General features: G+C 37.1%; 2 protein-coding genes and 2 pseudogenes across 8 annotated transcripts; 3 read left to right on the plus strand and 1 right to left on the minus strand.

Annotated features, from left to right (window-relative positions):
* Nucleotides 1–13,486: 13,486 nt before the first annotated feature.
* On the plus strand, nucleotides 13,487–14,761 carry LOC135361462 (52 kDa repressor of the inhibitor of the protein kinase-like; annotated as a pseudogene).
* Nucleotides 14,762–25,910: 11,149 nt separating this feature from the next.
* Nucleotides 25,911–154,366, plus strand: PLSCR4 (phospholipid scramblase 4). Of its 3 annotated transcripts, none has more exons than XM_064586692.1 (10): nucleotides 25,911–26,041; nucleotides 69,364–69,447; nucleotides 127,630–127,657; nucleotides 128,945–129,055; nucleotides 143,400–143,635; nucleotides 146,276–146,318; nucleotides 147,226–147,452; nucleotides 149,677–149,838; nucleotides 151,193–151,351; nucleotides 152,215–154,366. In XM_064586692.1, the coding sequence occupies exons 3-10, from the start codon at nucleotides 127,651–127,653 to the stop codon at nucleotides 152,260–152,262; spliced, it is 993 nt and encodes a 330-aa protein (XP_064442762.1). In that variant the 5' UTR covers nucleotides 25,911–26,041; nucleotides 69,364–69,447; nucleotides 127,630–127,650; the 3' UTR covers nucleotides 152,263–154,366. The 3 variants fall into 3 exon arrangements, with proteins under 3 accessions (XP_064442762.1, XP_064442754.1, XP_064442760.1); XM_064586684.1 differs by lacking the exons at nucleotides 25,911–26,041; nucleotides 69,364–69,447 and adding exons at nucleotides 107,608–108,026; nucleotides 108,501–108,549; XM_064586690.1 differs by lacking the exons at nucleotides 25,911–26,041; nucleotides 69,364–69,447 and adding an exon at nucleotides 107,608–108,026.
* Nucleotides 154,367–187,391: 33,025 nt separating this feature from the next.
* Nucleotides 187,392–288,061, plus strand: PLOD2 (procollagen-lysine,2-oxoglutarate 5-dioxygenase 2). 5 transcript variants are annotated; one of them, XM_064586699.1, is made up of 21 exons: nucleotides 187,392–187,720; nucleotides 231,560–231,651; nucleotides 235,044–235,180; nucleotides 245,653–245,816; nucleotides 249,087–249,199; nucleotides 251,406–251,469; nucleotides 252,696–252,793; nucleotides 258,150–258,200; nucleotides 259,680–259,781; nucleotides 262,909–263,034; nucleotides 264,665–264,786; nucleotides 267,891–267,995; nucleotides 272,013–272,138; nucleotides 274,373–274,514; nucleotides 275,670–275,732; nucleotides 276,724–276,837; nucleotides 279,634–279,699; nucleotides 281,631–281,735; nucleotides 282,859–283,005; nucleotides 283,115–283,240; nucleotides 283,428–288,061. In XM_064586699.1, exons 1-21 carry the CDS (start codon nucleotides 187,612–187,614, stop codon nucleotides 283,581–283,583), a joined length of 2,328 nt encoding a protein of 775 aa, XP_064442769.1. In that variant the 5' UTR covers nucleotides 187,392–187,611; the 3' UTR covers nucleotides 283,584–288,061. The 5 variants fall into 5 exon arrangements, with proteins under 5 accessions (XP_064442769.1, XP_064442788.1, XP_064442784.1 ...); XM_064586718.1 differs by lacking the exon at nucleotides 281,631–281,735; XM_064586714.1 differs by lacking the exon at nucleotides 275,670–275,732.
* On the minus strand, nucleotides 271,307–271,386 carry LOC123834928 (U4 spliceosomal RNA; annotated as a pseudogene).
* Nucleotides 288,062–288,358: the final 297 nt, after the last annotated feature.

A 288,358-nucleotide genomic window follows, 5' to 3' on the forward strand; every position in this document is an offset into this window, starting at 1 on the left:
AATATTTCTCCTAGAGACTACTCACAAGAACTTTGAGGTCAGATTAGGCATCAGATTGCTGCTAGAGAAATACTATATAAAAAGTCTCCCAGCCCAGTGCTACCTCCTAGCCACATTCAGTAACCCATCTAAACTATACAACAATCTTATGAAAAACCATAGCACCATTCTTAGATGCAAAGAATTGAGATTCAGAAATATTATATAGCTTTCCCAATGTTGCACAGTGATAGAGTTGAAATCTGAACCTGGAACCATCTAAACACAAAGTCTAAGTTATCAAACTTCACAATACTGCATCCTTACACAAGCAGCATTGACATCACTCTGGATTTCATAGGGACAGACATTGTTTACTACTCTCATGTTATTTTCTTAATTTTAATTTTAGTAGAGGAAGACTATGGGAAAAATGTGTACCTTATATTTAAATGCTTCAAATCCAGTTAATGTTTCTTAAATAAAGGGATGTCTGCATGTCAATGGGCTCCTAGTGGGGGTGGTAATTCTCTCAATTTAACATTTGCCCCAAATTATGATAATTAGACCTATTAGTCAAGATGCGTCAGATTCCCAAAAGGTTTCAGTGCATTGAAGTTGTCTACAAAGGGCTGCAATTCTAACCAGCATGGACTGTTTATCACAGCAAAAATCTAGTGGTTTTGAGAAGTATGGACATTGTAGGGAGTGCTAATCTCCTGTGATATGATAACTTTTACTATGAATTGGTACAGACCAAACTGAAGTCAAAATGAGCTCTTTTCCAATGTTTTTTTGAAGAGACACTGACAAAACCCTCCTCTTCTTTGACAAAGCCCCATTATCTGAGTGATAAATGCAGAGATAATGGGAGATAAAACACACTTAGTAGCAAACAAACAAACAACACAGAGCCCTTGCCAGGACATTATATTTGTTTGTTTTTTCCTGACTGGACAAGTTGTAGCTTCAGAAGCTTTGAAAAGCTAAACATGAATATATTTTTGATGTTGGGGAAAAAGTCATAAAGAACTAGTTTCAAGAACAGAAGGAAGCAGGTGATGACACTTTATGTCTGAGAAGCATCAACAACATCAAAGGCGATGAAATTCTTGCTTAATTATCAGTAAGTCTATTTTTAGAGAAGCTCTGTCACTTTTGTGGTTCTCTACCAGGTAGTCAGAAAAGAAAATCATTGGGGCGCCTGGGTGGCTCAGTCGTTAAGCATCTGCCTTCGGCTCAGGTCATGATCCCAGTGTCCTGGGATAGAGCCCCACATCAGGCTCCCTGCTCCACAGGAGGCTTGCTTCTCCCTCTCCCACCCCCCTGCTTGTGTTCCCTCTCTCTCTGTCAAATAAATAAATAAAATCTTAAAAAAAGAAAAGAAAATCATTGTTCCATCACATACACCTAACACTCCCACTCCTTCTCTTCCCTATCCTTCCTTCCACCTCTCCCAGCCCCTTCCATCAGATAAACTAAGGTTCAAGAACATGATGGATGCCACCAAAGGGCAGATGCATACATCTGCACAAAAGAAGAAAAAAGTTTTCATGGAAACTAACAAACACAGAATCAAGCCAGTTTAAAGGAAAAATAATTTCATTATTAAAGTGAAAACATTCAATCAAAAATATTACTAAAAAAATGTAGTTAGATAAGTTTTTGTTGAAATGTCCTATTTCATGTGTCAGCATGGAAAAGAGAGGTAAAAGCCCTAGGTAATCCGTCTATAACTGGATGCTCGAATATTATCTGCCCCAGGCCCCTTTTTCTAGAAACTGCATATCTACTCATGGACATGGACTACATTTCATCTTGAGGTTACTACAGAGAGAACCAGGCTTTTACAAGATGACCACCCCCTCACTCCACAGTCAGTTGGTTCAGGGACCATTTTCTGCCTTGTGAACTGAGACAGAAAAAGCCAGCCTGTAATTAGAAAACAAGCACCATACAGAGAGGCAGGAAAGAGATGGAGAGGGGAGATATCCTGATTCCATCAAAACACTATAGGTAGAAGCAGTACTTAATTTCTGGGCCCTACACCAGAATAATTAAATCAGAGTCTCTCTGGGTGGAGCCAAGATTTTTCTTAAGATTTTATTTATTTATCTGACAGAGAGAGACACAGTGAGAGAGGGAACACAAGCAGGCGGAGTGGGGGAGGGAGAAGCAGGCTTCCCGCCGAGCAGGGAGCCCGATGTGGGACTCCATCCCAGGATCCTGGGATCATGACCTCAGCTGAAGGCAGACGCTTAACGACTGAGCCACCCAGGCGCCCGGAGCCAAGATTTTTTAAAAACCCCATCAGACTAAAGGTAAGGGGTAGGTAGATTTGAAAATCATGATTCTAGATAGATGTTGAAGCTCAAATGCATTTCCATGTGGAGCTTGGAAGATACCCCAGTATCCATCCAATAAATTACTCTTAACTAATGTAGTTTCTATGCCAAAATTTTAGAATACATCATGAGTACTGTAGAGAGAGATAGCAAAGCAAACAGCAAACATATACCACTTTAAAGCAATGTTACATTTTAATAAGTTAGTTCAGAAAGAAATTTGTCATATACCTACACTGTGATTCTTTTAACCAGAAGTTTTAAAAAATAAGGGAAAAGACCTTGTAGTCCTATATGAATATACAAAATACATATAACTGAATTTGTGTAGTAGGAGTCTAAGTTTCAGGCCCAAGGGAATGCTAAACTTCATTTTTATAAACAAAACAAAACAAAACCTTGCTTACAGAACATAAGTTAATGGCAGAGTCCTAACAAAAACCCTTTTATCATACTGGGCTGTTGTAAAAAGTAAGTAGTTGGAGAAAGTGTCACATTATTTTTCACTTACATTTTTATCTGCATTTTTATTCACTATCCAAGTTATCTTAGAGATAATGTTAAATGAGGAGAGAAAGAACCAACAGGGGAATAAAAGAGAAATTAACATTTTCTTTGGTCCTTATTAGCGCAACAGAGAATTCAGCTTCAGATTATACTATGAGGAGTCCAACTTTGTCTTGGCTTAGTATATTTCCAGAATACATTCACATATACTCTTTCATCTGATCTAATGCTTTAATAACAAAATGTTTGTTTACCTCTTCATTTAAATATATTTGCAATATATGGGATCCTAAATATTTTTTCCTTTTATCCCCCACCTTTCACATCATCCTTGTCTAGCTGCAGTTTCAAATATTTTCTTTCTCATTCCTGCTGCCAAGGAACTTCAACATAGATAACAGAATTTGAGAGTCTTCCCTCCAACAATTTATTTCTTCTTTCACCCTGAGTATAAAACAATGCAACATTTCCCAGGCTTCTTTCTCTAGAAACCAATGCCAACAGTTGCTTTCTAAGTGTGATTAGCTTTCCCAGATGTTGATGAAACTCATGTTTTCATCAAATCCACTTACCCTATATATGGAACCAGGCACTCTCACAGGGTTCACTTTATGGGAAAATGAACATTAGAAATTTATTTTTAAATGTACTTTTTTTTTCTGAAAATAATTATCTTCCAAGTGTTGATTTTGTTAGATTTACTTGAAAATTTCTTCTGGCTTCATTTTTCCCTTTCAAGCCTTAGGCCAAATTTTTATCTTTTTCATTCTTTGACAAGCTTCTTATATTTCTTCTGGCATTTGCTATAGCTTTTTGATACACGAGAGGATTTAACCAGTTTTTTTTTTTAAGATTTTTATTTATTTATTTATTTATTTGACAGAGAGAGAGAGCACAAGCAGGCGGAGTAGCAGGGAGAGGGAGAAGCAGGCTCCCCGCTGAGCAAGGAGCCCTATGTGGGGCTCGATACCAGGACTCTAGGCTCATGACCTGAGCCGAAGGCAGTTGCCCAACCAACTGAGCCACCCAGGCGCCCCAGGATTTAACCAGTTTTGACACAATTTCTTTTTACCTTATTTTTATAAACTCCTTCTATTTAACTTGTTCCAGAATTCTCTATATCCAAAGTAGGAAGGCACAGCATTGCATCACTCAGCTTTGTTATATATCGCTTTTCTTTTTTCCCTGCTGAGGAAGAATTACAGTTATACGTGCAAAGGGCATCTTCACATCGTCCAGATTGTGTCTATGTCCACCAATTTGATTGGTCAGGAAGATAATCATACTTGTTATAGTCAGCCAAACAATCTTTAATACAAACAATAAAGAATATCACTATGCCTCCATTCTTCAATGAGTTTGCTAATTTTTCTCATATTAACAGAGAAACCAGTTACTTTCTCCTTCAAGGTCCTCTCTGTGTATCTGTTCATCTGCATAACTTAACAACTTTCACTACAGACATGTTGTACCTTGAAATCAGAATCATCACTCAGTAGTTCTTTCCTGAAATATGGTTGTTATACATTTTGTTTAGTTGGTTGTTGTTATTTTTTTATAGTACATTTCAATTCTCTTGAATCTGCCATGAAGAACAGCAAAGGAAATTTTTTCTCTCAGTTCTCAAGGCTGTTTAGAACTCTATATTGGGCTCATGCACCACTTAATTTCTTGTGAAAAATTCTTTAGCATAGACCACCTAAGGTTTTTGGTTCTCCTATTACTTTGTTTCATTGTCTCATTCTAATGGTTTATACTCCAAAATAAATACTTTCTTCTGTCCTGTTTTTCAAGAGTTAAAATTTCTCTTTTGATGAAATTTTAATGAGTCAGTAGCTTTATGGGTTTCTGCAAACCTTTATTTGTTTATTTTTCAAGACCTAGAGAAGTAAAAATTGACAGGGAATTCTTTCATCTTCTTATAGACAGATTCACTCTTTTCAAACAGCCTGGAACTTGTCCAAAATTTGTAGACAAGGAAGATTTTAATGTACTCTTATACTGGAGGAAAAGTATTGTGTTAATTTGCAGAAATTGTTGATTCTATTAGCTTAGAAATGATAACCAGATAATCTAAACAGAACACAGAAGTAATCAAACTAAGCAAGCTAGAAAAATCCAAAAGAAAAGTGTTCTTTCCAATATTACTTTAAAAAACCTTTATTCAAATAACTATTCAATTGTGAAATATTCATCAAGTGCTTATTAATCACCTACTGTGCCAGAACTGTACAATTCCCTAGACACCGATTGGAGGAAGCTGTCCTCATGGGGCTTGTAGCCCTTTCTCTTTTAATCTTCACAAAGATTCTTTGAAACATGAAATTTGGCATTATTATGCCAATAATACATAAGAATAAAGATTCAATGTCTTGCCCATGGCCAAACTGGAGCTCAAACCTCCATATTCCTTTTGGGGACTTTTTCATATATAAAAATGCAATTTTATTGTCATTTTTGAAAAGACATGCTATCAAGATATTAAGAATAAACCAAGAAATGGATTGGAAGAACAAATATTGTTTAAATGTTTATGCTACCTAGAGCAATTGATACATTTAATGCAATCCCTATCAAAATACCATCCACTTTTTTCACCGAGCTAGAACAAATAATCCTAAAATTTGTATGGAACAAGAAAAGACCCCAAATAGCCAAAGGAATGTTGAAAAACAAAACCAAAGCTGGTGGCATCACAATCCCGGACTTCAAGCTCTTTACAAAGCTGTAATCATCAAGACAGTATGGTACTGGCAGAAAAACAGACACATAGATCAATGGAACAGAATAGATAACACAGAAATGGACCTCAACTCTATGGTCAACTCATCTTTGACAAAGAAGGAAAGAAGATCCAATGGAAAAAAGACAGTCTCTTCAACAAATGTTGTTGGGAAAATTGAACAGCCACATGCAGAAAAATGAAACTGGACCATTTCCTTACACCATACACAAAAATAGACTCAAAATGGATGAAAGGCTTAACTGTGAGACAGGAATCCAGCAAAATCCTTGAGGAGAACACAGGCAGCAACCTCTTCAACCTCAGCTGCAGCAACTTTTTGCTAGACAGGTCTCCAAAGGCAAGGGAAACAAAGGCAAAAATGAACTATTGGGACTTCATCAAGATAAAAAGGTTTTGCACAGCAAAGGAAACAGTCAACAAAACCAAAAGACAACTGACAGAATAGGAAAAGATATTTGCAAATGTCTTGTCAGATAAAGGGCTCGTATCCAAGATCTATAAAGAACTTATCAAACTCAACACCCAAAAAAGCAAATAATCCAGTCAAGAAATGGGCAAGAGAGATGAACAGACATTTCTGCAAAGAAGACATCCAAATGGCCAACAGACACATAAAAAAATGCTCAACATGACTTGTCATCAGGGAAATACAAATCAAAACCACAATGAGATACCATGTCACACCAGTCAGAATGGCTAAAATTAACAAGACAGGAAATGACAGATGTTGGAGAGGTTGTGGAGAAAGGGGAACCCTCTAACACTGTTGGTGGGAATGCAAGCTGGAACAGCTACTCTGGAAAACAGTATGGAGGTTCCTCAAAAGGTTGAAAATAGAGCTACCCTATGACCCAGCAATTGCACTACTAAGCATTTACCCCAAAGATACAGATGTGGTGAAACGAAGGGGCACCTGCACCCCAATGTTCATAGCAACAACATCCACAATAGCCAAATTATGGAAAGAACCTGAATGTCTATCGATAGACAAATGGATAAAGAAGAGGTGGCATATATATATATGCACACACACACACAATGGAATACTACTTAGCTATCAAAGAAAAAGAAATCTTGCCATTTGCACCCACGTGGATGGAACTAGAGGGTATAACTGAACTAAGTCAATCAGAGAAAGACAATTATCATATGATCTCACTCATATGTAGAATTTAAGAAACAAAACAGAGGATCATAGGGGAAGAGAGGAAAAAATAAAACAAGATGAAATCAGAGAGGGAGACAAACCATAAGAGACTCTTAATCAGGAAACAGAATGAGGGTTGCTGGAGGGGAAGTGGGGTGGAGGCATGGGGTAACTGGGTGATGAACATTAAGGAGGGCATGTGATGTAATGAACACTGTGTATTATATAAGACTGATGAATCACTGACCTCTACCTCTGAAACTGATAATACATTATATGTTAATTAATTGAATTTAAATTGAAAAAAGGAAAAAAAATAAGAGACAAAAAAAGAGACCCCCTCAAAAAAGTAAACCAAGAAAGAAAATAAAAGAAACAGAATCATTTGTTTTTGTTTTTGTTTTTCCTTTCACTTGGATAATTTATACTATGAATTAATGAAACTCAATTGCTTATTTTGCAGCAATCTCTTCTGCAAGCAAAAAATCCATTGTTTCCTACTTGGATTCATCCCTTCATTCTTCAAATAATTTAGTGCCAGATGTGTATCATATACTAGGCTTGGCTTCACTCCAACTTCTTTCAGGATAATGAAAGAACCAGGACAGACTTTCTGGAACCCAGTTGTATATTCTTTCCATTAAATCCTTTCCATTTGCATCTTGGTGCATCTGACAGTTACACTTCATCCTAACAAAGCTGCATGTCATTATCTCTATTGGGTTTGCCTTTTCTGAAGCTGTAGTGTTCCTGGTTCTGTGGCATTATCAACCTACTTCTTATGCATTAGGTGATATCTTCATTCTTTGGTCCAATATAAATATATTATCTCCCTTGCACTGTAAAATTTTTATCTATCCACTCCAAAGCCTCTTTCACATAATGTAATTAATATGTCAAAATATCTATTTCAGGCTAATTTTCATGAAACTGAGTTCCATATTTACATTTTTATGAACAGCATTAGTTTTTACCTTCCAAGACATTTTATAATTCATAAAGAAAGGATTAGATTTCCTCATTAGAATGCTTTAAAGGACTTACTACATTGCTGTGGGTCCTATAGACACATAACAGCTCTATATTGCCAGATGAACTTTGATATTTTCAGGCTACCCTGTCTTACATTGCCTCTTCATTCCCTGACCTTCTCCCTTTCTTCTCTACCCTCAACATCTGGCAAGACTGAGGAGTGGCTGAAAAATGGAAGGTAACAAAAACCATAATTCTTTTATTTTTCCTTTCACATGTCAAGGACTTCTTTTTAACTTTCTGTTTCTAGACATGGTGGATTCATCCTGCAGCTCAGTATGTGGGAGGCAAAGTAATAATGTGGAAGAGATGTGAAACTGGGAACTGATGGTGAGAGTAAAAGCACCCAGAATATCAAGATGGCAGTGGTGACAAACTCTCTTTGACCAAACCCTAGCCAGGCTCTTCTAAGTCCTCTTCTTGACTAAGCTACAACCTTGGCCTACAAAGACCTGAACAAAATGCTAATATAATTTCTAACAGCTCAAGACCATATCCCTAGGATGCCCCTAACCCCTCCCCCCCTTAAAGTACCTGAGAAAACTCAAGGCTGCCAAAATAATTAACTGTTTATTCTAGCCAAGCTCTGAAGATAAGGTCTTCCAGTTTCTATGGGATAGTAGGAGCCTAACTTCAACAGGCACAGGTTACCAAACCCAAAGGGGTTTCACTGGACCAATCCCCCCCTCCCATTTTTTGTAATTTTTACTTCCCTGACTCAGTGAGGCCCCACTCATTCCCTGCCTTGTCCCTCCTACTCCCTTCAAATCACCCAGTCACCTCTATACAAATTAAAATTGAGTTAAAGTCATGCTGAACTCTTTCCCTGTTATAATAGTAAATTACCAATAAAAATCTGATCTTACAATTCAAAATTATTGTTTTAAAGATTTATTTATTTATTTGAGAGAGAGTGTGGATGCAAGTGTGCACTGCACACAGGGTGGAAGAGCAGAGGGGGAGGAAGAGGGAGAATCTTAAGCAAACTCCCCATTGAGCACAGAGCCTGACAGGGGGCTCAATCCCATGGCCCTGAGATCATGACCTGAGCTGAAATCAAGAGTTGGTTACTTCACCGACTGAGCCACCCAGGTGCCCCTGATCTTACCATTTAAAGTAGTGTCCAATTTCCTTTATCTTTAAAAGTGGGAGCAGGTGGTGGCTATCAGGGAGGTGGCCAGCAATTATAGCTTATAGAATGTATATCACTCGTACCCAGCCCAGAGCCTCCATAACTCAGATCTTCACACATGTTAAGTCAGAGACCACAGTCTACTGAGTCAGTTTTTGTTACTCTTTTTTTTTACAGATTCAAAAAAAAAAAAAGGTTTATAAGCTTGTGCTTTCAAAAGGAGACACTATTCACTATTCATCCTCATTGTGATGTCCAAGAAACCTAAATATTTGGTTCATAGCAGACACTTAAAAATGGTAAATGAAATTATATCAGAATAGGTATTTGATACACTTCAATTTCCTTATTCCATTAGAGCTCTAAATGCTGAATTTATTAACTTTTCAAATTCTAAGATCTAGCTAATACTCTTAGCTGTATAAATTCAGCTTTGAACTTGTTTTCTAGTTCTAGATACTTCCTCTACAGATTCTTTCCTCTGTTTTCTAGTTCTAAATTCTTCATCTAGTTCTAGATTCTTTCTCTTTGTAGGAAGATTCTTCCTGTTCCTACATACTCAGTTGAAACAATTGTTATCTTGTCCCCTACTACAGAGTAATATGTTTATATTATATACAGTATAATATTTCAGAACATACATAAGTGAAATATAAAAGGTACATGAAATAAAGGATTCCAGGCTCAATTTAAAATCTAAATATAAAGACCATATTTAGAAAAGCAATGCAGAACAGATTGTAGGAATCACTTTAAGAATATCTAAACCCACACTTTATTCTGAGAGTAAACAAAGGATTAGGAGAGCACTAGCCAGGAAGTTGCTGGGGAAAAGACTATAAATGGAATGTATTTGTCAAGTGAAGGATAAAGTAATAAAAATGTAACCCATAATTATTGTGAAATATTGCATTTGCTTTTGCTGCCTTACGACCAATAACCTTCTATTATTTCACATAGTTAAGGTCTAGCTAAAACACCAAACCAATTAAGACCTGCTGCACACTTCAAAGGGAATAAGTGATCATGACAAAGTTGACCCTTGAACAATTCAAGGGTTAGGATCACCAACTTTCCACAAAGCTGAAAATCCACATATAATTTTGACTCCCTCAGAATGTAACTACTAATAGCCTACTCTTGACCAAAAGTCTTCCCAAACACTCGATTAACACATATTTTATATATGTATTATATATTGTATTCTTATAATAAAGTAAGCTAGAGAAAAGAAAATGTTAAGCAAATCATAAGGAAAATACATTTATAGTGTCGTACTGTGAAAAATACATTTATAAGTGGACTTGCACAGTTCAAACCCATCTTGTTTTAAGGTCAACTATATTATTCAAGTTGTAAGGCCTCTAATATGATTCCTAAGAAATCTTCTGGTTCAAGAAATTGAGAAAGAAAATGGAAGGGAGAATAAAAATTATGGGAAAATGAAAAAAAATGTTTCTACAATTTTTTTTCACACAAGACTTCGTTTTGACCAACTGTTCACAAAGTAAGTTAGAAGTGATTTAAAATCAGTTACTACCCAAGTCCATTAAAAAGTGCTGGAAATATTTGAAGCACATACTTCATAGAAAGGTCACATTTTTAGCCTGCTCAGGGTAACTTATTGGGTTGCCTTCATTTCTGCCCCTTGAGGAACCAGATAATGACAAAACTATCATAAGCTAATAAAGATAAATGTTGAAGTTCACCTCTGATATATGTAGTTGCCATTATGTGGAAATATGAATGAATGAAAGATGAATTAAATTATAAATCAATATAACTGCATTTTGTTCAACTATCAGAAACTTATCCTATACATATTAGTCAGGGTTCTTGAGAGAAACACAACCAATAACATGTATTAAAGATAGGTACAGAGACAGAAAGAGATAGAGAGAAAGGAAGAGAGTAAGGGAGAGAGAGATTTATTCTGAGTTACATGATTATGGAGGCTGAGAAGTCCTATAATCTGCTACCTGCAACCTGGAGGCCCAGGAAAGCTGGTGATGTAATTCCATCTGAATAGAAAGGCCTGAGAATGAGGGAAGCTGACTGTATAAATCCTAGTCTGAGGGCAGAAAAAAATAAGATGAGATGTTCCAGCTCAAGTAATGAGGCAGGAAAAAAAAAGGACAGATTCCTCTTTCCTTTGTCTTTTGTTCTATTCAAGCCCTCAATGGATTGGATGATGCCCACCCACAATGAGGAGGACAATTTACTAAGTCCACCAAGTTAACTGCTAGTCTCATCTGGAAACACTCTCACAGACACACTCAGAAATGTTTAATCTGGGCACCAGGGCTAGTTAAGTTGACACGTAAAATTAACCATCACACTTACATTCACACATCTGATGAAAGATACCTCTTTTTTTTTTTTTAAGATTTTATTTATTTGAGACAGAGAGAATGAGAGAGAGAGCACAGGAGAGGGGGAGGGTCAGAGGGAGAAGCAGGCTCCCTGCCGAGCAGGGAGCCCGATGCGGGACTCGATCCCGGGACTCCAGGATCATGACCTGAGCCGAAAGCAGTCGCTTAACCAACTGAGCCACCCAGGCACCCTGAAAGATACCTCTTAAATAACAGGAAATTATGATCTGTCATCAAGAAAAAAAAAGGACCCATAGAAATAGACTCAAGATGACTTAGATATGGAATAAGCAGATAAGGATTGTAAAAGTTTTCTTAAGTATTGTCAAGAACTCAAAGAAAAAGATGGTCATACTAAACAAAATGGGGAATCTCAGCAGAGACATGGAAGATACAATAAGGAACCAGATTAAGAGGTTCAAGATGGCAGCATAGGAAGATCCCGAACTCACTTTTTCCCATGGACAAAACCAATCTACAGCTACATATGGAACAATTTCCTCTGAAAAGAACTGAGAATAAGGTGAACAGCCCCTCCACAAAAAAAGATAAAAGGGCCATATCAAAACAGATTGGAGAGGTACACATGAAATCTCCTCAAAACCCACATTAGTCATGGTGAGCCACAAGCAGGAGGGATCTTACAAACACAGAACTTCTCCCTGAGGAGTGAGGGATTTGTGCTCCACATCAGGCACCCAAACCCTTGGGACCTGCACTAGAGGGATGAGCCTCCAAAATATCTGGTTTTGAAAATTAACAGGCTTGTATCCAATAGAACCAGAGTTGTATGGAATAGAGAGTCTGCTCTTAAAGGGCTCATATGCAGAATCACTCATCCTGGGATCCAGTGCAAAAGCAATAGTTTGACAAGTCTAGACCACATGTGAAGGAAATTCATTTGTTAATCTTAAAAGTATCTACCAGAGGGCAAAAGCCTATAGAGACTCTCCCCAGGGACAAAAATGATGGTGGGCATCTTTTTACATTTTCCCACCACCTTTTTAGCACCAAGGCTTGTGGGCACCATTTTTGCACTCTAGCTAGTGCTGCCCCCTGCACTGCTGCCAGGGTGGCAAGCAAGAACCCACCCCACCAAGCAGCTTTCTTGGCTCAATCATAACCCCCACACCACTACTGCTCTCATGTCAGAGGTGATGGGCAAGTGCCCTGCCTCCATGTGCAACAGCTGCAGCCCCACCAGAAGTGGTAGGTGAGTGCCCCATCCACCCACACCACTGCCATGGTCCCACCAGAAATAGCAGGTAAACACCCTGCCCCTTACACCTCCCTGCCAAGCCAGAGGATACATGCAGCCCACACAGGGGATACCCCCTGAGCCCTGAGTGCCACACTTTGGTGGAGGGAAGGAATGCATTTCTGGAGCTCAGGGGTCTAAAACAATCAGAGAGACAATCTGAGAGGTAACCAAGAACTAAGGCATGGTTAAACAGTAGGGTTCACCTTCCACATGAGGCCACCCCTTTAAAACTGGAAGAGATAGCTGTTTTGCTTAACACATAGAAACAAATGTAGAGGGACAAGCAAAATGAGGAAACAGAGAAATATATCTCAAATGAAAGAACAAGATAAAACCCTGGGGTGGTGGGGGGGGACAAAATGAAATGGAGATAAGTAATTTACCTGAAAAGAGTTAAATGTAATGGTCATAAGGATGCTCACCAAACTCAGGAAAAGACAGTATGAACACAGCAAGAACTTCAATAAAGAGAACAAAAACATAAGAAAGTACCAAACAGAAATAACAGAGCTGAAGAATTTAATAACTAAACTGAAAAATACACTAAAGGGGTCCAACAGCAGACTAGTTGAAGCAGAAGAACAAGTCAGTGATCTGGAAGACAGGCCAGTAGAACTTACCCAAACAAAGCAGCAAAAGGAAAAAAGAATTTCTAAAAATATTATGAATGAATATTAAGGGACTTAGGGGAAGACAAACAGAATAACATTTGCATCATAGGAGTTCCAGAAAAAGAAGAAAGGGGCAGAAAACATATTTAAAAAAATAATGGCTAAAAATTTCCTAAACCTGGGGAAAGAAATGGACATAAAAATCCAGGAATCCCAGAAAATTCCAAACAATGAACCCAAAGAGACCCACACCAAGGCACATAACTAAAATGTCAAAAGTTAGTTTAATGGGCCAGGGGGCTGCCCTGAGGAGGTGGCGAGGGGAGGGCTGGGCCAGCCAGAGGGTGGGCGACTATGCCCAACTTCTGCGCTGCTTCCAACTGCATGGAGAAGAGCACGCAGTGGGACCTGGCCTTCTTTAGGTTCCTGCCGGATCTGGCCAGATGCCAGAAGTGGGTGGAGAATTGTAGGAGAGAGGACTTAGAAGATTAAACACCTGATCAACTAAATAAACATTATTGATTATGTGCCAAACACTTTGAGACCTCTATGATTTGTAGAACTATACATTTTGCTGAGGCATCCGAAAATGAAAGAATAATTGGGTTATTTTATTTCTCAAATTAATTGAAGCAGATACTTGTGAAGTGATTGGGAGAGTCCTTATAGTACAGTTCTTCAAGATAATGCAATACCAACAATATTTTATCTTACCAGTCACTTGAACAATCCACACAGTGGACACAGAAAACGAATAAAAGAATTGAGTGAAGATGAAATCAGGACACTGAAACAGAAAAAAAAAAAAAATTGATGAAACTTCTGAACAGGAGCCAAAACATAAAGAAATAAACAACAGCAAAGCTCAGAACCCCAGTGCAGAGGAAGGGGGTGAAGAACAGGATGAGGACATTTTACCTTTAACCCTTGAAGAGAATGAAAACAAAGAATACTTAAAATCTTTATTTGAAATTTTGATTCTTACGGGAAAACAAAACATACCTCTGGATGGGCATGAAACTGATGAAATCCCAGAGGGTCTCTTTACTCCTGGTGACTTTCAAGCACTACTGGAGTGCCAGATAAATTCTGGCAAAGAGGTTCTGAGAAAGCGCTTTGAGATAACAGTGGTTAACACATTGTTCTGCTCGAAAACACAGCAGAAACAGATACTAGACATCTGTGAGAGATGCACTGGGGAGGAAACCCTCAGGGAAGTGAGAGACTCTCACTTCTTTTCCATCACCACTGATGACGTAGCGGACATAGCAGGGGAAGAACACTTGCCTGTGTTGGTGAGGTTTATTGATGAATCTCATAACCTGAGAGAAGAATTTGTGGGCTTCTTGCCTTATGAAGCTGATGCAGAAATTTGGGCTGTGAAATTGCACACTACGATAACTCAGAAGTGGGGGTTAAACATGGGGTATTGTCATGCCAGCCTTACACTGTGTCCAGTGGGTTTTCTTCCAAAATGTTGCTTCTAGTCTTTTAGAGAAATATCCCCAAGCTGTCTACACACTTTGCTCTTCCTGTGCCTTAAATATGTGGTTGGCAAAATCAGTGCCTGTTGTGGGAGTATCTGTTGCATTAGGAACAATTGAGGAATTTTGTTCTTTTTCCCATTGATCTCCACAACTGCTTTTGGAGCTTGACAATGTAATTTCTGTCCTCTTTCAGAACAATGAGGGAAAGGGTAAAGAGCTGAAGGAAATCTGCCATTCTCAGTGGACAGGCAGAAATGATGTTTTGAAATGTTAGTGGACCCCATACAAGCACTTGTTTTGTTTAGATGGTATAAATAGTGATACAAATATTAGATGGAATAACTATAGCTGGTAGAGCTTTTGTACTCTGTAGTGCAGTAACAGATTTTGATTTCATTGTTACCATTGCTGTTCTTAAAAATGTTCTATCTTTTACAAGAGGCTTTGGGAAAAATCTCTAAGGGCAAACCTCAGATGTCTTCTTTCCAGCCAGTAGCTTGATGACAGTGCTGCATTCACTAAATGAAGTGATAGAAAATATTGAAGTGTCTCATGAATTTTGGTTCAAAGAAGCCACAAATTAGGCAACTAAACTTGATATTCAGATGAAACTCCCTGGGAAATTCTGCAGAGCCCAGCAAGGTAACCTGGAATCTCAGCTCACCTCTGAGAGTTACTATAAAGAAACTCTAAGTGTTCCAACAGTGAGACACATTATTCAGGAACTGAAAGATATATTCTCAGAACAGCACCTCAAAGCTATTAAATGCTTATCTCTTGTATCCTCTGTCATGGGACAGCTCAAATTTAACACACCGGAGGAGCACCATGCTGACATGTAGTGACTTGCCCAATCCTGACACACTCTCAGCTGAGTTGCATTGCTGAAGAATCAAGTGGAAACATAGAGGGAAAGATTTAGAGCTTCCATCCATCATTTATTAAGCCCTGCATCTACCAGACATCAAGTTTTTCCCTAATGTTTATGCATTGCTAAAAGTTCTATGTATTCTTCCTGTGGTGAAGGTTGAGAATGAACGCTATGAAAATGGGCGAAAGTGTCTGAAAGCATACCTGAGGAACACTTTGACAGACCAAAGGTCAAGTAACTTGGCTTTGCTTAACAAATTTTGATATAAAACATGATCTGGATTTAATGGTGGGCACATATATCAATTTCTATACAACTAAGTCAGAGCTTCCTACAGATAATTCAGAAACCATTGAAAGTACCTAAGAGACTTTTAAAGTAGGCTTTCTCTTATGTTTGATATTTGAAAAAATCTGTAAGAAATTTGAAAACACCTTACAGAAAAGATGTCAGGTGTACGTAGCCCACTTAATCACTGAATATCTTGACCTATCAACCTCTCATTGAGTACATTAGCCATTGATAACCTGCCTATTTAAATGGCCCCTGTTTAAATTATCATGCTTTGGAGACATACCTGCTCTTCCAGAAGATAGCATCGAAAGTGCCGCATTACAATTCTATGAGATCTTCGCTAATGGCACTTGGGAATTGTTTTAATTAAGTCATTTTAGACATAACATTTATTATCACTAGATCCAACTGTCGGGTATTGAGTTATCAGTTCTTAAAAGGTATAGATTTTGAAGAGGTGTGGGAGGAAGGAATACATTTCATAAAATGTTGCAATGAATCTCAGGAGTGACCTTTGAATAGTAGTAGTGTTAGTATGTTAAAAATCTGTAATGGACAGTTAAGGGAGTTACCAGAGAGAGAGAGAGAGAAACATGTAAGCTTGCCCAGCAAGGATTGCAGTGTAGATTTAGTCTTCATCAAATGAACTTAAAAGAACAAGTTACACTTAAAGTTTGAATGGGAGAGCCTGCCATTGTTCCACATTGGGTTGTTGCTGTTTACATTCCTTTGTTGAGCCTACATCTTCATAAGCTCTTTAGCAAGTATACGTTGAACACCTACATCTTCGTAAGCTTTTTAGCAGGTGTATGTTGAACACCTCTGTTCATGGTCAAGACAGGATCAGAGGCCATGGATACTGACAACTGATTTGTCTGCTTTCATCTTTTTCCATGACTATATCTACTGCCTCATCTTATTTATAAACAAAACCTAGAAAAACCTACAAAAATAAGTGTTTTGTGGTTTATCTAGGAATAATACAGAAAATATTGCTGTTATTTCGGGTGAAGAAAATCAATTTTGTACAGTTTATTTCAACCTAAATAATATGTGAATTTTGTTAAAAAAAAGTTAAAGATAAAAAGAGAATCTTAAAAACAACAACAACAAAAACTTGTTACATATAAGGGAACCCCCATAAGACCATCAGCAGATTTCTTAGCAGAAACTTTGCAGGCTAGAAGAAAGTGGCACGATATTCAAAATACTAAAAGAAAAAAAACCTTCCCAACAAGAATACTTTGCCTAGCAAGATTATCATTACAGAGCTGGAAAAAAAAAAAAAAAACTTTTTCAGGCAAATACAAACTAAAAGAGTTCACCATCAAAAAACCAGCCCTACAAAAAAATGTTGAAGTGATTGCTTTAAGTTGAAAAGACAGGGTAGTAATTAGCAACAAGAAAATATATGTAAGCAAAAAACTCCCTGGTAAAGGTAAGTATATAATAAAGGAGGTGAATTAATCATTTTTAAAGCTAGTATGAAGGTCAAAAAGACAAAAGTAGTAAAAACAACTATACCTACAATAATTTGTATATAAAACAAACATCTATAAAAAAAAACAAAAAGGACAGTGAGAAAAAGAACCTAAGCATAATACTACAGAGTTATCGAGCCATAAGGGAAAAAAAGGAGAGAAGAATAAAGGAAAAGAGAGAAAGTACAAAACAGCAAGAAAACAACAAAATGTCAATAAGTACATACCTATAAATAATTAAGTGTGAATAGACAAAATTTTACAATCAAAATATACAGAGTGGCTAAATGGATAAAAAAACAAGACCCATCTATATGTTGCTTACAAAAGAGTCACTTCAGATGGAAAGACACACACTGACTGAAAGAGAAGGAAAGGAAAACGACAATTCATACAAATGGAAATGAAAAGAAAGCTGGGGAAGAGAAATTTAGAAAAAAAAAAAAGACCTTAAAACAAAGACTGTAATAAAAGACAAAGATGGGTACTATAGAATCATACAGGAGTCAATCCAATAAGAAGACATAACATTTGTAAATATTTAAGTACCCAACATAGAAGGACCTAAATATAAAAGTGAATACTAACAGAAATAAAAGAAATAGACAGCAATACAATAATATTAGGGGACTTCAATACAACATTTACTTCAATGGATAAATCATCTACAGAGAAAATCAATTAAGAGTTATTTGCCTTAAATGACACATTAGACTGGATAGACATAATAGATGTATACAAAATATTTCATCTAAAAGTAGCAAAATGCATATTCTTCTCAAGAACATGTGGAACATTCTTTAGGATAGATCATATGTTAGGTCACAAAACAAGTCTTAGTAAGCCTAAGAAGACTGAAATCAATCAAGAATCATGTTCGATCACAATGGTATAAATTTACAAATCAATTACAAAAAGAAAACGAAAAGTCACAAATATATGGAGATAAAACAACATGCTACTGCAAACCAAGGGATCAAAAAAGAAACCAAAAAATACTTGAGACAAAGGGAACATAGCAAAATGTATGGGGTGCAGCAAATCTGTACGAAGAGTGAAGTTTATAGCAATAAAGTCCTCTCCAGAAACAAGAAAAATCTCAAACATAAATTTATACCTAAAGGAACTAGAAAAAGAATTAAGAAAAACAAAGCCCAAAGTTAGTAGAAGGAAATAATAAATATTAGAACAGAAATAAATGAAATACATTAAAAAGACAATAGAGAAGATCAATTAAACTAAGAATGTTTATTTGAAAAGATAGACAAAATTGGTAAACCTTTAGCCAGACTGATCAAGAAAAAAAGGGAAAGGGCCTAAGTAAATAAAATCAAAATGAAAACTGAGAAGTTAGAATCAATGCCATAGAAATACAAAGAATCATAAAAGACAGCTATGAATCATTATAAGCCAACAAATTATACAACCTGGAAAAAATGGTTAAATTTCTCAAAACTTCCAACCTACTAACACTGAATCATGAAGAAATAGAAAATCTAAACAAATGAATAAAGATAAAGAGATTGACTTAGTAATCAAACCCTTCCAACACAGAAAAGCCCAGAACCAAATAGATTCACTGGTAAGTTCTACCAAACATTTAAGAATTAATGCCAATCTTTTTTAACTCTTCCAAAAAACTGAAGGTAAGGGAACACTCCCAAACTCATTTTCTGAGGTCCACATTAACTTGATACCAAAACCAGTCAAAGACAACACATACACACACACACACACACACATTACAGACCAGTACCCCTGATGAACATAGATGCAAAAATCTTTTACAAAATACTAGCAAACCAAATTCAACAATACATTTAAAGGATTATACACCATGATCAAGTGGGATTTATTCCAGGGATGCCTGGATGGTTCAACATCTGCATATCAATTAATGTGATATGCCACATTAGCAAAATGAAGAATAAAATCATATGATCATCTCAATAGATGCACAAATTTAATGAAGTCTGACATTCATTTATGATAAAAATTCTCAAAAAAGTGGGTATAGATGGAACGTACCCCAACATAATAAAGGCTATATAGGACAAGCCGACAGCTAACATCATACTCAATGACAAAAACCTAAAAGCTTTTCCCTTACAATCAGGAACAAGACAAAGATGTCCACTCTTGTCACTTTTATTAAAAGAGTAGTGGAATCCTTGCCAGAGCAATTAAACAGGAAAAGAAATACATGTCATCCATATTGGAAGGAAGAAGCAAACTATCACTATTTGTGGATGACATGATTATATATAGAGAGAACACTAAAAACTCCACCAAATAAAACCTGGTAGAGCTACAAAAAAAAAAAAAAAAAAAGCAAATTTAGAAAAGTTACAGCGTACAAAATCAATATACAGCTATCTATTGCATTTTTATAGACTAACAGCAAACTATCAGAAAGAGAAATTAAGGAAACAATCCCAATTATAGTTGCATCAAAAGGAATAGAATAACGAGTTATAAATTTAACCAAGAATGTCAAAGGCCTATACTCTGAAAACTATAAGACATTGATGAAAGAAATTGAAGACTCAAATAAATGAAAATGTACGCTGTGCTCATAGATTGGAAGAATTAATATCATTAAAATGTCCATACCACCCTAAGTAATATACAGATTCAATGCAATCCCTATCAAAATTCCAGTGGCATTTTTCACAGAAATAGAACAAACATCCTAAAATGTGTTTGGAACCAAAAAAAATCCCAAATAACCAAAACAATCTTGAGATAGAAGAATAAAGCTGGAAGCATTACATTCCCTGATTTAAACTACACTACAAAGCTATAGTATTCAAAACAGTGTGGTATTGGCATAAAAACAGACACATGGATCAATAAAACAGAATAGAAAGTCCAGAAATCAACCCAAGCATATATGGTCAATTAATTTATGACAAAGAGGCAAGAATATACTATGGGGAAGAGATAGTTTCTTCAATAAATGGTGTAGGGAAAACTTGACATCTACATGCAAAAGAATGAAACTAGATTACTATCTGACACCATACACAAAAATTAACTCAGAATGTATTAAAGGATATAAAACCAGAAACCATAAAACTTCTGGAAGAAAACAGCTCTTAACACCTCCGTGGTGGTGGTGGTGGTGGTGGTGGTGGTGGTGGTGGTGGTGGTGGTGTGTGTGAGTGAGTGTCGGATCTGACATCAAAGGCAATGTCAACAAAAGCAAAACAAATAAATGGGACTACATCAAACTAAAAAGCTTCACACAGCAAAGGAAACCATCGACAGATTAAAGAAGCAACTTACTGAATGGGAGAAGATATTTATAAATTATATAACTGTTAAGGGGTTAATACCCAAAATATATAAAGAACTTATACAACTCAATAACAACAACAACTCCAATTACAAAATGAACAGAGGATCTAAACTGACATTTTCCCACTGAAGAATACAGATGGCCAACAGGTACATGGAAAGATGCTCATCACTAATCATCACAGAAATGCAAATCAACACCACACTGTGATATCACCTCACACCTGTCAGAATGGCCATCATCAAAAAACAAAAAAATAACAAGTGTTGGCAAGGATGTGCAGAAAAGGGAACTTTGTGCACTGTTGGTGGGAATGTAAATTGGTACAAGCACAATGAAAAACAGTAAGGAGTTTCCTCAAAAAATTAAAAATAGAACTACCATATGATCCAGCAATTCCACGTTTGGGCATATATCTGAAGAAAAACAAAACACTACTTTGAAAAGACATATGCAGGAGCACCTGGGTGGCTCAGTTGGTTAAGTGACTGTCTTCAGTTCAGGTCATGATCTCAGGGTCCTGGGATTGAGCCCCACATCGGGCTCTCTACTCAGCAGGGAGTCTGCTTCTCCCTCTCCCTTTGCTCATGCTTGCTCTCTCACACTTGCTCACTCTTTCTCTCAAATAAATAAAATCTTTAAAAAAAAAAAAGAAGAAGAAAAGACATATGCACCCCATGTTCATTGCAGCATTACTTACAATAGGCAAGATATGGAAACAACCTAAGTGTCCATTGATCGATGAATGGATAAAGAAGATGTAGTATATATACACAATGGAATATTATTCAGCCATATAAAAAATGAATTCTTGCCATTTGTGACAACATGGATAGAACTTGTGGGTATTATGCTAAGTGAAATAAGTCAGAGAAAGACAAATACCATATGATTTCACTTATATGTGGAATCTAGAAGAAGAAAACAAATGAACAACAAAATGAAGAAAAACATAGATACAGAAAAGATTGGTGTTTGCCAGAGATGAGGGGTTGGAAGGTGGGCCCAATGGGTGAAAGGGATCAAGAGGTACAAACTTCTAGTTATAAAATAAATAAGTCCTGCATATGTAATGTAAAGCATGGTAACTATAGTCAATCATATTGTATTACAAATTTGGGAGGTGGGGGGGAGGATCAAATGGAAATATTAGAACTGAAAATGTAACACCTAAAATGGAAAAAAATCACTGGACAGGCTAAATAGCAGATTGATTTAAAGGTCAATAACTTGAAGACAGAGCCATAGAAATTATCCAATTTTAAGAAAAGAGTAAAAGAATGAAAACACAAGCAAAACTCAGCGATCTGTTGGGCAATATGTAGAGTTCCAGCATATATTCAGTTGGATTCCTAATTATAAGGGGGGGAAATGGATAAGAGAAGAAATTTAAAAGAAAAATTGCTAAACTATAACCAAATTTGGGGGGAAATGTGAACTGACATATCCATGAAACTCAGAGAATCCAAGCTAGAAAAATACAAAGAAAACTAAATAGTATAGACTAACTGCAGAAAACCAAATATAAAAAGATATCTTAAAAGCAATGATAGCTTACTGCCATCAGACAAAAATGGAGATAAAAGTTATGTCTTTAATGTGTTAGGAATGACATTTAAAAATGAAGGCAAAATAAATATATTTTCAGAGTAATAGAAGCTGAAAGAATTTATTGCCAGCAGATTTGCACTTTAAGATATGCAAAACGAAACTCTTCACCCTGGATGGGAGGTGACACTATATAAAACTCAAATGTCCAAGAAAGAATGAAGTCATGTGGAATTGTGCACATATGGGTAAATATAAAAGTTATTTTTCACCTTGTCTTAATATCTATAAAAGACAACTAACTCTGTAAGGCCAAATTTTATTTTATTTTATTTTAATTCAATTACCCAACAAATAATACATCATTAGTTCCAGATGTAGTGTTCAGCAATTCATTAGTTGCCAATAACACCCAGTGCTCATCACATCACGTGCCCTCCTTAATGCCCATCACCCAGTTACTCCTTCAGCAACCCTGTTTGTTTCTCATAGTTAAGAGTATCTCATGGTTTCTTTCCCTCTCTGATTTCTTCACATTCAGTTTTCCCTCCCTTCCCTTATGCTCATCTGCAGTTTCTTATATTCCACATGAGTGAAACCATATGACAATTGTCTTTCTCCAATTGACGTATTTCACTTAACATAATACCCTCCAGTTCTATCCACATCAATGTAAATGGTAAGTATTCATCCTTTCTGATGGCTGAGTAATATTCCGTTGTATATATATACCACATCTTCTTTATCCATTCATCTGTTGATGGACATCTAGGCTCCTTCCACAGTTTGGCTATTGTGGAAATTGCTGCTATGAACATTGGGGGGCAGGTGCCCCTTCATTTCATCACATCTGTATCTTTGGGGTAAATACGTAGTATTGCAATTGCTGGGTTGTAGTGTAGCTCTATTTTCAACTTTTTGAGAAACTTTCATACTGTTTTCAAGACTGGCTATTCCAGCTTGTATTCCCACCAACAGTGTAAGAGGGTTCTCCTTTCTCCAAATCCTTACCTACATTTGTTGTTTCCTGTCTTGTTAATTTTAGCCATTCTGACTGGTGTGACATGGTATCTCATTGTGGTTTTGATTTGTATTTCCCTGATGACAAGTCATGTTGAGCATTTTCCACATGTCTGTTGGCCATTTGGATGTCTTCTTTGCAGAAATGTCTGTTCATGTCTTCTGCCCATTTATTGACTGGATTATTTGTTTTTTGGGTGTTGAGTTTGATAAGTTCTTTATAGATCATAGATACTAACCCTTTATCTGATAAGATATTTGTAAATATCTTCTCCCATTCTGTCAATTATCTTTGGTTTTGTTGACTGTTTCCTTTGCCATGCAGAAGCTTTTTATCTTGATGAAATCCCAATAGTTAACTCTCCCTTTGTTTCCCTTACCTTTGGAGACATGTCTAGCAAGGAGTTGCTGTGGCTGAGGTTGAAGAGGTTGCTGCCTATGTTCCCCTCTAGGATTGTGATGGATTCCTGTCTCACATTGAGGTCTTTCATCCATTTTGAGTTTATCTTTGTGTGTGGTATAAGAGAATGGTCCAATTTCATTCTACTGCATGTGGCTGTCCAATTTTCCCAGTACCACTTATTGAAGAGACTGTTCTTTTTCCATTGGATATTCTTTCCTGCTTTGTCAAAGATTAGTTGAACATAAAGTTGAGGGTCCATTTCTGGGTTCTCTATTCTGTTCCATTGACCTATATGTCTGTTTTGTGCCAGCATCATGCTGTCTTGATGATCACAGTTTTGTAATATAGCTTGAAGTCAGGCATTGCGATGCCCCCAGCTTTGGTTTTGTTTTTCAACATTCCATTGGCTATTTGGGATCTTTTCTGGTTCCATACAAATTTTAGGATTATTCGTTCCAGCTCTGAGAAAAAGTCTATGGTATTTTAATAGGGACTGCATTGAATATGTAGATTGCTCTGAGTAGCATAGACATTTTAAGAATATTTATTCTTCAATCCATGAGCATGGAATTTTTTTCCATCTCTTCGTGTCTTCCTCAATTTCTTTCATAAGTGTTCTGTAGTTTTCAGAGTTCAGCTCTTTTACCGCTTTGGTTAGGTTTATTCCTAGGTATTGTAAGGTTTTTGGTGCAATTATAAATAGAATCAATTCCTTAATTTCTCTTCCTTCAGTCGCATTGTTAATGTACAGAAATGCAACTGATTTCTGTGCATTGATTTTGTAACCTGCCCCATTGCTGAATTGCTGTATGAGTTCTAGCAATTTTGGGGTGGAGTCTTTTGGGTTTTCCCCATAAAGTATAATGTCATCTGCGAAGATTGAAAGTTTGACTTCTTCTTTGCCAATTTGAATGTCTTTTATTTCTTTTTGTTGTCTGATTACTGTGGCTAGGACTTCTAGTACTATGTTGAACAACAGTGTTGAGAATGGGCAACCCTGTCATGTTCCTGACCTTAGGGGAAAAGCAATCAGTTTTTCCCCATTGAGAATGATATTCACTGTGGGCTTTTCATAGAGGGCTTTTATGATATTGAGGTTTGTTCCCTCTTTCCCTACACTGTGGAGTTTTAATCAAAAAAGGATGCTGTATTCTGTCAAATGTGTAAGCCAAAATTTTAACAATGTATATGGAGTTTGTATCTCATGAACTTGTGAATGGTGACACAAAGGATTGAGGAACTGAAGTGTACCGTTGGGAATTTCTTAATTTTGTACTAAATGATATAATATTAACTTCAAGTGGATTGTGGCAACATAAAAGCAATCAGTGCAGTTGTTATCACCTAACTTATTCAAGTTGGAACACCACTGCATCATGTCTTTAAGATTTGAGTTTGGATTACCACAGCTTGGTGGCTCTTTCTTAGTTTTACAGTTTAACACGTTATTTCTACAGTTGAGAAATGTCCTGTGTTAATGATATATACAGTAGGATTTTTAAAATTTATTGTCACATACATACAAATGGCATACAAAGAAAAATGGAAAATTCCAGAACTCCACTCCCATATGCCCTCCCCCATCCAAACTTCTCCCATAGTGGAGCACTGCCAAGTACTCTTCAGAGCTTAATCTAATTTATTTCTGCCCAATTCCGATTTTTTTTTTTTTTTTCGTATAACATCAGGGACCTTTTTAGACTCCACCAGCTCTGGTCAGTGAACTGTGCTTCTCCCCATGGACCACCCCAGTGCTGAATGCCAGGAGTCTGAAAAAAAAGATCTGTGCTCAACAATGGTTATTAACAAACGGCATTTTTTTCCCCCAGTGTTCGAAAACACAGGCTCCCCTCCCCCGCTCTCAAGTCCCCACCTTGCTGCCTCCAAACCCCAATCCTGTGAGGAAAAAAACCCAGAATGCCTGGGCCTGCGCCTGAGTGTTTCCAGCTAGCATTGCAATGCCAAGGCCAATTCTCCAGGCCAGGGTCTGGGGGGTGGGGGGAGCAGATGCAAATTAACCGGGCTCTTGCGAAAGTGGTTTCTTTTCCTTTCCTTTCCACGCACAGTCATCTCTGTCAGCAGAACTCCCCACAGGCTGTGGAACCTGCCTCCTTGGTGCGAGGCCCCCGTCGACAGGCCCTCACCTTTCCCTTCACCTCGCACTAGCGCTGCGACAACTTTTCTCTCCGTGTCCCCCTCCGCCTCCTCGCTCGTTCGGACGCCCGCGCCTCCCGGGACAACCGGCCCGCGGCGGCCCAGCGCCCAGCGCGGGGGGCGGGGTCCGAGGCCCACGCGGCCGCTCGCCCTGGGGGAGGGTCCGGGCGAGTCGGGGCCACGCCCCCGAGCCCCGCACCGCCCCCCCCCCCTCCGGGCTCTAGTTTGTCTTTAATTTGAAAAGTCCTCCTCTTCCTTCTCTGCTTCCCGCCCCTACTCCTTACTCCGCTCCGCGGGGAAACTTCGACCCCGGGCTTGGCGTCGCGGGCGCGCGGACAGCGGGCCGGGCGGTGAGTGGGGCCGGGCGGCGGGCGAGGAGCGGGGCCCCGGAGGAGGGGCGCGGAGCTGGGTGGTGAGGGGAGGCCGGGAGCTGGCGGGCGCGGGGACGCGCGGCGTCCTGGGCCGGCAGCGGCCCGCCCGCTGTGCCGCGCGCTGCATCCTCGGGTGGTGCCGGAGTTTCGGGGCTCCCGGCGCGCGTTCGCCGGGAGACTCAGTAGGACCGGTAGCGAGGTGTGTGCTCTGGGAGGACTGGTTGTGTTTCCCGGCCCTCCCTGCCCCGCTTTCTAGCGCCTCCTGCGGGAGGAAGGCGCGTTGCTCGGGCTGCTCTGGCCCACCTCTGCGTCTCTGTTCCGCCGGAGGATTTCTACCTGGCCAGGCTCGTCTTGCGTGTCGTAATGAACATTTAACTTTATAGTTCTTATTCTTCAGGATTAAGGAGAGATGATAAAACCAAAAGTAGCTAAAATTTGACTACACAAAATAAAATATTGCCTGGCGAATTCCAATAAGTAAGGACCAATGACACATTTCAAAAATATTTCAACATTTAATAAAGTTCTACTAACCTTCATAAAAAGAACTCAAATTGAACAGAAGAAAAGCTAATAGATAAAAATGGACAAATGGCAGTTTGTGAAAAAGGACATACAAATGACTTTCAAACAAAAAATTACTCAACCTCATCAACGAAAAATAAAACTACAAGTTTTCTTTGACTGAGATTTAATAGTGACAAAATTTTGATAAAAACTCTGTTGGGAAGTGTATACATTATTGCCAGGATTGCAAACTGATTTTTCTTTTTTGTTATATAATTCGACTATAGCTATCCAAATAAGCAGCATGAGACTTTGATCCCGCTGTTCTGCTTCCAGGAGTATATCCCACAGAAATAAATACACATATATTTATTTGCACATTTTTTGAAATAGCGGAAATTTTTAAAGAATTTAAATTTCCATTAACTGGCCAGTTAAAGAAAATATGTTGCAGTCATTAAAAAGAACAAGGTATATCAATTGAAATATAATCAATAAGAAGACTTTAGTAGGTTTAAAAACAGATACACAAGCTCATATGGAATACTGTCATTTGTATTATAAGATGCTATAGATAATGTTTGTGTCCCTTCAGAATTGGTATGTTGAGTCCTAATGCCCAATGTGATAGTGTTGGATGGTGGGACCTTTGGGAGGTGCTGAGTTCATGAGGATGGTACCCTCATGAATGGGATTAGTGCCCTTATGGAAGAGGCCAGAGAAAGATCCCTTGCCCCTTCCACTATGTGAGGTTACGATAAGTCTGCATCTGGGGAGAGGGCCCTCACCACATCAGGCTGGCATCTTGATCTTGGACTTCCAGCCTCCAGAACTGTGAAAAATAAATGTTTGTTGTTTATAAGGTATTTTTGTTATAGCAGCACAGATGGACTAAGACACAAGATGTACATATTAGATTGGTTCTTAGAATGTCTCCTGGAAGACAAAAAATCAGGTATCAGTGGTACCTTTAGAGATCAAAAATGGGGTTTGGGGCAGAAGGAATCCTTACTTTTCATGACATGAGTACTCCATGACTGCTTGAATTGTTATTGTGTTTGCAGATAATACCAATTCAAAGGAAGTCTATCTTAGTAAATGTAAGATTTCTTGTCAAAGTGATTTAATCATAGGCCACATGATCTCCTTCTTTATTATAATTTTCAATACCAGAAGACTAGACAGATAATAATACAACAAGACATTATCTGTTAATAGTCCAGATACAATTTACATGGTAATATTTCCTTAAATGTATTCTATAAACCTCACGAGAATATTGTTCTTCCAATATTTTTATACTCCAAAATGACAAAAACAATTTTCCTGAAAGCTAAAATTGAGAGAGACCTGATAGTCTCTTTAAACCACTTAACCTAATTTAATGTATTTAATAAAATTTATCTATGGACTGTAGATATCAGCTTGCTTCCATTCAGTCTCATGTTTTTATTTTAAAATAAAGCCAGAAGCCGACCTTTACAATCCCTAACATTTGTTGAAAAGAAGAAAATATTCCTTCATATACCCTTTGTTTGGAAGGTCATAGCATGAATAAAATAAGAAATATATTCATGTAGATTACAAAAAGGATAATATAAAATCAATTAGATTTTGCCAAAATATCATTTGTTCATAGTGAAAAGCCTTCACTTCTCAATTTTTTGTATGATTGATTCCATGTTAATTCATAATTAAACGAATACATTATAGGGTACTTGGGTGGCTCAGTCGGTTAAGCGTCTGCCTTCGGCTCAGGTCATGATCCCAGGGTCCCGGGATGGAGCCCCATGTCGGGCTCCCTGCTCAGTGGGGAGTCTGCTTCTCCCTCTCCCTCTGCCTCCTCCCCACTGCTCATGCTCTGTCTCTGTCTCTCTCTCTCTCTCAAATAAATAAAATCTTTTAAAAAATGTGTACATTACATGTACAGTTCTAATAATAAAAGACACTGTGAAGCTATAGATATCTGTATACGTTATCCCATTGTAATAGATCTTTATTTATCTTATTAGTGGAAAACTAGTATAGTGACTTTTAGGATAGTTTTTCTAATCCCAGCACATGTGACAGCAAACTATAAAGGTGCCAAGGTGCTGAATAGGAATGACTGAGTCTTTCATAGTCATTGGATTTGAGTTCATATTGTGCCCACACAACTAACCAGATCCTAAGTAACCAAGAAACTCATGAAACTAGTCAACACAGTACTACCACAAGAGCCAGTAATTAAAGCCTATTAAGAGAGTTGAACTTGGAAGAGTGTGCATAAACTATCTGTCTGATGAACTCAGAAGGTCTTTTTACTTACAGATTCACTACAAGAGGGTACTATCAGTTCTGAGGTTTTTTCCCATAGATTTAATTTTTATTCAATTTTTCAAGGTCATCATAACAAGCACACATTATGTTTTTAATTTAGTGGTATTGGGAGTTTTAAATGTAAATAGGGGAGTTTGTTGCTACTATAGATGCCTTCAAATTACAGTGATTCTTGGCTTCTTTTTTTCTTCTCTTTGTTATAAAATACAACATAAAATTTACCATTTTAACCATTTTTAAGTGTATGGTGCAGTGGCACTTCTATTTTTATTATTTTTTTCAACTTATTCAGGTTATTAAAATCTATTATACATTTATTATAGAAAAGTTGAAGAGGAAATATTGCTTACATTTTAGTATTTCCTCTAGGTTTTTCAGACTTTTTAAAAACAAAATTATCCAGGGGCGCCTGGGTGGCTCAGTCAGTTAAGTGTCTGCCTTCAACTCAGGTCATGATCCCAGGGTCCTGGGATCGAGCCCCACATCGGGCTCCCTCCTCAGCAGGAAGCCTGCTTCTCCCTCTCCCACCCGCCCTGCTTGTGTTCCTGCTCTTGCTATCTCTCTCTCTGTCAAATATATAAATAAAATATTAAAAAATAAAAAAATTATCCACATTATAATTATTCATATTATATTATAAACATTTTATGATTTTTCCAAAAGTATTTGTAACCATATCCCTTAAAGGTGGCAATAAGATTGTGTCAGAATGTTTCATTATAATGTATTTACTGAACCATTATGAAATATTTGCATTATTTTTCTTGTTTCAACATGATGAAAACTACACAGAAATTCAACTATAACTATTTAAAAATATATTTAGCTAATTTCTTTTTCTGAAACATTTTGGATAAATACTTGAGGAGGTAGGGAAATGACTAAACACTTTGGAGATATTTTCATTAAATTGATAAAAAGTTTGGGAGAAAGCTGTTCATTTGTAGGAACACTGTATATCCTACTAATCATCCATTTTAAAAATATCTACTATTTCGGGTACCCCAGAATAGTATTCTAACTGAAGTTTAAAAAATAACTAATGTTATATTTTAAGAATATATATTTACTTAAAAAAATCTTCAACTTGATCTATCAATATAAAAATCAAAACAAAATTCCCCTTTTAAATTTTACTGTAGAAGGCTTTAATTTGTATTTCAATTTTATTCTCAATTATTTTTGTATTATTTTAATGTCAAAGGTCTATATATTCGTAAATTCTTCAAAAAGTGCCCAAGAGAAAATAAATAATCTGTAAACTTGATCATGTCTTAGGTTCTTGGGATCATTTCCCTAGGTCATAATTACTAATCTAAATGCAGAGAAATCCCCATTCCCCGCCACCATGTGAGGATGCAGTGAAAAGAGTTGTCTGTGAACCAGGAAGTGGGGCCTTACCAGACACAAAATTTGCTGGTGCCTTGATCTTGTACTTCCCAGCCTCCAGAATTTTGAGAAATAAATTTCTGTTGTTTATAAGCTACCCAGTCTATGATATTTTGTTAGAGCAGCCCAAGTGGACTAAGATAGGTGCTTCCACCAAAATGTAATCATTTTTAAGACTTGCCATTTCAAAATGTTTACTCTTGGGAATTTAAACTTACTTTTGCCTCTGCTAATTCTCTCCCTGTTCTCTCACAAAGTTCCAACATCAGTACCACTTCCCAGCCAGAAGGGGGCAGATGTGTTTTCTTTTTGGTCCACCAGGTCTGTTGGACCATAGGAGGATGGCAGAGATCTCAACACTTCCTTTCATAAACATGGATCTTTCCTTGGTTCAGTTTTCCAGGAAGGAAGGTTGGGGAAGCCTATGAAAAGCATCTTCTTCATGAGCTGTGTTTATGTCACAAGAATTCTTGCCGCAGAATTTTTTGTGAATTATTTACCTACCTCATTATGTTTACTAAATATGTAAATTGACTCAAGTTTAAAATTAGAGTTAACATTTTTAATATTCATGCTGTCACACATGAATTAGTTGTTTATAATTCACAAAACTTGCTGAGCAAAAATAAATGAAATAAACCAAACACCAGTGTGAGATGGTGGTATTAGAAGATCCTGAGCTCACTTCTCACAGACGCAACAAATCTACAACTATATATGGAATAATTCCGTCTGCAAGGGACCTAAAAACTGGATGAACAGAGCCTCTACAACAAAGGATAGCACTGAGATGGGTAGAAGAAGCAGGGATATGTTCTTGATGAGGAGAAAAACCACAACCCAAATGTGGCCTTTTATGGTCAGAAGGGATCACAAAGGTATTTCTTTCTGAAGAGCAAGAGATTCAAGCTTCATATCAGGATCCGAACCGTTAGATTCTACACAGGAAAGATGAGCCCCCAAAACACCTGGCTTTGAAAACCAACAGGGAATACATCCATCAAAACTACAGAACTATAGGAAAAGATAAATCTTCTCTTAAAGACTCAGGCACAGGCTCACTTAATTTGGTAACCAGCACAAAAAGACCAGATCAAAAAGCACACAGTAAAGGAGCCCACTTGCTAGTCTTGGACCACCTGCCAGAGAGGCAAGAGGCATCTGGGCCTCTCCCCAGAGACTGAGACATTGATAGCAGCCATTTCTGCCATCTCGTTCAGTGGCTGATCCTGGTGCTTGTGGGCACCATTTTGGAATGCTCCTTCTAGACTGCCAATGCCAGGATGCATTCCCCACTAAGAGCCCTATACAGTCCTGCTGGGCCTCATAGCCATCATGATGATAACCCCACCTACCAATGAGCTGACAGCTATCATGGTCAGGCCTTGCAGCCTGCTGGGCTGGAAACAGCCCCATACAGCAACATGCTAGCAGTAGTCACAGCCCTGCCAGTAGGAGGGAGCATGCAGCCCACATAGGGGATATCTCAGCACCTGGCTCTGGTTGCCAGAGGGAATTGTGCTTCTGGGTACCGTGGGACATCTCCTACATAAGGCCACTCCTTTATGACTGGAAGACATAACTAAGATGTAACTAATACATATAAAGAAACACAGAGAGCTAGGCAAAATGAAGAGATAGAGAAATATGTTCTTAACAAAAGAATAAGACAAAACGCTCAGAAATAGAGCTAAATGAAAGGGAGATAAGCAGTCTACCCAGTAAAGTGTTCAAAGTAATGGTCATAAATATGCTTACCAAACTCAGGAGAAGAATATATGAACACACTGAGAAGTTCAATAAAGAGATAGAAAATATAAGAAAGTACCAATCAGAACTGAAGCATATAATAACAAGTAAAAAATACATGAGAGAGAATAAACAGAATAGAGGATACAGAACATATCTGAAAGACACAATAGTGGAAATCACCCACATTGAACAGGAAAAAAAAAATTAAGAAAATGAGGATAGGGGGCGCCTGGGTGGCTCAGTTGGTTAAGCGTCTGCCTTCAGCTCAGGTCATGATCCCAGGGTCCCGGGATTGAGCTCCATGTCAGGCTCCCTGCTCAGTGGGGAGTCTGCTTCTCCCTCTCCCTCTGCCCGTCCCCCCTCTGCTCATGCTCACACTCTCGCTCTCTCTCAAATAAATAAAGTCTTTAAAAAAAAAGAAAAGAAAATGAGGATAGTTGGTTACTAAATCTCTAAATATTCTAGTGGCAAATGAAAGTGTGAATCTGATTGATCATATTTCTATAGGTAAAAAACTCCAGATTTCAGATATTTATTCTTTATCTCAGTGTGCTTGCATGAGTATTATATGTTGGAACTTCAAGAAATAGAAGTTGGAACTTAAAGTGACTATACATACTCGTCTCCACACAAAAATGCTTACATTGAAATTTGTTTTCATCATGCTTATTCATATATCTTTCAGCATGGAATGAAATAATTATAAATGTAAAAGAAAAATTAGCTAGTTTAAAAGACCTCTGGGACCCTATAATAGATATACAAAAAATAGAAAGGAATCCAAACATAATACTAAAGAACATCCTCAAATTGCAAGGGAAGAGAGCAAGAAAAGAACAGAGAAGACTACAAAAGCAACCAGGAAAAAAAAAATGAACAAAATGGCAATAATAACATACCTATCAGCAATTACTTTAAATGTAAATGGACTAAATGCTCCAATCAAAAGATACAGGGTGGCTGAATGGATAAAATAGCAAGACCCATCTATATGCTGTCTAAAAGGGACTCATTTCACCTCTAAAAGCACACACAGACTGAAAGTGAAGGGATAGAAAAAGATATTCCATGTAAATGGAAATGAAAAGAAAGCTGGGATAGCAATATATCAGACAAAATAAAACTTTAAAACAAAGGCTGTAAAGAGACAAAGAAGGGCATTACATAATGATAAGGGAATCAATCCAACAAGAACATGTAACACTTATAAATATTTATGCACACAACATAGAGGCACCTAAATATGTAAAGCAAATATTAACAGACACAAGGGGCGGGGGAGAATTCACAGTAAAACAATAATAGTAGGGGACTTTAACACGCCATTATCCATATCAATGGATATATCAGCCAGAAAAGTAATAAGGAAACATTGGCCTTAAATGGCACATTGGACCAGATGGATTTAACCAGATATATACAGAACATTCCAACTAAAAAAAAGCAGAATACACTTTCTTCTCAAGGGCACATGGATCATTTTCCAGGATAGATCATGTTAGGCCACTAACAGGATAAGACAATCTAAATAAACTTAAGAAGACTGAAATTATATTCAGCATTTTTCCCAACCATGATGGTACAAAATTAGAAATAAGTTCCAAGAAGAAAACTGGAAAAAACACAGATGGGGAGGCTAAACAATGTGCTGCTCAACAACCACTGGGTCATTGAAAAAAAATCAAAAAGGAAATGAAAAACCTACTGAGACAAATGAAAATGAAAACGAAAACACAATGCTCCAAAATTTATGGAATGCAGCAAAAGCAGCTCTAAGAGGGAAGTTTGTTGCAATATAGACCTACACAAGAAACTGGAAAAAGTTCAAATAAGCAATCTAAATCTATACCTAATGGAACTAGAAAAAGAAGAACAAACAAAGCCCAGTTAGTAGAAGGAAGAAAATAGTGAGATCAGAAAGGATGTAAATGAAATTGTTACACAATACATACGTACACACAAAGAAAGAAAAGATCAGTGAAACTAAGAGCTGGTTCTCTGCAAAGATAAAGTTGGTAAACCTTTTAGCCAGACTCATCAAGAAAAAAGAGTAGGCCCAAATAAATAAAATCAGAAATGAAAAAGAATTTACAACTGACACTAGAAAAATACAGGGATCATAAGAGACCACTGTGAACAATTGATGCCAACAAATTAGACAACTTAGAAGAGATGGATGAACTCCTAAAAACATAAAATTCTTCCAAGACTGTACTAGGAAGAAACAAAGTCTGAACAGACCAGTTATTAGTAATGAAATTTGATCAGAAATCCAAAAAACTTCCAATAAACGAGAGTTCAGGACTAGATGGCTTCACAGGTAAATTCTACCAAACATTTAAAGAAGAGTCAATACTTATCCTTCTCAGCTATTACAAAAAAAAGGAAGGACATTTCCAAACTCATTTCACGAGGCCAGCATGACCCTAATAATAAAAACCAGACAAAATAGGAAGGAAGGAGAGAGAGAGAGAAAGAAAAAGAAAGAAAGAAAGAAAGAAGAAAGAAAAAAAGAAAAAAAGAAAAAGAAAGAAAGAAAGAAAGAAAAGAAAAGAAAGAGGAAGAAAGGAAGGAAGGAAGGAAGGAGGGAGAGAGGGAGGGAGGGAGGAAGGAAGGAAGGAAGGAAGGAAGGAAGGAAGGAAGGAAGGAAGGAAGGAAGGAAGGAAACATTAAAACATTATAGGCCAGTATCTCTGATGAACATAGGTGCAAACATTCTTAATAAAATGTTAGCAAACCCAATTCAAAATACATTAAAAGGATCATACACTATTATCAAGCAGTATTTATTCCAAGGATGCAAGGATGGTTGCAAATCAGTGTGATACAACACATTAACAAGATGAAGGATGAAAATCATATGATTGTCTCAATAGATGGAGAAAAAACATTTGACAAAATAGAGAAAAAATATCCATTTATGATAAAAACTCTCAACAAAGTGGGTAGAGGGAATGGACCACTTTCTTATAACACATAAAAATAAACTTAAAATTGATTAAATATTTAAATTTAAGACCTGAAGTCATACAAGTCCTAGAAGAAAACAAAAGTAGTAAACTTTTTGACATCAGTCTCAGTGATACTTTTGCATCTGTCTCAGCAGACAAGGACAACAAAAGCTAAAATAAGCAGATGGGACTAAATCAAACTGAAAAGCTTTTGCACAGTTGAGGAAAACATCAACAAAATGAAAAGACAGCCGACTGACTGGTAGAAGATATTTGCAATGGTACAGCCAAAACATATAAAGACCTCCTGTAACTCAATATGAAAAAAAAAAACAAAAAATCTGACTAAAAATGGGCAGAGGATATGAAGAGATTTTTCTAGAGAAGACATACAGACAGCCAACTGGCCCATGAAAAGATATATGGCCTCACTAACCACCTGGAAAATGCAAATCAAAACCACAATGAGATATTCACACCTGTCAGAATGGCTGTTATTGAAAAGATCAGAAATAACAAGTGTTGACAAGGATGTGAAGAAAAGGGAAGCTTTGTGCATTGTTGGGAATAGAAATTGTTTCAGTCACTATTAAAACAGTATAGAGACTTCTCAAAAAATTAAAAAATAGAACTACCATATGATCCAGCAATCCCACTTCAGGGTAGGGGAATGGAAAAAATAGGTGAAGAGGATTAAGAAGTATAGTATTCCAGTTACAAAATAAAAAAAATACACGAGACCATAATGTACAGCATGTCCATTGACAGATGAATGGATAAAGAAGATGTGGTATATATATACAATGGAATATTATGCAGCCATCAAAAGGAATGAGATCTTGCCATTTTCAATGACGTGGATGGAACTGGAGGGTATTATGCTGAGCGAAATAAGTCAAACAGAGAAAGACATGTATCATATGACCTCACTGATATGAGGAATTCTTAATCTCAGGAAACAAACTGAGGGTTGCTGGAGTGGGGGGTGGGGTGGGAGGGATGGGGTGACTGGGTGATAGACACTGGGGAGGGTATGTGGTCTGGTGAGCGCTGTGAATTGTGCAAGACTGTTGAATCTCAGATCTGTACCTCTGAAACAAATAATGCAATATATGTTAAGGAAAAAAAAGAAGAAGAAGATAGCAGGAGGGGAAGAATGAAGTGGGGGAAATTGGAGGGGTAGATGAACTATGAGAGATGATGGACTCTGTAAAACAAACTGAGGGTTCTAGAGGGGAGGGGGGTGGGAGGATGGGTTAGCCTGGTGATGGGTATTGAGGAGGGCACGTACTGCATGGAGCACTGGGTGTTATGCATAAACAATGAATCATGGAACACTACATCTAAAACTAATGATGTAATGTATGGGGATTAACATAACAATAAAAAAACATAAAAAAAATAATCAGTTCTTGGATATCTCAGGCATCTTAGCCTTCTCCATACACTGAAGTAAACTTAAGAAATGTTCCAAAAAGAAGGTAAACTAAAGAAGGCATAATAGGCTTAGTGAATTCACCACAAGAATCCAGTTATGCCATCAATGTATAAATTTGGGAAGGAGCAGAATCCGTATTTCTGGATATCCCTATCAAATCTGATTTAAATCTTTTCTTATTAACAATTTCACTGTGCCTATACCGGAGAATGTGTTTTACTGATTTATTCTCTTACAGGATGCTAGTAACTCAACTACATTAATGTTCAATACAGAATCCATGAGCAAGCTAAATGGAAATACATTGCATTTGCTATTTTAAACTTCCACTTGGGGAGACTGCTTGCCTAGGGACCTATTACATTTCTTTTTGTCTTTATCTTGCCTCATTTGAAGAAATTAATAAAAAGTTATATAGTTTTTTTAAACTAGCAATAGATGGTTTAAAGTGTCTCTTACAAAATGAAGATCGATCTTTTTGAATTGAGGTTAAAGTTACATACAGTACCGAATACCTGCTATTCTATAATATTTCTGCATTTTGATTTTTAAAAATTTATTAAGCCAGTATAAAGTAAATATTCTGTTTTAAGCAGTGCATAACTAGTATTTTCAGTATTAGAAGGGAATTATTTTATTTAATGGTATTATAAAACAATAGCCATAGTTTTCATGTAATAAATTGGGAGTGAATAAAGGAAAATAATATTTAGTGCCAAGATGGTCATTCATATGTGATTTGGGCTTAAACAGAAGGACCCTTATTAGAAAGAAAATGTCTAGGCAAAATGTTCCCAAATTGTGAAAACTTCCACTTGTAGACCCAAAATCTTAACATAAATTATTTTGTACTAAGGCAATAGACAATAACCATATATACATACAGACACTTATGTAAAAGTAAATTTTATAGTATTAATCATAATGCCAAAAAATTAAAGCAATAATAATGAAATAGTTTGAATAAGTTAAGGCACAGCCAATAATAGATTGCTTTGTAGTCACTAAATTGTGGTTTAAAAAATATTTGTTCTATCCAAAATGTGTTCATTAATATATGACTATAATATAATGAGATCCTAATTTGGTTGTAATATATATTATAACTTACTCCTCACGCATACACACAGAAATTCACATACACACAAATGGATCATACAACATTTTAAGGGTGGCTACTTTGGGAAAGTAGGAACAAGGATGTAGTTCATTTCTGTTTTATGACTTTTTGCATTTCTTGATTTTCTCTAAATAGCATATTACTTTGATAATAAAAAACAATGTGTTATTGTGCGTGCATGTTATTATAATCTTCTAAAATTTTTGGCATGCTCATGTTGGAGGAGGTCATCGAGAGCCTGTGGCCACCAATTGACCTTTGAGCTGGACCCCAGCAATTGCAGCTCCTCATTCCCTCCCTGTCCTTGGAATGTGTACTCTACTTGCCTGTATAAACTTTAAGATTCTGGTGGTGGGTGTGGAGATCTACTCACAGTCTGCAGCTGCCCAAGACAAACCTTATATGTAAGTCCTCTTGTTAATTAAACTTGCCACCTACCAACCGAGAGTGGTCTGCCTCTTTGTTGGTTTCCTCTGTCATCTCTGTAGGGAGGCTGGTTTCAGATTCCACTGGGGAAGCTACCAAGGTTGTGAACTAACATCTAATTCACCTGTAACAACTTAAGTGGGATAGCCATTTATGAATATAGAAAAAATAACATATTAGCCTTTTACTGCAAAGACTAATAAATGATTCATTTTTAAGCACAGCATATTTACTTAGGATTATTAGCACATTAATTTGTATGAACCCAGCCTATATCCCTGTTGTGAAATATAAGGTTTATGAAATTTGAACACTTCAAAAGTAATGTTCCTATTTACTAAGAGCTTTATCAAGGCTGTCACATAAACATAACTGTATAAATATTCTCTTTTTATACCATAAAGCACTATAGTAACAGAGTAAAAATATTCAGTTTTTCATATAGCAGGGTTGCAAAAAAAAAGACCTCGATATTTATATGTTAAGGATTTAATGGATATTATATTTTCCTAATTTTCAGATGTTTTTAACACTGTTTGCATTACCTGCTCTAAGTCAATTGCTAAATAAATCTGTTCATCTGAATGATACGACATGATGAGACTATACCGAGCTAAAAGCAAAATCTGCAGACACTTAAGCTGTATTCTATCTCATTTGTCTTTTATTTAGCTAGAAATAAAGATCCACTCAGCAATGTCTCCATTTTTAGTCCATTCCAGTGTTAGGCATAGTATAGGCAATGCTCATGAAATGTTACCTGCAAGAATCATCACCAGTAGAGGAAGAAGTTAGTGATGTCAGCTGGAAGCACAGCATAAAATCGTAGGCATGGGTGCTCAGTAATACATGTTAAATGGCTGAAAGGCTAACAGCTTTTTTAATACTATACTTGAATATAGACATTTATTCTTGGTCTCTTCATTAGTTTATATATTTTATCTTTTGAAATAATAGTAACAATGAAAATTTATTGAGGGCTTGCTCTGTACCAGGCACCGTTTTAAATGCTTTCCAAATGGGATAGTTTTAATCTTCACAGGAGTAGTTCTGTGAGGTGGATCCAACCAAGATCACACTCATGTTATACAGGATAACCCAAGAACAGTGAGGGTGCCTGACTCAACCCCCATTAAGGACATCTCTGGAATTTGAACCCATACTTTGGACCACTGTCCACACTGTCTCAAATGGGCCAGCAGCTGCTGTTTACCAGCCACAACTCTTCTGTCCTCCTCCACATAGCCCATATAATCGTCTAACAATTTCAAGTTAAACCCATACAGGAGATGAGGGATTTTATTGTTATTTTTATTTTTTTAAGATTTTATTTATGTATTTGTCAGAGAGAGAGAGAAAGCACAAGCAGGGGAAGTGGCAGGCAGAGGGAGAAGCAGGCTCCCCACTGACCAAGGAGCCCGATGTGGAACTCGATCCCAGGACCCCGGGATCATGACCTGAGCTGAAGGCAGATGCTTAACCGACTGAGCCACCCAGGCATCCCGAGATGAGGGATTTTAATAGCTGCAAAAGATTTGCAGAAATGATTTCTCCTGCCCCTGGTAAGTAAAAATCAGAAGGAATTGCCCAGACAGTGACCCCCTGCTTTCTTTACTCTCCTCTCATAGTTGAAAGACCTGGAGACAGGTAGGACTCAGGGTTTTAGATTGCATGTGCACGTTTCCAAGAATCATGCCTCGAGAATTGCAAGGTTCCACGTGTCCAGTGGCTTCTCCACCTAGAGGATAGGACACCGTCTAGTACATACACAGCTGCAAAGGGCTGACCATTCTCAGTTTTGTGATTGAAGTTTCAAATATCCATGGTGTGGCTCTAGAGCTTGTGGTTTCATTGAACTTTGCCTGCATGTTACTGTTTAGAAAGGTGGAATTGAAGAGCAAGATAGAGCGCAGCTGCAACGTCGGATGCAGTGAGGGTTGTCCCATGTAAATGCTCTCTTGCTGTGGAATGTAATTTACGCTATCAGGGCTGCCTCACAAAAGAGACTGAATTTGGGCTTTATGTGAGTTGGAATTCAGATTATAAAAGTAAACTAAGGGGCGCCTGGGTGGCTCAGTCGTTAAGCATCTGCCTTCGGCTCAGGTCATGATCCCAGGGTCCTGGGATCGAGCCCCGCATCGGGCTCCCTGTTCAGCAGGAAGCCTGCTTCTCCCTCTCCCACTCCCCCTGCTTGTGTTCCCTCTCTCGCTGTCTCTCTCTCTCTGTCAAAAAATAAATAAAAATCTTTATTAAAAAAAAAAAAAGTAAACTAAGCTCTATTTCATAACATGTTAGCTTTATATGGTCCCCAGAGCTCTTCATTGCAGAGGTCTTTTGCATTTTTAGGGCTTAAGCTGCATACAGGGAATCTAAACCAACTGGAACCTTTCTTTTCAACCTATGGCACTTTTTATTATTATTATTATTTTAATTTTTTTGTAGTTTTTCTTTAAACTCCAGTTGGTTAGCATGTAGTGTAACATTAGTTACAGTAACATTAGTTTCAGGAGTAGAATTTAGTGATTCATAACTTACATAGAACCCCAGTGCTCATCACAACAAGTGCCCTCCTTAATACCCATCACCCATTTAGCCTATCCCCCTGCCCACCTCTCTTCATGCAACCCTCAGTTTGTTCTCTATCATTGAGTCTGTTTTATGGTTTGCCTCTCTCTTTTCCCCCCTATGTTTATCTGTTTTAGTTCTTATATTCCACATGAGTGAAATCATATATTTGTCTTTCTCTGACTTATTTCACTTAGCATAATACACTCTAGGTCTATCCATGTCATTGCAAATGGCAAGATTTCATTCATTTTTATGGCTGAGTAATACTCCACTACATACACACTGCATTTTCTTTATCCATTCATCAGTCAGTGGATATTTGGGCTCTTTCCATAATTTGGCTATTGTTGGTAATGCTGCTATAACCCTCAGGGTGCACGTATCCCTTCGAATCAGTATTTTTGTATCCTTTGGGTAAATACTTAGTAGTGCAATTGCTGGGTCATATGGTAGCTCTATTTTCAACTTTTTGAGGAACCTCCATACTGTTTTCAAGAGTGGCTGCACCACATTGCATTCCCACCAACAGCATAAGAGGGTTCACCTTTCTCTGTACCCTCACCAACATCTTTTGTTTCCTGTGTTAATTTTAGCCATTCTTACAAGTGTGAGATGATATCTCATTGTAGTTTTGATTTGTATTTCCCTAATAAGTAGTGATGCTGAGCATCTTTTCATGTGTCTGTTAGCCATCTGGATGTCTTTTGGGGAAAATGTCTATTCATGTTTTCTGCCCATTTCTTAACTGGATTATTTGTTTTTTAGGTGTTGAGTTTGGTAAGTTCTTTATAAATTTTGGTTACTAAGATATGTCATTTGCAAATGTCTTCTCCCATTCCAAAGGTTGCCTTTTAGTTTTGTTGATTGCTTCCTTTGCCGTGCAGAAGCTTTTTATCTTGATGAAGTCCCAATAGTTTATTTTTGCTTTTATTTCCCTTGCTTCAGGAGACGTATCTAGTAGGAAGTTGGTACAGCCGATGTCAAAGAGGTTACTGCCTGTGTTCTCCTCTAGGATTTTGATGTTTTCCTGTCTCACGTTTAGGTCTTTCATCCATTTTGAATTTATTTTTGTGCATGGTATAAAGAAGTGAGCCAGTTTCATTCTTCTGCATATGGCTGTCCAGTTTTCCCATCACCATTTTTTGAAGAGGCATTCTTTTTCCCATTGGATATTCTTTTCTGCTTTGTTGAAGATTAGTTGACCATATAGTTGTGGGTTCATTTCTGGGTTCTCTATTCTGTTCCATTGATCTATGTGTCTGTTTTTGTGCTGGTACCATACTATCTTGATCACTATAGCTTTGTAATATAATCTGAAATCTGGAATTGTGATGCCTCCAGCTTTGCTTTTCTTTTTCAAGACTGCTTTGGCTATTCAGGGTCTTTTCTAGTTCCAAACAAATTTGTTCTAGCTCTGTGAAAATACTGTTGGTATTTTGATAGGGATTACATTAAATGTGTAGATTATTTTGGGTAGTATAGACATTTTAACAATATTTCTTCTTCCAATCCATGAGCATGGGATGTTTTTCCATTTCTTTGTGTCCTCTTCAATTGCTTTCATAAGTGTTCTATATTCAGAGTACAGCCCTTTTACCTCTTTGGTTAGGTTTATTCCTAGCTATCTTATGGTTTTTGGTGCAATTGTAAATGGGATTGATTCCTTGATATTTCTTTCTACTGTTTCATTATTGTTGTATAGAAATGCAACAGATTTCTGTACATTGATTTTTGTATCCTGTGACTTTACTGATTTTGTATGTTCTAGCAATTTTTTGGTCGAGTCTTTTGGGTTTTTTACACAGAATATCATGTCATCTGTGAAGAGTGGAAGTTTAACTTCTTTCTTGCTGATATGGATGCCTTTTATTTCTTTTTGTTGTCTGATTGTGGAGGCTAGGACTTCCAGTACTATGTTAAGTAACAGTTGTGAGTGTGGGCATCCCTGTCTTGTTCCTGAAGGTAGAGGACAAGCTCTCAGTTTTTCCCCATTAAGGATGATATTAGCTATGGTCTTTTGTATATGGCCTTTATGATGTTGAGGTATGTTCCCTCTATCCCTACTTTGTTGAGGGTTTTTAATCACAAATGGATGCTGTACTTTGTCAAATGCTTTTTCTGCATCTATTGAGAGAATCATATGGTTCTTATCCTTTCTTTTATTAATGTGGTGTATCATGTTGATTGATTTATGAATATTGAACCACCCTTGCAACCCAGGAATAAATCCTACTTGATTATGGTGAATGATTCTTTTAATGTACTGTTGGATTTGATTTGCTAGTATTTTGTTGAGAATTTTTGCCTCCATGTTCATCAGGGATATTGGTCTGTAATTCTCTTTTTTAGGGGGGTTTTTGTCTGGTTTTGGAATCAAGGTAATGCTGACCTCAAAGAATGAATTTGGAAGTTCTCCTTCCATTTCTATTTTTTGGGACAGTTTCAGAAGAATAGGTATTAACTCTTCTTTAAATGTTTGGTAGAATTCCCCTGAGAAGCCATCTGGCCCTGGACTTTTATTTATTGGGACAGTTTTGATTACTGATTCAATTTCTTTGCTGGTTATTGGTCTGCTCAAGTTTTCTATTTCTTCCTGTTTCAGTTTTGGTAGTTTTAAATGTTTCTAGGACTTTATCTATTTCTTCCAGATTGCCTAGATCATTGTGACACAATCTTCCAGATTGTTAGCATATAGTTTTTCATAATATTCTCTTATAATTGTATTTGGAGCATTTAGTCCATTTACATTCAGAATAAATATTGATAGATAGGAATTTAGTGCCATTTTATTACTTGTTTTGTCATTGTTTCTAGAGATTTTCTCTGTTCCTTGCTAGTCTTTGTTGCTTTTGGTCTTTCTGTCCCACTTAAAGAGTCCCCTTTAATATTTCTTGCAGGACTGATTTAATAGTCACACACTTCTTTAGTTTTTATTTGTCTTAGAAACTGTATCTCTCCTTCTATTCTGAGTGACAACCTTGCTGAATAGAGTATTCTTGGCTGCATATTTTTCCCATTTAGCACATTGCTACTCTTCTCTGGCCTGCCAAGTTTCTGTGGAAAGATCTGCTGCTAACCCTATTTGTCTTCCCTTGTAAGTTAGGGACTTCTTTTCTCTTTCTGCTTTTAGGATTTTTTTTCCTTATAGTTCACAAATTTAACTCTGGTAGGTCTTGGTGTTGGACAGCTTTTGTTGATTTTGATGGGAATTCTCTGTGCCTCCGGGATTTGGATGTCTGTTTCCTTTCCCAGGTTATGGAAGTTTTCAGCTATAATTTCCTCAAATAAACCTTCTGCCCCCTTTTCCACTCTTCTTCTTCTGGAACTCCTATGATATGAATGTTACTACACTTTATGGAGTCACTGAGTCATTCGTGATCCAATATTTTTATTTCCCTCTTCTTTTCAGCTTCATTTTTTTTCCATAATTTTTTCTCCTTTATCACTTATTTGTTCCTCTGATTCTTCCATCCTTGTGATCATTATATTTAGTCGGTTTCAAATTTCAGTTATTGAATTTTTCATGTTGGCCTGACTAGTTTTTAGGTTTTTTATCTCTGCAGTAAGGGTCATCCTGGCGTCTTCTATTTTTTCCTTAAGCCCAGCTAGTATCCTTATGATTGTTACTTTACATTCTGAATCAGGCATGTTATATCTGTTTTGGTTAGATTCCTGGCTGTGACCTTTTCTTGTTCTTGCTTTTGAGATGGATTCCGCCATCTTGGCAATTTGCCTAGGTTTCCGTGTTCTTCTGTGTGTTAGGAAAGCATGTTATGTTTCCTGCTCCTCAGAGTAATGGCTTTATGAAGAAGAGGTCATATAGTTTCCAGGGCCTGATGCTTCAGGAAGTATCTCTGGTGTATGCTGTGTGCACTCTGCTGTTGTGTTTTGGCTACTCTTTCCCTGAGGTCAGTCCTCTGCAGTTTCTCCTTGCCTGCAGTGAGGAGTGTTTGGACCTTGGCTAACTGTGCTAAGTTTTAACTAGGTGTGCTCTGGTCTGCTTATTAAAAGAGAACTGATGCTCTTCGCACTAGAGCTGAAGCTTTGCAGCACTCTGTGCTCAGTAGACATGGTACCTGCGGGGTGTTGTGCTGGTCTTCTGGGGAAGGGGCCCACTGCTCTGGTTCTCAGGCACACTTGCCCGAGGAAAGCAGCACCAGCAGAGCTCAGGGGGTTGGGGGTTGGTGTAAGCGGTTTAGGCCACCACTGCTGGCACTGTGCTGCTTACTGAAGTTAGTTTATGCTAAGGCATGGGGGAGGAAAATGGTGTCAGCCAGCTCCCTAGTCCCTGGAGAGGAGAGTTCATACCTGCTGCTGTCTGGGAAGCCCTTCCAGAAGAGTGAACAATCTCCCTTCTTGTGTCCAGGAGACCCTCAGATCGCTACCTTCACCCTGTCAGTGTCTGGGCTGTGTGCCCACCCAGCAGCATAGTGCACCAGTGTTCTATCCCAGGCAGGCTGGCTGAGTTTTAAAACTCCAAACTTTGGGGACCTGTGCTGGTTCTCTAGGAGAGGGTCTCGCCACGTTGGGACTGAATGCAAGTTGTCCCAGAAGGGCAGTTGCACCAAAGCGCAGGGGCATGGAATTTGGAGTAAAGCATAACAAAGAGCCAGTGTCCACATTAGCCGCCCTCGGCAAGGTTCTCTGTGCCTATGCTGAGGGGTGGGAGAGGGAAATGGTGCCCACTGGCTCTTTTGTCCCAGGAGAGGCAATACCACCTCTCCCAGATGTGCTTCAAGAAGGGGGACCATCCTGTCTCTCCCAGTGCATCCCCAGGGATCCTTAGATCATGTCCTCTGCCTCTGGGCTATCTGCCCTCCTTCTCGACAGGAGCACTGCAGTGCCCTCAGGGATCCATTCCAGCAGACCTCTAATACTCCAGTCTTTGAGCCCTGCTCTTGTAAATACTCATGAAAGTCAGCCCTTCTCATTTTCCCAGTCACTGGTTTTAAGGAAGTGTTTTCCCCTGTGCACTCCTCTTTCTGTCTCTGTCTCTGTCTCTCTCTCTCTGTGATCAGGGCTCCTTCCCCTCCACTGCACCCACCATCTGTTTTTCCCCCATACCTTCCGCAGTGTAGCCTCTTCTCTCCTTCTAGTTGTGCAGTTTGTTCTGTGAGTCCTTAGATTGATTTCTTGGGTATTCAGAATGATCTGATATTTATCTAGCTGTGCTTGAGGGATGAGGCAAGCCTAAGGTCCTCCTGCTGCTCCACCATCATAGCTCCTCCACCTCTTTTCAACCTATGGCACTTTTTGCTCTTGCTGAATGATTGGGAAATCTGAAAACAATCTACTGAATGTTAAGGAACTATTATGTTAACAATATTCATGCTTACATCAACTGGAAAATATTCTGCCTTATATAACGTGCTAACTGAACAGAGACATGTTGTTATAATTAGAGATAATATGCAAACTCCTAGATTATAAAAGAAAGAAATATTGTAAAGAAAGAATTGAAGATGCTAGGTGGTGGGGAAAAAAATAGCATCTCAGAGGAGAGGGAAGGCAAACAAACCATGAGCATTTGCAGCATATGAGGCGGTGGGCAGGTATATTTTACTTTGTTTAAATTCATTGATACTAACTGCTTTTTAAAACATCTTTAGAGATTGATTTTTCACTTGAATCGGATTTAAATTCTAATTTCTGACTGATATAATTGAGAACTATTAATTTATGAGAACTAATTTTCTTTATCAGTCGCAAGCATGCCTGATTATAAGAATCACATGAGTCTCTTGTTAAAAACACAGATTTCTGGGCTTGTCCCCAGAGATACTACCTAAGGGTTAGAGTCCAGAATTCTGCATTTTTTCTTAATCTTTATTTTGAGAAAATTTCAAATATGTATTTTTATCTAGATTCACCAGTCATTAAAATAATGGCAAATTACTGGGTATATGGATGGATGGATAGATAGAAATATGCCCTAATAATCTGTTCTAATAAATTTCATATGAGTCCCTAGCAGTTTGAAATTCCCAGACTTAATCTAGAAAGTAACAACAAACTTTTAGTTAAAAAAACATTACTCTCAACATGTAACTGTCAAATAGTCTTGTTCAATGTGAAGTAATATCATACATCTGAAAATGTGTTTAAACATACACCTGTCATTTAAAGACTGAAAGCCCATCTTCCCTGTCCTTAACCATTAGAACATTAGCAGGAAATTAGAGTCCCTTTTTCCTCATCACTCCACAGGTAACCATTGACTAGATATTGTGTTATTAGTTCCCTAGCTTTTCTTTAGAGCTTTACTTTCATGTATATATCTGAAAAAAATTATTTAGTTTTTCTGCCTTTGAACATAAAATAAAATCATATAATTTTCTTCAGTGACTTTTTAAAAATTTATTTATTTATTTGAGAGAGAGAGAGAGAGCCCGTGCACACATGAGTGGGGAAGGGGCAGAGGGAGAGAATCTTCAAGCAGACTTACTGCTGAGTGAGGAGCTCAACACAGGGCTTGACCTCACAACCCATAAGATCATGACCTGAGCTGAAACCAAGAGTCGGATGCTCAACCCACAGAGCCACCCAGGCACCCCCAGTGACTTACTTTTTTCCTCAATATTGTATTTTTGAGATTCATCTATGATAATGGATGTGGTTCTGATTTGTTTCCACTGCAGTGTGCTGTTATATGATTATACCACAATTTATTTAGCCTACCACTGATGGATAATAAAAATGTTTTTGATTTCTCTTCATATGAAAGTGATGTCAAGAACATTCTTATGGGGGCACCTGGGTGGCTCAGTCAGTTGAGCATCTGTCTTCGGCTCAGGTCATGATCCTGGGGTCCTGAGATCGAGCCCCACATCAGGCCCCCTGCTCAATGGGGAGTCTGCTTCTCCCTCTGCCCCTCCCCCCTGCTCATGCTCTCTCTCACTCTCTCACTCACACACACACACACTCTCTCTCTCAAATAAAGAAATATCTTTTTTTTTTTAAAGATTTTATTTATTTGACAGAGACAGAGACAGCCAGAGCAGGAACATAAGCAGGGGGAGTGGGAGAGGGAAAAGCAGGCTTCCTGCTGAGCCAGGAGCCCGATGTGGGACTCGATCCCAGGACCCTGGGATCATGACCTGAGCCGAAGGCAGTCGCTTAACCAACTGAGCCACCCAGGCGCCCCTAAAGAAATATCTTTTAAAAAAAGAATATTCTTATGTATGTCCTCTGTGTACATGTACAAGAGTTGCTCAAAAGTACGTACCTATGGATGTCCAGGATTGAAGGTTCTAAAAAGGTATCATTGATTTTCTAAATACCAAGGATTCTTATCATTGGAGGGTAGGACCAATTTCCTGAACTCCTTTGGCTGGCCAGCAATTGCACATACTAGTTTTTTGGTGGGCTTCAGAATATTTTATACCTCTTGAAACATTGTACTAGTAACTCAGGCTTAAAGGACAGAGTGGAGATGGTCCAAGCCTAGTTGGTCTCTTTGCCTCATACTTAGTAGACAAACATTTGGGCTGGGAATCTGTATACTGGCTTATCTCATGACAACATTTTTGGGTCAACTCAGTATTCATAATGATCACTCACATGCTCTTCTAATGCTTCCCTCACCTAACTCTACAAGAGTGACTTTCCACTGCACTTGAATGATACAAATGACCTCACTCTAGATTCTGATCAACAGGAAGCCATAGTGGAAAGAACATGGGCTTTGGATTTAGAAGTAATTGACTTTCATGAGCTTGATCATTTCATAAGCATATAGTTAAGTTACTTTATTTCTCAAAGCCTGTTTTCTCATCTATAAAATTGGGATAATAGTTTGTATCTTAGAGACATGCTATTTTAATTAACAGTAATATGCAAATTGCTTGCCCTTTACCTGACCCTTGATGTGCATTCACTAAAGTATAGTCATGGTTGATACTGTTCTCCTTATTATTTGTCATCACCCTCAGAAATCTGGAAATACTATAATTCCTTTTTTTTTTATGATAACCTCATTTTTTTCTGCCTAATTGTATAAATTAAATCATACCCCTCCTTAAAAATTTCATCTCAACTTCTCGTTTCCTACCCTGAGTTATTCTTATAATGTTCACATATAAATATGTTTCATGCTTTGGTCTTAATTTTTTTTTTTTTTTGAAGAACAGGATCATATATAGACATACTTCATTTTATTGTGCTTTGCAGATACTGCTTTTTTTTTTTTAAACAAATTGAAGGTTTGTGGCAACCCTGTGTTGAGCAAGTCTATTTGTGCCATTTTCCCAGTAGTATTTGCTCACTTTATATCTCTGTGCCACATTTTGTTAATTCACATAATATTTAAACTTTATTATTATTTGAATTGCTGCAATCTCATGATAAAATTTTACAGATAAGGAGTTGCTTCTTATGGATGAGCAAAGAAAGTGGTTCCTTAAGATGGAATCTACTCCTGGTAAAGATGCTGTGAAAACTGCTGAAATGACAAAGGGTTTCAAATATCACATAGGGGTACCTGGCTGGCTCAGTCAGTAGAGATGCAACTCTTGATCTCGGGGGGCATGAGTTGGAGTGCCACACTGGGTGTAGAGATTACTAAAAAAAATAAATGAACTTTAAAAAAAATAAAATATAACTTAGTTGGTAAAGCAGTGGCAGGATTTGAGAGGATTGACTCTAATTTTGAAAGAAATTCTGCTGTGGATAAAAGGCTACCAAACAGCATAGGTATAGAGAAATCATTCATGAAAGGAAGAGTCAATCGATGGGTCAGACTTCATTATCTTAAGTAATTGCCACAGCCACCCCAGCCTTCAGCAACGGCCACCCTAATCAGTCAGCAACCATCAACAGCAAGATGGGACCCTCCACCAGCAAAAAGTTTATATTGGTCTTAATTTATAAAGATGATTGACAACATAGAGAGGTTTATGCCTTTGAAAGAAAAGCAACGGTACAGTTCCCCTAGAAATGAGAGGCATGGCACACAACACAGGGCCACAGGAGAAACACCACATCTTGATTAGGAAGAAGCAGAAGCTAGAAGAGCCCTTAGATCATGGCCTTTATTGGGTTTAAGGGGGCCATGGTGGAGGGGTGAAGGCAAGGCAGAGCAGGCAAGCCACTGAGGATTGGCTGCTTTGGGTAACTGTGGCATGCTCTAAGTCATAGGAATAGCTCCTAGTTACCTGGTACCTGGCCCTGGGAAGAATATTATCTCCTGGGGTGTATAGGCCAGACAAAAGAAGAGGTAGATGCTCTGGAGCAGTTAGTTTGCATATCAAAGGCATGCTCCTGTCAGAGCCCTTTGCTATTTCTTTTTTTTTTTTTTTAAAGATTTTATTTATTTATTTGAGAGAGAGAGAGAGAATGAGAGACAGAGAGCACGAGAGGGAAGAGGGTCAGAGGGAGAAGCAGACCCCCTGCAGAGCAGGGAGCCCGTCCCGGGACTCCAGGATCATGACCTGAGCCAAAGGCAGTCGCTTAACCAACTGAGCCACCCAGGTGCCCTGCCCTTTGCTGTTTCTAAGAGTTGGTTAGCCCTGAGAGGGGTAGTCTTTCCCCAGCCAGAAAAGTTTATTTTTTTTTAAGATGTAAAGACATCGTTCATAATAGAAAATAAACAAATAGACACACAAACAATACATTTTCTTTTAATTATTTATCTTCTTTTGGTCTCTTCTTTAAACAAAACATGCCTATTTGGAGCTTTTGATTCCTACCCTCCCCAGTCTGCACCACTTCCCCACCAGCTTCCTCTGCCGTTCAGTTAATGGCACTGTCATCAGCTCTGATACCCTGGCCTGAAAACTGACGCTCATCCTTCACTCCTCTCTTCCTTAGTCCATCAGCAGCTCCTGTAGGTTCTGCTCCTGACCACACGTCACCCTCTCCAGGGTGACCTCCCCAGTCTAAGCCAGCATCGGTCCCACCCGGATTATGGCTGCCATCCCATCCTCACTGCTTCCACTCGTGCCCCCTCAAGAGAAAGTATAAATCAGCTCTCATCACTCCACTGATTACAGTCCTCCAAAGACTGCCCAGCGGCAATTATAGCAAATCCTAAACATTTTGCCTCGCTTTTCAGGTATGATCAGACTTGGTTCCATCTCTTCACTCTGTTCTCTTCAGTCCTTGTGTCCCAGTAACACCTGACCTCTTCCTCACCCTTGAGTACTCCAAGCTCAGTGCCATCTCAGGGCCTTTGCACGTATTGCCTGTTTTCCTAGAACTCCCTACATTTGTAGTGTCATGCCTCCTTTCCTGGTTCAAACAGCTCAAAGGTTACCCCCTGAGAGAGGCTTTCCCTGAACCTCCTGGGACCCCATCCATGTTTTTCCTAAACTTTTTCCTTTGTTTTCTTTATAAGTGTACTATCTAGATTTAATCTTAAATATTTGTTAATGTGTTTTTAATCTTACACCACTAAAATATAATCTCCAGCATGATGGTCACCTGTTTTTCTGGTTTGTTACTATATTTTCAACATCTATGTTAGTGCTTGATACATAATAAGTGCTTAGTATTTGTCGAATTAATAAAAATATGAATAAAATGTAACTGGAGACAAAAAAAATCATAAAACCTGTTACATGTATGACTAATAATATATATAACATATAAATATGTATAAATATATTAGAGCATTAAAACATTTTATATTTTAGTATTCATTAGAATTCTTCAAAAATGTCAGCGGTCTTTTATGAACGAATTTTATTATGCTTCATTTTAACGCATTATATGACTGTTTTCCTTAATAATAGTTTATTTCATTTGGAAATTGTTTTTATTGTTATTTAACATTTGGATAATATAAATATATCTATTCATTTATAGACATGAACATTCCTACTTTCCTGTATTTGACATAGAAAGGACTAAGGAGACTTATATATTGGTTGCATCTAAAGAAAGATACTTAAAATACATGAGAAAAATAAAGAAAAGTAAGGGTAGGAAAACAACTCTAACAAAAGAGGTGATAGCAATGAAAAGCTTTCCTTGATAGAGGAGGTCTGAAAAGCAGGCCCTGAGTTTCCCAGCAACTGATACAAGGAGAGAAATACCACATTTATGGGACTTGGGTTTTCTATGTGGTAAAAGTAAACCAGTTCTTTCAGGAACACTGAACTGTTCCTCATACTGAGGTCAGGAAAAATGTCTCCAATCTCAGTGAAAGGGCAGGGTATAACCTGAAACATGACTTCGACACCTTCCATTCGGTAATTATAGTGACCTCAGTTGTTTTAGGAAGAATAGGTCAAAATAGGAGTCACTGGGTAAGTGTACTAAATCACCTCTAAGTGAGTTATGTGTGGCACACTGCTTTTTAAACCATTAAGTATTTATGTTGTTTTTGTTTTGAATTTACTTTGACATAGCCACTTTTCAAAAAGTGTGTGGGGGAAAAAAATCAGATTCACTCCACATATGCCAGTTTCTCCATATTACATCATGGGACAAAGAATTTCTGCTATCTTGTGAGGAATTTATCTATGTAAATAATAGTACCAGGTCGGCTGAACCACCAGCCTGAGAGCTCATTGCTTTAGTCACAGGCACAGTATAATTACTCAGTTTAGTTTTTTACTCTATGTTCAGCCTAACAATTTATCATATGCATGAATTAATGCCTAACATATCATATGCATGTATTATGTGTGTTATAAGAAATACAGCAGTGTATTTCACAATGATTACATACACTGATATTGCAGCAATCTAATAAGGAAAAAATTAATATCTTCAGTAATAAATCATTCCATTTCTCAATTGTGCACCTCCATTTCCTCCAAGGCTCATCCCCAGAAATGCTGATCAACCTATGGATGAAATTGAAAATAAAACAAAGTCCTTGGATCCAATACCTGATGCTCCTCCTGACTGCACTGCCATTTAAGTGCACCAGTCCAAAACCTGATGACCCTCCAGAGTATAATTCCCATTTTATACCTGATAAGTTAAATCTTCAGAAAGAATCTTTCCACCCCTGCAGAAAATGACACTAAGAGTTAAGTTGCTTGTTTAACTAACTAATGACTTTATTATTTCAATAAATAAATATTGAGCACCTACTGGATGCCAGGTAGTTTACTGGATGTCAAAGTAGAACATTCCTGCCCTCAAAGAATTTACAGTTTCCTGGAGTAGGAAGTTATATGGAAATATGAAAAGAACGTTGTAGGGACACAGAAGGCGAAGTAACTGACTGTGGGATTAAAGGGAGGGTCTAACTGAGGGATTCAAGTTTTATTGGCACGATAAGGAGTTTCTCAATCAAAAAATGGGTGGGGAAGGGAGAATGTCTGGGAGAAAGAAAACATGTCAAAAAACAGGAGGTGATGAAGATCTGGTGGTCTGATTGGGCCTTGATGAAGGCCTGCTTGGGTCAAAAGGCAGAAGTGCACAGCAATGGAGATAACAACGGGTCTTGTGCTGATGAAGGAGTTTGCATCTTATCCTGGAGCCTGTGCGAGCCTACAGATGCTTTTTGACAGGACATCAACACTTCAAAGCAGATACTTGAGTTTGTCTTTCATCACTTTCTTCCCAGCTTCTGGCACAGGGTCTGGTACAAAAAAAGGTGCTCAGTAAATGTACAGTGAGTAACTGATTGGATGTCTAATAAGATAGCTCTTGGTGGGAGAAGGGGTGGCACCCGGGTGGCTGAGTCAGTTAAGCATCTGCCTTCTGCTCAGGTGGTGATCTCAGCGTCCTGGGATCCAGCCCCATGTCAGGCTCTGTGCTCAGTGGGGAGCCTGCTTCTCCCTCTCCCTCTGGCCCTCCCCCTGCTCATGCTCTCCCTCTCTCTCAAATAAATAAATAAAATCTTAAAAAAAAAAAAAGATAGCTTTTGGGGCCAGTGTGAAAGAATCACTGGAACAGAGGGAAAGCTAGTTAAGAAGTTACTGCAGTAGTCCCATCTGGATGATGCTTAGTAACAATGAGTATAAATAAAGAAGAGGCAAAAGCTCACAGTTTGGAAAACATCATCTATGAGGTGATTCCAGAGATGTTATTTCATTCTAGAAATAAGACCCATGGAGCTCAGGTATCCTCTGCCCCTGCAGTGTTTTCTGAAAACAGCAGAGCTTCCTTTTCCTTTTTCCTCTATGTATATGTTGTGTGGATATGATCCAGGATAACCTCTCAGTACAGGCTCTTGACACTCCTGTATTATGGTCAAGTTCTATCTGGCCATTTCTCAGTATTTTATTTCATTCAGTGTCTTATTTCTGTGTCTTTCAGGTGATTTATCTTTCTTTTTTTTTAATGGAAGTATAACTCACATACATAAAATTGACCATTTGAAAGTGTATAATTCAGTGGTTTTTAGTATATCCACAGGGTTGTATAGCCATCACTACTATTTTTTTTCCCCTAGGACCACTTTATTTTTTCAATTAAAAAAATTATAATGCAGATATTTCAAAATTCAAATGGTACAAAAGGACCTTGGAAATTCTCCAGTCCTTGTGAGCAATGTTACTAGATCATAATCTTGCGTATCCTTTGGGGCCACTTTAAACTTAATTCCTGATCTGAGATTCTTCAGAAAATCCTAATTTAAAGTTTGGCTGCAAACCCATGCCCTCACTACTATTTAATCCAGACCATTTTTACCACCTCCCAGATCCATATCCATTAGCAATCACTCCACATGTTCTTCCTCTAGCCCCTGGCAACCACTAATCTATTTATATCTGTATAGTTTTGCCTATTCTGGATATTTCATATAAGTGGAATCATAACACATATAACCTTTGGGGTCTGGCTTTTTTCACTCAGCATATTGTCAAGGTTTATCTATGTTGTACATTGTGTTTATAATTATTCCTTTTTATGGGTGAATCATATTTTATTGTATAAACACCTTGTTTATGCATTTTTCACTTCATGGACATTTGAATTCTTTCCACTTTTTGACCATTATGAACAATGCTGCTACATAAATTGACTTTTGATGGCAGATTATATTTTAAGTTTCAGAAAAAATTCTAACATATTGTTTCTTCGAGTGTAGCTTAATATACTAGGTCTGTCAAAATAATGTGGATTTCTTTTGCTAGTATAAAAATGCAGATCCTGGCCACCTATTGAATCAGAATCTCCAAGATGGATCTTAAAAAAGAAAAACATCCTATCTTGTTGTTCTTATCAACAGCTAAGTTTGAGAAACACTTTTAATACTGTATTTTCCAAACTGCAGATCCATCAGTAGGTGCTGAAATTAATTCAGTAATTCACAGTCAATAAGTTCTTGGAGCAAAAAATGATAAGAATATTCAAAATAAGAAAACACAAATATGATCAAAGCTTCAGCCAGTTTTACAGGTCAGGTCTCAGTTGGACTCTTCTGCTAACTTAGAGTTGGTTTTATTTAATTTTAGCTAAAATAGATCCGTAATGAAATCTGAAAAATAAATTATTGGCCTTATTTATTTAGTTTTCAACTGCAGTACATTTTTAAAAACATCTCTTTTTCCTGGGATCAGGAGGAGAGGATCTTTTTTGCTCTAGGCTTAGCTTTTCTTTACATTTGGTTCTGGCCTTTCCTAGAAGTTCAGAGAAAGGCAACTGGGGTTCTCCCTCTCACATGATTTCAGTTAAGGCTTTCCAATGCTAGGAATAACTTAAGAGTTTATCAGGTACCCCCTTGTAGTCAACCAGAGTGCTGTTACTTATGTAAATAAAACAATCATTTTAAATCCAAGAAAGTAAAACAAAACACACCAAATTTGGGATAAAAGTGTTCAGATTTTACTTTTTTAACACTATAGCTACATCTCAGCCGTATGGACAGTCTCATATCTAAATGCTGTTAATTCTCCACATTTTTAGCAATCCATGTGAAACGCTTGTGAGATCCCTGCTTCTCCAGTAGATGGCAAGGACCAGTCTTCCTTGCACAGCAAAGAGGGTGAAGTGCCCCTTGTTACTGCTGGGCAGGAGTTTAGGCTCCTTCCCAGGACTGCACTGATCCATCCTGGCTGATGCTGAGGGTGCTTCTTTTGAGAGACATTTGATAAAAGAAGCAAAATCTAAAGTCATACATTAGTGGTACCCTCATACTAATTCATGGTTTTTAGAGCTTCTTTTCTTAAATATTGTGATTCTTTAAAGAAATCTGGTTTCCTTGACTGTGATCTTACTTACATTGACCAACTTGAAATTAAACTGACCCGTGGTTGGAGGAGAGCAGTGTGAGAACCAGATGATGAGGATATGAAGAAGTGATTGGACTAGCAACAATATAGCAGTCTTCAAGTCATCATTTTGAAGGTAAAATGTGATTTCAAATCCCAGTGTTACCAGTTGCTATTTATGTAAACTTAACAATAGCATAAAGAATATAAAAATAGAAATTTGCATAGTGCTAAATTTATTGTAGGCCCTGTGCTAGCCCTGCAGCAGGTGGACATATGAGGTGGGCATAGAGAGGCTATCAAATTACTTCATCTCTTCAACCTTAGTTTTTGCACTTGTGAAGTGAGCATAACTATTTCAGAAAGTTTAAGAGGATTAAATGAGTTAATCTGGAAGACCCTCTAACTACACTTTTGGTACATGGTATGCCCTTCCCTCAGAAAATGAAACCTCTTACTATTTTCAAGAAGCTGTCATGTGGCCCATGTAATTTCCATGTAAAAAATCATGCTAAGTTTCAATATATTGTAGCTTCAGTCATGTGTAATTTTTTCATTTGATTATGAACACAAGAGTCCCCAGGACCTACTGTCCCTCCACTTGCATACCACCCAGGAAGCTTGCTTACAGGATACTACAGTCTACGTCAGCTTAGTACCTTCCCCTCGTACCAGCCAACTGGTGGCACTCATCCTATACAGTACTTGCCTGGCAGATGTCCAGTGTTAAATCAGTCTGCTCCAACAGCATGGGTGCCAGAGCCAATTCCTGTGCCAAACTGCCCTTCTGGTCTGGAATACCTATTAGCTCAGGTATTCCACACAAATCCAAAATATTTTCTTAGGAAATATAACCTTGGGAACCCAACAAAAAGAGACACAGGCTGGATACAGTGGATAAAGATGGTGGGTCAGTGATGACAGAGGTCCAGTTTGTGAGACTATAGGAGCAGTGAAACTGATGTCAGATATGTGAGGGGGGAGCAAAAGTATAACAATATTTTCAGTAGGAAGAGTATGGCTTTCATAAAGGATTCAGACTGAGTTGTAAGATATTCAAGATGTCCTCTTGAAGGAAATTAGAAAAATAGTATCCCTATTTTATAGGGATTTATTTTTTTATAGATAAAATCTATCATAGATGCCAATTGGGGTGTCATTTACTTGGAAGTAAGAGTAAACATCAAGAAAGACAACATGGGGTGCGTAGGTGGCTCAGTCGGTTAGGTTCAGGTCATGATCTCAGGGTCATGAGATGAAGCCCTGCGTGGGGCTCTGTGCTCAGTGTGGAGTCTGCTTGCCCCTCTTCTTCTGCTCCTCGCCCTGCTCTCTCACTCCTTCATAAATAAATAAAATTGTTAAAAAAAAAAAAAAAAGACATCATGAAGGAACAAAACACTTAGTGAAAAACTCATCAGGTGCCTTGGCCCCTTGCTTTCCCTCACCACCCATAATTTCATCAGCTACTCCAGCTCTTATAAAAACCTATTACCTTCTTGCTATCTTCTTCTTTTTTTTTTAACATATAATGTATTATTTGTTTCAGAGGTATAGGTCCGTGTATAAACAATTTTATATCCACTTTCTAACCAATATTGGTTTAGTAAATGTTAGTATGTATACAGAATTTTGTCCAAGAGATGCTTTCATTATACCCAGTAGGGAGATTGTGAGGCAGTAGCTAACCTTCTCCCACCTCAAACTTTTCAGAGATTACTGCTGTCTACCAAACAATAACAGTTATGCAGGGCCAAGTTTATTTAGGTTAGTTTGTAATTGACCAAGTTGGGTTTATTCTCAAGAAAGTTAACTTAAATTCTATTAATGTGATTCATCTTATTAATAGATAAAAGGAGGAAATCTTACAATCATGTTAGAAGATACATCATAGTTCTGATATATAATTTCAAACAAATTCATAATTTTTTAAAAATTTAGCAAAGAAAAAAATGGAAGAGACCTTCTTCAACTTGACAAGTGTTATACCCAAATCTAACATTAAATAAACCTATGGAATAAAATGAAAAAAAAAAAAAAACAAACCTATTACCAAGTAAACATAAAGTGCCTACCAAGCACACATAGCTTCAAGCCAAGTCCATGAGGCCACCTCCCACAAAGTGGTGGTCCCCTAAATCCCTTCTGTATAAAAATTATGAAGCTACTCTGAAACCCAGGTTATAAAATTGAGGGATAAGCAGATTTGGTTGTAAACTCAAATGGTGTAAACTCAAAAAATTTATCTAGTGAAACTGAGATATAGCTAGTATTAGAAATTCTTCTGTAATCCTGGCCCCTTTTGTCTTGGAAACAGGAGGTATTTAAGTTCATTATAAGCAAGGGACTCTAATTCAATACTTCACTCCCCACATAATCAATAAAGTATTCCTTGAAGTTGACAAGTTCCTCTTTGCATTTCAATATATTATTAATCTTGTGCATTGAAAACTATTGATACACTGCTGTGGAAATGATATGCGAAATGCAGTACAATTGGATGAAGAAATTAGAATTTGTAGGAGCCAAAAATTTTACTAAACTGTCCCTTTGTAAAGTAACTATAAAATACAAATGAAGTCATTAAAGTGCTAGAGTAAACCCCTTCATTATTTTAGAAGTTTATAGAATGCTTATAGTAAATAAATTTTAGGAAATCTTTTTTATACTTGCACAATAAAAATAATTTGTCCTTGCAAGGCTGGGGTCTCCTAGACCATTTCCCCATCTTTTAAAAATTATACAGCTTTAAAATTGTTTATTAAAGTTAAAAAAAATTGCTCTACTTCTTCCATTATCCTGACAGAAGTTAAATGATAAATATGATGGATTCACTTTTCCCTTTCCAAAATGGATGAATTAAGAAACAAAACCAGAAACAAATAAAAAATAAAACCGGGTTTAGAGTTAGACAATATAGTTTTTAATTCTGTCTTTATTCCATACTAGTTCTATAACCTTGAACACATTTCTTAACTCTTCGATGTTTCAGTTTCTTCACAAAATAGTACTAACTATCCCTACGCTACTGGACAGTTCTGAGAATCGTCAATGTCTGATACAATTCCTGGCATGAAGGAACCACTGCCTGGATGAGATACTGTAATGATGCTGTTTAGTTGAGATGCCTGCTTGGGTGTGAGTGGAAGGCACATACCCGGTCACTTTCCTCCATCTTCTCTAGACTTTTGAGATCTCATGTGAAGGGTATGAGGACCCCTCAGAGGAATTTCTGTCCAACACAGCAGGATTACATGGTTTCTTTGAGTTTGCCAGCAACTCCCCCAGCTCCTCAAAAAACTGCGCCATAATAGCCCCTGTGTCTTATTAGGTAAACTCCCATGTTAAAGGGCTTCATTTCTTTGGGCCTATTTTGCCTAGCAGTGGACATCTTATGAAATAGTGAATTCTTTATCTTTTAGTCCTAGAGTTTAAAATCCTGGAATTTTGGGGCGCCTGGGTGGCTCAGTCGTTAAGCGTCTGCCTTCAGCTCAGGTCATGATCCCGGAGTCCTGGGATCGAGTCCCGCATCGGGCTCCCTGCTTGGCAGGGAGTCTGCTTCTCCCTCTCCCACTCCCCCTGCTTGTGTTCCTACTCTCGCTATCTCTCTGTCAAATAAATAAATAAAATCTTTAAAAATAAAATAAATAAATAAATAATAAAAATAAAATCCTGGAATTTTTTTTAAAGATTTTATTTATTTATTTGAGAGAGAGAGAATGAGAGAGAGAGAGCACATGAGAGGGGGGAGGCTCAGAGGGAGAAGCAGACTCCCTGCTGAGCAGGGAGCCTGATGCGGGACTCGATCCAGGGACTCCAGGATCATGACCTGAGCCGAAGGCAGTCGCCTAACCAACTGAGCCACCCAGGCGCCCCAAAATCCTGGAATTTTTTAAATAGGACTGTAAACCATTTTGGTGGCCACTTTTGAAAAATTGTAAGAGATGTATAGATCCCCTCACCCGGCTGTGTTTTCATACAAGAAAAAATATCTTGAATTAAGCATGGACTGTGTTCTCCACCCTCTTAAAATTAAGCACACGATTAAACACTCATGCCCAGTTAAGTCACTTTCAGTTTTATTCATTTCAAAATCTGTTCATTAACTTATTCAACAAATATTTAAGGAAATGTGACTTTTCAATGTTCCATGCTCAGAATTTAGGAATGACAGAAAATTGTGTAAGATTGGATCAGTCTGTCCTGAAGGAGGTTTTTTTTTTTTTCCACTAGAAGGATTCAGGCATCTTGGGAATAATCCCAAAGTAAAACTAAGATAAAAAGTCTACCTAATGATATGCCCAATTTCCCTTTTCAAGGGATCATATCCCAGAATATTTCTTGTCCTTTGCCCTAATCCTATTTGTAAGCTTCCTGCCCTCTTGGACCCTCCCCTTATTAAAAGTGAACACCTAGGAAAGAGCTTGGTGTTTAATAACCCGAGTGAATGGAATCAGTATGTTAATCTGTCAGAGGTACCTGTGAAATAATATAAAATTGGATGCTTCTGTGTGAGGTTCACCCTGGCTGATTCCTTCTCCCTAAGCCACTGAAAAGATTGCCTTCTCTGTGGCTGGCCCATGTTAAACCATCCTGAACTTTCTGAGTACCTCCAGTCTGTTTTGGTCAATGAGATCAGTGAGTAGAGACTGAGTTAGAAACAATCTATGTCAACACAGCTTCTTCTAGATGCTGTTACTGTAGTAGGAAGATGATTTTCTGATATTTTATCAAAAACATTATTAAATTTTTTAGTCTTCTACAGTATAACTGGAGGAAAGTGTTTTTCCTACCTAGACAGTTCTCCTTATATCTGATCAGGTGCAGATAGGTTAATTTCACTTGATAAAATATATTTGTAATCAATTAATTCACATTAAAGATATTTAAAAATCAGTTGATACATGGTAATAATTTCTGTCAATTTCTTTTCTAATGTTAACTTGTTTTAATTCTGTTATTTCTATCTTCCCTAATTACTTCTTTCTATCCCAGTAATTGGACAACATACACATTCTTCAGCATTTTGAACCTCTGGAAAATATGTGTACTTCAGTGATGATCAGCAATATTTGAAACAACATTATTCAATATCCAGTTCCTTATTCATACTGATCATTTTTTAGTGGTTCAAAGAGAAAAGACTGTCCTAGAAACTTAAAAAGGGAATTTTTTGTATAATTTTATTTATTTATTCTTAAATCATATAATATTGGATCTTAGACTGAAAAAGATCTTATATATTATCTGGTCAACCCCATTACACTTATTCCCTCTTTCCACCCCATCATTCACGTTTTATAGATGAGGGGTAAAAAAAGAGCAGGGAAAATAAAGGAATTAGTGAGGGACCAACAGAATCTAGATTTGCGGGAAGCAGGAAGAAATGAGCACAGTAAACATGAAGCTTGTCCTCTGTTCATAGGAAATTGTTCCTGACCCTTAAAGCAACAAATTTACACATTCCTTTGGCTGTATGTAAGGCCTCCAGCTCTTCTTGGTTCCTTTTTCTGTTTGCAGTTTGCAATGACCTTGGTCATCTTACCATGTTTCATGAGTTGATTCATTTGTGATGCAATGTGTAATTTCATTAAAATATTTTTAAAACTAAAGTTTTCTGAATACAGGTATTATATAAGACATGATCATCTTATGAAAGATGTTTTCAATCTTTCCTATTATGTGACTAAACATTTTAAAGTCATCTTGCTCTGAGCTTAAAATAAATGTTTTAAATCCTAAAGAATTTAAATGCTTACAAGGATTATAAAATATTTCGATGTTCCAAGCAATTGCACATGCGTCAATGAAATTTTGAAAAAGCTGTTTTTCTTTACACACTAAGAAATGCTATACAAATACGCAAGGCCCATTTTAACTGCTTCTAATTTAAAGAGTCTTTCTCAAATTGAAGAAGACACAAAAAGATGGAAAAAACATTCCATGCTCATGGATCAGAAGAATAAACATTGTTAAAATGTCTATGCTGCCCAGAGCAATCTATACCTTCAATGCCATCCCGATCAAAATTCCAATGACATTTTTCAAAGTGCTGGAACAAACAATCCTAAAATTTGTATGGAATCAGAAAAGACCCCGAATTGCCAAGGAGATGTTGAAAAAGAAAAACAAAGCTGGGGGCATCAACGTTGCCCGATTTCAAACTATATTACAAAGCAGTGATCACCAAGACAGCATGGTACTGGCACAAAAACAGACATATAGACCAATGGAACAGAATAGAGAGCCCAGATATTGACCCTCAACTCTGTGGTCAAATAATCTTTGACAAAGCAGGAAAAAATATGTAATGGAAAAAAGTCTCTTCAGTAAATGGTGCTGGGAAAATTGGACAGCTATATACAGAAGAATGAAACTGGACCATTCTCTAACCCCATACACAAAGATAAATTCAAATTGGGTGAAAGACCTCAATGTGAGACAGGAATCCGTCAAAATCCTAGAGGAGAACATAGGCAGTAAACTCTTTGACATTGGCCACAGCAACTTCTTTCAAGATTCACCTCCAAAGGCTAGTGAAACAAAAGCAAAAATGAACTTTTGGGACTTCATCAAGATAAAAAGCTTCTGCACGGCAAAGGAAACAGTCGACAAAACAAAGAGGCAACCCACAGAATGGGAGAAGATATTTGCAACTGACACTACAGATAAAGGGCTGGTATCCAAGATCTATAAAGAACTTCTCAAACTCAACACCCAAAAAAACAAATAAGTCAAAAAATGGGCAGAAGACATGAACAGACACTTCTCCAAAGAAGACATACAAATGGCTAACAGACACATGAAAAAATGTTCATCATCATTAGCCATCAGGGAAATTCAAATCAAAGCCACATTGAGATATGACCTTACACCAGTTAGAATGGCAAAAATTGACAAGGCAACAAACAACAAATGTTGGAGAGGTTGTGGAGAAAGGGGAACCCTCTTACACTGTTGGTGGGAATGCAAGTGGGTACAGCCACTTTGGAAAACAGTGTGGAGGTGCCTCAAAAAATTAAAAATAGAGCTACCCTATGACCCAGCAATTGCACTACTGGGTATTTACCCCAAAGACATAGATGTAGTGAAAAAAGGGCCATATGCACCCCAGTGTTCATAGCAGCAATGTCCATAATAGCCAAACTGTGGAAAGAGCCAAGATGCCCTTCAACAGATGAATGGATAAAGAAGATGTGGTCCATATATACAATGGAATATTACTCAGCCATCAGAAAGGATGAATACCCAACTTTTACATCAACATGGATGGGAATGGAGGAGATTATGCTAAGAGAAATAAGTCAAGCAGAGAAAGTCAATTATCATATGGTTTCACTTATTTGTGGAACATAAGGAATAGTGTGGAGAACATTAGGAGAAGGAAGGGAAAAATGAATGGGGGGAAATCGGAGGGACAGATGAGCCATGAGAGACTATGGACTCTGAGAAACAAACTGAGGGTTTTAGAGGGGAGGGAGGTGGGGGGATGGGTTAGCCTGGTGATGGGTATTAAGGAGGGCACATACTGCGTGGAGCACTGAATGTTATACGAAAACAATGAATCATGGATCACTACATCAAAAACTAATGATGTATGGGGACTAACATAACATAATAAAATAAAATTAAAAAAATAAAGTGTCTTTCTCATTTTATTTTATAGTGAGGACATCTTTTGAAACTAATAATAGATATGATATTAAAAACAACCTGGACCAAATGGTTTACATCGTAACTGAAGACACAGATGACTTTACCAGAAATGCTTATTGGACACTAAGGCCCTTCGTCCTCCGGGTCACCGACTGTATGGGCCGAGAAATCATGACAATGCAGAGACCTTTCAGATGCACCTGCTGTTGCCTCTGTTGTCCCTCCACCAGGCAAGAGGTCAGAGAATGCAGGTCTTATCCCTGGTTTCTTCCTGATCTAAGTCTTCACAGCACAGTTGTGCTCCTTCCAGAATGATACAGGAGGGGTTTTCAGAGAGTGGGGAGGAAGGAGGCCACATCATCTCACCCAAGGAAAATCACAGAGGGCTTTTCCTTGTGGGTTCTTTCTTGTCTTCTGGTGCTAGTTGGGGGGTCAGGCACAAATTAGGGTTATTTATTCGGTGACCACAATTCTATCAGTTGTGTCTACTGAGTTGGAAATGTATCTGTGACCTAGAACAGAAGTCACACACATTTGTCTAAATGTACCTACGTATCCGCAGATAAGATGTCGCTAGACATCATCGAATGCTTTTAGAATTGGAAGAGACCTTGGATGACTTTGCACTCCCCATCGCAGTCCACACCTGGCCACAGATAAAGAAGGGGTGGCTCAGAAAGATGAAGTGCCTGATGAGGGTGTTACAGTCCCCCGAGTGCCAGACCTAGAGAGCAGGTGTTCTGAGTTACAGTTGGCTTCCTCTTCTACAACCCGTGCAGCTCTAGGAAGGTTGTTTGCTGCAGGGAAAAGAAGCAGCTTTAGCGAGAGGTCCACCAGAATTTTGAATTCCAGATATGTCACCTACTTAAACTGTGCAATTTACCTAACTTCTTTGGAGCTCAGTGCTCTTGTACATAAAATATGCACAACAATACCCCATGGGATTCCTGGGATATTTAAAAGACATGGTAAGTGCCAGCACTTACTAAATGTTAATTTATTTACAACCTTCTCTGTGTTTTGATTTCCTGTAAGATGGAAGTAATAATAGCACCTATCACACAGGATTGCTTTGAGGATTAAATAGTAAATAAATGCTAACTGTTCATTACAGTACCGGACAGATAGTACAGTGCTCAGAGGATGTTGTTCTCAGGTATCTTACGCCTCTCTCATTACTATTTTTGTAATAATAGCCTGATATTTGAGATGAATCTTCACCTTTAATCCTTAGTCCTTTTGGATTCATATTCATGAGTTGGGTTTTCTTCTCAAATCCTATAAATACAGCCTTCCAAGATTAAAGTAAGCCATGATGTAGTAAAACTAATCAAAATTACAAATGTACTCAGTTTATGGAACATTTATCTCATGATAGATTTTTTCTCATTTCTCCAATTTTACTTGTATTCCTGTGTGTGTGTGTATTCAGTTTCATGAGGTTTGATCACCTGTGTCGATTCCTGTGTCCACCACACAATGCAGGTAACTGACAATTCCATCACCACAAAAATCCCCTTTATAATCACACCCACCATAGACTTAGAGAAGGAACTGGCTGTTTCATAGCAAGTGACAAGCAAGCCTCCCCTGTGTCCTGAAGGAAAATATGACTTCATCCCTCAAGGATGCTCCCTCCAATGACAACCCTGAGAAATGGCCAAGGGAAAGAGCAGTCAGGGCCTTGCATTCTTGGCCCACACAGCGAGTAGTTTAGAAGTGTGAGAGGCCCGTGGAGGCTCTCCCTCTCAACAATTTCCTTAGTCCCTAAAGGATTTCAGAGCACATCTAGGTAGTCTGTACGGGTATACATCTATGCGTAGCTTCCTCCCCTTGATCACTTCATTTGCAGCTGGAGGTGCAGTATCCTCCTGGTGTCAGCACTGGCTTTGTTGCAGAACACTGGAACCTGCTCAGGGCCGTTAATAGCATCCAGCATGAGAAGAAAGAAAATGTGATAGGAGTTCCTGGGCCGTGTTCAACCTATGGCTGTGGTTCAGATTCTGTTTCTGAGGTAACCTGATGGTAAAATAATGTTCCTAAGAGTTTTTTCTACATGGACTGACTGTTTCAGTGCACTTTTCCACGTAAGTGAAATGAAGTTTACAATATGACTTATAAAATAAATAGAGCAGTATGATGAAATATTTGTAAGATACTGAGCTAGGTATTTAAGGAAACTCAAAGAGGTACAGAATAGTACTCTATCCCTCAGCAAGTGTAAAACAAGTCAATATATAATTATATATGTATGAAGCTCAACAACAATTATTGATATAAAATAAATGCAGTTCATCAGTTTGCACATATGTATCACATGGTTCTCACTACCTCATCATGAGTGAGGTGTTAATTAATCTTATTTTTCAGAGACAAATCTGAAATTCATCAGGAGTTAACAGTAAGGAGACAGGGTGTTGAGGAACTTCTTCCCTCTGATGTAATTATAATGAAGGAAGTTGGAAAGAGAGGGAGAGACATGAGAGCTCCTGGAAGACGGGAAGCAGAACAGGTGGAATTAGCCACACAAACGCTTGTAGAGCTGATGAGTCTCAAAGGCCCAGCAGAAGCCTGGTGTCCTGACCCTGTTCTCCCAGGTTCCAAAGGAGGGGGGTGGTCAGTGTCCACTTGTGTGTGTGGCCGTGGTAGGGGAAGGTGCTGGGGCTAGGATGACCACGATGCATCCATTCTTTTTTTTTTTTTTAAGATTTTATTTATTTATTTGAGAGAGAGAGCATGAGCAAGGGGAGCTGCAGAGGGAGAGGGAGAAGTAGACTCCCTGCTCAGCAGGGAGCCCGATGCAGGGCTTGATCCCAGGACCCCCGCACCCTGACCTGAGCCAAAAGCAGATGCTTAACTGACTGAGCCACCCAGGCACCCCTGGTACATCTACTCTTGATGTAAAAGCTGTCTTCAATTTGCTCAATCATGTGTGTGTCTTAGAGTTTTCCATGTAAAATTTTCTGGATTCTGAGGAACCAAAATATGTGTACATTAACATAACATAACATAACATAACATAACATAACATAACATAATAAAATATGTGTACATTACCATAACATTTATAAGGCAAATGATTTACACCAGAAATCTACATAGAAGTATAGCTTTAAACAGAAACCAAAAATAAATAGCAAGGTCTTGTTTAGTTAGTTCTGTAATTAGGTAGCATAATGGTTGCCCCAGTTAATTTTCTTGCAGTTCTTAGTTCTTTTGCTTCTCAACCAAGAAGCTAGTCATGTGAAATCATAATTTTGTTATGTATAGTTGCTAGGTTTACCTCAAGATTTAATTCTAGGCCAGAAGGATAGGCATCTGGGTACATTTGGAGAAGAATCAGCCTAACCATGGACTAGCTGGGATAATGTAATCAGTGACCCACAACTGCAGTGACACTGTTGATGATAAGAGCAGCTGTCCTTTTCAGTGCTCCCTATTTTCTAGGCATGGTTCTGGTCCTACTTTCCACATATTAACCTATTTAATTCTTATAAACAACCTGTAAGATAGATGCGATGATAATTCCCCTTTCAGAGATGAGAAAATTGAGGTTAGAGATCTTGTGCAGTTACTCACAAAGCCATTACTTGAAAGTAGCTCCAGAGGCTATGCCCTAAACCACTATGCCCTGTCCCTCTTTCATCTGTGTGATATTTCGTTTCTTTATGTGTGAACACAGGAGAACAGAAATAGAGTAAAATGTTGGCGGGTTACTTCATGTGCTCTCAAGTTTAGGATCATCGCTGAGAAGCCCACGAGGCTCTGAGGACATCTTGTCTGCGGGTGTGCTCTCCTGAGAGGCTTGCTTTTGCTTCTGCTGGTGTCCCAGTGACATAACATACAGAAGACCATTTTTTATGTTATTCTGTCAGTTTGGTGTTTCCCAAGTCATGTGTATATTTTAAATATTGAGTACCAATCTTGACTATGAATTCTCAGTGGACAAGATTTTCCCTACCTCTACTATAGGCTAAAACAGTCAAGCTTTCTTTTATTTATTTATTTTTTTGAGTCTATATGATTTTATTTTATTTATTTTTTTATTATTATGTTCAGTTAGCCAACATATAGTACACCATTAGTTTTTGATGTAGGGTTCAACGATTCATTAGTTGTGTGTAACGCCCAGTGTTCAAGCTTTCTTTTAGTCCTTGTTGTCTAGTCTACCCTCATACTGGGTTGACTCCCTTTGAGAGTTCCCACCTTATTGGGGATCTATAACATAGTACACTCATTGCTCAGGCCCAAGGCCCCACCACTGCCTTGCCGTTACTGGGGAAATCAAATCCTCTTGCTAAGGAAGATTGGCACCCCTCATAAGCCAAAGAAAGTGTCAGCCGCTGTGTAACACTCAGGATTTTCAGATTTTTCCCTTTTGCCCCACAGATTTCTCTTTCTTAAGAGCTTGGCTTTGCATGCAAATAGGTTTTACTTTCTACTTTAGTCAGCACTTTTAGGTTTTCACATTATCTACTTTGCAACATTGCCAAAAATGGAAGTGACAAAATTCTTAGAATGGTGCACAGATTTTAGGGTCAAGAACATAAGAGAGAATGTTCAAACATCAATATAACAAAATAATCTTATTTGATTTATTAGTGGTTGGCAATAACTAAAAAGATACTCCTTTGTTTTCTATTTAAGATGACATATATGATGTTTTTGCCATACAAAACTTATATGGAATTCCAGATCCTCTGAAAATGTTTGTTTTATTAGGTAAAACATCATTCAATTAATATTATAGCAACTGTTTTACAATCCAAGGGACAGGAAAATTTATCTTGTGAAAAATGCTGAAACTATGTTTTTCATGAAAGTTTCAAGAGCATGTTTGGTCAGTTGTCCTAGGTAAGAGTATTTGAATGCTATTTGTTCTCTTTTGTTAAAAATAAAACAAATTTAGAAGATAAACAATTTTAGAAACTCTTGTTTATGCAAGGATAGGGAGATATGAGGGATGCTGTCAAGATTAATTAAAATGACAAAATACTTATCTGGTTTTGTAAATTTATTGCTGCTAGCTGCCTTTTGCCCTCCTCACCATAAAACTGAGTAAAACAAGCCTTAAAAGGGGGGGGCAGTACTAGCTTATAGCTTTCTTTATTAAAATATACTTATTTCGTAGCCAGATTTATGTCATCACTAATCAACACATTTTAATGAATAGAACCAAAGGATTTTAGAGTTAGAAGGAACACGAAGGATTCACTGCTCTATATTCTAATGTAAGATGAGAAAACTGTAAAGCCCTAATTCATGTATTCTAAGTTATACTAGAAATCCAGAACTATAATTACAACCCCCCCTTTTTTGTCCGATATTCTTGCAACCACACCTCAAATTTAAGAGATTTAAAACATTCAATGTACTATCTTTCCTAACAATGACATTTGAATGGAAAAAAATTGTAAACCCTGTTTCAAATTTTGCTAATATTCTAAATTATTTTTAGGCATGTGCTAACAGAGTTCATCTCAACAATCCAGACTGATATTACCGCAATCTTCTAACCATAAAGGAAGAACTAAATTATCGTGTTACAAAAACAATGAAAATGTCAAAATCGGGGATGACACTGAGGTTAATTTATTTCAAACATCGATACACTTAGAGTGTTCTTTTCATAGCTGTCATTCACATCTAAGTTTAAGTTCTCTTATTGTATCTGTTTTTAGATTTCTTTTTTTTGTAAAATGTATTCAGCGTTTGATAGATTCACTTGCCTTGAGGAAATTTAATTGCTGATAGCACAAGGAATGTCAAATGAGCGGAGACAGAACCCAATCATTACCTTGATTTAGGGAAAGGCAATATGTCCAATGGGCAGTTGGATACAGTTCTTCCCAGATGCAGTCCGGCCTGACTATTGTCCTGGCGGAAGACATGCCTAAAGATGGAATATTTTATTCAGGGGTCTGGCAGATTCACAGACAACTATGACAATTCTTCCGGGTACTGCTCCTTAATTTCCTCTTTCCTTGAGTTTTTTTTTTTTTTCCACCAATTATAACATTTTCACTTTTCTCTCCTTTTTCTGTATATTTCTTTCTGTTCTGTAGGTGGTCATATATTTCTATCTACATGTAATTTGTGCTACTTGTGTGAGATACGGCCGTGGGTCCTGCCTGGACAGGGAAATCAAGGTGAGACTGTGCTGTTTTCTTCACTGATAGCTTTATAACTTTCTAAGAAAAAAAATGTGCTCATATTTTTGGCATTTTGAGAGACACTTTATAATATTGCTGTTCTTCGGCGGTGAATGAAATCACTTGAGAGATAGATACAGGAGTGAGAAACACATCATTTTTGTACTGACAGAGCTATTTAGAGGACATGGCTACACTCTCTGGCAACCATAGCTTTGCAAAAAAGGTACCGATTGAGAGTTACTTTCCCTATCTCCGGCAGAGGCAAACAACCCTAGTCCTTTCTTGTGGAGGCCTGACACTGCAAACTATTCTGTGGAGGGGCTAGGAATGTGTGCTCTCTGCAGAGAGGCTGCCTCTCTGAATAGAGTCAAAGATAAAGAGGGCTGAACTACTCAGACAGTTTCTTCTTTCAAACTCACCAGGCCAGTAATTCATCCCTGCTGTCTGAGGCAAGCAAATAAGGGGACAGAAAAAGGTCAAGTGTGTTTTCTAAAGCCAATGTCCCTACCTTGACGTTTCAGGAGTGGAAAGGAATTGTGGTAGAAGTGAGCTAGTCCCTTAAGTCTCTCCTCCTCTTCTTCCATAATATTATAACCTGTGTTTTCATTGATTGCACATGAAACCTGGAATAAAGAGAATATTTCCTACCCTCCTATGCAGCTAGGTGTGGTCATGTAGCAGTCTGACCTATTAGAAGTGAATTGCAGGAACTACTTAAAAGATAAGTGGTATGCACTATTTGCCTCTCCTTAATCTCTCCTCATTCCAAGTGGATAGAATGTAAAGGGAGCACCTCTCCTGGGATATAAGCTGATTTGGGGAATGAAAACTATGAACAGTAGAGCAAAAGGTAGAAAAAGTCTGAGTATATAGTGTCCCCGAGCTTCTCGTTTTGTCAAATTGTGGAAAAAAATCTTCTAGAATTCTGCCCAGTGATGAGGTAGATATAGTGTTCCGGGTCGGGGGACACCAAACTGTTGATACCATGTGAGACCACAGGGTCTTCGGCTTAAAGGAACATATATCTGTGAAACCAATTTATCTAAAGGGTGGCTCCATTTTTGTTTCTGTCTTGGTTTCTAGTGCCGTCTTACGTACAGCTCACAAACTGCCACACGCGCAGTGTGGAACTTACGTAGCTGTTTCAATAAGTGCCAAGTTTACGTTCATGCCCCTGAGCTTTATGGGAGTCAGTGTTTCGAGAATTATTAGCAAAACCTCTCTTCTAGTAGTGGTTTGATTTAATCTATTCTTTGAGAGTTAGGAATAAGTGTAAATAATTAAATTCAATCATATTATTAGATGTAAGAAATGTGTAAAATGATACCATTTTTGCTTCAGAAACCCAAATATGACCTGGGTTTGATGGCCTGGCTCTGTCCTTCTCATACAAAACCTTAATGAAACCTCCTTAAGCACTGGTAAGTAATTGTAAGGGAATTGTAAAGGAATCACTACCCCTCTCTCTTTAGGGTTTTGTTATGATTAAAGAAGTATGTTTCACTATTATTGTTGTTATTTATATTATTAATGCATCCCTGTTCTCAACTCTACTTAGATAGATGACACTACACTATAAACATTGTTTATAGCTTTCAGATGATGCATAACTGCTCTAAGTGGGAAATAAATGTCTTAGAAAAATAATGAGAAAGTAAAGTTTTATTACTTCTGGGTATTAGATATATCTAATCTAGCATTTTCCACACTGAGCAAATACATGCTCTCCTATACTACTGGTGTATATATGTGACATATTTCTAGTTGTTGATATTTGATTCAAATAATAACTATAATTCTTTATGTGTGCACTTATGTAAACAAGCCACGTATTCTCCAGTTTTGCTTCCCAACATTATTTTCCCCAATATTAGTTTTCTTGAAAACTTGTTCTAAGTTGAAAATCCGTAACTCAGTTAAGTTCTACATCTCAAAATATGTGACAAACTTGCTTCAGAGTACATTAAGAATATTTGAAAGCATTTACACAATCAGAATTTTATAATTAGAACATTTTAGTTATTTTATAGATAAAATATTGTTTTACAAATAGTATTATTTTATATTATTTATTTTATTCATAAGAAAACTGAGGTTCCAAGTATTAGTTAATTAATGTTCATTGACATCATGGACAGGTATGACATTCTCTTTTTATACCCACAGTCTTTCACGGATGCCCTGGTCTTTCCCTCTGCTCAAGGGGACTTAAAACACTCAGGAATGTTGCATTATTCATAGGTTCGTGCATGAAGTTGGCAGAGGGGCTTATGCACGAGGGTAGCTCATCCATGGAATCCCTACCACTTTTGTATTCATGGTTTATCTATCTCTCTTCTATTTTCATATCACTTTCACTCCTGTTTTGAATTGCTATGGTCTTCCTTTTCTTTTACCCAAAGCCTGGCACAAAAGAGGATGTTCTGATTCACATTCCAGGTAATCTGTCTCTCTCTCTCATATATGTGCTTGAGGCCGATATTTCTCAATAACTTGCCCTCACACAAAGTGCAAAAAAATGAACCAGTACAACAGATAAGAGCATGCAATGCTCTTAAACCATTTTATGGGCCATAATGTGATTCTTTATTGTCTCATATATAATCTTATTGTTAACCTAGGTAATTATATAATTTTACAGAATAATTTCTAGCACACTGAAATTACATGAGTTAATGAGAACACTTTTCACAGCTTGAGGATTGGCAGAAACAATGACTTGCTTCTAAAACAATAGGGTATGAAATTGAGATAGGGTGTTTCTCCCTTAGTTAAGTCACATTATATAATAAAGGTTATGGGATGTCACTTTTATCTTAGCTAACCAGAGAAAGATTTTTTCTCTATTGCTGACTTGATGAAGTAAGCTGCCATACTGTAAGTGAACCTAGGAAGAGGTCCAGGTGGCAATGGACGACAGATAGCCTTCAGCTGACAGCAAGAAGTAAGACAGACACTTAAATGATACAGCAGCAAGAAAGTAAATTATGCCAACAAGCTGATAAAGCTTGGAAATAGATACTTCCACAGTCAAGCCTCCAGAGGATAATGCAGCCTGACTAACAACACCTTAACTACAGCCTTGTAGGAAACTGAGCAGAGGACCCAGCTAAGCTGTGTCCAGACTCCTGACTCAAAAAAATTATGAGATAACTGTATGTTGTTTTAAGCCACTAAATTTGTGATAATTACATAGTAACAGAAAAGTAATAAAATCAGAAAGTCAAATTGTGATCATTTGAGCTTGCTTTACCATTTTCTTAGAAAAATAATGAGAAAGTAAAGTTTTATTTATTTATTTATTTATTTATTTATTTATTTATTTATTTGTTTGTTTGTTTATTTGACGGAGAGAGAGAGAAGCAGCAGAGGGAGAGGGAGAAGCAGACTCCCCGCTGAGCAAGAAGCCTGATGCGGGGCTCGATCTCAGGACCCTGGGATCATGACCTGAGCCAAAGGCAGCCGCTTGACTGACTGAGCCACCCAGGCACCCCCTACGTTGCTCTTTCATAAACAGTTGCAATTTGATTTGTTAATTTTTTAATTAAAAATATTTTATTTCTCTGGATTTGAGGATTTCGCATTTGTCAGGTTTTTTTTTAATTTGCAATTTGTAAAGTTTGGGATTTCTTTTATAAATCTAAAGCAATACTCACTTTCATACCTAATTTTATACTATGTTTCTTAAAGAGGGCTTGCAAAATTGTATCTGCTTTGGCCCTTCAAAATTTAGATTCACTCCAGGCACTAATCTCACTGTCTGGTCCTTGGACAATTTTCTTGAAATGGATGGAAAAATAGAAAATCTCAGCACAGAAATAGAAGGACCCAAATGGAAATTATAGAGCTGAATAGAGTAACAGAAATTTAAAAACAAACAAAAAAACATACTACATGGGTTCAGTAGTAGAGTGGAGATGACAGAAGATAAAATTAGTGAACTTGTGGGGTGCCTCAGTCAGGTGGGCAGCCAGCTCTTGATTTCAGCTCAGGTCATGGTCTCAGGGTCCTGGGATCAAGTCCCCTGTCGGGCTCCATGCTCAGCAGAGAGTCTGCTTGGGATTCTCTCTCTCTCCCTCTCCCTCTGCCCCTCTCCCCACTCACATGCTCTCTCTCTAAAATAAATAAATGAATCCTAAAAAAAAGGGGGGGGAATCAGTGAACTTGATGTAATTGACCTAATCCCAACAACAAAAAGAAAATAGACTGATGGAAAGAAAATGAACAGAGTCTCATGGACCCATGGGACAGTAACAAAGAACCTAAAGTTTGTGTCATCAGAGAGGAGAAAGAGAGGGAGGTTGAAAGAGTATTAAAAAATAATCATAATGGCTAAAATATACAAAAGATACAAATCCATAGTTTCAAGAAGCTGGCATGTATGTCCGCCTGAAAAATCCCAATAAATCTACATACCAAATAAACAAAACTCTTAGGATTAATGAATGAGTTCAGCGAGGTCACATGACATAGATCAAGCTATAAAAATCAATAGTATTTCTATATATTAACAATGAACATGTAGAAAACAAAATTAGAAATACAATATCATTTACAATTGCCCCAGAGAAAATAAGACTTAGGTAATCTTTACCAGGCTTTGATTTTAGGTAGAATGATTATACAGTTTTTATTCATGAATCTAGTAAACATGTACAGGATCAATATGCTGAAAGTTACAAAATTCTAATGAAAGAAATCAAAGATATAAATAAATGAAAAGATATCCTATTTATTGTACTGGAAGAGTAAAGGCAATTCTCCCCAAATTGATGGGTAGTTCTAATATAATGTCTATCGAGATTCAAAAAGAAAAAAGCTTTTTTGTAGACAGGCTTATTCTAAAATTTGTATATAAAGACACAAGCCCTAGAAAAGATAAGACACTTATGAAAAAGAACAAAGAGGGGGCACCTGGGTGGCTCAGTTGGTTAAGCGACTGCCTTCGGCTCAGGTCATGATCCTGGAGTCCCGGGATCGAGTCCCGCATCGGGCTCCCTGCTCAGTGGGGAGTCTGCTTCTCCCTCTGACCTTCCCCCCTCTCATGTGCTCTCTCTCTCTCACTCTCTCAAATAAATGAATAAATAAAATCTTAAAAAAAGAAAAAGAAAAAGAAAAAGAACAAAGAGGTAGAAATCCCTCTACCCAATATTAAGGCCTAATACACTGCTACAATAATGAGGACTGTGTGGTATTGGTGGAGGTATAGTCACATAGATCAATGGAACAGAATACAAAGTCCAAAAATAGATCCACCCAAGTTTGTTCAAACGTGCAAAAAAAAAAAAAAAAATCAATTGAGGAAGGATAGCTTTTCAACAAGTGGTACTGGAGCAATTGGACATACACAGGTAAAAATATAAATCTCAACCCAAACCTCATACATTACACAAAAATACCTCAAAATGTATCAGATATTTTAAGTGTAAAATGTAGAACTATAAAATTTTTAGGAAAACAGGGAGAAAATTTTTAGGATCTAGGACTAGGCAAAGAGTTCTTAGACTCGACAATAATATCACAATCCATAACAGAAAAAAATGATAAATTGGACCTCATCAAGATTGAAAACTATTGGTCTGCAAAAGATGATATGAAAAGAGTAAAAAGACAAGCTACAGTTTGGGAGGAAAATTTGTTAATTGTATATCCTAAAATGGCCAAATATTTAGAATATATAAAGAACTCTCAAAACTCAGCAGTGGAAGATAAACTGTTGACCTAGAATTCTATGTCAAATGAAAATACGCTTCAAAAATAAAAGTGGCATTAAGATATTTTAAGATAAAGTAGAATTTGTCACCACCACACCTGGACTACAAGAAATGCTGAGGAAGGTTTTTCAAGCTAAAGGGAAATTACACCAGCTGAAAGAAAACTTGTGTACTCATGAGGAATGAAGTTCATGGAATTGGCAAATGGAAAGACTTTTTCTCTTAATTCCTTTAGATATTTATGAATGATCAAACCAAAACTTATAGCCCCAAAGGAGTTTATAACATATAAAAAATGTACTACATGTGACGACTGTAGCAATAAGCATGCGAGTAGAGTAAATGGACCCATATGTTTTCAGTGTTTCTACATTAATATGAAGTGGTATATTAGGTCTCCTATGCTGTAAAAAGTTAAGAATATGTACTATAATCAGGGGGAAAAAAAACACTAAAAGTTATGTAAGTGATTATAACTAAACGTCCAATAGATTTATTAAAAGCCAGAAATGTTCACTATGGATAAAAAAGCAAGACCTGATTATATACTACATACAGGTATTACACTTTAAAGATACAAGGTGGTGCCTGGATGGCACAGTTAAGCATCCAGCTCTTGGTTTCAGCTCAGGTTGTGATCTCAGGACCAGGAGATCAAGCCCCATGTCAGGCTCCATGCTGGGCTTGGAGTCTGCTTAAGATTCTCTCTCCCTCTCCGTCAGCCACCCCCCACGTAATAAATCTTTAAAAAAAATAAATTAATTAAATAAATAAAGGTACAGAAACCACAAAAGACCCCAAACAGCCAAAGCAACCCTGAAAAAGAAAAGCAAAGCTGGAAGCATCACAATTCCAGTCTTCAAGTTATATTGCAAAGCTGTAGTGATCAAAATAATATGGTACTGGCACAAAAATAGACACATAGATCAGTGGAACAGAATAGAAAACCCAGAAGTGAACCCACAACTATATGGTCCATTAATCTTCAACAAAGCAGGAAAGAATATCCAATGGGAAAAAGAATGTCTCTTCAACAAATGCTGTTGGGAAAACTGGACAGCAACATGCAGAAGAATGGAACTGGACCACTTTCTTAAACCATACACAAAAATAAATTCAAAATGGATAAAAGACCTAAATGTGAGACCTGAAACCATAAAAATTCTAGAGGGGAACACAAGCAGTTACTTCTTTGACATCCGCTACAGCAGCTTATTTCTAGATAGGTCTCCTGAGGCAAGGGAAACAAAAGCAAAAAAAAAAACAAAAACAAAAACTATTGGGAAGACATCAAAATAAAAAGCTTCACATAACAAAATGAACAATCAACAAAACTAAAAGGCAACCTACAGAATGGGAGATGATATTTGCAAATGATATATCTGATAATGGTTTAGTATCCAAAATATATAAAGAACTTATAAAACTCAACACCCAAAAGAATGAATAATCCAATTAAAAATTGGGCAGAAAACATGAACAGACATTTCACCAAAGAAGACATACAGATGGCCAACAGACACAGGAAAAGATGCTAAACATTACTCATCGTCAGGGAAATGCAAATCAAAATCTCAATGATATATCACCTCACACCCTGGCAGAATGGCTAAAACTAACACAAGAAACAACAGGTGCTGGCAAGGATGTGAAGAAAGGAGAACCCTATCACACTGTTGGTGGAAATACAAACTGGTGCAGCCACTCTGGAAAGCAGTACGGAAGTTCCTCAAAAAGTTAAAAATAGAACTACCCTATAATCCAGCAATAGCGCTATTAGGTGTTTATCCAAAGAATACAGAAATACTAATTCAAAAGGATACGTGCATGCCAGGGTTTATAGCAGTGTTATCTACAATAGCCAAATTAGGGAAACAGTCCAAGTGTCCATTGACTGATGAATGTATAAAGAAGATTGGTATATATACATACACAATGGAATATTACTCAGCCATAAAAAGGAATGAAATCTTGCCATTTGCAATGACATGGATGGAGCTAGAGAATATTATGCTAAGCAAAATAAGTCAGTCAGAGAAAAAAAAAATATATGATTTCACTCGTATGTGGAATTTAAGAAACAAAACAAATGAGCAAAGGGGTAAAAAAGAAAGAGGGAGGCAAATCAAGAAACATACTCTTAACTACAGAAAGCATGCTGATGGTTACCAGAAGGGAAGTTAGTGAGGGGATGGGTTAAATAGGTGATGAGTATTAAGGAATGCACTTGTGATGAGCACTAGGTGATGTATAGAAATGTTGAATCACTATAGTGTACATCTGAAACTAGTATTACACTCTATGTTATATAAGTATAATTTAAAAAAAACTTAAAGATACAGAAAGACTGAAATTAATGGATGGAAATATATACCAAGAAAACAGTAAGCATAAGAAGGCTGGAGAGGTAATATCAATACCACATAAAGCTGTTTTCAAGAAAAAGATATTATCAAAGATAAGTAACGACATGTCATATAAAATATTTCACTTGATCTTGAATAAAGAAATAAATATAGAAAGGTATAGCAATCTTCAATATACCTAAAAACAGAGTTTCACATTCAAGAAAAAACTTGAATTAAAAGAAGAAATTGACAATTCCACAGTCACAATTGAAGATTAAAGAAATTTCTCAGCAATTGATAGAACAATGAGAACAATAAATAGGTAGATGATAGACAGACAGATAGCCAAGATCTGAACACCACTATTAACTAACTTAACCTAATTGATATTTATAGAACATTATACCCAAGAACTACAGGATACATGCTCTTTTCAGTTACAAATGATACATTCACTAAGATATACCATATGCTGGGCAATAAAACAAGTCAATAAATTTAAAAGAATTAAAATCATACAGAGTATACCCTCTAACCACTGTTGGATTAAATTATAAATTAGTAATAAAATCTCTTTACACTGGCAATATTTGAAAATTTAAACAACACATTTCTAAATAATCTATGGATAAAAGAAGAAATCAAAAGGGAAATTACAATGAATGATAACAATACAACATATGAAAATTTGCACAGTGCACCTAAAGTAGTACTTTCAGGAAAATTTGTATTTTAAACTCTTTATACTAGAAACATTTCTTTAGAGGGAATCATTTAAATCCCATCTAAGGAAGTAAAAACTCGAAGTATACATAAGAAAGAAAATAAATATATCAGAATTCAATGAAATATAAACAATGGAAACCATCAACAAAATTAATAAACCTACCTAGACTTACCATAAAGAAAACAAAAAAATAAATAAATTATGACAATCAGGAATTGAACAAACAAGATAAAATAGATAAATGTCTTGAAAATACAACTATATTTGAATGTCTTGAGAATACAACTTACCAAAACTAATGCAAGATATAATGGAAAATGTATATGGTACTGTATCCAGCACAGGAATTGAATTTCTTTTTTTTTTTTAAGATTTTATTTATTTGACAGAGAGAGACACAGCGAGAGAGGGAACACAAGCAGGGGGAGTGGGAGAGGGAGAAACAAGCTTCCCGCTGAGCAGGGAGCCCGATGTGGGGCTCGATCTAAGGACCGTGGGATCATGACCTGAGCCGAAGGTAAACGCTTAACAACTGAGCCACCCAGGCGCCACAGGAATTGAATTTCTTATTGAAATCCTTCCACAAGGAAATCTGCAGGTCAAGATGGTTCCCTGATTAATTCTAGCAAACATTTAAGAAAGAAATAACACCAATATTATTGAGAAAATACAGAAGAAAGAAACACTTTATAATTGGATTTATAAAGCCAATATAATTTTTATATTGAAACCTGACAAAAATATTACCAAAACCACTCTTAACCAATATTTCTCTTAAACAAGGTCAAAAGATTTTTAATGAGATATTAACAGATCAATTCCAGTGATGTAGAGAGAAGAATACATCTTGATCAAGGGAGTTCATCCTAAGAACATAAGGCTGGTTTGACATTCATAAGTCAACCAATGTAATACACCATATTAACAATAAAAGACAAAGTCAGTATGATCATTTCAACACATTACAAAAAAGCATTTGACAAAATTCAACATTTATTCATGACTGCTCTCAGCAAACTAGAGATAATAAATCTTTCTCAACCTGACAAATGGTATCGAAGAAGCTATCTAATGCTTAAATATTTAATACTTCTCCACTATGGTCTGAAAAAAGCCAGAATACTGACTTCCACCATTTCTATTGAACCTACGAGATGTCCTAACTGATTGCTGTAAGGCAATAAAATATTTAAGAAGCCTAAAATTCAAAAATAAGTAAACATGTCTCTATCGGAATATGACATAATTTTTAACATAGAAAAAAACTAAGGAAACTACAATTAAGTTACCAAAAATAATAAATGAGCTAGCAAGGTCACAGGATACAATTAAAAGTCAGTTGCATTTATATACACTAATAGCCAAAAAAAAAAAAGGGGGGGGGAAATGAAATTACAGAAATAATTCTATTTAGAATAGGATCAAAAAACAAAATATATGGATATAAATTTATCAAAAGATGCAAAAGACATTCACACTGAAAACTATAATACACTGATGGAAGTTAATAAAAAAAAAAAAACCTAAATAACTGGAGTCCATTTAATGAAGTTCATTGATTTTGAAGACCTAAAACCATTAAGATATCAGTTCACTCCAAATTGGTCTATAGTTTCAGTTCAAGTCCGACACAATCCCAGCAGGTGTTTTGGTAGAAATTGATTCTAATGTTTATATGGAAGCACAAATGACCTAGAATATTTAAAGCAATCTTTAAAAAGAACAAATTTGGAGGCCTTACATTTGCTAACCTCAAGATTTACTGTAGAGCTATAATAACCAAGATGATGTGGAACTAGCATAGGATTAATAAACAGATCAGTCCAATAGAATGGAGAGTCCAGAAATAGAATCATATATTGGTGGTAAATTAAGTTTTGACAAAGGTGCCAAAGGAATCCAAAGGGGATAGGAAAATCTTTTCAACAAATGGTCTGGAACAACTAGATATCTGTATGGGAATAATTAACTTCAAAGACTATCTAATACTATACACAAAAATTAAGGTATATCATAAACTAAAATCTATTAGCTAAATCTAGAAAGCTTAAAACATAAACATAGTATAGTATCTTTGTAATTCAGGGCTAAGCAAGGATTTTGTAGACAGAAATAAGAAGGCAATAACCATAAAAGTAAAAGATGATAAATTAGACCTCATGAAAAGTAAAAACTTCTGTCATCGAAAGACATTTTTAAAAATGAATAGGTGACTCAAAGAGAGAAATATTTACAAACATGTATCTGACAGAAGACTGCTATCCACAATATATTTAACAACCTCTTAAAAATTAAAAGACAAAAAGATCAATTAAAGTGAGCAAAATATTTCAATAGACATTTGGCAAAGGAAGAGATACAAGTGGCCAATAAGCACATAAAAAATGTTCAATATTGCTTGTGACAAGAAAATGGCTATTACAATCATGAAAAGATACCCACACATATCATCAGAATGGTTAAAACAAAAAAAGAATGAGTTAACTAATGACCTAACTGTTGGAGAGAATGTGGAGTAGTTGTAACTCTCAGACATTATTGATGGGAATGTAATGTGGTACAACCTCATTGGAAAAAACTCTGGCAATTTTTTATGAAACTAAGCATATGTTTATTTTTTGACACAGTAATTCAATTCCTAAGTATTTATCTAAGAGAAATGAAAACATATGTCCACAAGAACACTTGACAAAAAAAGTTTATAGAGCTTTATTCATAATAGCAAAAGCCTGCAAATAGCTTGGGGTTCCATGAGAGGACAATGGATCAAGAAATTATATTATATTCATACAATGGAACACTTCATATTAATAAAAAGAATGAACTATTGGTACATACAATGGCATGGATTAATCTCAAAAATACCCTGCTAAATGAAAAAAGCTCCATACCTAGAGTACATACTGTATTGTTTCCATTTATAGAATTAATAAGGAGACAACAGTTTTCTATGGTAAGAAAAAAAATCAGAACAGTTGTGGTGCCTATAAAGGGTGGGGTTGGAATTGGAAGGAGCATGAGGAAGCTTTCAGCGCTGAGGCTAATGCTCAGTATCTTGATAATGGTCTAGGTTATGCAAGTGAATATATTTGTAAGAACTCATCACATGATACACTTAAAACTTATACATTTTACTGTATGGGAATTTTACTGTTAACCTACAAAATGTTCCTTCTGGAAGATCATTGGTGAGGTCCTGGTCTACGGAAGCCCCCAGAGTTAATCTTCGCTCAAATTCTTAAAGGGAATTTTACCTTTTAAGAAAAAAAAGGAACCCAATACAAATAGCAGATCATAGTTAATCACAGGCATGATGAAGTATCTAGTGGAAGTGTACTGGTATTTTCAACTTACTACGAAATGCATAAAAAAATTAAGAAGCTTTGATTGATGGGTAGAGGAATAGATGGATGGGTATATGATGAAGCAACTATAGTAAAATGTTCATTGCAAAATGTAAATAATGGATGTATGGGTGTTTGCTGTAACATATTTCAACTTTTCTGTATATTTGAAAATTTTTATAATTAAATATTGGGAAAAGCCAATGCATATCTCTTATTAGTTATTATTTGCAAAATTCATTTCACTGATCAAGTTGAACACAATCTTCAAGATAAATTTAATCAGAGAGAAAATGCATATGAGATTTTATTTTTCTTATGATTTCCAAATTTTTAATGTTTCACTGATAGATATACATCGAACATTTGTTGACATGATTATTTATTTACTTTTATTTATTATACAGTGGTGATTATTATATGTAATTATATGTAATATAATTATTATATATATTAGATTCAGTGATAATATGTGCTAATGCTGCTGAATAGTATTGGTTGATGAATTTAATGGTGTCAGTACTCCCACTAAAGCAGATTTTAAGTCACTGAATGCAGAGTTGGGAAGAGATGCTCGCAGTTGGTTCCTGTGAGCCTGCGCAAGCTGGCTCCAACATACCTCTGTTATGACCTCATCAAACAATTTAGAAATTGTTATGGACCAAATTATGCCCCTGCAAAATTCATATGTTGAAGTCCTACCTCCCACCCCCATCCCTGTGTAACTGTGCGTGGAGATAGGGCCTTCAGAAGGATAATTAGGGTTAATGGAGGTCATAGGGTGGGGCCCTGCTCCAATAGGACTAGGGTGTCCTTATAAAAAGAAAGAGATACATGAGAGATCTTTCTCTCTATATATGTGCACAGAAGAAAGCCCAGGTGAGGATACAGGGAGAAGGCAGCCATATGTAATCCAGGAAGAAAGTTCTCACCAGAAACCAACCCTGAAGACATCAAGAACTAGCCTTCAGAACTGTAAGAAAATAAGTTTCTGTTGTTTAAACCATCCCGTCTGTAGTATTTTGTTATAGCAGACCTAACAGAGTAATATAGGAATCATGCTTTATTCCCTGATAAAATGCTGTAAGATTGTATTACTATTTCCTCTTAAATTTTTTAAGTATTCACAGGATTTTGACTGATGAGTTTGGACCCTGATCCTATCACTTTTGAAAATTACATATTCTCATCTAGAAAAATCTTCCTCTTCTACAAGGAAGGTGGCCTCAATCACGTTATCTTTAAAGAGACACTCTTATTTAATATGTGAGTGCCATATTCCAACTGTAGTTGGAACATATCTGTATCTATAGTTGGCTAGATAATTAGCAGTACTTTTTGTCAAATGCTGTTGAAGAAGAATTTATGCTAATAGTGACTGACTTTGTCTTATGCTAAGACATTAATTTAATCAGTGGCTCATTTTTCTTTTAGCTGAAACATTAGCTAAATCATGTTGAGAAAATAAAACCCAGAAGCAGAAACTAATTAGAAACATTGCTTTAGGTAATGAAGCACTTACACATCCATTTGGGGGATTCATTAAGTCTTACTTGGGGTTGAGGAAAGTTTTCACATAACTCACCTGAAAAACAAGTAATTGGGATTGAAATATGTAATTGCCAAAGTCATGGAATATGGCGGGGGAGGGGACTTTGGCAATTCATTTCATTTCACCAAACACTTCGTCAAAATGTTTTTAAATAATGGAGCTCCAAAGATTGAAAAAAAAATAAAAAACAAGGTAATATTCTACTACTTAAAGTAGTCTAGTAGAGGAGAAAGACATTTACACGTCTTCCAGGTGATAAGGGCAATTGAAAGGAATCTATTCAAACCCCCAGTCCAACCAAGCTTATAGACAAAACTCACAGGTGTCAGCACTTGGCCCTCATGCTTTGTTTTCCTAGGTCATGGGGCCCTACATTCTTAGTAAATAGACCCCAATTACAAAACATATTCTTCTCTAGCCTGACCACAACCCACATCCCAGACAGAGCCCCTCAATAAAACTGCCACTTCCTGCTCTACCTGGCCAAGAGTTGACCCCCACCTCACACCCCATACCCCCTCACATGCTCGCAGCTTCAACCCTCTCACATCCTTCAAAACCCCTTAAAAGGCCCAGCCTAACAGAAAACTCAGGGCGACATTTCTCTAGAATGTCTGGCCCCTCTCCTTCCTTGGAGAGTGAATAAACTCTGTCCTGCTGGTTGCTCCACTCTGGGCAATTCTTTGTCTCTGGCGTCACAGGCCACTCTAACAGCATTTAATAAGATTTATATCCGGTGCTGTAGGAACACAATGAGAGATCAATACACTCTTTCTAGGTAGAAGACAGTCCAGAAACAGTGTTGTAGTTTCTCTCTCTCCTTTTGTCTCAGCTCTTGTATTTTGAAGGTAACTGTTGAGAAGGGTCAAATGATCCCTTCAGGAAACTAGAGGAAGTTACATTTTCCCAAGTCCAGTAGTTTCCTCGAGGCCCAAAGAAGGCCATTCTAGGTAACTATAGAAAGAACCAGTGACGTACCTTCCTTTGGAGAGCTCCAGAAGCATCACTGTGGGTGGAGAGCAATTCAGCAATAAGTGGGCGCCCTCAGGGTCAATGAGTACCATTTTCTGAAAAAAGAAAACTGATGTCTGAGAGGTGAAGCTGTTTTACCAAAATGAAAAGAAATGAATCAGTCCCAAAGATGTCCAGGAACAATTCTGCTAGTTGATAAATCTGGATTTTATGACACTCATTATAAACATGAAGACTCTTTAAAGAGCTATCCAGACTTTTCCAGAAGCAGGACCACCTACATAATTCTGGGCCCAGGGCAAACCAGAAGTGCTAGATCCCTAGTTTAAAAAGTATTAAGAATTTCAGGGAGAAAACAGCAGACTTTAAACCACATGTGGTGTCCTGTGCATTTATACTTATTCTGGGGCTCTGGAAGCCAGTCCAGGCCAGAGAGCAGTATCACTTTAAATACTGAAGCAAGCTAAATATTCCCCAATTCTGTCTGGTAAAGGAAATCACAGATTGTAATAAATGCAGATCTGAGTCCTGGCTCCACTGCTTCTCAGCTTTTGGATTTGGGGCAAGTTATTTTCAGTTTCCTCATTGAAATGTAGCCATGCAAATTAAACTTCCGTTGCAAGGTCCAGCATCACATGAATTACACGTGGAAATTTTATTCTGGTGAATTTACAGTTATTTAACTGCATGCATTATTAAATAAGAATTATGAAAATTAGTGATTTTTAAATCTTGCTCTTAGTTTTAGAACAAGAATTATACTAATTGAAACAATTATTTGCTTTTCTTTATTTTTTCACCCTCCTTGGCCATCAGTTTCGTTCCTCATCCCAGTTGTGAGTTGCCACAAGTGAAACAAACCATAAAGATCATTTTAAGATCAGAAATATTTATTATTTAAACAAAAGTTACATATTTAGAATTAAAGAACAAAATATCATGGACATTATATATTCCACATATCGTATTCTTCATAGTAATCTTTCACCATTACTTTTTGGTATTCGTAGATAGATTAATGTACATAGTGCTTAGCAATTCTAAACATTCATTTGCTTACCTTTTATCTATCACTCCTGTATAGAAAGCTGGTCCTGGTTCCTGCCTGTGGACCTCTCTCTCTCTGGGTAGCATGGCAACTTCTTTCGCTGTCTCCAGGTACTAGAAAGCTGGACTTTCTGGTACATCATTAAAAAACTGGCTCCGAGGCTCAAAGTATTTATTTCCTGAGCAAGATCACTGTTATGTTTTCTCCGTTAAATAGAGAGAGAAGCAGAGGGCAGAGTACCTCTGCCAGTACCCAGCCCCACTGTCCAAGTCTGCCTCTCTAGAAAATTGCAAAAATGGATGACTTGTGCTCCTGCTGACACTCTGTGAATTCCCACATGCATTATGTGATACTTGCTGCTATCTTTACAAAATAACCCTTAAGTCATTGTTGGATAACAGGGGCATGAATTATTCACCTAATTTTACCAATGAGAAACACAAAGCACTGTTTCTATCAAGGTGACAATTACGAACGCTCCCTAAACTCCCCCTCCCATTTCCAGTATGAACACTGAGATGTGGTTCATTCTGTATGTATCTAGGCAAAGCCTTGAAGGATAATCTAGAATTAGGACCTATAGGCAATTCATCTGTGCCTCACTTGGGTGTACCTCATATCTTTATGTGCCTGGTTTTGAAGCAATGCCCAGCTTCCAAAGTCATGCACTAGATTTCTCCTAAACAAGATCTCTATTTTTTTTTCCCTTACCTCTTGATTCACAAGCCATATATGAGAGATCCTGAGCTCATTCATGTTGCTATAGCTTCATCAAGAGCTGAATTCCAAAAAAACAAAACTTGGAAGTAAAATGCTGATTCAATGACCCTCTAATGGGAAACAGTTAACTGTCTGTAGTGGTTGGGGTGGGTTGTATGCATGGATAGATTTTTAAGGAAGAGCTAAGACAGGAGAATTCCCAGGAGTAACTGGTGAGAGAGAGCTGGTAAGCAATTCTAAGTCAAAGTCCTTAATGACTGTCAGAAATCAGAGACAAAATACAAATGCCAAGTCTCCAGGGCAGAAGCAAGTGTTAAATGAGAAAACAGATCAAAGGTCAGGAAACAGATGCAGATGGAATTTAAGAGTTAGCAAGCCAGGAACATAAGAATAGGGATGGTCAGAGATGACAGCCAGAACGTTGTGTGTCTGGGGCTTATTATTACCTCTTGGTGGTGATGGTTGCACAACTCTCTGAATATACCGAAAACCACTAAACAGGACACTTTGGAAGGGTGACTTTTATGGTATGTAAAATCTACCTAAATAAGTCTGTTTTTTAAGAAGTATATGTTGGGATACATTAAAAAAATCAAGGAGAAAGAATGTGGCAGGAACCTGTGTACCTAGTAATAGTAAGATCCTTAGATGTTAACACAAAATTTTTGTGGATATAGAGAACTGAAAGTGAAATTGCATCTCCCAGCCATGGCTTCCAGCATAGTCACAAATCATGATATTATTAAGACATTGTAGATCTAAGAGAGCAGCGGAGGGATTACATTAGTTTTCTCGATCTGAAAAGCATGACGTTAGCATCCGCTGGTAGGAGAAATGAGGAGTTTATTTTCTAGTCTGAGGTATTCAGAGTTACCGGGAATATCATAGGCATATTCCCCAAAATCACATTTTTCTGAATTTAATGAAAGAATTCACATAAAATATTTCTTTAAATCATTATCTAAAATGTTTTTTTCTACAGTTATTTTTAAAGACATATGAGATGTAGTTGACAATAGGTTCCCATTTGTTTTTTCCTTACCACTATGAAGCTCAGTCATGACTCAATTTACTCAAGCCAATCATTTAAGCAAATTATGTAAGACTTGGCTCAGGTCTAGCAGAGCACAGATAAATATTAAAGTGTAAAATAAACATGTAATGGATATTATTAGACCATGTCCAGCTCATAGCTAATTTTGTGGTAGATTGTATCGTAGTTGTATGTTCAAGAACATTCTAAGTTTGTTGAAAACCTCTGCAAGGTAAAGGAACAGGAATGTGTAAACACGGTTAAATAAAACAATGGTTTTAACCTCTTCTTTGGATTTGTACCAAAATAATGGAGGAAAATATGACCACACCAACTGACATGCAAACATTTAACTTAACAAATGTGTATACAGTGTATTGTTAATTAGTTTTCAGTGTATCGTTAATCTGTTTTCAAAACATTTTCAAATGTTCTTGGATCTTAATATAATTGAAAAGAGGTGAAAATCAGAAAAATGGAACAGTATGTCGTTGGCCACAATACCTATGCTACTTTCCATTTAGTTAGCACTCACTAAGTGACTATTCAAGAAATCTAGTAAAAGATACCATGCATTTGTCCATTCAAGATATGTATTGCATCCAACCATGTGCCAGCCACTGTGCTGAGAACTAGGATTATACAGGTGCCAAATTGGACACAGTCTGCCCGTGAGCCCACAAACCTAATTGTACATACCATGTGAGGATGATGATAAGGAGAGGCATTGGAGAATCCATAAAAGTATTTAACCCAATGCAATGAAGGAAGAATAGCAAAGAGAAGAGTTAGAAAGGCTTTGGGAATAAGGCCTGAGCCAAGTCTTATATAAGAGTTGCCCAGGTAAAGGAAAGAAATAGAAGATGGATGAGCAGAAGAAGATCCAGAACAAGGAGATGGTATGAAAGGAGGAAGAGGAATTACAAATAGTATAGTATATGAGGAGCTTGCTTGTAATTGCGTTCTGATAAACATAGCAGTGGGAAGTGATGGGAGAGGAGATGACAGAGAGGTAGCCATGTGTACATTCTAAGAGGAGGTTGGGCATTATTCTGCATGTGTCAGTGAGGCACTGAAGGGTTTAAATAGGGAACTAATGTGGTTTGAAATGTATTTTGGTTACATCATTAAGACTATGAACAGAATGGAGACAGTTTGAATGTCTTTGTGGTATTAAAGAAGAAAAAGAGAAAAATCATTTGAGAGGCAAGATCTACACACATAGAGCCATTGATTTGAAGTAAGTTAGTGGGGGTGCCCGGGTGGCTCAGTCGGTTGAGCGTCCAACTCTTAACTTGGACTCAGGTCATGATCTCAGGGTCATGGGATTGAGCCCCACATCAGGCTCTGCACTCATCATGGAGTCTGCTTGAGATTCTCTCTCTCCCTCTGCCCCTCTCCCCACTTGCTCTAAATAAATAAATAAAATCTAAAAAAAAAAGTGAGTTCATGGAAGATAAAGAAGTTTCAAGGAAAACTGATTTCTAGCTAAGTGCATTATAGTACCATCAGTCAAAACAGGAAACGTAAAAAAAAAAAAAAAATGCCTGGGGTTATATCAATTTTATTTTGAATCTGTTGAATTTGGTATACCATTGTCAGGCCCAGATGGAAGTATCCAGTAAGCAACTGGATATGTGTGAATCTATAGGTGAGGACAGAACTCTCTGTGGGATCAAGAGGTTTGAGAATTTCAATACATGCGTAGTCATTGAAAACAATTAAAAAGATGAGATTATCTAATAAGGATTTTTCCAGTAATGTATCCTAGGGAACATGGACATTTAGGGGTTATGTGGGAAAAAAAGGTTGTGAAAGAGCTAAAGAAATGCAAAAGTATGAGAACCAGGAGGGTGTGATGTCAGGGAGCAGAGAGCCGTGAAGGGTCAGTAAATAAAGACTTAATTGTTCCCATTGAATTTGGAAATAGAGGTCATTGGTGAACTGTGCCAGAATCATTTCCATGGAGAATTAAGAAAGTAAGCCAGATTGCAAGCAGATGAGAAATAAATGGAAAATAAGATAGAAAGGCTTTTCAGTTGAGGAGAGGAGAGAAAAATCTCCATGGTGTATAGGGAGAAATGGAAACAAGAGATGACTTTTTTTGGATCGGGAGATAAGCCTAAATTTTGGCTAAGCAGAAGAAAGAAAAAATGAAGAATTTAAAGATACCAGGGGTGGTCATTTCAAAGGGGTAGATGTGGACAGAAGAGAAGGGAGATAAGAGGAAGATAGATGGTGTCTGGTGCATGTTCTCAATCCAAAAAGGAAATATCTATAGGCCTAGGGTCCAGAGGTTGACACAGTATATTCGCACAGGTTGGTTAATTGAGATGGAGTCAACCAGACCAGGCTGCCACATCTGAACCTCACATATTTCCAACCTGGACTTGTTTGTTTTATATGTAGTAAATACATCCTTGAAATTAGGAATGACTTTAATTTCTCTTCTGTCCTGCATTTGTGTGTATTTAAGTGTGTGTTTTCATGTGACAGACCAGCTCCCTCTCTTCTGTGTTGTTTCAATCTTTATAGTATGTATGGAACATTTTCACAATCAGAAAAATATTGAAAATATTTCCATTATTAACCTAATGAACAAGAATCAATGGACTGGAGAAGTTGAAGTTGAAGAAAAACATCTGACTAAATTCAATGGGTTGGGAATGGACAGTTTCTCTCTTGTAATATTAACTTGGAAGGCATTAAATCCACAGATAACATACACTTAAACAGGAAAAATATATACAAACATCGAAAGCAAACAAATTCGGGGTGCCTGGGTGGCTCAGTTGGTTAAGCGACTGCCTTCGGCTCAGGTCATGATCCCAGGGGTCGGGCTCCCTGCGCAGTGGGGAGCCTGCTTCTCCCTCTCCCTCTGCCACTCCTCCTGCCTGTGCTCTCTCTCTCTGTCAAATAAATAAATAAAATCTTCAAAAAAAAAAAAAAGAAAGCAAATAAATTTTACATATTCACTGGAAGTAACCAGACATTTTTTTTAAATGCTCTATTATTTTGCATTATTTATTTTTAGAGGCTATAAACAAACCCATTTTTGGTAATCTTATGTCCCCCCAAATTTAAAACTCATCACAGTATAATTATGATAGGAAGAAATATATTATGAGGACTGAACAAGAGCAGAGTAGAAAATAGATTAACGGGCGCCTGGGTGGCTCAGTCGTTAAGCGTCTGCCTTCGGCTCAGGTCATGATCCCAGGATCCTGGGATCGAGTGCCACATTGGGCTCCCTGCTCGGCGGGAAGCCTGCTTCTCCCTCCCCCACTCCCCCTGCTTATGTTCCCTGTCTCGCTGTGTCTCTCTCTGTCAAATAAATAAATAAAATCTTTAAAAAAAAAAAAAAGAAAATAGATTAACAAAATTTTAACAGTTGTCATATATTTATGAGTACATATAATTGAGTTGCACAAAGAAATTTGATTTTGAAAGCTAAGAGACATGGTTTACAAAATATTTTTTTTTAATCATGTAAAAAATATTCAATAGCTCTATTACTATAAACTATTAAATTATATTTCCAACATTTTCCCCGGATATTCTTGGGCATTTAGTTTTTTCCTCATATAATTGAAGATCATTTTAGCCATTTTTTTTAAATTTAGGAGTCTTTTGTATTAAATCAATATATGAAATTTGAATGTATTGATTTTTAAAATCTTGAGTCCTCCCGTTCAAAAGCATTGCTTACTCATTTCCTATATTTTACTACAATCACTGAAATTACAACTTCAGTGCCAAATCACTGAAGAAGATTCAATCTTCTTCTTTATGAAGGCTCTACCCATTTCTTATTAACTTTATTCTTAAATTCCAAAGTTGTCTCTATTGTGCACAGAATTTCTTTCTTTTTTTTTTTTTTTTTACTCTTTCCTTTTCTAGGACTGATAAAGAAAATATGGCTTGGGAGAGGCAGAAAATAAATTTATAAATGTGTCCATAAATATAATAATTTAAAATAAGTATATTGCCTAGTATTTGAGAAAGACAGAGGGTGTAATAGCAAAGATCCTGGGGTGGGAGTGTGACTCTGACATTTAAGGGTCAGAAAGTGTAACTGGAGTGAAAGCAAGCGCGTGAGAGAGGAATGGGAGATGAGACCAGGGTTGCTGGATCATATGAGTCATGTGAGGTCTATGGCTTCTACTCTGAAAAGACTGCTAGAATAAAAGCAAGCAAATCAACCTCTCTTTATTGAAGTACCTCAAGAAAACCTCTCCACCCATTCTCTTCCTATTCTCCTCCACACGAAGAGGAGGGATCTGTGCATGATTCAGTTTCTTCTTGGCTTTACTACATGAACTCTGGCTTCAGGGACTCACCTAGTGCAAGAGTTCATGATTGTGCATGAGCTGTCCACACCATGGCCACCGTGGAACACAATGACTCACTGGCACACAGACTCCATGTAGACATTAGCATCCATTTGACTCAGGAGGAATAGACACAGAGGGTTTGGTGGTAGAGGGAAGAGAGCTCTTTTCCAGTCATCACCTTCCCAGAATCTCCTGCTTCAGAAACCAAAACTATATTTATCTTGGTCCAATTCCACAGTGTCTCTTCATTCTCACCTTCCCATATTTCAAAGAAAATAATAAAATAAAAAGTCTTAAGTTAACATGAAGTTATATCTATATCCCGATACATACATTTATTATAAGTATTTGATTTTTTACAATGACTTCTGTATAACAGATAATATTGTTGAACAAACCATACTTTATTTTAAACAACAGACAGAAAGTCTTAGCTGTACAACAGAGCTGTAGTTGGGACTCTTCACAGAACTATCTATGACGGTGGAATCATTCTTGCTTGAAACAATGAGTATGAATATAATTAAAACAACTAATATCTTTTCAGCACTTATTATTTGTTATAGATTATGCTAAATCCTTTATGCATATGATTACCTCAATCCTCCAAACAAGTCAGTGTGGGAAGCATTACTGCTATTTCCCTATTACAAGGAAGGACACATATAGGGGCACACACATGTCAAGTGGCAGGACTGATTGTCTGACTCCAAATCCAGGGGACCTAACATCTACTCACTGTTTACAAAGCCACTCAAACTTAAAGGACACAGAGCATTTGCACAGACGTAAAGTTGTATTACAAAATCCTCAGTTCCAGTTAACCTGTTGAGACAGCGAAGCAGAGCAGTTCAAGACTTGTTTCGGTGAGCATCACACAGCTGTCAACAGAGAGCCGTGTGCAGGAACAGATGTCTGCTCTAATCTCTGCCAGGATACTGCAGGCCAAGAATTACATTTTTAGCTCAAGGGCATTCTCTTTCTCGGAGATATAGTTCTAAATTGAGGGCGTTAACTGAGCCTCTGCCTTTCAGTCTGTCTCCTGAGCTTCAAGGGGTATTACTTTGGAAAAAAAAAAAAAAGAAAGAAAGAAAAAGAGTGATAAAGAGCAAGAGAGTAAATGGGCTGTACTCAGCTTCTCAAATGTGAAAAAACATGATTGGCATAATATACTATCATCATTATCAGCAGCATTATTATAATCGTAAGTATTTGTAGACAAACTCTTTCCATGGTCAAAGTGCCGGGTATGATCTCTTGCACTAAAAAGTGAACCTCCCTTGTCTTTCCTTCTCAAGTTAAACTCCTTGGGGCTGGGTAGGAGCCAGGAAGTCTGGAGTCTTCTGTACAATGTACTGGCCAGGTTCCCTTTGTAAACTGTTCATGAAGTGGTCTTTTATTATTTTTTTTTTTTTTTTTTTTTAAGATTTTACTTATTTATTTGAGAGAGAGAGAGAATGAGAGACAGAGAGCATGAGAGGGAGGAGGGTCAGAGGGAGAAGCAGACTCCCTGCCAAGCAGGGAGCCCGATGCGGGACTCGATCCCGGGACTCCAGGATCATGACCCGAGCCGAAGGCAGTTGCTTAACCAACTGAGCCACCCAGGCGCCCCTGAAGTGGTCTTTTAAAACATTCTGGAGAGCTGTAATGACTAGAAAGTGATACATTAAATGAACATCGTTTGTCCCCCTCTGAAAATTCTATTGTGTTTAGCTCTAATACATTGAGACACAAAGTTACTTCTACATAGTTCAAATACTTCAAAACAACCAGCCCACGCTTCCTTCTTTCTAAATATTTTTCTGGACTGAATATTTCCAGTTTTAGCTGTTTTTCAAATGAAGCTATATCCAGGTGCGCTCTTACTCTACTGACTCTTTAAGACACTTTCAGTTCTGCAACTCTATTTGAGATGAGTCCCCAGGAACTAAATGATATTTCAGGCACATTCTTCACATTGCAGAGGATAGTAAAACTGTCTTAGCCTTCCTTGTGTGGACACTGGGCATCTGCTAGTGTAGATTATATCCGCATCCACCCACTTGAGATGACTGAATCATACTGAGCATAGAGTCTACTGAATCATTTAGATTTTTGTTTATTTTGCATGAATGTTGGTGGCTTACTAATTGAGGTTTTGTTTGTTTTTATTTTTTATTTTTTATTGTTATGTTAATCCCCATACATTATATCATTAGTTTTAGATATAGTGTTCCATGATTCATTGTTTGTGCATAACACCCAGTGCTCCATGCAGAACATGCCCTCCTCAATACCCATCACCAGGCTAACCCATCCTCCCACCCCCCTCCCCTCTAGAACCCTCAGTTTGTTTCTCAGAGTCCATCGTCTCCCATGGTTCGTCTACCCCTCCGATTTCCCCCCCTTCATTGGATGTCACATGATACAGTAAAAAGGGCACTGGACTTGAAGTCAGAGTATTTGGATTGAATCCCTGCAACAACATTCGTGAGCTTGTTCAATGACATACAGCAAACTCATAAATTTACTTTTTTACCTCTCCATTTGTTTCCTCATATTTAAATTGAGCTTGATAAAGATTGAAGATAAAGTATACAAAAGGAGTTTGTAAAGACCTGTGTGGGGGCACCTAGGTGGCTCAGTTGGTTAAGCATCTGCCTCCGGCTCAGGTTATGATCCTGGAGTCCTAGGATCAAGTCCTGTGAGGAGGTCGAGGTCAGGCTCCCTGATCAGCAGGGAGCCTGCTTCTCTCTCTCCCTTTGCCACTCCCACTGCTTATGCTCTCTCTCTCTCTCAAATAAATAAAATCTTTAAAAAAAAAAAAAAAGACCTGTGTGATCATTGTTTTTTTTAAAACTTAAAATGAGAGCCTTTTCATTCATTCCTTTTAATTCCTTTATGTGATTTTTGCCCAACTGTTTCATTGCTAAAAGACTTGACAAGAGAAAGGGTTAGCGATTATATTAAAGATATATAAAACAAAATAGTTGGACTATATGAGAAGTAACTGGTGTTTTGCTCATAAAGAAGTAAAACTGCTTTTTTGCAAACTGTAATCATTTATTTCAACCTCAGTTGGGGGAGAGAACAATTATCCTGATTTGGGGGTAAGATGAGTGGCTGACTTTTTAAACAAAAATGCTTCAAAGTCAGTTAATGCTTCTTAAGCAGAGATGGGGAGAAGGAAAAAAGGGTGATGCTCTTAGTTTGTTACAGTTGCTTCAAACTATGATAATTAGACTTCCTTAAGGTCTCAGCGCACTGCAGTTGTCTTCAAAGAGCTGCAGTTCTTCTTACCAGTGCTTTTTGTTTATCATAGCAAAACCAAGTTGTTTGGAGAACAACTCCCAGGTAGGGACTTGTTGGGGGTGCTAATCGCCTATGACACGATGGCTAGTACTATGGCTTGGCAGAGGCCAAAATGAAGCCAAGATGAGTGCTTTTCTAATGTTCATGGAAGGCTATGATTGTGTCAAGGACACTGCTGAACCACCCCCCCGCCCCCCGCTTTGCCATAGCCCATCAGCAGAGTAATGAATGCAGATGTGTAGGCTAAAGTGCCCATGCTAGTAAATGTTTTTTTCTAACTGGACAAGTTGTAGTTTCAGGAGCTTTGAAAAGCCAAACTTGAATGCTCTTCTGATGATGGATTATAAAGTAAGGAAGGACTAGTTTCAAGAACATAATGTGGGAGGGGATTATATTGTAATCTGAGAGGTATCAATGATAACAAAGATGACAATACTCTTGCTTAAAGATTAGCAGATCTAGGGACGCCTGCATGGCTCAGTCGGTTAAGCGTCTGCCTTCGGCTCAGGTCATAATCCCAGGGTCCTGGGATAGAGTCTCGCATCGAGCTCCCTGCTCCGCGGGGAGCCTGCTTCTCCCTCTGCCTCTGTCTCTCTCTCTCTCTCTGTCTCTCATGAATAAATAAATTAAAAAAATCTTAAAAAAAAAAAAAAAAGATGAGCAGATCTACTCTTAGACCTTAGTAAAGCTTTGGGTTTATTTCTACTAGGTAGTCGAAAAAGAAAAATCATGTCCCTTCATCATCACCTAACATTTTCACATTCCTTATTCCCCATTTCTCCACACTCTCACAACTCCCTCGGTAAGGCTAACAAGAAAACTGAAATCCAGGAACGGGATTGCTGCCACTGAGCGTAGTTTGTGTCTGTACAGCAGAAGAAACAAGTCTATTCATGAAGACTAATAAAGAGAATTTCACTGGGGCACCTGAGTGGCTCAGTCAGTGAAGCCTCTGGCTTCGGCTCAAGTCATGATCTCGGGGATCCTGGGATTGAACCCAGGTCTGGGGCTCCATGCTCAGTAGGGAGTCTGCTTCTCCCTCTCCGTCTGCCCTTCCCCCTGCTCATGTGCAAACGTGCTCTCTCTCAAATAAATAAATCAATCTTAAAAAAAAAGAATTTGATTTAAAGGAAACAATTATTTTATTAGTAAAAATTCAGTTTATGTATGAATTTAGAAATACTTTTTTTCAAAAATATTATAAGAAAATTTAGGTACAGAAGTTTTGTTGGAATGTCCTATTTCACACGTCAACATAGGAAGGAGAGTTAGAGATCCAAGATAATTTCTCTATAACTGGACAGTATTATATTACCTGCTTCGGCTTTTTTTAATAAAGCTGGTCACCTACCATACTCTGCATCTTTATACTTACTGGAAAAGCACCCATACTTTCATAAGATGACACCCTTTCTATCACAGATGATTGATTCAGGGACTGTTTTCTGTCCTGTAAACTCAGAGGCAGAGAAAGCCAGCACTTAATATAAAAAAACAAAATGAACAACAATAAAAAATGTAACATAGAGAGGCAAGAGATGGAGAGAGAGTTTACTTGTTTCCCCCAAAATATTACAGCTAGAACTTGTTCTTAGTTTCTGTGCTCCACACCCTAAAAATTCAGTTAAAATCTTTATGGGTAGAGAGCCCAAACACTGATATTTTTACAGATCTTGCCAGGTTAGTCTATGGGGCAGCCAGCTTTGAGAACCATGGTTCTAGACAGTTTGGCTGAGACCAAAATGCATCTACAGTGTGGGGCTTGAAAGATACCCCAGTATCTGTTCAATAAATAATTCTTAGTTAATATACTTTGCCAGAATTTTAAAATACATCACAGGTGTCATATTTATTAAAATATATTCTAATGCTATGTTACATTTTAATCAGTTGGCTCCAAGAGAAATTATAGCACATTTCTGAACTGTCATTCCTTTGACCAGAGGTTTTTTTTTTTTAAAAAAAAAAGTAAAGACCTACAGTTTCAGTGTTAAAAACAAAATATATGTAATTGTTTTGGTTTAGTAGGAGTCTCACCTTCATGCTTTTCAATACCAAGCATAAGAAACTGCAGTATTTCCTAGATTCCTTCGTGCAGAGATAAATGCCCACAGTTACTTCCTAAGTGTTAACAGCTTTTGCAGATGTTCATGAAAATGATATTTCCACCATCTCTACCTGCCATTTAGGTAGGAAACATGTAAGTTTTTCTGTAGAAAAGTGGACCAGAAATTAATGATATTTTTATCTTTTTTATATGAAAAGTAAAATCTTCAAAGTGTTGATTTTGTCAGATTTTCTTAAAAACTTCTTTTGGTCCCTTATTTTCCCCCTTTCAAACCTTGGGCCAAATTTTTATTGCTTTTCTCATTCTTCGATGAGCTTTTCACATATTTCTTCTGGTATCTGCTCTAGATTCTTGATAGGCACTTCATGCACTGGAAGATTCAATCTGATTTGGACATAATTTCTTTTTAATTTAATTTCTATAAACCCCTTCTCTTAACTTGGTACCTAATTCTCTATATCCAAATTAAGAAGGAGCAGTGTTTGCAAGTACCTTAAATACCTGTATTCCTTTTTTTGTCTTTTTTTTTTCCAAACTATAATAATGTAATTTTGTTGTAATTTTAAAAAGTCTATTATCAAGACAGTAAATGAAATTTAAAGCAGGAAAGAAACATTTTTAACTGATACAATTCAGATTCTGTTCTTTTTAGCTTGAATAATTTACAGTTTGAGTTAATATAACTTGGTTGCTTATTTCATAAACTCTTCCCCAGACAAGAAACTCAGACATTTTAGCTATGGGTGATCTCCTTACTTCCTTACTTGGATTCATTCCTTTGCTCTGCAAATAATTTAGTGCTAGTTATATGTCAGGCACTACACTTGGCTTTGCTCAAACTTCTTCCAAATTATTGAAAGAATCAGCACAGACTTTCTGCAGCCCAATTGCATATTCTTTCCACTAAAACTTCTGCACTTGTTTTCATCTTCTGGTACATCTGGACAGGTACACTCTGTACGAATTAAACTGAAAGTCACGAGCTCTGTTGGATCTACTTTTAGGAAGCTACAGTGTTCCTCCTTCTGTGGTGGTGTTCAACCTACTTCTCATGCATTAGGAAATCTTAGTTCTTTGGCCTAATATGCATGTATTATCTCCCCTCTACTGTAAAATTATAGACTACTCCTTCCATAGTCTTTATTATACAATCCAATGAGCACATCAATGTACTAACTTAAAGAGATTTGCTTTCTTCAAATTATATTGTAGATTTTTATTTTTATTGAAACATAGGCCGTGTAGCCACTTTACGACTATATGCTGCTGGACAAACATTGTTTCTCAGTTTCCTGTCCTTTGTCTGCCCTTCTCTACCAGAAAGTGTAGTAAAATTGAGGTTATTGTTGAAAAATGAAAGATAACAGTAATCTCAATTCTTTTATTTTTTTCTTTTATAGGTCAAGGATTTTTTTTTTTCTTTTTATTTGTAGATATGGTATATTTACCTAATCCCTGAAACTTGGTAGAGAGGTGAAGTATGAATATGGAAGAGATATTACTCACAGCTAGGAGCTGATAATGAGAATGAATAGCATCCCACAGTACAGAGGTGTAGTGGGAGCAAGTAGTGGCTAGTTGAGAAGCAGGCAATAATGATTGCATTATTAGGGTCACAAGGCAACTATCACCTGTACTCAACCCAGAGTCTCTTTTGCCCATGCCTTACTAGATGTAAGACAGAGATCACATGTTTCTGAATCAGTTTTGTTATTCCTGTTTTTTTTATACATTCAAAAAAATGTTTCTTTTTTTTTTTTTTTAATTTAAATTTGGTACTTTCAAATGGAAGCATTTTTCCACTATTTGTCCCTTACCTTGATTCCCAAGGAACCCATACCCATGGCTCAGGAGAGATACTTTTAAAATATCTCTTGAATGAAATGATAACATAATAACAATTTGATGTGTGCTTCTTTTGTTTCATTAGAGCTCTAAAGGCTGAATTTATTAGATTTCCAAATGAGGTACAAATATGGGCTTATATTCTTCACTGTATAAATTCAACTTCAAATCTTCTGCAACTTTTTTAGTTTTCTGATTCTAGATTCTTCCTTCTTGCAAAACACCCTGCAGACTCAGTTGAAATTATGGCCTATTTTATAATTGTATCATGTGCATTGCAATGTGTAATAATGATAAGATTTCAGGATACATCTGGTTGAAATATATATCAAATTTAAAACATCACATATTCACACCTATAGACCATAACTACAAAAGAAATCTGCAGGATATAATACCATTGTGAGAATTTCAATGCTGATAATTTGTTCTATGTTAAGTAGGAATCACAGACCTAAATATAAATGGCAAATACCATAAAACTCCTAGAATAAAACATAGGAAGAAACCTAGATGACCATGGGTATGGTGATGTCTTTTTAGATACAAGATCAAAACATGATCCATGAAGAAATCATTGATAAGCCAAGCTTCATTAAATTAAAAACTTCTGCTCTGTGAAAGACATTGTCAAGAGAATGAGAAGACAAGCCATAGATGAAGAGAAAACACTTGAAAAAGACAAATATACAGAGAACTCTTAAAACTCAACAATAAAAAAAAAAAAATTTAAAAAATGGGCCAAAGACCTTAACAGACACCTCACCAAAAAAAAGACAGATGGCAAATAGCACATGAAAAGATGTTCCACATCACATGCCATCAGAGAAATGCAAATTAAAGCAATAAGATACCACTACACACTAGAATGGCCAAAACCCAGGACACAAACAACAAATGCTTGGCAAAGATGTAGAGAAATAGAAACTGTCCTACATTGCTGATGGGAATGGAAGATAGTACAGACACTTTGGAAGACGGTTTGTTGGTTTCTTACAAAACTAAACATAGTCTTAGGACCCAGCAAGTGGGCTCCTTGGTACTGACACAAGTGAGTTGAAAAATTATGTCCTTACAACAACCTGCACCTGGATGTTTATAGCAGCTTTATTCATAATTGCCAAAACTTGGAAGCAACCCAGATGTCCTTCCATAGGTAAACAGAAAAACTGTGATACATCCAGACAATGAAATTATTCAGTGATAAGAAGAAATGGGTTGTCAAGCCATAAAAAGACATGGAGGAATCCTAAATGCCTATTAGTAAGTGAAAGAAGCCAATCTGAAAAAGCTACATACTGCATGATTTTAGCTCTGTAACATTCTGGAAAAGGCAAAACCATGGGGACAGTAAAAATATGAGTAGTTGCCTGGGACAGGGTGGGGGGCAAAGGGATATATGAATAAGCAGAGTACAGAGGATTTTTAGAGCAGTAAAAATATTCTATATGATAATGATGTACATATGTCAATATACATTTGTCCAAACTCAAGAGAATGTACAAGAGTGACCCTAAAGTAAACCATGGATTTGGGTTATTATAATGTGTCAATGTAGGTTCATTCTTGGGAAAAAATGTACCATTCTGGTGAGTGATGTTGACAGTGGGAGGCCTATGCATGCATGGGCTCACAGGAAATATGGGACATCTCTGTACTTCTCTCTCAATTTTGTTACAAACCTAAAAACTGCTCTTTAAAAAAAAAAAAGGCTTGGGGTGCCTGGGTGGCTCAGTCGTTAAGCGTCTGCCTTCAGCTCAGGTCATGATCTATGGGTCCGGGGATCGAGTCCCGCATCGGGCTCCCTGCTCTGCAGGAAGCCTGCTTCTCCCTCTCCCACTCCCCCAGCTTGTGTTCCCTCTCTGGCTGTGTGTCTCTCTCTGTCAAATAAATAAATAAAATCTTTAAAAAATAAAAAAAGTCTTATTTTTCAAAAAAGGTATGCAGCTTACCCTAAGAATTCACATTTCTGAACATATTTATAAAATGTCAGTAGCTCTGATTCAGCCAAAAAACTTTGAATCAGTAAATAATCACTTTGCATACAAATACAATACAAAAAGATGCTGTGTTAATAAGTTAATGAATTGTCTATCTACATTTAAGGACAATGGCCAATTCTTAGGTGTTTAGTCACAACATAAACACTCATTTCATTGAGTCTAAAACCTTGATGTCATAATGTGCAGATTGTGGCATTTGGGACTGCCATGTGTAAAAATTGAATTTGAAATACCCTTCTCATCCACATATAGTTAAATATTTATCTGATTTCAAGAAATATATCCTTTTCTCCTTTTTGCTTTTGGGAGTGCTGGCCTCTAAAATTTCCTACTTCCTTACATTTTTGTTCAAGTGCCTTGGGCATTTTGGGATTTTGCAAACATGCATAAATATATGATGATCACATGGCCCAGTTGATAGTGTCTAAGAAATATATTTCATTAAAAAATACTTTTATACATTTCATGACACACGTATACATAAGAATCAGTCTGAAGTAGACCTAACATTTAAAAAAAACTGTTAGATAAAAAAGTAAGTTTTAAATATACCTATGTGAATGGACAGAAAAGTTATTTAATATGTTCTATGAAAGGAAAAATAAGAAAATGTAATATAATTAGATTTCAAAACTGCATACACCTTTTTAAAAAAGATTATTCCAATGTCCCTTTCTACATCAATGTAAATATCATAACATTTAGAACAAAGTTCATGACAACATTCCGAAGATTCAAGATAGATTTTGGTTCAGATCTCAATCCCATTACCTACTGGGCCAGTTACTTTATCGTCTCTAAGCCACAGTTTTCTCATTCCTTCCATCTTTCCACCCCTGCCACATCCCAGATAGCCCATATTTATAACAGTGTGTTGTTCTTCTATTTTTTTCTCCATGCTCATAAATCATATATGAGCATATCTAGTGTATGCATATATCTATGCATGGTGTGTATATCCATATATATGCAGTATACAAGACATCTTTTCAGTAAAGAGTCACCCCATGTTTTTTAGTATAATTTTACTTCAGAAAGATACATTCTCTTTTTCTTCTTGATCCATCATATCTATTCGTGCCTCCTTGAGATGGTATTGAAATCATTTTGATTAGGGTTCTATGTGTTCCCCAAACACTCAGACACTCTTTTCCATTCTTTATTGCTATATTCTTGGAGATACAACTCACTTTCCACTTCATGTATCAGAGGCAATTTGATCCAGATGGTATAAATGAGTTTAAGCTTTCAAAATCATATAAACTACATCCGTGGGCACAAAATAACATGAAAATGTATCTTTGAAACCACTGTCAATGATATTTTCAACATCACAGAATATATGAAGACTCAGAAAACTAGTGAATGGCAAACTCTTCCAGTTCTGGAAATCCAATTTTCCAGAGAAAAAAGGCAATATTGACTTGTAGATACACACACGCGCGCGCGCGCACGCATATTCTAATTTTCTACGGTTGTTTTAACAAATAACCACAAACTAGATCACGTTAAATAACAGAATTCTCTTCTGTCACAGTTCTGGCGGCTAGAAATCTGAAGAAAGGGTGTTATCAAGGTTGATTTGTTCTTGCGAACTCAGGAAGAATCACTTCAATGCCCCTCTATCCTAGCTTCGGGTGGTTGCTAGTAATCCTTGGTGCTCCTTGGCTTTATACATACATCACTCCAATCTCTGCCTGCATTGTCATATGGTACTTCCCTTTGTCTGCCTCTGTGTTCCAATATCTCTCTTCTTATAAGACACTAGTCATTGGATTAGGACCACCCCAATTTAATATGGTTTCATCTTAATTTAATTACATCTGTAAAGGCCCTATGTCCAAATAAGACCAATCAAATGCACCAGTACCAAGGGTAAGGGTACTAACTGATCTTTTAGGGCATGCAATTCAACCCACAATATACTGCAATGTAAATTTCAGGCAAATATATAGTACTTTTTTTTTTTAAGATTTATTTATTTATTTGAGAGAGCGAGAATGAGAGAGAGAGAGAGTACATGAGAGGGGGGAGGGTTAGAGGGAGAAGCAGGCTCCTCGCGGAGCAGGGAGCCTGATGCGGGACTCGATCCAGGGACTCCAGGATCATGACCTGAGCCGAAGGCAGTCGCTTAACCAACTGAGCCACCCAGGCGCCCAGTACTTTTTTTAAATAATAGTATGCAAGCACTTAGCAAAAGGGGTGGTGAATAACATTAACAATTTTGTGTTCTTAAATATCAAAACTCATAAAATGGACACATTTCCCTTTCCTGCTTGTTACTATAAAAGATCATGAGCACACCCTGATGAACATTGTTTTAACATACATGTAGCGGAAATTTTCATTTTAAGTGCTTTGAGCAAGAGAAAAAGTGATTACATAACAGGATAATCTAAGTGGATTTTTAGCTGATTGAACAATTATAGAATTCAGTAATCAATACTGAATTTCTGTCATCCTGAGATTAGCTTCTAGTAATGACTTACCAGATTCTTTATTTATCCCAGGATTTGTATCAATGACATGAATGTAGACATAAAAAGAGCAGACATAAAAAAGTAAAATTTTAATGACAAAATCTAAGAAAAAAGCTAACATGATAGGTTAACAGAATACAAATTCAAATTTACCTTAATAGGCTACAACTAATTTTAGTCGTAAGGCTGAGGAGCTAAACGGGCTTAATGAAGAAGATGAAATTATATAGGCAAAATATGAGTTTCTGTTTCTAAAATAAAAAGTCAGTTGCCTATATAGACACTGTATCTATAGCTTTAAAGAGCTGGTTTGATGATATTACCTATAAATGGTTAACCAGATTGTGTTCTTAAATTGCCATTAAATGAGTTTCTGGGTGATGGGGCACCTGGTGGCTCTGTCAGTGAAGCGTCTGCCTTCGGCTCAGGTCATGATCTCCAGGTCCTGGGATGAAGCCCCATGGAGGGGCTCTCTGCTCTCTCTGCTTCTCCCTCTGCCCCTCCGCCTCTCCCCCCCACTCCCCCACCCCCTTGCTTCTGTGCTTGCTCTCTCTGTCTCTCAAGTAAATAAATAAAATCTTTTTTTAAAAAAAATGAGTTTCTGGGTGAGACTTCCCTAAATTAGCCCTAAGTGAGCAGGTAAGATTCCAAAGATAGCAAAAAACTTCCATTACATGTGGTCTGGAGAGAAACAATTTCAGTACAAGGATTTCTGCTTTTACTGACTTTTCCTGGTTAATATGCCAGAGAAGTTGATTTGAAACACAACATTTATGTCGTCAGTTCATAAGGAGAAACATGACAATGAGAAACTTTACCCTGAAGCATATTGTTGCTGGCATCCTGTTCATATCTAAGGCTGCACACAAGTAGAAATATTTCCCATTGTTCAAATACTCTCCTTACACTGATTAGTTGGAAGGAAAGTTTGTTTTCTGGGTCAATGTTATAATATATGAAGACTGTGGGAGCCATGGAATACTTTGACTCCAAAAATTCTGACAGCAGCAAGGATTATATTGAAAACTGGGCAATTCACCTTATACTGTTTGCTGACAAAACCATTAAGCCATTACTCTAGTTGCGGGGAAGAGCCTCTCTTCTACGCTCATCTCTCTCCACCCCCAACTTCAGCCTACTCTCTCCACCCCCAACTTCAGCCTACTATCATTTCTTGTTATCTCTTTGCTCTTTTGTTAAAATTCTTTGGGTTCCATTTCCCTAATCCCTTATATACAGACCTTACTAGTCTAAAGAACTGAGGTCATCTACCAAATACTAATAAATAAAAGGTCATCTACCAAATACTAGTAAGTAAAATTTCTCTAGTATACAATGAAAAGACATAAACTTAATCACCACAAATATACTAGAAATGGTTAATATGCTGATAAAGCTAATGTAAATGGGCTTCATTAATAGAGCCCTATTGATATTTCATTGTTTTACATAAGTATCAGACCAACTATTAGAAAACAATTAATAACTCTAAGGAAAGTAATCTCAATCTAAGGAATCTGCAATCATGACAAATAGAAATAGCAAAAAAAAGGTGTTCAATCTTACAAAGAAAATATTTTAGGAAAAGTGGATAGCAACTTATAAAAACTTAAAAAGCTACTGAATTAAAGTTAGAAATATATTCTCTTTTGGAACAAACAATAGAATCAAGAAAAAAAGAATGTTTTCTGGATATAGATTTTGTTTAATTAAAACGGCTTTCTAACAGTTTGGTTTATCTAGCAATGAACTGCTTAAAAATGTTATGAGTTTGTGAGAGTTAAAGTTTCAATAATGATAAGTTAGCTTGTACTGGGATAACTCTCCCATCGATAAGAATAATAAACCTGAAAAAAAAAAAACCAAACCCACAAATATTTGAAGACATTGGAGAGCTGTCAAAACCTGACCAGAACTATAGGAGATTTGACCAGTAAAAGAAGGGAATTATAATAACTGAGTGAGATGCATGTTAATACAGCCTTTTCCCTGGGGACATTCCCCAGTCCTCAGGTGCAGGGCAGCTAGAACTCAAGTAGATCCCTTTAGTTTTATTGACTTGTGATGTCAGTGAAGAGATTTCAGGCAGCACACTGAGGGTAATATCAGAGAGTAGGTGACAAAGAGGTAAGAACTTTAATACCTGCCTATAAAAAGCCCTAAAATCCTTGGCTGACCATTGAACTATATATGTGCTGGAGATCCTCCAGTGATGCCTGCAGAGAGTAGCAGCTGAAAGGACTGGACAGAGATTTCAGTTGCTGTACAATGCAAGGAAATAGAATTGGAATATGAGGACTGCCAAAGATAGAGGGGCTTGGTAAAACCTTCAGGCATTTGACAGACTAGTCTTAACAAAGTATGAATCAAAGGCTCCAGAAGTTAAAGATGATTTGCCTTCAATTACATGTCAGGGAATAATTGATCCTTTTCAGAGGAAGAAGACAGAAATCAGAAACTCTACAATATATTATCCTTATCATCCTATACACAATGAAAAATTAATATATATTAATATATATCCTAAGAAACAGAAAATTGTGGGTGTCTGTGCTCTGCCAAAAAAAAAAAAAAAAGCAACCTATAGAAATAGATCCCAAGGTGAATCACCTAGTGGCATAGGGGAGTAAACCAGTATTATAAATACGTTTAATAATTTAAAGAAAATGATGGTCAAAATGAATGAACAGGTGTGCAATCTCAGCAGGTACACAGGAACTGTGAAAAAGAACCAAACAGAAATACTAGAACTGAAAGTGTAATATTGGTAAAGGGCTTAACAGCAGATTGAAATAAGGCCGGTATATTATGAAGAGCAATCCATAGAAATTATTCAACTTAAAGAGAAAAAAATTAGAAAAAAGTAAACAAAGTCTTGGTGACCTATGAGGCAATATTAACTAGTCTAACAAACATTTAATTGGATTCACAGAAGGAAAGGAAAGAGCAAGAATGGGCTAAGGAAGTAATTTAAAAATAATGGTTGAAAGTTTACCATGATCAACCCTACATATCTATGACACTAAGAGGACTCTAAGTAGGATAATTACAAAGAAAACCACATATCATAAACTAACTGCAGAAAACCAAAGCTAAAAAATTTCATCTCAAAACCAATAATATGAATCCCATCAGATAAAAATGGAAGTTAAAACTGCAGGGAAGGAAAAAAATCTGTTTGCCCAAAATTCTATATCCAGTGAAGATACCATTAAAATGCACATAAAATAAAAATATTTTAGATTTAAAAAGTTGAGAGAATTTCTCTGTAGCTGTTCTGAACTACAAGAAATACTAAAGGAAATTCTCCAGCCTGAAGTGAGGTAAGTCTCTATCTACAAGAAAAAAATGAAGAACAAAAATTATGTATACGTTGGGTAAATATAAAAGTTATCTTTTTTTCTTCTCTTGATATCTGTAAAAGACAACTAACTGCTTTATCAAAACAACATTTTACTATGTGGTTTATAATTTGTGTGCATTTAAAGCATGAGAGCAATGGCACATAGTACTGAGGAACCAAAAAGTCCTGTCGCAAATTTTTAAATTTTATATGAAGTACAGTATTAACTCTAAGCAGATTGCGGTAATGTAAGAACACCCAGTAAAAAGAAAATACAAAGAGATGTAGCTAAGAAGCAGAGCAACTAAATAGGATTAGTACAAAAAAAAAAAAAATAATAATAATGAATTTGTCATCCCTTGAAGTATTCAAGTAGAAATGTCATCACATCAGGAATCTCAGAAAGATATGGGTTTGAATCATTTTTATTCTCCTCAAAACTTCTGATTTGGGCATAAGACACACTTTCATTAATTTCTTTTCCCGTCCCCCTCAAAGCAGTATGTTTCACAAAACATGTTTTGCTTTTGAACTTTTTGCCATCTTTCATGTGGTATTGTGGATGTTTGCATTCATAAGCTCAATTTCTTGATCACTCTCATGAATTCAGAACAAAGCTAATAAATAGTATTATATTTTGCTGCAGTTTTTGCCAAGTTTATGCTTTCCATATAACTTTCTTTCTGTATTTATGTAATGTCTTGCACAATTATTACTGAGAAATACAATATGAATTTTTTAAATCTATTCTCACTTGCATACTAACAAGTACCATACATACAAAGAAAAAATGGAAAATTCCAGAACTCCACTCCCATATGCCCTCCCCCATCCAAACTTCTCCCATAGTGGAGCACTGCCAAGTACTTTCAGAGCTTAATCTAATTTACTTCTGCCCAGCTCTGATTTTTTTTTACAACGTCAGGGACCTTTTTAGACTCCCCCAGCTCCAGTCAGTGGATTGTGCTTCTCCCCCATGGGCCACCCCAAAGATGAACCCCAGGAGTCTGAAAAAAAGCATTTGTGCTCAACAATTAGAATTAACAAATGGCAGTTTTCCCCCAGGGTCAAAAAACTAGGCAACCCTGCTCCCCTTCCCTTTTTCCTGGACTCCCTCCCTCTAACATCAAATTGGCCTCCTCCAATCCTGTGGAAAAGAAAACAGAATGCCTGGGCCTGCGCCTGAGTGTTTCCAGCTAGCATTGCAATGCCAAGGCCAATTCTCCAGGCCAGGGTCTGGGGGGTGGGGGGAGCAGATGCAAATTAACCGGGCTCTTGCGAAAGTGGTTTCTTTTCCTTTCCTTTCCACGCACAGTCATCTCTGTCAGCAGAACTCCCCACAGGCTGTGGAACCTGCCTCCTTGGTGCGAGGCCCCCGTCGACAGGCCCTCACCTTTCCCTTCACCTCGCACTAGCGCTGCGACAACTTTTCTCTCCGTGTCCCCCTCCGCCTCCTCGCTCGTTCGGACGCCCGCGCCTCCCGGGACAACCGGCCCGCGGCGGCCCAGCGCCCAGCGCGGGGGGCGGGGTCCGAGGCCCGCGCGGCCGCTCGCCCTGGGGGAGGGTCCGGGCGAGTCGGGGCCACGCCCCCGAGCCCCGCACCGCCCCCCCCCTCCGGGCTCTAGTTTGTCTTTAATTTGAAAAGTCCTCCTCTTCCTTCTCTGCTTCCCGCCCCTACTCCTTACTCCGCTCCGCGGGGAAACTTCGACCCCGGGCTTGGCGTCGCGGGCGCGCGGACAGCGGGCCGGGCGGTGAGTGGGGCCGGGCGGCGGGCGAGGAGCGGGGCCCCGGAGGAGGGGCGCGGAGCTGGGTGGTGAGGGGAGGCCGGGAGCTGGCGGGCGCGGGGACGCGCGGCGTCCTGGGCCGGCAGCGGCCCGCCCGCTGTGCCGCGCGCTGCATCCTCGGGTGGTGCCGGAGTTTCGGGGCTCCCGGCGCGCGTCTGTCGGGAGACGCGGCGGGACAGGCGGAGCCTCTTGCCAGCCCCGGGTTGGGGGTCGGGGCCCCCTGGACCTTAACGTGAGCTGCAGCGGCCCCGGAATGAAAGCTTTCTGTTGCAAAGACCGTTCTGCAGGAGCAAAAGTGCGCTCTGGGAGAGTTGGCTGCGCTTCCCGGCCCTCCGCGTCTCCTTCCTAGCGTCTCCTGCGGGAGGAAGGCGCGTTGCTGGGGCCCGCTCTGTCTCGCAGGCCGGGTCCCGCCTGATTGGGCTTCTCGTGCGTCTCTCGCAGGCATTGCCTCGGCGCTGCACTCAGGTGCTCCCACCAGGCTGATTCGCAGGTAAAACGGTTTGTGGTAACTTCGCAGATTGGGCGGGCGGATGGGCGGGGGTTCCTGGAGAGAACTCTTCTCTCATTTTGAAAATGCGGACAAACTGGGGTGATGTCATTTATTTTGGAGTGTACTTGAGATGTTTCTATTAAATAAAACGTTTATGTTTCAAGACTTAGCTTTTTCTTTCATTTATTTTCTGGTATTTTTATCTTCTCTTAGGATCTACAGTTCAGTTGATAAATTTTTAGTTCTATATTGCGTATTTAAAATGTAGCTACCAAAACGAGTACAGATGAAGCTTATTAGGCATTAAGATTGATTTCCCACCATATAAAAAAAAGATTGATTTTCCCACCTACTTAAGAATATGGATTTAATATTTTACTCAATTGTCTTGGTTAATTTTGAAATACTAGCGTCATTTCCATTAGATTTGGGAAAGCCAAGAATGCTCCTCATGACATTCTGTGACATTGTTGTGAATTGTATAGACCAGTGATATCAGGCAAGGGAACACATTAACATTCTGATTAGGAAAAAAAGAAACGAAATTATCTCTTTTTACACATAATGTGATTGTGTATCTTGGATGTCTATAGGAAGCAACTGAAAATATCCTGGGAAAAGAACTTAATGAAGTGTCCAATTGTATCTAACCATAATTAATAGATATCAATAGATGTTACATAAACAAAAAATACAATTGAACAAAATAAACCGTTCAGTTTAGCCTGAAATAACACGAAATTGAAAACTTATTTAAAAAAGGTAAAACTACAGACTTGAAAATACAATGAATGTATAAGTAAGTGCATTAAGATACGTTTTTCTAAAGATATAATTTCTTTAAGAGAATATATAAATTAAATAGATTCCTAACTGAATTTTTTTGTTTCTAAGTCAACTGTTTAGCCCTTGTGGAAAAACAGTAGATATACTTACTACATAATAAAAGCTGTTATCAAGCTATAGTGATTAAAAGACAGTGGAATAGGGCGCCTGGGTGGCTCAGTTGGTTAAGCGACTGCCTTCGGCTCAGGTCATGGTCCAGGGGTCCCGGGATCGAGTCCCGCATCGGGCTCCCTGCTCGGCAGGGAGCCTGCTTCTGCCTCTGACCCTCCCCCCTCTCATGTGCTCTCTCTCTCATTCTCTCTGTCTCAAATAAATAAATAAAATCTTAAAAAAAAAAAAAAAAAAAGACAGTGGAATAGGGAATAGACCAGACAAGTCAATGAAACTGAAGAGACAGATTTAAGAATAAAAGGAATGCTGCCATTTTTTAAACATACATTTTAAATCAGGTGGTGGGGAAGAAATGACATGTAATTGATCATGCTTAAATAATCAGGTGTTTATTTGGGAAAACTAATAATAAAACTGGAACTTTCTTACTCTTAGCACACAAATGTGATCTAGATGACTTATTAATTTTAATATAAAGGTATGAAACCTGAAAGTAAAAGAGGAAAACCTGAATGAATATTTGTGAACATGGCATGTGGGTAAAGTGTTTTTGAGGTTGATAGAAAAACCTATAGCCTCTTTAGGGACATGGTTCTTACTAACAATTCACATTCAGAAAACAAACATATAGGGGAATTGTTAACGGAAAAGGAGCTAGTTATAGTAGTATGCCTAGAACTCTCATTAAGGCTTTTAAAATCAACAATTAATTTGAGGACATAGTTCAAAGCAAGAGACATGCAAATGGAAAGCAGTATACTCAGCCAGGCTAATTATCAGAAAAGTACAATTAAAATAAGAGTTTTTGTGTGTTTTACTGATTTTGAAAGTCTGATAATATTCAGTATTGTTGATAATGAGTTGAGAGAAATACAGTCTAACAAACTCTTAGTGGAAATGTATTGATAAAGCTTTTTTATGGTGGTAGCTATTAAACTTTTCAAATATTCAGTTATTGGAGTTTATCATGCTCTTTTTTTTTTTTTTAAGATTTTATTTATTTGCGAGAGAGAGAATGAGAGACAAAGAGCACGAGAGGGAGGAGGGTCAGAGGGAGAAGCAGACTCCCCGCTGAGCAGGGAGCCCGATGTGGGACTCGATCCCGGGGCCTCCAGGATCATGACCTGAGCCGAAGGCAGTCGCTTAACCGACTGAGCCACCCAGGCGCCCAGAGTTTATCATGCTCTTAAGCATGCAAATAAAAATCTGTGTCAAAGATGGTCACAGTAGTATTGTTTTTTTTTTTGTTTTTTTGGTTTTTTTAAAGATTTTATTTATTTGAGAGAGAGAGTGAGAGAGAGAAAGAGCACAAGAGGGGGGAGCGGGAGAGGGAGAAGCAGACTCCCTGCTGAGCAGGTAGCCCGATGTGGGACTCGATCCCGGGACTCCAGGATCATGACCTGAGCCGAAGGCAGTCGCTTAACCAACTGAGCCACCCAGGCGCCCCACAGTAGTATTGTTTTTAATACAGAAAACTTGGAAATAATTTCATAACCATTGATTGGGATTTGGTTACATAATTTATGGTACATCCAAAGGTGAGATAATGTATAGTTTAAAACATTTGATAGCTCTAAATGTTCTAAAGTGGAAATATGTCCAAAGTATATTATAAGTTGGAACACAAAAAACAAGTTGAAACAGTATATATATAAATAGAATATATATACAGTAACAGCATTTTTGTAAATAATGTAGAACTAGACTGAATTATGTGTATTCATGTTCTCTTAGTTCTATAATGTATGTATGTCTAAGGAAAAAGTGGTGTTACTATAATAGGAAAAATAATAAATAATAAAGATTCTGGAAGTGTATTTAGTAATTTATATAGAATAATTCCTTTCTGGATATATTAGTTGTCATTCAATGTAGAAAAAATATATTTTTTTTCACAAAGCTTTCCATGTTGTTCTCTTCATTTACTTTATTTTTGAATGTCCTTTTTCAGTTTCTTCCTTGAAAATCCCTTCCTTTATCTCCTTCCTTAATATTGAGTGCTATGATGTTTCTTAGAGGCATATAACTGAAAACTTTTGCCTGAGGGATTTCACAGCCTGTTAACTTTCTTACAAACAAAAAATGCAGGAATGTTTATGTTCTTTATGTTTCTCAGCAGCATTGTATTAAAATTAAAATTAACCTTTACAGTATTTCAGGATGAGAGAGAGATGCTTAAAAAGAAAAATAAAATTGAACTACAAAAAGTAGAAAAGAACGTATAGCAAAAATGAAGAAAAAATAAAGGACAGATTTTGGGGAAAAATTCTTAAAGTTCTAATACTATTCATATTAATAAAGAAAATCTAAAAAAAAGACAAATGGAAAAATGGACAAATGACAAACAGTTCATGAGAAAATGGAGTTGCAAATTACTTTTAAATGTAATTAAAAACTCAACTTCCTCATAAGATATGGAAAATATAGTGGTTTTACTTTTCGGATTGGCAATGACAAAAATGTTGATAACACATCATTTAGGACTGTAACACATTTTTGTCTCATGTGAATTGATTCACATCCTTTGGAATACAGTTTGAGAGTATATATCAAAATAAAAATGCACAAAACTTTGATCCAGCAGTTCTGCTTCCAGGAATTTAATACACAGGTACACAAAGAAGTATATGTAAGTCTATTTTAGCATGCTTTTAATTGCAGGTATTTGGAAACTATTTAAATTTTCATCATTGATAGGCCAATTAAAACTGATGATTACCAGACTGGAGCTGGGCAAGGGGATGGGTTAAATATGTGATGGGGATTAAGGAGTGCGCTTGTGATGAGCACAGGGCCATGTATGGGAGTATTGAATAACTATATTGTACACCTGAAACTAATATAACACTATGTTAACTAACTGGAATTTAAATAAAAACTTAAAAAAAATAGGCCAATTAAATAAACTGGTATGGCCATTAAAAAGAATAAGGTTATATGAATTGTAGTCAACATCAAGACATTTTTAACATACGAAGAAACAAAATACAGAAAGGTATGTAGAGGACTGTCATTTGTATTAAAAGACATACTAGTTTGTGTATACTTAGAAAATCTCATGGAAGACAAAAAGTCCATCTGTGGTTGCCTTTTGAAATGAGAAACGGGGATCTAGGTAGGAGGGATTTTTACTTTTCGTGGTATAAATATATGTACTCCTTGACTAGATTAATTCCAGTGTTTGTTTGCAGATAATACCTATTTTAAATATGTTCTTTTAAATGTAAGGTTTCTTATCAAAATGATTTAATTGTAGGTCATATGCCATCCTGTTTTGTTACAGTTTTTAATACTAGAAGACTAGCCAGAAAATGACGCAATAAGGCATTTTCTGGTAATCTTCCAGGTATCATAACTGACATGGTAATGTTTCCTTAAATGTGTTGTATAAATATTATGATATTACTACTCTTCTGATATCTTTGTACTCCAGGTAACAAAGACATTTCCCCCTTAAAAGCTAAAATGGAGAAGCCTAATATTTTCACACAATTGAAACCAATTTAATGTCTAATAAAAGCTATTTATGAACTGTGGCTATCACTTTGCTTCCATTTAAATATTTATTTATTTATTTAATGATTTATTAATTTTGGCTTTGTTTTAAAATAAAAGAATGAGATTAGGAGGCGCCTGGGTGGCTCAGTCAGTTAAGTGTCTGACTCTTGGTTTAGGCTCCAGTTATGATCTCCAGTCATGTGGGCACATGCATAGGAGTGCTGCAGGAAGGGGCTCATGTGGGCACATGCATAGGAGTGCTGCAGGAAGGGGCAGAGGCAGAGGGAGAGAGAGGATCTCAAGCATACTTCCTGCTGAGTACAGATCCCTGTGTGGGGCTCAGTCTCAGGACCCTGAGATCATGACCTGAGCCCAAATCAAGAGTGGGACACTCAATCCACTGAGCCACCCAGGTGTCCTACTTTGCTTCCATTTAATCTCATTCTTTTACTTATTTTTTAAAGATTTATTTATTTATTTGAGAGTGAGAAAGTGTGCACACGAGTCGGGGAAGGTGCAGAGGGAGAGGGAGAGAAGCAGACTCCCCACTGAGCATGCAGAGCCTGCCCTAGGGCTTGAACTCAGAGACCTGAGATCATAACCGGAGCCTAAACCAAGAGTCAGACACTTAACTGACTGAGCCACCCAGGCGCCTCCTAATCTCATTCTTTTATTTTAAAACAAAGCCAAATAACCAACCTCCAAGATTCTTCTCTGCTAAAAAGAAGGAAATATTCCACCACAAACCTTTTGTTTAGAAGAAATCATGGTGTGACCGAAACAAGAAATATGTTTATATAGGTTATGAAAACATAACAGTAAAAATTGATTAGATTTTACCAACATTTTTATTTGTTCCTAGTGAAAACCACAGTTTCTTTGAAGTTTTTTGTAGGTCTGATTTCATGCAAAGATATAATTAAATATATGTTCTACAAATAATCAGTGAAAGATTCTGTGCATCTTCGGGACATTTCTACTGCATATTTTATCCTAAAGTAACAGACCTAGGTTTATCTTGTTAGTGCAAGCCTCTGTAATAGCTTTTTGAGTAGGATAGTTTCTTAATTCTAGCTACGTAACAGCAACCTATTAAGTTGCCAAGGTGTGGAACAGAAAGTGACTGAATTCTTCACAGTCATTGGACTTTAATCCATTCATATTGAGCCCATTCAACTATCCAGTTCCCTAGTAACCAAGAAACCCATAAAACTAATCAACACAATTATACATACTTACAGGAGCCAAGATTTTGGCTTAAAGTCTACAAAGAGAATTGTACTTGGAACTGTGTGTAAAACATTTCAACTTTGGTGAGCTTGAGATCTGAATAGTTATACAAGAATGAGAATGAATCACTTAAAAATTTTACAGCATAGTTTGGATTTCTTTTGAACTTCAGAAGAGATTTACTTGGGTTTACCAATGAGGTTTGAGGAAAAATTTAGGTAGGTATTACATTAGTAAATTGAAGTTTTAATTGAGTTTATTAAGATATAATTCCTTTTGAAGATGAATTTTTACTTGGGAAAGAGATCTGTAGTTATAGATGGTTGGGTGTGTGGTGAAGGGTATATCAGAATCACTTGGGAAATGGTTTCAAGCCTCATACACTTAGAGAAAGAAGTCCCTAGATTTGCGGTTCTTAGAGTGTGATCCTAAATCAGCAATGTCAGCGTCACCTGGTCAGATATGCTATGTGGCGTATTTGGAATAGTTCCAGATTTCTTTTATAAATCCGCTCCTTCCTCCTTTTTTCTCCTTTTTAAGATTTTATTTATTTGAGAGAGAGAAAGGGAGAGTACAGAGGGAGAAGCAGACTCCCCACTGAGCAGAGAGCCCAATGCAGAGAGCCCATCGATCTCATGACCCTGAGATCATGACCTGAGCCGAAGGTAGATGCTTAACCCACTGAGCCACCCAGGAGCCCCCTGCTCCTTCCACCTTGAGAATTACTGTGCTTGATTGCTGAGGTACAGATTTTTGTGTGGGAAGGAACTTTGGAAATCAATTTGTTCAAACTTTCTTTCATGCTTGTATACCTAGCACATTTTATTTGTATGTGTTCTATGTGACTAAAGTTCTCTTTACGAAATATTTGCAGTTTTTTCAGTTTCAATGTGATGAAAATTTTGTAATATTTACAAGAACAAACTGGGCCATATTATTTAATAACATATTTAGCAAATTTGACCTTCTTAAATATTTCTAACAGTATTGGGTTAAGAAGGCAGAGAAATGTCTACATTTATTTTGGAAATGTTAACATCAAATGGTGACTTAATATTTGGAAAATTTTTGTAGGGAAGTTGCATATCCTATTAATAAATCTTTTAAAAATTTCTACTATGTCAAGTAACTTTGAATAGCATTTTAGCAAAAGTTAAAAATCTTTAATGTCATAATCTAAGAATATTTACTTTAAAAATATCCTTAGCAACTCTATCCAGCTAAAAAATCTACACAAAACACTATCATATTCAGCTGTAGAAAGTGTTAATTTTTATTTCAATTTTATTTTCTCAATTGTTTTTGTATTGTTTTAATGTTGGAAGTTTATATGCTCATAAAAGTTTTGAAAAGTTTTCCCAGTAGAAAAGAAATAAAAGATCTGCAAATTTGATTATGTCCCAGATTTTTTGAATCATTTTTTTTTAAGATTTTATTTACTTATTCATGAGAGAAAGACAGAAGAGGCAGAGGGAGAAGCAGGCTCCCAGTGGAGCAGGGAGCCTTCTGCGGGACTCGATCCCAGGACCCCAGGATCATGACCTGAGCCAAAGGCAGACTAATCAACTGAGCCACTCAGGCGCACGGAATCATTCTCTTAGTTGTTTGTCATATGTGCATATGCATTACATGTTTCTATATTTGAATAATTAAATATTCCCAGTAGAAATGTATTTCATCCCTTTACTTAAGTTTTCTTTCTTTCTAATGGCAGTGTTAGGCCTTTATCCAAGGAAGGATACTTTGATCTCTATTTATCTCAGTCATTTCTGCTCAGTTTTGTATGCTGTGCTTACCAAAAGTGTAGCTACCATCTGTCACTGAACACTGCTATTACAGTTATCATTGACTATATATTCCTATGCTGTGCCTTTTATTCCTGTGACCTATGCATTCCATAACTGGAAGCCTGTATCTCCCACACTGCCACACCCATTTATGCCCATCCCCCACCCCCTTCTCTCTGGCAGCCATCAGTTCTCTGTATTTATAGGTCTGATTTTGCTTTTTGTTTGTTTTGTTTTTTAGATTCCACATATGAGTGAAATCATATGGTATTTGTTTTTCTGAGTCTGACTTATTTCCCTTAGCATCATACCTTCTAGATCCATTCATGTTGTCACAAATGGCAAGATCTCATCCTTTTTTTTTTTTAATTTTTTTTTCTTTTTCTTTTAAGATTTTATTTATTTATTTGAGAGAGAGAATGAGATAGAGCATGAGAGTGGGGAGGGTCAGAGGGAGAAGCAGACTCCCTGCCGAGCAGGGAGCCCGATGCGGGACTCGATCCCGGGACTCCAGGATCATGACCTGAGCCGAAGGCAGTCGCTTAACCAACTGAGCCACCCAGGCGCCCCAAGATCTCATCCTTTTTTATGGCTGCATAATATTCCAGTACACACACACGTGTGTGTGTGTGTATGCATCACATCTTCTCTATCCATTCATCTCTTGATGGACACTCAGCTGCTACTTGTTTTCAATTTGTCATAACATTCCATCTTTCTTCTACATGTTTGCTCTGTATATCTTTTCTATCTTTTTCCTTTCAGTCTACTTTATCATTACATTTGAATGAGTTTGTTTTAGAGAGCATGTAATTGGATCATTAAAAAAAATATCCATTTATCTATTTTGATAATGTATGTTTCTTCATTGATATGTTTAGTACATTACATTTAATGTAACTGTTGATATATTTAAATTTATACCTGCTTGTTTTCTTTTTCATTCTTCTGTGTCTCATTTCCTGTCTTTTTTTTTTTTTTAACATTATTTGAATCTTTTTGTAGTATTTAATCTGTTACTGTGTTCTGGATTATATCTTTGAGTAGTGTTTTTAGTGGTGGCTCTCAACCCACATGAGTTGAGACTTTTCTGGTTTTTTTGTACATGTGTACTGTATCCTGGATATTGTATTTTGAATATTATGTTAAAAGATTCAGAGTCTTATTTAGATGCTATGCAGGAAATTGATTTTCTTATTGTTTTGGCAGGCGGTTGACCCATTTGGGTTCAGGCCATAGGTTCTACCAGCCTTCTGTGTATTGTGATTTGAGTATCAACTTTCATTTTCAAAGCCTTGGTCATGCTATTTAGATCTGTTTTACAATCCAGTGGTCAGTCTGAGACCTGGGCTGTGTTCTCCCTTCAGTTCTCAAAGTTTTTGTTAGGATCAGATCCATGTATGCATCACTCAGGGATGAACCCAGAAGTTCATAAATAACTTTACTGGGATACTTTCTGAAGCTTCTCCTTCTCTACAGTCTCCTTACCAGTTTTCTGGACCTCTCCTTTTTAGTTCTTGAGCCAGAAAAAAAAAATGAAGTTTTTTTTTTACCTTTTTCTGCTGTGTACTTCCCACAAATTAATTTGTATACAAGGCCAAGTTATAGGAGGGCAGAGAAAAAAGAAACCAAGGGAAGAGTTTCACCCCATCCTCTTGGGGCCCCAGCTCCTTGTATCCAGAGGAAGATTTCCTAGGCACCTGTGAGTCTCCTTGGATGCACTCACTCCTTTCTGCACAGTGGGCTCGCCAGGATCTGGGACATGAGAAACTGGAGAAAAATAAAAAATATCGGGAAAACTCTCTCTTTCTGAGCTTTAGGAACGCCCCTTCTCCTTGCTCAAGCCAGAACCAGAGAGCTTCTTTGGGAGCTCTCTCTGCACCTGCTGCTTACTACCGTGTTTCAGACTGCCTTAAAATATATCAGGCAGGGATACCAGGGAAAGATTAGGAACCTGATTCTGGTTTATGGTACTTCCAATTCTGGCCGCCTTCTCCAATCCTTTTACATGGGATTTCCAGAGTCCTCAAATAGCTGCCTAATCCTTCAAGTCTGGGTTAATTCATTGCATTCAGTGGGAGAGACAGGGTGATACAGGTTTACTAGATCTTACCCAGAACTGGAACAGGTGACCTATTATGAATTTTTTTCCTCTGGGTTCAGAATTTCTTTCTAAATTATACATATATTCCAAAAACCTTACAAAATGGAAGGTGAAAGGGGCTCAGTAGAAGGGCCTATCTTCATATTATAGAGTATAGTAGTAGGAGAGTTGGATAATTTGAAAGCAACGTGAAGGTGGTGGGATAGGAGAGAGAGTGCAGCAAGGATACAGAAGGCAATTTTCAGTGGGGTTTAGAAAAGTAATCTGGTCTCTGATAAGGTTGTTTTAAACCGTAGTTTCCCCAAATCATGAAACTGACTTTGAATGGGTTATTTAAACCATGAGCTTCTCTTCCCTTACCTGTGTAATGCAAGTCCATAATATCCACGTCACTGAAAATATGCAAAGTTCCTGGCACCTCCTAGGTAGGTAGTAAATGATATCCAAAAATGAAACACAGTGAAACTGAGTGTTTTAAATATATTATATTGGTTTATTTGGGGTCTTAATTAATCAGCAGGTAACCCCACAGCTCTCTCTAGCTAACTGCTTCTTTAAACAATACTTTAAATTTTCTCTAAAAAGTATTAAAATTTTTTAATTAAAAAGAACCATGTTTTCTGTTTGGCCTCATTCCAGTTAGTTTTACATTGGAATGTAATGATGGTTTATTTGTTTGAGAATTTGGAAACATGACTGGTTTGCTTATTCTTTCTAGCCCTGTGGTTTAGTATTATGGTATATTTAAGTCTATAACATATAAATATTATATAAATTTACATAAATGTACAATATATATAAAATATAGGTAAGCAGTATGTTGTGTATAAAATAATATAACATTTTCAGTTTCTACATAGCAGGGTTGTAGAAGTAGTATTTCATCAAGAGAATTACATTTTGTAATTTATGAACAACATAATACAGACTAGTGCAAAAGTGACAAAAATGTGCAAATTAAGGGAACTATCTCTGTGTGACTCAACTAACATTCAAAAAGCCCTTACCAAAAAAAAAAAAATTAATTTAATTCTAAATTTATTTAGAATACACAACTTCCTTTTTTTTTTTTTTTTTAAATCCAGAGAAACTGATGCCTATAAAGTGCATAAATCCTGTGGTCTGTCATGATCCAGAATATGTAGGGAATTATATAAGTAAAAATCTCTTCCTTTAGGAAACTTGCTTTCTAGTTAGGGCTTCCACCAAAATTTAATCCTCTTTAAAGCCTTTACCTTTCCAAAGCTGTTTATGCTTGTAACTGCTGCTAATATTCTGTCTCCCTGCTCTCTCTAAGGTTCCTTATCAGGAGGCTCACACTCCACAGCCCTACCTGCTCTTCTCCACTCTCTCCACCACATGGCACCACCTCCAACACAGAAAAGTGTTTTCTTTTTGGTCCAGCCAGTCTGTTGGGCCAGAGTAGAATAGCTGAGACCCCAGTACTTCCTTTTATAAACATGATCTCCCCTTGGGCCAGTTTCCCAGGGAGCATTTTCTTCCTGAGCTCTGTTTATGTTATGAGAAATCTTACTGCAGAATTTTTTTGTGAAACGAGTTCTTCACATATCTCATCATGTTCAGTAAAGTAAGTAAACTGACTCAGTTTAACATTTATAGCTAACATTATCCTCGGTAATAGCACATATGAATTCGTATATTTATAATCCACAACACTCTTGGTGAGCCAAAGTAGATGGATTAATATAAATATATCACAGTTACTGTAAGAACATTTCAAGGACCAGGCCCACCCATTTATGAAATGAATTTTATATTCAAAAAGAAGCATATTTGGACGAGTTGTTTCTGCCTTTTTTTTTTTTTAGATTTTATTTATTTGCGAGAGAGAGAATGAGAGACAGAGAGCATGAGAGGGAGGAGGGTCAGAGGGAAAAGCAGACTCCCCGCTGAGCGGGGAGCCCAATGTGAGACTCGATCCCGGGACTCCAGGATCATGACCTGAGCTGAAGGCAATCGCTTAACCGACTGAGCCACCCAGGTGTCCCTGTTTCTGCCTTTTAATTCTACTGCCTATCACCAGAAACAAGGAAAAGTAGCTCATTAGATTGTATTTATTTTTCTACTCCACCCTACCTCAAAGGTAAATATTGAAGGGTTCTGGTGTGGCTGCAGTTATGGGTAAGAGGAAGGCACAGGTGGTAGCAGCCACATGCTGTAGACTGGGGGGAACCAGCTTCCTGGCCAGATGCTGGCAGTACTTCTTAATGGCTGTGCAACCTTGAGGAAAAGCCTTTCAATAACTTCTCTGTGCCTCACTTTCCACCTCTGTTATAGTACCTCTTTTATAAAGCTTTTTATGATTCTTGGGCATCGCAGCCTTTTTCATCCATTAATGGAAGATTAAAAAATGTAAAAAAAAAAAAAAAGGCAAAAGAACACATAGTATAAGTCTAGTGAATTTACTTCAAAAAAAAAAAAAACCTAATTAAAACTCTAAACGTATAAGATTTAGGGAGACTTAGAGGCCATATTTTTGGATATTCCAGTCAAATCTGATTTGAACTAGTTTGTTCTTTAGCAGTGATTTCAGAGAGGCTACCCCTGAACATGTGTGTTAATTTGGATTTTCTTTCGGAAACGTAGAGCTGTTTTAATATTCAATCCAGAATCCATGGGCAAGCTAAATAGAAACACAATGCACCTGTTTCTTTTAAACCTCCAAATTTGGGGGCTCTTTCTCTAGGCATCCATTGAATTCCCATATGTCTTTGTCTTGCTTCAGTCAAAGAAGTGAATAAAAGTTTTGTATGTTTAATTAGCAAGAGGTATTTAAAGAGTCGCTTAAGAAGGAAGAATCAACAATCCTTTTGAATGTGTAAATAAAAGTTCCTTCTATACAGTGCTGAGTACCTGCTGTTCAGTAATATTTTCACGAGTGATTCTTTAAAATCTATAAACCACCACATCAGTTAAAATTTCTCTTTCAGGAAACACATTATTTTTAATACTTATTGAATTAAGAATTGTGTTTAATGGCATAGTAATACAAAAGAAATTTTTCATTTAGCGAATTGGCAAAGTTTAAAGGGAGGTAATATTTATTAACACTGAAATGGTCACTCACATGATTTGAGTTTAAACTGAAAGAGCCTTTCTAGAAAAAAAGAAAAAAATTGGCAAAATATTCCCTAAGTTGTAAAAACATTCACCTATAGAACACCAAATCCTTCTTAAACTAGTTATAAGAAGTTTGTACCAATATTTATGTAAATGGGAATTTTATAGCATTAATCATAATACTAGAAAGGTGTGAACAATAAAAATGGAATAGTTTAAATAAGTGAAGGCAGTCATTGGTACTTTACATTTAAACACATATATTTGTTAGTTTACAGTATTTCAAATAATATTTATTATAAATTCCCCCCCATGCATACACACAGAAACAAAGTCATACACATATACACACATGCGGGACATTGACCAACATTTTAAGAATAGTTATTTTTGGAAGTTGGTTTAAGAGTTATGTTCATTTCTTTATACTTACTGATGTTTTACAAATGATGATGTTTTACTGTTGTGATCAGAAATATATATAGAAACAAACTGAGGGTTCGTGGTGGGGGGATAGGTTAGCCTGGTGATGGGTATTAAAGAGGGCACGTACTGAATGGAGCACTGGACGTTATACGCAAACAATGAATCATGGAACACTACATCAGAAAATATATATATATATATATATATATATGTACTTCTATTTGTAATAGTTTAGCAACTTTTTCAAAAATCTAAACAGTTTAGTTCTGACACTCACCAGCCAGAGTTAGCACAGACTCCACAAGTTTAAAGGTACAAGTCTCCAATAAGACTGCCACCACTAAAGATACCAGCCCTAAGTTCAGGGAACCCCAGGTCACCCACACTTCTGAGCAACTGGCTACAAATTTGGGGGTTCTCATCACCCTCTCAGGTTTGATCATTCACTAGAATGACTCACAGAATTCTAAGTGCTACATTTACAATGCAGGTTTTATTATGAAGGGTAAAAATCAGGACCAGCCAAAGGAAGAGACACCTTGGGTAAGATCTGGTTTCAGATTTGAAATTTTCATGCCTCTTTCCTGTGGAGTCAGAATGCGTCCCCTCCCAACATACTGATGTGTTCGCCACCTAGAAGCTCACTCAAGCTTCAATGGCCAGAGTTTTTATTGGGATTTCATTATGTAGGCATGGTTACTTGAATTATTAGCCAAGTGGTTGAACTAAATCTCCAGCCTCTCTCATCTCCCCAGAGGTCAAGAGATAAGTAAAATATAACATAGCTCAAAATACCACCCTCTTAATTCATATGGTGATCTTTTGGCATGATCAGCCCCCATCCTGTGACATCTCCTTAGCATAAATTGAGGTGTGATCCAAAGGCCCACCATGTTTAATAGAGACACTCCCATCACTTGGGAAATTCCAAGGATTCAGAAGTTTCTCCCCAGAGCCTGGGACAAAGGCCGGACAAAATCTTTCATATGCAACACTAAGTTACATGTAACAACTGAAATTGAGTAGTCATCACTTCCTATGGAAATGGAAGAAAATGATTAATACATGAGAGATTAATCAAAGTCTAATAAATATTTCTTTTTTAAGCAGGGCCTGTGTACATTCCTAGGACTATTAGCACATTAACTTCTATTTACTCAGCATGGAGTCTTGTGAAATAAAAGGTTTATAAAGTGAATGCTCAAAAAATACCAACGTTTACATTTATTAAGAGTTTCATCAAGCCTTTCAAATAAATCAAATATAATACTACACATATTATCTCATTGGAATATATGCCATGAAGTACTACACTAATATAGACCCTACACTAATATAATTAAAAAATAACCTCAATGTTTATATCTTGGAGATGTAATGAATATTGTAATTTTTAGACAATGTCTTTAATGTAACCATAATTGTCTGCAATTTTTAAAGTCCATTACTGGATAAATCCATTCATGTGAATAATATAATTAATGTCACTATCCTACTAAAATCTAAAGCAAATCCTGTACACATGTAAGATGTGCTCTAACTCATTTGTCTTTCATTTAGCTACAAATAGGAAAAAGCCCTCCAGCAATGCCTCCATTTTCTTTCTCCTAGTTCTTTCCAGTTTCCAAACTCATTACCAACAGCGCTTGTAAAATCATGTTTGCTAGAACCATAGTCACTGCAGAATCAGTGATGGGGAGTTATTGATGTCAGCTTGAAACCCAGGATAAAGTCTTCACCAGGGATTCTTAGTTATGTCTGTTAATGGCTGAATGGCAAGCAGCTCTTTTATGCTACACTTGAAGACGGACACTTATTCTTGGTTTCTTCACCAGCTGGTTTATTTTATCTAGTGAAATTATGCGTGCTTGTTGAGGATTTGCTGTGTGCCAGGCACTGTTTTAAAAGTGCTATCTGAGGGGGCGCCTGGGTGGCTCAGTCGTTAAGCGTCTACCTTCGGCTCAGGTCATGATCTATGGGTCCGGGGATCCAGCCCTGCATCGGGCTCCCTGCTCAGCAGGAAGCCTGCTCCTGCTTCTCCCTCTCCCTCTGCCCCTCCCCCTGCTTGTGCTCTCTCTCTCTCTCTCTCTCTCTCTGTCAAATAAATAAATAAAATCTTCAAAAAAATAAAATAAAAATTTTAATAAATAAAGTGCTCTCTGAGTGTACCATGTCAGTCTTCACAACAGTTCTGTGAGGTGGATGCAGCTGTCATACTGCCCATGACACAACAACCCAACAGCAGAATAGTCACTCAAAGTCATATAGCCATTAGGGATACCTGGGATCTGCGTATCTGAGCCAATGTGCTGGCATACATCACTTACCAGCCACCAAATCTACCTTCCTCCAAGTATCCTACCTTTTGTACAAAGGATATCCTCTCCCAGCAGTTATATGTTAAACCCAGATGGTCAGTTGTGGTAGATGGACTAGGACTTTGCAGGAACTAGCTGTTTTTCCTGCCCTTGGTAAGAAGCAGAGGAATTGTACAGACAGTGACCCCCTGGTTTCTTTTCTCTCCTCTCACTGTTGAAGGCACTGGAAACTGTCAGAGCCTAAGGTTTCAGTTTGCATATGCAGATCTCCAAGACTTCTGCCTAGAGAATTGCAAGATTGTCACATGTCCAAAGGCTCCCTTGCCAAGAGGCCAGGACACATTCCAGTAAATACTCAACTGCAAAAAGTTTCCATCACGGTTTCTTCATTGTTTACACTTCCAGGAATAATGTAGAAAGGAACAACAGATATTTAGTTAGAAAGTTATATGCAACATATAACTGTCAAATAGTTCTTTTGTATTGTGAAATCATATGTCAGACACATAAATCTGCATATTTAAACATATATGTACCTTTTAAAGACTAGTAAGAACCCATCACCCCTGTTCTCACCACCCTGTAAACTAAAGCATTAGGAGAAGCTTCAAACCCCTGTGGGCCACAATGACACTTGCCCCACATTCTCCTGAATTTTGTGTTATTCCCTAACTTTTCTTTAAAGTATGTATTCCCCCATGTATATATCCGGAAAATAATGTTCTGTTTCATTTTCCTACATTTGAACATTAAATGATATCGTATATGTGTTCTCCAATGACTTCCTTTTATTTTTTTGTTTAGTGTCGTTATTTTGAGATTCATCTCTCTTGATGATATGGCTATAGTTTGTTTTCACTACAGTATACTCTTGCATCATAGGAATGTACCAGAATTTATTTGTTAAGGGGTGCCTGGATGGCTCAGTGGGTTAAGCGTCTGCCTTCAGCTCAGGTCATGATCCCAGGGTCCTGGGATCGAGCCCCACATCGGGCTCCTTGCTTAGCAGGGAGCCTGCTTCTCCCTCCCCCTCTGCTGCTCCCCTTGCTTGTGCGCTCTGTCAAATAAATAAAATCTTAAAAAAAAGAAAAGAATTTATTTGTTCAGTGTACCATTGATGGACATTTGGAGTGTTTTTTTAAATTTTATTTTATTATGTTATGTTAGTCACCATACATTACATCAGTAGTTTTTGATGTAGTGTTCCATGATTCATTGTTTGCGTATAACACCCAGTGCTCCATTCAGTACGTCCCCTCTTTAATACCCATCACCAGGCTAACCCATCCCCCCACCCCACTCCCCTCTAGAACCCTCAGTTTGTTTCTCAGAGTCCATAGTCTCTCATGGTTTTTTTTAATATGAACAGTGTGTCGACATTTTTGTATGTATCTTCTGTATACATGTACAAGAGTCACTTGAAGGTATATTCCTAAGAGTGTCCAGGATTTAAGGTTCTAGAAACACTCATTTTCTAAACACCAGAGATTACCATCTTTGAAGGAATAGGATCAATTTCATGTACTTTGATTGGCCTGTAGTTTGTTCTGACTTTTTGATGTGCCCTAGAATACTTTTCTTTTTTTTAAGATTTTATTCGTTTAAGAGAGAGACAGAGAGCACAAGCAGGGGGAGGGGCAGAGGGAGAGGGAGAAGCAGACTCCCCACTGAGCTGGGAGCCTGATGTGGGACTCGATCCCAGGACCTGGAGATCATGACCTGAACCGAAGGCAGAGGCTTAACCATATGAGCCACACAGGTGGCTCCCCCCACTCCTCCCCCCCACCACAGAGTACTTTTTTAACCTTTAAGACACATAGGACTTTGTACAACTAGTTCTAGTTCCAGAAGTGAGTAGAAATGGTGCAAGACTGGTGGGATTCCAATCCATGCTTGGCAAGACAGTTATTTGAGCTGGAAATCTACATACTGGTTTATGTCATGGTGGTGGTCATTGAGTCAACTCAGTATCCATATTGACTACTGTCTTATATGGTAATCTAAAGTTTCTTTGACCTACCTCATCTATATTGGTGACTTTCTACTCAGCTGGAACTACACAAATGATCCCATTTTGTAATCTGATAAACAGAATGACACATTGGAAAGAAAATCCAAAAGAAACTTTGAATTTAGAAGTACTTGATTTTAGGGGTGCCTGGGTGGCTCAGTCGGTTAGGCATCTGCCTTCAGTTCAGGTCGTGATCTCAGGGTCCTGGGATTGAGTCCCACATCGGGCTCCTTGCTTGGCACAGAGCCTGCTTCTCCCTCTCCCTCTGCTGCTCCCCCTGCTTGTGCTCTCTCTCTCTGTGTCAAATAAATAAATACAATCTTAAAAAAAATAGACTTGATTTTAGTAGGGTTGGCTATTTATGAGAGAGATAATATAATTAAAGATATGGAAAGTACTCAACCCTTTGCCTGACATTAGATAAGCATTCATAAATTATAGCCTTTGTTGATGTTGTTCATTGTTAATATCCAGAACTTAGAAATCCTAAAATTCCTTTCTATGATAATAACTTTTTTTTTCAGTCTTGAATGAATTCATGAAATCTCTCCCCCACCCCTTGTTTCAAATCTCATCTCAACCTCTGATTTACTTCTCTCGAGTTATACTCATAACGTTTACATATACATACTGTTTATTTAAATAAAATAAACTTCTGGCCTCTTCTTAAACAAAACATGCCTATTTGGAGCTTTTGACTCTTACCCTCCCCAGTCTGCACCACTTCCCCACCAGCTTCCTCTGCCGTTCAGTTAATGGCACTGTCATCAGCTCTGGTACCCTGGCTTGAAAACTGACGCTCATCCTTCACTCCTCTCTTCCTTAGTCCATCAGCAGCTCCTATAGGTTCTGCTCCTGACCACACTTCACCCTCTCCAGGGTGACCTCCCCAGTCTAAGCCATCATCGGTCCCACCCGGATTATGGCTGCCATCCCATCCTCACTGCTTCCACTCGTGCCCCCTCAAGAGAAAGTATAAATCAGCTCTCATCACTCCACTGATTACAGTCCTCCAAAGACTGCCCAGCGGCAATTATAGCAAATCCTAAACATTTTGCCTCGCTTTTCAGGTATGATCAGACTTGTTTCCATCTCTTCACTCTGTTCTCTTCAGTCCTTGTGTCCCAGTAACACCTGACCTCTTCCTCACCCTTGAGTACTCCAAGCTCAGTGCCATCTCAGGGCCTTTGCACTTATTGCCTGTTTTCCTAGAACTCCCTACATTGTAATGTCATGCCTCCTTTCCTGGTTCAAACAGCTCAAAGGTTACCCCCTGAGAGAGGCTTTCCCTGAACCTCCTGGGACCCCATCCATGTTTTTCCTAAACTTTTTCCTTTGTTTTCTTTATGTATCTGTACTATCCAGATATAATCTTAAATATTTGTTAATGTGTTTTTAATCTCATGCCACTACAAATCTCCAGCATGAGGTCACCTGTTTTTCTGGTTTTTACTATATTTTCGACATCTATGTTAGTACCTGATACATAATAAGTGCTCAGTAAATATTTGTTGAATTAATAAAAATATGAATGAAATGTAACTGGCGACAAAAAAATCATAAAACCTGTTACATGTATCACTAAGTAATAATAGTAACTATATATATCTATCTTAAGATATTAAAGGTATTAAAAGTATTAAGGTATTAAAATGTTTTATTTTTCAGGACTAAGTGGAATTCTTCAAAATGTCAGGTAACATTTTATGAATAAATTTTAATATGCTCTATTTTCAAATGTGAATTTTGTGATATTTTCCTTAAAAATTGGAGTTTATTTCCTTTTGAAATTATTTTTTATTGTTGTTTAGCATTTGGAGAAAACATATGTGTTCATTTATATATATGAACATTTCTATCTTTGACAGAAAAGGATTAAAAGGGATTTATATTGGCACATATGTACTGAAAGATCTCTAAAGTATGTGGGGAGAATTAAGTAAAGGAAAAAGTAAGAAAGTAAGTCTGCAAAGAGGGGCAGTACTAATAATATTAGAAGCCTGTGGTGACAGCCTGCTCACATAGAGAAGGGCTCAGAAGCAGGTCCTGCATTTTCAAACAGTGCAGAAGACGATGGAAGGAGAGAAACATCACATTTATGGGATTTGTGTTTTTCAGAGATAAAAATCAGTCAGTTAAGAGAATCAGAATTTTTCCTTGTAGTGAGTACAGGGAGACACGTCTCTGATCACAACAAGGGGATGAGGTAGCATCATGGAAAGTGAGTTCAGGCCCTCCTTTGCAACAATTATAGTAACCGAGATCAGTTTCACTGGAGAGGTAGTTTAAACTGCCTCTGACTGAGTTGTGTGTGGAACCACTGCATTTTAAGCCATTACGTATTTATTGTGTGATGTTTTGAAATCATTTAAACACAGTCATTTTCCAAAAAGGATTAAGGACAAAATAAGATTCACTCTACATATGACTGTGTTCTCCATATTATATAGTGGGGAAAAGAATTTTTGCTAATGAGCCAGCAGTTTATGTAGGTAGGAATCAGCATGAAGTCAGCTGAACCACTAGCATGAAAATGTGTTGCTTTGATCATAGCACAATATAAATAATTGCTTTGTTTTAAATCTATATTCAGCCTGAAAATTCATCAATATATATTAATAGGTTAATACCTAATATACATAATGAATTATGTGTCTTTTAAAAATATGAGTGTATTTCATATTATTTACATTCATTGATAAGAAAAAATGAATTTGGGGCGCCTGGGTGGCTCAGTCATTAAGCGTCTGCCTTCGGCTCAGGTCATGATCCTGGGATCCTAGGATTGAGCCCCACATCAGGCTCCCTGCTCAGCAGGAGGCCTGCTTCTCCCTCTCCCACTCCCCCTGCTTGTGTTCCTGCTCTCGCTGTGTCTTTCTCTGTCAAATAAATAAATAAAATCTTTAAAAAAAAAATGAATTTATTCTCTTATCACATTATCACTTCCATTGTAAATCATGTCCCTTCTACCTCTCCTCCCAAGGTGTGGTCCCCACAGCCCCTGAGCAACCTACAGATGAAACGGAGAATCAAATAAAGTCTCCTGATCCAAGGCCTGATGCTCCTCCTGACTACAATTCCCATTTTGTACCAGGTGGGTTAAATAATCAGAAAGATTATTTCACCTCTGCAGAAAACCATACTAATAGTTAAGATTGCTTTTAAAAGTAAGTAATTGAATGATTCAGTAAATAAGTATTGAATGCCTCCAGGATGCCAAGTAGTTTACTAGATGTCCATTAGAATATATTTGTAGGCTACTGAGGAAGGAAGTTGTACAAACACTAAAGGCATGCTCTTTGCTCTGTTATGAAAATGTGAAGAGAATGTTGAAGGACCTGGATGACAGTAACTGACTCTACCAGGGATTTGAGGGAAGATATAACTGAGGAAGTCAGATTTTTCTGGCTTGATGAGGAGTTTCTCACTCAACGGAAAGGAGGAAGGGACTTCTTTCTAGCAGAAGGAAATGTAGGTACAAAAGCACAAGGTCGTGTGGGGGGATGGGGTAAACTTGTGATGGACATTGAGGAGGGCACGTGATGTAATGAGCAGTGGATATTATATAAGACTGATGAATCACTGACCTCTACCTCTGAAACTGGTAATACATTATATGTTGATTAATTGAATCTAAATTTAAAAAAGAAGCCCAAGGTCATGAAAGTCTGTTAGGAGACATGCATGGGACAAATGCAAGAGCAATGGAGGTGAATGGCCTTGAGTGCTCATTAAGGAGTTATACAAATATTTTTATAAGTCTGAATGCACTACTGGTGGTGACTTAGTGAAATGGATACTCATAATGCTAGTGGAAATTTGAGTTATTATAGTCTTTTTATAAAGTAATTAGGCAATGTGTAAAATTTTTAAAATTAGAAATATGCTTACTTTCGAAGTAAGGAAGGAAATAATCGGGGTTGTATGCAAATACATTTCAATGACCTAGAAAATGATAGATAAGGTGTAGCAACATTTCTCTAAATATATAGTTAAATGTATATTTAGAGGTGGGAACCATTTGAGTTAGTCTGTGAAAGAGGAGAAGAAGCCCCAGTACCCAAAGGATAATGGTAAAAATGTTGTTTTGGCTCTAGACAAAAGATCCGTGGAGCTCAGTTAACCTCTGCCCTTGCGTGTTTTCTGAAAACAGCAGGGCTTCCTTTTCCCCTTTCCCTCATATATGTGCATATCTGGTCCAATATAACCCCTCATTACTGGCTCAACTCCTGCTAAATCCAAGGTCTTGACAGTCCTAAATTATAATCATGCCATATCTGACCATTTCTCTAAATTTACTTCAGAACATGATCTACATAATCTATCTTATGTTAATGGATCACTATATATCCAATAACCTAGGTTCCACTAGAACAGAGGCTCTACCAGTTCTAAGTAACATTGGCTATAAGTCATGTTCTGTTCATCTGGGAAAGTGTTCCTCTCATATCAAAAAATTAGCAAGAGCATAGGATATATCATTCAAATCAAATGACTAGATAAGTTGGAAAACATTATGATGCAGAGCACAGAACTGCATTTTCAGTTATGAAATACAGTAACAAAAATTCACTGTGATCGCCACCTAATGGCTGAACTATATACTTATTTATGATGATTGTTGCAAATTATGGCCCTGTAATTCACATAAAGGAACTTGGAATACTATGAAGTATTTGGCTTTAATTAATTTCTTTAAAATCAATTACTTAATTTCTATTAGCATTATAGTACTGGACATGCAATCCCACTGAAAATAATTTTGTCCCAAATATGTTTGAAAGAATAGCTAATAAAGACACTTTTGTTATATGTAGTCTATTTAAAGAAAAGAAATTGACATAATTTTGTGAAATAAAAAAGGATGGTAGTATTCAAAATAACTGAGAAGATGCAAATCCCACAAAGAGGTATTTTTCACGTTGGTATCGGTAGGACAAAGCTCTATAACAGAGTTCTTTTTTTAAATAAATCTGGGATATTATAGTTACACAAAATTAACCGTTTTGCTTTGTTTTGGTTTCCTACAGAACCAATCAGAATCCTTAATGGTAATTTCAAAGCTCAAAGGGGAATATAATATGCTGTTTACCACACATAATTTGATCATGTTTGTTCCTTCAGTTCTCTTAACATCTATGAATAATACATATAACAAAAATCATTTGATTACATAAACATGTATATAATTTTTCTAGAAATATAATCTGTACTGAATAGCCCCATAATCTAAATTATAATTTTCTAATTTATTGATCCTCAAATTTTATTACATGAGGTACTTTTATGTTAAAATCACATGGCTAAAGATGGCGGAGGAGTAGGGGACCCTATTCCAACCGGTCCCCTGAATGGATCTGGATATCTACCAGACCACTCTGAACACCCACAAAATCAGTCTGAGATGTAAGAAGATATATCTGGATCTCTACAAACAGAATATCACAGGCAGTTGGTTTCGAGGTATGAAGCGGGGAGCCGCGATTCCCTGGGCAGATTTTGGAAAATAAACGGAAGGGAGGGAGCCAAGCTGCCAGGATCCTACACCACCGGTGAGCGATAGACTCCTGTGCTAGGGACAGGGCACAGGCTCACAGACCGGTAGTGGCAGGGAAAGGACTTTAGGGTAGCCCCCTGGACTGAAATCTGGAGTGGCAGTGCCGTGCATGCGAACTGGGGGCGGCTGGCGGTTTTAGAAACACAAAGGGTAGAGACGCGCCTGGACCTGGCAGCTGAGGGGTGCACAACCCAGGACGCTGCAGTTTATAGCAGCACAGACAGAAACAGAGATAGTGTGGCCTGGAGAGCTCATTGAAGAACAGACTGCGATCTCTCTGCTCTGAGGCAGAGGGTTGGAAACGGTCTCTTCTGCTCTGACTCTTGGAAGAGATGCAGAAAGCCACCAGGGAAAGCTGCCAGAGAACAAAAGCCCCCAAAAAACGGTTTTCACTGAGCCCATCCGCCCCACACAGAGGGCAGGGCAACTCCACCCAAACGGGATTGCCTGAGTAACAGCGCAGCAGGCCCCTCCCCCAGAAGACAGGCTGGGAGAACAAGAGGCCGACAACCCTAAGGTCCCTATAAAACAGGTGCATCTTGCTTGGGTTGTGGTCAATAATTTGGATTCTGTATATTCCCTCAACCACCCCTCAACAGAATGACTAGGAGGAGGAACCCCCCGAATAGGAAAGACTCAGAGACTGTAACTTCTGCCACAGATTTACAAATGGATACAGATTAACCAAAATGTCAGAAATGGACTTCAGGGTAGCGTTTATGAAGACAATAGCTAGAATGGAGAAATCGATTAATGGCAACGTAGAGTCTCTACTGGCAGAAATGAAAGCTGAATTGGCAGAACTTAAAAATGCTATCAGTGAGATCCAATCTAATCTAGATAATCTAACAGCTAGGGTAAGCAAGGCAGAAAAACGAATTAGTGATCTAGAAGACCAACTGATAGAAAAGAAGGAAAAGAGGAGGCCAGGGAGAAGCAACTCACAATCCATGAAAACAGAATTGGAGAAATAAGTGACACCATGAAACGTTCCAGTGTCAGAATTATTGGGATCCCTCAGGGGGTGGAGAGAGAGAGGACTAGAAGATATATTTGAGCAAACTGTAGCTGAGAACTTCCCTAATCTGGGGAATGAAACAAACACTCGTGTCTTAGAGGCAGAGAGGACCCCTCCCAAGATCAAGGAAAACAGACCAACGCCCTGGCATGTAATAGTAAAACTCGCAAATCTTAGAACCAAGGAGACCATCTTAAGGGCAGTTAGGGGGAAGAGATTCCTTATGTACAGAGGGAGAAACATCAGAATAACGTCAAACCTGTCCACAGAGACCTGGCAAGCCAGAAAGGCCTGGCAAGACATATTCAGGGTACTAAATGAGAAGAACATGCAGCCAAGAGTACTTTATCCAGCAAGGCTGTTATTTAGAATGGATGGAGAGATTCAGAGCTTCCAAGACCAGCAGAAACTGAAAGAATATGTGACCACTAAGCCGCCCTGCAAGAAATGTTAAGGGGGGTTCTATAAAAGGAGAAAGACCCCAAGAGTGATATAGAACAGAAATTTACAGAGACAATGTTTGGACTTCACAGGCAACATGATGACAATAAATTCATATCTTTCAATAATCACTCTCAATGTGAACAGCCTAAATGCTCCCATAAAACAGCACAGGGTTGCAGATTGGATAAAAAGACAGGACCCATCCATATGCTGTCTACAAGAGACTCATTTTGAACCTAAAGATACATCCAGACTGAAAGTGAAGGGATGGAGATCCATCTTTCATGCCAATGGACCTCAAAAGAAAGCTGGGGTAGCAATTCTTACATCAGACAAATTAGATTTTAAACTAAAGACTGTAGTTAGAGACACAGAAGGACACTATATCATTCTTGAAAGGTCTATCCAACAAGAAGATCTAACAATTGTAAATATCCACACCCCCAGCATGGGAGCAGCCATCTACATAAGCCAACTGTTAACCAAAATAAAGAGTCATATTGATAACAATACATTAATTGTAGGAGACCTCAATATTCCACTCTCAGCAATGGACAGATCATCTAAGCAGAAAATCCACAAAGAAACAAGAGCTTTGAATGACACACTGCACCACATGAATCTCACAGATATATACAGAACATTCCACTTTAAAACAACAGAATACTCATTCTTCTCAAGTGCACACGGAACTTCCTCCAGAATAGACCACATACTGAGTCACAAATCAGGTCTCAACTGATACCAAAAGATTAAGATTATTCCCTGCATCTCCTCAGACCATAATGCTTTAAAACTAGAACTCAATCACAAGAAAAAATTTGGAAGAAATTCAAACACTTGGAAGCTAAAGACCACTCTGCTCGAGAATGTTTGGGTCAACCAGGAAATCAAAGAAGAACTTAAACAATTCATGGAAACCAATGAGAATGAAAACACATCAGTCCAAAACCTATGGGATACTGCAAAGGCAGTCCTAAGGGGGAAATACATAGCCATGCAAGCCTCACTCAAAAAAAGAGAAAAATCCCGAATTCACCAACTAACTTTACACTTTAAAGAACTGGAGAAAAGGCAACAAATGATGCCTAAGCCATGCATTAGAAGAGAAATAATTAAGATTAGAGCAGAGATCAATGAATTAGAAACCAGAAACACAGTAGATCAGATCAACAAAACTAGAAGCTGGGTCTTTGAAAGAATTAATAAGATCAATAAACCTCTGGCCAGCCTTATCCAAAAGAAAAGAGAAAGGACCCAAATTAATAAAATTATGAATGAAAGGACTAACACCAAGGAAATAGAAAAAATTATTAGAAATCGCTATCAACAACTATATGCCAATAAATTAGGCAACCTGGAAGAAATGGATGCCTTCTTAGAAACCTATAAACTGCCAAGACTGAAACAGGAAGAAATTGACAACCTGAATAGACCAATAAGTAGTAATGAGATTGAAGCAGTGATCAAAAACCTCCCAAAGAACAAGAGTCCAGGGCCTGATGGATTCCCTGGGGAATTCTACCAAACATTCAAAGAAGAAATAATACCTGAAGCTGTTTCAAAAAATAGAAGCAGAAGGAAAGCTTCCAGACTCATTCTGTGAGGCCAGCATTACCTTAATCCCCAAACCAGGCAAAGACCCTGTCAAAAAGGAGAATTTTAGACCGATATCCCCAAAATTCTCAATAAAATCCTAGCTAATAGGACCTAACAATACATTGAAAGGATCATCCACCACGACCAAGTGGGATTTATCCCCAGGATGCAAGGGTGGTTCAACATTCGCAAATCAATCAATGTGATAGAACACATTAATAAGAGGAGGGAGAAGAACCATATGGTCCTCTCAATTGATGCAGAAAAAGCATTTGACAAAATACAGCATCCTTTCCTGATTAAAACTCTTCAGAGTATAGGGATAGAGGGCACATTCCTCAAGTTCATAAAATCCACCTGTGAAAAACCCACAGCAAATATCATCCTCAATGGGGAAAAGCTGAGAGCCTTTCCCTTAAGATCAGGAACACGTCAAGGATGCCCACTCTTGCCACTGTGTTCAACATAGTACTAGAAGTCCTAGCAACAGCAATCAGACAACAAAAAGAAATAAAGTGTATTCAAATTGGCAAAGAAGAAGTCAAACTTTCTCTCTTTGCAGATGACGTGATACTTTATGTGGAAAATCCAAAAGACTCCACCCCCAAATTACTAGAACTCATACAGCAATTCAGTAATGTGGCAGGATACAAAATCAATGCAAAGAAATCAATTGCTTTCTTATATACTAACAATGCAACTGTAGAAAGAGAAAATAGAGAAACGATTCAATTTACAATAGCACCAAAAACCATAAGATACCTCGAATAAACCTAACCAAAGAGGTAAAGGATCTATACTCTAGGAACTACAGAACACTCATGAAAGAAATTGAAGAAGACACAAAAAGATGTAAAAACGGTCCATGCTCATGGATCAGAAGAATAAACATTGTTAAAATGTCTATGCTGCCCAGAGCAATCTATACCTTCAATGCCATCCCAGTCAAAATTCCAATGACATTTTTCAAAGTGCTGGAACAAACAATCCTAAAATTTGTATGGAATCAGAAAAGACCCTGAATCGCCAAGGAGATGTTGAAAAACAAAGCTGGGGGCATCACGTTGCCCGATTTCAAGCTATATTACAAAGCAGTGATCACCAAGACAGCATGGTACTGGCACAAAAACAGACATATAGACCAATGGAACAGAATAAAGAGCCCAGATATGCACCCTCAACTCTATGGTCCATAATCTTCGACAAAGCAGGAAAAATATGCAATGGAAAAAAGACAGTCTCTTCAGTAAATGGTGCTGAGAAAATTGGACAGCTATATACAGAAGAATGAAACTGGACCATTCTCTAACACCATACCCAAAGATAAACTCAAAATGGATGAAAGACCTCAATGTGAGACAGGAATCCATCAAAATCCTAGAGGAGAACATAGGCAGTAACCTCTTCGACATCGGCCACAGCAACTTCTTTCAAGATACATCTCCAAAGGCAAGTGAAACAAAAGCAAAAATGAACTTTTGGAACTTCATCAAGATAAAAAGCTTCTGCATAGCAAAGGAAACAGTCAACAAAACAAAGAGGCAACCCACAGAATGAGAGAAGATATTTGCAAATGACACTACAGACAAAGGGCTGATTTCCAGGATCTATAAAGAACTTTTCAAACTCAACACCCAAAAAACAAGTCAAAAAATGGGCAGAAGACATGAACAGACACTTCTCCAAAGAAGACATACAAATGGCTAACAGATACATGAAAAAATGTTTATCATCATTAGCCATCAGGGGAATTCAAATCAAAACCACACTGAGATATCACCTCACACCAGTTAGAATGGCAAAAATTGACAAGGCAACAAACAACAAATGTTGGAGAGGTTGTGGAGAAAGGGGAACCCTCTCACACTGTTGGAGGGAATGCAAGTGGGTACAGCCACTTTGGAAAACAGTGTGGAGGTGCCTCAAAAAATTAAAAATAAGGCTACCCTATGACCCAACAATTGCACTACTGGGTATTTACCCCAAAGACACAGATGTAGTGAAAAGAAGGGCCAAATTCACCCCAGTGTTCATAGCAGCAATGTCCGCAGTAGCCAACCTGTGGGAAGAGCCGAGATGCCCTTCAACAGATGAATGGATAAAGAAGATGTGGTCCATATATACAATGGAATATTACTCAGCCATCAGAAAGGGTGAATACCCAACTTTTACATCAACATGGATGGGACTGGAGGAGATTATGCTAAGTGAAATAAGTCAAGCAGAGAAAGTCAATTATCATATGGTTTCACTTATTTGTGGAACATAAGGAATAGCATGGAGGACATTAGGAGAAGGAAGGGAAAAATGAAGGGGGGGGAATCGGAGGGGGAGACGAACCATGAGAGACTATGGACTCCCAAGAAACAAACTGAGGGTTTTAGAGGGGAGGGGCGTGGGTGGATGTTAGCCCGGTGATGGGTATTAAGGAGGGCACGTACTGCATGGAGCACTGGGTGTTACACGAAAACAATGAATCATGGAACACTACATCAGAAACTAGTGTTGTATTGTATGGTGACTAACATAACATAATAAAATTAAATTAAATTAAAAAAATAAAATAAAATCCCATGACTAATATAAGAGTTAAGCAACTCACTGAGTTGATAAAACAATATTCTTAAGATTATTTATATGACTTTTAGTTGCACTGTTTTTAATAGTTCAAAAAAAGGGGGTAGGGATATCTGATTTCCAGTCTAATTTGGGTACTCTTAAACACAGTTCTTACAGGAACTGAAGTATATTCTTCATGACAAACTGAAACATGTAATTTCTTCCATTTGTTCTAAAGACACTAGGTTTTTTGTTTTTGTTTTTTCTCGTGTAGCTCTAATTTGACGTTTTTTTCTAGTTACTATTATTTTTCCCTTAGTCTGTCCTGACTGTCAGTGTCTATCAAGATCTATATGTCCTCTGTCCTTAAGAACTGGTATTCCCCAGGGTTGGGCCACTCCCCTGCCCTGCCTTGTCTCCTTCTTTCAACTATTCATTCACCCAACTTTTTACACACTCTCCTGAGTGATCTTGGTAATTTGCCTTTAACCACTTAAGAATCCCTTAGCACCCGCCTATATCAATCTCCTGTGCTCTGCACTTGCATTTCCCCGGAAATGACCCTGGATCTCAAACTCAGTGGTCTGTAATTCAACTTCGGCATGTTGCTCCAGAACACATACCCTCTATTCTTTCCCTCCTCTGGAGGTTGCAGGGACCCACCACAGAACTTGAGAATCTTTCCTCATATCCAGTCTGTTACTGAGACAGGACTGTCTCTTCAATGTTGCTTATTACTCCTCCACTTACTACTCCTTACATTACAAATTAACTTGCCTTCCATCTGCACTCCTGGAAGCACCTCCTGCCTAATTGAACCTCATTCATAAGGTTTCTGAGTGTAAGTCCAATTACTTCACTTTCTGTTTTATTGGCATACAGTTTACTCTTTGCAACAGAGGAGTATAGGTCTTTCATAATCTTCAGTCCTTCCCCACCTTCCTTTCTAGCCTCTCTGCCTAATCTCCATACACAGCCTTGGCCCCACTGCAATACTGAGTCTCCCTGTGCAATTGTTCATTTTGCACCTACTCTCCCTGTAAAACCTCTGTCCATTGTGGAGGTGCTGGCTGGGTCTAACATGTCAGCACTAACATCATAAGGTACCTCCTCTGCCTGGGTTGAGCACCGTTCCTCTCTAATCTCTTCACACACTATGAATCTACCTCTGATCCCACGAGTTACTTGCTTCATGATAACCATTCACTTTTTAAAAAAAAAAAATCTGTGTATTTTCTGTAGAACTGAATGTCCTCAAAGACATGTCTTTCTACATCTTTCTGTCTCTAGCAGTAAGCACAGCAGCTGGTCCTTGAAATGGCATTGTGGAGTGTTTCCCAAATAAAGAAATGTTTGATTTATTTCATGGCCTTGTTCTCAGACAGTATTAGAAGAAATAGTTCCACAATTCATGATGCTCCTGAGTGGGATTTTGATGAGTAACCAAAATGTCCCAGACTTCATGAGCGTCAAAAGCCACTCTTCCCTTTAATGCCCAAATCACTGGAATCTGACCCTCTGTCCAATTTGCCTTACAGGAAGGGCTGTCTGTCTTTATTTCTCATCCCACACAACTTCTGGAAGTCTTGGGGAATCGCCCTTCCTGGTGGTGGCTGGTTTCCTCGGCATTGGCTGACCCCAGACCACTGCTTTGCCTCTATGCTGGTGACCGCTTACTCTTTCTGAAGCCAGCTTTTTGCCTGCTACACTGTTTTTTCTGTACTGTGACATCCCCTAGGAGGGGTGCATGCGTGTGTGTGTGTGTGTGTGTGTGTGTGTGTGCGCGCGCGCGCATGCGCGTGCCTAAAAAAACAGCGGCCAGCTAGAGTCGCTCTTCTACTCTGTAGTTTCAAGGCTATGTAGGGAGTCCTATTTTGGATGTTCCTCGCCTCTCTGATCTAAAGGGAGTATTAGCATAATTTAATTAAGGGTGCCTCTGCAGTCAGAATGCTTGAGTTTTAATTCTGACTCTGTCACATATTGACATTATTGATTCTTGAGCAAGTTACTTATCCTCCTATGTCTCAGTTTTTTCCTCTGTAAATTAAGGATAATAAAAGTAGTCTCTACCACATACGGTTGATGCCTAGATTACAGGATTTAATCCATGTAAAGTAGTCACAACAATGCCTGGAATATAATAAAAGCTCAGCAAGTATTACCTATTACTACTTATATATATAAGTAGTAATATTTATATATATATATATATATATAAACATAGCTTCCTCTAACAGGAGTTCCTTCCTGGTGTGCATGGTGTCCAGGATCCAGTTCTTTGGGTTCTCTGAGAGAGAGCATAGTCTCCACCTTACCCGACTCTCTCAGGTCTTTTTCATTCTGTAGGAGGGACCTTTTCAAAGAACAGCCACCAATGGACTGTTCACATTTTTCAGGAAATATCAGTCCCTGCCCTACACAGCTGTGTGGCAGTGCTTTTTGATTACAAAAAGATACCAGATTTCCCAGTCTGGAGCCGCAGGCCCAGAGCCTGGGTTATTTTGGGAAATATGGCTACAGCTATCCCAGGCTTGTTCCCTTTAGCACACGTACTTAGGAGGTAAATCTCGGCTTCTGACACCCCTTGCTGTCTTCTGGACCAATATCCCAGTATAAGAAAACGCGGATACATGCACATCCACACATTATAAACAGTGCTTTTATAAACAAATAGCAATTTTCAGAAAGAAACTCAGTTTAACCTATATTTAGGTAAGATTTGTTTTTTCCTTCAAGGAGAAGATCCACAAAACTATTTGCAACCATGTGATTATGCATCACAGTTTTGTGACATTGTCTCCATCTTTTCCATTTTACAATAGGATCTTTTCTTTTACATTGGTTAAACAAAAGGGTCTTTAAATCACTGGCTTTCAAACATTCTTTTTTTTTTTCTTTCTTTTATTTAAAGTAATCTCTACACCCAATGTAGGGCTCAAACTCACAACCCCAAGATCAAGATTCACATGCTCTACCAGGCGCCCCCTTAAACATTCTTAATGACAGTCTACTATGACCCACAGTAAATAATATATATATGTATATATTTATATATTAACAATATTTATATGTATTATATATATGCTATATATAACATTTCATCAAGCAATAATACAGTGAGTATATAGCATATGGACAATACAGTTTGATTTTTTTCTATTTTATTTTATTCTAGTGTAGTAAATTTTATTGTAAAAATTTTTAATTGTTAATCATTAAATTGATTTCACAGCCCACTAATGTATGTATGTATTATAAAACACTATATTAGCACAATGTTTCTCAAACTTCGTTGTTGATAAGAATTAGTGAAATAGCTATACTTATATCAGACAAAATATACCTTAAGGCAAAAGTTGTTATTAGAGATAAAGAACATTTTACAATAAAAAAGTGTCAATCCATCAGGAAGACATAACAATTATATATATATATACATCTAAAAACAGAGCTCCAAAATATATGAAGCAAAAAAGACCGAATTCAAAGGTAAAATAGACAATTCAGTAAATAAGAGTTGGAGACTGCAATACCCCACTTATAGTAATGGATAGAACAACTAAGCAGAAGGTCAAAGGGAAATAGAGGCCATAAGCAATATTATACACCAAACTAAACATAGACACGTATAGATTACTCTACCCAACAACAGCAGAATATACATTCTTCTCAAGTGCATATAGGACATTTTCCAAAATAGATGACTGATTGAGCCAAAAAACAAGTCATAAATTTAAAACGACTAAAATCATACATGTTTCACAATGGAAGAAAATTAGTAATCAATAAAAATAGAAGGAAAGTTGGGAAATTCGAGGAAATTAACACACCATTAAATAACCAAAAAGGCAAAAAGAAATCACAGGAGAAATTGGAAAATACTTTTGAGGTAAATAAAATCTCAATATACCAAAGCTTATGGGATACAGCTAAAACAGAGCATAAAGAGGGGAGCCTGGGTGACTCAGTTGGTTTTGAGATTGAGCTCCACATCGGGCTCTGTGCTCAGCAGGGAGTCTGCTTAAGATTCTCTCTCTCTCTCCCTCTGCCTCTCCTCTCTCTCTCAAATAAATAAACCTTAAAAAAAAATCAGAGAGAAATTTATAGCTATCAACACCTACATTAAAAAAGAAGAAAGACTTCAAATCAGTAACCCAACTTTTCACCTTAGAAAGAAGCCAAACCCTAAGCAAGTAGGAGGAAATAACAGAATTTAAAGTAGAAGTAAATGAAATAGAGAAAAGCAATAGGCCAAACTGACAAAACCAAAAGTTGGATCTTTTAAAATATCAACAAAATTGAGAAATCTTAAGCTAGACTGACCAAGAAAAAAAATAGACTCAAAATATTAAAATCAAGAATGAAAATGGAGACATTACTAACAAGCTTAAAAAAATTAAAATGTATTACAAGAGAATACTATGAACAGTTGTATACCAACAAACTGGAAAACCTAGATGAAATAGACAAATTCCTAGAAAAACACAATTTTAACTGACTCCAAGAAGAAATAGAAAACCTAAAGAGAGCTATACAGCAAGTAAAAAGATTGAATTAGTTATTTAAAAATTTCTGACAAAGAAAAGCCCAGGTCTGGATGGCTTCATTAGTGAATTCTACCATGTGCTCAATGAGGATTTTAATACCAGCCCTTTACAAGAAATGTAAGAATAGTGGACACTAACTTCCCAACCCATTCTGTGAGGCCAGTGTTACCCTATTAGCAAAATTAGACAAAGACATCACAAGAAATGAAAACTGTAGAGCAATATTCCTTATAAATACAGATGCAAAAGTGCTCGACAAGATACTAGCAATGTAGTAACCAAATCCAGCAAGTTAAAATAGGGATTATATACCATGGCCAAGTACACTTTGTCCCAAGTACGAGAGATTGGTTTATCATACCAAAATTAGTCAGTGTATGTACCATATGAATGGAATATAGTAGAAAAATCATATCATATCAATAGATAGAGAAAAAGTATTTGACAAAGTGAAACATCCTGTATGATTAAAAACACTTAACAAATTAGGAATAGGAGGGAACTTCCTCAACCTAATAAAAGGCATCTATGAAAAACATCATGCTGAATAGCAAAAGCCAAAAGCATTCCCCCTAAAGTCAAGAACAGGACAGGATATCTCTTCCTGCCACTTCTATTCAACATTGTACTAGCGGTTTTCGCCAGGGCAATTTGGCAAGGAAAGGTAATGAAAGTCATCCAGTTTGGAAAGGAAGAAGCAAAACTATCTCTATTTGCAGATGACATTATCTTGTATGTAGAAAATCCTAAGGAATACACACACACATGCACACACAACTAGCAGTAATAAAGGAGTTCAGCAGTAGGAGTGAAGTCCTTTGGGAAACAGTGAGCCACTTTGGGAAACAGTTTGGCATTCCCTCAAAACATTAAGGCTAATTCCACTCCTAGGTATGTACTCAAGAACTGAAAACTTGTACACTAATTTCACAGCAGTGTTATTATAAATAATTGCCAAAAGGTAGAAACAACCCAAATGCCCATCAACTGATTAATGAATACATAAAATGTGATATGTCCATGCAATGGACTATTACTCAGCCATAAAAAGGAATTGAATACTAGTACATGCTACAAGATGGAAGAACCTTGAAAATATTACGCTAAATCAAAGAAACTAGACAGAAAGGCTACATGGTAACATGAATTCATTTATATGAAATGTCCAGGTTATGCAAATCGGTAGTGACAGTGGTTTCCAGGGGCTGGGGCAAAAGATAGGAAATGACAACTAATGGGTATGGGCTTGCTTTCTGGGGTGATAAAACTGTTCTGAATTACTTAGCCATCATTAAAAAACACCCCTTTGAAGTTACTATCTTTGTGACCTTAAACAATAACAATAAACATCATAACATAAATGTACAGTGCTAATTATGTGCTGTCTTGTGCTAATCCCACTACAACCTACTGAAGTAGGGATATTATTATCTCCAAGGGGGAAACCTATTACAGAGAAGCCAACAGGTTACTTGATGTTTCAAACCTTATTTCTACACCTCTGTGTGGAATAATTATCTTCTAAGGTTTAAGAGGATTAAATGAGTTACCGTGTAAAGCCCCTTACTTAGTACATTGTTGGTGCATGGTACACATTCAGAAAATGGATCATGTTTTAGTCTGAAGTGGATATTGTGTGGCACATACATTTTTCATGTAAAAGTGTGTTATGGTGTTAATAGTGTATAACATTTTCCTTTGTTTTTGGACACAGGACCCCCTGGACCAGTTGTCCCTGCACCTGCAGGCTACCCAGGAGGCTTGCCTGTGGGATACTACAGCCCACAGCATCCCTGTGCCTTCCCCTCATATCAGCTACCTGGTGGTATTCATCCTATCCAGTACCAGCCTGGCAAATATCATATGCCAAATCAGCCTGTTCCAATAACATGGATGCCAGGGCCTGTTCTTATGCCAAACTGTCCTCCTGGTCTGGAATACTTAACCCAGGTACTCCACACAAATCCAAATAATTTTCTGATGAAGTGTGACTGGGGATCTGACAAAAAGAGATCTGAAGCTGGATAGAGTGGATGCAGGTGGTGGGTCAGTGATGACAGTGGTCCTGTTTGTGAGACCGTAGGAATGGTAGTACTGATTTCAGAAATGTGAAGGGAAAATGAGTGCAGGGATGTATTTGGTGGAATCAGTACAGCTTTCTAAAGGATGTATGCTGAATTTTAAGATATGCAAGGTGTCCTGTGGAAGGCAGTTTAAGAAACAGGGAAAACTATCAAAGATGCTGATTGAGGTGTTATTTGCATAGAAGTAAAGAGTTAACACCAAGAACAACAACATGAAGAACACCAGACCAAGAGTGAGTCACTGAGTGTCTCCTCCCATCCCTTTTTCTCATTGCCCACAATTTTCATTAGCCACTCCTGCCACCCTCCAAACATAAAATGTCAATAAAAAGAGGAGACTTACCAAGGGTTCTCTTCAGGCCAAATTCAGAGATCCCCTTCCCACAACACAGTGAATTCTTATTTCCCATCTATATAGATGTTCGGAAGCTACCAGGATATCCTGATCAGAAACTGGGGCAGTATGTCTAATCCATGTACCAAATGGTATCGCTTAAAACCACATGTCAGAGACTCAAAAAAATTGCTTAATGAAAATAAGATGAAGCTGGTACTGGAGTCCTTTAGAACCTATTGAATCATGTTTGGTTTTAGAAAAAGATGTTGAAATACATTATAAGCAAGGGACTTGCCAGTTTTCTTAGTTTGCCAAGTTTTTTCATTTCTTCTATTACTCTGACAGGAGTTAAATGAATATATTTTATGAATTCTGTTTTCTCTTTCAGGGATGTTTTGAATTAAAAAAAATAAGTGAGAAAAGAAACAAAACAAACAGGTGTGGAGCCAGACAAACCCGGTTTTAAATTCTACTCATACTCCCTCTTCATTGCAACCTTCAGTAACTTTCATGACCTGTTGGTGCTTGAATTTCCTTATCAATAAAATAGTACTAGCAATACAGACCTTATTGGGTTGTTAGGAGAATTTTTCAGGAGCTAAGGTTTATAGTGCGCCTACTATTTTGGGCACACAAGGCCATCCAGTGGGTGGCAGCTTGTGGATATTATTAGTTAAAATACCTCATATGCAAACAGAAGACAGAACCAGTCATTTGCTTTATCATTTTCCTTATCCTACCTAGCCTTTTTGCAATCTCCGATATAGATTCCATGAATCATTATCAGACTGTCAAGATTCTGGAGCATTCAAAGTAGCAGGATTATATTATTTCTAGAGTATTGGCTTGGCCAGTGACCCTACCAGTTTGTTAGAGAACTGATCTATAGCAGCCATAGAGTCTCATTGGACAAACTTCTTTTACATTAACAGGCATTATTTCTTTAGAATGTTTTGCTCAGCAGCGGATGCTTTTATCAGCAATGAATATTTTTACTTTGAGTTCTAGATTTTAACATTCTGGATTTTTAAAGGAACTGTGGACCTCCTTAGTGACCACTTTCGGCATTTTATAAGACAGATTTAGACCTCCTTACCTGATTGTGTTTTCGTATAAGAAAAAGGTTTTCATGAAGGAAGGATTATATCTTCCCTATACCCTCTTGTAATCAATTACACCACAAAATATTTATGTCTAGTTATTTTTGACTTTCTTTATTACCACATTCATGTACTTTTTTATTAGCTAAAGTATTCAATGACTATGGTGAAATAGGACATTTCAGGCAATATTCTGGGCTCAAGGATTAGGAATGATCTATATCATCTAAAATTATATAGATATAATTACTCTGTCCTCAAAGAAGTTTCTTCTTTTCTGCTGTAATATTGTCCAGTAATATCAGGTGCTGAGCCCATCAAACTGTCTTTAGAGTGGTTCCTAAGTGAAGTGAAGGCAGAAGTTTATCTAGTGATGTTCCCAACACCCTTTTCAAGAGATCCCATCCCAGAATGTTTCCTCCCCTTTGTCCTAATCCTAATCACATGCTTCCAGCCTTGTGGACCCTCATTAAAGTATGCACCTAGGGAAGCCCCTGGCATTAGGACCTCAAATGAATGGAAATCAGTGTGTTAACATCTTCCAGAGGTACCTGTGAAAATAATGTAAAACGATACTACTGTGTGAGGCCCCTGGCTGATTTGCTCTCTGTAAACCACTGAGAAAGTAGCTTCCTCTATGGCTGGTCCATGTTAAACCGTCCCAAACTTCCTGAGCACCTCCAGGCTGTGAGTTCAGTGAGTGACAGACATGTCAATGAGATCAGTGAGTAGGGGCCGAGCTAGAAACAATCTGTGTCAACACAGCTTCTTCTAGATGCTGTTACTGTAGTAGGAAGATTATTTTCTGATGCACCAGGCAACTGTTTATCTTTTTTTTTTTTTTGCACCTGTTTATCTTTTACAATAGAACTGAAGAAAAGTGGTATTCCTATCTGGACAGCTCTGCTAATTTCACTTGATAATTTTTTTATTTCGTTCAATTTCAAAAAGATATTTTGGTGCCAATTAATACATTTTTATACCTGTCTCATCAGCTTCTTTTCTAGCGCTGATTTGATTTAATTCTGTTATTTCTATTTTTCCTAATTGCTTTGTTCTATCCCAACAGTTGGACAACATACACGTCCTTCAGCATTTTGAGCCTCTGGAAAGTATGTATAATTTTGTAGTGTTCAGCAGTATTTGAATCAGGTGGAAATTTGCATTACCCAATGATCATTTCTTAATGAGTCAAAGAGAAAGGACTATCTTCTTCTACCCTTTTTTCAAGAAAGTAATAAAGGGAATTGTTTTGTATAATTGTATCTATTTATGTACCATACCTAAGTTCTTAGACTTGAAAAAGACTTACATATTATCTGGTCAACTCCCCCTTCCCACCCTATTCTGCATATTCATCTTCCATGGAAGAGGAAGAGAAGGAACCAAGAGACTAAATGAGTTAGCCAGGGGCACCATAGTCAGCTGGTAGAGCTGGAAATAGAATCTAAATCTGCTAAGTTCTAGTCCAGTGCCCTTGCTTTAGAAGTAAAAAGAAATCACAGTAAGCATGCTGTTTGATCTCAGTTCATCCTCACTGGATTACTGACCTTCTCTTTACCACCAGATCTGCATATTCATTTGACCACTACGCAGAGCCTGAGTCTTCTTGGTTCGTTTTCCTATTTGCAATTAGGAATGACCCCTAACCATCTCAGTATCTTTCTTGAGCTGACTACTTTATGGTAAAACGTGTACTTTTATTTAAATGGTTTCTTTATTAAAGTTTTCTAAATTCGGGTACTCCAGGAATATAGTTTTAGTCTTTGCATTTATGTGGAAAAGTTTTAAAAATCATTTTTACTGACCTCCTTAAAAGAAATGTTTTAAATGTTCAAAATTACCAAATATTTATTGGGCATCTGAATTATTTCGGTGTCCTAATCAATGGTAATATTTCACTTTAAATTTTTAAAAAGCTGTTTTGCTTTAAGCCCCTAAGAAATACTACAAAAGGACTTCTCAGGGCCCATTTTAACTGCTTTTAATTTAAAGTGTCTTTCTCATTTTCTTTTATAGTGATGACATCTTTTGAAACTAATAATAGATATGATATTAAAAACAACCTGGACCAAATGGTTTACATCGTAACTGAAGACACAGACGACTTTACCAGAAATGCTTATCGGACACTAAGGCCCTTCGTCCTCCGGGTCACCGACTGTATGGGCCGAGAAATCATGACAATGCAGAGACCTTTCAGATGCACCTGCTGTTGCCTCTGTTGTCCCTCCACCAGGCAAGAGGTCAGAGAATGCAGGTCTTATCCCTGGTTTCTTCCTGATCCAAGTCTTCACAGCACAGTTGTGCTCCTTCCAGAATGACACAGGAGGGGTTTTCAGAGAGTGAGGAGGAAGGAGGCCACATCATCTCACCCAAGGAAAATCACAGAGGGCTTTTTCTTGTGGGTTCTTTTTTGTCTTCTGGTGCTAGTTGGGGGGTCAGGCACAAATTAGGGTTATTTATTCGGTGACCACAATTCTATCAGTTGTGTCTACTGAGTTGGAAATGTATCTATGACCTACAACAGAAGTTACACACATTTGTCTAAATGTACCTACGTATCCGCAGATAAGATGTCGCTAGACATCATCGAATGCTTTTAGAATTGGAAGAGACCTTAGATGACTTTGCACTCCCCATCGCAGTCCACACCTGGCCACAGATAAAGAAGGGGTGGCTCAGAAAGATGAAGTGCCTGATGAGGGTGTTACAGTCCCCCGAGTGCCAGACCTAGAGAGCAGGTGTTCTGAGTTACAGTTGGCTTCCTCTTCTACAACCCGTGCAGCTCTAGGAAGGTTGTTTGCTGCAGGGAAAAGAAGCAGCTTTAGCGAGAGGTCCACCAGAATTTTGAATTCCAGATATGTCACCTACTTAAACTGTGCAATTTACTTAACTTCTTTGGGGCTCAGTGCTCTTGTACATAAAATATGCACAACAATACCCCATGGGATTCCTGGGATATTTAAAAGACATGGTAAGTGCCAGCACTTACTAAATGTTAATTTATTTACAACCTTCTCTGTGTTTTGATTTCCTATAAGATGGAAGTAATAATAGCACCTATCACACAGGATTGCTTTGAGGATCAAATAGTAAATAAATGTTAACTGTTCATTACAGTACCGGACAGATAGTACAGTGCTCAGAGGATGTTGTTCCCAGGTATCATACGCCTCTCTCGTTACTATTTTTGTAATAATAGCCTGATATTTGAGATGAATCTTCACCTTTACTCCTTAGTCCTTTTCGATATACTAGGAATTCTTCATATTCATGAGTTGGGTTTTCTTCTCAAATGAATTTTTTTTTAAGTAATTTACTTGTATACAGTTTTTATTTATTTTTTTAGCTCTTAGGACTAAACTTGTGTAAGATCTTAATCCTAGGCAGCTTTCAAATTTATATGCTTATGTATATGTGTGAATGTATATATATGAACAATAACATCTTTTTTTTTAATAATATCTTGATTTGACAGTTCATGAAGCTATGTAGTACTGCCCCATGATGAGACGTAGTAGACTCAAAACTCTTAGAAAAGTGTATATGACGCCAGAAAAGCTACCAGTAGAACTTTAACTCTGGCCTCTTACTAAGTAATTTAATTTTGTGACTCTTGTTATTATTAAATATGAAAATCTTAGTTCTTCACAAAGAAATATTGTAAAGATGCTTAGCTAAAACAGGGCAGTGGACAGTTTTGAAACTTTTTAATATGGCTTTACATATCTGTTCACACATTCTGTTGTTTTCACAATACTCAGTTTTCAGGGCGCCTGGGTGGCTCAGTCATTAAGCGGCTGCCTTTGGCTCAGGTCGTGATCCCGGGGTCCTGGGATCGAGTCCCGCATCGGGCTCCCCCTGCTCTTCGGGGAGTCTGCTTCTCCCTCTGCCTGCCACTCCCCCTGCTTGTACGCTTGCACTCTCTCTCTCTGTCAAATAAATAAATAAAATCTTTTAAAAAAATATTCAGTTTTCAGAATGCCTCTTTTTCTATTTTCTCTTATAATTGTCAAGTCTGAGATTCGAATCTAAGAAGTTCCCTTGCTACTTTGTCATGAATTGTGCCAGAAGACATGAGACACCTAGAGCAGAGACAAAGAACTTCACTACAGCACAGTAAACAGCATGAGTGTCATGTAGTTGGTGTAGGTCCCCGTGCCCCCAAGTTCTATAGGGTTGGCTCAGAGGAGCCCACGCAGATGCTGCATACAGCTGAGCAATTCTGAGCTTGGAGAACTGTCCATTTTTGCAACAAGCAGCCACTTTGTTCCAAAGGGAAATGTCACCTCAGCTCTCAAGGCTGTTCCGACCTACAACCCTAAGAAAGAGCCTGGGTTAAAAAGGAAGGTTCTCTACCAGTAACAATTCTTCTAGTCCTGGAAAGACTTAAGAGCACATCTGGGTGGTGTGTACGCCTACAGGTATATATGTAGCATCCTTCCCTCTGTCACTGCTTCTTTGCAGCTGGAGGTGCAGTGTCCTCCCGGTGTCCCCATTGGCTTTGTTGCGGAACACTGGAACCTGTGCAGGGCCGTTTACAGCCTCCAGAACGAGAAGAAAGAAAATGTGATGAGAGTGCGCGGGCCTTGTTCAACCTACGGCTGTGGTTCAGATTCGGTTTTCGAGGTAAACAAATATAAAAATGACACTTTTACTATTTTTTCTACATGTACTAACAGACCTTAAAATCATTTGGCTTTAGACTGTTCTTTAATGTGAATGAATAAAGTAGAATGAGGAAAGAGTTATTGGTGACATCAAATCATTTTCAAATTATTGTTAGTGGATTACTTACTATTTTCCAAAGTATGAGCTACTTTTTTTTTTATTTCAGTGTTTGATAAAGATAAGAAGTAACCATTTAAAACACTAAACCCGAAAGTAAATAGCATGACTGAGTCCATTTATTTATTCTTGGTCGTATTTAATTCACCATTTTTACCACAGATTTGCAGGATTGCAGGTCCTGATTAACAAAAATACCTGACATATCACAGAACATATGGGGCACCCTGAGATTGTGTACATTATTTGCATGGTAGAAGTTGTCTGTGTCCTTAAGAGATAGGATAACACTGATAACATGGATAAAACTCATAATAGGTTATAACATTTTCTCAGGAAATCTCTTGTTTTGCCTCTATCTCAGTATCTACAAAATGAGTGCTTATTATCCTACGAATCTGACAAAGGAGATTCCTAGAAATGTTTCCTGAGCTTCTTAGAGAAACCTTGAATGCCTTGTAATTCAGGAAGGCTCATTATCTAAAGTTGCTCATTCAGATATTTTCTATGATACCCAATAAACTTTTTTTTTAGTTCTTCAAGCATTGCTTATTTATTAAAAGACCATTGTAGTGAAATAAAAAATGTGGATAAGCCAAATTTTAGGAGCAGGTGTATAGAATCATTCTGATCACCAGAAGTTAGTATTTGGGTATTTTCCCTCTGGCAAGTGCCAGAATCCCCCTTTTACAAGCTAAAGCCCCTCAGGATTCTGACATACTTTAGGAAGTCAGGGTGGATTTGGCCCACAAAAACTTGAGTGATTATTTGAAGTTTGTGAAGTACGTAGAACTATGCTTCCTTACTTTTGCTCGTGTGTTTCCCTAGACTGTAGAGACTCCCTTCCAATCCCCAATTCCTACCCTTCACTATATGAAAAAGAATTTTGGAATCAACTCAAATCGTACCTCCCTAATAACTCATTTGAGGATGAAGAAAGAGCACCAGCCCGAGAACTGTCCGCTATACCCCAGCTCAGCTATTCACCAGTTGCAAGGCACTTTATCCTTCTTGGCCATAATTCCCTGTTACTTTACAGTAATTTATTACTTTATAGTAATAACTACCTTATTACTATATTAATTTCCTGTCCTGTATTTATGCTGTCATAGTGTAAACTGCTTCTAAGTAGAAGAATGAAGTATGTATTATAATATTTTTCAATCCTCATAAAGTCATATTCTTATCTTTCTAGGTCAAATCCCTTGATGGCGTGTCCAACATTGGCAGTATTATTAGGAAGTGGAACGGTCTGTTATCAGCAATGGGCGATGCTGACCACTTTGAAATTCACTTCCCGTTAGACCTGGATGTGAAGATGAAAGCCATGATTTTTGGAGCTTGCTTCCTCATTGTAAGTCTTTTGCTTTTGAGTTGTCTTGAGAGAATCACTCTTTATTATGAGATGCAGTGTAGTGTAATAGAAAGGCAGTAACCTTTGAAACTAGGACAGTGTCTGTCTCTACCACTTACTAGTTACGTGTTTTGGAAAGTGGTTAGCACTTCCAGGCCTCATTCGCCTTACCTATAAAATGGAGATAAAAATACTTATATTTTTCAGGGCACTGAACATTAGCTATCATGTGAGTAGAGGGGCCAGAAGAGTACTTGGAGAATATGGGGCATCCAGTGGGTATACTTGTCCTCATTGCCTATTGTTTGTTTTTCCCATTACTTAAAGATGCCTATCCTATGACTTCATAATGAAATAAATAACTCTAAATATGATGTCCTTTCCCTCCACCCCACTGCCTCTCTGTCAGTGGACCCCTTGGTGTTGTATCTTCCTTAGATTTATTAGGTACAGCTCCCTTGCTGTATTACTGACTGATCAGTGGAAATAAAATGGATATATTTACCTTAAAAATGTAGCTAACATATTGCAGTTGGTATATTTAACATATTTAATATTGATTGTTAAGCTTTTCTTCCTTTTAACAACGAAAATTTAGCTAGTCAGTACCCCCAAATGGAAATGTTATTGGCTACCAACAGTTCCAAGTCTGTAATTGCTGGTCTTCATGTTAGATCCTCTTCATAAAGGTTTTATTAGATTTTTTTATCCTTAACTAGAATGAGGATCATCTGATAAATTATAAAGGATAGTACTTTATGCATTGCATCTAATTATGTATGTATCTATACATGTACAGTTATCTTTCTCTCTCTCTATAGTATGTATTATATATGTATGTTTAATTCTTTTTCTAATTTCAGGACTTCATGTATTTTGAAAGATCTCCATCACAACATTCATCAAGATAGATGGACACAGCAAATCAGCAATTATGGCTAGTAAAAAAATTTAGAAAAGTTGGATCAGGCTTACAATCCCCTCAATTATTTGCAAATATATGTATCTGCTTTTGCAGATTATTTTCACTGGTTATTAGCTCTAACAGGCTAACAGTGTAAGGGCAAGAATACAATCTAAATATGTTTCAATTGATTATCAGTTCATTTGTCCTCTTGGTAGACTAGGAGTTCACCTTGAAAAAGCTATGACTCATTAACCAAGTTACAATACTGCCATTAACCACATTACAATGAGCTTCAAAATGCTTTACCATGACATAAGGGAAAATGAATCCGAGAGCTCTCACATTAATAGGTCATGAAATGGTGAGCTTTTTAGAGCAATCTTTGAGATAGAGTAATATAGCTATTATCCCTAACCCTGTCCTACCTCTCCTACCTCTTGTCCTGTTACTGAAGACAAATTTGATTCCAGGTGAAAAGAATGATACTCTTGATATTCAAAAACAAGAAGGAAGGCAGACGGAAATTCTATGTGTTTATTGTACAAGGAAAAATTTACTTGTGCATATGTATCAAAACCTTGTTTTGCAAGTTTCTAAGTTTCCATGAAAATTTTGATTTTATTTCCAAATCAAACATGGTTTATTTTTTTTTTTTTTATCATAGGGTTTATATTTTTCATGCATACTCCCTCATTCACTAGCATGGTCAGTCAGGACTTGCTTGTATATGGAGTCAGGGTCAGACTATCAGGAAGAGGTGACAAGGACCACAGCCAGTCTAGCTCTCTGAGCAACTTAGAGACATCAGCGCCCTTATAAGGAGCTTGCATTTAATCCATTTCATCTCTCTTGGTCACAGATGCCTTATATAAAAAATATGTTTGGTCAAATCTCTAAGAATGCCTTTTGAACCTTTGTATATCATTTGATGTGACACAGAGAAGATAATTGTTTGTTTTTTTTTTTTCACTTTTCAAGAAGATCCCTGATAATCACCCTATTTATCTAATACCAGGAGTTAGAGTTTTGTTTCTGAATTTTGAAATATGACATTCTGTGTAGCACTTTGTAAAAGCAAAACCTACAAATCTTGACATTGTCTAATATTTCTTAGCTGCTTTTTATTTAGATGATAGATAAATCTGTATCTATGCAAAGAAAATAATAAAACCCAGCAAACATGCTACTTCTCTGCGAACTATAACTTACCAGTAAAATTATGTAGGATCACCATAGAGTACAAACGTACTTATTTTTATTGGCTAGTTAAAAGCATAGTGTATTACTGAATAGACTCTGATGAATCAACCTGCCTCTTCTGCACTCTACCTTCCTATCTGGACATGGACTGTGTTCCTTCAACACAGCCAGTATATTGAATGAAATGTATTCTCCTTGCTAAGTAAAACAAGCCTGAGTGTTCTCAGATGGGATTATTCAGAAATGAGGGCCTTTGCCCACACTTCCTCTTGAAGTCAAAGAAAGGTGCTTCATTTTTAAATTATATTTATCTTTTCATGGTAAAGTTGTTTTACTCAGTTTCTGGTAATTTTTATTTTTAGGTGCTACTACTAGCTTTAAAAAAAAATATAAAACTGCTGCTTTCTAGAAAAAAATAATTACCTTATATTTGAAAATATAATTGCAGTCTTAGATATACATATTATTTCTTATAATAATGTTTGACATTTTATATATGAAATCAGACAAATAGTATTGAGAAAGTTTATCTCTATAAACCTCCTTTTTATTTGCCTATACCCCTACATCCCAAGACCTGCTGCATAATACTAAAAAATATATATTATTTTTAACATATGACATTTTAAATTTGTTTAAAGTTTTTATGGTATTAAGTTGTCTCTTACAGTTATAATTCCACTTTCTTTAAAAGTAATACTGTATGTCTTGCGGCACCTGGGTGGCTCAGTCAGTTAAGCGTCTGCCTTCGGCTCAGGTCGTGATCCCAGGGTCCTGGGATCGAGTCCCGCATCGGGCTCCCTGCTCAGTGGGGATCCTGCTTCTCCCTCTCCCACTCCCCTGCTTGTGTTCCCTCTCTCGCTGTGTCTCTCTCTGTCAAATAAATAAATAAAATCTTAAAAAAGTAATACTATGGTCTTATATTTTTATACTATGGTTCATATTATAATTTCTATATTTCCTAATGGTATTTCATTGTGTAAAATTTATCAGATACACTAAAAACAAAAGCTACTCTGAAATCTGCATGTTTTCATGCTTCATCATATTGTTTTGGGCTTTTAAATAAATATAATATGGTTTATAGTAAAATACTGTCTTACTTTTTGACTTGTAATTGAGTCTTTGCTATAGACTGAATGCTTGTATCCCTCCCCCCACCCCAAACTTATGAATTACCCCAATGTGATGATGTTTGGGTGGTGTTAGGTCATGCTGGTGGGGCCCTCCCTCATGAACAGGATTAGTGTCATTATAATCTGCCAGCACCTTGATCTTGGATTTCCCAGCTTCCAAAACTGTGAGAGTTAAATATTTGTTGTTTAATCCACCTAGTCCACAGTATTTCTGTGTAGTTGTCCAAACGGATTCAGACAGAAACTGGTACTGGAGAATTGAGGGTGCTGCTGTAACAAATACCTAAAAATGTGGAAGCAGCATTGGAACTGGGTAATGGGTAGAAGCAGTAAGCATTTTGAGTTGCATTCTAGAAAAAGCATAGATATTTTAACAGAACTTTAAAGATGATTCTGGTGAGAGTTCAGAAAGAAAAGAGCTGTAGAGACAGCCTTGGTGTTCTTAGAGAATAGCTAAGTAATCCTGACAGGATGTTGGTGGAAACATGAGTGCTAAAGGCCATTCTGATGAGGCCTCAGATGAAATTGAGGAACATGGTATTGGAAATTTGAGGAGAAGCCCTCTTTATTATAAAGTGACAAAGAACTTGGCTGAATTATGTTCTTGTTCTCATGTTTTGTGGAACATAGAACTTGCAAGGGTGAAACTAGATGTTTAGCTGAAGTGAGTTCTAAGCAGAGTGTTGAAGGTGCAGTTAGGCTTCCTCTGATTGTTACAGTAAAATGCAAGCAGTGAGAAATGACTTAAAGACAGAATTGTTAAGCAAAAGGAAGCAGAACATAAAGACTTGGAAAATTTTCAGCCTATCCATATAGCAAAAAAACGAGAACACTGAGGGTGTGGCCAAGGTACTGATAAGGAGATCAGTATGAGTGAGCCTTCTTAACAGAAGCCAGGAAACTATTCTCCAGGACAATGGAAGAAGACCCTGAAGGCAAGTCAGTGGTCAACAGAGCCACTTCTCCCATTATAGGCCTGTATTGCAAGGGCTTAGGGGGCTGAGTGGTTCAAAGGAAGGGCCTTCAATACCTGTGGGGCCTTTCTGCATGCTACCTGGCCCTACCTCACATGGGGGGCTCTGCTCTCTACACTCTCTTGCCATGCTCCTCTGCCGCCCCAGCTGTGGCTCTGGTAGGCCCTGGTATGGCATAGGGCTCCAGTGGCCACCTGTCCAGAGGGTGCAGTCCATGTGGCCTATCTCTATTGATGCTCATAGTGCATAGGTCAAGGGGGCATGGCTGCCTTCACCTAGATCTCAAAGGACAGGGCCATCTGGGAGAGCTTCGGGTTTTGAACGCCAGTCCTGGAGACCCACAGGGCCCAGGCAGAGAGTCTCTGCAGGGAAGGCCATTCTGCTGAGCCCTGTGGGTAACATGGCCATCCCAATGGGCCCAAAAGACAGAGCACTGAGTCAAAGATTATTCTTGAGCCTTAAGATTTAATGTTGTTTGTGCTGCTTGGTCTTGGGCTTACCTGAGACCTGTCACTCCTTTCTTCTTTCCTATTTCTCTCTTTGGGAATGGGAATGTCTGTCCTGTGCCTGTCCCACCATTGTATCTTGGAAACATAATTTGTTTGGTTCTGCAGGTTCATAGATAGAGAGGACTTTGCCTCAGGATGACTCAGACCTTGAGTCTTACCCGTATCTGATGTAGATGCAACTTTGGACTTTCAGACTTTTGATGCTGGAACAAGTTAAGACTTTTTGGCTGTTAGCATGAAACGAATGAATTTTGTCCTGAATAGGGGTGGAATGCCATCAACTGAATGTCTGTGTCCCCCAAAATTAATATGTTGAAATCTAATCCCCTAATGTGATGTATTTGGAGGTCAGACATTGGGGATGATCAGAAGATGAGGGTGGAGCCCTTATGAATGGATTAGTACCTTTTATAAAAGAGAAGGCAAGGAGTTCCCTTCCACTTCCCACCAAGTGAGGACACACTGAGAAGGCATCCATCCATGAGCCAGGAAGTGGGCTTTTGCCAGACACAGTCTCTGTTGGGGCCTTGATCTTGCTTGGACTTGTAGAACTGTAAGAAATAAATTTGTTGGCTTATAAGCCATCCAGTCTATAGTATTTTTGTTATAGCAGCCAAAATGGACCAAGACAGTTTTTTTATTTTTAACACTTTTCTTCAAAGGGATTTTTGAAGGAATTTCCTATTAATTATCAATCAGGTTCCTTCAGGCTCCTTTTTTCTTATATAAGTTTAATTCCAATAAAGTCATTTTTGTAGTGTTTTATAGTAGTGACTGGCTTTCTGATATAACCAAGTTATTAAATGCTTATTTCTAATTCACTTAAGGCCCATTTAAATTTTAAGTATGATTTCGAGAGCAGTATATCATGCAGGAAAGCTGCCAGAACTTATAACTGTCAGTGAAGGATGCATTTTAAAACAATTTTAATGACCAGATTTCCCCAAAATTATACAAAAACCTGGTTAACAGACTAATTTTCTAGTTGAATTTTTCAGCCAACTGGATGTTAAATTAAGTTCAAGTTTAGAATGAGCAATGATTCCAGGAGATGGTATCCTGCTCTGCTGGGATAGCTGGCTACTTTTTAGTACCTGCTGCCCCCCACCGCAGTGTTTAAGGTTTAATTTAACTTATATTGAAAGATGCAAACTTGGAAAATCCATAGATATGGATTTAATAAACTAATAACAAATTCAACTTTTTGGCTAGTGAAACTAACATTGAAAATGGATCTTTCCCAAATTTGGTTGACCTTCACAGAAGCTGTTCCCCATTTATTTGCCTCTAGACATCTTTAATTGTAAATCCCAGAAAAGAGAAAAACAGAATGATACATTCCAAGTGTAAAGTGAGATAGCTTAGTATTATACATGATAACACTTAGCATGCTTAATAATAGCACCTGGTAGGCATTCACTCAGTATCTGCCTGATGAATAGCAATGCAATCAGTGGCTGTATTTCTGAAATATTTATTATAGTAACCAGTAAAAAGTTTTACCATTTAAAAAATATACCCCTCTCTCCACTATTTCATTCTATTAATAATTGAGCATCTACTAAATTCAGGCATTGAACTAGTTCTGAAGGCAGAGGGAAATGCAAAGGTAAAAAATACAGTTATTACCCCTCAGGGGTTCACAGGCTAATGAATGCGACAGACTTTTAAACAAAATGCACATCTTTGAGGACCACATGGACATGTGTTCAATGGGATGTTGGCACACTCAGTAGAGACCATGTCACTCGCACCTTCTCAGGTGCTATATAATATATTTCTGTCCTGTTTAATCAGATAGTTTAGGCTGGCTGGTTGTGTCATTTGCCCAGGTACACTTCCTGGCACTGCTGGAGGTTAATAAGATGCATTTTACAGTCTTGTCTGCAAGCTGAATGCATGGTAAATACAATTGAAAAGGTCAATTTAGCAAATTTTCATCAAGCAAAGCAGGGATTGATTGTTTATCACAGTTAAACACAGAGCCCGAGAGAGTGGTACATCTGAGATCCTCAACAAATATTTGTTGAATGTGTGAAAATAGTTCTAATATGTGTATGACTCTGTGCTAGGTGTTAAAGGACACAGAAATGAAAAGGTAGTCCTCTATCCCTCAGCAAGGATAAAGCAAGAAAGTATGCAATTACAGCACAAACTTAAAGAATTATTGCATAAAATAAAAATTATTTTGTTTGAAAATATATATTGAAAATATATATTTTTCAGAGGAAGAAACAAACTTCATCAAGAGGTAATAGAAAAAGGTGGGGTGCTAAGGAGTTTTCCCCTCCCTGTTGTAATTGCAATGAAGGAAAATTGAAATGTTGGATAAAAGGTGAGAAACATAACAGCTCCTGGAAGATAGCACAGCACGTGCAAGAGCATGTAGAGTTGCCCAGTCTCAAATTCCAACTAGAAATCTGATCAGGCAGCCTACTCTCCTCACTCCGTTTTCCAGTTGTCCAGACTGGATTGGTGGTGAGTATGGCTGGGTGGTGGGTGTGGCTGAGGTAGGGTAGGTGCTAAGGTTGGGGTGGTGGTGCCTCTTCACATAATATCTAAACAAAATGTAAACAGCAAATTCTAAGACATTCTGTAATTAGCTAACTTAAAGGTTGCCCATTAAATTTTCTTGCCGTTCTTAGTTCTGCTGCTTCTCAACAAGGGAGCCAGTCATATGAACTCATATAACTTTGAGATGTGTAGTTGCTGGGTTTACCTCAAGATTCAATTCCAGGGTAGATGGATATGCATCTGGGCACATATGGAGGAAAAACAGACTAATAATCATGAGACAGGTGGTATAATGTGATCAACTAACTATGATGATGATGATAATGATGATGACGATCATGATGATGGTAGCAGCTAACTCTTTCTAGTGCTTCCTATATTCCAGGCACCATACTGGTTGTACGGACTTTCTATACACTAACTCATTCAATTCTCATAATCCTGTGAGATAGATTATTATAATAATCCTGATTTTACAAATGAAAAAATAAAAAGAGATTTAGGTATCTTGCACAAAGGAACCCAACTAGCTTATGTCCACAAAACCATTATTTGAAGGTGGCCCCAGAGGCTACATTCTAAACCACTATGCCCTGTGCTTCTTTAATCTCTGTGTCATATGTGGTTTGTCATTGTGTGTTAACTCAGAAATATAGGGAAACAGAAATAGAGGAAGATGGCGGTATGTTACCTCATGGGTTCTCTCAAGTTGAGGATTATGGTGGGAAGCCCATGAGGCTCTGAGGAGTTTTGTCTGAGGGTATGTTCTCTCCTAGAGGTGTGCTTTTGCTTCTGCTATATCCCAGTGGTGTTTCCGATCGAAGACCACTTTTATGCTATTCTGTCAGTTCGGTGCTTCCCAACTCATGTATGCATTTTAAATAGGAAAACCAAAACAATGAGGATAAGTCTTGGTTATAGATCCTCAGTAAGCAATTTTTTCTAAACCTACAGCACAAGCCCAAACAGTCAAACTTTCTCTTGAGCTCTGTTTGCCAGTGGTGAATTTTTTTCTAGTTCAGCCTTCACACTGGGGTGTGTCTCTTCAAAAGTTCCCATTTTATTGGTAGTCTCTGTTCCAATACTACAGCTTTGCTTAAGCTCATCGCTCATCTCCCGTCTCATCTTAGCAGGAGAAATCTAAGCCACGGTCAATAACGATTGGTAACTCACTCCTCTCTGGGATGCCAGAGAAGGTGTCAGCCTGTGTTTAATAGTCAGAGATTTCAGACTGTGCCTGATTTTGACCTCTAGTAAATTCTCTCACTCTCTTAGGAGCTACACTCTGCATTTACATGGCTTTTGGTTATACTTTAGCTAGACTTTGTAGGTATGCTATAGCAAAAGGGTTTTAAGATGATCTTGGCAACATTGCCAGCAATGGAAATGATCTATTTTTTTTAACACACAATTTTATTATAAAATAAAATATTCAGGGAATAATGCTTTAACATAAACACAAATTTTAAAACAATTTTGAACTTTTATATTATTACTATTTGTTAGACCTAATGTACAACTAAATTTTTACTTTCTATTTGGAATGACGTATATTAGTTATCTTTCTATCATATTATTGAATTCCAGATTCTCTTAAAATATGTTTAATGTTTCTAATGCTGTTGTTAGATAAAAAGAGATTCATCTAAAATGATGTCACCTCTTCTGCAATCCAGGCTCAGATAAATTTATTTTGGAAAATTATAGAAACAATCCTTTCCTTGAGTAGTGTTAACATGTTTGCTCAAATTGTCTTAGCTAATAGCTATTCAACATAATTTGAGTTTTAATTCTTTTCACTATAACTGTTAAAAATAAACAGAAATTAGTTTTTAGAATTCTTGATTATGCAGGAATAAGCCCATAGAAACGGAGAGAAGCAATTTGAATGACAAAATATTCATCTAGTTTCCCTCCTCCTTGTCAGTCTGCCATAGGGGGCAGCACCAGCTCATGGGCTCTTCCGTAAACTATGCTCTTTTTTTTTTTTTTCTTCAGCCAAGAATATATTGGTACTAATCTAGAAGTTTTAATGAATAGCATCAAAGGATTTTGGAGTTAGAAGGGGCACTAAGGACTATCTGCTCTTCACTCTAGATATAAATGAAGGAATTGAGAGAGGCCCAGATAGTGCCCAAAGTTACACCATGAATTCGCACTTAGAACCAAAAGTTTCTTTCCACCTCACCAAAAATTTAGCAGTGATTTAAAACATTGTGATGCAACATCTTTCATAACACTGGAATTCTAGCAATTAAAAAAAAAAACTGTTTCAAATGATTCTAATGTTCTAAATCAATTTCTTAAAGTTTATTTTATTAATAAATTCTCTCAACCCTCCAAACTTTCTCCCCAAAACAAATATCCCCTCATTTGAAGGTTGGGGGGCAGTGTGTTAGGGCCAGGCCCCTAGTGTTAGGCAGACTGAGGCGCTGGCGTGGAATTTCAGTACATCTGAGCGGGTGGGGCCTGGTGTTGTTGCCTGTCCCTTACGTCAGCCTGGCCCTCAGGCCATGGGGGTGGGGTTGGAGTGGGAGGCCCTTGTGCAAATGCTGAGGTTCCTTCGTGTCAGCTGTCTGGTGTGAGCCAGCACCGGTCTCCTTTTCTTGCTGGAGCCAGAGACAGTGTAGTGGGACACCCTCTAAGGCTCCTCTGAAGCACAGGCCTCGCTCGCCCCGCATCCTTCCACACCCCTGTTTGGTAGTCTGGCTCTGGTTATCTGGGGGGCTCTCTGGGGGGCAGGCTGGGGGGCAGGGGCTGGCTCCAGATGAATGAATGAATGAATGGATGGATGATGAATGGGTGGGGGCTCCTACTGGCAGGCGCGCGGGCCGTCCCTGCATCATCGCCCTTTCAGGGAGGCACTTTCCCCCCACGCCCGGCCTCGGCCTCCTGGAAGGGAGTAGTAAACTTCACTTTCCTGCAGCACCCGCTCCGGACCAAGAAACCGGAAAGCGGTCCCAGCACGAGGGCTAGGCTTACCGCCTGCCGCCCCCACGCCCCCGGCCCAACCCACAGGATGGGCCACAGCAGCGTGAAGGACGTGTCGTAGCGCACTGAAACAAAGTGTTCAGACACCAGTCTGAGCGGCCATGCAGGGCTGCCTCTGCCAGGGAGAGCGGCAGCAGCTGAATATTTTGTTTTGCTTTTATTTGGTTTTTATCAGAAACGCAAGGGCAGATGCCACAAAGCGTGGGAAAGGAGTACAAAGGGATGGCAAATATCTTTCTTTTTTTTTTAAGATTTTATTTATTTATTTATTTATTTATTTGACTAGGGATGGCAAATATCTTTTTTTTAAGATTTTATTTATTTATTTATTTATTTATTTGACTAGGGATGGCAAATATCTTTTTTTTTAAGATTTTATTTATTTATTTATTTATTTATTTGACTAGGGATGGCAAATATCTTTTCTTTTTAAGATTTTATTTATTTATTTATTTATTTATTTATTTGACTAGGGATGGCAAATATCTTTTTTATTTATTTATTTATTTATTTATTTGACTAGGGATGGCAAATATCTTTTTTTTTTAAAGATTTTATTTATTTATTTATTTATTTGACTAGGGATGGCAAATATCTTTTTTTTTAAGATTTTATTTATTTATTTATTTATTTATTTATTTATTTATTTATTTGACTAGGGATGGCAAATATCTTTTTTTTTAAGATTTTATTTATTTATTTATTTATTTGACTAGGGATGGCAAATATCTTTTTTTTTTAAAGATTTTATTTATTTATTTATTTATTTATTTATTTGACTAGGGATGGCAAATATCTTTTTTTTTAAGATTTTATTTATTTATTTATTTATTTATTTATTTATTTATTTATTTGACTAGGGATGGCAAATATCTTTTTTTTTAAGATTTTATTTATTTATTTATTTATTTATTTATTTATTTGACTAGGGATGGCAAATATCTTTTTTTTTTTAAGATTTTATTTATTTATTTATTTATTTGACTAGGGATGGCAAATATCTTTTTTTTTTTTTTAAAGATTTTATTTATTTATTTATTTGACTAGGGACGGCAAATATCTTGAAGCGGGCTTACATTCTCCCCTAGGCATAGGCACACAAAGAGTCAGGCAGGGGATAAGAGAGGAGCTGGGTGTTTGGGCTAGCAGTCGCCAGGTGCAGAAAGGGGGGGACTGAGGGTCACATTGTTTCATAGCTCCTAACTTATGCCCTGCCCCTGGGGATCCTGGGATCCTGCTCCTACCCGGCCATTGCGTTCAATAGCCCGAGGACAGGAACGCTCCTGACGTTTCAGTTGCTTCCACAGTTACTCCTTAGGGTTTACAAGACATTTTCTAAGAATAACTCCACAGGAAGCTGGAGGGGCTGCGGAGAGGCCCGGGCAGAAGTCACTGAGAAGTCGCGGGCCGGGCATGGCGTGCAGTCCATGAACGCGTCGAGGTCCGCACTCCGGGAGCTGTCCCAGGGGCAGGCGTGGTGCCTGGCACCTGCTCCCGGGCCCCGGCGCCCAGCAGCGCCAGCTCCAGGCCCAGCACCAGGAGCTGCAGCAGCTGCGGGAGCTGCGGGAGCTGCGGGAGCTGCGGGAGCTGCGGGAGCTGCGGGAGCTGCGGGAGCTGCGGGAGCTGCGGGCTTGGAACCACGGCGCGGATCCGGCGGCCGCTGCCCTCTGTGTTCTAACGTTCTACCTCACTTTTGAGCACATACTTAGTCTACCTCAATAAACCAGAGGAATTTCACAAAAGTCTAACTATAAAGAGGAAAGTAAATTACTGTGTTACCACAGCAACAAAAACATTTAAAATGTTTGTCATGGGTAACATAGAAGTTTATATATTCATCTATTCATCCACTGATACAATGTATATGTCTGTGTATATATATGTATTATATTATATATTTGTGTATATATGTACTTGTAAAAGACTATTATTTGTTGTTCGCTCGATTTTCCTGCTTTGAAGAAATGTAATTGTCAGTTCAAAAGGAGTATCAGTCAGGCAAAGACAATAAGGCCATTACCTTAAGTAGGGAAAACTAATACAGCTAATGGAAAATTGAGCACAACTCTTGCCTAGATATGACCTAGTGTAGCTACCTGTTGGCCTGACAGATGACAGACAGATGACATGGCTGGATGGGGAATATTTTATTCAGGAATCAGATATATGGGATGACAGTCAGCTATATTGCTGGCAACTTTCAGTGTCTATTTTATCCCCTTCAATTTCTTCCCTATTATTTTCTCTACTAGTAAAAAAATTCTATTTTTCTCTGCATTTCATATGTTTGCATATCTCTCCCCATTCTATTTGGCTTTGTGATTTTCTGTTTATGACATATCATGCCACTAGTTTGAGATGTGGTCACAGGACCTGCCTCGACATGGAAATCAGGGAGAACTTAACACTGTTTTCTTCACTGATAGCTCTATAACTTTCAAAGGGAAACTATATATTGCTGGTGTTTTGAGAGATTACTTTGTGAATGAAATTACGTGTGAGATAGACACAGGAAGGAAATACAAATTTTTTTTTTTTTTTCTGATAAGGCTATTTTAAGGACATGTGGTTTTCCCTGGCAACAAAAGGTTTGCAGAATGGTGTAGAATCAGAATTACCCTGTCCGTCTCAGGCAGAGCTGGAAAACCAGAGGGATCCCTGGGAGAGGCTTGCCCCTATAAAATATACCCCACAGAAGAACTAGGAATGTGCACTTTCTGCAAGGCAAGCTGCCTCCCCAAAGAGACACAAAATGACTGGACGGAGCCACTTAGGCCCAGTTCCTTTTTCCAACTCGGTGGCTGGGTTAGTCATTCCTGCTCTCTGAGGCAAGCGCATGAGGGGACAGAATGGCCCGAGTGCTCTCTACGGCCACTGCCATTACATGGGTATGTCAGGACAGGAATACGATTGTCGTAGAGGCTGTTTTGTCTTCTTCCATCTCTCTTCCCCTTCTCCCCTTATGTTATGTAACCCCCAATTTCACTGATTTACAGTGAAGCCTGAAAGAAACACAACATTTCCCTGAAGTGGTGACATGACAAAGTTCTGTTCCATTAAAAGTGAAGCATGCCAACTTCTTTAAAAGATAACTGACACATATATTGGTTTCTCATTGATTCTCTCCTCCTCCCTTTATACTTGGCCTAGGAAACGAACCATGAGAGACGATGGACACTGAAAAACAAACTGAGGGTTCTAGAGGGGAGGGGGGGTGGGAGGTTGGGTTAGCCTGGTGATGGGTATTAAAGAGGGCACGTTCTGCATGGAGCACTGGGTGTTATGCACAAACAATGGATCATGGAACACTACATCAAAAACTAATGATGTAATGTATGGTGATTAACATAACATAATAATAATAAATAAAAAAAACAGATCAAGTCTTTGTCAGTGGATACCTCTGGAAAGTAGAATTGGGGGAGTCGTCTTTATTTTATTTTATTTAAAAATTTTTTTAAGAATTTATTTATTTATTTGACAGAGAGAGATACAGCAAGAGAGGGAACACAAGCAGAGGGAGTGGGAGAGGGAGAAGCAGGCTTCCCGCAGAGCAAGGAGCCCAATGTGGGGCTCAATCCCAGGATCCTGGGATCATGACCTGAGCTGAAGGCAGACACTTAACGACTGAGCCACCCAGGCGCCGCCCCCCCTTTTTAAAAAGATTTTATTTATTTATTTGACAGAGAGAGACATCATCTTTATTTCAGATATTTCTTTATTGCTTGAATTTATTATAATAAATATTAATTTCATAACTTAAAATATTAAAGATAAACTTTTAAATGTTTCCTATAGATGGCCCTCCCTAGGATGCTATATTTTAGGCTATAATTTAGGACTTCCTAACTTTTGAAGGAACATTAGCATCATTGGGAGCTTTTCTTAAATTGCAATGTAGGGGACCCACTCCTCTTTCCTGCCCCTCCACACTGATTTCTTTTTCTTTTTTTTTTTTTTTAAAGATTTAATTTTTTTTTATTTATTTGACAGAGACACAGCGAGAGAGGGAACACAAGCAGGGGGAGTGGGAGAGGGAGAAGCAGGCTCCCCGCAGAGCAGGGAGCCCGATGCGGGACTCGATCCCAGGACCCTGGGATCATGACCTGAGCTGAAGGCAGTCGCCTAACCAACTGAGCCACCCAGGCGCCCAACACACTGATTTCTTTACTCTGCGGTGGGATCTAGGTATGGGATCTGGTTGGGATCCAAAAGTCTCTTAGGTCTTTGTTGTGTGTAGTGCAGGATGAGAACCAATGGACTTCGTCACCAACTCCTCACTGGGGCACATTAGTGTCACCTGGAATGCTTTGAAAAACCCTGAGTCCTGACTGAATCTCAGAGCAACACCTCCAGAATCTGGAGTTCCTCAGGTGGTTCCAAGGTGCAGCCAAGCTTGGGAACAGCTGTTACTGCCCAAAAATCTTTTGGAAACTTTCTTCCAATTTGCAAGTAAGCTAATAAAAAACTTTTTGTTTTATCTATGTCTTAGCCAAATGAATAGGGTTGCTAGATGAAATAAATACAGGATGCCTGGTTAAATTCAAATTGCAAATACCAATTTTTAGTAAAAGATTGTCCCATGCAATGTTTGAAACTTGCACACATAAAAAAAATATTCATTGTTTATATGAAAATCACATTTAATTGGACTTCCTGTATTTTTACTTGTGAAATCTGGCAACTCTACAAACAAAATACAAAAATCACTGAAGAGTACTTTAGACCCGCTCTGTATGTAAAGGAGCTTTAAGAAGATTGAATACTTGCGGTGCCTGGGTGGCTCAGTCGGGTAAGCAGCTGCCTTCGGTTCAGGTCATGATCTCAGGGTCCTAGGATGGAGACCCCCCCCACCCCCCGCATTGGGCTACTTGCTCAGCGGGGAGCCTTTTTCTCCCTCTGCCCCTCCCCCGACTCCTGCGAACGCGCACTCTCTCTCAAATAAATAAATAAAATGTTAAGGAAAAAAAGAAGATTGAATACTTAAGGAAGAAGCAAAGAGAGATCACCTTGCGAATGCCCAGTAAAACAATCTACAAATTGTCATTACTTATCTCTCTTCCCCAATATTCCTAGATTTTTAACTGGCTCAATTCCTTTGCTGATTTCCCTGACCCAACTCAAAAATAAGCAAATAACTCCCCAACCCCACTCCTATCTCTCCCACTCCACCCTTAATCCTTCCTTCTTTCAGCCAACTAAGATTTTGATCATCTTTTTTTCTGAACCACACAGAAAAGATTCTAAACCAAGGAAATGCAGAGTTGGATTGGCTTGTGTATGTGTGAGTGTGTTTGTGTGTGTGTTGTGCCCTTAAGACTCTTTTTTAAAGGTATCATCCTGTTTTTATTCATGTGGGAATGTAACCTTCAGGGTATATCCTGTCAGTGTTAAACTAGGAATTTAGATAAATTTATCTCCTAACTGCTGCTTTCAGTGTCAGCTTCAAACATAAACCAGAGTCTCCTTCGGTAGATGGTCTATTGCAAAGAAAGAAGTACTATTACCTGTACCAACTTGAAAACTCTGTTGCCTAGAATTCGTTATTGACCACACAAATCACCACTATAGATAACAAATATATGATAAGGGAACAACGAAGGCTTACACTGTGACAGTGTCCAATATTCAGTTGGGGGTGGGGAAGCATGTATCCAGCAAGTATTAGATGTTTTCTGGAGAGACATGTGGTGTATCAGAAAGAGTGTCCAAGATGTTCTGGGGCGCAGACTTTGCTTTGAGCCTAGCAGCTGCCCTTGCTAATTAAGTGACCTCAGGCTAGAAATGAAGATCTCGTGCTCCTCCACTTTTGCATCTGTAAAATTAAAACCATAATGTCTGACTTGTTTTGATAAGTGTTTTATTTATTTATTTATTTTTTTGATAAGCGTTTTCATAAGAATTCCAATGAGATAATTATGTGGCTTGGACTGGACTATTCCAAACATTAGCAATTTTACTAGGTAAAAGAAAAGAAGGAAGAGTAGGAACAGGGTTTGTTTTGCTCTGCACAAAGAAATCTAGCCGGACTCTAGTACAGTCTTTTCTGCATTATCAAAGCATACTGACCCAGAAATACCCTCAAGGGATAAAAGAAATGCCAGTTAGCAGGCCAACTGTAAGCACTGATTTTTCTAAGGAAAAAGAAAAGATGAAAATGCCAAGCCACAAGATTAGCCCCCTTAGAGGTTCCTGGAATCCTGAGTGGGGATGGTGGATTTCTTAAATAATCATGTTCCCTTCTCTTGGTTAGATGGAAGCATTAAGTCATCTGACCCAAGGATGAGTCATAGGCAAACTTACGGGAAGATTCCCAAAGTCTGAGTGGTAAAGTAAGTGAAATGGAAAAAATGTGTATGGATGCCATGTTTCCATATGTCTAGATAGATTAGCTAATATATGTTCCCCTTATGAACCAGACCCAATTCTGTTTTTAGGGCTCAAGGAGACTGCATTATGTTGAGCTCTTCTAAGTCTGAATATGTGTTCATTTAGACAAGCTCTAGGTTCAAGTGTACTATTACACTTTTCATGAAAAATTTTTAAAAAATCAAACAGCATAAGGGCACTTCGGTGGCTCAGTCGGTTGAGCATTTGACTCTTGGTTTTGGCTCAGGTCATTATCTCAGGGTGGTGAGTAGGGCTCTGTGCTCAGCGGGAGTCAGCTTGAGATTCTCTCCCTCTGCCCCTCCCCCCTGCTCGTGCATGTGCTCTCTCTAAATAAATAAAATCTCAAATAAAAAAATTAAACCCTCCTAAAAAAAACTAACTTAAGTAACCCTATTATCTATCTATCTATATATAATTCGTATATTCAATTCTTAGACACATTCTTTACAAACTTAACTGCCCTGTATACACATCCATTGTTAACAAGATATTTATTCTTCACAAGGACTTCGGGTGAGGCCAGTGTGGAGAATCTTCTAAGGTCTCTGTTGCTAACAACAGTTTTGGAAATCATATTTTAAAAATGATTCCCCAAACTACAAAACTCAGTCTGTACCATAAATTCTATGACTCAGTTGAATGGCTCACCACACTCACCCACTTATCTCAAATCCATTCTCAAAGATTAACCAAATTAAGTTACGCCCTTCTGAAAATCCTCTAGTAGCTTTCCATTTATCCATATGCTATGAAGTAAACTCAGTTTTCTCTCAGGGCCCTAGATCATCCTTCCCAGATCCTAAGGAAGCTTATTCCTTTTCTTCACAGTTCACCTGCTCAGAAAGGCATGCCTTGACCCCTCTATCTAAAATATTTCCAGTCTCCCAAATCACTCTCTCCTTGTCAGCACTTATATGTTTATTTGTTTATAGTAGTTTCAGAGAAGGCAGGGATTTTGTTTCATGTTTACCACCATATCTTCATTGTGTTTAACAGCGTCTAGCAAGAAGCAGAGACTAAATAAATATTAACTAAATGTATTGAATATAGGCAAAATAACATGGCCTCTGTAAAGATAATTCTAAAAGAGGAATTTAAAAAGGTATGGATAAGAATAGCATTATTAGAATAATTGTGTCCCTAGCTCGGATGGCTACTTTGAAGGAAATTTATTATTTATTTGGAATATTCTTTAACCATACAACAACAAAAAAAGAAAATTTTTGTTTAAGAATACAACAAATTGTATATATTCAGCTTGACTCCCGGCTCTATGGTCTTGTAAACCTTTTGGCAAGAGATATTTAACTTCTGGCTATTGATTTTCCTGTGATACAAACCCAGGAATAATTTCCTCCTCACCAGTTTGTTTTGCAAAGAGCTTTTCTGGCTAGGCCCTATCTGTTGGCTATGGTCAGGAATCCAACAGATGTCTCAGAAGTAGGCCTGGGAGCCTGGGAGATGTTAGTTGGACTCATTTCCATCTCAGAACAACTGGTTGCTAGTAGATGAAGCTACCGGTTGAGGATATGGGAGTTTACTGTATTGTTTTGGACATTTGTTACAAAGAGAAAACAAGGACACCCCAGTTGGTCAAATGGTCAATCTGAGGCTATGTCAATAGTTTCTGGAAGGGAGGAGTGATGGTTGTTGGTAGCAACTTTTTCTTGTCTTTTTGCTGTTATACCAAGAATGGTATATTAAGAAAAGATAACAGGGGCTTGGTTATAGGGCAGAAGCTTTCTTGTATCTGAGCCTTGACGTTTACATTTATAGACGGGAGTAATTAATGACTTTTTTCATCTCTAGGTTGGGAAGACTTCTTCAAATTGGTAAATACTTGAAAAACAACGATAACAACAAAAACTCAGTGCCAGGCTATTGGCCCTGGGCACAGAAACGTAGGCACAAGAGAACTCGATCAAGGCTACCTTAGCTGACTCAGCAGAAGTGAATAAAGCTGAAATATAAGTCTGTTCAGAGCAGGATGCCAATGAGAAGCAAACCTTGGGTTGAGGGCCTATAGTCAAGAGGAGGGGAGCGGTATCAAAGAACGGTGTGGTCAGGTTTTAAACTACCTGAGCTCCAGACAGGGAAACTACTCTCTGGAGCTTAACGTAAAGAACTGTCTAACCCTGTGAGCTTAGACCCAGTGATAAAGAATGAACAGGAGACTGATATGAGGAATTCTTAATTGCAGGAAACAAACTGAGTGTTGTTGGAGTGGGGGGTGGGGTGGGAGGGATGGGGTGACTGGGTGATAGACACTGGGGAGGGTATGTGCTATGATGAGTGCTGTGAATTGTGCAAGACTGTTGAATCTCAGATCTGTGCCTCTGAAACAAATAATGCAATATACGTTAAGAAAAAAAAAAAAAAAGAAGAAGAAGAAGAAGGTAGCGGGAGGGGAAGAATGAAGCGGGGGAAATCGGAGGGGTAGGCGAACCATGAGAGACGATGGACTCTGAAAAACAAACAGGGTTCTAGAGGGGAGGTGGGTGGGAGGATGGGTTAGCCTGGTGGTGGGTATTGAGGAAGGCACGTTCTGCATGGAGCACTGGGTGTTATGCACAAACAATGAATCATGGAACACTTCATCTAGAACTAATGATGTAATGTATGGGGATTAACATAAGAATAAAAAAAAAAAAAAAGAATGAATAGGAGATAAAACAAAAGGCTTCAGAGCCCAGTGAGTCCGAGGTAGACTTGGATAGTTCAGGGCTGGGCTGGACTGAGCTTGAGAAGGATCAAGGTTTCTACAGTAGCAGAGCTGGGTATGAAGAGATTGAATGAGAAAGCTTGGCAAGAAAAATGGGAAAATAAAGTAGAAAGAAAGAAAATAAAATCACTCATAATCCAATCACCCAGAAGTAACTAGAGTTTCCATTTTAATGTGTTTCTTTCAGTGTTGTATCTGCATGTATGGGAGTGAGAATTTCACAATTTCAGTGAGTGTGTATGTGTGTGTGAGCATGCATGTGAAACAACATTTTGATCCTACCATATATGTCTTGTGACATTGTCTCAACCAATTTAATATGGTGGGAATGATACTATGTGACTTATGAAGCTGGGTCATGAAAGGCAATGCAGTTTCTAACTTGTTTTCTGAAACACTCACACTTGGAGCCCTAAACCACCATGTAACCTCTGAGTACTTTGAAGCTGCCAAGTTAGGAGTTAGCCTCAGCCCCGTGGCTAGACCATGTACAGAGGTCAATAATGAGAGCAATGAGCCTTCAGATGATTCCAGCTCCGGAGGGTTTCCCCTAGCCTTCATGTGTTCCCAGCTGGGGCCCCAGACATGCAGAAGCAGAGTCATGCCGTTCATACTATGCCCTGTCTGAATTACCGATGGTAGAATCTGTGAGTTTAATGAAATGGTTGTTTTAAACTACACTGCCATTTGGGGTAATTTGTTACACAGTAATAGTAACCAAAACAGGAAACTTGAACCCAACTTGAGTCAAACTTCTGACAAAGAGCTGAAGTCAGCTATTTTTTCCATGACCCAGGAGCCGAATGCAACCCTTCTTCTTAAGGTTAACATAATGCTCTTCCCAAATGTTCCACCAACTCAAACAGCCTGAAGGAGAAGTTCTGCTTCCTATTATAGAGATGCCCAAGGAGGCTCTAGGAATAGAAACTCCTCTTAATAAATCATATCCTTTCCTTAATAAGGAAATATCCTTAGTAAATTATATCTTTCTCCTGCACAACTTCTGGATCCTTAGGATTTAAGGACTCATTTTCTTTACCTCTTAAAATTCTAGAAAGCTTCTAAAATCTTCCTAAAAAACATTCACTTGCCTGTCTCCTTGCCTTCCAGTTTGGGTATAGCTGAAGATTCTAATATCTGAAAATTTTTTCAGGCTTGACCTGGGTCACATATACCTTGAATGTCAGAGATGAGAAGAGGAAATGAAATCAAAGTAAAGAACACAGATACAAGCTGGAAGCACAGAATGAAATTAGGAACCAAAGGAAATGTAAAAAGAACCGTCGTTCTTGGTTATTGTGTACCAGTAGTTACATGTGTTATGTCATTTCCGTATAACAGCAATCTTAATGATGAAGGTATTTTTTATCAGTCATATAATAAATGGATACACAAAATTTTCCCAATATGGCTGATAATCATGCCCAGGAGTCTGTCAGGAGTTTGAAACCAGATCCTGCTCTCTTAACCACTAGACCGTACTGTCTAGAAATAGTCAAAACTATTTTCATAATAATATTGAGTTTATTTTACTTTTTTCACTCTTATTATCTCATGTGTGTGTATTTGGAAGATCTGCATAACTTAATAAGCCAATATATTTCACATTTTTAATGCACAGTGTTACAACATCATACATAAGTAAAAGATCCATTCAAAGTGCAAAATAGACCAATGAATTTTAATGTAACAGAATACCAAACATTCATTGACATGATTCACTTTGCAACTAACCTTCCAGATGCAAATTTTGATGTGGCATCAAAGAATATCCACAATTATCTAAAAAGGCTATTACAATAATCTTGTCTTTTTTGTCTACATATTTGTATGAGACTAGGTGTTGTTCATATACTTCAACCAAAAACCAAAACATCACAACCAATTGAATGTAGAAGATATGAGAATCCAGCTGTTTTCTATCAGGCAAAATGTTTTAAAAATTTACCATTCTTCCTATGAAATATATTTTTCATAAAATATGTTATTTATGCTAACACGTAGTGACTACAACATGTAATGAATAAATAAATATTATTTAGAAGTCTGTTTTATTTTGACTATGGTAAGTATCAATAAATATAACCCACACAAACAAAACATCTTTGGGGCCTGTCCTAGGCAGCTGAGGCTGCCATAAAAAAAAAAAATCTTAGACTGGGTCTCAGTGGCTTAACCAGCAAATATTTATTTCTCTCAGTTTTGAAGGCTGGGAAGTCCAAGATCAAGAAACAGCAATGGGAGTAGGGAGGGAAAGTAGTTCAAACCATTTATACTGATGGCTTTGACTTTTTCTATTAAGCAGAAGACAAATGGTTCTTTTAAGATTGAGATTGTACAGAGGATCTTGAGGAAAGAAGTAAAGAACTCTACAAACCATTACAGGAATAAGAGAGAAAGCTTTCCAGGAACATTTAGTCTTATGCTGGCAAATGATCACAGATAAACTGTGGATGGAATTCCTGAAATTTCCATGGAAAAACTTAACAAATGTTTTTGTTGTTATTGAATATTGTTCATTCATATTGTGTTTAGCTCATGTGAAGAATGAAAAATGAGGAAAAGGGTGTCTTATAAAAATGACTACAATAACGTCTTGGAGTTAGATATGTTAGGTAATTCTTACTAAACTGTGCAGCAAATTAAATTAAAGGTTTTTATTTCTCTCAGAAAAGCCACTCTCCATATTCTTCTCACATATCCACTATAGATTAAAAGCAATTGACTATGTCAGATTTAGTTTGTGGCTTTAAAGGATAGAGCAAGGGTATACCATTTATGAGGTTGGAAATACACACTTGATCAAAAATCTCTTCCTGGAACTAGCAAAGTTCCCTAACTCAGAATTGCATTATTGATATAATTTTAAAAATATGTGGTGGGCTCCACCTTGTCTTATTCGCAATCTGCAATGACCTATCTACCTCTCAAGCAAATCTATGAAAGTATTAAAAAAATGCTACATCAGCTTCATTCATATTTCAGAATGATTACATGTATTTACATGGGGGAAGTTGGTTGTTCAGGCTGCGAAGCAAATGGAAGGCTTCTGTGTAACTCTCGGCCTGGCGTGTGTCGGGGCCTGGGAGGGGAGAGAAGGCAATTCTGGTGAGAGCTCACTGCAGTAGCAGATCTTAAGGTACAAAAGGTGACCCTGCACATCATATGACATTATCCTTTTTTTAATATCCTACTTTTTATAATCCCTCTGAGAGGCAAATGTTTTATTGCTTAACTGCACAAGATTAGCAACACCATCAGTGAGGTGAAATTGTATTAGCTGAGCCTTGAGATGACTCAGGGAAATGTTAAACCTATGCCTCAATTTCAGGGACAACATCTTCGCACTGTCATGTGACCAAAAACAAACTTTCTTCAAATGACGCAGCAGAAAGACACATAGATTCTTTTTATAGATGGAAATATGAAAGTCTCAGCAACAATTGACAAGAAGGGTACAATATCAGTTTGGATCGTCTTGACAGTGACCAAAGACGAAAGGTCAAATCTTCACCTCAGCCTTTAGAGCCCTAGCCCCAGCATGACATACAGCAAATGTTAGGCCTCAGGCTTTGGACACATGCACATGGGAAAAAATTAAAATATTGTTAATTTAAAAATTATTTCTTCAAATATGTTTTATTCTTTCAAATTTCATCCAACAGACAATACTGTACTGATTTTTTGGAATTTCTATCCCTATGATTGCAATTAATTGTATATATATATATATATGATCATATATGTAAAGATTGGTAGAGTTACACCAAAACCTATTTGTCTACACAACAGGAAAGCAAGCATATGTTTAAATAAATTTACATGGCCTCAAATTAAACTTTATTTCGTCCCTCAAAACACTTACTGTCTTTTAAAAATTCCATAATTAAACACCTTGGAGAAATGACAGATATTTTATAGTAAGCAGTTGATAGAAAAATGAATATTTTCTGAAGAAATCAATGTGACATCATGTTATTAGTGATGTCCAGTTTAGATTGACTAGTAAATATATTTTATTAAAATCAGAAAAGGTTTTGGGGCACCTGGGTGGCTCAGTTGGTTAAGCATCTGACTCAATTTCTGCTCAGCTCATGATCTCAGGGTCTTAAGATTGAGTCCATGTCGGACACCAGCTTGGAGACCGCTTAAGATTCTCTCTCTACCTCTCTCTCTGTTCATCCCCTGCCAGCCCCCTCTCACAAACTCTCTCTCAAAAAAAAAAAAAAAAAAATTACAATTAAAAAATCAAAAAAGGTTTTTTTCAACCAGTTACAGTTTTCTTATGTTGTCTGTAAGCTGCCTCTTGTTTTTCTTTTGACTTCTTCTTTTTTTTTTTTTTTAAAGATTTTATTTATATATTTGACAGAGAGAGACACAGTGAGAGAGGGAACGCAAGCAGGGGGAGTGGGAGAGGGAGAAGCAGGCTTCCCGCTGTGCAGGGAGCCCGATGCGCGGCTCGATCCCAGGACTCTAGGATCATGACCTGAGCCGAAGGCAGACGCTTAACGACTGAGCCACCCCGGCGCCCCTTTTTTGACTTCTGATGGGAGAGGTAAATCAAAAACATTTTGTTCTTATCACATAGTATTATTATTTCAAATCTGATAATACATCACACTTGTTTTTAAATATTTTTAAATGCCAGTTTTCAGATAAATTCTGATAAGATTCACAATAAGTCACAATATAAGACAGCAAACTAACATTATTTTTCATTTATGATGAAACTAGAATTTGACAAGAAAAGAGCATTATGGCTCAAGTGAACATCCCTCACTGGACTGAAAAGGTACCATGTTCAATAGTCACTCTTCCCAAACTGATAGCACATGGTGGTAAGCTTAACACCAGCTTCCTAACATCTGAATCAAAAAGAAGTGGAGAAGTGGAGATTCAGGTATAATGATGCATGTGAAGCAATTAAAAACAGGGCAGTACAACTATAATAGTTTATAGAGTGGGCAGTGGCATACAATTATATAAGAGGAGTCAATATCCTGTTTTATTAATCTTGGTATAGTAAGTAAAATAAGCATATATCAATTACTGAAATACTGGTTAGAAAAAGAAAACAACGAATTGGGTCTTTATATATGACAGAAAGGGGGGAAATAGTAAAGGCACTCATTCATTCATTCATCAGATATTTATGGCATGCCTGCAATTTTCAAGGCTTTGGGGAATACAAACATGAATCAGGTACAGCCCTGCCTCAAAGGAAAATACAACCCATGTGCGAGGAAGTAAATATACTCTGAGGTGACATATGTGATGAAGGATACAGGCGAAATGCCAGGCAGGGCAGAGAAGGAAGGGGTATTTGCAGTGGCATGGATCAGGGAGGCCCTTTACTGATAAAATGATAAGCTGCTTCCTTTTTTTACGGAATGTCCAGACACCATTAAATGTATTCTTAGTGACTAGGTCCATCCTGATGATATAGTTTTTAAAAAATAGACCTCTAATATGTTGATCACTTGGACCTTATGTAGCCTATAGTAATGACGATTTCTATCAGGCAACACTATGGAAGTCCCTCAGGTTTTGATAAATGAAAGTTTGACAATTAGAAATATCAGAAATATTTATAAATCCATTTCTAAGTCTCACTCACCCCCCCTTCCCCCTAAATCATCTTATTCACACCAATAATTTGCCCATAGGAAATGATTACAAAAATATCATTATTTATAACCACAACAAAGAGATAATTAATTGCTGGGATGGGGGACAGGGAGGTAAAATCAATATGTACCAATGACAATGGGTTCTCTAAGCTTCCATTCTGATGATTTCAGCCCAGTAGGCCTACATGTCTTCATCTGTGAAATGCATGATTGTTAACTACAAAGATGTTTTCTTTATTTAATTAGTAGGTTCTTAAATGCACGTATGAAAAATTCAATTCAATTTAATTAGAAAAATATGTATTAATCAATAAACAGAACAGGCAACATTTCTATTCTTATGGAATTTTTAATATAAAATAGAGAGAATTGAACATATTTTCTTGTGCATTATTTGTTGCATATATGTCTGTTTTATAACTATAATAATAATAAACATTAAGTTGCTGTTTATTATGTGTTAGGCAATGTACTAGCAATTTTAACACTTTGCTCCTTTAATTCATCAACCATACCATGAGCTAGGTACTGTTAACATTCTCATTTTATTGACGGGGAAATTGAGGCTTAATGTAGTTAAACAGATACCTAGTTAAATATAGCAAATTAAACACATGCATTTCTGTCTTTCTCCAAAAATCCAGCTAAAATGTAAGGGAAGGAATAAAAACGAATACGAGTAGGTTGAGTGTAAGTGATATCAGTAAATTATGGGAACGTGTAAAGCAGATAGATCCCTAGTAACCCTCTTAGCAGAGTGGAGAAAGCTGAAACCTGAGTGCCTGCAGACAAGAAACAAAACAGTTCTTGGTGGAGAAAAGGCTCATAATTTGGAGCTGCTGAATAGCTTGGAATGCGAGATTGAGTGGTACAAACAAAGGGCTTGGTTAAAGGTCTGTATAGAAAGTCTGTAGGCCTCAGATCCCCTGTCCCACCTGCATTGCCAGAACACCACTCTTTCTTTGACTTCCTTCCCCCACCAGTAGCTGGAGATTTATTCTCTGCAGAATACCGAACAGAGGGCATGGATTCAGGGACCCACATTAGATGAATATAAGGAAGGGGGAGGGGCAGAGGGAGAGAGAGAGAATCCTCAAGCAGGCTTACTCACTGAGCGCAGAGCGCGCTGCGGGGCTAGATCTCACGACCTTAAGATCATAACCTGTGCCAAAATCAAGAATCCGATGCTTAACCAACTGAGCCACCCAGCACCCCATGACAGTTAAATTTTTAAAAATATAATTATTAATCCAAGGAAAAACAGAAAACATACAAGAAAGGAAATGAAACCATAGAAAATTATTTACCTTAACAGTGAATATTATTTACACAACAATAATCATGCAAATTTAGATAGTAATCTAACTAAAATCATGACACATTTTGGGAGGTTTGGAGAGGGAGTGTGTGTGTGTGTGAGAGAGAGAGATTAAAGTACTGAATCCTCAATTTACTTGGTAGCCAGCCAATAAACAGATAATGGGCTATGTTGGCTGTCAACCATTTACTCATTCTTTCTAATGGAATCTTAATTTTAAGTTTCCAAAAAAAACCCAAAAAACAAAAAACAACTCCCTCCCATGTGACTCAGAGAAAGGTGACCCTATCCACATCTCTAGGGAAAGATTCTGACCAGGATGTGAGTTAGCAGTCCCTTTCCCCCACCATGATTGGTTTAGTAATGACCATGTGACCTAATTCTGGCTAATGACACCAGGGGAAGTCTTTTGACATGTTTTTTGGGGGCTGCTGCTGGGCAAAGACATGAAAAATGGCAGTTCCTTTCCTTTTTCAGTATATCTTCATGTCGATGTAATGCCTAAGATGCCTGCACATGTTCTTACCAGTCCAAGAGCGAGGGTAGGGCAAGCCAAGAGCCTCAGAAATACTCAGAGCCAGAGACCTAACCCGCTATGCCTGGGGACCCTCCTGCTTCTGGACACCGTTGGTTGTGCAGTAGTAGATTTTCTTTAATTTCAACCAGTTCAAGAGGTCAAGAAACCCGGTCAAGATTTCCCAGGTGTTAAGTGGTAGAATTAGGATTGGGACCCAGGTTGACCTGAGTCGAAGATTTGAGGTAAGCATAATGCCATATCACCACTGCTGAAATACCTTCAGCATATACTTTAAAAGTATACTTCAGAGTATACTTTGAATACTCACAAAACTGGTTTTGTGACAGAGAAAAAAAATTAGGGCACATGAAAGTTAGCTGATAGGCAATATTGGTCATGAGTAATGGCTATATTAAAACTTTAATAACTTACCTTTCAATGCTTTAGTTTTGCAATAAAAATGACATTTTTTGTGATTTTTTTATGTAACTGAAGTATCAAAATTAATTATTTCCTATGTGTGCACTATACTGAGAATTGACATGGATAACAACAAAAAGACATGAAAGAACATAATATCTCTTCTATTATTTAACTAGGTGCCAAAATCAGTAAACAACAAATGTTATTCTTATCCTTATAAACAAGAAATGACAAAAAATATTACCTTGAGAGGATAATTCAAATTATTATTTTATCTGGGACATCAAAGTCTATCTATCCATAATATTCTGTTATCCAAAATTCAGAACATTTTTTTCTTTAATGGAATTTTATTTAGATATACTATAGACTAAAGAAATGCATAATATGATTTAATTTACTATTTAGCACAGTGATTTAAATATGCATGAATATATTCAAAGTGAGAGAACTGTCTAATTCATTTTGAAATCCTGAGGACAAAGTAGTGTCTGGAATATGGTGCCTGCAGGTAACTATTTGTTGACTGAATAATGAACAACTGTGCACCTACTTTAAGGAAAACATGGGTGGAATAAAGAGAAAAAGGGATTTTCCACTTTTGTGATTGATTTGTGGCAATTTTGCTGTGTGGATACTAGTTGTAACATTTATTTGTTTTTATTTATGCAATAAATAATAATTATTGAAAAACTGAAAAATTCAAAGGTTGGCATTTACATAACTGATTTGATAATACGGTTCATTTTAAGAGATTTTTAAATTTTTAAGAAAAAATATTCTTGTTTAAGAACTTCTTTACATGATTATTTACCTTTTATAGTCTATACCTGAAACATTTTTTTTAAAACTAATAATCCTTGGCATCTAAATAGTGTTCCCACTTTAGGTTAAAATTGTGGTTTTTAAGAATCATTAATAGCTGGAAAAAAATGAGGGCCACACATTAACAAAGTAACATGAGAGCAGTAATTAACAAAAACACTGTAATTGAAGGTAAAGATAAATTAGAGGGCAACCACTAAATGGCTACCTTCAGATACCAGAGTGGTGTCAGAGATAGTATTAGAGAACTTTGCAAAATATGATGCCGCAGGGAGTTCACTGAACATTTCACATATTCACAAGCAGTCAGCAAGTGGGCTGCACGATCATTACAGCTACCTTCAAAGGTATGAAGGTACTCTGTGAATTCTGATCTGTGTCTATAATACAGAAAATTACATCTGATGCAAACCATTTCTTTTGGAAACCTGTAATGGAAAGTACTCTAAAGAAGACAACACTTATAATTCTGGGTGCTGCATTCAGAATGGGCATGGCATGGCATGCTGACCAATGCCATGCTTTTCTCTATTGGCACACCCTTTAAATTAAATCCTTCTACCTTTCAGTTCTATTGCAAAAATATTTCCTTTAATGTATGTCACAAAATTCATTTTCCAGATTTTAGGAATGATGAATTTAAAATAGTACTAGTACTTTCATGGCATATGTTTAAATAATATTCATTTCCTTGGGGCCAAAGCTTTATAATATTCTATGATTTTATTCTCTCTGTTCTTTTTATAACATCTAATATTAGAATTACTTATATCTGTTTTATTGCATAATGGGTCTATGTATTTCTTAGCTAGGCTATGCTTCATTTCCAATTAGCATCATTGGAGATCTCACCAAGTGAAATTATAATACAATCTTTTTACTCATAGTATTCTGGCTGAATCAAACACTCATAATCAATGTATGCTAAGTTCAATTCTGCCTTCATCAGCTCTGCCAGAACAGGGATGTTCAGAATCAGACCAGCCAGTGGTGGGGCAGAAACCATAAGGAAGCACCCAATAGCAGGTGGTAAGATAGTGCCAGCAGGAGGCCTTGAGGAGGTTCAGAGGTTGGCAAAGCTAAAGAACTCCATTCTCTGGAGATTTATGAGGCAAGGAAAGCTCTGGGTCTGCGATGAACTAGGCTATCAGACAGGGACCCAAGATATAGCTAAATACTTGAGCTAGGGTATGCAAAGAAGAGCCCGGTCACACAGGAAAAAGGTGACAATGTCATTTTTAGAAACTGGGCATGGTGTAAGATCAGAGTTGACTCAGGAAGGTGCAACTCCAAGCTGATCAGGAATTACTGATTATAGATTCCTTATATTCTCAATACTTATGGAAAGGATTGGATCTAGATTTAGGGGTAGGACAATGAAAAAATCAAAGGTTTAAAGTTTATATCAGTTTAGGCATTTTTTTTTAAAGATTTTATTTATTTATTTATTTATTTATTTGAGAGAGAGAGTGAGAGAGAGAGAGGGCACAAGAGGGGGGAGCGGGAGAGGGAGAAGCAGACTCCCTGCCAAGCAGGGAGCCCGACGCGGGACTCGATCCAGGGACTCCAGGATCATGACCTGAGCCGAAGGCAGTTGCTTAACCAACTGAGCCACCCAGGCGCCCAGTTTAGGAATTTTTAAGAAGAAAAAGACCATAGAGTTACAAATATAAAATAAGGTAAAGAGGGAGTACTTATTTAGGATAAGAAAAGTAAACCTAACAATTGATGGAATCCTTGGGGTTCAGGTCTCCATTTTTTCCCCTAAGATCTCCTTTGGTAGTTTCTGCAAAATGCTTTTTTGGTAATTGTTCCTGATTACAACCTTGCTTCCTTCTCAACACAGGATATTATACAATTCCCAGACACTCCCAATACGCCCAAGGGGCTCTTGCAAGTGAGGGCACTGATGCTTACACTCTGTTAGCTTCCGGGCAAATGTGCCTCTAGGTAGAGATATTTCCATAGAGAGGTGTTAAATGGTCCTGAGAAGAAGCAGGTCCAGGAGAATGAGGGACCAGAAAATAGGAAATAGGAAATCATTACATACTACTGTTGAACAAGAAATTTTTGACACTACATTGTGGTTAATCAGAATTAATGTCATTCTGGTGTCACCTATGTCAGCAAATATGTCACAGCTTCGGTATGGAACTTTGGCAAAATCGTTTAGAAGACTGAATGCAGAAGCCACACATTTCTTTTGCTGACCTTGTAGGGTGACTCATGGCCCAGACAGTGTGAATAGTCATAAAACATCTGTTAGGATCATCTTTGGAGTACTTGTGTGCTCTCTGGCTCTCTTTACTATCCTGGTCTTCTCTTCCTACTTTGAATCTGGCTGAGTTTAGCTTTAGGTCTGACATCATTTTGCTAGGGATGAGGGTTTCACAATTCATACCTAGCCTAGGGGGAGATTCTATACAGTCATGCTCAGATGCCTAAATCATATAATGAAGGTTAAAAAAAAGTGGTTGGAAGTGCTGAATGGGAACTTGAATTTATAAAGGGCTTCTGTCTTTTCCTGAAGACAAAAAGAAGCCAGAGAAGTAAAAAACTTCAGAAAACAGTCCATGCACATTTCCCCTGTGATAAATAAAAGTTGTCGTTGAAAGCTTTTTTGCTTACCATATGTTAAACATATGTTTATTTTCTCATACTGGTCTTGTCTGGAGCCCACTCTGGAAAAAGTCACCTTGGAAATCCTTCCCCTCAAATTGCAGCTTGAAGAATTTAAAAAGAAGAGTCTCTCATTCGTAGAAGGCACCTTCAGCTTGGTGGCAACTTGCTCACCCTAAATTTAGAAAGGCTGGCTCTGACGTCTGCCGGGAAGCTGATTTAGACCAGAGGGGCAGCCTGAGAGTTCTGCTGCACGGTGTTCTCCATGCCCTCATCTCTAGTGTATGTTACATTCACCGTGGTTTCTGCTCCCATCTAAGCTTTTGAGCTGAAACTCATGTCCATAGTGCTAAAAGCACTGACCTTTTCCCAGGCTTTCTTCTATTTCCCATGTCTCTCTTTTGCAGAATTTTTGCTATTTCTCTGACTTTATCAGTCTCCCTTGCTGACTCCTCCTCTTCCCCTCAAAGCATTTGTCATCTCCAAGTTTCAGCTCTCGGCTGTCTGGTTGTTTTTCCTTCTCATCTATTTCATTTAACCTCTCCTTTCCTCTCCACGCCCAGGGCTATTTCATGTCTTTCCAAGGTTTGACTTCTCATTCATTCAACAAATATTCATTGAATAAATATCCCTGTCTCCTTTTTTTTTTTCCTCACACCTACATTCAAATGATCAAATTTTGTTGGCTCTACAATCAAAATCTACCTAGAAGCTGACTTGCTTTTATCAGGCTGAAAGCACCATCATCTCCTGGACCACTGCATCTGCTTCCAAATTGGTCTCCAGGCTTTGTATTTCATTTTCCCATGTCCCTTAGTCTAACCATGCATCTGGATTCTGTGAGCCTTCTCAAACCCTACACCAGACCCCATCACTACTATGTGTACAACCATCTGGATGGTGTTCTCTCTCTCTTTTTTCACTTGTGGTGAGAACACTTACCATGAGATTGATCCTCCTAACAGATTTTTTAAATGTACAGGAGATTATTGTTATCTATGGATGCAATGTTATTCAGTAGATCTCTAGAACATATTCATCTTGCATAACTGAAATTTTACACCCACTGATTAGCTAGCTCCCCTTTTCCCCCTCCCCAGCCCCTGGCAACCACCATTTTATTTTTAGTTTCTGTGAGTTTGATTGTTTTAGATGTAAGTGGCTTATTTCACTTAAATATAATGTCCTTAAGGGCAAAGATGTTATCAGACTCTATGACTGACTTCACACTGTCTGCATGTCTACTTACCTTTGCCCTCCTTGTCACTTCTCAGGGGCTACATCTCTCACTGGTCTTAGCCATGGTCACTGAACTCCTGCTCATTGCTAGCTTGCCTTCTTTTACCACTCCAGATATGTTCTAGCTTCAGAATCTTTAAACTCCCTGTCTCTTCTTCCCAGAACACAGTTTTCCCATACAGCACAATGACTCTGTTTCCCTCACCACTTTTAGGTCTTTGCTCAAGCATCATCTTTTCAGTGAGGCTTTCCTAGGACTTCCTATTCCAAGTTTCCACATACCCTCTCCTCCTTGGTCCTTCCTAGGTACCGTTCCCGATTTATTTTCTCTCTACCACTTATTACCATTATATGTTTATTATCTCTTTATGTAAGAGTCAGTGCATAGGGATGTTTGTTTTTTCACTGATATATTTGTTTTATTAGCATCTAGGACAGTGCCTATTCAGAGTAGATACACAGTCAGTGTTTTCTGAGTAAATGAATGAATGAATGAATGAAAGAATACATGTTACTATGTGCCAGTTACTTAGTGTGCAATGATGAACAATTGGATCCTGCCCTCAAAAAACAAACTGTTTGGGCACCTGGGTGGCTCAGTTGGTTAAGCGACTGCCTTCGGCTCAGGTCATGATCCTGGAGTCCCGGAATCAAGTCCCGCATCGGGCTCCCTGCTCGGCAGGGAGTCTGCTTCTCCCGCTGACCCTCCCCCCTCTCATGCTCTCTCTATCTCATTCTCTTTCAAATAAATGAATAAAATCTTTAAAAAAAAAAAAACCCAAAAAAACCAAACTGTTTAATAAAACACTGTCACTAATGAGAGAGTTTTGTTTAAGGAGTTAGAAAGCCTGGAATAGGGATACCTAACTCAGCCTGAGGTTGGATGAGGCACCAAAGTTGGGCTTCCTGTAGGAGGTCGCACCTGGGCCTGACAAAAGTTAGCCCTTTGAAAGGAGAGGTTTGGAGAGGAGCTTTTTAGATGGAGGGACAACATGAACAGAGGCATGGTGGCTGAGCAGATGCTGTGAGTGGTCCTCTCATTTCTCCTCAAAGCTTTTTACTATTTCCGAATATGTCAACCTGACTTATGGTCAAGAGCTGCATCATTACTGGGAGACTGCTGTGCCTATGGACATAAGCAGCCTGGAATGCCTGAGAATTAATAAGTGCCCCTCAGCTCTTAATGACTAATGAGTGTTGGGGTATGTATACCCCTGTTCTCTTGCCCCTTGGCCAGGATATTTCTGAGGGGTAAGTACAGCAATTTTGTGGGATTGAACTCTATTTAATCACTGTTGTCGATTTAATAATGTACCCATTATCGACGAAATTCTCTCTCCTGTGTCACTTCACCCTCAACTACCCCTTTTCTTTGAAACTCCAACAAACTGTTGATCCTGGAATCTTGGCTTAGGGTTGGCCCTGGAGAAACTCAAATGAAGACAGTGATTTTTACCCAAACTCTAGAGAATAAAAATGATAAAGTCTTTGGTCTGCTTTGGGACATAATAAAGCAAGCCATATGGGTTGTGTATAGGTATAGGGAGAGGTGATTAGGTTTGATAGTAAAGGAATTTGAATTCTACATGAAGGGATTTAGAATGTTTCCAAATTCCTTCTGAAATCTTTGAGTTTGGGGATAAAGTAATCAAAGGATATCTGAGTATGATGAATCTAGCCGTGGTATATAGTGGTATTGTACTGGGGCCAGGAAAGGTCTACAGTTAGGAAACAGTTCAGGCAGCACAGTTAGGATATATTCAGGAGTGCCTTAGTGAGGTGGCAGTGAGAATGGAAAGGAATAGATGGAGAGAAAATGTCAAGGGAAAAAATGACAAGATTTGGAATCGAGTTCTGCGTGTTGCGGGGGTGGGAGGAGAGCAGCAAATGTCTGAGGCTCTGTGAGTTAGAGAGCAGAAGTATCAACAGAGATGAGGAAGCTGTGAGTGGGATCTGGATTTGATGAGTTAAAGACATTTGGGGTTTGTGCCAGTGGAATGTCCAAGCAGAAATGTCCAGCAGACAGCTGGAAATATAAGAAGGCAGGAAGGATTTGGTTTCAGAATTGGAGCTCTTTTAGACAGTGATAAAGGTGCCTGGCTATGTGAAAATCCCAAAGAAACACTTGCTTTATACAAGTCTTATAGTCCTGACCTTGTGACTCTAAAAGAGGAGAAATTTCATAGTAACCTGCAGGCATTGATGGACTTTGCAATTGAAATACATACTTGTGATGTGGAGAGGCTGTAAGTGTGTATAGAGGCAAAAGGGGGAGTGACAGGGCAGAAAGGTTGGCTCTCACCAGGTGAATTCTTGAAGATACGGACAACCAGGAAAGCAAGAAGTCCAATCCAAGGAGTTTGGCACAGTTCAGGTACAGTTGACAGGTTCTGGAATTCTGGAGACTTAGATTTGGTCAAAAGACAAGCCATTCCTTTCAGAGTCCTCAGGCTCCGAAGACTGATGTTTATTTTCTGCCTAATTTTGTGGAGTGGAGCTGGCCACACGCTGAAGGATGTTATTAGGGAATCCATCCCTTAGCTTTTTCTTCTTCAGGCTAAATAAACCTATTTCATTCTTCTCACAGGTCATAGTTTCCATTTTTTTAAATTATTTGTTATCCTTCTCTGAACGTTCTCCAATTTTCCTTTAAAAATCCTGAGACCGGGCGCCTGGGTGGCTCAGTTGTTGAGCCTCTGCCTTCGGCTCAGGTCATAATCCCAGGATCCTGGGATCGAGTCCCACTTCGGGCTCCCTGCTCTGCGGGAGGCCTGCTTCTCCCTCTCCCACTCCCCCTGCTTGTGTTCCTGCTCTCGCTGTGTCTCTGTCTGTCAAATAAATAAATAAAATCTTAAAAAAAAAAAAATCCTGAGACCAAACCTTCAAAACAATAGCAACTAGCTTAGTTCTGGGCACAGGAAATGATTTTCTAAAATGTCACATCCAGGCAACATTTCTTTGCAGGTTTTTCCACCTGTTTTAAATGCAACCATTTATTACTCATCTATATACCATGCTAGTTTTAGACAAAATGAGATCATAATGAGATATCTTTTTCAATAATTTTCTGTTTTAACTTCAAAGGCTCAGAGTTGGAAAAGCTTTGGCTCGATTTTTTTTTTTTTTTTCATTTTAGGAAAATAGAGGTAGAAGATTACAGAATGCTACCGCATTACCAGTCTGATTTTTTTTCTCCCATAAGATAGCTCACGTCATGAAATATATGAAGCAAAATTGTCACGCTTGTACTTTTTGCCCCTGCTCATCCCAACAGATTAAATACTGGGCTAGCTAAAATGTGATGAGATGTAATACAGAAAAAGGGCATTTGCTTAGACAAGAGTCAAAACTGGAAGCAGGGGAGGACGAGCCAGGGACCTGAGAGATCGCTCAGACAACTCTGGGAGTAATTTTCCATGTGGACTGAAGGAAGATCTTGTAAGGCACAGCCCCAGGTTACACATGCTGGACTCCAGTTCCGCGGGATTTACAAGCCATGACTGGAGAGAGTCTATGGCTCTCCTGGCACAGGCAGAGGAGGATGAAATGTTCACTGGACAATAAAAAATTTCGGTTTACAGGGTAAAACAAAAGCAGGGCCTTCCTTCTACAGAGTGAAGAAACTTGCCCCCTGAGTAAGGGTTGAGGGTGGGGGGCGATCCATTTCCATGACCTAAGAGTCTGGCGAGGTCTCTTGAGCGAAGATCGCTGAGGATCTGCAGTCACTCTGATGAGAGAGTAGTCTCCAAATTCAGAGAAGAGCAAATTCACACCCTCTGAGGCTACTGGGAGGCTTCTGGTGCTGAGGCAGCAGAGAAGAAGGGGAGCGGAGCACCGCCCGCCCGCCAGACTCCCCGCGGCTCCTCCCCTCTCCCAGGCCCGCTCCCAAACTTAAGTACACGCTCCCTTGCTCCAGCCACAAGCCCTGCGTGAGCCTCTACACGTAGCCGCAGACAGCTCCTTAAATAGGTCGGAGTTGAGCAAACAATCCCAGCCTTGGGGCCGGCAGAGGCGAGCGGAGGCGACCGCACCGGCGCGGCGGGTCAGCTGGCGGCCAATAGCCGGGGTGCGGCCCGCCCTGTCGCCTCCCCCGCGGGGAGCCTATAACTTGCCCGCAGCGCCGGGGGGCGCTAGCTCCTCCGCGACTCCGCGACGGCCTCCTTTCGGCCGCCCGCCCTCCCGCCGCGCCAGCCGCCCGCAGCCGCGCCGCCGCGCGCTCTTGGCCCGCCGGCTCCCGCCCGCAGTCGTCGGCCCCGGGCGGACCGGGCTCCGCGCGCTCTCGCGAGAAGAGCACCGCTGCTGGCAGTGCGGTGCCGGAGCTGGAGCGGGCTCTCCGGAGGCCGGAGATGGGGTGCTGCGCCCTGAAGCCGCAGCTGCTGCTGCTGGCGTTTGTCTTCCAGCTCTGGAATCCCTGCCTGGGTGCGGACTCGGGGAAGCCTTCCAGTATCCCCACAGGTGAGCGCTCCCGCGATTTGCCCGTGTCCGGGAGGCTCGGCCGGGTGGGCAGTTCATTCATCCACCGGGGCTTGCCAGGTGAGTAGGAGGGGCGCCCGTCCCTCCCCAGGACTGCAGAGGTGAGTTCGTGGGAGCCTGTCCTTCGCCAGGACCACCGAGGTGAGTGACTCGGGACCGCGGCGGTCTTCCCCAGAACTGCGCTCGGGCGGCGCTGGTCCCCGGGGAAGTGTGGGAGCCCCCGCCCTCCTGGGTTCTGGGAGTTCGCCGCAACCTGGGAGCGCACGAAGTTTTCCTCAGCACAAGCTGGGGTTTCCTTTTCGTCTTGCAGGTCACTGGGCGCCAACACCTTTCGGGCAACTCTCCTTTCTCCTCCTTTCCTGGAATTGGCATGATTTATTCGTGTTGGAAGAGGCAGTAGTCCCTCTGTGACCCAAACACGGGGCTCAGTGTACTTTCTGATTGATGGTGACACATTCCTTCCAGCGCCCCAGGAAGCAGCCGGTAACACCTACCTTTTGCCAAAAACAACGCTCAAAACCTTGGTTGTTTTCAGTAAGGCTGCCTGGCTACCCAATACCTCCAGGAGGCGGCTTTCCTCCTTAGGGATTTGGAGGGGAAGCTGTGGACACGCATCTCCCCTTAGCCACCCTTTTCCTAAGCCTGGTGCCATTTCTTGTTTTCAGAAGCTGGAACTGCAGCAAAGAGTCCAGTCAAGTTCATGTAAAACAAAACTTTTTACATTTACCAAGATTAAAGAGTTTCACCACATGTTTGCCTAAACGTACTTCGGTGCCATTTACAGCACAGGAGATACCCTTGGAGTTTTCCGCTTTTGTGCTCTTACTCTATGCTCAACACTCTGAAATTAGATCTCACACTTAAATGTCCTCGTGCTGTACTGTTTCTTTTTTTAAATTAGGATCATTTTGTCCTTTTTTTTTTTTTTGGTAAGTAAATAGGGCGTTTTTCTGCTTGAACTTTAAGCACAAGGACACATTTCTGTTTCAGGTTTACAGTCAGAAGATGACATTTGGTGTAGAACCCAGTTAGTCCATCTAAGCAGTAGTTTTGTCTTCATCTTTAAGTGTTTAAGAAGGCTTCAGTGGGCTAAATTACCCATCTTTCTACATTCCTGCCAAACAGTACTTGCTTTGTTAGCTTGAAAAACTTCAGCGTGTAGATGGATTTTTGTCAGTTACATGATGCTTTTCTTTCTTCTAGATAAATGTGTTGATTTCACAATGGATTTCTGAACACTGTGTGGTTTCTTTAAATTTGAACTGAGTTTTTTCATAACTTTAAAATTTTCTTTTAGTGTAACACCTAGAAAATAGACGAGTAAGTGCCTTCAGCAAACTTGGAAATGGAGACATTAAAAAAAACAGCCCCCAGAAAAATGACTTTCTTTGTTGAAACACCCAAGGAAACCTTACTGGGAAATAAAATAACCTCGAAGGGCTTTGCTACTTTTAGAGGGACCTCTTCAGCCTCTGTATATTTTATTTCAGTGCATTACCAACCCCCTCCCCCCTTTTTTATAGAAGGCATCTCTTTGTAGCTTCCTTTAGGTTTTCAGTCAAAATCATCTTGCTTTCCCACTCTGGCTTTTAAGTTTCATAGAGCTGGACAGTAAAGTTTTAATGGATTGTAACATAAGGGAAAGGGAATTTTAGATATGAATGTTTTCTTCAGAAACTGAGCACATAAAACCCACTGCCGAAATCTGAGGTCTGGTCAATCTTGGTGGGTAGGCATGGAGAATTCAGTTAGCGCCTAAATGCAGGAAAATATTAATTTGTAGTACATGGAGGCAGCAGTAGCCAGTTTGATTATGAACTTCTGTGTAGGTGAATGTGATGAGCTGATAAATATAGATGATACACTGCTCAGTAACATGGCCAGTCATGTACTATGTCCCATTTTCTCCCTAAAATATTGCAACCCGAAAATTGCTAAATTGGAAATTTTATTTATCCATCTATCAAGTGAACTTTAGAACTCTAACTTGTTTCACTTAATAGGAGGTCTTTAAGAAAAGTACTTATCATTTCTATCCACCTGTGTTTGTCACCATGTCCCAGTTAGCCGTGAAGAAATAGATTAGACCAGGCTTTCTTGGCCCAATTGACATTTTGAGCCGAAAATTATTTATTGGAGGGGGGCTGTCCCATGCATTGTGCTATGTTTAGCAACATCTTTGGCCCCTACCCACTAGATACCAGTAGCACCCTCCTCCACGTGTGAGAATGAAAAATGTCTCAAAAGGAAAAATGTCCAGGGGCGCCTGGGTGGCTGTTGTTGAGCGTCTGCCTTCGGGCTCCCTGCTCTGCAGGAAGCCTGCTTCTCCCTCTCCCACTCCCCCTGCTTGTGTTCCCTCTCTCGCTGTGTCTCTGTCTGTCAAATAAATAAATAAAATCTTAAAAAGAAAAAAAATGAAAAATGTCCAAATGTTTCCTGAAGGGTAGAATTGCCCAGGGTTGAAAACCCCTGGATTAGAAAAATCGATGTGGATCTGAGGCAATGTGGCATTATAGTGTTACTGGAATGATACTAGCAACTCCTTTTTGAAAGCAAATGTTTATAGTGATTTTCCATTTTTCCACTGTAGTAGGGAATGTGCTATTTGAATCACATTAATCAAGTTTTGGAATATGTTTTTTCCTAGCTTTCTTTGATACTGTGTGTTGACTAGAGTTGAGAATACCACTTTTAGTAATACCTACTGAGGGTTTTACTGTGTACTGCGTTCATTCCTATTTGGTTGCCATTTTGTTTTTTAGCATGGAAAGAATCTAAATAAGATTTTGGTTAAAAACAATTATTTTCTCCTAGTATTATTTATTGGAATTTTCCCTTAAAATTTTATCCCTGTGGGAGCTTTTGAGGCAAAACCCTCCTAATGAGTGTCCACAAATCAGATTAAAACCCTGATTTAGGTGCCTGGGTGGCTCAGTCGTTAAGCGTCTGCCTTCGGCTCAGGTCATGATCCCGGGGTCCTGGGATCGAGTTCTGCGTCGGGCTCCCTGCTCTGCGGGGAGCCTGCTTCTCCCTCTCCCACTCCCCCTGCTTGGGTTCCTGCTCTCGCTGTGTCTCTGTCAAATAAGTAAATAAAATCTTTAAAAAAAAAAAAAAACCCTGGGCGCCTGGGTGGCTCAGTTGGTTAAGCGACTGCCTTCAGCTCAGGTCATGATCCCAGGGTCCTGGGATCGAGTCCCACATCGGGCTCCCTGCTCGGCGGGAAGCCTGCTTCTCCCTCTCCCACTCCCCCTGCTTGTGTTCCCTCTCTCGCTGTGTCTCTCTCTGTCAAATAAATAAATAAAATCTTTAAAAAAAAAAAAAACAACCCTGATTTATCTTTCATATACTTTTCTGCCTTCTGGATGAGAGGGGGAGAAGAGTGGATGTATTTATGCCTCGTATTTACAAACCAGGTCTCCAGGCTTGGATAAAAATTTCTGTGTGTTTTCTAAGGTACCTTGACTATTCCATGATCTAAATTGGGCAGAAACCAAGTTTTGGGCAAAAATGGAGGAAATGGTTTCAGATGTTTCTGTCAAGATCTGTATTTTTCAACCATGTTCATTTATGAACTCTTTAATTTACTCTGGTGCATTCAGGGAGGAAAGGAAAGGTTTGTCCCATCTGCTGATGCAAACTGGCAATTTTTGGGGTGGAGAGGGAAAGACCAAGGTCCTGGAGAAACCTCTGGAAGGGAGAGAGCGAGGCTTATCCTCTGTGTGCTTTCTGTGTCCTGGGCTCCAGCTGCACGAACGGCTCATCATGCTTAAGCAGACTATGCCTTTTATTTCATAATATAAAAAGGGACCTATGAAACACTTATGGAGAATGTGAGGATAGGAAATGAAAATTAAATTGAGATACCCTTTTCTACCCATCATGTTGACTAAAGCATTTTAAAAATGAACTCTGTTCATAACAACTGTTCTAAGGATGGGAATCCACAAACTGTTGATAGAAGCACATCATTTTTGGAGAACAGTCTAGTGGAATTGATAATCCACATACCCTACAGTTCTAGATACATACATGTACAGTACTCTCAAATTTCTGTGTCTGTCTGTTCTTGAAATTCTATTCATTATTAAATCTAGCTCCTAGGAAATTCTTCCCCTTACTTTTTTTTTTTTTTTTTTTTAAAGATTTATTTCTTTGAGGGCGGGAGCGGCAGAGGGGAAGGGAGAGGGAGAGAAAGAATCTCAGCAGACTCCCTGCTGAGCGTTGAGCCCGCTGACAAAGGGGTTCACTCTTAGGACCCTGAGATCCCCACCTGAGCCGAAACCAAGAGTCCGAAGATGCTCAACCCACTGAGCCACCCGGGCACTGCCCCCCTCCCCCCACCGCCCCTTACTATCTTTCGTTTGGCTCATTTTCTAACATTTTAATGCAGTTGGTATATAGATCATACCTGCTTTGTGTGATGGATTTTTATGTTTAATAAATTGTAGATTCTTTGAAATGAGGGACTAAGTTATTCATTTTTGTGCTCCTCACAGTTTCTTCTGTGTTCTAACACAGAGATTCTCATATTCTTTCATATTTGTTGAGTGGCCCACATGTAGAATTTTGAAAAGTGGCATCAGTCAGTGAGATTGCTGGATGCTCGTTTTCCCAGGATTTTAACTAAATTCGCTGAACTTCCTTTCTCCACCCGGGGACCCATACACTACCATGATCTAGCAATTTATCAATGAAATTCTGGCAAGGCCTTGTTTCTGAACTGTGGTTTGGCAACTCTTTCCCACAGGTTCTATTTTTCTGCTCTACTTACCTTACTCAATATAAAGTCACACCTTCAGAAATACTCTCAGGTGATTGGATACCATGATTTTTATTTCTCTTTTAAACTTTATGGATGGTGACCTGGAGACCTTGGAATGGTTATGTAACTTGCAGAAGATCATGTAGCTGGAAAGCAACACAGGTAGGGCTTGTGTCCTTTCTCCAGACTAGGCTCCACATCTTTCCTGACCTCCTTATTGTTCTGTTGGACTTTTGGGACCTCTGGGAAATAAATAGAGACTAGACATCAGAGCCCTAAAGAAGTACAAGGAATGCTTTGCTAAAAGGAAAACACGTATTTGTAGGTTTGTGTAAATGGAGGGGAAAGGGATTGGCACAGGTTGAAGGAAAACTGGGCCCTAGCCCAGGGTGGCAAACGGTGGCCCATGGGCCAAATCTGGCAGGCCACAACTATCTGTTTTTGTATGGCTGGTGAGTTAACAATAGTTTTTACATTTTTAAATGGTTGAAAAATATCAAATGAAAAATAGTGTATCATGACATGTGAAAGTTCTATGAAATTCAGTAGTCAGGGTCCATAAAGTTTTGTTGGCCGTCAGCCACATTTATTTATTTACATATTGTTTGTGGCTACTTTGGTGTTCCAAGGCAGGGTCTTATAATTGCCATAAAGACTATGGCTTGCAAAGTATAGATTACTTACTACCTGGCCCTGTACAGAAGAACTTTGTGGATCCTTGCCTTAGGAGATGACATTCCCATTTAAGCTGTGGCTCACGCTGAGCTGCTGCTGTCTTGGAAGGAGCAGGATTCTGGACAGTAGCAGCTGATTCCGGGCATTTGAACGGTCTGTTTTTCATTTTAGACTTTCCAGTGATTCCTATGGCGTTTTTAATTCAAAGATACAGCTTCTCTGTTACATCTTTTTAAACACGGCACTTGATGCTAACTAGACATGTGCTGTGGTGTAAAGAGTATACTCATAATCAGAAAGGAATAAAACACTGATGGCTGATTGGAAAGGAGATGCATGTTTCTTCTTCATAGCTTGTGGGTGTTCTAGAATTTGGTCTAGAAACTTGGTTATAAATTTGTGGCTCTGTTCCTGGGAGGAAATAATTAGCACATTTATCAGTGAGTACTTTTATTTTTCTTCAACAATTGGTACGAATTAGGCTAACCTGAGAAATTGGTGGCTTTTAAAGTGACATATTTTTCTTTTACATTTTACTAGTTTGCATTTGCAGTGGTGTGCTTGCCTCACTAAATTAAACTTAAATAACAGAACTAATTTTTAGAGCTATTGAGATTATAGTTAGCCAAGAAACAGTTACCCTGAGTAGTAGAATTATAGACAGTCTGTTATGATTTGTTATCAGCATACTTCTTACTACCTTAAAGCTTATGTGTTGCAACCTGTGTTTGGAAATGCTGTTAGGATGGTGTAGCAGTACAGAATTTATTACCATCCTATCAACTGTGTCATAAGAATGCCCCTTCAAGGGGCGCCTGGGTGGCTCAGTCGGTTAAGCTTCTGCCTTCGGCTCAGGTCATGATCCCAGGGTCCTGGGATCAAGCCCCACATGGGGCTCCCTGCTCAGTGGGGAGCCTGCTTCTCCTTTTCCCTCTCCCTCTGCTGCTCTCCCTGCTTGTGCTTTCTCGATCTCTCTCTCAAATAAATAAATAAAATCTTAAAAATAATGCTTCTTCAAAAACTGTTGTTTATAATTAAAAAATAACTTTCAACATCTCCCACTCAGGATAACTTTTCTTTTTTTAAGATTTTATTTATTTATTTGAGGGAGAGAGCTCAAGAGGGGGAAGGGTCAGAGGGAGAAGCAGACTCCCTGCTGAGGGGGGAGCCCGATGTGGGACTCGATCCCAGGACTTCAGGATCATGACCTGAGCTGAAGGCAGTCGCTTAACCAACTGAGCCACCCAGGTGCCCAGGATAACTTTATTTTAAAACAAAATTCAAAGAGTGGAGGTATGTTATTTTTATACACAGAGGAAAGATTTCTATTACATATTTTCTTTTGTATGTTACAAGTGGGAAATTGACTTCTGTTAATAATTTTACTTAATTTTTAAATATAAATCTCTTTATTAAAAAAAAACTAATTCAGGGTAGTGCATTTATATACTTAGTTGCTGAATTGACTCAAGTATTTTTCAGATCTTAAATTGTATTAGTAGGATACTGTAGCAGTTTTGGCAGTCACTTTTTATTCCTATTGTAACATGTATATATCTTTTCCCTTCTTAAATTTATATCTTTTTAAAAAAATATTTATTTATTTGAGAGACAGAGTGAGTGAGAGAGCACAGTAGCGGGGGCAGAGGGAGAGGGAGAAGGTGAGGGAGAGGGAGGAGCAGGCTCCCCTGCTGAGCAGGGAGCCTGATGTGGGCTGTATCCCAGGACCCTGGGATCATGACCTGAGCCAAAGGCAGATGCTTAACTGACTGAGCCACCCAGGTGTTCCTTAAATTTATATCTTAAAGGAGATGTGATTAAGTGAGAAAAAGCTTAATTTGTTGGTAAAGAAATATACTTTGGGGGCGCCTGGGTGGCTCAGTTGGTTGGGCGACTGCCTTCGGCTCAGGTCATGGTCCCGGAGTCCCGGGATCGAGTCCCGCATCAGGCTCCCTGCTCGGCGGGGAGTCTGCTTCTCCCTCAGACCCTCCTCCCTCTCCTGCTCTCTGTCTCTCATTCTCTCTCTCTGAAATAAATAAATAAAATCTTAAAAAAAAAAAAAAAGAAATATACTTTGTTTACTATTTCTCTTCTACAAGAAATTTGGTTTAAAGTTTAGTTTGTATAAGTTTAGAATTAAATTTTGTCTAACAAGGGAAGAGCTTTAAACAGTGAGTAGTAGACAGTCTTTGCTTTCATTTAAGATCAACACTGAAATACTTTCTTTTACCGTTCTTTTGAATTTTATTCTTCTTACGAGAGAGTATCAACCAGTTTCTATGCATATTTCTGAGTGATGGGAGCACTCTAGTCATTATTAAGATGAAATGTCAGGGTCTACTACATCTGAGTATCTTCTCCCTTTAGGCTGAAGGCTCATATTTCTGGAGAATTACTGTGTTTATAATCAAAGTCTTCACTATGAAGGGAAAAAAGCCTACCACATTTTAATTTTAATACAATTCAAAGAAAATACAAAAATATATTCTCTACATATACTCTATAATAAGTATACAAATATACTATATAAAACTTTTAACACTAATAAGAGTTTTGGTGAACATACAGTTAAAGTGAGGGGCTAAATGAGAGCAATGGTCAGGAAAAGTGTTTCTAACAAATATGTTTAAGTTTCTAAAATGCGTCAGTTTCTAAATATCACTTGTTACATTGATATGTTGATTTTAATAATTGCTTTCATTATTTTGGGTGCACAAGACATCCCAGTGTGTATCACATTTACTGGTCATCTATTCATTTTCTTTAGGATTACATTCTCAAACATGTAGAAGGAATTCTCCTATTTATTTTCTAGTTACGGTTAGTCTGTTTTAAAGTTCCTTCCAAAGAGAAAGAGAGAGGGTTTTCCTCTGATTTAAATGCTAATGTGGTTCTGCTTCTCTATGCTGTGGACATCACAAAGTAAAGGTTCTTAGGCATGAAGGAACTTCCAAGCACATGCAATTTTTATCTCTTTCACCACCATCTGCTGTCAGTCCCAGACACAAGTACACTAAGTTGAATATGCGTCAGGCCACCCAGCTTCACCCTCCGGTCCCCACAGCAGCAAGTGGAAGATGTACGTGCAATCCCGGCAGTTTTGGATTCCTGATTCTGGGCATTGTTCAGGAGAAACTCCAGCTCTACCCCTTAATTCCAGTGGCCACAGAGTCTCGACACAGGGCCACTGTCCCATTAGCAAGGCTCTGTCATTGACTGGTGACTGGTTTGAAGCCAAAGCTCTCAGGGTGCCTTAGGGTGCTAATTACTTATAGGTACTGCACACAGCGCTAAGAAGGAAGCCAGTTACTTTTAGACATTTTAAATACATTCTCTGACCGGTTCTTTAAACATTTAATCCTTTCCTTCCTGGTTCTGTCAGGATGATAAACACCAGCAGCTATTTCAACGTCTCAAAAAAAAAAAAAAAATCAGCAAATATTGAATTTAAATCATTTCTTAAAAAAATAAAAAAGAAACTGGCAAACATTTTGCAGGCAGACTAAAATGACCTTCCTAATTCAATCATCCAGGGAAGTCTCACAGAGCTGTTATGCAGTGAGCTAACGGGTCCTTTGATGGGATTTTCCAGTCATGCCCAAGCCAGCTCTGAGGCCCCTTGTCTTCAGAGGTATTCCCTCTCCAGCTCTAGCCGTGCAAAGTCTTTCCTGGCCTCCAGCTGCCACCACCACTGTGACCAGAGTGCTCTGCTTGTCTAGACCCTCTGAAATTCTTGTCAGCCGCATCTAAAGAAGGACAATTCTCCTTTACTTCTTAGTTTAGTTTAAACAGGGTTGGAATTTTTTAAACAGTGACTTTACTAGGTAACCAAGGGCAAAACAAAACAAAACTCCAAACTGGAAAACCACCAAAGCAAAGAAATGAACAGACTTACAAAGTAGAGACTCAGAGTCCTTACTGTATTCTGACTTTAGTTAGAGACCTGCATACCTGGCATATTTTGGGGGGTTCCTAGGTTCTGTGTCCTGGCTCAGCTTTTCTTTCTCCATTCTTCAATCCCATTTCTACTTCTTCTTACCACGTTCTTTTACACAGACACCTCTTTCTTCTCCAGGGTTGGAGTCCATAAAATCATGGACTTTGTAAGTCCATAAGTGTTGTTAGGTTGTGAAATAATAAATATATATTTTGGTCTCTGCCCCTGGTTCCTGCTAATATTTGGTCCTTGACCCTGGTTCCTGACACAAAGCTTCTAAAACCCTTGTAATTTTTGAGTGATAGGAGTACCTGTCATAGAACTACTAAATCCCTTAGAATTCCCTGGGTGAAAAGAGCATCTTTTGTTCTAATGAGGTGACTCTTGATGGGCTCTCGAATGGGGGCTGATCACAAGAAAGATCAAGCTATGCTTAAGACGCTTGAAGCTTTCAGGGGTGCCTGGGTGGCTCAGTCAGTTAAGACTCTTGATTTCGGCTCAGATTGTGATCTGGAGTCATGAGATCGAGCCCCACATGGGGTTCTGTTCTTGGTGAGGTCTGCTTGAGATTCTCTCTCTCCTTCTCCCTCTGACCCTTCCCCTGTGCTCTCTCTAAAATAAATAAATCTTAAAAAAAAAAAAAAAAAAAAAAGCTTGAAGTTTTCAGCCCTAAACCTCATTTTCTGAAGAGGGAGAGGGGTTAGAAAATAAGTTAATAATCAATTATGCCTACAAAAAAGACCTAAAGTATGGGGTTTGGAGAGCTTCTGGGTTGGTGATTGCATATATGTGCGAGGAGGGTGGTGTACCCCAAATCGATGGGGACACTTGGGATCCTTTCAGATCTCATCCTATTTATCTCTTCATATGGCTGTTCATTTGCATCTTCTAAAATATCCTTTGTAGTAAACCTGCAATAGTAAACTGTTTTTCTGGGTTCTATGGGCTGCTGTAGTAAATTATCAAACTGGAGGAGGAGGTCTTGGAAACTTGGCCAGTGTGAGAAAAAATCTACACATCTGGTATCAGAAGTATTGTGTGTGAGTAGGTAGAGGAGAAACATGACTGTGTTTTCCGTAGACAGAGGGGGACCTGATATCTCTAAAGTTTCATGGAACATATCAGCATAACCCTAGCAATTAGGCAATCTATTTTCTTCTGTGAGTGAAAGTTTTTATGCATTTTTTACCTATAACTCTGTTGGTATTGCTTTAATTCTTCGTTTTGAGTAGCAATTTATATTTTCTTTTATGAGTCTACATACTTTAATAAATCTGTTTATTTAATTAACTAAGCTTTAAGTTCTCCCAGAATACATTTTTTATGGAGGTAATTTACATATTGTAACTTCCTAGATACAAATGTATGCTAAGAACGATTCCCATTGTGTAATACTCTGAATATGACAATTAATATTTCAAAATTTAATTCAAGTATTTACTCAGTGACTTGCTTGTGTTCTGTGTTGCCTTATGCGAAGGAAAAATAGAAAAATGAAACAAGACAAACAAAAAACACACCAGGCTTAGCTCCTGCTCCACACTGAAATTCTAAGATTCTTGCAGAACGAATAATGCTTATATAAAACTGAACAAATCAAAGAAGCTTTTAAGGTGAAACAGCCTGGCTTATGGGGAAGAGCACTGACATCTGGGCATCAGGAAACTTTGATCTAAGTTCTAACCTTTCCATTCACCAACCTTGAGCCAATTACCTTGCTTCTCCAGACTTCCTTTGTAATTTATGATCTTTATAGCTCTGTCATTTGATGTCTCTTGAATTCTAAGTGTCAGGATGTGGAGTAGAGACAAAGGCTGCAGGGATCAGAAAACAGGCCTGAAGGAAACTTACTATTAATACATTCGTTATGCCAAAGGAAGCATAGATACAAAGTTGTTTTGTATTTTAATATTCTAGTTATTCTCTCAGGAGTTGGACTTGGACAGGTCTTGATATTGCTTTTTTTCCTAATTAAGTTTTGATTTAGAGGTAAGAAAGTAAATCTAAGAATAACTGGAATTAAATTTACATTTAAAAATATTCCAAGTGCTTTAATGTGAGAGAAGAAAATAGTCTGGTGTTTGTATGAAGCTATTTTCTGTCTTCTGAAAGGAATCATATACTCTTCAGTACATTTGAATACTGTAAGCTGTTTTAAAAAATAACTTTACATTCTTCTGCTTCAGTCTTGACTATTTAAGTCCTATTGGTTAACAAAAATGATGCTGGTAACTCTTTAAAATTAGAAAAAAATTTTTTTTTTTTTAATGAAATGTGCTGTTTAAAAATTGGAGGCCCTCTTCCAAATTGTTCCCAAAAGTTATCAAATCACCTAATTTTTAGATTCACTAAGTATCTTTAAAATATGATCGCATTCAGTAAACTAGAAACATGGTAAATAAAAAGAAAATCAGTCTTTGGGAGAAAAGTATTTGTGTGAGTATCTGTCTCTGTCTGTATGCATGTGTCTCTAGCCATGGAGATTACTGTTAAGCCTTAAGAATGGAGTAGAAAGTTGGAATGCCTTTTGATCTGGAATTTTCTTTGATATGCTGCTCGATCTTTGTCACAGTAACACTTATTCTACATGAGTTTGCACCTCTAGAATGGAACATATCTTGTGAGTGGTACTATCTTAGGCCCAATCTTTGGAGGAGATGGTGGTGCCCAGTGCTTTTTCTCTTTTCTTGGCTTTTCCCCCTACTGTTTGCAGAAGGATTTTATGTAAATTGGAGGAAACAGTTCAAATAAAACAATTGGAGGAGGAAGAGGGTGGCTTAATTTTGAAAATATATACAGTTGTTGCTTTTTCAAGAGTAAGATTACCAAAAATCACAGAACCATTTAGGCTGGATGTTGTTTTTGGAGATTAACTGTGATTTTTTGAATAAGCAAGTAAGCATTAGCAGATGTTTTTCCTGTAGAGTAGGTTAGGTTAAAGAAAGATCTCTTTTAAAATCGGATAAACTAACCTTTATGTTATGATTTAATATAAAGTGATTGGTATTTTTATATCCCACAAATGTAAGCATAAGGTTTTTTTTCATATGGTATAAAATCCTCAACAGCCAAGCCCCTCTTCTCCATCGCAAGTCACGGAAGGGCACTATTGCCCCAGGATCAGCAGTGCCATCGTGGGCTGCAGTAAATGGATGAGTCGAGAGGTAAGATTTTTCAGGTTGCGGTAAAAGATAAACTAAGCATAGTACTTTAAACATGCAAACTTAAGAAATGACTACAATTGATAGCTACATCTTCTTTTCTGTAACTGGATTTAAATTTTTTGTAGATGCAAGATATGAATTTTTCTCAAGTGTCAGAATAGCCCACACTTGAATTAGTTTCAAGCGTATTTGAGTTGTAGAAAATCCTTCTAAGAGTGAATCCTATTCAGTGTGAAGAGGTGGTGGAGTAGAAGGTAAGTGGAGAAAGGGAGGTGAAATTGCTTGTAAGCATGTTAGAAAATTATAAAATAAGTGATTTGAATGTGTTCAGACCAGTAATTAAAAAAACTCTGAACTCGGGGCGCCTGGGTGGCTCAGATGGTTAAGCATCTGCCTTCAGCTCAGGTCATGATCCCAGGGTCCTGGGATCGAGCCCCACATAGGGCTCCTGGCTCAACGAGGAGCCTGCTTCTTCCTCTCCCTCTGCCTCTCTCCCTGCTCATGCTTTCTCTCTCTCTCTCTCTCTGTATCTCTGTGTCTCAAATGAATAAATAAAAAAAAAAAATTAAACAAACAAACAAACAAACAAAAAAAAACCTCTGAACTAGAAGGCACTGCCCTGAATGCTGGCAAAAGAGAATTTTGCTTATGTACAATTGGATATGCACCAAGCAGCAATATGGTTTGCATATTTTTATACTTAGGGATTTGTTTATCTGGATGATGCTAGTTGATGGTATAGCATTTCATATTAACCATAATAAGTTGTATATCTCAGCTGTTCTTGCCATGCCCTGGCCCCTAGCCTAGCCCAGCGTACGTGAACCCTAGTGGGACAAGCACTAGAGACAGTGTGCAGTACTGGATTCACTTTTCATTTGGTTGCCTTGAGGAACAGCAGAAGTTCAGGAACATAGGTACTGTGACTCTGTGAAGCCAACCGTGGCCATGTTCATGGTGGCAGAGGGTGCCTCACATCTATTGGTATTTCTGATAAACTGACGTACAAGTCTGTTGTGCTTTGAATTATCGGGAAAGCTGTCTTGGTCCCACTTTCATTTTGAATATGGTACTAAGAATTTGAGGGAAATGCTACTTTACTCTTCAAACATTAAGCAGTACAGAAGAGGATGTTTGCTTTCTAGATATAGCCAAAGAATGTTTACGAAATAGGAAAGGGGTTGGACACCATTAATTGTGAATTAAAGGTATATATGGGCTTGCCTGGCTCACTGGGATACGTGATTTATTTTAAGGCCAGATGGTAATAAACTGCTTGCCTGCTAATTATGGGAAAGTTGCCCTGTGGGAGACAGTGTAATGGTTAAGGGGATAGGGTCTTGTGATCAGACAGCTTGAATTTAAATCTCTTCTCTACCACTCATTTGCTGATTATCCTTGGAACAAGTTACTTAAGATCTCTGAATCATAGTTTCTTTATAATGATAATTGTCGCCTAGGGTTGATTTGAGGATTACATGTGATAATGCCAATAAAAACCTTAGCACAGGGTCTGGGAACAGAAATGGCCCAGTGAGTGCTACTATTATTTAAACAGAATTCTGATTAACATTATTCTAAAGTGGAACCTAGAATTATTGTATAGAATTAATTCTCGTATTCTGATTGGTAATGGGAGAAAAGTATAGGCTGTCAATAAATTCTAGAAAATAAGTTTTAACAAATTAAGACAGTTTTTTGCCAGGGGAACCCAAAGGAAATAAATAATAAATTTAGTGGTGCAGTCTCTTTGGTGATGTTCTTTATTTACTCTAATTCAAATCTTTGAAGTCACTTTTCCTCATTCCTCTGATTGATTCTTGATATTCAGATGTGTTGAATTCCACTCATTACTTTCTCTCTTTTTTTGTTTCATCTATAATGGAAAACGTATCTATATATAACATATAATTAAATATCGCAAACAGATGAGTCTTTTTTTTTTTAACATAATACCATTATCACAGTCAGTAGTAATTCCTTCATGTCATCTAATGCTTACTCAAGTTCACTTTTCCACCTTTTCCCAAAACTGTCTTTTTACAGTGGGTTTGTTTGATCTGGATCCATTAAATTCTCCTCCTAAACACCCTCCAAGCTATCATCACCTTAGTCCAGGCTGCAAATCTTGGGTCGCTTGGGGGTTAAACCCAACCTGTTTATTTTATTTTATTTTTTTTTTATTTAAAGATTTTATTTATTTATTTATTTTAAAGATTTATGTATTTATTCATAAGAGACAGAGAGAGAGGCAGAGGGAGAAGCAGGCTCCCCGCTGAGCAGAGAGCCCGATGCGGGACTTGATCCCAGGACCCTGGGATCATGACCTGAGCTGAAGGCAGACGCTTAACCATCTGAGCCACCCAGGCACCCTTTATTTATTTGAGAACGAGCGAGAGAGAAACAGCATGAGAGGGGGGAGGGTCAGAGGGAGAAGCAGACTCCCCGCCAATCAGGGAGCCCGATGCGGGACTCGATCCCGGGACCCCGGGATCATGACCTGAGCCGAAGGCAGTTGCTCAACTGACTGAGCCACCCAGGCGCCCCAACCAACCTGTTTATTGTTTTCCAGAAAACTTGAACTAAGTCCTGTATTTTTAAAATCAGGAAATTTTACTTAAAAATCTGGAATTTACTTCTCTTGGAAGGGGAGGTGGGGAAGAAAGAAAGGATTTGCCTTCCCCTGGCAACAACAGCTGGCTGATGCTGAGGCGTTCTCTCCTTGGGATGGTGCTCCTGTAGCTGTGTTCCCCACAGCTCTCCCCTGGCCTCTGCACTAATGTGTGTGTGCAGCTCCTGATCTGGGCGCACATCACAGAATGAGATCGTTATAATTGCTTCTTAAATTATTACTCTTATCTTTCCACACTAATCTTTCTGGAGTCCAGTAGCTCTTAACCGGGAGTGATTTTGCCCCCAGCCCAGGAGATACTTGGTAATGTTTGGAGACATTTTTGACTGCCATGAGTGGTGGGTGCTACTGGCATTCTGTGGGTGGAGGCCAGGGATGCTGCTCAAACATCCTACAGTGCACAGCACAGCCCCCACAGGAAAGAATTAGCTGGCTCCAGATTTTTCTAATCTCTAATTTCACTGCCCTGTTCAGAAGCTTCCAGTGCCTTCCCTCTTTTCAAGTATATTTATTATTTCCCAGTTTTCACTCTATATTCATACTGGACTCCTCACTGTCCAGTGAAGATATCATGCTTTTTTACCTTTCTTAAGTCATATCTGTTTTTCCAGTTCCTTCCCACTATCAGAATCCCACTTGTCTTTTTTAAGACTCCATCTTTCCCATTCATGAAGCTGTCTTTGATGTCACCTTATCACAGTATTCTCCAAAAATCATTTTATTAGAACTGGGAACTTTCCTAAAGATGACTGATTTTAATATTTTCCCTTACTACCTCCTGCTTCTCTAATCCAAGTAACTGTATCTAGAGGCATTAAGTGATACATTCAAGGTGTCTCCTGGTTCTTTGTCCCCCCCCCCCCCATGCTAATATATAATCTGTTAATTAAGTACTTAATATATTATTCTCAGTCTTTTCATGTGAATTAACTTCATTTTCTCAGCTGGATTTACCTGCAAGAGGACAGAGACAGTATCTCTTACTGTGGGTACCAAGTCTGTGAATTGCTATGCCTTAGAACTGCATGCCTCTGGAAGTTTCTTTGTGGATCCTACTGAGGGGTCTGATGACCCATGGCTCACCTCAGTCACAACTACCGAGAGGGGTAGGCACCTATGTCTGTCAGAGTTCCATTCAGAAAAGGGAAGCCACTTTAGATATTTGGAGCAGAAAGGGATTTAACAGTAGTAGGTATGGGCTTACACAATTGTGGGAAAGGCTGGAAGGGCAGGCTTTACGCTGAGCCTTCAGCCTTGATACCTAAGACAGCAGAACAGCTGACCAAAGTAGGAAGTTACTACCTTGATTATAGTTGGGGGTAGGTCTATTGAGTTATGAATATGCTGCCGTAAATATAATTCAGGGATCAGGAAGCTGTGTCCACTGACTCCTTACTCACGTGAAGTTGGTGACTAGACTCTAGGAGCAGAATTCCACTACCTCCTCTGCCACATGTCTATCTGTGTGTCTCTCTCCCTGTCTCCTTCATTTTCTCCCTTTCCTCTATCTTCCCACACAAAATGGAAGACTAGAACACTAATGTGGATAACTCCACATCTTGTTGAAACATGCTTCCTAGGAGAAACAGCCAGTAGTCACGGGGAGAAGACCATCTGTCTTCTACATCTCATAGACGTGAATCTGAAAGATGGGGCTTATTTTCATCTAGAAGTTTAGCTCCAAAGGAGTTGGAGAAATATAGTTTTAACATTTATTTATTTATTTATTTTTTAAAGATTTTATTTATTTATTTGACAGAGACACAGCGAGAGAGGGAACACAAGCAGGGGGAGTGGGAGAGGGAGAAGCAGGCCTCCCGCCAAGCAGGGAGCCTGATGTGGGGCTCGATTCCAGGACTCTGGGATCATGACCTGAGCCGAAGGCAGACGCTTAATGACTGAGCCACCCAGGGACCCCAACATTTATTTTTGTATGACTTTTTTTCAGTATTGTTCTTGAAGGTTGACAAATAATTCAATTTCAGAATTTTATGTCTTTTTGACAGTGGGGATCCAAGTATGGGGTCAGCATTACATAAAACATTATGCTCTACTTATTCACATGAAAGTCTATTATAAAATTCTAAGATCTTTGAATACTTTCTCAAGTTTTAAGAACAACTGCTGAAGAAAATCATGAGGAAAATGAAATTAAACTATAAAATAGAGGCAGCTAAGTAATAGGATTTTATCTCCCCCTTATCCTCTTTTTTTTTTTTTTTTTTTTAAGGCCAGTGGATCATAACTTAATGTGGAGGACAGTGTAGTGCCACTTATCTCTAATTATAATTTTATAGTGTTTATTTGACTTTCAGCTATTCATTCATCTTATTTTCTAGTGTTTTCATCTCACACAACACCCTCTTAGTCTTCAGTAATTACTTAGCTGACTAAAGTTACTTTTCTGAGATGAAACAACTGGGGCTTATTTAAGGCTTCTGGAATTTGAGAAGGTCAAGAGATAACCGGAAAAAAAAATCTGGCTCATTTAGGAAGGAAGGATTTAATTTGACTCCACTTCTTAAGTATTTATGAAAGCAAAAGTACAAGAGAAAACTTTTGGATCACCATAACTATACTTCACAATTACAGATTTAATGATTTTTATTTGAAAGTTTGGTTTTCATGTAATTTTTAAAAAACTTTTATAGTTTTTTTGCCCATTGCAGAAACAAAAAATAAGCTTGTGGCTGAAACTTCTGCTGAGCAAATCTACAGGACAATCTTGCATTATAATTAGAATGTTGGGCTTCCTCAAAATTATTTGGAGTTGGGACATAGAGTGCTTCATTTTACTTCTCTAGGCTCTAAGCTCTTTGCCAACTACACATGGCATTTATTTATTTTTAATTACATGTGTTTTGTTTATTTTTGATAATTTTTGGCAACTCCGGATAAGAAGTACATACACTTTAATGTTAAAATGAACAAATAAACAAAACTAGATTGAAAATGGATGGGTTAGATTAATAAATGCTAATACAGGTTTAATATGCTGCCATGGAAATTTTACCTTTTTGGTTTTAAGTGCATGTGTTTAAAATGATAAATCTCAATAATTTTTGCTTTCATTTTGATGAAGATAAAAATAAATCTTCGGTGAATCTGGATTTATTTTGATGTCATGTGCCCAGTTAGCAGTTAGTTTAGCCCTTTCTAAACATGTTTTTCATCTGAAGATCATTCTGAAAACTAGTAAAAAGTGACAAATCTTTTCTAAGACATGTTGAAGCACCAGTGGGAGTCAGTAAGAACTAAGATACAACAGACTTCACGAAGGTGGTATAACTTCATTTAAAAATTATATTTTGGTTACAGTGAAATTAAATACATATAAATGAAAATGAAGACATTTAAGAAGAATAAATTAAATTTGTCCATAATCCCACTATCATTAGTAAACAATATAAAACATTTTGATAATTTTTTCCCTTTTTTGGTTCACATTTCTTCATATGTTTTCTTTATAAAGTCAGGATACATACACATATCGAAAAGCGTTTTGCATTCTACCATATTCACAAAACACTACATTGTAAGTATTTTCTCATGGCTTAAAATACTGTTCAAGTCATGATTTTAAAGTAACATTTTGATATCTGTTGTGGGGTTATGCCATAATTTGTATTACTATTATTCTATTATTGGAAATATGGTTTCTTTTCTATTTTGTAGTAACAGAAATAACATTGTAGGGATATTCTTGAAAATGTGTTTGGTTTCCGTTTTTACAAGATAGGTCCAAGAAACAAAATTTTGAAATCAAAGGATATGAACTGTTTTATCTCTTGTTGCATATTATCAGTTTGCTTTTCAGAGGTTATATGGATTGTCATCTCCACCAGCAGGTACCAAATGGTCTGTTGTGTGGAATTCCCAGTAGCATTACTTTTAAAAGATTTTCTTCTAGTTTTTATGGGAAATAAGAGTTTGATTCTCAAATTTATAGTGATTTCTTTCTTTACTTGTCAAAATAAAAGCATTTTATTGTCCCTGCTGTTTCTTCTGTGAGTTGCATCTTCATATCAATGAAGTATACATTCTAGTGGAGTAAGAAAGGACCATAAACAGATGTACTAGGTAGATATAAGTATCACAAAGAAAAATAAAATGGGATGAGGGCCAAGAGTGCTGAGGTTGGCAATGCCATTTTAGGTACTGTTTTCAGAGAGGACTTTTCATATTGGTTACATTTGAACAGACATGAAGGGAGGAATTGTTGCTGGGAGAAGAACGTTATAGGCAGCAGGAATCACAAGTACCAATGCCTTAGAGTGTGCTTGATGTGTCCCTGGAATAGCAGGTTTTCCCATGTGCCTGCAGCAGGGGCAGGGAGGGGCTAGTGATGGGAGAGGAGCTCAGAATGACAGGACCAGATCACTTAGGGACTTGGAAACTATGGTAAGGAGTTTGAATTTTATTGAGAACAAGCCCCTTTGCTAGGTGACCATGTGGAATACAACTGCTCAACTATACATTGAAGCCCTCAGCTGACAGAGTTGTAGATGTGTCATTTTAGGGACAGTGGAAGGAATAGGTTGAAGTGGGCAGGGATAAATGCAGGGAGATCCTTCTGGAAGCTATTTTGGTAGTCCAGGGAAACAATGATGGTGCCCAGATTTAGACCACTCCCGGAGATTTAGACCACTCACAGGTAAGGCTGGATTCTGTAGTGCTGATAGGATTTGCAGATAGATTGGATGGGGAATGTGAGCAGAACAGAGGAGTCAAAGTTCTGCATGTTAGAAGTTTAAATTTGTCCGGGAGTGTTGAAACATATCCCCCACCAATAAGCCAGGGGGAGATGGGGATGACAGTACTGTATATGTAAATCAAACCATCATGCTGTACACCTTAAACATACACAATGATGTATGTCAATTATTTCTCAAAACTAGAAAAGAAGTTTAAATTTGCCTAAATTTATGTCAGTAATATAGTCTAGCTGCCATTCTTATTTCTCACTTTTGTGAGATTTGTGGATTGGAACTTCCTTGAGGGATTTTGGTAACTATTTTATACAGTTATTTTAATAATCACCATTATTGAAATTTATAGTCTGTTTTGTGTCTATAATACTGTTATCCAAATGTTTATTTGGTAAAGTGCTGGTACCAAAAAACAAACCCCCTACAACAGAAATTTTGTAAGGGAAGTCAGAATGTTAAACTCTAGGAAGAAGGCCAGAACAGCTGCTATGATTCACTGAACTGTGAGTTTGGGAGAGAGCACTCTGCAAAAATGATAGTTAAAGTGCTGAAAAATTACAGAGCAGCTTGCCGGAGATTTTTAAGTTTATGGAAATGCCATATAACCAAAACAAGGAAGATGGGAACAAATGGGGGGAAGCTCTGGGTTCATGACTGTAAGATCAGTCTGTGCTGCTGCAGGGCTGAGTCAGCTGTGGGTTGCACCAAGGCATCAGTGCGTTTGATTTATCAGAGATTGGAATGTGCTGATAGTGCCTTTCTCTTGTAATTTGATGCAATGTATTAATTAAAAAGCTTTATTTGAATGCAGCTTTTATTGTTTGTTATTTATCATGCTTAATATGTTTAAAGGCAAGCATTAGGAAGGAGATGTATGCACCTGGAAAATACTCCCCTCAGCCTGCTTTCCATTCAGTTCAATGGGAAAATTAATAGTGTAGTAGGAGAGGTTTGGATTTTGCAGTATTTTCACTGGCTATCCTTGGCATAACATATGCAACTACCCTGTAATTGGGAAAAGGTCCCCAGTGCTTCTGATATGTGCCACTGTTAGTTTTCTGAAGGAGATGGAGGGATAAAAACTAGAAAAAGACACTGAAAACGAATAAGCAAAGAGAAGAGAAAAAACAGTAGAAAGAAATATCTGGAGGGACTAGTTTGATACAGCTGGACTGTGAATTTGGTGGTAAACTTTTTTGCTAATTGAATCAAACGAGGAGACTTGTTGGATTGCATAATTTTCTATTTACAGAGAAAAAGAAAATACCATACGCACATTGGTTTAGGTGACAAAAATTTGTTTAGAAAAAATTAGTTTCTTTTAAGGAAGGAAATTAGATAGTAGGTAGTAGCTTCAGTTGTGGTTTATTTATTGTTACTTCCAACAGGATTTTTTCTTATTGTGTTAAGTTGTAACTTGGTAATCGCTTTTCTGACAGTACATTTGGTAAATGATACAGTAAGAGACATTGTTACAACTCCTCTAACCCTCTAGGAACAGAAATGAAAAAATCCTGAATAGCTGACTTTTAAAGAGGGAACCCCTGCGATGTCAAAATTGCTAGATTATATTCAATTCCACTCCCTATGCAAACAGTACATTTTTTCACCTGAACTCCTTTCCTCCAGGTCTCAGCTTCATTGTGAATTTCTGAGAGTTCTTCCCTAACCCCCCAATTTAAAACAGTTTCCTTTATTAAAATCTCTCCTCTCATTCTTGCTTTGAATTCATTCTTAGCATTTACCAAAATTTCTACTTATACTTAGTAATGCAATTATTTTCTTACTATCTGCCACTCCACTCCCTATTATATTGTAAAATCCATGAAGGCAGTGATTGATTCTTCCAAGAATATTTACTGAGTGCCTACTATGTGTCAACTAGGAGTTGGGAACACAGCTCTTAAAGTTTACATTGTCTTAAATTCTGGTATTTGCTTTTATCTCTAACATTTAGCACACAGGGGCCTGGTTCACAGAGAACCATCAATAACTATTTGTTGAAAGAATGAAGATGAAAGCCATTGATGATTATTTGCAGGGCTCAAAGGTAGAGTGCAGTCAAGGTTTAGATCTGTAGTTCAGCAATATAAACTTCTGCTTGAGGCTGCGACTCTTTTCCCCTATCACAGGCTGAAATTTCCAAGTTCCCCTGCCTATGTAGTATTCCTTTGGTGAAAGAGGGTTTCTCTCTGACCACAGTGATCTACCTCTCTGAAAAGGGAAATAAGAATAATCCAGAGATACTGATGATTAATTGATGTGAGGTGGGTTGGGGCATCAGTTTTTGTTTGTTTGTTTGTTTAAAGCTCTTTAGGTGTTTGCATTATGCACACCAGGTCCAAAATTACTATCCTAAAGGAAGAAGAGAATGGAGTTTATGTCTAGAGGGTTCTCCTCTCTTCAAATACTGCTTGTTTTATTTTGGCAGAAGAGTTTTTAGGTAGGGTGTGTGTGTGTATGGTTGTGTATTTTTTCCCCAGAAGGAGTTTTGAATTTTTTCCATGCCATTCTAATAATTATCAAAGCAACACAAATTTTCACCAAATACCATGGAAGCCTGAGATATTTTTCACTGCTTCAGCCTGAGAATGTTTTAGGTCAGCATGACTTTTTTTTTCAATAAAAACCTGAACCTCTCTAATGTTAGATATTATTTTGTAACCGCATTTGGGGAGTTTATACAGTTTAAGTAAGTTGCAAGATACATCTCTAAAGACTTCAAGTGGTAGTGATCACTTGATAAACATTGTGAAATACAGAAATTCTAATTTTAATATAGTTAACTGTACTTTTCATTTTGGACATAATCTAAACATCCAGCTGTCTATATTACTGATAATTAAAGATAGAAAAACCATTTATTGACTTTATTTAATACATAGTATGGACAAATGAGTTTTCTACCTCTCAGGACATAATATGTTATGAAAATTATAAGGGGGCAGTAACTGGAGAAACATACTGTGTTGTTGATAGAAGCAGGCATACTGATATTCAGACATCAAAATGGAGACCAAGAAGTTAAAGGTAAGAAATAGCATGTGAAAAACTTATTATGGGGAGGGATGCCTGGGTGGCTCAGTCAGTTAAGCACCTGCCTTCAGCTTAGGTCATGATCCCAGGGTCTTGGGATTGAGTCCCACATTGGGCTCCTCGCTCAGAGGGGAGCCTGTTTCTCCCCCTGCCTGCCGCTCTCCCTGCTTGTGCTCTCTCTCTCTGGCAAATAAGTAAATAAAATCTTAAAAAAAAACCCAAAACTTATTATGGGGATAAATAGCTGTATAGAATTAGATGTGTTTTGGGGAATTACTATATCATGGGAAGATATTGTAAGGAATGATCATGAAACATCAGGAAGAGATTATATTTGGTATTCTCTGCTTAATTAGAGAATTTTATAGAATGATTCCTGTTAAGTGTTTAGAGGAAGATCAAAGACTCCATGGTTTAATTGACTGGAATGCTAAGTGACCAAAAATGCTAACAGAGTCATTTGTGACTTTGAGAAAATATTTTCTATTCTTATTTTAAGCCAGATTGTATATTTCTGGAAAATAACACATGAATAGTGTAGCTTAATCTGGAATCTCTCGTATAAACAATATACCAATTTATGAAATCAATGTGAGTTTTCTCTACTTTGAGAAATTCCAGAATTAAGAGCAAGTGAGGAGTGCTGGAGAGGTGTTCAGTACTAAGAAATACTGAATGCTTACCCCTGCTTCTAGGTCACAGTGAAATCAGACTTCACTGGGGAGCTGTTCTCTGATGAGTAATGTCAGGAACCCTTTCAGCAGTGGGGATGTCTCCTTGTTTTACTCTTGAGAGTTTGGATTTGGGGGAACTCCTCACATCAGTGGGTCTCACGTGACACTGGCCAAGCTTTCCAACCAGGGGATTTTCATTCCTATTACAGAAGTTCTCTGACTGAAATGCTGACTCATTCAGATACAACCTGACCCAGTACCCAAGATCATGCTGCCCTGAATGGATTGATACTGCTGAGATTAGACTGCATTCAAAAGGGAACGATTTTATAAACATCTGTTTTAAATATGCATCTTGTTTATGACTACTTAATGCATTGCTATGTTTTTCTTCTTTTTGAAGAACCAGTTGAACCACTCATTTCTAATGTATTAATAGAATATGATTGTACAAGAGACAGGGAAAGAGAGGGAGGGAGAGATCAGCTTTTGCACAGTGACCATCCTCCAACAATGCTCTTTGCCAACAGCTGATATTTCTTTTCCCCAGCTGCTTTTCAATGTACATGTTCTAATCCTTGTAACACATTTCTTACTAATGACTCAAAGTGATGACATTTATACAGGAATGTGCAGCTATGCCTTGCTTATTCTAAAATAGGTTGTTTTTTTTTTTTTTTAAAGAAAACCTCTGCATATTGATTTCTGCCTAAAACCAATAAAAATCTAAATAAAATATTATGAAGTACAGAAAAGCTTCACATTTTAGGATGAGCTCAGTCATTATCCTGTTCTATGCATTATAACAAAACACTTAATCTACATTTAGGTTGTCTAATAGTTGGTGTGTATAATTCCTTTAGGAGCAAACAAATGACAAGGAGAAGTTATCGGGAAGTTATAGGGACTGTATCCCCTTCAGGATAGGGAATATGGCAGTTAGATATTTTTATTATCTAGAAGGCACAGTAAATGCTTTTTTTTTTTTTTTTTTAAAGATTTTATTCATTTATTTGAGAGAGAGAGAGCACACATGAGAGGGGGGAGGGTCAGAGGGAGAAGCAGACTCCCCGCTGAGCAGGGAGCCCGATGTGGGACTCCATCCTGGGACTCCAGGATCATGACCTGAGCCAAAGGCAGTCGCTTAACCAACTGAGCCACCCAGGCACCCCACAGTAAATGCTTTTAATTTAAACATTTTCTTACCACTTTATCCACACAGCAGGCTGATCTTTTAAGGTTAGTCTTCTTAAACAATCTGGAGTTCTTCTTCACTCCTTTTTCTCAAATCTCCCATTTAATCTATCAGTCAGTTTTGTTTAATCTACCTTCAAAACATATCCAAACTGATCACTTTTTATCTTCTTTACTGCTACTCCTTGATCCATATCACCATGGCCTCTACCCTAGATTATTATTGTGAACACTCCCAACCAGGCTTCCTGATTTTATCCTTGACTTCTTTCAGTCATAGCAACCAGAGTAATCCTGTTAAACTTCAGTCTGATTATGGGACACACTATAGTATAGCAGTTATGAGCACAAACTTTGGAGCCAGGCTGTCTGGGTTCAAATCTAGGTCCTGCCATTTATAGTCTGTTCAATTTAAGGCAACTTATTTAAGTGTAAAATTGGAATAACTGTATCTTTTTAGGTTTCTGGACCCAATGCCTATGGGGGTGGCCCCCTCAATAACACCTAGCAATTCTCAGACACTAGCTGGGTGTCTGAGAATTCAACTCAATTCTGACACCATCTACTCTGGAGATAGCATCGGATTTCATGGGTTAAGTGCTCAAGACTGCCTCCCACCCCCCACTTTGGACACCCGTTGCAAAGTTACATGTGCTTCTGACGAAATGGCTATAGATTGGAGGTTCCAATGAACTCCTCCTTAGGTTCTTTTAATTTGCCAGAGTGACTCACAGAATTCAGGGAAACACTAACATACTTATACTAGTTTATTAGAGGACATAGTAAAGTATACATATCAACATCCAGATGGAGGAGATACATAAGACAGGGTATGGGGAGAGGACGCAGAACTTCCATGCCCTCTCCAGATGTGCCATTCTCCCTTAATCTCGATGTGTTTACCAACCCAGAGGCTCTTTGAACCCAGTTCTCTTGGATTTTTATGGAAGCTTCATTGCATTGTCATGATTGCATTGTCTGATTCAACCTCCAGCCCCTCTCCCCTCCCCAGAGGTCAGGAGGTATTGACTGAAGTTCCAACCCTCTAATCACATGGTTGGTCCTCCTGACAACCAACCCCCACATTTGGGTGAGGTCCAAAAGTCACCTTCATTAATAACAAGACACCCATTTTCACCTTTATGGCTCTGAGGCATTTTTAGGAACTATGGATGAAGACCAAATTATATCTGAGAAATTTGTTTTGGTCATTGGAATGACCAAATATATATTTCTGACAAATCATTATATCATACTGTAGTACTTAGATTAAATTAGTTAATAGTATCTACATGGTAGACACTGCTAGTAGTAGTAGTAGTAGTTGTAGTAGTAGTAGTAGTACTAATAGTAGTATTTAGCAACTGTTATGTCATCCCATCACTCAAAATCCTCTAATAGCTTCCTAGTGCATTTGGAGCAAAAGGCAAATCTTTACAATGACCTACTAGGCCCTGCACAATCTATTTATTCTGACTTTTGAACTCATCTCATTTTCTCTCTTGCTTAGTCTGTTCTGCCCACTCTGGTGCCTGTAGCATCCTCTCCTCACTCCCTCAAAGACATATGAGGACTGGACCCAGCTTAGTCAGATTCTTTGTATTCTTTGCTTCCTTTTACTGGAAAGCTTTTCCTGAGGTGTCTGCCTAGCTAGCTCACTTCCTATGCTTCATGTTACCCTCTCAGTGAAATTTGGTTATGCTATTCAAAACTGTAACATATTCAAGACTCCCTATTCTACCCCCCTTCTTTTTTAGCCCTGTAAGTTGAATGAAAATATTTTGTTTGGTTTTTGTCTTCCACATGCATGTAAACTCTATGATGGCAGTCTTATCCCATCTTTGAGGCCCACCTAAAATTTTTTCTTATGTGGGAATATCCCAACTACTTTTGATTTCTTCCTTCATTGTTTAACCTCCTTATTGGGCTATAATCTATAATTGGAGATGTTGTAGTATGTATATTCATTGGCATAGCTTTTCAGCATCATCACCATCTCCTGTGCTGAAACCTAGTGCTCAGAAGTTATTCCTGAGCTTTTCCCAAGACATACCAAATCAAAAATTCTGGGGGCATGGTCTAGAAATTTTTGTTTTAATAAGCCTTTGGGTATTTCTAATGCATGCTAATATTTGAGAACCACTGGACAAGGACATTGGCGTGATTGATCAGATTGGGAGTGTCTGGATTAAGGATCCAGTTGGATCTTCAGGGTTCAGTGATCCCCAGGGGTAGAAGGAAACTAAACTGGGTATAGGAGGTCCAGAGGTAGAATGTTCCAAGAATGAATAAACAAAAGCATTTCTCTGAAATGTATCAGAAACTGGGAAGTATGTCTACAAGATAAAGGGTAGTCAAGGGAATAGAAATCTGTCAAAGATTTTCTTGTTGAGTAAATTTTGGACAAAGATGGTTAGCAGGGAACTTGGAAGTTATGAATGTTAGCGTCAGGCAGATCTTGAGAATGGTAAGCCATGCAAAGATTAAGGCAATGCGTATGTCCTTTTCTGGGTGGTGAGCATTTGAGATACCAGCTCTAAGACTGGAAATTTTTGACAGGAACTAAAATTAAGGAAGAGGGTACAAAACCAGATTCTGGTCACCTATTGAAATGATGTCATGATAGAGTTCTGACCACTGATGGAAGAAGGCCGAGAAACCCAGTTATTAGGAAAGGAATACATCTCTGCAGAGGAGCTTGGAATTGAAAGAACCTGAGGACTGAGAATAGGTTGGTGTGAGCTCCTGGAACAAAGTTACACAGCCTCAGGGATAGTGTTTGGAGGGGCTGGTTATCACATAAATTATTAAGGTCAACAGTGTCTACTCTGTGTTACATGTCAAATTAAATATTTTACTTGAAGACAGGTGATTTGTACATTATACATCTTTCTGTCTCTTCATTGCCTGAATGATAATGGATTGAAATCAAATACTTTCATAGCTTTCTGTTTATGAGGACTTATTTTAATCATATATATGTGTTTGCTATATGATATCAATCTTTTTTACTTTTCCCCCCTAATTTTGAATTTGAATAAAACAGTGCTTCAATAACTGGGAGAATATAGCACATGTTCAGAAAGACTTTTGGCCCCCTGCTATAACTGACTTACCATACATATTACCATGGGCACAAAACAGAAAAGTGAACATGTTCAGGGTTTTATATTTTGCATGAAATAAGATAGAAGTTCGATTGTATAGAATTTCTGTACTGCTGTCCTTCAGGCATTCTAAGCCCCATGTTGAAATGCATGCTTACCCACACCACACCATCCCCACCTCATGGAATTTGCCTAGATTGTAGTGTAGTGCAGGGGTTCTGATGCACCATGACTGGTGTGACTGAGGCCATACTGGGAGGATGGCTGTCTTAAGGTTGTGAGGTTAATCAGACACAGGCCGGGCTTGTCTAACAATGACTTGTCAGAGAGAATCATCCATGTATGTATCTTAAAATATGACTTGGTTCAGAATTTAAGTAAGTTGCTATTCAAAATTGAGAGAAGAAATAAGAAGGGAGGAAACAGGCCCTTAGACAACAGGGAACTGATTGGGACAGAGGTAATTACACCTTAGGTAAATTTTTGTCAGTGTGGCAGATGGGGGCACATAGAGAACCTTCTATATAGAGAATCTTCTATATAGAGCTTTATATCCAATCAAAATAGTGTTAGAAAGCCAATTTTACTTAGAAAAAAACCTTTATGAAAAGTCATCTTCCTGTTATTTTTAGGTTTTGGGGATTTGCATACTTTGAGACATATAAACTACCTTTTGGTTTATTCTGTCTTTAATAATCATAGGTCACTATCCTGTCATGGTTGAAATAAGTAATATTTTTCATAAAGCATTATTGTGTTAATTCATCACAAATTCTGGTAATTCAGAATGGAATCTAACGACTTCCTTGTTTCGAATAATATAAGAGAAAATCTTCAGCAGGTTCATCACTTCATTTATTCAATATCAGCTATACGAGAAAAGAAAGAAATGTGAAAAAATGAAACTATAAAAGTACTAGAAGAAAATATGGAAGGGTTGTTGTATAGCTGTAGAAGGTAGAAGGTCTTTCTAAAACCTGGAAGACATAAGAGTTAATGGCTGATAAAAAAAAAAAAAAAGAAAGAAATTCTGCCTGGCAAAAATCATACAATCAAAATAAAGTTAAAAGATAAATAGTAAATGGGAGGAAAATATTTGACCCAGAAGTTCTACTTTGGATTTATTCTAAAGATACAATCTTATATGTAAGAAATACTTATATAAATCATTACCCATTACAGATTTTTTTTTTTTTTTAGTATAGCATTGGATTGGAAACAATGTGAATACCTGTCACTAGCATAGTACTTAATTAAATTGTAGTTTATCTATATGATGGGGTACAGTGTAGCTGGATTACATTTGAAAATATATCAAAGATATGTAGATCTTAAAAAGAGATGCAAAAAATTTTTTGAACTACAAAATAGCCAAAAAACTGTTAACAAAATGACAATAAACACATACTTATCAATAATTACATTAAATGTCAATGAACTAAATTTTCCAATCAAAAGACACGGAATGGCAGAATGGATTAAAAAAGACTCATTTATATGGTGCCTATGAGAAACTTACTTTAGATGTAAGGACACACTGGAAATGAAGGGACGGAAAAAATATTCTATGCAAGGAATGTAAGGAGAGCTGGAGTAGCTATATTTATATCAGACAAAATGGACTTTGAAACAAAGACTGTAGTGAGAGACAAAGAAGGACATTACATAATGTTAAAGGGCTCTCCAAGAAAAAGAAATAACATTTGTAAATATTTATGCACCCAACATACATAAATAAATATATAAAGCAAATATTAACAGATCTAAAGGGAGAAATAGACAGCAATAATTAACACTAGGTGAGTTTAGTATCCCACTTACATCAATGGATAGATCATCCAAACGGAAAATCAGTAAGAAAGCACCAACCTTAAATGATACATTAGATCAGATAGACTTAACAGTTAACATTCCACTTAAAAGCAACAGAATATACATTCTTCTCAGTAACACATGGAAAATTTTCCAAGATAGATCATATGCTAGGCCACAAAACAAGTTTTAATAAATTTAAGAGAATTGAAATAGTATCAAGCATCTTTTTTGACTGCAGTGGTATAAATCCAGAAATTAATTACTTGAAGAAAACTGGAGAATTCACAAGTCTGTGGGGATTAAACAACATACTACTAAACAACCAATGGATCAAAGAAGAAATCAAAAGAGAAATAAGAAAAATACCTTGAGGCAAATGAAAATGGAAATGTAATATACCAAAATTCATGAGATGCAGCAAAAGCTGTTCTAAGAAGGAAGTTCATAGCAATAAATGTCTACCTCAAGAAACAAAAAAAGTCTCAGACAACCAATTTTATATCTCAAGGAACTAGAAAAAGAAGAACAAATGAAGCCTAAAGTTAGTAGAAGGAAAGAAGCGACAAAGATTAGAGTAGAAATAATTGAAATAGAGACTAAAAAGATAATAAAAAAGCCAGTGAAACTAAGAGCTGGTTCTCTGAAAAGATACAATTAACAAACCATTAGCTAGATTCACAAAAAAAAAAAAAAAAGAAAGAAAAGAAAAAAGTAAAAATGAGGGCTCAAATAAAATCAGAAATGAAATAAAAGTTACAACTGATATCACAGAGAAATATATATATTTTATTTTAAGTAATTTTAAGTAATATTTTAAGTAATCTCTACACCTGGTGTGGGGCTCAAACTCATGATCCCAAGATCAAGAGTCACATGCTCTTCCAACTGAGCTACCAGGTGTCCCCACATCACAGAAATATAAAGGACCATAAATACTACTATGAATAATTATTTGTTAATAAATTGGGAAAATGGATAAACTCTTAGAAACATATAGCCTACCACCCCTGAATCATGAAGAAATAGAAAATCTGAATAGACTGATTACTAATAAGGAGATCAAATCCAGGTCCAAGACCAGGCTTCCCTGGTGAATTCTACCAAACATTCAAAGAAGAATTAATATCAGTCCTTCTCATTCTCTTCCAAAAAATAGAAGAGGAAAGAACTCTTCCAAATTCATTGTAAGAGGCCCAGAGTTACTGTGATAGTAAAACCAGGCAAGGATGCCTGGATGCAAGGATGTCTTTCTGGAAAAGAAAATTACAGGCCAATATCCCCAATGAACATAGATGCAAAAATCAACAGAATATTAGCACATTGAATTCAGCAATAATTGAACTATTAGGATCATACACCATGATCAAGTGGGATTTATTCCAGGGATGCAAGGATGGTTCAATATCCACCAATCAATCAATGTGATATACCACATTAACAAAATGAAGGATAATAATCATATGATCATCTCAATAGAGGCAGAAAAAGCATTTGAAAAAATTCAACATCCATTTATGATAAAAGCCCACAACAAAGTGGGTATAGAGGGAACGTGTGGCAAGATAATAAAGGCTAAAGTAGTGGTAAAAAGCTGAAAACTTGAAGATCTGGAGTAAAACAGGGATGCCCACTCTTGCCACTTTTGTTCAACATAGTATTGGAAGTTCTAGTTAGATAAATTGGCAGGAAAAAGAAATAAAAGGCATTCAGATTGGAAAGGAAGAAGTAAAACTGTCACTGTTAATGACATGGTATATTATATATAGAAAATCAAAATTTCATCAAAAAAATTGTTGAAACTAATAAATGAATTAGTGAAGTTGTAGACATAGAGTCAGTATGCAAAATTCTATTGTGTTTCTATATACTAATGAACTATCAGAGAAATTAAGAAAACAGTCCCACTTGCAGTTGCATAAAAAATAATAAAAATACCTAGAAATAAATTTAACTAAGGAAGTGAAAGACCTATACATTGTAAACCATAAGACAATGAAAGAAATTGAAGAACACATAAATAATGGAAAGATATTCTATGCTCATGAACTGGAAGAGTTAATATTGCTAAAATGTCCATAGTACTCACAGCAGTCTGCAAATTTAATGCAATCTTCATAAAAATTCCAAAGGCAGTTTTCACAGAAATAGAACAAACAATCCTAGAATTTGTATGGAACCATAAAAGACCCTGAATAGCCAAAGCAAATCTGAGAAAGAAGAACAAGGCTGGATGTATCACGCTTCATGATTTCAAACTGTATTACAATGCTATAGTAATTAAAATAGTATAATATTGACATGAAAACAGACACATAGATCAGTGGAACAGAATAGAAAACCCAGAAATAAACTCATGTGTGGTCAATTAGTTTATCATAAAGGAGCCAAGAATATGCAATGACGAAAGGACAGTCTCTTCAATCAGTTGTGTTGGGAAAACTGGGCAGCCACATGCAAAAGAAAGAAACTGGACTACTATCTTATACTATATACAAAAGTTGACTCAAAATGGATTAAACACTTGAATATAAGACCTGAGCTATAGAACTCCTAGAAGAAAATACAGGTGATAAACTCCCTAACATTGGTCTCGGAAATTATTTTTTGAATCTGGCCCCAAAAGCAAACGCATCAAAAGCAACAATAAAATACACAAAACCAAAAAGAAAAAGAAAAACACCATAAACAATAAACGTGTTGTACTACATCAAACCAAAAAGCTTCTTCACAGCAAAGGAAACCATCAAAAAAATGAAAAGGCAATCTACTGAATGGGAAAAAAAAATATTTGCAAACCATGCTTCTGATAAGGGGGTTATATTCAAAATATATATAAACTCATACACCTCAATAACAACAACAACAACAACAACAATAACAACAAAATAATTTGATTAAAAAGTTGGGCAGAATGTCTGAATAGACATCTTCCAAAGAAGAAATACAGATGGCCGACAGACACATGAAAAGATGCTCAACATGATTAATCATCAGGGAAAAGCAGATCAAAACCGCAATGAGATCACCACACACTTGTTAGAATGGCTGTTGTCAAAAAGATAAATTACAAGTATTGGTAAGGATGTGGACAAAAGGGGAACCCTTGTGCACTCTTGGTGGGAATATATTGGTCCAGCCACTGTGGAAAGCAGGATGGAGATACCTCAAAAAATTAAAAATATAAATACTGTATACGCCAGCAATTCCATTTCTGGGTATTTGAAGATGAAAACACTAATTCCAAAGTTACATATGCACCCCCATGTCCATTGTAGCATTATTTACAATACTGAGATCTGAAAATAACCTAAGTGTCCATCGATGGCTAAATGGGTAAAGAAATGCAGTACATATATACATATATACTCAGCCATAAAAAAGAATGAATCTTGCCATTTGTGAAATAAGTCAGAGATAGACAAATATCATATGATCACTTTTGTATGTGGAATCTAAAATATACATAAAACAAACTCATAGATACAGAGAACAGATTGGTGGTTGCCAAAGGTCAGAGATTGGGGGAGGGAAGGAAAAATGGGTGAACTTTTTTTTGCTTTTTAAAAAATATTTAAATAAATTGAATAATAAAAAATTTAAAATACGCAAAATTGGAGTGTAGGATATATATTGACATCTTTTGAAGCATCCATAAGAACAACATTACTGGTATCTCCTGGGAGAAAGCTAGAGATCTGGGAGAAAGATCTGCGAAGGAATATCACTTCCTACTTTATCACCTAGTCCAAAAAATTAAATTACTAATTTGAGTGGCTGAGGAAGGAAAAATCAGTCATCTGTATACATAAACATATTTTTTAAATCTCTAACTTGGCCCAGTGAATGCTAGAATATTTCTTACATTTTCTGGGACATACTTTCCAAAAAATAGGGCATTTCTCTTACATAAAGATGAAAGTTTATGACAGTTTACTACACAAATTAAATAATAAAACTCGTTTTTTTTTTTTTTTGGCGTCTTACAGTAATTCCATAGAAGAAGGTATCCATAGTTGTAGAAATCAAATCATCTACATTTAATTTTATGTTCCCCAAAGATCAAAAATACAGATTCAATTTTCTAGTAATCTCTTACATGGCAAGTTCAATTTGTTGAACAATGTGGAGAACTAGCAAGTTGTTGGGGGAGGATTCTGAGCTGCCAAAATAGATGCCATAAAACTTTGCAGACAGAGTGGGGATGGACTGCTGTTCAGATTAAATGTACTCATTTTGTGCAAGATGGATACAATGGAAAATACCCTCTTCGAAAAAATGTATTTATATGTGTTCATGGCAATGTGGACTAGAAGAAGCAAATGTTTATATTTGAAGATGAGGAATGAAAGTTACGACTTTTTTCTTGTTTCCATTTCAGCTACTCTGCACTTTATCAGGTGTGCTTTTAATTTTGCAACCCAGATGCATTTATTTTTATTCCTTTAGGTTAGACAGACTTCATAATGATTTTTCTTTTTCCATTATGGAGGAGTAAGGCCATTTTGGTTCAGACACTTCATCCTTAAAACTTTCTCTCAGAGCGTGGCTTGCTTGGCCACAAGTCCATCTCAAGTTGGCCTCTGCGCAAGGGGAACTCTTCATTTGTAGTTGAATTAGCAGGAATATGTTATCTCAGCCTCTGCTGTTTTGTACTCGTTGTTAACTTTACTGTTGATGACCTTTGCTTATGAGTCTGGGAAATATTTTTAGTGCTTATGTAAAATATGGAATAAACAGCAATAAATCAAATTTGTTTGAACAAACTACATAACCTTGGGACCAGATTTTTGGCAGGCAATTTAGAGTCTCTGCTAAAGCATTTGGCTTGCAGATGGGTTACCCCAGCCCACTCAATGGAGGTTCTCATTATCGGTACATCTTTCTACTTTGGAGGTTGCTGTAACCTTTGAACCCTTGGAATTCTACAGATTAAAATCTGTTCTGTCTGTTAGGGGGCAACGCCTTTTCCTTTTGACATTAATATTACCGAGGTATAAATTTCATATTTTGAATCTATCAAGTGTGCCCTCCAAGTCATAAATCCTGGAAAATGGACCTATCCTCTTTGTATTAATGTTTATAAAGATAGGAAACACTGCTTTTCTAAGACAGTCCATTCATCCTGGATGCTTTTAATCATACTTTGTATTTGCTATGGTCTGAATGTTTGTGTCCCTCCTGCCCCATATTCGTATGTCAAAAACTTACCTCCCAAAGGTGATGGTATTAGAGGGTGGGGTCTTTTGGAGGTGCTTAAGTCACGAGGGTAGAGACCTCATGAATATGGTTAGTACTCTTATAAAAAAGGCTCTAAAGAGACCTTGGCCCCTTTCACCATGTAAAGACACAGGGAGAAGGTACTGGCTGTAAACCAGGAAGAGGGCTGTCACCATGCTGGTGGGGTAATCTTGGACTTTTAGCCTCTAGAACTGTGAAGAATGAATTTCTGTTGTTTTTAGGCTACAGGGTCTATGGTGGTTTTATTAGAGCAGCCTGAATGGACTAAGACAATACTGATACAAGATCTGCCTTCTCTCCATTAGTTCTTCCCCAGCCAGTTATCTTCTTCAAAATAAGATAGAGGAAATCTATTTTTTTCTTCTCAAGTGTGATGAGGTAGGGAGGTGTTGAGTCTTTTTTTCAAGTAGAAAAATTCTCAATCCCTCAACTATTCAATATATGAAATAATTGCCAGACTTCTAACCATGCTGGTCAAACTTCATGTTTGTCAAAATTTTCCTCAGTGTAGCATGCCAAACATCTCATAATTTTCCATGCATAGGCTGCACTGATTACACAGGGATCATCACCTCTCTTGTCAAGATAGCTTTTTTGTTTGTTTTGGCCAGCTTTCTCACATATTGGCTCATTTTTGAGTTTATATTCGGGTAGAGCCCTTACGGCACTTTTTATTCTTTCATTTTTTTAAGTCATGTCTTACTTACCCTGATCGAAGTCCCCCTTACTATGATCATTCACGGTGTTTAAACTTTAGTTTCCCCTTCTAAACTCCAGAAACAATTTGTTGGAACTCAGTGTATAGTTTTTGGCTGCAATCAGGTCCTTGCATTTTTATCTCCGTGTTTCTGGAAGGGGATGGGGATGGATGTAGAGGAGCGGGTCTCCTTTAATTTTCTTCTTGTCTATCACCTTTAGGTTGAGTTCTTAAAATTTAGGTCATGAATAGTTATTGTGAAGGATGGTGGGGTATTACCAAAGAGAGTTATTGCACTGGAGTTCTGAATAAAGTTTGTTCTTTTTTTTTTTTTTTAACACAGTTTGAATAGATTATATTGTTCATATTAATGTTTTTCTAAAGTATGTGAATACTTCTGTGATTAGGTGAATATACATTTATTTAAATATAAATTTATTTAAATTTATTAAAGATGTATTTATGTCAAGGTTTTTCATAAATTCCTCAATGGTTGCTATGATTAATATGGTTATAGAGGGGCCCATGATTTTTGATATTAAAAATTTCACCTCATTTTAAAATTCCAGTGTTATCCTAATAATTATTCAAGTTTTACTGACTACATACACTAAATTTGATGTTTTTTGCAATATAATTATCTGTTTGAATGCTATTCTTAAATGCCTTTAAGCTTTCATAGTCCTGTGAAATCAACTACCTGCTAGGAATTCTTGGGCATAATATTAAATAACTCTTTTGACTGTGTCTTGAAATTTGTCTTTCATTCACTACTAGGTTACCTAATAAACTAAACATGGGTATATACCATCAGGAAACATGGGCCCCCAAAAAGAAAATTAGAAAACCTTTTTTAAAAAGGTGATACTAATTTTAGTGTATGTACAATTTTTTATTTGAAAAAAAGTTTAAAATGCATATTATGGTTTGAAATACTTATGAGGGAGAAAGGTGGTCTCTGTCCACTTTGACCTTTTAGGTGCTAAGGCCTCTGGCGGTCTTAATCTGGTCCTGCTTCACTTGATATCTGGTGTTGGTTGAACTGCTGGTTCTAGAAGTGTTTATCCTTAACTTAATGCTCTCCTACCATTTGGCTCCTGGACCATTTGTCATTCAGTCTTTTATACATAACTGGCAATATTCACTTTCTCTAATCCCACTGCATATACTGCTACAGGGATCAAATTGTCCTGATTTGCTCAGGATTTTCCAAGTTGATTTTTTTTTTTTAATTGTGTGGTGTTTTTTTTTTGTTTTGTTATTGTTTTTAAGATTTTATTTATTTGGCAGATAGAGAGAGCACAAGCAGGGTGAGTGGCAGGCAGAGGGAGAAGCAGGCTCCCTGCTGAGCAGAAAGCCAGACATGGGGCTCGATTCCCAGAACCCTGGAATCATGACTTGAGCCAAAGGCAGATGCTTAACCGACTGAGCCACCCAGGTGATCCAGGACTTTCCAGGTTTTAAAACTGAAATCCCTGTGCTCTGAGAACCTCCTTAGTCCTAGGCAGACTGGGGTGATTGGTCACCCTACATACTACCTTCCCCCTACTACCTCACGGCACATCTCCTGATTTGCTGTATATCTGTGCATTGTCCAGAGTGGGGTGTGGAAGCTCAGGTATCCATCTGAATGCTAATGTGTGAAGCTGTTCCCTATGTAGCATTAGTGGTTGAAAGTTTACTTTTTTTTTTTTTTAAGTGTTCCCTTTTCTCCTCCCTTTCCTACAAAAATCGTAAGGAATCCTTTGATGTCTCTTTGTCATATCCTTTTTAGGTTTTTTCTTTGTTGAAGTTTTTGGCATTAATTGTTCTTGAGGAATCTTTGTTTTGAATTTTTTTCAACAATTCTACAAAATACAATTTGTTTTCTTGCTACCTACGCGTTGTGGCTTTGGTTTAATTGTCATAGTGTTTGGATGATTCAGTACTTAAGAAAGCAACAAAATTATTCAATAGGACCTGGAAAACCATGTTTTTAGTAATTGAGAATCTTGAGTTCCAGTCCTAGATTGGTTACCACTGAGTTGCAAGATCCTGGACAAGTGTTTTTTTTTCTTTAGGTCTTGGTTTCCTCCTCTCTAAAAGAAATAGACTTTGCTACATTATGCATGAGGTCACAATTTACATTAACATAAAATGACTCTTGGGGCGCCTGGTGGCTCAGTGGGTTAAGCATCTTCCTTCTGCTCAGGTCATGATCCCAGGGTCCTGGAATCCAAGCCCCTAATCTGGCTCCCTGCTCAGTCAGTGAGGAGCCTGCTTCTCCCTCTTCCTCTGCCTCTCCATGCCCCCTCTCCCCCACTTGTGTTCTCTCTCTCTATGTCAAATAAACAAATCTTTTAAAGAAATAAAATAAAATAAAATAAAATCAAAAATAAAATAAAATAAAATAAAATAAAATAACTCTCAGCAGAGGAACAGAGTATGATTGCCTTATGTACCAAATACTTCTCTAATGTCTGTTGGGAGTCTTTTCTATAGCTCTCTAGCATGACCTTTGAGCCCTGAACCTAATACCTAGCCCTTTATCAGACACATAACCTAATTAGGCCCAGAATATCTTTTTCAGATGAAGACTTGCTGCTTGTAACTAGAAGCATGTTGGGTCTGGCATCCTCAAGGTCATCCAACCCCAGAGTCAACCATTCATTAGGAGGGCTAAGAGGATTTAGCATATAAATCATACTTATTGTTGTGATTTATTATAGTGAAAGGATATTAAGCAAAATCAGCAAAGGAAAAAGGCACATGAGCCAATCCAGGGAAATCAGATGCAGCTTCCCACAGTCCTTTCCCAGTGGAGTCACACAAGATTTGCTTAATTCCCCTAGCAACTAACTGTGACAACACATGTGAAATGTTATTTATTAGGAAAACTCATTAGAGACTCAGTGCCCAGGGTTTTTAGTGGGGGCTGGTCATATAGGCAAGCTCTGTATCAAAATTCCAAGCTCCTAGAAGGAAAGCAGCTGTTCAGCATTAAGTACATTGTTTCTACATTTTAGGCCCAGTGAGCCATTCTTACTGGGAATGGTGGGAACCCTCCCCAAATCCAACTGTCCAGATGGCAGCCAAGGACCAACCTTGCACGCAGGTCTTTCTAAGGCTAGAAGTTTCAGCTTGCTATGTTCTCTCTTTTCTACACATGTAGTAAAACTCAGTTTGCGTCTAGTCTCTTAACTTCTCACTAGCAAGTAAGTCCACATGAAATGTTGGAAAGAAATGGACTTTGAGAAATAACTGAAGTTCTATTCCTGGCTTTGCTAGTAACATGTTGGGTGACTTTCGTAAAATTGTTTAACTTATTTAAACCTTACTTTCTTCATCTGTGAATTGGAGATAATAAAGCTAATGACATAGGGATTTTGTTGAGAACAAATTATTTTATATACACATTCACATGAAGCATAGCATTACTTATCCTTGAATCTATTCATTCAACCAATGTTTATTAAGAACCTACTATATGCTAGACATTGATATACCTTAGAGGTATAGTGTTGAGAAAAAGACATCCTGTAAGACATTTATAGTTTAGCTGAGGGGGAGAGACTTTAATCTTAAATAATAATTGTGAATATTAATATACAATTTGTGGTAAGTGCCCTGAAAGAGAGGTAGTCAGGGACAGTCTCCCTAAGGAAATAGCCTATTGTAAGAATCTGAAATTTCTACTGTAGTAGGAAGGGAAGAATGAAGGGGGGAAAATCGGAGGGGAGACAAACCATGAAAGACTATGGACTCTGAGAAACTGAGGGTTCTAGAGGGGAGGAGGGTGGGGGGATGGGTTAGCCTGGTGATGGGTATTAAAGAGGGCACGTACTGAATGGAGCACTGGGTGTTATACGCAAACAATGAATCATGGAACACTACATCAAAAACTAATGATGTAATGTATGGTGATTAACATAATAAAATAAAATTTTAAAAAAAGAATCTGAAATTTCAATAGGCAGTGACTCCATCAAGAGGTCAGGAGGGGAATTAGATAATGATGTTGTATATGCTCTTCTCTTTGGGTGGGAAGGAGCAGGTGTTGTTGGAGAGTCAAAAAAAAGCCAGGGCAGTTGGAGCAGAGAGAAGACAGGAGGGAGTGGTAATGGGTGACAGTGGAGAGGGCCACTGTCAAGGACCACATTTAGGTGATAGACCTTGGGCACCATCCCAAGAGCAATGGAAAGCCATTTAAGGGTGTTTAGCAGTGGAACAACATCACTCTGGCTGCTTTGTAGAGTTGGAGTGGGTTAAGTGGGTTTAGGAGACTATTGCAGAAGCCTGGGCTAGTCATGACCATAACTGGAGTTAGTGTTATAGCTTGCTTGGAGATGGAGAGAAATGTAAACATTTGAGAAGACATATCTGCATTTTCTTGCTAAATTCTTTGATTAAATAGCTTCAACCTGAATTGTTTTTACATAGGTTGGGTTTGTGTGTGTGTGTATCAATCTAGCATCATAAAATCTTGAGAGTTGGGAGAGATGTCAGATTCTTGAGTATGTAACTCTCATAGAGAAAGAGATGGAATTATAACCTGCTGAGATTTGCACAACAATAGCCTACCTTATCCATGCATTTGTTGAGTAGAAATAAGAAGATACTATCTATGTAGATATATGTAGACTTTACAGTATGTCAGCCACTTTGCATATATTAACTAATTTAATTCTCACAGCAAACCTATCAGGCAGGTGCTATTATTGCACATATTATAGTTGAGACATAAATGGAGACACACACAGCTGACTAATTTCTAACAAATAAATGGTAGAGCTGGGATTTGAACGCACGTATTTGTCTTCAGATTCATTTGGCCAACCCCAGTGGCAAACTATGACTCTTAGGCCAAATCTGACCCACTGTTTTTGTAAAGACAGCCAGAAAATTAATAATTAAAAAAAATTTTTTTTAAGTGTTTAAAAAAATATAAAGAATCATGACAGAGATTATATGTGGTCCATAAAGCCTAAGATACTTGCTTTTTGGCCTTGTACAGTGAAAGTTTCTAGCCCCTGCACTATGCTAACCATTACTAAGAAGATATGATATGTTCCTTCAGTAGAAAGTTGAGAGTCACAGATCTTTATAGATAAAGGACATATCTGGTCATAAAATGAGTTAGTTGCAGAGTGAGAATAGCATACTTATAGTTCCTGTTTTAGAATTATTTTTCTTGATATCTGCAAATTTAAAATTGAGGACTGGTTTGACTTTGTGTGGAGAAAGTTTCTTGGAAAGATAAATTTATCCTTCCCGTAGTAGGATCAAAGGTAGCTGGGCTATTGCTGAGTTACTTAATGTGATGACTGTCATTAAGACAATGAATTTCAGATGAATTTTGTGTGCTGCTTTAGCATTTGGAGATGGTATATTACACAAAACTTTCTATTTTGAACCCATGGTTTGCTTTTGAAAAGGAAAATTAGGTCAGTACTAAATATTGATAATTTTGCTCTTATAGCAACAACTGTTTGGAGAAAGAAGAATGCCTCTTTAACAATGCGTTTCTCCTGCCCTCAGAACTGCATTAATAAGAGAGAATATAGCATATTTTTGGCCTTTCTAGATAAATTGACTTCTTCCTTTTTGAGAAATTCTGATATTCATCTGAATTTTATAGAGAGGTATATATTTAGCCGCTTAAGTATTTATTAAATCTTACTATAATGATAGGCATTTGGGGGGATTGTAAAGATGATTACAGAAGTTTTTGTTTGTTTTTTGCTATGGTGTGAATTTTCATTGATAAGTGGTGGTTCTAATCTACCACACTTTATAGATGTGTTACATGTTTCTTCCTCATGCAAACTGTATTAATCTATTTTATAATAGGGCCAGACAGTGGCAATAGAGGTTACATTTGGTCACAGTTAAGCTTCCATTTACCTTTTGACACCATTATAGATCGGTTTTGGTAATGGTTGATGCGTGCCTCTTATTCAAGCCCATTTCCTTCCTCTGTCATCTCACATTATCATTTTGGTTGTGGTGGGTGGATTGAGTGAAGTACTAATAGTAGTTGTTTAAATTACAATTTTTTTTTTTTTGGTTAGAATATTTCTGCTATTTCATCCTTCTTTTTACTTATTTAGACTATTTAAAGTTTTATATTGAATATTTTTCTGTAATTTTTCTGATTGGAAGGTTAGGGATTGTGCATAAAGTTCAACTCTCTTTTAATTGTAGGAATTTCCAAACATATAGAAAAGGAATCCAGTTTTAACAGTCATCACATATGGCCAGTCTTGTTTAATCTTTTATCTTCCTCCTTCATTGCCTCCTCTCAACCTCAGACAATTTTAAAAGAAACTGTAAATACTGTATATTATTTCATTGGGTAAATACTTAAATATGTGTCTCTAAATTATAAGGACTCTTTAAAAAATCAATGCCATTAGCACAATAAAAAATTAACAGTTTCCTATATCAACAAATATCCAATTAGTGTTCAAATTTCCCTAATTTTCTCAAAAATACCTTTCTGCAGTTAGTTTTTCAAATCAGGATCCAACTAAACTCCATGATTTACATTTGGTTGAATTATCTCTTAATTCTGTTAATATACTACATCAGTTTCCCTTCCATTCTTTTTCCCTTTTGCCACTGATTCGTTAGGTCAGTTGTGAAATCAAGTATGTATCAAATTTAGGTTAAAGTTTTGACAAGGATACTTCATAAATGGTGACCAAGTTAGACTCTTGAATTGGTTGGTGAAACTTATGAGCAGTACATGTCAACACTTTCTTCTTTTATTGCCCCCAATTGAGTAAGATTTATTTCTCATCATAGTAATGATATTGAATAGCAGGTAAGAGGAAACAGATACTTATACATAATGCTATTAAACATACCTTTAACAAAGTTACTAATTCACTATTTTGTTTTGTTTTGTTTTTGTAATTAGCAACAATAGTAAAACAACAGGAATCCTTATTTGGCATAAGACTGCCAGACATAGTCAGATTACACATTTTTAATTTTGCCTTCTGAGTCATTGGGTTAGGTGACGTTTCTGTCTACTTAGTGGTCTGGCCAACATTACTTTTCCTATTAAGGATGTTAAAATCCTTGTTGTTAATTTTATACCGAAAATAGTGTCAAAATCCATCTAATCAGAATCTAAGCTTGTAGATAATTTTTATGATTTATGTATAAAATATTTATAAAAATCTGGTATTCTCTTTCAAAATTTATTGTGAATGGTAATATGTCACATTTTCTCAATCAGTTAAGCCTTGTTTAAACTTTACAAATGAAATTTTTTTTTAAAAAAAGAATAGTTAATTGAAAAAGTACTCTTAAAATATATTGATTTGGGGCCTGACAACTTTATGAAAATAACTTATTTTTCTTTGACTATTTATTTCTCATAATGGTGAAAATTATATGAAATATACCTTTTTCCAGAAAAAAAAAACTAAGAATGTTGATATTTATCTCTATGGAAATGTTTTCCTTTTTTTGGTTGACTAATGAATGTTTGAATCTGTTATTTCTTCATGTGTATTGCATCTATATATGTTATTGTTTTATTTATTTAAAAAATTTCATGGAAAATTGATTTATATTAAATTATTTCTAATTAAATTCTGTAATGCACTAATGCTATTTCTAATAATTGCCTATTGCTTAGCAGACATTTATGAATTTATGGATTTTTTGTTATTGGTAAAGGGCAAGTGAGGATCAAACAATACAGCTCAGTGCCTAGAATGTTGAAATGATGTTAACTTCTGCTTTCTTTGTCCATGGGTCCTTCTATGTCCTATGGTTGAAAGAAGTGTCCCAGCACTTTTGATATCTACTAATGTACTTGTTTCCTCTATGCATTTTCCAACGTGCCTTTTTCTGATACGGTTTCCTCTTAATAGCTTTTATGGATATTTTAAAATGATTCCTTAAATCTACCTCCTCCTACTGAGAAGTGGTTTTATGTTGGATAGAAAATAATCATCCATTATAAAATGGCAACTAAAGCTGTGTATTTACTAGAGCAGTGCTGATTTTGGTTCCTTTATTTGTTAAAAAAATGATGCACTGATGGTGATGTAAATGTTGCTATGGATTTTAAGACTTCATTACAAAAATTAACAGGAGGTAGGCGGGTGGGTTTAGTGAGAGTGGAAAGTGGGAACATTTAACCTCTTGGTAAACCATCTTATGCTAGTCCCTCTGTCTTTGCAGATAAATTATTAGTCATAACGGTAGCAACAAAAGAAAGTGATGGATTCCATCGATTTATGCAGTCTGCCAAATACTTCAATTATACTGTGAAGGTACAGTATATCTTTTAATTCATGGAGGTGTTAGAATATGTGACTAAAGTACATTTTTTTAATAACAATAACAACAATACCACCACCACAGTTCGCAACCCACACAAGGGAGTTGAAATTTGGTTACATAGTTACTGAGTTTGTATATACAATTGATTGTTTTAAGGGTACATTTTGACCTTATTAATACTCTGCCACTTAGACAATAATTTCTTCATATTTGCTAATGCTTTGTATAAACACATTCCATAAAACAACAGAAAAATATGTTTATATATATGCTTCTTTTGAAGGGTCATAAAAAGCACAACATAACAGATTTGACAGTAATGTTTTTCACTTACTTTGAAGAATTTTTTCTGTAATGGGTTTGTCTGTCATAGTCTGTTTCTTCGCTTACAGAGAATTGGAAACATGGCAGTGAGGGGAATACCTTTTCTGTCCCAGTATTGAGAGTTGCTCTTCCTGTTATTTGTTTTAGAGGAATTTGGGAACATTATAAAAGTATAAAAAGGTTTTTTAGAAGACTGACCTCCAGGGGAATATCTCATTGATAAATGATCAGAGGAAACCTGGGGACTTGGTAGAATTAGTAAACTGAGTGTTAAAGGCCTGCCTTATTTATTTATTTATTTATTTATTTATTTATTTATTTATTTATTTATTTATTTATTTATTTAATAGAAATGAGGAACTGTCAGCCAAGTCTTTTACACAAATAAGAGGTGTATGGGGAGGTATCCCAAGTAGGAAAACAAACAAACCAACAAACAAACTGAACATTTACAAAAAAAAACTACCCCCCCTCAAAAAAAACCCAAACCAACCAAACAAAAAACAACTTAAAAAAAAAAAGAGGGGAAGACTGTTTTGCTTAGGGAAAAACTGAGCTGTTCTAGTATGTAATGTAGAAAGAAGGTAGTATTCACTTACATAGCCCCTTGGAGACTAGGTACAGATGTTAATATAGAACAGCTATTAAAGAGGCTAAACTGTGCTGGAAAAGAGATCTAGTGTTAACAACCAGATGTTCAATGTAGGATAAATGAGAAATATGTTAGAAGTTTGTTAGGATAGAGGAAAAATATAGTAATATGTACTGATAGGAGGCATGTGGAGGTAACAGAGAAATCAGGGTAAAATAATGCTGAATAATGCTGAAATCTAATAAGAGGGGATCTTTAGAGTTTGGACTGGGGAGAGTGTGGGATGTTCCTTATATGTGAAGCTGTTTGGAATTTTATATATTGTATGCTGTTGAAACCATATATGTTAGATATTACTTTGTTTCTAGGTAAAGAAAACTTGCCCCAGGGTATATAGCTATGAAATGTCAAATCTTGGACCAAGCCCATTTGAGTGACTCTTGCTGTCTTCCCAATTATGAAATGCAATAGTTCTTAAAGTGTGGGCCCCAGACCACCAGCATCAGCATCATCTGGGGAATTGTTAGAAAGGAGATTCTCAAGCCTGACATCAGACCTACTGAATCACAAACTCTGGCAGTAGGACCCTGCCAGACACAGTAGGACCCTGTATTTTTTTAAACATTTATTAGAGAGAGCACGAATGGGAGGAGCACAGGGAGAATCTCAAGCACACTCTTCACTGAGCACAGAGTCTGTTGTGGGGCTCAATCCCAGGACCCTGAGATCATGACCTGAGCTGAAACCAAGAGTCAGACACCTAACAGATTGTGCCACCCAGGCAGCCCAATGCAGTCTGTGTTTTAACAGACCCTCTACGTGATTCTGATGCATACTAAAGTTTGACACACTGATGGAGTGGAAAGAAAATAGAGAATAGAGCTTAGCATGCTGTACTGCACAGAGTAGGCTCTTGGATGTGGCTGAGTCTGGTATTACTGTGATATTGGAAAAATCCAGAAGGGTTTTGGAGTCGAAGTATTACAAATCACAGGGTCAGAGGAGGCCAGTTTTTAGGGCAAAAACTAATAATTCTACTAAATTAATAATTCTCCTAGACTAGCCCCAGAATGAATCCAGATACACATCAGTTTTGAGTTTTCTTGGTAGCGTTTATCCCCAATCTGCAGTAGAGGTGGTAATAAAGTAATAACTAGAGAATCTGAGGCTAGGAGCCCCGTGGGCTTTGCTAGCCAGGTTTATATTTGGTTCAGTGTTTAGTGATGTTGGAGCTAATAGTATTTATTTTCTACTAAGCAACAAAACTAAAAGGCAACCTACTGAGTGGGAGAAGATATTTGCAAATGATATATCTGATAAAGGGTGAGTATCCAAAATATATAAAGAACTGATACAACTCAATACCCAAAAAAACAAATAATCCAATATAAAAAATAGGCAGAAGACAAGAACAGACATTTCTCCAAAGAAGGCATCCAGATGGCCAACAGACACATGAAAAGATGCTCAGCATCACTCATTATCAGGGAAATGCAAATCAAAACTACAATGAGGTATCACATCATACCTGTCAGAATGGCAAAAATCAAAAACACAAGGAACAGGAAGTGTTGGCAAGGATGTGGAGAAAAAGGAAGCCTCTTGTACTGTTGGTGGGAATGTAAACTGGTGCAGCCACTGTGAACAGTATGGAGGTTCCTCAGAAAATTAAGACTAGAACTACCCTACGACCCAGTAATTGCACTACTGGATTTTTACCCCCAAAGTACAAAAACACTAATTCAAGGGATACATGCCTCTCTATGTTTATAGCAGCATTATCTACAATCACCAAACTATGGAAGCAGCCTAGTGTTACCATGCACTTGCAATGTGGGAGGCAACTGAGGAGCCTAAGGCAAACAGTGAGGAGAACACCTATAAGTTTAGCTTTGATTAATTGTGCTTAGGCAATTTCTTGCATTGATAAATTATTATTAAGCTATTGAGAGTAATGTAAGATTTATAAGGTAAAGTAGGTGACATTTGACCTAATGTTCTCTGTCTTTCCTTGAACAACCCACTTGGTTCAGTAGGAAAATCACCTAAGGGCCCTGTCCAGGAGTTACTGAGCTTTCAGTGTTCATCATGCAGATTTCCTGCCAGATTGAAAAGTTATGGAAAGTTTCTGTATTTTCTTTTTCATTTTATCTGAACAAATAGAAATAAGATATGAGAAATATTGTCTGTACCCCCCCCCATACCCCTTGATCTCCTTAGATTAGACTCTACTTTTGAAATGGTAAAATTGGGAATGGCATTTTATGGGGTGGATAACATTGAAGAATCATGACCTGACCTATGCATCAAGTGTTTTTCTCTGTAGCATCGTGATTTCGTGATTTAGTGAAATGTTTAAAGAGTGGATACTGTGTCATACTATACAAGTTGCTGATGACTTCTAGCTTTTATGATACTGTCATAACTTGAGTTTTGCTCAGTGATAAATGTTGATTTCATTTATAGGTCCTTGGTCAAGGAGAAGAGTGGAGAGGTGGTGCTGGAATTAATAGTATTGGAGGGGGCCAGAAAGTGAGATTAATGAAAGAAATCATGGAACATTATGCCAATCAAGAGGATTTGGTTGTTTTGTTTACTGAATGGTAAGAGAAATAATTTATGGATTTTTAAGTTTACATTAAATTATTTTTTAAAAGTGTCAAAATTCATATTTGCAGATTATATATTAAATTATTTTATTCTCAAGGAATTACTGTTTTAGAAAGTAGATTTTACTCATAATTATAAAACTGTGGTTTGACATAATTATGTAATGGATTGAATCTGATGATTTACTGTAAGCAACAATGAGAAAACATGGCATGAGCTAGCATTTTTGTGAAATTCATGTTTTAATTCTAACTTGAGTTGGAAGAAAGGTCATGTTGAGCTTTTCTATTGAGGAAAGTAATTCAGTGGATCCTGGTCAACCAGAAAGAAACAGATCGTGAGAAGTTATAAGTGAGACATGAGAAAGCCTATTTTTTAAAAAGAAAAGCCTTTCTCATGTGTGAATATCTTTTTTTGTATATTGTTTTACTTTCCTTCTACTTAATTTTGAGTGTCCACTGTCCTTTTTTACCTTCTTTCAGCAAGTTTTTATAATGTCAGGTTATCATGAGTCATTAGGGGTTGCTACCTTGTCTTCCATTTTTTCTACCTTTTTATTTTTTGTCCTTGATTGCTCATTTCAAATCTTGTGCTTTCCTCTTAACTTCAGAAAGATTACTTATATTTTTCTTCCTCAATTTGAAAATCCAACACCATAAATTACTGTAGATAAAAGTAAGGGTAATGCTTTTTATGCAAGTATATAAGTAAGAAAGGCATAAATTTTGAAATGAAAATAGACATAATGAAGTCCTGGTGCCATCAACCATTAAAAGTTGAGAGGGTCTGTATACTTGCTTCTTTAGAATTTCCCTAATGTCTCCCAGGAAAGAAATAAAGTTCTGCTTATAGCTAACCTGTTCTTGAACATGAAATGTGGGATAGCTGTTGTCAGCTTGTGTACCAGGGATTTTTCTGCAGAATCTATTATTATATATTTTTTTATCCTTGAAAAAAGAGTGGGAAGCTCATAATAACTGTTCAGATTAAATATTGAGTATGTTTTGGTTTAAAATTACCGTGGATTTCAAACAACCATTTTGGTCAGCTTGAACTTGCCACACATACGTTTTGATTTTGACTTTGAGGGAAATTCTCCTTGTAAAAGTTACCACATATATGCCAGTAATGGTTTTAGACACCCAAGCCTCCTTTTGTGTTTTCAGAAGAACCTCTTAACCTCTACCTTTACCCTCTTGCCCCATTCCACCTCCCCCACCCCCAATCTAAGATTTAGCCTTAGGAGAAACTGATTTAATTAGATGCCAGTTGTTTCTCTCTCTTTTTTTTTTTAAAGATTTTATTTATTTATTTGAAAGAGAGAGAATGAGAGAGAGCACATGAGAGGGGGGAAGGTCAGAGGGAGAAGCAGACTCCCCGCCAAGCAGGGAGCCCGACGCAGGACTCGATCCAGGGACTCCAGGATCATGACCTGAGCCGAAGGCAGTTGCTTAACCAACTGAGCCACCTAGGCGCCCCGCCAGTTGTTTCTCTTAAGAAAAGGGACACTTTGAGATATCTGAAAACTGCTTGAGGTTGCATTTGTTTATTTAGATGATATGTTAAGATCCAGCTTGACAAAAAAGACAACAGTAAGATTTATATGAGGGGGGAGAGGGGCAGAGGGCGAGGAAAAGAGAGTCTTTTTTAAAGATTTTATTTATTTATTTGAGAGAGCGAGTGCGAGAGCACAAGCAGGAGGAGAGGGAGAGGGAGAAGCAGACTCCCCGCTGAGCAGGGAGCCCGATCTAATTATTATTATATAGTAAACAGGTTTTTTTTCTTTCTTTAGAATAATGTATAGGCCAATATGTAACAGAAAGTGTTTTATTATGAGTAAATTAGATACAAATTGAATATCTCCACAAGCCTGTTCTGTACTAGATACAGTAATTTATAAACCAGCAGAGTCCAGACCCCAAAATAAGCATGTGGTAGAATGCTTTTTTTGGGTATCACATTAATGTCTAATAAAAACTTTGGTTATTTCTTTTATTCTTTTTCTTTTAGACTTAAGAAAATTCTTTAGAAGAAAAGTAATTAGAAATAAAGTTGGTATAAATATTTGAGTTTGAATTTGGACTGAGCAGAAATTTCTATTTTTTTGGTGATGTTGAATATAATGCCAATAATCAGAATGCAGATGTGCTACATTTTGAAAGACTCCCAGTATATGAAATATTTAAAAGAAATATTTGGTGCTGGTTATTGGCCTCACCAAAAAGTAGTATTTCCTCTATGAAAATATCTACCCAAGGATTTTGGTAGATAGAGACTCCTCAGTTCATTTAAGTATTTGTTTAAATATGATTAACTATATGACTTTGAGGTAAGATAAAGGAATTGACTTTGCAGTTTATAAGCTCTTGCTATCTAATGATAGCAGTAAGGAAGACTGAACTTAAAAAACTAGAATGGTAGTCAATGTTACAATACAAAAGTCGATATAGAATTAAAATGAATATAAAGTAAAGCCATTATTATAGTAGTTTTCTAGTTGGCTCTGGTCTGGGGGTATTGATCGAGGATAAGTAATACTGGTTGAAAACGCAGGAATAATCTTAGTTATACAAATCTTTTCTGTTAATGTATATGTCTTACCACTTGTATATTGCTAGCTTCCATTCACTTATCATGTTGGATTCCAATTGTCCTTATTCCTAGACAGTGAATCTGGGGGATGTACCTGATTTAAATATTGTCTGTGTAAATAGCAAGGTATCAATAAATATTAGGTAACAGAAACTTGCATTAAAAGAGCGAGAAATAGGGCGCCTGGGTGGCTCAGTTGGTTAAGCGACTGCCTTTGGCTCAGGTCATGATCCTGGAGTCCCGGGATCGAGTCCCGCATCGGGCTCCCTGCTCGGCGGGGAGTCTGCTTCTCCCTCTGACCCTCCCCCCTCTCATGTGCTCTCTCTCTCATTCTCTCTGTCTCAAATAAATAAATAAATAAAATCTTTAAAAAAAAAAAAAAAAAAGCGAGAAATAGATCTTACAAGAGGAGAAATATGGTGGATGTTTTGAAACTGTTTTTAATTTTGTTTTAAGATTTACTTATTTATTTTAGAGAGAGGGTAGGGGAGGAATGAAGAGGACAGCCCGAAGCAGAATCCCCGCTGAGTGCGGAGCCCAATGTGGGGCTCGATTCTACAACCCTGAGCCAAAACCAAGAGTCAGCGCTTAACTAACTGAACTACCCAAGTGCCCTGTAACTGTTTTTAAAAGATTGATTTTCTTCATTCATTTAGAGAAATAAAATGATTTATAAAAGTAGGAAAGCATCCAAATTTTCTAAATCTCAAAGATTGAAATCATTAGAAAAACGAATTTTGATTGTCAGAAGCCATGAAAATGATGCTTCTGATCTTCCAGATGTAGGCCAATGTTTCTTTTTTTGACTCCTAACTAAATATTATTTTGCTGAGAAAGTGAGATCAGTGGACAGATTTTTCGCTTTGCATTTGGTACACATGTCTTGAGCAAACCATGATCCAGGCATTAAACTTAACCCTTCAAAAGAAGAGATAAACATAGATCCCACACTCAAGGAATTCTCATATTATACTAATTTTGCAAATAAAACTGAACAGACCTAATTTGAAAGACATAATATGTCTTCAAAAAAGTTTGGATGTGGGCGCCTGGGTGGCTCAGTTGGTTAAGCGACTGCCTTCAGCTCAGGTCATGATCCTGGAGTCCCGGGATCGAGTCCCACATTGGGCTCCCTGCTTGGCAGGGAGTCTGCTTCTCCCTCTGACCCTCCCCCTCTCATGCTCTCTCTCTCTCTCTCATTCTCTCTCTCAAATAAATAAATAAAATCTTTAAAAAAAAAAAAAAGTTTGGATGTTAAAAAAAATTCGTATGTTGGCATAATCTCTTTAGAATCATTTACTTTTAGAAAATTGTCAAAGGTTATGTTTTACTGAATCGTTTTGGTAATTGTTTATAAAAATATTTTTATGATTTTATTGTTATTGTCATAAATATAATTTATGTGTATTCATTTTATAGATAACCAGATCCTATCTATTTTATTCCGTGAAATAAATATTTTATACCTTTCATAGTTCAGGTTACATACCCAGTATGCCTGCATTTTATGTTGTCTTATATAGTTTATACAGAAGACAGAATAAAAATTTTCTGAAAGCAAAGCTTTTCAAGTATGATGGCTATAATTTTAACCAACTATGGCAGATTTATTTGATGGACTCCTCCTTCCTGTCAGTGATGACAATTTAAGTGTGCAGACACAAAGAACCTATTCATTAGCAATGGACAACATTTCATTATATTAGTATGAAGGAAGGCCAAAATACATCAGAGTTCTTAGTTTCAGTATTGCTTTTTTCTTTTTTTCCTTTTTTGAAGGAAAGATTGAAATCCTTAGCTGTCAGTTAAATATATTGTACTGACTTCTGGCTCATCCAGAACAGTCTGAAATATGTTTAGGAATCATGTAGGAAATGAGTGACTTTTGTTTTTTTCAAATTGTTCAAATGTTCTTGTTAATATTTACTGAATATATTAGTGGGTATGTTGGAATGAGGAAGAAATAAATTGTATACAAAAGAAGCATTGGATGTATATATATGTATATGTGTATGTATTATCTATTTATCTGTAGATTGATATATGATACTCTTATATGGCATTACTTTGTCTGACTGTGTATGTATGTGTACAAATATATGTGTGTGTATATAATGTATAACATATATATATATATAATTTTTTTTCCAGACCACATTGCCTACTCCTTAAAGTTTGTTCTTTTGAGTAAACATGTATTAAGTATCTGTTATGTGCAAAATATGGTGCTAGCCCCTGTGGTTGGAACTGGAGTTGGGGAAAAGGGCTGAGTGGGACAGAAATCTTGCCCGCTGGATACGTTTTTCTATCCATAGCTCTGTGTATGTTGTATCTAGCATGTCGTAGCTGCATAATCACAAGTTTGGAGGATTTTTAAAAGTTTTTTTAATTCCCCCATTGATTTACTGAATACTTACTGCGTATTAAATATGTGTCAGATTTAAAAGTTCTCATGTTGCAGAGATAAACGTAACTATTATTTAAAAGTAGAGGGAAATTTTCATTTAATTAACCACCTTTTGACTATTTTCCTAATAAGGAGACTGACCCAGAAACAACAAGTGCTGGTGACTCGTGGCCCCACATGTAGCTAGCAGCTTGAGCAGTTTGATGTCTTGCCACCATTCCCGTCTTGGCTGCCTTCTTCGTTAGGTGTTACGTAGCATTAGCCACTCAGAAAACAGTCTGGCGAAAATGACTCTCCAGCTTGGCAGTGTCCTCATTGACTCCTACCTCTACCCAGCCTCAGTAAGAATTCTATACAGGAAGTGAAAGTCTATACCATTTGGAGGAAAAAGCCTCCCAGTAATATTTAGTTTTTAAAGTAGTACCCACTTTTTAAGAGCTAATTCCTACCCCTTCCTTCAAAATTCTTACAGAAAACTTATCATTTTATACTGTGATTTTATTGTAATTTATTTTGCAAGTTCAACTGGGTCAATGTTGTTTAAAAAATATTTATTTATTCTTTTTAAGTAGGCTCCACACCCAATGTGGGATTAGAACTCGTGACCCTGAGATCAAGAATCGCATGCTCTACTGACTGAGCCAGCCAGGCATCCTCTGGTTGACCGTTTTAACTGCTTGTTTTTTCAGGGGGAGGGGAGAGTGGTTTCCCTAGTACTGGTTTGTGCTATTATCTATAGAAATACAGATACGTATTTAAGGTGAGGACATGATTACAGACAAAAACATCAGGTGTGTTGCTACTTGTGTGCTTCAGTTTCATTAGACTTTAAGCTTTTAAACACTAGCTGCTAATAGTTTGGATGATTATAACTCTTGGCTTAAGTTTGTGTCAGTGATGATGAAGAAATTGTTGGATTGGGGAGGAACAAATAAATAAAATTAGGGAACACTTCTGTCGCTTTCTTTTCTGGCTACCCAATAGCTTTTGCTTCTTGTTAAGACTGGGGATGACTCATTCATTCATTTATTTATTCATTCATTTGTTCAACAAATATTTACTGACTATCTTCAAAATACAAGGCTAGGGGAATACACAGATGAATAAAGATGTGGATCTGGCCCAAGAAGGAAGAACAGGCAGTCTAGTATAAGATAGGCATTCCAAGCATGAAGAGCAAGAAATAAAATGTTTCATGAAAGGGGAAACAAAAAGAGCTGTGGGAGTTAAAAGGAAGGAAATGATCTTTTCCATTTAGGCTGATCCACTAGAAGTTTTTAGAAGAGGTGAGACTGGAAATGGGCCTCAAGAGTGAATGATGTGGACCCAATTGAGAAAGGATGTGCTAAGCAGATGGGACATTATGAGTAAACACAGATGACAGATCAAATAATTCAGTCTGGTTTCAGAACAGGTTATTTAATGGAAAGTTATTATTGTGATGCTGATTAATTTAGACTTTATTCCAAGGTCAGGGATTGGTAAACCATGGTCTAGCCTACTTCTTGTTTTTAGAAATAGTTTTATTGGAACACAGCTATGTCAGTTGCTTCTGGCTGCCCTTGCATCACAACAGCAGAATTGGGTCCTTGCGAGGGAGACCATATTGCCCTCAAAGCCGAAAGTATTTTCTGTAAAAGACTAGATAGTAAATATTTGTAGAGTCCTGCTCTAGACCTAGTTGAGAACCACTGATCCAGTCTGGGAACTAGAATGGTTTCCAGAGGAGTTTATATTAGTCAGTCCTTATCAGAAGTGGGGTGGAGGTAGGTAATGTGGGGGCTTGTAGGATTTTTGAATTAATCTTGTCCAGTGTCTTCTAGAAAAAGTGGTGAGGATTTGAATGCTAAATAGATTAAGTAGATGGAATCAATAGGATTTGGTGAAATATTTGATGAGAGATGCTGTAGAAAAAAGGAAGGAGGCAAGGCTGGAAGAAAGATTTTCAACTTGCGTGACTGGGTGGTTGATGGTGCCACAGAAACCGGGAACACAGAAGGACAAACACTTGTAAAATTTGAATGACCTGTTGGAGATAGAACGCTGACATGTCTGTTAGAGAACTCAGTGTGACCACATAAGGTGGGACCTTATGCTTTTTGCAGGACCAGGAATATTTACCAGAGTTAACTATGGAAAATTTTATTTTATTCTTCATATTTAAATGGACCAAACTCCTATGAGAATTATTTTTGTGACCGTTGTGCATTTTTTAAAAATTTGATTATTCAGATTGTTGTGGCCAAAGTAATTTTAAGTAGAAAAACTTTCTCCCCTTTGAAAAGTTTTAAATCAATTTAGAGAACTTTTCTAAAGTACTTAAACACAGAAATGACAATGCCGCTAAAATACGATGGGAAAGTTTTAGCAACCTTAAATTTTTATTCAGTCAAATTCTTACTTAAATTATGTGAACATAATTTTTGCCTTTACATTTTGCTTTAAAATAATTGGTTTTTTTGTTATAAAGGTAATGCATACTTATAAACTACTAAGTCATGAAAGTAGAAGTTGCTACAAATCCTCCTTTTCAAGCTACTGCCTTTTGCTAATAGTTTGAGACATACAGCATAGATACTGTACCCCTTCACTAGGGTTATAAAGACAGAAAATATTCACTTTCCAAATGTGCATTTATACCGCTGAAGACACAATGCTACCTGCAAAATTTCTGAACCAGTTGGCCTCAAGTCTCCAATCATGTGATTCTCTGACATAATATATAGCCCTTTTTTCCATGTCCAGACAATGTATTGGGGTTCTTCTGCAACTTGCAGGGCAATCTCTGTCTCAGAAGGTTTGATTTATTTTCCTTGCCTCTTATGGCTCAATTACCCATGACACTGGTCTACTTTCCTAATCTTTAATGTTAAAAAGAATATATCAACAACTAGTAGTCTTAAGGAAATTACCCCTGTTAGAAAAGAGGATGGATTATCTTAGTAGGCAGAAGTCTAAAGTGGTCATACTGAGGAGTTAAGTAGTACTTGTTTATAAGAAAAAGAAGAAATTGATATATTTTTATAAATATTATTTTGTGTAGTCAGGTTAATTCCATTTTTTAAATCAACGGGGAAAAATTAGTTTGAGGTTTTAGTCAGAACACATTTTTTCTTTTTTTTTTTTAATAGAGACTGTTTTTTTTTTTTTTTTTTTTTTAGATTTTATTTATTTATTTGAGACAGAGAGAATGAGAGACAGAGAGCATGAGAGGGAGGAGGGTCAGAGGGAGAAGCAGACTCCCTGCCGAGCAGGGAGCCCGATGCGGGACTCAATCCCGGGACTCCAGGATCATGACCTGAGCCGAAGGCAGTCGCTTAACCAACTGAGCCACCCAGGCGCCCTGGAACACATTTTTTCTGATTTAGAATTTATCTTAACACATATGTGTATATAAAAATAAAAATTATTTTAAACTACAGATTGGTATAAACTTAAAAGTGAGTTTTCCTCCTGCCTCTCCCATTACTGCAGTCTCTCTCTTCTGGTAACAATAATGTTAATTTTTAGCTTCATTGGGTATTTATAATGTGCCATGTATTTTTTCTTAATTTTTAATTTTTTTCAATAACTTGGTAAGTTCTCCCCTCCCCCATTTTCTACATAAAGAAACTGAAACATAAAGAGTTTAAGTAACTGGTTTAAGGTTACTCAGATAGCTCATGGCAGAACTGAAATTAAAAACCCAACTAGCAGACTTTAAATTGTATGTCCTGAGTCTCTTTATGGTTATGTTATTAATAGTATTAACAGAAGCTTGCCAATTGATTCTGGAAGAAAGAAAAAGCTATGTACCAAAATGTTGTATATATAGATATGTTTTAATTTTGAGGTAATATTTTCTATAACTGAAGAAAAAACAAATCATAAAATTTAAATCCTCTAGAACAATATAAAATGAAATAGTCTGTCTCTCTGATCCCAACCTTATTTTTACTTTTTAAAAAAAATTGGCTGGATACAATTACTAAATTTAGTTGCACATTAGTAATATTTTAACTCTCTTAGTTTGGCTTTAAGATTCAGAAGTGGAGTATATGGTGAGGGTGTGTATATGTCAAGTATTTTTTACTTGGGAGGTGTAGTTCACCATGAAAGGGAAAGAGAGGGAAGGAGCAGAGGGCAAGCAACTTCTTTTTAAAGTACAGGACCTGGAGATTAGAGAAGCACACCGGTCCCACTCACATTCTACTGGACAGACTTAATCATGTGGCCACATCTAGCTTCAGAGTAGTCTTTAGCAGGATGGCCATGTGCCCGGTTAACACAGGGGGATTCCATTATTCAAATAAAGGCTCGGGAATGTATATGGAGGCTCAGTTAGCATCTCTTCCACAAGAATAAACTTGCACTATTCTTGCTAAAGTAATTTTTACAACTTCGTGTGGTTTTTACTTTTATAAAGATGAGCAATAGTGTGTTTTATTTTGATAAAATAATTCATATATAGAAAGTTATTAAATCTTGCCTGATGCAGTACTATTCTCCTGGCATATTAACAAGCTCTTTGAGAGCAAGTGTGGCTGGGAAAGGAATGTGGGACACCTCCTTACTCCTCCACTCACATATCCCAGCAGTGCATCTGGACTATCGGCTGTTAGGAAGACTTGGTGCTGAATTTGTGAACATTAGTTTATTCTTATTGTTTGCTACCTGGGATGTTAGGTCAATAAATTATCGTCTTTAGAAACTTTTGGACTTGAGGTACTCTGATGTGAAAAAAAAAAAGGATGCAAAACAATTTGTGTTTGTAACAAGAATAAAGAATTTATTGCAGAGTGGAAGCATATCAGGTAGTGGATTTTACACTTCCTATTTGGCTAAGTCATTGTCATTCTGTGAATGAACAATGAGCAATAATGTCTCCAGAAAAATCAGTGAAACCATAGACATTATAGTGTCAACTTTTAGACTTTTTTTCCCAAATTTATTGAGCTTTAAAAAGATGCACTTGTCTAAACACTTTTATTTTTAAGATTTTAGGCTAAACAATGATTCAAATATAAATTTATATAGGTGACATTTAGTAGTCAAACACATTTTGTCAAAGATAATGAAATCTTCAGAAATTTTAATGGATGGGTACAAATTACATTGAAACATTAGGCAGTTATAATGGCAGCTTCTGTCAATGACTATGTCTTTATTATTAAGTTATATAGTGAGTTATTGACTTTTTAACCTTTCAACACTGCTTTAGCATTTTGATTTGGGGGGATACTAAGACTAGTACTAAAAAAGTTATCTTTATTTGGACTTCATTTGCCAATATAATGTAAATATGAATAATTTAGTACATTCTATATAATTTAATGAGGGAAAATTGTTTGGAGTATTCTGTAAATCATTGGTATTAATCTTAGGTTGATGCTGAATTCTAACTTTATTAGTGACTATTTCTTGGTTTATGTGCCTAAATTCTGACAAGTGTATTTTAAAACTTCTTTTTCCCCGCTCTTTAAACAGCTTTAATGTCATATTTGCTGGTGGTCCAGAAGAAGTTCTAAAAAAGTTTCAAAAGTCAAACCACAAAGTGGTGTTTGCAGCAGATGGAATTCTGTGGCCAGATAAAAGACTAGCAGACAAGTATCCCATTGTGCACATTGGGAAACGCTACCTGAATTCAGGAGGTAAGATACTGGCAGAGGAGTTTAATGCTAGTCACAGAAAATTATAAAGATTGATGAAACAACCTTTTTTTTGGTATATGTAACTATAGACATGAAGCTTTAAATAACCATTATCATCTTATTACTACGAAAAAATTATATCAGTTTAGAATCCATGGTGGGTTTTGTAGTTGACAAAAGATTTTCCACATGTCATATCATATGATGCTCCTAACAAAACTAAGTGGTGTAAATATTATTTCCAGATTATAAGTGGAAAATCCATGTTCCCCCAATTTAAGTGACTTTTCGAGTCTTCTGACTATAGTTTCATTGAGAATTTTCTGGCTCTAGGATAATGGGGTTAGTAAGTTCCCTTACTTAGGGGGAACTAATTATGTAGCTATAAAAATAAGCATTACTTAATTTTATGTATATTTTAAATATATCAGAGTAAATGAGTGATTTGTCTTGAAATCACTAGTCAAAAAGCTTGGCACTGAGTGGGTATAAAGTGCTGCATTAGTTTTAATAATGGATTAAAGGAACAAATTATCACATTTCCCCTCTCCAAAAAATAAAATAAAACTTGACTTTGGACATTATTATGACTCCAAAATGTTTTCCTTAGACTGGATTAATGTAAACGTATGACCAGCAGATATAACCAAATAGGATGGGGGACATGTTAGAAAAACAATTTGGGTGGAAATTGCAAGCCACATTGGGAAAACAAATTTTGGGGGGTGATTTGCATGTATATAACTGATACTATTCAGTCTAGTTCAAGTAAGTACTACTTGAGGTAACAGCACTTTTGGATTCTAGGCTCTGCTCAAGTCACTTATAAAAATGAAACCTTTAGCAAGTAATATAATTTCTCTGAGGTGCCTCAATTCCAGCTCTATTTACCTGCAATATATTTTAGCAACCCATTCCTGTCATTGTACCTTGGAGTTTTGTCAGCACATTATAAATACTGCACTTCTGAAACCTTAAATTCCAGTTTGTATTGCCTGGTTTCAGCTCACTTTTTCTCTCCATCTCAAGATAACCACAGTTTATCATTTGGGAGATCTCTTGACCATTTTATTTTTCTCCCAATCTATCTACCACCTTTGGATTTTACTTCCACATTCAAGTCAGAACCTAGGTTTTCTCAGATTGGTCACTCTGACCTCATCACCTTAGCTTTCTTTTCCTCTTACATTTACAGTTTATGCGCTGATGAAGCTTCTCCTAAGATTGTTTCCCACTCTTGACGTCTCTGTCTGAACCCTCATTTATGGATTGGTGCAACTTCTACTTCCAAACTGTCAGGTTCTCAATAACACATGACTAGCTTTTAACTTATCTGAAGTCCTAGATAGTTTAAAAACCATTTAGCTATGGACCTCTGGGAGAAGTTTTATTTTACATTTATTAATTTTCCTAAACATGACATATGTAGTAAAATGTCATATGTAAATTCATCTAGATACTGATATATCTATTCAGGAATCTAAATTTCAATCAGATGCACAGTGCTGTGGAAACAGCGGAAGACTAGCAAGTGAGTGCCTTTGTGAGCTAGTTTAATTAAGGAAAAGGTGCTTTTAAGTGGGAAAGAGATCATATAAGGACATCAAAACATGATCTTTGCTTTCTGTAGTCATAGTAATTAAAGTGATGCTAGGAAATCTAAATATATTCAATAAAGGTTTATATAATTTCATGAATGGTATATTGACAGTTATTTAAGGGACAAGAGTTTTGTTTATGATTATATCATTTAGTTTAAAAAAATTTATCATTAGAAAACATGTTTCCTAATCAGGAAAATTTCAGAATATTATAAACTTTATTAGTTTGAAATAATATGGCAGTTTAATAAAAAATATAAATCATATGAAATAGATCTCACATACTTTGAAATAGATAAAATTTCTTTTCATTTTTGAAATAGATTTATAAAAAGGATAAGAAAACATAATTTTTGAAAAACAGAAATATAAGCCATTGGAAAATGTCATGTGTCACTATTTGGACATACTTTTCATCACCGTAGATGGGTCATAGGAATTAAAAATGCGCTATTTTTCAGTGTTTTAGGATTTTTTAATTTGATGAAAATAACAAAAATGAGCAACCAGTGATTGGTTTAAGTATGTTTTCATTTTGTCTTGTTTCTTCTAGGTAACTGTATTATTCCTGGACTTATTTCTTTTCATTCTTTTATTCCTACGAGGAAATTTTAATTTTGAGGGTAAAAAATTAGGTTTTCTTTCAATTCACAGGAGTAACATTGGTCCTTTTCTAAAGTATTGCATGTCAGTGAAACATAGCAGCTTGCCTGCATTTCTGAAATGCAGAGGAAGATTGAAAAAGGGGGAAAATGATCCTGTTGTCTGTGTCTTTTATAGACAGCTGTTATTGGCAAATTTAATGCTTATGCTCGAAGGCCAAGGAGAACAATCCAATTTTAGACTTCCTTTCTCCAGACTGTGACAGACAAAATCTGGCCAGAAAATGGTTTAACAGGTACAATAATGACTAGTTCAAGGAAAGGAAAAATTCCCAAAATGTCCTAGATATAGAATTTCTTTGAGATGTTTGCAGTCAGTGACATTTCCAACATTCCTTTGATTTTGTTAGCATCACCGGCACTGACATTAAAACCACTGTAGTAGAGATTTTTTTTTTCCCCCAGAAACAGTGAATCCTCTCCAAAGGATCCAAGAAAGAGCATTTTAGAAGGTCAGGAAGAAAATTCTTCTGTCTTACTCTGTTCTTTTCCTAGTAACTTTTTCCCTTAGGAGCCTTGGCAAACATTATTCCCTCTCTTGTGTCGATTAATTTGGGGAATGTGTTTATTCAAAAAGAGTCTCTGATTTGTAGTTGGTGGTAAAAACTCACTCTATTATAGTTTATATATAAAACAAAGGATGCTCGGGTGCCTGGGTGGCTCAGTTGGTTAAGTGACTGCCTTTGGCTCAGGTCATGATCCCGGAGTCCTGGGATCGAGTCCCACATGGGGCTCCCGGCTCAGCGGGGAGCCTGCTTCTCCCTCTGACCCTATCCCCTCTCATGCTGTTTCTCTCTCTCTCTCTCAAATAAATACATACATAAAATCTTAAAAAAAAAAAAAAAAAAAAGGATTCTCAATAACATTTCTTTCATGGTGAGCTGTAAAATTCCAACCTAAGGATTAGGCCTAATGGTTTTACAACTCTGTGCAACTGGTCAGTGAAATTAATAGATACACGTTTTGGTCTTTGACTACTAAATTCTCTAATCTCTATTATATTGCAGGATTTATTGGTTATGCTCCGTATATCAACCAGATAGTTCAACAGTGGAATCTCCAGGATAATGATGATGATCAGCTATTTTACACCAAAATTTACATTGATCCACTGAAGAGGGTATGGAATAGCTCCCATTTTCAATATAACCTCCTTGTTTAAGATGGCTACTGGAGCTCCAGCCATTGCATCCATATTCTAGGCAGTTAACAGCAGAATAGTAAATAAAGGGCCATCTCAGTTGAATCAACTCTCTTTAACCTTTTTAGAAAAAAAAAATTCTCTTACTTTTCTTTGACCAGCACATATTTATGTGGCTATTCACAATATGGAAAGTAAGTGTTGGCCTTTATTTCAAGCAGAAACATCCTACTGAAAATCTGAGTTCTATTATTAAGGAGGGGATGTAGGGAACAATAGCTGTGTTATCGGCCCTTGAGAGAACATTCCTGAGATTGATTTAAATGAAACTTGGGAGAAAAGTAGAACCAAAGTTCCCTAATTTGAGAATATTTTTAGTATATTTACATAATATAAGTTAATGTTTCATAAATTCACTGTATGTAACTGATATAGTTTAGAACTGATATAGTTCTAAAATGTACTGAATTGTATAATTTGTGGGTACTATTATTGGAAACAAGTTTTTTAAAGTGTATTTTACGGTGAGTTTGCAACTGTAACTTTCTATTCCTTAGATAAATATTTCAGTCATCTAAATATTTTCATTAGACACTTAATACTGAAGAAACTTTATTCTTAAAATGTTTTTCTTCATCTCCATTTCTTGCTTTCCCTCTTATGTGCCTGACAGAGCAAACCTGAGGACTTGCTCTTTCATCTGGGAGGAGAAACCCTCTGTTGGCATGAGTGCTAGTGCATGCAGCCTCATGCTTGTCTTTCTCAGTGTAATTCAACTGTGAATGTACTTTGAGTCATATTTAGTTGTCTCTGCTTCAGGATGCATTCTCTGAACTCTCACTGCTGAGTTCATAATATTTTTAGTTATATAAATCCTGTTTAAGATTCTTTCAAGACTCTGGACTCTGGGAAACAAACTGAGGGTTGCAGAGGGGAGGGGGTTAGGATAGGGTAACCTAACCGGGTGATGGGTATTAAGGAGGGCATGTGTTGTGATGAGCACTGGGTGTTATATGCAATTAATAAATCGTTGAACACTATGTCAGAAACTAATATATTGGCTAATTGAACTTAATAATAATAATAAAAAGATTCTCTGGAAGGCTAAGATTTTATCTGGTTAACATGTGTCCTAGTCTGTTTGGTTTGTCATAACAAAATACCATAGACCGGTTGGCTTAAACAATAGAAATGCATTTCTCACAGTTCTGGAGGCTGCAAGTCCTAGATCAGGGCGCCAGCATGGTTAGTTTCTGGTGAAGACTCTCTTCCTGGCTTGTAGGTGACAGCCACCTTCTTGCTGTATCGTCTCATGCTGAAGAGAGAGAGACACAGAGACACAAAGACACACACACACATACACACAGAGCAAGAGAGTATGTGTACAAACTCTCTGGTGTCTCTTCTTATATGGGCATTAATTCTGTCATGAGGACATCTCATGACCTCAGTTTAACCCTAATTACTCCCCAAAGGCCCTGTCTCCTAATACTATCACATTGTGGGTTAGAGCTTCATATGAATTTTGAGGGGACACAAACATTCGGTCTCTAACAATATACAAAGTCAATTTTAAGAGTATTATTATACAGAGAAATGTAGCTGAAAAACTGGTGCATTGAGAATCATGAAGTTTGTAAAGCAGATTAATCTTTATGGTTATGTTAATTACATATCTATTGTAGCAGTCGGATTGGGGATTATGCTGTAATAATAACCCAAACCACAAGAGCTTAACACAACACAGGTCGGTTTCTCCTGCTACATGTCCATTGTAGGTCAGCAGAGGGTTTCTGCTTACTGTCCTCACCTGGGACCCTGGCTGATGGAGCAGCCATCTTAGTTCATGTGCCAGAGAGAGAGCACACCTAGCATCTCAAACTGGAAGCTCCATGCTCCAGGTTAGAAGTGAAATAATTTCACCTCTGCTAAAAATTCACTGGTCAGAATTAGTCATAAGGTAGGGAAGTGGAAATATTTGGAGAATAGCATGAATACTTTGCCATTCCCTTTATCCTTTAATTCAAGCAACTATAAAATTACAGTCTTTCTGTCTTTCTGAGGAATATTGCTGGAATAATTTACAAATAGGATCTTTAAATTCTGCAAAAGAATAAACTATATTAACGTGATAATGTTGTTTGCATATTGTCATTTTCAATGGTATCTGTATTCTCATTTTTAGGAAGCTATTAACATCACATTGGATCACAAATGCAAAATTTTCCAGACTTTAAATGGAGCTGTAGGTATGCTTCCTAAATACTGAATTGCTCATGTATACAAATGAACACCTGTGTTCTCAACTGTCTGTCCTTTATCATATCAATTTGGGGCTATGATTAAGGTTTAGTGTACAGATATTACAACTTTTAAAAAATAACGGACTTGAGCTTAGCTTGATATAGTGAAACGCATTTACTTAAAATCATGCCCTAAGACTAGTGCAAAAAAAGATAAGCTTTTAGCTTTAGGTAATTTAGAATTTAGTGTCTCACTATCTGGAGACTAGATGTATTTTTAAATTACCTATACCTTATTATTACACATTTTTCAGTATAAGTTCTTTATATTGTGAATTACTCAGGAGTATGAGTATTAGACTGCTTTACCTAGCTGAAGATAAACTGGTAACCAGGCACATATACTGTGGAATGTGTGTGTGTGTATGTGTGTCTGTGTTTTGTGTGCATATGCATGTATGCCTTTATGCTTTTTCCTAGTTAGACATATGTCTTGGAAAAAATATACTAATACATCAATTAATTAATATATTAAAAATAAAAAGACATTAATTCATTAATGCATTAATACCTTAAACATTAAAAATACATTGCAATTCAGTCCAACTTTTCAAGGCAGTTCATACCTTAAAAATTTCTCAGGATGAAAGCATTTAGTTTGGAGTGCTTAGGAAATGCAAAGAAAGGAACTGGAAAACAACAACAAAAACACCCAGCTGTTTCTGCTCCCACTTGATTTGTGTATTCCTGGAATTGGCATTAGGCCTGATTTTCAAGAACTGGCAATGCTCTCAATGATAGCCAATGGTGGAGACCTTGCTTATGTCTGGCAGTGTTCTATTCACCATATTTATATTGTTATTATCATCATAATAACTTTGAAAGGCAAAGATCCCATTTCACAGTTGAATAAATTCAGACAATAATTTAATTCATCCTGGATCACATTACTATCAAGAGTCCTTGGAGGCAGGTTTGCAAAGATGCTTTCCTTCTGCTAGACACCTCAGTGGATTAGCACCTCAGTTCGCTGGTGCCAGGTTGGAGTGACTGAGGTGCTCTCTGATGTAGCGTAGGCAAAATTTGTAAAAGTGTTGTGGCACGTGGAATGGCATTTGTGGGAAATTTTATAATAACCAGAAGATATATATAAATGTACACATATATGTGTGTATATGAATACACACACATTTTAAATTACTAAAATCTGTTTTTTTTTCTTTTTAACCCAGATGAAGTTGTTTTGAAATTTGAAAATGGCAAAGCCAGAGCTAAGAATGTATTTTATGAAACATTACCAGTGGCAGTTAATGGAAATGGACCCACCAAGGTGAGTCACAGTGACTTTTCCCTGTTTCTTTATTTCTTGGAAATAGACTCTAGAGCAATATGTAGAATATCTTCTTCTCTTCCTCCTCCTTTACCCCCATCCCTCCCCTCCTTCACCTTCTCCTCCTCCTTTCTTTTTTAGTGTCTTTGAGAGGCTCTATTTTGGTGCTAGCAATCTACTGGCTTCATCTTTTACACTGTAGATTAAGTGATTTCTTTCAGATTCACCAAACTAATGATGTTTCCTAAGCAAAGCGATACCTTTGCATTCTGTTGGTAACACATTTCACTTTAGCGTTTAATAATAACAGCGAATGTGAGAATGAGCCATATTTCCCTCATACAGGGTATCCTATCTGAATAGGAAATGTGCAGGTCTGTAAGTCACCATTTTCTCACTTAAAAGCTCTGTTGAGATTGAGATGTAACTATATGGCTGGAAGCTTCTTCTTGCACTTATCTTTTTTTTTTAGATTTGATGTTTAATTTTTTATTTTTTAAATTAACATATAATGTATTATTTGTTTCAGGGGTACATGTCTGTGATTCATCAGTCTTACACAATTAAGAGCGTTCACCATAGTACATACCCTCCCCAATGTCCGTCACCCAGCCACCCCATCCCTCCCACCCCCTTCCACTCCAGCAACCCTCAGTTTGTTTCCTCAGATTGAGTCTCTTATGGTTTGTCTCCCTCTCTGCTTTCATCTTGTTTCATTTTTCCCTCCCTTCCCCTATGATCCTCTGTCTTGTTTCTCAAATTCCTCATATCAGTGAGATCTTATGATAATTGTCTTTCTTCTTGCACTTATCTTATATGAAGGTTGCTGGGTTATAATTGACAAAGACTTAATGTGACTAATGAAATTTTGGATGCTTTTCAAATATATATAATTGAGCTTGCTGAAAATGTTATTGAGTGAAAAATTCATAGATAAGTTTGATACCTATCTATCTTGTGAAAACTGTGCTTACAGCAGTGTTCTGAGATACCGAGATGCCTAGTTTACTCATAAGTACCTAGAAAAGAGATGAACAGATCTGCACTGTGGGAAGGGAGGGTGGGGAGATGTCACCTGCTGTCTCAGAGGATTGAATAGTCTGGAATTCCAATAAAAGCTATATGGATGGGAAGAAATGCAAGGGGAAGCCGATACTGGCAGCTTTTCCAACATCAAATTGGAAGCAGTAGATTCCTCTTCTCCTCTCGTTAATCTTTCCACCTTGCTTTTTGTCCCCTTCCGGCCCTCCTACGAAGCCATCTTGCTGGGTGCATTACTTTCTATATCTTGGATTAGTTTTCCCTGCTCTATTCTCTCCTACTCATCAGCATTTTAAAGACCCTCTGCTCTTTCCCATCTTAAAACAAAACTGAGCCAGAACAAACTAAAACATCCTCCTCAATCCCCTTGCCTTCCAGCCTGCCTGTCTTCCTCCTCCACCACCCTTCACAGCTACACTCTTTAAAGTAGAGACAACTTACTGCCCCCTCAGTCCCTCTTCCCACCACACCAGGAAATGCTCCTGCTGACGTGTGTTGTGACATCCTCTTCAGTCCTGATTTTTACTTTACCCAAAGATAACATTTGACTATGTTGATCCCACGTGGTCCTCTTTCCCTTTGCACAATTCTGTGCTGGTTTGTCTATTAATTATCTGGCCTCTTAAACCTCTCTCATTTTCTTTTTATTTTTTAAATATGCATTTAAAAAATCTAACACATTGTGTGCGGGGAGTGGCTCAGGAGTGGTTGGGGGCAATCCCTTTATTTAGTTTAGTTTCAGGTAAGCGTTCCACAGGTATCTATCTGAGACACCTTCCTTTTCTCTTCACAAATTCTTAGTTAATTTGCTTCATTCCTACCTTAATGTTGATGATTTCCAAATCCTTACTCTAGCTCCTGTATCTTTCTTGACCTCCAGGTCTGAATACCCAGTTGGTTTATTTGTGTATCGTATGAGATCTGGAGCTCAAGACCTTCAGCTCTGCCTCCTCTTTCATCCATTTGGTTAACTGGAACCTAGGTTTTATTTTGGCTCTAGTTGCTTTCCCACTCCCAATCCAAGAGCTATTTTTTTCTGATTCCTGTGCCTTGTCTAATTTTCTCAGTGCCAGTGATAGTTTCCTTAGTTCTTGCCACCTGCACCCTACCACTCCTTGCAGTCACCCACCAGGAGCCTGGAACTAGGGCATTCTGCTGAAGCAGAAAGCCAGTCATGTCATTCACCTGCGTAATTGCATCTGTGGACTTCGGGGTGAAGATCCAAATTCTCAACTGGCCTTTAAGGCTCTTTTTAAAATTCCACTCCTGGTTTAATGGTCACTAGTCCACCGTCCCCTCTACTTCCCCACTCCTGACCCTACAAATATCCACACATACATTTCTCATATTCACTCATTCTCTCCCCCTTTCTCTCCCTCACCCCCTACCATACTGAATTACTTTGAATTTCGCAAGTTTCGTGTTTCCTCATCCTACAAGTCTTCTGTGCCCGCATTTCACTCAGTCTGGAATCCTCTGCCCCCAATTCCCACTTGCTGTACCCACCTACTAAATCTTCTTCACCTTTTAGGTGTCAGCTTAGTCTTTACTCCTCCGGTCTCCTGCATGCTTTTATAATATTTGGAACTTACTCCATCACAATACATGTTGCCACACTCTGGACAGGGATGGAATTTACTTGTTTTTTTGGTCTCCCTTACTGGGCCTTTAGCCTAGGAGTTATAGAAATCATATCTATCCCATTTACTTTTTGTTCCCCCGGGGCCAGCACATGTCTGCCATATATCAGCCTTTAAAAAATGTCAGAGTTTAGAAACAATGTAACGACCTAGCATTATTCATGGGAGTGGCAAGACAGATTAATTTTTGGCAGGGCAAAAAAAGTCATAAAATGTGACTCTCCGTAAGCAGATAAATGGACAGATTTGTCTACGAAGCACTTTACAGTGTGTGTGCGCGTGCGCATGTGTTTGTGCACACGCACGCTCGCTCACAGTGTCTGTTTTCGGCCTCAGTCTGAGACCCTTGGTGCCAGTTAGGCAGGGGCTTTTGCACAACCAGACCTCTCCTGTAACTAAATAGGGTGCCGTTTCTTCTTGGCAGTGTTTTAAATCACATGTAAAGGGCTTGAAAGAGGGGGCTTAGCCCTGAGAATTCAGCTGTTGTGAGTAAGGCCTGATGTTCAGTGATGGTGGTATCATCCCCAGTGCCTTCCCAATTCCCAGGACAATGCTGCCTGGAGTTTTACACAGTGACTAATTTAGGACATCTCATAAGAAAAGGAGCCCTAACCCTTAGTGCATTTAGAAAGACCTGGTCTAGGTCTTCTAGGAAACATTCTCAGTTTGGACTATCACAGTTCCTGACGTGATCCTATCTGTCTTCCTGGGATGCTATTTGGTAACAAAGTGAAGTAAATTTTTTATTATGAAAATTATACTTGTTATAAACATTTGAGAAAAGATTATGTAAATAAGCATTTACTTTATGCGAATACCTTATTTAATAATATTATGTTAAAGTTAGAGGCACATGAATATATCACATTTTCCCCTGTGTCCAGCCTAATGGGGAAAGAAAGCAGATTATTCTCTAGATACAAACTTTGTTTTTTTTAGCCATCATGAAAGGCAAAAGGATATTCTGTATGAATTTTTGTAAGTTAATTTTACTTATTATTTTATTTAGTAAGGGGTGATTATAATGTCAGTGGCTTTGAACCATAACATTGACCTAACATAATATTTAAGCCATTTTTTTCATTTAAAAATTATACATAATCTGTAAATGATAAATTGTTTTTAATGTGTTTATGGACTGAAGTTATTAAAGTTAGTTACTTTCTCTAAATCTCATGCTATTAATACAAATAATTTTTAAATTATAATTAAAAATTAGTAATTTTTAAATTATAAGTGACTTTAAATATCACTTATAATCCCACTAACCTCTGATATTGTTTTGTTCATGATTGCTTTCAGTTTTTATGTCCTTTCAGTCTATATCTATGAACATTATACTTTTTACTTGTTTTCATAATGATGTGTAAACAATTTTGTGTTTTTTAAGTAATATTTTATTTAAAATGTTATTTAAAATGAAGTTTCATTTTATTTAAAATATGTTATCTACATAATTATTTTCATGCTTGGCTAGATACATACAATCTGATATAAATAACTTTTTAGACAGAAACTGTGATTTCTGGCTGAAGCTTTACTTTTTATGCTTGAAGCTCATTTATTGTTAGGAACACATCATAAGATGCTTACTTTAATAACTAACCTTTTCTTTTAAATATCAGGTAATATACATGTTAAGGCAATCATGAAATTGGTGGTATTTTTATAGAAGCTAAAATTGAACAGAAGAAGATCAAATCACCTAATTTGCACATGAAAACAAGCATTTCTGAAACTAATTTGATTTGCAATAAAAATAGGGATGTTAATTTTGTACATACTTGGTCACTGTGACCTTGAATAATTGGATGATTTGGAAGAAAGAAAGAGAGAGAGAGAAAGAGAGAAAAGAAAAGAAAAAAGAAAAGATTGGTTGGAAAAGTCTCTCTGCCAATGAAATGACATCATTCCTGGAAAGGGTTTGATAATTGTGCAAGAAGGATCAGGAAAGTACTACCACCTAGTAGCGGGGACTGCCTGGAACAGCCAAACTACATAAACAGTCTTCTGAACTTTCCAAAGCTGCCAGCATAAATGTCTGCAGATTTTAATGAAGAAAACAGATGTAAATGGACGGTGGAGGTGATGGATAACTTCTCCCTGTGTAGTGAGAGATCCAAAAGAGAAAGGTTTCCAGTCAAAAGTAATGTTTTTAAAATATCTTAATTATCTATGAAAATTAAATTGAGGCAAAAAGTAGAAAGTGGAAAGGTTAAAAATAAAGTCTTAATTCTGAAAACTAAAAGTAGTAATACCTTTTATGCTCTAACCTTTTAAAAGATATCAATCAGTTCCATATTCACATAGGGTTCTAATAGACTGATCAATAATTCATGAAATAAATATTTAATTTTTATGAGATTTCTGAGATGAGGAAAGTGCCAGTCTTTACACATTGTTGGGAATTTTAGATATGGCCAACTATTTGGGGGATTTTTTTTCTTCCTTTAAAAAAAAAAACTCTTTCCCAGGATATTTTAAACAAATTATATTTCCCACTAGCCTTTAAAAAAAATGTTTTAAAATTTCTTTTAGAAATAATGCTTAGTACAGGATCCATTTTCACATGAATATATTTTTTTCCTTCAAAACCATATTATTGTATAGAATATGAATGATTAATGTTTGCATTTGTAATTTGACAATAGCAAAATTTTCTGTTTTTACTATAGAGGTCCATTAAAATGACCACATTGACTCTTGAAATGTCATTAATGAATTTCGTGAGTACATATTTCCTGCCCTGTAATTTGTTTCCTGAATTATCATGTAGTTCGAAAGAGATGTGAATGAGTTACTTTTTCATGTCCTGTGATCGTACTACGATTACACAAAGATTTTCCCATTTTAATGAGTACTGTACTGTTTCAACAACATTTGTTTCAGTTTTAGTACAATAGAAGTATTTGGATGGCATCCCAAATATTTGAGAGGAATCTGGTAAAATGGTACTAGACTAATTACCTCATCTGTTCTGTACTGGAAGATCTTTTAGGGTCTTAAGAAGCTAGACTACCATACATTTTGACCATCGTATTTAGTATATTGACATTTTTTTCTTTTGAGTTCATCTCACTTTTCTAATGAAAAATTAATCATTATATAAGCATAGTGAGGATTTTAAGTGCTTCCTTTTCACAGTAATGTAAAAATCACAGCTAAAGCTAGTTTGCTGCAACTTTACTGTCTTGAGGTGAAATAGTTTTTGAAAAGAAATAAAAACATAAAAATTTAAAAATTACAAACGGTCATACCACTACAGGTATTAAAATTGCAGTAGAAAAGTGTACTGATTTTTTTAAAGGTAAATCAGAATTTTCTCTAAAATGTTTACACTCTAGGAATACTCAGGATTTGTTTGAGGGCTCATATTTTAGTGTTTATGTCTGTCCTCTGTCTACCTTCCCTCATTTTCTTCTCCACCTGAAACACACTCAAGGGACTCCGATTTTATGGATGAAATGATTGCCAATAGATGCCTGAGGAGAGGGGGAGATAAGTTACAAAGGAGATGTCTGAGTGATTTGAAAGGGGAGGCAATATTGTACTTCAGTTTTTTGTTAATAGGATTTGTGGGGTGGCAGTAATTAGGACCTTGTTCCAGATCTGTTTTAATCTGCAACCTTTGTCTTCCTGAAGTCAGTGCCCCTGAACCACTGCCCAGAAGCCTAGTTTATAGTAGGTAGCATAGTTTCTGGGAGGGTTTAGTGCTTTTTGGTGATAAGGTATATATATAATACCGGTTATGTGTGGTGATGGTTGGCAAGAGTTTACATTGGCACTGCCCCATTCACTGCAGGTGTCTGCACCAGGCCTTGAACATATTTATCTTATTACTAAATTACTATTCACATGACTGCTCTTATTAGTGTTGTTTTGGCTAGGTCTCATTAGCTCAATTAAAACTCTGTATTTCATTATTTGACATATCTATTCAATTATGTCTCTTCTGGTATTATTTCTTACTGAAATAAAATGACCTTTGTGATTTATAATGCATTTTTTGGCCTTTCTAGACAAAATTTGCCCTGATTTTATGATTCCTTATCTGGAGAGAACTTAGTTCAGTGTATACCTTTAGGCGCTAAATATTAGTAGAATTATTAAGGAATATACCTAATGCAGAAAACCTGCTTTGAAGATAGATGTTTATAGAATTGATGGGAAAGGCTTACTTAATGTAGTTTTCCTTCATTTACTAGATTCTCCTGAATTATTTTGGAAACTATGTACCGAACGCATGGACGCAGGATAATGGCTGCACTCTTTGTGATGTGGATACAATTGACTTATCTACGGTAGATGTGAGTGGAATTGACTATGTGTGAAATGTAGAAATAAAAAGCACAGTGTCATGAAATGCAGTGATTTTTCAAAAACATGTTATTTTATAGTTTTGGTAATATGGTAGATAATGGATTTATAAAGCTAAAATGATGATTCAGAAAATTGCTAGATTTGTGTGTTTCTGAACTGTTTTTGAAAGTGAAACTGGCTAGTAATTGATCCCAATAAAAGGGACTTAGTTAATATTTAATAGTTGTTATGATTGGATGCTCTTGTTCTATTTTAGTCCACTAACTTAGCTAAAGCATTGAGGAAAAAAATGCTTTAGCATTTGTATTGACTAGTATTATCTGTGCTTGATTTTCAAATATGATGATTTAAAAAATAATAATATTTGATTATGTAACTAAGGACCGTTTTAAGTATTTTACATAAAGTAACTCAATTAAACTTCATGAAATGTCTTAAGTAGATTGTACTAATTGATTCAGTTTTACAAATGAAAAACTGAGATACATACAAATTAAGTAACTTGCTTAAGGGCACCCAAGTTTTTTAGGCGTTGGAGGTGAGATTTGAATTTAGGCGATCTGGCTCTAAACCCTGTACATATTATATGCCAGGCACAGTGCTACTTTTATGTATAGCTCATAGAGAATTATAGCTGTAGTTTATCTTTTACACTTTGAGGGTAAAGGAGCAATTATAAATAATATTTACCTGTAGAACATTCTGATGCATCCTTCTGTCATCAACCAGAGCAGCTTTAGGATATCTTATGGTAACATTTTTCTTCCAAAAAATTGCTCTTGTAACTTGGAAGACTGTTATTGTGGGTATGACCAGTTGGATTCTAGGGATGATTTTGTCATTAAGGCTGATTCTTTCCTTCATTCATCATAGGTTTATTGAGTATCTACAGCATGCCAGATAGGTAGAACCAATATAAGCAAAAATGAAATTCCCAGTTATATAGTCTTGGTAACTCCTGGATCCATGCAAATATAAAATACTCTTACTATAAAGAACTGAAGCTCCTGAATTAAATTGTTTCTATGCTTATCACTGTCTGAAAGGAGGACAAAGAGTAACTTGTGCACATTTAGGAGCTTCTGAATAGAGCCCTACTTTTCTTGAAAATAAGACTTTTTGGCTGGTCTCTCAAATAACTAACTGAATATTTCCTATCTGGAAAGAGTGCCAGAATATTTTTGAATGAAGCAGCACCATGATGTTTAAAAATTCATCCTGATCTTTTTTGCAGAAAGTAGTGTTGTCCTTTGGAGGGAGGGTTAATTCTTTTTATCTGTTCGGTCTTCTTTTACATAAACTTTCTGGTGCAAATACAGAAAAACGTTTGCTTTAAAATTTTGTAGTTATTGGGGTGCCTGGGTGGCTCAGTCGGTTAAGCAACTGATTCTGGATTCTGGAGTCCCGGGATCGAGTCCCACATCAGGCTCCCTGCTCAGCAGGGAGTCTGCTTCTCCCTCTGACCCTCCCCCTCTCATGCTCTCTGTCTCCCATTCTCTCTCTCAGATAAATAAATAAAACCTTTAAAAATTTTTTTTAAATTTTGTAGTTATTATGCAATAGGGATATAAAAATTAAAATGATGTGGGTAGTTAAGATCTCAGGCCTATCATATTCTTAGGTGTGGGCCATAAGCAAGTTTCTTTCTATATAAAGAAAGGGAGGGTTAAATGAAACTTTATACTTAGATATATAAATAATATTTTACATGTATAAATTATATATACATATGCAGTACTAAGCCTTCAATCTATGTTAACTGTTGTATTATCATTAGTATATAAAAAGAACTTAGATGGATAATGAAAAGGTAGCACATTGAAACCCAGCTCTTTACCTACTAATTATGTGTTCTGAGTTGCTTAATTTCTCTAAACCCCATTTTCCTCATGTGTAAATTTGGAATAATAAGTAACTCTAAGGTTATTATGAAATGTAAATTAAATGTATTATTTCATTTAATAAGGGAGAGTTGTGATCAACTTTTTACTTATTTCCCCTATTAAATTGAGAACTCCTACAGGGTAGATATTTTGTCTTTAGTTGTTTGTATTTTTTTATTCAGTAATAAATATTTGAGTGAATAAATTGATAAAGAAGTAAATAGTAAATAAGTTGTTCTTCAATGTAAACAGATATTAAGTTATGATCCAGATAACAGAAATACATGAGGCATCATGCATGAAAAGATGGGAGAGGCGGTACCTAATTCAGCACTTAACATATATGATACTTCTAAAAATCTTTAATCTTTAAATTCAGACTTTAAGACATGTTTTAAAAAAGCATTATAATGAAATCTTTCTTATAGTTTTGGTAATAACACTATTACATGGTCATTTACTTATGTTTCTGTCTTCCCCAACCATTTGTAAATTTTTAAGGCCAGGAACCTTTTACTCCTTGTCCTAAATGTTGCTCATCACAAGGACTGACAAATATGATGAATTTTTCAAAAAGTTCTCATGCAATTAGTGAAAGATAAACTATCCTGTAAAACATACCCAAAGGATTTTTAAAAATCTATAGAAATAGATCGAACAAGATAAACTACATTAGTGAAAGAAAATAGTTTTCTTATATATAATAATGAGCAAAATAAAGTACTATCCATAAAAGAGATTAAAGGAAATATTCAAGGATAGAAATAAAGGCTCAAGACCTCCATGATTGCTTTATCTGAGCTACAAATTAAATGTTGAACTTCCAAGCCATGGAAACCAAAAGGGAAAAACAATTAGCATTCTGACTTCTTAGATGAAGATGACAAAGTAGATTCAGATCTGAAGGAAATTTCTTTAAAGACTATCATAAAGGAAGCATTGAATGGTAGAGTAGGCAATTTCCTTTATTACATTCATGTAATAAATATGATAGTGAGTTTCCTCTTCAAACCTAAGTCATAATGTCAAGATGTGATTAGGTAAATCACTTTGAGGGGGACCATAGGAATGTATTTTAAGTGTTAGAGAATTGCCATGGGGCAATTGAAATTTAGCAGATTATAAATGATATTCCTAATATATTTTATGTTGTACTGATTAAGACTTAAATAGAATTTAGAGTACACCCACACTAATAATAATTTGCTTTTATGTTTGCCATAAAACAAAGGTCCATCCAAATGTAACAATAGGAGTTTTTATTGAACAACCAACCCCTTTCCTACCTCGATTTCTGGACGTATTGTTGACACTGGATTACCCAAAAGAAGCGCTTAAGCTCTTTATTCATAACAAAGTAAGTGTTTGAGAAATGAATATTTTATGTGAAAATTGTTTTTGACCTTCTTTGGAACTATTTGCTATTATTTGTTTATGTGTAAAATAACACACTGAGCTAAATACAGTGGGGAATTTTGGGGATAATTACTATCCTGTTTATTTAGGACCTAAGGATTTTAGAGTCTGGAAACTAGTATTATAATATTGGAATGAGCCACATGAAGCTCAATTTTGTAGATTCAAAATGGTGGAATATCAGCTATTTTCATATGGTTCAACTTAATATATAAATATGTGAAGAAATGTCAAAGTCCTCATATTCCTTTGCCTTTGGGTTAGTCCTTGTACCTTCTTTGATGGAACTGGTCATTAAATTGTTTGCAGCTTAAGCTAATACTGTGACATCAGAACTTAAAACAGCTTCCAGATACAGTATTGTTTTGATTAACCACACAATGGCATGCTCTTCCCCAAAGGATTTTGATACTGTCATTTCCTCCAAAAATAATCAGAACCTCCCGCAAACCTCCCACACATAATCTCAACTGAGACATTTTTGCTCAATATTTTCCCATTTACTTGTCCCTTTCCTGTTAAAACAATTGACACTTAACATCTTCTAGAAAAACACAATAGCTATGAAATATGCATTTTCTCTCTTTTGTCCTAATGCTTTTTGTTTAATATTGTTCTTTCTTCCTAATGTACATGTCAGCTTATCGTTTGCCTTTTCCAGAGAATATTTTAAATTTGCAGAAAACCAGCTACAATAAGTTTAAAAGGGTGAATCATTGAGCATTTGCTTTGTAAAATGTGTCGTAATACATTTATTTACATTGAAGTGTTTTGTTTTTATATATTGTGTCATTTATTTATGTCTTCCTCCTTTCATAGGACCTCCTTGATGAGAGAGGATTTTGTCTTCTCTCTTTTTTTATAAAATTAACTCTGTGCAGCTTTTATGCTATAACTCGTTTTAACAAGCTGTGAAAAGCTTTCAAATAACTTAGTGAAACTCAATACACAAAAAGCTCTGAAATGCTCTGTTGGAGACACATAATCTTATCTAAATTTTAGCACAGTTGAATCATACTAATTTGATGACTTATGTTCATAATTTATCAATAAGGTTTTCTTAAACTTTACCTTCTTTTTGTAAAAATACAATTTTATATATGACCATTCATTTCTGTCTCCGGCTTCAAAGAGTATTATAATACTTACTTTATAAAATATGATTATATTTTTAACTTAGATTAATGTCTATTAGGTTTAATAGACATTTTTTGGGGATATTTTAAAGCACATGTCTGAAATTCTCAGGCCACAAGCCATTTTTCCTTCAAGTCAGAAACATTTTGTTTAAATTTAAACCCAGGATTTAAATATTTCTTCAAGGACCTGTCCAGGAGTAGATGTTAGAAGAATTTTGTTTTATTTTTATTTTAAAAAATACTGATGTGTATCTATTTTAGATTCTTCACGTGATACGTGTTTGATACAGGTTATCATTTCATCTGTAATTGAGGGAATATGTGAATTGTGGAATTCACAACTTTGAATACGATGCCATCCCTACATATGAATACTTCAGTTATCCTATTGTCATTTTCGCACTAATGTTCTGTTTTTAAAATATGTTACAGGAAGTTTATCATGAAAAGGACATCAAAGTATTTTTTGATAAAGCTAAACATGAAATCAATACTATAAAAATAGTAGGACCAGAAGAAAATCTAAGTCAAGCTGAAGCCAGAAACATGGGAATGTATGTTTTAATCAATTTAAGTAATTTCTACTAAAGAAATTTAAAGAAAAACAACTTTTCTTCAAAATTAGTATCCTGAACTTGGGTGTCTCAGCTCTGTGTGTGAGTTTGCATGTGTGCTGTGTATGCTCATGAGCACACCTCTACTGTTAGACTGTATCTACGTTTGTGTGTATTTACATGTATACAGAGAGAGAGATGGTTGAGAGTCAACATATTTAATCAAGCTGTTAATTGAACTGCAGATCAAGATTTAAAAGAATACTCAGACAGGGGTGCCTGGCTGGCTCAGTCAGAAGAGCATGTGACTCTTGATCTCTGGGTCATGAATTTGAGCCTTAACGCTGGGAGTAGAGATTACTTAAAATAAGAAATAAAAAAAGATACTCAGACAAATGAATAGTATGACTGATGTAGCAGTGATCTAAATGTTTACTATCTGAAGATTATGTGTGGTGAAAATGTGTGTTTCAGATTGTGGGGTATAAAGGGTATTCCTACTTTCTAGTCACCTACTGGTCTAGATAAAACTATATCCCTCAGAAGAAAGTTTTAGGTTCTTTGTTTAGCCCCTTTAATACTTTAGACAGATTACTAGTAAAACTCTGGAAATAATAAAAACAATCATTTTTCAGTAAATGTTAATTGAATATGCCAGCAGTGACTTAAGAGCTGCTGAGAAAAAAGATAAATAAATCATGTGACTTCTCTTCAGATGTTCTCTTGTGTTGTGGAAGCTCACGGTACAGAGTGATGGGTAGTGCCTGGTGGGGGAATAAAGGCATAGGCAGGAAAACAAGCCTCAGAAAGACAAAATTAATGGTTCCATAATTTATTCATTGGAGAATACCTTGGATCCACATTTGGAACTTATTTTCTCGATTTTTTTCTTTAAATATATACTCTGTTGTGTCTGGCTTCTTTGGCTCAGTACAACATATTCTCATTCACTCATGTCAATGCAGTTATCAGCAGTTCATTCCTTTCATGACCGACTAATACTCTGTCATGTGAATATACCACAAATAGATTTTACACTTTCTTATTGATAGAATTAGATCATGTCCAGTTTGGAGCCATTTGAATAAGATTGCTAAAGAAGACTCCTTATTAGAAGTGTATATGTGGGTGTATGTGTGTACATATTTTGCTTCCGTATATTTTAGGAAAATACCCAGGAGTAGACTAACTAGGGCATAGGGTTAGAATAAATGCATGTTTAACTTTATAAGAAACTGCCAAATAGTCCTCCAAACCGTTATACCATTGTACACACCTGACAGCAGGTAGTTCAGACCTCTGGCTGCTCCACATTTGTCAACAGTTGATGTTGCCCATCTTTTTTTATTTTAGCTACTTTATTGGGTATCAAAAATATCTTACTGTATTTTAATTTAATTCCCTGACAACGAATTCTCTATTTGTATATTAATTGGCTATTTGTATGTATTCATTTGTAGAGTATCTGTTTAAGTCTTTTGTGCATTTTTGTTTACATTGGGTTATCTTTTTTTGTTTATTTATAGGATTTCATTATATAATCTGTATACAAGGGGTGTGTGTGTTTGTGTGTGTGTGTATGATGTTTTGTGACTATTTGCTCCATTCTGTGGCTTGATTTTTTTTACTTTTTTAATCATGTCTTTTGATAAGAAGAAATTTGAATTCCAATAAAATTCTATTTCTTTTTTTTTTTTCTTTTATGCTTTTTGCTTTTGGGGTTTATTTTCTATTTAAGAAATCTTTCTGATTCCAATGTTATGAAAACATCCCTTGGAATTTTTCTTTTATAAGCTTTATTGTCCTAGCACTTATGTTTAAGATGTTTCAATCTATAATTCATCCTGAATACATTTTTGTGTTTGGAGTGAAGTGGGGGTCAAATTTTATTCTTTGCAAAAGGAATTCCAGTTGTTTCAACACTCCTTTTTATTTTAAGGCTTTTCTTTTCCTATGTAATTGACTTGGCTTTGGTCAAAAATCAATTGACTGAATATTTATGAGTGATTGTGAACTCTCTACTCTGTTCCGTTGATTTTAGATCAATGCAACACTTTATTACCAGGGATTTATATTAATCTTGAAATCAAGTAGTGTAATTCCTTCAGTTTTTATTCCAAAATAATTTTGGCTATTTTATTTTTATTTTATTTTATCTTATGTATTTAATTGAGGTATAATTCACATATAACCTGTAGCTTTAGATGTACAACATAATGATTCAATATTTGAATACACAAAATAAGTTTAGTTACCATCTGTCATCATACATAATTACAAAACTTTAAAAAATTTTTCTCTAATTTTTTGTGCAAGTTTAGCAAAGTTTCCTGTATGACAGTTGCTTAGAAACAAATGTGGTATAGAGATACATACTGACAATAGCAGAAAGTGGTAACTAGGATCAGCAGTGAGGGAGGGGAGGTCAAAAGGAGAGAGCCCCAGATGTAGAAATCATAATACTTGGAAGCATCTCATGTATCACAAGTAGTTCATTCCTTGTTGTTCCTGATGAAAATGCTACAGACTCTACCAAGAAAAACATATGTCATAGTCCATGATGACCCCTGATAAGAAGCAGGGGAGTAAATTTCTTAGAATTCCATGCAAATCAAGTTTAAAAAGTATTAATACCTAAAGAATTACACACTTGTATCTCCAAGATTCACTTAAAACTGAGTTGTTGGATAAGCAAGATTTTGCACTGTGTGTGTGTGTGTGTGTGCAGAAAGCATTTTGATTTGTGAAAAAAAGTTGTTGATAAATACATTGAGATAAATTATGTTTCCCTTCTAGAGAGTTCTAAGTACCAAATTCTAAATTGCCATTCTGACTGGGTATCTTATGCCTTAAACTTCTTAGTGGCTTGAAAATGTATTTCACTTGACCTAAAATTTTTAGTGTTGATCTCCATGTGAATATCTATGTTGATAAACTGACCATTTTGAAATTTAAGACAGTATTTATCCCTTTGGAGACTGTCTTACTATATTGATTAGAAGAATATGTTAGAGAAACTTTATTTTATGTATAAGCTTTATGTTGACATTTTTCAACTAGCAAGTATTTATTTTATCTAATTCTTATTTCTTTTTCAATGTTAGGGATTTTTGCCGTCAGGATGAAAACTGTGATTATTATTTTAGTCTGGATGCAGATGTTGTTTTGACAAATCCAAGGACCTTAAAAATTTTGATTGAACAAAACAGGTACTACATAAGATTCATTTTCAATTTATTTTTAAAATGATAATCATTTTCTGTGTCTATGTGGACACACTATGCTTACATATCTATGTTTAGTGGATTGAGGGAACTCACATGAAGTTATTTTCTATGCCTTATAAACTTTCAATTCTTACTAGTTTTCTTTCAAAGGAGTCAAATAGAAAACAATGATGAAAATTAGAAGTATTTAATATTAGTTACAATCACAAATGCAATGTTTATCAATTATATTTGGCCTATTTTTCTGTTTAAAGCAAGGTGAAATTATGATATATCTGTAAAATTTGGAATTTTAAAATTTTTTGTAGATATTTTTAAAGTAGAATTTCATAAAACTTATGACCTAAAAAGTTATTGCAAACGGAGATCTAAGGTCTTAGAATTTGAAAGAAATTTCAGAGATCTGTGATTTTATTTAGTACTGAACTGATAATTATTACTTGGCAGTACCTATTTTTATTTAGTGGAATTGAAGTGTGAAAAAGACATCATCTATACCAGCTTATAATGATATTAGTCATTATTTATTATATTACACCTATTGCTGCTAGTAGTTTATTAATCCTCCTACTAATAGCCCACCTTTAATGAGTGCTTATTAAGTGCCACGTATTGTTTTTAAGTATGTTTACATATATTAATGCAGTTATTTATCTTAGCAAATAGTATGGTTAGCAGTGAAATATTAGAATTGCTGTTTTTATTTTGCTGAGTAAAATATATGAGAAATCTGTTATGCTATACTAACCTCCTCTATATGTAATATGATTTGCCAATTTGAGAATTCAGTTATTACTTCAAAATCTAAGACCTCTTAGTATTAATCTGTGTATACAGCCCCACTGTATATCTATAAATTGCAAGTAATTTTTCAAAACATGAACAACCTTTTGATCATTAGGCAAGGAGCAGTTAGGCTACCTTAGAGATAAGGGATAGAGTTGCAATTTATAACTCTTAAAACCTAGTGGAATTCAGTAATATTTTCTTGAATTTGCAATGTTAATTGCCTCTTAATTTGATTTAAATTCAATATTATGGAATGTACATTTTTAGATAATATCTATATGTTTTTATTATATGACACTTTTGCAGGTACTTATTCTTACAGTGAACTATTTAATGAATTCATACTATGTATTTAACATATATCCCCTTTAATATTAATCTAATGTTTTAAACCTGGTAAAAAATAAAATTCCCTCAAAAGTAACTCAACTGCCATCTGGGTCCATTGCCCTTGAAAGGCTAGAAAACTCAGGATATTTTTCCAATTCCATAAATTTCTGTTACTGATCAAAGGTTTCGGTTCATATGATACATACAGTTCTTGCTTCTGTATCCAAGCATGTAGTTTTTATAAAGAATTTACATATACCAAAAATCTTGTGAGGTTTAGTAGACTTGACTGAAGGTTAGAGGGACAAGGGATGGGTCACATCTTAGGGCATGTAGCTTTCTAGCATTTCATCAGCTCTCTTTTCCCTCTTTTCCCATCTCTGCTATTTACTGCCTTACTCCAGGTTTTACTCCTTCAGTAATGTAGTGTAATTCATCATCCCCCAGCTGCTGTCCTGATAAAGTAGTCCCCCTTATCCACAGGGGATACGTTCCAAGACCTCCAGGGGATGCCTGAAACCACAGATAATCCCAAACCCTATATACGCTATGTTTTTTTCCTATACTTACAGACCTGTGATAAAGCTTAATTTATAAATTGCTCACAGTAAGAGATTAACAACAATAATAAAATAGAACAGTTATAACAATATGCTGTAATAAAAGTTATGTGGATGTGATTTCTCTCTCTCAAAATATCTTTTTGTTCTGTGCTCACCCTTCTTGTGATGATGTGAGATGATAAAATGCCCACTTGAGGAGATGAAGTGAGGGGAATGACACAGGCAGTGTGACTTAACGTTAAGCTACTATTGATCTGATGATTCATCAGAAGAATCATCTGCTTCTGGACTATGGTTGACCCTGGGTAATTGAAACCATGGATAAGGGGCCTTACTGTATTTCAGTACTCAAAAACATTGAGGCACACCGAAGATGGATTTTGATTTCCATTTCTTTGCCTAACCTTCTATGGAAGGCAGCTGGATTATAAATTACAAGATTTTTTTTTTCTATTATATATTTGATCTTATCAGTTAACACCATTGAATTATTTCTTAAATTAACATAATATATAGATTCTAATTTATAGTATCATTTCTAATATTGTAGATATTCTTTTTTTATTATGTTAATCACCATACATTACGTCATTAGTTTTTGATGTAGCGTTCCATGATTCATTGTTTGTGTATAACACCCAGTGCTCCATTCAGTACGTGCCCTCTTTAATACCCATCACCAGGCTAACCCATCCCCGCACCCCCCTCCCCTCTAGAACCCTCAGTCTGTTTCTCAGAGTCCATAGTCTCTCATGGTTCGTCTCCCTCTCCAATTTCCCCCCCTTCATTTTTCACTTCCTACTATCTTCTTTTTTTTTTTTTAACATATAATATATTGCTTCAGAGGTACAGATCTATGATTCAACAGTCTTGCACAATTCACAGCGCTTACCAGAGCACATACCCTCCCCCATGTCTATCACCCAGCCACCCCATCCCTCCCACCCCCTACCACTCCAGCAAGCCTCAGTTTGTTTCCTGAGATTAAGAATTCCTCATATCAGTGAGGTCATATGATACATGTCTTTCTCTGATTGACTTATTTTCGCTCAGCATAACACCCTCCAGGTCCATCCACGTCGTTGCAAATGGCAAGATCTCATTCCTTTTGATGGCTGCATAATATTCCACTGTGTATATATACCACATCTTCTTTATCCATTCATCTGTTGATGGACAATTTAAGTGTTTCTGGTTAACATTTCCTTTTAATAGGAACCAGGAAAAATAAACCAAAATCACTATTTTGAATAATGTGTATTTATAGACTGTTTCACTTTTCTGTAGGTAAGGGAAAGGGCACACCTGGTCTTCACAGGACTGGAGTGCTGTGAAATAGGGTTTTTTTTTGTGGCAAATACCTGGTTCATAAACTTCCTCATGAAAGAGTTGGGTGAGCTTTTCTTAAAAATTGACACCACTATAATTCACTTCATTTTTAAAGTAATTCTAGAGGAACCTCAGAATTACCTCATTTGGAAAGTGTTGACACATTATAAATTAGATTTTCCTAAGAAAAAATCTGACATATTTTGAATCTGTAACATGTGCTTGTCTCAAAGGGACTACTTTCCTGGTAGGTAGTCAGACAGAGTGCTATGGCAATTACCCTCTATTTTTTTTTTTTTAATTAGCAATAATCGCGCCTCAGATAAACCTCATTGGCTACGATACTGCCACTGTGCAAAGCTATTTTTTTTTTTTAAGTAGTTGAAGGGCCAGAAGAATGTCCAGTGTTGCCAGGGATAGCACAGCCCATTTTAAAAGTTGTAAAAAAAAAAAAAAAGGAAACATACTTTAAAGTAATTCAGGACCTAACTTAAGGAAAACTGGCCTATTTACAAATATCTCAGTTCATCTTTATTCATTTTTTTATTCAACAAATATTTGTCAAATATTTGTTGGATACTTCAGTGCACCAGGGATTATTATGTCTTCTCAATGACAATGAAACTATTTGATTTCATTTTGTATAATTTCTGAAATACTTAAAATAATTAAATAATTAAGGTAGTTTGACTTAATTGGATAGAAGTAAGGTACTTTTAAAAGTCATTTTTATACTTTAATTAGCATTTTCGATTACTTTGCCTTTTTAAGAAACATCATTGAAAATCAGCAGTGTGCTTATTTAAGAAAAAGTGGAAAGAAATTCCTGTTTATCTTTTATTTTACTTTTTTTTTTTTAACTCACTACATGGGTATTATATGAACTTTAGTGTTGTATGTGTCATGCTAAGCCCAAAACACATAATTCTGTGGTAATTTAAGAATAAACAATTACTTGGATTTGTTTTTCCTTTCACGCTGTCTTTAGAAAGATCATTGCTCCTCTCGTAACTCGTCATGGAAAGCTATGGTCCAACTTCTGGGGAGCCTTGAGTCCTGATGGATACTATGCTCGATCTGAAGATTATGTGGATATTGTTCAAGGGAATAGAGTGTAAGTTACTTGGTCAGTCTTTTAATGTAAAGTGCCATAACCTCAAAATGTGGTCTTGTTAACATTACCTGAGTTTTTGTTCCTCTTTTCTTCATGATTAGTGGAAATCTGCCAACCTGAGACCACTTGGGATCCTGAAATACTAGTGTAAAATAATATTACAAAAATCTGTCTTTGAGGTTCTAAATCTTCACAGGAACAAACTTAACTTGTGGGAAATACTAAGATACTACATGGTAGGTGGGAGTAGCTGTGAGAGGGTTGTCAGAAGACTAATATTATTTAGTTAAAAGTTTAGAAGAAGAATTTAGTTTAGCTCATTTAGTGGCCAGGATGAAAGTTGTTTTGATAGCTTTTAAAATTTACAAGTGAACAAACAAAATCAATAACAAAGGCAATGATTTACCTTCTAGCATTTCCTACTGCAAGAGTGTTCTGTGTAAAATAGCTAATATTCTGCTTTAAAGATCAATTTCTTCACCAATATCTGATTTCCATTTCCAGAGTTTAAAAAGAATATACTTGCTACAAAGTGTATGCATGAATTGATATTTATTTCAGAGACAATAGTTGACATTTTTTAGACTAAAAAATAATCAGAATTGAAATAGTGTTTTTTTCCTAAGGTAGTATAGAGTGGAATGTTATCCTTTTTCTTCATACAGATGATGGACCAGAGTGACTGATACATTAAAGCCTTTGCCTAATTTCTCAGATACATCAGCCCAGTTAGAAAGGGAAAACATTCTTTCATGACTAAAAATATGTGCCCCTAAATTGAGAATAAAAACCCCACATACTTTTTGTTGAACAGTTGAGTATTAAAAAGATGTTTTACTTGTGAAAATAGTAATAGTAAATTTGAATGATAAATATGATTAAAGCTTTTGTTAGCTGCAATTAAGAAGCATGATAGCTGAGAAAACACTGTTCAGATCATGTTCTGTTGTTTCAAAGTATTTTATTATCTCTAGGATGATTTGTATAGACCAAATGCCTGATATTGTCTGTGGGTATAACAGAAATAAGGGTTCACAGAAGTAGAATATAGAATTAATGTTTCATTTAAGTTGCTTTAGGCACTGGTGATATTTTGTACAGCCTCCTGTCACTGTTGTTTAAAGTATAAGGAAAAGAATATGGGAGAGGTTTTTGATCTAGTTAATACAAAAATGCACTTCATGTCCAAAAGCTACATGAAGGAATGACATCTTATGACACATATGCACATGGGTGTGTGTGTGTGTGTGTGTGTGTGTGTGTGTCTTTCTTCAAAACTGCATACTCTGCCAGTGACAAGTTTCTGAATTCAGATGATACACTGTATTATCTTTTATGGCTGTTTCCCTTGAGGTTCATCTAGCAAAACAAAATGAAATCATATTCCTTTTAACATCTAACTTCATTTCCTTGGTCAAAATCTTTCCTTTCTTTCTCTAAAAGCAATAGGCATTTGCCTTCAGGTGAAACCTCACTCACTATTCTTAGGAAATGAGTCATGTTCAGAGTGAAAAGACAAATGTGGGGAAGAATGAAGGGCAAAATAAAGTTATCTCCCAACCCTCACGTACTTCTAGCTCCATTTCTTCATATCTTCTCTTTCTCAAGAAATTTGAGATGGCTTAGTGAATTTCAAGAGGATATATTTTAGGAGAATTTTAGGCTGTACTCAGTGGTGTGCTGGTAAAGGCCTAACAACTGGATCTGGGGGTTGAGGGATGCCCTGATTTGTAGTGTTTGCCAGTTTCTGCGGTGTAAATGCTTCTGCAGTGGCTGATTTCAGGCTCGCAATGGGAAGTCACTGAGTATAGCTAAGTGCTCTGGGGAGCCAGTGTGAACGAGCTGTAGTACACCACAGGTTGTATGTAATTATTTTTGCTATCAAACTGCTTAATCCTAAATGGAAACTCTTTCTGTACAATAGATTATACTCTAATAATGAAGTGAAGGATTACAGCCAAAATGCTAAACAGGTATCAACCCTAAAATGAAGTTAATGTAGGGAGATAGTGATTTATTGCATAAAAATGTAGTGTGTAGCAAGTAATGTCATATATGTGTGTATAACTATGTTAAATATCATTACATATGTTTGCATTTGCATGTAATTTGATTCAATGATTTATATATACAAAATTTAAAAACATACAAGGTATTTGTTTTGAAAACATAAAAATAAACCTTTAAATATTTTTTATTTGTGGTATTTTGGAATGTCTTGTCTTTACTTTCAGGGGGATATGGAATGTCCCATACATGGCTAATGTGTACTTAATTAAGGGAAAGACACTTCGATCAGAGATGAATGAAAGGAACTATTTTGTTCGTGATAAATTGGATCCTGATATGGCTCTGTGCCGAAATGCTAGAGAAATGGTAGGGTCTACAGTGATGGCTTGCTTGAATGTTTTTATAAAATGGCTTGCTTTACCAGTTGATATGTCATTGTGTTTTGATGCCCCTTTTCTTTCTAATTTGTAAGTACTAGCCAATTTTTTTGGTTCCATATTGAAAAATTGGGAGCAGTTATAGAGAATAATTTGTGAACATTTATCTGTAGAAATAGTTTGGAAAATGTTAGGTTCCATGCTTAGGCATAAGCAACAGAAAGATTTCAATCATAAACATGGATTTGTTATAAATCAGCTTTGCATTTTTAAGAATTCATCTTCACTTCCATCTGAAATTTTATAGTGGAAAACTGACTTAATTAAAATTAATTAGATAAAGCCTGGGTGAAATAATCATTTACACATTTAAGAAGAACACACTTTTGTTCTGAAATCAATGCCCATTATTCTCTTTATCATTATAAACTGCACAGTCCTCAAAGCAGTTCCTTATCACTAAACTGAGAGAGGGATTGTGATATGTAGTATATTTCATCTGTGTGAAAAGTAATGATATATTGCTATTCTACAAATGTACTTTCATTATAAAACTTCAATGATTGTAGAAAATAGTTTGTTTTTCAAAATGTGTGAATGTTTTAAAACATGTTTATATAGTTTTCTATTTTAGAAATGATTGGATTATTTTACTCAAATTCATATAAGCAAATGTGATTTGGGAAAAATCAGAAAAGTTGGCAAGTATTTTTTCTAGTTTAATAAGGCATGTATTGTTTGACTATGTTTGTTTTTCCCACAAACCTATGTGCATTGTTATATTGAGTATCTTCAGTACTTGTGATTGTAATTTGTGCTCATGTTCTGCTAATTTGACTCAACAGCGCATCCTGGAATGGCCTCTCTTACACATTTTTTCCTTTGTCTTTATTTTGTGTCTAATGAAAATTCTACTAAGGAATGAGCTTGGATTTATGTTTGACAAAAAAAAAAAAAAAAGAAAGAAAGGGCTGGAGTTGTTTCTTTGTGTGCGCTATAAGCTTTGCTTGTTATGCATGTTGTCTATGAAGGACATTTCAGAATGTCAGCTTTTGATCAAGGGCTGCTAATGTTATTTACCTAAGAATACCTAGGGGAGTGTGGGTGTGCAGGTCAACTTACCCAATGCTTCTCTTCATTTTAGACTTTACAAAGGGAAAAAGACTCCCCTACTCCGGAAACATTCCAAATGCTCAGCCCCCCAAAGGTGTTATTTTTATTTATTTTTATTTGTTTTTATTTAATTAATGCTAGATATGGTATATTGCCTACCAATAAAGTTTAAGAGTCTTCTTTCCACTTAGCATGGTAAAATGTTGGTATTCATTGGTTCTTAAATTGTATATGTGTGTGTATGTTTTGTGTGTTGGGGGTGGGCATTATGTGATACTCAACTCTTAGTTCTTTGGGCAGATTTACATTTTTTGGTTGACGAATGAGAAAATTAAACCCAAATCCCTTTCACTAGTTTTTCTGGTTTTGTTTTTTTTAAGGGAGAGAAAAAGTAGGAGTAAGTATAAAGTACATCTTGACTAAAATGAGATTGGGGTACTCTTCATTATTATTATTTTTTTATTAATAACTAACCCTTTTACCATTAAAACAGGTACAAAAAGAAACAAACTTACCATAGTGGTGTTTGCCACATTTATTTGGTTTGGGGCAAGGAAATGAGACCGGTTTTCTTTAGCTGCCTTTAATGAATAAGTAATTGCTATGTTCAGTTTTTAAACATCAGAACAATAAAAAGAATAACATAGTCTGATGAAATATTGACATTTGAATTCTTGTTTAAAAATGTGACATTTTCTTTGAAAGGGAAAGAAGCCAAAACAGGTACAATTCATTGCACTTTGTTGTCTCAAAAATATTTCTGCTTTCAAACAGGAATTTTTTTCCCTGATGTCTACATCTAGGATCAATGAGAAAGGGACAAAAACAGTCATTCTTCCTCTTCTTTTTTTCAGTTGAGTGTTAGTGCTATCAATTAGTTTTGTGTGGTGCCTGAATTCATAATTAATAAATTTTTTTTCTTTTATTTTAAATCATGCATGTTTTATATGAAAAATAAAAATGCATGTTCAGGAATGAGATATAAAAGTTGAAATTAATATCTCATGTATATTTTTCCTATGGTTAAGTTTATTTTCTTGTATTTTCCTCTAAGATTGTTAATACTGTTATTCTTTGGCACATAGGGTGTGTTTATGTACATTTCTAATAGACATGAATTTGGAAGACTTTTATCAACTGCTAATTACAATACTTCCCATTATAACAATGACCTCTGGCAAATTTTTGAAAATCCCGTGGTAGGTATTTCATACTGAACTTCATTTATTTCTTCTTTTCCTATAACTCTAAATGGATGTAAATCAGTTGGGTTAATAATATGAAAATGTGGTAAGAGGCTTTAAAAATTTTAAAGTTTAAAAAACAGCTCAAGAAATATAATTAATTTTGTCTTTTAAAAATAACATAATTTAAAATATTATTATTTATATTATTCTTTAAAAGATACAATTAGAAGCACTCAGTCGTTAAGCGTCTGCCTTCGGCTCAGGTCATGATCCCAGGGTCCTGGGATTGATTCCCGCATCGGGCTCCCTGCTCAGCGGGAAGCCTGTTTCTCCCTCTCTCACTCCCCTTGCTGTGTTCCCTCTCATTGTCTCTCTGTCAAATAAATAAAACCTTTAAAAAAATAAAATAAAAGATACAATTAATTATATTTCTTGACCAAGAAATTTTTTTTAATTAAGACATATATTAGGAGTGGGGAAAGAAATTAATCAGTTTCTATGATTTCTCTCAATATTTCTATTTTATATATTCAAAAGCATCATAAAATTTTTAATTGTAATTTCAGAAAAACAAGTAGTTCACATATGATAATATTATGTTTTGATTTTCAAGAAGAGAATTCAAGAAGTTAGTTTGGGAAAATACATTTTATTTTATCATTTTATTTATTTTTTTATAACAAGTTTGTGAATGTACACCAAAGACAGCCAGAGAAGATTATAGAGTAAGGGGATTCAGCATATATAGAAAGTCTGAAGTTGAAGAAATTATCTCCTTCTAACTCTAAAATTTTGTATCTTAAAGACTTGAATTATACAGGAATTCACTCCTTTTTTGTTTTACGGGAGCCTGTTTTCTTCAGTCAGTTTGGAACATTTATTCAAGGGAAAATACTCTCTTTATTAATCATCTCTATAATGCTACTGTTCATGGTTTTCCCCTTTTCAACAGCAAAAGTTTTAAATTACATAGACTCAATCCACCTGATTAGAATTGTCTTTTATTTTGTAGGAGTAGTTGACATCCAGGAATAGTAAATTTAGTGGTCTCTGAAAACTCTGTTCAATAGAAAAAGAATGTCTTTTGACATTTTTGTATTTAAAAGTATTTTCATTTCCTCTTAGCTTCATATCTTAATCTTTCACAGGAGTGTAATTAAAAAGAGGCTCTTGAAAATGGTGAGGATGTAATTACGTATTTTACTTTGGCACTGAGTCTCTTGGTTATTTTGAGCACTAGAATTATTTTATTTCTTGGGTAATATTAGTTCCTGAAAAAATGTCCCAAATTATATCCTGAATTGTAGACATTTGTGTCAGAATTCATATCTTTGGAGAATATGAAATGAAAACATCAGAAGTAAGTAGGAACTGCTTCTCTTTCCATGGCTTTGTTTTATTTTTGGTAATTAGCCTGATCGATAATGCCTCCTGAGGGATGTCCCATAGCAAAATATTTGATGATTGTCCCATTATCAGAATTTCTAAGAAATGAGTAAAGTCACAGTTTGTTCAATGATACTTGAAAGGTAGCCTAAAATGAGAAGTTAATGCCTTACTGTAAGATCTTAGGGATTTTTTTCCTTTTACTTCAAAAAATCAATAATGATGCATAGGAAAAAATAAAAGATTCTGAAATGTTATGAATGATTATTTTTTTCTAATTTCCCACCGTATTTTGGAATCAGAGAACAACCACTATTGAAGAGATTAATGAGATAATACAATAATTTGATTCTTATAATTACATACTATGTATAAATGAAATATATTGAAGAATTTGAAGATAACTTTGGTTCTTCCACATCAAAAATATCTGAGCTACATATAAACAAAGATGTGCAAAGAATAGCATACAGATTATCAGGGCCTCTCTGAAATCTGACCTCAAAAGACGTGTTTCAGACAAATATTTTCTGCAACATACTTTGGCATTATTTTGAGTCTATACCTCAGTTCTTCCCTCCTGGTTCCCTTTGTACTTTGTAAAGAGAAAATTAAAATCTTGTTAAATATGTCTAAATACATTTAAGAAGAGATCTTTTTTGATACTAAATCACCCCATATTTTCATATATACCCTCTAAATATGTGGTTTTTAAATAAAACACTTGACCCAGGAAAAGGATTCTTTAACTGATGTTGACAAAAATTGAGATATCTTTGTATGTGGTTCATGTATCAGAGATTAGTCAAAGAGAAGAATCAGGTTCCTGAATTAGCATGAAGAGAAGCTATTTCTCAATGTATGGTTCTATGCCTTAATTTCAGTAATTAAAAGAAATGAAAGTGTTAGTAACCCATGATCATTTTGTTGATACATATTAAAAACTGAAGTGAATAGAAATTTTTGAAATAATTTTAAGAAATCAAAATTATTTTAGATAATTCACTATTAAAGTATATATAAGTAAGATGCTAGTTTATTAATTTGCTAATTTTTACTAATATTTATTGATAGGATTTTGTTATCACTAACTTTTAAGCACATATTTACCTATCCCTGTATATATGCATAGAATACAGTATGTAAATCTAATTGCTGTAAGATTACTCAAATTTTAAATCTTGAGGTATAAAATTTCATAAATAAAATTTTGATGTTTCATAGAGTGATGTGAGCATATGCAGAATCAGACTATGTTTAAAAAACATAAACTGTGATTTCTGAAAATTCCTTTTTGTCCAGTACACATAGTCACTTATAAATTGAGCAATTTCTAAAATGCATATACTTTGGATTTTCTGTTACTTATAAAAAGGTATTTGCTTTAATCTGTGCAATTGATTTTTTTTTTTTTTTTGGTAGGACTGGAAGGAGAAGTATATAAACCGTGATTATTCAAAGATTTTCACTGAAAATATAGTTGAACAGGTTTGTATTAATAATTACTATGATGTGTAGAGCACTTTTGCCTTGTTTTCCAGAAGGGAACAATAGTAATGCAATATAGCTTTAGAAGAGGTTGTTGTGAAAGTGCAGAAACCATCTTTTAGGTAAAAATCATGTGGCTTAATTACAAATGTTACAGCCTTAAGGGTCATATAGTTGTAAAAATGTAGAACATGGGCTCGAACAATAATTTTAAGATCTTGCCCTTTTTATTAGCATGCTTCCAAATGTTGTAACTATCTCAAACCACGAAAAATAAGGAACCTTTGGCAAATCTCTAGTGTAGGCCTCATTTAGTAAGTTTATCTTTGAAAGAAATTGAACTTTAAGAGTCTCTTTTCAAAGATTTTTTTTTTAAAAATGAACTCTAGATTAGTGTTCCAAACTGTTGCTAATAGCTTATTTCAGAGAATGTAAGGCATCTTTGATTCTGAGATGCTGTTCTTTTGTGTACTGTGAGAAAGAATAAGAATACTGACAATTAAACTAAGACACAATGTTTTCTAGTCATTTAGAAATTTTTTATTTTGTACATATTGGAAAAGCTAATTTAGACTTATCAAGGTATAGATGTTATCGTATGTCATAGAGCACTGTATACATAATAACTTTCATTTCTTTTTTTTATTTTATTGTTATGTTAATCACCATATATTACATCATTAGTTTTTGATGTGGTGATCCAGTATCCATTGTTTGCGTATAACACCCAGTGCTCCATGCAGAACGTGCCCTCTTTAATACCCATCACCAGGCTAACCCATCTTCCCCACCCTCTCCCCTCTAGAACCCTCAGTTTGTTTCTCAGAGTCCATAGTCTCTCATGGTTCGTCTCCCCCTCCGATTTCCCCCCCTTCATTTTTCCCTTCCTGCTATCTTCTTCTTTTTTTTTTTTTTTTTAACATATAATGTATTATTTGTTTCAGAGGTACAGGTCTGTGATTCATCAGTCTTACACAATTCACAACACTCACCATAGCACATACCCTCCCCAATGTCTATCACCCAGCCACCCCATCCCTCCCACCCCCACCACTCCAGCAACCCTCAGTTTGTTTCCTGAGATTAAGAATTCTCATATCGTGAGATCATATGATACATCTCTTTCTCTGTTTGACTTATTTCACTCAACATAATACCCTCCAGTTCCATCCACGTCATTGCAAATGGCAAGATCTCTTTCCTTTTGATGGCTGCATAATATTCCATTGTATATATAAACCACATCTTTATCCATTCATCTGTCGATGGACATCTTGGCTCTTTCCACAGTTTGGCTATTGTGGACATTGCTGCTATAAACATCGGGGTGCACGTACCCCTTCGGATCCCTACATTTGTATCTTTGGGGTAAATACCCAGTAGTGCAATTGCTGGGTCGTAGGGTAGCTCTATTTTCAACTTTTTGAGGAACCTCCGTACTGTTTTCCAGAGTGGCTGCACCAGCTTGCATTCCCACCAAGAGTCGATGACAAATCGTAGTGTAAATTATTTAGAAAACATTTCAAAGGGCAAGTCAACTCAAGTGCAACACCAGCTACATGCGTGCGTGTATGTGCACACACACACAGATGTATACGTACACACAAGGTGAAGCAGAATGGAAATTTGCCAAGTATACACACACTGTAGCATTACAACTACATCATGGTGGCCCCCTGGCCAAATGTGAGTCTAAGATATGTCTTGATTTTATAGATGTTAAAATGCAAAAAAAAGAAAAAAAAGTCTTAGCATTAAAGAAAAGCTACTATTATTTGTAACAGTAATGTCAGTAATATTGGGCAAACCTCTTAAAAAGGCATCTAAATGAGATGAATATTGAGTATCCCATCCTGTTACTTTTGAAATGCCATTTATTACTTAAAAGATACAAACTATTATTCTCTTAATGGTGATGCCTTGTTTTATAGCCTTGTCCTGATGTCTTTTGGTTTCCCATCTTTTCTGAAAAAGCCTGTGATGAATTGGTGGAAGAAATGGAGCATTATGGCCAGTGGTCTGGGGGGAAACATCATGTAAGTGGTAATTTCACACAAGGAACTATAATGTGTATGTGGGATAGAAGCAGGGGTAGATATTTAGACAATTAAAGGGGATTATCTGTTTTGTCATGCATCTCTGACTCCTAAACTTAAATGCAGGGGCTAGCCAAGGCTGTCAGGAGCACTCTGGTAGCATTTAATCTATCTGGCCTCAGGTTCTCATTTATGTGTGTAATTACACTGGATGGTTTCTAAAGTCAGTGTCTCCAGGCTGGAATGGTAAGGTAATATATGTCTATTTATTCTGTGGTATTGGTCTTCCCCAGGGCCACTTTTTATTCTCTGCATTTTCACAGTGACCTATAATAGTGAAAGGACCCAAAGTTTATCTGGTTGACTGCCAAAGCTTTGTGTGTGTGTGTGTGTGTGTGTGTGTGTGTAAACATTGGCAGAAGAAATCTGTTTGAATGCCATTGGTGTAATTCAGTTTTGCATTTATATTCAGTGTCAAAGACTTGGCAGGAAGTATTGCTGTTGGTGGTTCAATGTGTTTCTTTTCCTTGGAGAATCCACAGATGCCTGCTCTTAGGGGAATACTCTGGAATATTACTGTCTCTGCTCAATTTCATACCCCAGCTAGTTAGCTGACCAGAGAGACAGAAGTTCAAAGTATGAGGAAGAACTTGAAGTCAGCAGGTTGTAGGATCATAAAAAGCAATCATGGAAGGACTTTGGGTATCGTAAATTTCAAGTGGGGAACATAGCAGGGAAAGCTTGTTTTCAGTGGTAGGGGATCCAAAGGGCAGACAAGCAGAATCTTTGTCCGTCAAGTAGCTAAGACTGCCTGGAGGGTTACTGTAAAACACCAGTTTTTTAGGAGGCATGGGGGGGCTTTGGAAATACGTTTTATTTACTTTATAGAGACCTCACATATATATTAAATAAGTAAGAAAAGAGTCTGATACTTTGCTGCATCCTTGATGCATGTTATCTAAGTTATTTTGAGTTTTGCAATTAAAGCAGATGGTACACCATGATTGAACAACGGTTATTTTTATTGTCTATTATGATCTTGTGGTTGAAAAAAATTCCAACGTAATATAAATGTGAATTACATGTGGACCACACTTTATGACATCATTAATGCTGTTTCTAGGATAGCCGTATATCTGGTGGTTATGAAAATGTCCCAACTGATGATATCCACATGAAGCAAATTGATCTGGAGAATGTATGGCTTCATTTTATCCGGGAGTTTATTGCACCTGTTACACTGAAGGTCTTTGCAGGTTATTATACGAAGGTAGTTATCCTCCCATTCCCCCTGTCCACCTCCTACTAGTTTTTACACAAATGTGCTATTTTACATTTTTATTGATAAGCAAATCCATTGGTGTACTTTGCGTTTTTAGGGGTTTGCTCTATTGAATTTTGTAGTAAAATACTCCCCTGAAAGACAGCGCTCTCTTCGCCCTCATCATGACGCTTCTACATTTACCATCAACATTGCACTCAATAACGTGGGAGAAGATTTTCAGGTAATTACGGCTTTGATTTTTCACACCCTGTAAAAGAAATATGTCATTACGATTTTTAATTTTTTTAGATTTTTTTAGATTTGCCTTTTTTTTTAAGATTCTGGTTAGATGACATAATTTGAATTTTCCCACTGATTAAAAATTAAACATAATAAGCTGATATATTCATTTGTTCCATCTCTTTTAGGGAGGTGGATGCAAATTTCTAAGGTACAATTGCTCTATTGAATCACCCAGAAAAGGCTGGAGCTTCATGCATCCAGGGAGACTCACACATTTGCATGAAGGACTTCCTGTTAAAAATGGAACGAGATACATTGCAGTGTCATTTATAGACCCCTAAGTTATTTACTTTTCATTGAATTGAATCTTCTTTTGGAACGGACGAACATGTCTTTGAAGTTGTGCTTGAGAAGATGAGAGGAATATTTAAATAACTTCAACAGAACAACTTCACTTTGGGCCAAACATTTGAAAAACTTTTTGTAAAAAATTGTTTGATACTTCTTAATGTCTGCTCTGAGCCTTAAAACACAGATTGAAGAAGAAAAGAAAGAAAAAGTAAAAGCAAATATTTATTTCTATGCCTTATTTTCTCTGAGAATAATGACAGTTTTCTGAATTTGTGTTTCAATTGATAAAATATTCAGCTATAAATGTACAAGTGACAAGAGACTAATAATATTTTATTAAAAAAGCATGGGAAGAATTTTATTTATTAACATGTAAACAAAATGAATATAAGTGAAAATTGATAATTTTTGAAACATTGGAAAACTGGAGTTATAACTAAATTTGTATGCAACTAATTGTGTAAGTACTTTTTTTTATGACCTATACAGGTACCTTTTATAGTAGTTACTGAAGGAATACAAAGAACAGTAAATATTACACAATGTTTTTCCTCAAGAAACTTAGTACAGAATACAACTGAGGTTTAGAGCCAGTTGAAAACATTTTTGTTTAGATTGTTAGACAGATTTTGTTTTGTTACATTTGTATTAGAAATCAAACCCTATATTCCTTCAGATTAATTTTCCAAGGTGGACTATATTGAGTAGGTATTAGATTTAGGAAAGTTTTCAAGCCTTTCCATTTTGTGAAGTATATCAAATATCAACTTAAGATCAGCAAGTGTCCTTGAGTCAAAACAGGCTTTTGATTTTAATTCTAGAAAATAATGAGGAAAAAGAAAATTTCATGAGATTAGTAGTAGCATTTTATGATTTTTAAAAAACTTGGTTAAGTACTTGAATTTTATATCAGGAAAATAAAGTTGGTGAGCCTTTCTTCTTCTCTTTGCCCTTTGTCTCCTTCTTATTCTTTTTTAGAGAAGGTTATTTACCTTTTTGTCTTTCCAGCATAGTCTCCATTTTATCCTTCCTATTCTTTTTGTTACCTTTTCTTAATCCCATTTTTAAAAAATTCCCCAGCACAAAAAATTTGTGACTTGATTTTTCACCATTTCTCTGAGTGAGGTTTAAATATACTTATTACAGCTACTGTTTTTAATTTAAAGGTTAAACTTGAAATAAAGTTGTAAGTCATGGTGCCAAAATTCACTTTTCTAACACCATGTGTTAGAAAATTATGAAAAATAAAATAATTAAAATAAGTTTCTGTTGGCCTCTTTATTACTTGGTGATTTATCTTTAGAAGAGAATGTATGATGGAGTATCCTAAAGCAATATCTGGATGTAATAGGCTATGATTTTTTCATTTTGATTGCTATATTTACTGATGATATTATAACTTAATGAAAACTCTACTTACTGAATTATGAATTGCATTGTATTATCTTCAATTTCATAATGACTGGGGATTGATCTAATTTATTTTACAAGTGAAGAAATACAGACAAACATTTATTCAATATATATTTATCTATTCAGTGGTATATTTATTTATTTATTGACTCTTCAGATCACATTTATTAGGGGGATGATTTTTTTTTAATTATGTTCAATTAGCCAGCATATAGTACATCATTAGTTTTTGATGTAGTGTACCATGATTCGTTAGTTGCGTATAACACCCAGTGCTCATCACAATGCGTGCCCTCCTTAATACCCATCACCCAGCTACCCCATTCCCCCCACCGCCCCTCTCTTCTGTAACTCTGTTCGTTTCCTGGAGTCCAGAGTCTCTCATGGTTTGTCTCCCCCTCTGATTTCTTCCCATTCAGTTTTCCCTCCCTTCCCCTGTGGTCCTCCACACTATTCCTTATGTTCCACATATGAGTGAAACCATATGATAATTGTCTTTCTCTGCTTGACTTATTTCAATTAGCATAATCCCCTCCAGTTCCATCCATGTCGATGCAAATGGTGGGTATTCAACCTTTCTGATGGCTGAGTAATATTCCATTGTATGTATGTATTCAGTGGTGTTTTTCAAGTCCCTACTATGGGCCATGCAGTGTTCTAGGCCCTGAGGAGATAGTGATGATCAAGATTATAATCACTGGAAGATGGACTTAGGAAATAAGGAAGTTGGGTTCTACCTCTTTTCTCTTCTTTGGTGGCACTTAATACTCGAAGTAAATTCCTACAGCCCATCAACTTTGTTGAAGAGACATGTTATTAATTATTTCTGAATTACATTACAATACTTCAGGGATGGTATTCTAAATATGTAACAACTGGTATGTCGTGGATACCAGCCAATCAGAGCAGACTCTGGTTATAAACTGTTAACAGAGTGCAAGCAGCATAATGTCCCTTGTGATACACTTCAGAAGAAAGACATCTGCTAGATCCTAGTTCTTTTCAGTTGTGGTTCACATGCGTGGCAACCTATAGTAACTATTTTAATCTCATGCTATGTTTTCAGAAACTGGATCAAGGCAGTCAGTAGCATTTTCTATCTTCCCTCTTGTCCCAAGTTTCATGAAATTATATGAAATGTACTTTTAAAAAGAACAATTCATAATTAGTGAGGAAAAGTGTGAAAATTCCCGTAAGTAGATCAGCAAATTGGAAAGATGGAAAATAGGTAGGATTGGATGCATGGAGAACACTCAGCTCTGTCAACCACCAATCTGTTCTTCTGTTTCTGTGAGTTCATTTTTTTAGATTGCACATGTAAGTGATATGCAGTGTTTGTCTTTCTCTGTCTAACTTATTTCACTTAGCATAATGCCCTCAAGGCTTGTTCATGCTGTCACAAATTGTAGTATTTCCTTCCTTTTTAAGATTGAATAATATTCCCTTGTATATATACCACAATTTCTTTATGCATTCATCCACCTGTGAACACTTAGGTTGTTTCCATGTCTTGGCTATTATAAATCACGCTGCTACAGTGAACATGAGGATGCAGATTGTTTTTTGAGATAATGATTTTCTTTCAGATACACTCCCAGAATTGGAATTGCTAGATCATATCCTTGCTATTTTTAGTGCTTTATGGAAGTGAAATCTTTTACTCTGAATATATATTTGTGTATTGTTTAATATAAAGAACAAACAGTAGAAAGAAAAGGGGGGGAATTCCCATAACTAATTTAATTTGAATAAATGGAAGTATATTGATGTCAATAGTAACTATTTGTGTTTATGCATACATGTTTGTGTGTGTGTGTGTGTATACATGTATTCCCAGAGAGCTTTAAATGCTCATATTGGTGGCTTTTTTCCTAATTCTAAATGTGCATAGGAATTAATGTGAATATTTTTCCTTAATACAGATACTTTACCATAGCACAAACCCTCCCCAACATAACATAATAATTAAAAAAAAAAAAAAGGAAAAAAATACAGATACTTTAGTAGTAGTTCAGTATATTAATTTTCTTGATTCTGGTTCATTTTTTAAAAACACTAATAATTTACTTGCATTGGTAACTAACCGAAGAGATCAAATACCCCTTCACAGAATTAAAATAAGGAAAACTATTACCATATGGATTGAGTCCCTTCTGTCCATCCTAATAACAATCTCTTTATATATTCCTTCACTCCTATTTTCTTGTCTGTCATCTGCACTTACTAATTTCTCTGCTTGCTAAGCCCTACAGTCCATCTTGTATGACATATTGGGGGCCTGTCATTGATTTGGAATATGGAGTGGTCTATTCAACAGATCTCTTCGAGTTGCAGGGAAAGCCAAATACAATTTTTAGTCACAGTTGAGAGTCGGTCTCAGCAAATAGCCCTCTTTGACTAGATGTTGACTATTTTGGAAAATTAAAGTCCTTAAGACTTCATGAAAGCAGCCTTTGTCAAACAGCGCTGTTTATCTGTGGTCTTTCAGAATAGCAAGCTACAGACTTCTTTTAGAATAACTCTTATTAAGAAAAAGCCCTTGGGGTGAAAAAAGGGGAAAATGTATAAAACTCTTTAATGATAGCAATGAATTTTGGATGAAATTTGAAGAGAAATACAAATAAGTAATGGAAAGAGTAGAAAACTACATGTAGACTTGTTTTAAAATGTGAAGTACAGTATAGCTTAATTATTCTAATAAAAGGAACTAGAAAAATTGGAAAGATGAGTATACATGCTAGGGATGTGTGGACTTTATAAATCTAAACTTTTCCTGACAGCTTTCTTTTAAGAATTAAATTATATTTTTGCATCATGGTTAATATATTAAAATAGATTATGTGGGGGGCACCTGGGTGGCTCAATCAGTTAAGCCGTTGTCTTCCCCTCCGGTCTTGATCTCTGGGTCCTGGGACCTTGTTGGGCTCGTTGCTCAGTGGGGAGCCTGCTTCTCCCTCTGCCTCTGCCTGTCGCACCCCCGGCTTGTGCTCTCTCACTTGTGCGTTCTCTCTCTCTCTCATAGATAAATAAAATCTTAAAAAAAAAAAAAAAAAAACATGTGAAAAGTAGCTTCTTTGCTGATTTTTGAGGTGGTGGTGTTTGTTTAATAAATCAAGTAACTGATTATTTTGGCATGCTGTTGTGTCTCTACTGAAAAATGGTTAACTAAGAAATCTGAATTTTTATAATCTTTTGAAAATTAGAAAGGAATTTTGGCCTATTTAACAATACAAAACACACAAGTAATCAACTTAAAGAAGTTTTAACAGATGAAATGGAAAGATCATGCATGCCATAAATAACATAAAGAAAATACGGTTTCGGGCGCCTGGGTGGCTCAGTTGGTTGAGCG

The sequence above is a fragment of the Mirounga angustirostris genome, unplaced genomic scaffold (genome assembly GCF_029215605.1).
Source record: "Mirounga angustirostris isolate CCGP_5_RB_7025 unplaced genomic scaffold, mMirAng1.0.hap1 SCAF_1, whole genome shotgun sequence".
In the NCBI taxonomy this organism is placed as follows: domain Eukaryota; kingdom Metazoa; phylum Chordata; class Mammalia; order Carnivora; family Phocidae; genus Mirounga; species Mirounga angustirostris.

Bases quoted from the DNA above. Each gene is read 5' to 3' on its own strand.
- PLSCR4 (XM_064586692.1), top strand. The intron at 146,319-147,225 runs GTATGTATAATT...TTTCTTTTATAG, and splicing joins GCATTTTGAGCCTCTGGAAA to TGATGACATCTTTTGAAACT. The intron at 147,453-149,676 runs GTCAGAGAATGC...GCTTCTTTGCAG, and splicing joins GTCCCTCCACCAGGCAAGAG to CTGGAGGTGCAGTGTCCTCC.
- PLOD2 (XM_064586699.1), top strand. From the start codon at position 187,612: ATGGGGTGCTGCGCCCTGAAGCCGCAGCTGCTGCTGCTGGCGTTTGTC. The intron at 274,515-275,669 runs GTAGGGTCTACA...TCTTCATTTTAG, and splicing joins GCCGAAATGCTAGAGAAATG to ACTTTACAAAGGGAAAAAGA. The intron at 275,733-276,723 runs GTGTTATTTTTA...TTTGGCACATAG, and splicing joins AAATGCTCAGCCCCCCAAAG to GGTGTGTTTATGTACATTTC.